This window comes from Hypanus sabinus, chromosome X1 (genome assembly GCF_030144855.1).
Source record: "Hypanus sabinus isolate sHypSab1 chromosome X1, sHypSab1.hap1, whole genome shotgun sequence".
In the NCBI taxonomy this organism is placed as follows: Eukaryota; Metazoa; Chordata; class Chondrichthyes; order Myliobatiformes; family Dasyatidae; genus Hypanus; species Hypanus sabinus.
This window is the reverse complement of record NC_082738.1, coordinates 27,577,857-27,826,469: the sequence shown is the minus strand read 5'-3', so window position 1 is coordinate 27,826,469 and position 248,613 is coordinate 27,577,857. Positions and strand designations below refer to the sequence as shown.

Genomic DNA, 248,613 nt, shown 5'->3' with positions numbered 1-248,613 from the left:
TTGATGTTAGGGGTGGTTCAGGAGATGCTGTCGGAGTGGCCTGGGTAAGCTTTTGGAGACGGTGCACTGTGGTGGAGAAAGGGAATGTCAAGGAAGTGAATGGGGGATGGGGGCTGTTTTGGATGGCGTTGAGCTTTTTGAACATTGGTAACTGTTGGTCCGTCAGCATTATCATGCCGCGTACTCTTGTAGAAAATACAATTGTTTGTCGAACATCTGGTACTGATGAAAGTGCTCCTTTACGCATGGCCGCCACTGACCCTTGCAACTGTACTGCCAGCCAAATACAACTATGCATGGGGCAGGTACTGGGTGGCGCAGTGGAACTGTTCTCTCACAGCTCTGGAGACCTGGGTTCGATCCCGACCTCCAGCCCTATCTGTGTGGAGTTTGCACGTTCGCTAGCAGATCGTACCAAAGCTGCACTACCCTTTGTGTGAAGAAGCTGGCCCCAGTGTTCCGTATGAAGCCCTTGCTCTTGACCTTAAATCTCTACCCTCTTGTTTTTGCACTCCCTCCCCCCCCCCAGGAAAAAGATTATGTGCTTTCATCCTGTCTATACCCCTCATGATCTTAAGTACCTCTATCAAGACACCCCTCAGTCTCCTACGTTCCAGGGAATAAAGTCCTCTCCTTGTAACTCAGGTCCCCCAAGCCCAGGCAACATCCTGCCAAATACTTTCCTTACTCTTTTTACTTTAACAGGGTGACCAAAACTGTACACAATACTCAAAGTGCAGCCTCACCAATGTCTTGTATAACTGTATCATAAAAGGTCACCCTTCAATCTCCTGTGTTCCAGGGAATAAAGTCCAAGTCAATGCAACCTCCCTTGTAACTCAATAATGAACATCCCGGCCAGTGATCCCTGTACCAGACCTTACTGACATTTTGTAGGAATTGTCTGTCGTCATTGCTGAGGTTGGAATAATGAAATGCAGCAGCTCAACTCAAATGTGTCACCTTGGGAACATCATAACTAGGAGCTGGTATGGCTGAACCTTAATTTAGTGAGCTGGTATGGCTGCTGAGACCCTTGAACCTACCCTAGTGCTCAACAAGCCCAATCTTGCCCAATCTTCTAGATCCCCATTTCCTTTTGTGTTCAAGAGTGTGTCCACCTCATCCTCACACAGGCTCAGTGATTGAATATCCATGGATTCAGAGTGCGGGAGTTCCCAAAATTCACGATCTTTTGTGTGTAGGAACCTCCCTTCACCTCAATCTAAGTGGCCATTCGCCTTATTAGACTCTTCAGAACTGCAAGAAGTCTCTTTCCACTGTCTACAAAAGGTAAAAAAGGCTGCAGACGCCGGTAATCTGAAATAAAGAACAGAAAATACAGGTTCATTAGAACTGGGGAAGTTGGAGAGTAACAAATTTAAATTTGCAGTGAAAGTTGAGGAATGGACACAGGTGAAGGTCTGTGAATGGTGTTACAGAGAGTTTAAATATGGGAAGGGAAGCTGAAAGCAATGAGAGTGAGGAAGATAAAAGAGAGATCTCAGCAGATCTATCCCGCTGAACCTTCAGTGTATTTAATTGAACACTGCCACAAGAAAGCAGCACCCATCATCAAAGACCGCCATCATCCAGGCCATGCGCTCTTCTCGCTAATACCAAACGGCAGGAGGTACAGAAGCCTCAGGTCTCATACCACCAGATGCAGGAACTGTTATTACCCTACAACCATCAAGCTTCTGAACCAGCGTGGATAACTTCACTGATCACTACTCTGAGCTGATTATATGACCTACAGACTCACTTTCAAAGACTCTACAACTCATTTTCTTAACATTATTTTTTATCTGCACTATTGTTGGTAGCTTCCGGTAAGATGGCAGCACAGTCGAACGTTGGGGGCCAACCAAAGGAGCACCTTTCTTTTTAAGATGCGTTTTTTTGTGATCGTAAGACTATGCTGGACTCCAAGATCAATGGGGACCGCAGGTCTATCACATCAGTGATCTGCTCGTTGTTCGGAGCCGCTGGCCGGGGTGTCGAAGGAGACAGTGCTCAGCCGGGGGCAGGAGAAGCCAGTGGACGACCGGGTGGAGGAGAAGCTGGTGCTTGGCTGGGAGCAGGAGGAGCCAGTGGACGACCGGGTGGAGGAGAAGCTGGTGCTTGGCTGGGAGCAGGAGGAGCCAGTGGACGACCGGGTGGAGGAGAAGCTGGTGCTTGGCTGGGAGCAGGAGGAGCCAGTGGACGACCGGGTGGAGGAGAAGCTGGTGCTTGGCTGGGAGCAGGAGGAGCCAGTGGACGACCGGGTGGAGGAGAAGCTGGTGCTTGGCTGGGAGCAGGAGGAGCCAGTGGACGACCGGGTGGAGGAGAAGCTGGTGCTTGGCTGGGAGCAGGAGGAGCCAGTGGACGACCGGGTGGAGGAGAAGCTGGTGCTTAGCTGGGAGCAGGAGGAGCCAGTGGACGACCGGGTGGAGGAGAAGCTGGTGCTTGGCTGGGAGTAGGAGGAGCCAGTGGACGACCGGGTGGAGGAGAAGCTGGTGCTTGGCTGGGAGCAGGAGGAGCCAGTGGACGACCTGGTGGAGGAGAAGCTGGTGCTTGGCTGGGAGCAGGAGGAGCCAGTGGACGACCTGGTGGAGGAGAAGCTGGTGCTTGGCTGGGAGCAGGAGGAGCCAGTGGACGACCGGGTGGAGGAGAAGCTGGTGCTTGGCTGGGAGCAGGAGGAGCCAGTGGACGACCGGGTGGAGGAGAAGCTGGTGCTTGGCTGGGAGTAGGAGGAGCCAGTGGACGACCGGGTGGAGGAGAAGCTGGTGCTTGGCTGGGAGCAGGAGGAGCCAGTGGACGACCTGGTGGAGGAGAAGCTGGTGCTTGGCTGGGAGCAGGAGGAGCCAGTGGACGACCTGGTGGAGGAGAAGCTGGTGCTTGGCTGGGAGCAGGAGGAGCCAGTGGACGACCTGGTGGAGGAGAAGCTGGTGCTTGGCTGGGAGCAGGAGGAGCCAGTGGATGGGCCAGATTAGGTTCGGAGGAGCTGATCTGGGTTCCTACTACTCGAAGACATCGGAGTTGGTGTGCAAAAGCAGCTTGCGGTGTAACCATGAGTGACTGTCTTGGACGTTACGCTTCTGATCGCAAGACCCTGTTGGACATTGATAATGTGAGATGCCGCAGGCCTGCTTCCCGTGTTTGGTGGTGAGACAGGCGACGAGGCAGTAGCACGGTCACTGTGGTAGTGTGGACTAGGCCTCAAGCGGACTTGCCTGCTGTGGCAGCCCAGGTGAGATGACGCTGGAGGGGTGTAGTGTGGAGTCTGTGCTCGGTTGGGAGCTGGCCTCTCCCATCAGTGCTGCCCTCCTCCAATGTTCGACCAGTGGAAGGACAGGCTGGACTACCAGGAGCTGTACCATCAATTTGTCTGTTACTCAGGAACTTGGTCGATGCATGTGTTTTATTGCATAATGATGTATGTGTCTTTTTCCTCTCTCATTGTTTTGAATGTATGTTATCCACCTTGGCCCCAGAGGAACACTGTCTTGTTCGAATGTATTCATGCATAGTCTGAATAATAATTAAACTTGATTTGATTTTGACTTTATTTGATTTAATCTTCTTTTGCACATTGGTTGGTTGTCAATCTTTGTTTATGTTCAGTTTTTTGTAAAATTCCATTGTATTTCTTTTTCTTTCCTGTAAATGCCTGCAAGAAAATAAATCTCAAGGTAGTACATGGTAACATAAACATACTTTGATAATAGTGGAATAATCTCCTTTTCACTAGAGCCAGACCAATGCAGCTCGGCGGCATTAATCATGTGAGATCAATACTGTACAGTGGTCAATATATTTTCCTATTATTTCTTCACTTTTATACTCTAAACATGTTGCAACAAAAGTTAACACATCATTCACCTTCCTAATTACTTGCTGTACATATTAACTTTGCGTACAAGAACATTTGGGTATTTTCTTACATTTCCTAAGGACAAAGAAGGAGGCCATTCAGCCCACTGAGCACCTGTTGTCAGAGAAATCCCATTTCCCCACCTTATGTCCCTGCAAATATTCTCTCACGCCTGTCTGTTAGTCCTCCTCTCATATTCTACCCCTCACCCACAAACTTCAAGTTTCAAGTTTAATTATCATTCAACAGACTGCCAGCTTCGGCGTCTCTTTCACCAGCACCCAAAACCGGTGACTCTGAGACACGAGGGCTTGTCCACACAACAGCTAAAGCAATGCAGGTCCCCTCCCCACCTCCGCTGTTGGTCTCGCTAATGAACCAGTGAACCATACTTGCAGTATTCTACCTGACCAATGTCCAACAGGGTCTTGCAATCACAATAAAAATGTAAAAGACTATCACTCACACCTTTTTTGGACCGCGCACTGTCTGGGCACAGTGGTACGCAACAGGTCCAGGCAGCTACACGGCAACGGTACACAATAAGTCAGTTCCATTGCTACTGAGCAACTCGCTGATGGGATCGTCCTGCAGTACTTGATGTTCTTAGTATCCAGCAGTGACTTGCAATCGTAAAAGAGGCGTACAGGACACACACCTTTGGTTGGACACAGTGTGGCCGCTGCATCCGAGATGGTACAGCCATCTTACCGGAATACTTGGGACTATTTACAGTAGACATTTAACCCACTGACCCTCATGTCCTTGAGATGTGGGAGGAAACTGGAAAACCGGAGGAGGAAACCCACACAGTCACTTGGAGAACATGCAAACTCCACACAGATAGCGTCGGAGGTCAGGATTGAACCCGTGTCACTGGAATGATGAGGTCGTTCCAGTATCTGCAGTGCTACCATGCCAACCATTTTTACAAAAAGCTCAGTGATGGTGAACATGTGTCAACGACTTGGCTGAGGTCCTAATTCCGAGTTTGCTGATGATACTAAACCAGGTGCGAGTGGGAATAGGGAGTAGGATGTAAAGAGGCTTCGGGGGATATGGACGAGCAGAGAGGATGTGTGAGACCACAGTGAATGGAACAAAGTGAGGCCATTCACTTTAGTACACAGAAGAAAAGCAGTGTTTGTTGAATGTTGTGTCGGTGTTCAAAAGGTGTGCATGTACACAAGTCAGATGTAACAAGCAATTATGGAAGACATGGTGTGTCAACGAGAGGGTTGAGTACGGAGGTAAGGGAATCTTATTCCAGTTGTATAGAAGCTGGTTGAGACCACGCTGGAATACTGTGGACAATTCTGGTCTCCTTGCATAAAAAATATCAAAGTCAAAGTAAATTCATTGTCAGAATACTTTTATGTTACCCTATACTACTTTGAGAAAATAAAGGAATACAATTGAATTTATGAAGAACTAAACAAAGACTGACTAAACAATCAATGTGCAAAAGAAGACAAATTGTGCAATTAAAATAATACTGACAACATGAGTTGTAAAGTCCTTGAAAGTGAGTGTGCAGGTTGTGGAATCAGTTCAGAGTTGAGGTGAGTGAAGTTATCCACATTGGTTCAGGAGCCTGATGGTTGACGGGTAATGACTGTTCCTGAACCTGGTGGTGTGGGACCCAAGGCTCCTGCATGTACCTGCCCTCAGGGAAATACAACAAAGATTCTTAAATCTGGTTCCAGGGATGGTGGGTTTGCCATGTGAGGAGATGTTGGGTGGACCGGGAGAGTATTCTCTAGCATTCAGAAGAATGAGAGGCGATTTTTACGGAGAGTGGTGAGTACGTGGAATGGGCTGCCAGCAACAGCGGTGGAGGCGGATACGACAGGGTCTTTTAAGAGACTCCTGGATAGGTACATGGAGCACAGAAAAATAGAGGCCTATGGGTAACCCTAGGTAAGTTCTAAGGTAAGGTCATGTTCGGCACAACTTTGTGCTGTAGGTTTTCTATGTTTCTATGATCTCATCTCAACTTCCAAAATTCTTCCAGGCTGGATGGAGGCAGGGTATCTCTCCCAGCTGAGGAGTCTAGAACCAGGGCTCACAGTCACAGAGTAATGGGTTTGGGGGTTGAGGACTGAGATGAGGAGATACTTCTTCACTCAGGTGAATCTTTGGAATTCTTGACCCCAGGTCCCACTAGTTGAACCTTCCTACTGAGGTGAATGACTTCACATTTCTCCAGAAGCCACCCGCCTGCCTCCCTGTCTCTGCAGATGCTACGCGCTGCCTTTATGGTTGCTTTCCGCCAATTCGCCACCAGCCTGGAGTCAGAAGGTTATCAGGTTTCCAGTGAAGCTGTGAACGAATAACTCACATCAGAGGTGCCAGCCTTTGGATGGTTTAAACAGAAACTCCATCTGCCTTGCTCACTGTGGTCAGGTGGTACTTGTGGGATAATACCAGTATCGAATGGCTGACATGTTTGAACATCAATGTGTGAGTCCATTGTGGATATAGGGAACAATTGGAGAGTTCAAGGTCATGATTGGACACAGATTTTCTTTTGCACATTGGTTGTTTGTCAGTCTTTGTTCATAAATTCTATTGTATTCCTTTTTCTTGTCAGGCCAAGGTAGACAGAATAAGGCAGGAAATGGAGTTGAAATACAAGTCAGCCATGATATGATAAATCAGGCCAGAAGGACTGAATGACCTGCATCTGGCTCAGTCTGTCCTGTTGCACACAGAATGCCTGGCAGGATCACTAGCTGGTACGCCCAATAGTATACTATGCAGAGTCAATGTACAGTACACCAGCATGTGCACATCGGATCCTAGTTAGGGACAAGGCCTTATGATGCAATGATTGGCTCCTTCATCTTGGAGCCCAATACTTGTAGAGAGAGGGGCACAAAATGGGACATAGGAATAAACTGTCTGTCTCTGTCTCCATCTGTCCCTTCTCTCCCTCTCCTCTCTTGGTTTCTCTCTTTTACTCTCTCTCACCCTCACTCTCTTTCTTTCTCTCGGTCTCTCTCATAAAAATGGACACAGCAAAAGAGAAACAAAATTGGCCTGGCTATGTTTCTGATTATTTTGCAGAGAAATCAGCTGAACTCGGTCTATATTTAGCCACTCTGGGCGGCTCAGTGTGTTTGAAGCTGAGAGGAAGTGTTGCTGGCAGCATCTGGTTCCAATGACCAGTAAATTAAATGAGAACCATTCAAAGGCTAACAAACTACTCAGTTTGTCGCACACTGACTGATTGATTGTACCCTTCTTCATTTAATACTGAAACCCTTTTGCTTTTATGCACCCCTTCCCTTTCTAATTATCAGGGTATATGAGTTCAAAGTTGTTGGGAGCTAGGCTGCTGGCATCTTTGACAAAATGCAACACAGAAGCGTGACACAATTATGCTTGGAGCCTGAGAAGGACCTGATTAGTGAGCTGAACATGCTTCCTCTTGACAAGATACAAAAGGGCTTTAATTACTTCAATGAGGAGCCTTCAAAGGAAGTTGTGAGTTGACGGGTTGACTGGGCTTTACAGGGTGACCCACTATCTTGGGATGAACCAATAACAGACACCAGGAGGGGACACTTCAAGACAACCAGTTCGAGAGCTCCAGCTTTAGGGTCAAGCTTCAACTCAAGGCTGTGACTCATTTTCCGACCTCAACCACATTACTGGTGTCAGAAAAACAAAGTGGTTGGTGTTTTGGATGCACTTTCGTATGCTATCTGGTGAGGTAGCTCATTGGGCGCTGAGAGACCCACGGTGGAAAGGGCAGCCTGACACAGTCAGAACAGCTTCTGGGGTGGCACGTGCAAGCACAGCTCAACGTCTCACTGCCGTCAGTTCTAACCATCCATTAAACACAGGACGCTCCAGAGAAAACAGATGCTCAGTTACAGAGAACGGCCAGCCCTCTCCCATCCCTACTCCCATCTCAAGCAGAACCTCAGCTGGGCCTCTCCAACACTGAAGGGCCAGGAAGGGAGGAGGAGGAGGGCTGTCTGAGCTAACGTCACATCATGGGAAGGTTACTGAAGTATCTGTGGTCCCACTGAACTATGAGGAATTACACTAATGCCCAAGTCAATGATGGAGACAATCAGAGGGAACACCAGCCAAACCAATGACCTGTGGTGATCTGGTGGGATCCACAGAGATTTCTAAATGATTTGGTGGGAATTCTACAGTAATACCGCCCAGACCATCAACCACATGTTTTCACCAATCCTACGGGAAACCAACATTAATCCTGATCGAGCGGCTTTGGGCTGAGGTACAGGCTGAATCACCAATGATGAATTATTACATAAGAAATAGGAGCAGGAGTAGGCCATCTGGTCCATCGAGCCTGGTCCCCCATTCAATAAGATCATGGCTGGTCTGGCCATGGACTCACCTCCACCTACCTGCCTTTTCCCCATAGCCCTTAATTACCCTACTATGCAAAATTCTATCTAACCTTGTCTTAAATATATTTACTGAGGTAGCCTCCACTGCTTCATTGGGCAGAGAATTCCACAGATTCACCACTCTCTGGGAAAAGCAGTTCCTCCTCATCTCCATCTTAAATCTACTCCCCCGAATCTTGAGGCTATGTCCTGTAGTTCTGGTCTCACCTACCAATGAAAACAACTTTCCTGCCTCTATCTTATCTGTCCCTTTCATAATTTTATCTGTTTCTATAAGATCTCCTCTCATTCTTCTGAATTCCAGCAAGTACAGTCCCAGGTGACTCAATCTCTCCTCACAGTCAAACCCCCTCATCTCTGGAATTAACCTGGTGACCCTCCTCTGCACCGCCTCCAAAGCCAGTATATCCCTCAAATAAGGAGAGCAGAGCTGCACGCAATACTCCAGGTGCAGCCTCACCAGTACCCTGTACAGTTGCAGCATAACCTCCCTGCTCTTAAATTCAATCCCTCTAGCAATGAAGGCCAGCATTTCATTTGCCTTCTTGATAGCCTGTTGTACCTGCAAACCAACCTTTTGTGATTCATGCACAAGCACTCCCAAGTCCCTCTGCACAGCAGCATGTTTCAATCTTTCACCATTTAAATAATAATCTGCTCTTCCATTTTTCCTTGCAAAGTGGATGAAATCCCATTTACCAACATTGTACTCCATCTGCCAGACCCTTGCCCTCTTAATTACCTGATCTATTGTCTCTCTGCAGACTATCTGCATCCTCTGCACAACTTGCTTTTCCACTCAATTTAGTATCAATAGGTACACTTAATGTCAGAGAAATATATACAATATAATCCCAAAATTATTTTTCTTCATAAACATCTACGAAAACAGAGGAGTGCCCCAATGAATGAATGACAATTAAACGTTAGAACCCCAAAGTCCCCCCCCCCCCGCTCCCCCCCGTGTGTAAGCAGCAGTAAAGCAATGACCCCGACCCCACCTCCGGAGCAAAAAGCGTGCAGCAAAGCAGCAGTAAAGACACAGACTTGCAGTACCCCAAAGGCTACTTGTTCACCTGGTAATTTGACATATCACAGGCTCTCTCTCTCCCTAATAAGGGAAAAAGAGGTGTCTCTCTTTCACAGCGAGAGGGGAGACATAACAAAACAACTCGCTGGCTTACGATGTTTAAAGTCTGTTGCGTTGCTTTTTCCGAGCTCTGGGCCCAGAGAACTCATGTCACTGAACACACAGCCCACGGCAGCTAACCTGCTGCTCCCTGTGTTCCGTGTTCTCCCACGACGCCTCAGGCAGGGGCACTGGCCCAGACTCAGCCCACCTCCAGAGCCATGAAAATCTGGCACCCGGGTCTTCCATTCTCTCTTCTCCCCTCTCCCATTGTGCAGAAAATAGAAAAACCTGAAAGCATGTTCCACCAAGCCCAAGGACAGCTTCTACTCTGCTGTGATAAGCTTCTTGAATGAACCTCTTGCACAATAATCTCTCAATCTTCCTCATCATGGCCTAGCACCTTATTGTCTACTGCACTGCGCTCTCTTTGTAACTGTGACACTATTCTGCATTCTGTTATTGCTTTTCCCTTGTTCTACCTCGATGTACTGATGTGATGAATTGATCTGTATGGATGGCAAGCAAAACAAAGCTTTTCACTGTACATGTGACAGTAACAAACCACTTACAAATGGGGATGGTCATTCAAAACTGATGCGTGTTAGAATTTCTTCTTGGAGAGGGGTGTGGATCTCTAGAATTCCCTGCCCTCGAGACACACGAGTCTAGATCATTAAGGGCATTTAAAGAACAGGTAGATATATTTTTGAAAGATCAGGGAATGAGTGCTCTGGGGAGTGGGCAGAGAAGACAAGATATTGAATGGTGGGGTAGGTTTGAGTGGCCAAATGGCCTACTTCTGCTGTTACTTTCCTATGTTACAGCTGGGTACCACCAACATAAAACCGGGAGCCTGGCCAGCTGTCCTTGATGCATGAATGTTGTGAAAAACGTGAAGGAGGTATAGGGAAGTCAAATTTCAGATCACTTAAGTAAACTTGTGAAAGGGCATCATACACAAATTGCTGGAGGAACTCAGCAGGTCAGGCAGCATCTATGGAGGAGAATAAATAGTCAACATTCTGGAGTGAGGCCCTTCATCGGGACTGGAATGGAAGGGAAGACGTCATACAGAATAAGAAGGTGGGAAGTGGGGAAGGAATATAAGCTGGCAAAATAGGTGAAGCCGTATGAAGCAGAAGGTGGGTGGGTTGGGGAGAGAGGATGAAGTGGGAAACTGGGAGATGATAGGTGGAAAAGGCAAAGACTGGAGAAGCATAAAATTCACAATTTAGCCATTGGTTTATGTCGCCAGTGCATAACTTGTGAAAGTGGTCCCCCTAGTGGATGTCTTGTGTGAAAAGTTCTTAAAATCTTCAACTTTGAGAAGGAATTCAGGAATGAATACGTAATTTGCATTGGGTACCTGTCAAGGTCTCTAAAGATTATGTTAATAAGAAGCAGCCAATTCAGGAAGGTCCCAATACCTCAGCATTTCCACATATTTGGGCTCCTAAAATTAATGAAAGCAAATACTGTTGTTTTAGAGAGATGCCAAGAGAAAAGCAGTTCCATAAGACCACAAGCACCAGGAGGAGAATTATGCCATTTAGTCCATTAAATCCTGGCTGGTCTGGGATTTTTTCCCTGTGTACTGACAGCTTTGTCTCAGTTGGTACCACTCTGGCCTGAGCCAGCGTCAGTTTGTAAGGTCGCTCGAGCTTGGCTCTGACTTCAGTGTGATGCACAGGAAGTGCTGCAGTATTTGCTGTCATCCTAACCTAGGCTGCGGAAAGAGGCCCAAGGCTGCTCTCAGCAATGTCATGGGCCTGGTATTTACCCATCCGGCAGCACTTCCAACAGACCATTCCCATGATTACAGCTTCACTGTGTACGAGTGGCCTGCCACACCTCCATCACAATTACAATGACAAAACTTAAAAAAGCTCTTCAGTGACTGTATACCTATTGGAACTGTAAAAGATGCAATATAAATGTGTTTTTCTTTAGAAGCACATAGTACAGTGAAATGTAGAGCATTGTAGAGAAGCTTAAATAGAGTGTGAATGTTGGGGCTAATGATTAGCTGCGCAATGGAATGAGGTTCTGGCTTATATCACCAGTGCAAATGGTGGTTTATGGCAGTTTCAGAGAAGGCAAGTATGGTGGTTAACTTTATTTTTATATTTGTTCGAGAGATACAGGCTTTTCAGGCGGAGCCAGCATTTGAAGTCCATCCCTAGTTGCCCTTGAGAAAGTGGAGGTAAACTGCCTTCTTGAACCACTGTAGTGTTTGAGGAGTGGGTACAACGCTGTTAGGGAGGGAGCCTGACGATTTTAACCTGGTGGTGGTGAAGAAAGAGAGATATATTTCCAAGTCAGGAGAGTGTGTGGCTTGGAGGCCACATTTTTGCTGCCTTTGTCTTTCTAGTTCTTGCACTATTTATATATTTTTTGTCACTTATAGTAATTTGTAGGCCTTGCACTGCACTGCGGCCACCAAACAGCAACTTTCACAAAACATGTCAATGTTACTAAGCCTACTCTGGTAGAGGTGGTGGATTTGTAAAATGCTGTCTCAGCAGGTTACTGCAGTGCGTGCTGTAGACGGCACAAATTGCCACCACTGTGCGGCAAAGATGGAGTGAGTGAATGGTTGTGGTTGGGGGCCTTTCAAGCGGCTTCTGTGCCCTGTATGGTGTGAGCTTCTTGAGTGTTGTCGAAGCTTACACTCATTCAGGCATAGAGTGTTGTATTTAAAACTTGTATACAATTGACAGAATAAAAACCACCACTGATTAGTTAACTACTTAATCAATCACTTAATTAATTATAAAGTAGCTTATCCTGATCCAACCACATAAATGCCATGACCGAGAAAGCTCACCGATGACTCAGAATGCTAAAAGAAATTTGGCAGTCCTAACTGATTTTTATTGATGCACCATAGAAAGGTTTCTATCTGAATGTATCGTGGTTTGATATGGTAACTGCTCTGCCCGTGACCGGTAGAAACTGCGGAGAGTTGTGGACACGGCTCAGCACATCACGGAAACCAGCCTCCCCTCCATGGACTCTGTCTACACTTCTTGCCACCTCGGTAAAGCAGTCAGTGTAATCAAAGACCCCACCCACCCCAGACATCCTCTCTTCTTCCCTCTCCCATCAGGCAGGCGATATAAAAGCCTGAAAGCATGTACCAAAAAGCTCAGGGACAGCCGCTATTCCACCCCCCTCAAAGACTCTAGTGTGATAAGTCAGACTCTTGACCTCACAATCTACCTCGTTATGACCTTGTACCTTATTGTCTGCCTGTACCGCACTTTCTCTGTAACTGTGACACTTTATTCTGCATTCTGTTGTTGTTTTACCTCAGTGCACTGTGTAATGATCTGATCTGTATGGACAGTATGGAAAACAAGCTTTTCACTGTATCTCAGTACATGTGACAATAATAAATCGATTCTAATTCCAATTTCAAAGCCAAGTAAATAAAACCAACACAAGTAGAAAAGTCAAGATTGGACAAGGATGCCGGTTCTGGTGCACTGACATAAAGAACCTTAATGTGTTCTCTCTCCACGGATTCTGCGTGATCTGCTGAGTGTTTCCTGTATTTTTTTTATTTCAGGTCTCCAGCACCTGCAGGTGTTTTTTTGCTTTCTCAGTGCGAGAGATGAGTTGCAACTGTCACATGTGGGGGATCAGAGGAGCTCAGTGAGATTCTGAGCAATCGCGTCTGCCTGGATTGTGAGAAATGTCATCCCAATGTTATTGACCTAAACTCTGAGTTGCAGACGACATGCTGGATCATGAAGGGAGAGAGTGTGATCCACGAGACAGCCACACCCCGCAGCTTAAGCTTGGATGTGGACTGTGATTATGAACAGACAAGTGTGGCAACGAATGAGGCCGGTAACGTGACAGTCTGACACCATGCGGCTCTTGCAGCTTACGTATGTGGCTGGGAGGAAGATGAAGAAGCTGACCGCAGCATCATGGTCCAGGAAGCCATTCGTGTAAAGGGAGTAAAGAGAAGGGGAGCAATAGTGGGGATAAGTGTGTGTTCAAGATACTGTTCTCTGTAGCCATAAGTGTGACACCCAGAGGCTGTTTTGCTCAGCACAGAACCCTTGGAATCCGAATCAGGTTTATTATCATTGAGATATGTCGCAACATTTGTTGTTTGGCAGCAGCAATACAATACAATACATAAAATATACTATAAATTATAAGAAGAAAAATATGTGTAACATGTTGTAAGGTTTCACTGCTATACACTAGAATACTACAGCACAGTACAGGCCCTTCGGCCCTCAAAGTTGTGCCGACCCATATATTCCTTAAAAAAGAAGTACTAAACCCACACTACCCTGTAATCCTCTATTTTTCTTTCATCCATGTGCCTGTCCAAGAGGCTCTTAAATACCCCTAATGTTTTAGCCACCATCCCTGGCAAATCATTCCAGGCACCCACAACCCTCTGTGTAAAAAACTTACCCCTGATGTCTCCCCTAAGCTTCCCTCCCTTAACTTTGTACATATGCCCTCTGGTGTTTTTTCCTATTGGTGCCCTGGGAAACAGGTACTGACTATCCACCCTATCTATGCCTCTCATAATCTTGTAGATTTCTATCAAGTCCCAGCTCTGCTAACCTTGCTTCATATGACTTGTTCTCCAATCCAGGCAACATCCTGGTAAATCTCCTCTGCACCCTCTCCATAACTTCCACAGCCTTCCTATAATGAGGTGACCAGAATTGAACACAATACTCTAAGTGCGGTCTCACCAGAGATTTGTAGAGTTACAACATGACCTCTCTACTCTTGAACTCAATCCCCCTATTAATGAAGCCTAGCATCCCATAGGCCTTCTTAACTATCCTACCAACCTGTGCAGCAACCTTGAGAGATGTATGGATTTGAACCCCAAGATCCTTTTGTTCATCCACACTCTTAAGTAACTGACCATTAATCCTGTACTCAGTCTTCTGGTTTGTCCTTCCAAAATGCATCATCTCACACTTGTCCGGATTGAACTCCATCTGCCACTTTTCTGCCCAACTCTGCAGCCTGTCTATATCCTCTTGTAACCTTCAACAACCTACAGATCCATCCACAACTCCTCCAATCTTCGTGTCATCCACAAACTTACTCACCCATCCTCCGCCTCTTCATCCAGGTCATTTATAAAAATCACAAAGAGTAGTGGTCCCAGAACAGATCCTTGCAACACTCCACTAGTCACCGACCTCCAGGCAGAATACTTTCCTTCCACAACTACCTTCTGCTTTCTTCCTGTAAGCCAATTTTTTATCCAAACAGCCAAGGTTCTACTGATCCCATGACTCATGACTTTCTGGATGAGTCTCTCATGGGGGACCTTGTCAAATGCCTTTCTAAAATCCATGTAGACCACATCTACCACCCTACCCTCATCAATTTCTTTTGTTACCTCTTCAAAAACTTTAATTAGGCTCGTGAGGCATGATCTTCCCTTCACAAAGCCATGTTGACTATTCATGAGTAGACCGTACTTCTCCAAATCCTCGTAGATCCTATCCTTAAGAATCCTTTCCAGTAGTTTGCAGATCACCGACGTAAGACTCACCGGTTTATAGTTCCCAGGTTTCTTCCTATTACCTTTTTTAAACAAAGGAACTACATTTGCCATTCTCCAATCCTGCAGCACCTCACCTGCAGCCAAAGAGGATTCAAAGATCATGGCTACTGCTCCAGCAATCTCTTCTCTCACTTCCCACAGTAACCTGGGGTATATCATGTCAGGCCCTGGGGACTTAGTAATCTTGATGTTTTTAAGAAGATCCAACACTTCTTCTTCTTTAATCTCCACATTGTCCAGTGCACAGGCCTGTTCTATTTCGACCTCACTCTGGTCAAGGTCCTTTTCACTTGTGAATACTGAAGCAAAGTATTCATTTAGGACCTCCCCAACCTCCTCCGCCTCCAGGCACATGTTGCTTTCTTTATCCTTTAGCAGCCCCACCTTCTAGCTAAGTCCTTTCTTAAACTCCTTCCTGGCTACCCTATATTTCTCATGAGCCCCTCCTGTTTCCTGCTTCTTATATCTAACATATGCTTCCTTTTTCCTCTTGACGAGTTACCTCACGTGTTTCGTCAGCCACAGTTCCCTTTTCCTACCAGTTTTTCCTTGTCTCAGTGGGACAAACCTACCCTGAACCCAGCTCAAATGGTCCCTAAACTTCTCCCACATTACTTCTGTGCTTTTCCCTTTGAACATCTGTTTCCAATTTACTCTTGCTAGTTCCTGCCTCATCCTTTCATAGTTAGCCCTTCCCCAGTTAAGCACTTTCCCATTTTGTCTGTTTTTATCCTTTTCCATAGCTATGCTGAAGCTAAGGAAGTTGTGGTCATTCTCACCAGAATGCTCCCCCACCAAGAGGTCTGTCACCTGACCAGGTTCATTACCCAGAACTAGATCCAGTATGGCCTCTCCTCTCGTCGGCCGGTCCACATACTGTGTCAGGAATCCTTCTTGAACACACCTGACAAATTCAGCCCCATCTATCCCCCTTGCAGTCAGGAGGTGCCAGTCAATATGAGGCAAGTTGAAATCACCCATAACTACAACCCTGTATTTCCTGCACCATTCTAAAATCTGCCTGCTTATCTGCTTCTCGGTGTCCCAAGGGCTATTTGGGGGCCTATAGACTACTCCCAGCACAATGATTGATCCCTTCTCATTTCTGACTTCCACCCAGACTGACTCAGTGGACACTCCCTCTGCAGTGTCCTCCCTTTCTATAGCTGTGATACTATCCCTGACCAGCAATGCTACTCCCCCCCCCCTTTCTACCTCCCATCTTATTCCTTTTAAAAAACCTGAACCCTGGGACCTGCATCAACCAATCCTACCCTTCCTCCAGCCAAGTTTCAGTAACGGCCACAATATCATAGTAACTGCTAATGTAGTGGCTTCTCTGTAAAGTTCCACTGCTAAAGTAATGGTTTCTCTGTAGCAGCAATGTTTGGGTTATGACTAGAGATAACGGGGCATGATAGCCAATGAGTGGGATGTTGTTCTTTCTTGTGTGTCCGGGAGCCGAGAATTCATGGTCTTTTGCCAGGTGGAGATGAAGAGAGAAGACGTGAATGGAGAGAGTTGGTAAATGAATGGAGTGGACCTGGAGTGAGGGTCCGAAGGTCAGCGACAATCGGAGGAGGTCATTGGTGGATGAATGGCCTTATCAGTGAGCTCCAACATTGTGCATTAGACTGTTTCATGAGAATGGGCCCCTTTTTCATTGAAAAAAAAGTCAAATTAAGAATTATAAAGCTCAATCGTTTAATTGCATATTGTGTACTGTTTGTTATTTCGTGGTACTGATTTGTAACAGGAGACACATCTCGCAGCATCTACCCAAATGAGATTAAATTTGGCCTGGCCGGGGAACTATCATCCCCTAGATTAAGCTGCTAGCCAAATTGTGTTAATCTATCTTTAATTATATAATATAATTATGTTATATATATTAATAAATATTATGTCATTTATTGTATAAGTTGCTTCTCTGGAGCGAAGGAGACTGCAGGGTGACCATACAGTGGTTTATAAAATCATGAGGGACGTAGGTAAGGTAGAGGAGTCTAAAACTGGAAGACACAGGTTTAAGATGAGAGGAGAAAGAATTAAAGGGAGCCTAAGGGGCAGTTTTTCATGCAGAGAGAGCTGCCAGAGAAAGTGGTTTAGGTGGATACAGTTCAGCATCATCATTTTGCACCATGTCGTAAGGTGTGGGCGATTGTGGTCTCATGATCATGATTATTCTTGGCAAGTTTTTCTACCGAGCAGTTTGCCATTGCCTTCCTCTGGGCAGTGTCTTTACAAGACTGGTGACCGCAGGCATTATCAATACTCTTCAGAGATTGTCTGCCAGGCGTCAGTGGTCACATAACCAGGACTTGTGATATGCACCAGCTGCTCGTACGACCTGCTGCCATGGCTTCATGTGAACCTGATCGGGGGGCTAGGCTGGTGCTACACTTTGCCCAAGGGTGACCTGCAGGCTAGCGGAGGGAAGGAACGCCTTACACCTCCTTTGGCAGAGATGTATCTCCACCCTGCCACCCAAAAGTTAGGATGTTTAAAAGACTTTTGGATAGGAAAGGTTTAGGGGGAAATGGGTCAAATCTGGGCAAGGGGGCTATTTCAGGAAGATATGGATGAGTTGGGTAGAAAAGACCTGTATCCATGCTGTTTGATTCTGAGTTCTATCACTCACTACCCACGATAGACCATAGAACATCGAACATTAAAACACAGTTCAGGCCCTTCGCCCCATGATGTTATGCTGGCACTTTATCTACTCTAAGATCAATCTAACCCTTCCCTCCTACACAGACATCCATTTTTCCATCATCCATGTACCTATCTAAGAGTTTCTTAAATGTATCTGCCTCTCCCACCAACCCTGGCAGCACATTCCACGCAACCACCTTTCTGTGTAAAAACCTTACTTTTGATAACCCCCCATACTTTCCTCCAATCACTTTAAAATTATGCCCCCTTGTATAAGCTATATTTGCCTTGGGACAAAGTTGGAAAAACTCGATCTATGCCTCTGATCATCTTGCACACCTCTATCAAGTCATCTCTTATCCTCCTGCACTAGAGAAAGAAAAACCTTAGCTTGCTCAAGCTATCCTAGGTACTCTATAGGGACAATTTAACGAGAAGCAGTTAACCCGCTCGCCTGCGCATCATTAGCATGTGGGAGGGAAGAAGCACTTGTACTGCGCCGTCGTGTTCTATGAAAGCGGAGCACCAGGCCAGGAAGAAAGCCACGTGGTCGCAGTGGGAACGTGCACACAAACAGTGCTGGAGATCCCCAGATCAGGATCGAACCTGGGTCTCTTGGGCTCTACCCGCTGCACCACTGTGGTGCCTCAAGCTGAGGCTGCAGTAAATCAGTTGCAACCACCAAGGCAGACCGCCCTCTCACCCCCGCCCACTGCTGCAATGTTCTGAGCTGCTTCTTTCACACTCGGCGATCTAAATCAGTGGTGCCCTTACTCAGCAAGCCATGGGGGGGAGACAGAGAACACTTATCCAAATCAGCATTCCCCTCCGGTAGTAAAGTTGCTGCTTTCTGTAACAGAGGAAGATTCTGTCAACTTAGACTTTGGACTGCTCCATATATCCATCAAATGTTCAGGTTAAGCTTTTAATCTCACCAGTTTTCTTTTAACAGAGAGAGTGTTCCTGAACAAGCTTTTTAAAGAGGCACTGAACTTCAGTTCTGCTTGTTGCATGACCTGGTCACATACCTGAAGCGTAATCACAGCATTTGTGATATGATTAAGTGTCATGCCTAAGAACAGAATGTAGTATTAGCTTTGATATGTCATAAGAGTATAGAGGACTACAGTGCAAAAACAAGCCCTTTGGCCCATCCAGGCCATGCCAAATTATTATTCGGCCTGGTCCCCTCGACCTGTACCCGAAACATAGCCCTGCATACCCCTCCCATTCATGTACTTATCTAAACTTGTCTTAAGTTTTAAAATCAAACCCACATCCACCATTTCTGCTGTCAGCTCTCACCACCCTCTGAGTGAAAAAGTTCTCCCTCAGGATTTCCTTAAATAGTTCACCTTTCATCCTTAACCTACGACCTCTCATTCTAGTCTCACCCTATCTCAGTGGAGAAAAACTGCTTGTATTTACCCTATCTAGGTAAATGGCATCGTACCGGATGACTGGAAAATTGCAATGTTACCTGCTATTTAAGAAGGGTGGGAGGCAGCAGAAAGGAAACTCTAGACCTGTTAGCCTGACATCAGTGGTTGAGAAGTTGTTGGAATCCATTGCTGGGGATGAGATTACGGAGTACCTGGAGGCATGTGACAAGATAGGCCATAGTCAGCATAGTTTTCTGAAAGGAAAATCCTGCCTGACTAACCTACTGCAAATTTTTGAGGAAATTACAAGCAGGGTAGACAAAGGAGATGCAGTGGATGTGGTATACCAGGATTTTCAGAAGGACTTTGACAAGGTGCTGCACATGAGGCTGCTTAGCAAGATAAGAGCCCATGGAATTACAGGGAAGTTACTAGCATGGGTGGAATATTGGTTGATTGGTAGAAAACAGATACTGGGAATAAAGAATCCTATTCTGGCTGGCTGCCAGTTTCCACAGGGGTCAGTGTTGGGATTGCTGCTTTTTACGATGTATGTCAATGATTTGGACTATGGGTTTAATGGACTTGAGGCTAACTTTGCTGATGATACAAAGACAGGTGGAGGAGCGGGTAGTGTTGAGGAAACAGAGAGCCTGCAGAGAGACTTAGGTAGTTTAGGGGAATGGGCAAAGAAGTGGCAAATGAAATACAATGTTGGAAAGTTGGTCATGCAACTTTAGCAATGTTGGTCATGCACTTTAGTGGAAGAAATAAATGGACAGACTGTTATTTAGATGGGAAGAGAATTCAAGATGGATAGGTACATGGAGCTTAGAAAAATAGAAGGATATGGGTAAGCCTAGTAATTTCTAAGGTAGGGACATGTTCGGCACAACTTTGTGGGCTGAAGGGCCAGTATTGTGCTGTAGGTTTTCTATGTTTCTATGTTTCTAAAATGCAGAGATGCAAAGGGACTTGGGAGTCCTTGTGCAGGACTCAAGGTTAACCTCCAGGTTGAGTCGGTGGTGAAGAAGGTAAATGCAATGTTGCCATTCATTTCTAGAGGTATAGAATATAAGAGCAGAGATGTGATGTTGAGTCTTGATAAGGCACTCATGAGACCACACTTGGAGTATTGTGTGCAGTTTTGGGCTCTTTATTTTAGAAAGGATATATTGACATTGGAGAAGGTTCAGAGAAGATTCATGAGAATGATTCCAGGAATGAAAGGGTTAATGTATGAGGAACATCTAGCAGCTTTTGGGCTGTATTTCCTGGGAGTTCAGGAGAATGAGGGGGGCTCTCATAGAAAAATTCCAAATGTGAAAAAGCCTGAACAGATTAGATATGGCAAAGTTATTTCCTATGGTAGCGGAGTCCAGGACAAGAGGGCACAACTTCAGGATTAAAGGATGTCCATTTAGAACAGAGATGCGGTGAAATTACTTTAGTCAGAGGGTGGTAAATCTGTGGAATTTGTTGCCACAAGATGCTGTGGATGCCAAGTCATTGGGTGCATCTAAGGCAGAGATAGATAGGTTCTTGATTAGCCAGGGCATCAAAGGGTATGGGGAGAAGGCAGGGGAGTGGGGATGACTGGAAGGATTGGATCAGCCCATGATTGAATGGCAGAGCAGACTCAATGGGCCAAATGGCCTACTTCTGCTCCTATACTTTATGGCCTTATGTTCTTATCTATACCCCTCATGACCTTGTATCAAATCTCTCCTCATGTCTCCTGTGCTCCAGCAAATAAAGTCCTAACCTATTCAACCTTTCCCGGTAACTCAGGTCCTCAAGACCTGGCAACATCTTGTAAATTTTCTCTGCACCCTTTCAATCTCATTGATATCTTTCCTGTAGGTAGGTGAACATAAATGCACGCAATATCCCTTCAGACCAACTTTTGTATGTTGACCAAGTTGTCCACTTGAGCCAGTCCCATTTCCCATGTTTGAACCATCTCCTTCTAAGCCTCTCATAAGACCATAAGAACACAAGAAACAGGAGCAGGAGTCAGCCATCTGGTCTGCCAAGCCTGCTCCGCCATTCAATAAGATCATGGCTGATCTGGCCATGGACTCATCTCCACCTACCTGTCTTTTCCCCATAACCCTCAATTCCTCTACTATGCAAAAATCTATCCTACCTTGTCTTAAATATATTTATTGAGTTAGCCTCCACTGCTTCACGGGGCAGAGAATTCCACAGATTCACCACCCTCTGGGAAAAGCAGTTCCTCCTCATCTCCATCCTAAATCTACTCCCCTGAATCTTCTGGCTATGTCTCCTAGTTCTCGTCTCAACTACCAATGGAAACAACTTTCCTGCCTCTATCTTATCTATCCTTTTCATAATTTTTAATGTTTTTATAAGATCTCTTCTCATTCTTCTAAATAAACCTGCAAACCAACTTTTTGTGATTCATGCACAAGCACTCCCAAGTCCCTCTGCACAACAACATGCTGCAATCTTTCACCATTTAAATAATAATCTGATCTTCCATTTTCCCTCCCAATGTGGATGACCTCACACTTACCAAGAGTGTACTGCATCTGACTGACGCTTGCCCACTCATTTAACCTATGTATATCTCTCTGTATCAACTGCATAATTTACTTTTCCACTCAGTTTAGTGTCATCAGCAAACTGAGATACACTACACTCAGTCCCATCTTCCAGATTGTTAATATCCATGTACCTGTCTTAATGTCTTTTAAAATTTGTAATTGATAAAGGAAGTCCTGTTGGTAGTTTCATTACAGTTACTTGCCTCAGGGAACAACAATAGTCCAGAGCTTACAGACTATAGTTATGGAGAGATGTGGGTGGTGGGGGGGGGGGGGTGGAATGAGGAGTTTGCTCATGCATTATTCCCCAAGATATTCAGATCATGTTTGCAGATTCTTGCTGCAAGAGTGGCTAAGGAGACACATTCATGCCCCTCGCTCTCTGGTCCAACTGGTGTAGAGACCAGTTGCTTTGTTTTAAAGTTTGTAGAAATGGTTTTAGGGACAGAGAGGGGTTCTAGAGGTCAAGTTAGGGTTTAGGGACAATGATGTGGAGGGATTACAGGTCAGACCTCCACTTTGTGCTTTGAGTTCGAAGTCCAGCAACGTGGATCGGTGACGAAGGTCATCTCCAGTCTCGGGCTCTCCAGACCAGCAACGTGGGCAATGCTGCTTCGCTCCATGCTCGAACACCAGCAAGGTGTACGGGTGATATCCATGGCTTCCCCGGATCAGTTGTCCATGCAAGCCGGAGGCACAAGGACTGGTGAGCTGGAGCATTCAGAGGTCAACCCTAGTGTTTGGAATCTGTCATTGGCTAGTTCAGGGGTCAATACCAAAGGTTGAATATAGAACATAGAACATTGAACTCTACAGCACATTACAGGCCCTTCGGACTACAATGTTGTGCTGAGCATGTAACCTACTCTAGAAACTGCCTAGAATTTCCCTTCCACATACCCCTCTATTTCTCTAAGCTCCATGTATCTATCAAGAGTCCCATGCACCCACCACTCTCTGTGTAAAAAAACTTACCTCTGACATCTCCTCTGTATTTACTTCTAAGCACTTTAAAACTATGCCCCTTTGTGTTAGCCTTTTCAGACTTGGGAAAAAGCCTATGTCTATTCACACGGCAAATGCCTCTCATTATCTTATGCAACTCTATCAGGTCACCTCTCATCCTCCGTCGCTCCAAGGAGAAAAGACCAAGTTCACACAACCTATTCTCATAGGGTACACTCTCCAATCCAGGTAACATCCTTGCAAATCTCCTCTGCACTTTCTATCATATCCACATCCATTCTGTGATGAGGTGACTAGAACTGAGCACAGTTCTCCAAGTGAGGTCTGGCCAGGGTCCTGTAAAGCTGTAACATTACCTCTCAGCTCTTGAACTCAATCCCAGAGTTGACGAAGGCCAATGCACCATATGCCTTCTTAGCCACAGAGTCAACCTGTGCAGCTGCTTTGAGCGTCCTATGGACTCAGACCCCAAGATCCCCCTGATCCTCCACACTGCCAAGAGTCTTACCATTAATACTATGTTCTGCCATCATATTTGAGCCACCAAAATGAAACATTTCACGTTTATCTGGGTTGAACTCCTTCTGCCACTTCTCAGCCCAGTTCTGCATCCTATCAATGTCCCGTTGTAACCTCTGACAACATTCCACACTGTCCACAACACCCTCAACTTTTGTGTCATCAGCGAACTTACTAGCCCACCCTTCTACTTCCTCATCCATTTATAGAAGTCACAAAGAGAAGCATGAAAGTTGATCAGAAATCCAGAAGTTGAAGCCCGATGGCAGAGGCCTGGAGACTAAGGCCTGTCCTGGAGTTGGAGGACTGTCCGTGTGTGGCAGGGAGGGAGGAACAGGGCTTGTTTTGCTGTTGTTGTTTTGATGCTTTTTGGGTTCTGTTTGTTGTGTACAATTGTACACCCTTGGTTGTGTTGGTTGTTAACTCAAATGACGTATTTCACTGTGTGTTTCCATGTACTCATGATAAATGAATCGGAATTGAAATCTGAGTGAGGAATTAACAAATTCCCCAAGGAGTGCACCTCGATATAGAAACTGGATCCTGTTGTGCTGTGTTTTACTGCACTTGCACAATGGAATCATCTGTCAATGAGTTTATGTATTACGCAGTGCCCAATATTTGACCCAACGCTTTGGTACATGGATACCTTCAGCACATGTGAGATGTTTGGGACATAGGTTGCCAATCTCATCCTGCACTGAGCTTGGAATGGAATGTGTGCTTCTGGAGTTTGGGGTCAGGCATGTGAAAATGGGTCAGGTTTCTCTGCGCCATTGCCCACCCATCTGGAGCCAGGTTTTCACGTCACCGTTCACAGCAGTCTCACCAGTCCGAAAACTTGGGTGTTCACCTCAACAACAGACTTGACTGGAAAACCAACACTAAGGCTGTTTACGAGAAGGGGATGAGCAGACTCTATTTTCTAAGGAAGCTGAGATCCTTGAACAGGATTTTACCAGCCTGTTGTACAGTGCAGTCTTCTTTGTGGCTTTATGTTGGGGGAGCAGTATCAGTGCTGGTGATGCAAAAAGACTAAATAAACTCGTCAAAAAGGCTGGATCTGTCCTTGGCTACAATAGGGACTCTCCTTAATTAGTGTTGGAGAGGAGGTCATGTTATCCATTATGGACAATCTGGCACATCTTCTCCATGACCTACTGAATAAGCAGCGGAGCTCCCTTTCAGACTCATTCAGCTCTGCTGTTACAAGGATCGTTACAGAAAATCTTTTAAACATATACAACAGTTCATCTCTGTGTGACAAGAGAGCACACATCATAGTACAACAGTCTCCGTTTTATTATTTTGTACATTATCATTGCACATTGGTACATTATTGTGTATCTTACTATTCTGTACGTTATTATTAGTTAAGTCTGCACACTGAAAAGTGTGTTTTTCAATGTTGCTGCTGTAATGAAAGAATTTCCCACTCGGGATCAATGAAGTATTTATTATTATTATTATTATGTATCAGGAATTTGCTGTAATGTGTTGGTCAGGGAGCAAAATGCAACAAAAAACAACATTCAACAATGATAAAGAATAAAGTATTATATTAAAGTTAGATGTTAAAGTACAGATATAGAATAAAAATGCATAAATACATTAAATACAGTGTAATACAGCGTATTTACAGCATAAACAGCATTATTAAAATGGTTTAAAGTGTTTACAGTGCAGTAACTGAGATAATAGAGGGTGTGGGGGACTAACTAGAATGGTTGATCAGATTAACTGCCTGGGGGAAGAAATTTTTAAGATGGTGTGTGTTTGTGTTTTAATAGCCCTATAGTGCTATATAGAAGGGAGTTTTTGGAAAACACAGTTTGTTGGGTGGGTAGTGTCCACAATGATTTATCCTGCCCGCTTCTTTGTCCTGGACACATACAAGCCCTACAGTGATGGGAGATTGCAGCCTATGACCTTTTCTGTTGACCTGACAGTGCACTGTATTTTTCATACATTGTGAGAGGCTGCTGCACTGAACCAGACAGTAATGGTTGATGTGAGGACGCTCTCTATGATGCCAGAGTAGAATTGTATCAGTATGTTCTGTGGAAGATGGAATTTTACCAACTGACACAAGAAGTACATCCAAGTAGGCCAAGGAATGGCAGATGGAGCTTAATGTTAACTGTGAGGTGAGTCATAGTCATAGAGTGATAGAACAGAAACAGGCCCTTTAGCCCATCTTGTTCATGCCAAACCATTAAACTGTCTACACGCATCGACCTGCAGCTGAACCAATAGCCCTCCATACCCCTCCCATCCATGTACTTATCCAAATCTCTCTTAAATGTTGAAATAAGCCCTACATCCACCACTTGCACTGACAGCTCATTCCACACTCTCATAACCCTCCGCGTGAAGAAGTTCCTCCTCATGTTCCCCTTAAATATTTCACCTTTCACCCTTAACCCATGATCTCTAGTTCTAGTCTCAACCTACCTCAGTGGAAAAAGCCTGCTTGCATTTACACTACCCTCATAATTTTATATACCTCTCTCAAATCTCCCCTCTATATTCTATGTTCTAGGAAATAAAGTCCTAACCTAGTCAACCTTTCCCTGTAACTCAGGTCTTCAAGACCTGGCAACATCCTTGGAAATTTTCTCCACTCTCTTTCAATCTTACTGATATCTTTCCTGTAGTAGGTGACCTATACTGGGCACAATACTCCAAATTAAGCCTCACCAACATCTTATATGACTTCAGCGTAACATCCCAACTCTTGTACTCAGTACTTGGATTTTTGAATGCTCAACACTAGTGGCAGGCTTCCATCTACTACCACTCTCTGGCTTCTTCTGCGTAGCCAATGTCTAATGCAATTTACTACCTCACCTTGAATGCCAAGCAACTGAGTAAGCCTAGGTAATTTCTAAAGTAAGGACATGTTCGGCACAGCATTGTGGGCCGAAGGGCCTGTATTATGCTGTAGGTTTTCTGTGTTTCTATGAACCTTCTTGACCAACCTCCCATATGGGACCTTGTCAAAGGCCTTACTAAAGGTTCATATAGACAACATCCACTGCCTTGCCTTTGAAAAACTCTATGATTGATTAGACACGATTTATCATGCACAAAGTCATGCTGACTATCCCTAATCAGTCCCTGCCTATTTAAATATATATCTGTTCCCTTAGAATATCTTCCAATAACTTTCCCTCTACTGATGTCAGGCTCACTAGCCTATAATTTCCTGGCTTGTTCTTAGAGCCTCTCTTAAACAGTGGAACAACATTAGCTATCCTCCAGTAATCCGGCACCTTGCCTGTGGCTAACGATGTTTTAAATTTCTGTAATTTCTGCACTTTCCTCCCACAGGGTCCGAAGGAACACCGTGTCAGACCTGGGGATCTGTCCGCCCTAGTCAGCCTCAAGACAGCAAACACCTCATACTCCATAATCTGTATAGGGTCCATGACCTCACTGCTGTTTTGCCTCACATCTACAGACTCTGTGTCCATCTCCTGAGTAAATATAGATGCAAAAAATCCATTTAAGATTTCCCCCTTCTCTTTTGGCTCCCTACATGGATTACCATTCTGATCTTCCAGAGGACCAGTGTTGTCCCTTGCAATCCTTTTGCTCTGAGTATATCTGTAGAATCCCTTAGGATTCTCCTTCACCTTGTCTGCTGGAGTAACCTTGTGTCTTCTTTCAGCCCTTCTGATTTCCATCTTAGATGTTCTTGTGCATTTCATACACTCCTCAAGTACCTCATTTGTTCCTACCTACCTATATCTGCTATGCACCTCCTTCTTTTTTCTTTACCAGGACATTGCAAGATCTAGTTTACATCCTGCTTTGCAGTACTAATAAACCTTCTCTCTAAGATATTAGTCTCCCATCAGTTCAGGTGCAAGCCATCCCTTCTGTACAGGCCTCACCTTCCCTGGAAGAGAGCCCAATGATCCAAAAACCTGAAGCCCTCCCTCCTGCACCATCTCCTTAGCCGCATGTTAAACTGTATCATCTTCCTATTTCTGGCTTCACTAGCAAGTGACATGGGTAACAATCTTGAAACCACAATCCTTTAACTTAGCATCTAACTCCCTGAACTCATTTTGCAGGACCAAATCACCCTCATGGGTACCAATGTGGACCACAGCCTCTGACTGCTCACCCTCCCACTTAAGGATGCTGAGGACTCAATCCAAGACATCCCTGACCCTGGCACCCAGGAGGCAACAAAGCGTCTGCGAATCTCATTCTCATCCAAAGAACCTACTTTCTGTTCCCCTAACTAATGACACCCCTATCACCACAGCTCACCTCTTCTCCCCCCCCCCTTCCTTTCTGACCCACAGAACCAGACCCAGTGGCAAAGTTCTGACCGCTATGACTTTCCTCTGCGTGGTCATCCTCAACAACAGTATAAAAATGTTGCAGGTAACGGCCACAGGAGGACTTTGCACTGGCTGTCTATCACTTTTCCCCCTCCTAACAGTCACCCAGTTACCTGTGTCCTGCACCTTGTGTGTAACTGCCTCTCTAAATGTCTTGTCTATCAACCCCTCAGCCTCCCAAATGATCTGGAGTTTATCCAGTTCCAGCTCCAGCTCCTTAATGCAGAATGTTAGAAGCTGCAGTTGGATGCACTTCTGATAGTTGTAGTCATTATGGACACTGGAGGTCTCCTTGCTTTCCCACATCCTACAAGAGAAGCATTCACCTATCCTGCCTGGCATCCCTACTGTTCGAAATGCGCAATAAGGAAGAATAAAAAATGAAAAAATTCTACCTATGACCTACCCCTGTCCTAAGGCTGCGTGAACCAAAGCCTCAACTCCCCACTCCAACACTGGCCCACTCACATAATAGTCACCCCCACAAGCTCCCACCCACTTGAAGATTTACATGGGTGGGACAGATGCTGCATTTTGGTAGGACGTCCCAGAGCAGGACTTGCTCATTGAATGACAGGGCCCTGAAGAATACTGCAGAACAGAAAGACCTAGGGGGTACATAGCTCTTTGACAGAGGCAACACAGGTAGACAGGCTGGTGAAGAAGGCTGTTGGGATGCTTAACTTCATCAGTCAGGGCACAGAATACAGGAGTTCAGATGTTATGTTGCAGTTGTATGAGGCTTCATTTGGAATAATGTGTACAGTTTTGGTCACCCTGTTGCAGGAAAAACTTCATTCAGCTGGAAAGGAAGCAAAGAGGATTTACAAGGGTGTTACTGGGACTGGAGGGCTTGAATTTTAAGGGGAGACTGGACAGACTGGGACTGTTTACCCTAGAGTGTAGGAGGCTGAGGGTAGACCTTATGGAGGTTATGAAGATCATGAGAGGTATGGATAAGGAGAATGGTCCCAGTCTTTTTTTCCCAGGTTAGGGCAGTCCAAAATTAGAAGGTGAGAAAGTTTTTAAGGGACCCAAGGGGCAAATTTTTCACACAGAGGGTATGTGGGATGAGATGCCAGAGGAAGTGATAAAGGTAGGTACAACTACAACATTTGGACAGTTACATGGGTTGGAAAGGTTTAGAGGGATATGGGCCAGACACAGACAGATGGGATTGGCTTAGTCAGACTCCTGGCCAATATGGATGAGTTCGACTGAAGGGCCTGTTTCTGTGCTCTATGACTCCGTGTCTCTTGGACACAAACCACCATGTTCAGTTGTTTAATCAACTTTGATTCACTTTAGTTTCCTGCCACAAGAAAGCAGCGTCCATCATCATGGACCTCCATATTCCAGGTCACATTCTCTTCTCGCTACTACCATCAGGCATGAAACGCAGGAAAGTTAGGTCCCACACCACCAGGTTCTGGAATAGACATTGCCCTATAAGCATCCGGCTCCTGAACCAGCACAGATAACTTCACTCACCTCAATTCTAAACAGACTCGACAACCTACAGATTCAATTTCAAGGACTTTAAAACTCATGTTCTCAGTATTATTTTCCCAGAAAACAGAAGCAGAACCACACAACGTGCACTCAGTTGAGAAACAAGGCATGTTGTCTGTGCTAAACCCAACGTAAGCAGTTCTCTACCAAGAACCTGTCGAGACAAAGATATTGCTTGCATTTCAGTGTGCCTTACGACTATTTATGTATGCATCCTTTGTTTCTGAATTGAGGTGGCAGTGGGAGTGTTGGGAATCCTTACTCTGGCCAAACTGGGTTGAGAACCAAATAAACTGTCTTGACCTATCAATGAGTGAGTTCTATGTGAGCAAGGAAAAACGACGTTGCTGATTTGCTACTCAGACATGTTTCCACCCACCCCTCCTGTTCTCCCCTTCTTTCCTCCAGCACTGACTGGAGCCAGGGCGCAAAATAGTTGTCTGTAAATTAGTTTCCCGGAGGAGGATCTGTCCAATTCACGTGGAGACAGGCAGACTTGACCAAACGAGACACACGTTTCTGCAAGTTCTTTGCCTCCCAGCAATGTGACAGGCAGAGAGTGGGAGGGATGTAGACCATGTGCAGGCAGAGGGATTGGTTTAGTCAGGTGTCAGAGAGTCACGGAGCACTGAAACAGGCCCTTTGGCCCATCTAGTCTGTCCCAAACTGTTATCCCATCATGTACTTCTCCAAGCATCTTTGGTGTAATTGGTTCAGTGCTACATTGTGGGCTGAATGGCCTCTTCCTGTGCTGTACGCTTCCATGTCCTATGAAATCTGAAGCAGAAAATCCTCTCGCTCACTTTTCTTTAACAGCCATGGGGCCATTGGAGATTAGGCCCGAAAAGAACATAGAACATAACATCACGTACAGGCCCTTCAGCCTAAGACGTTGTGCTAACCTTTTGACCTACTCCAAGATCAATCTAACCCTTCCCTCCCACATAGCCCTCCATTTTCTATCATCCATGTGCTTATCTAAAAGTTCCGTACATGTCCCTAATGTATCTGCTTCTGCCATCACCCCAGCAGTGCATTCCATGCATCCATCACTCTCCATGTAAAAAAAACTACTTGTGACATTCCCCCATATCTTCCTCCAATCACCTTAAAGTTATGCCCCCTTGTATTAACCATTTCCACCCTGAGAAAATGTCTCTGGCTATCCACTCGATCAACGCCTCTTATCATCTTGTACACCTCTATCAAGTCACCTCTCATCCTCAGCTCCAGAGAGAAAAGCCCCAGCTCACTCAACCTATCCTCATAAAATGTGCCTCTAATCTAGCCAGCATCTTTCTAAATCTCCTCTGCACCCTCCCTAAAGATTTCACATCCTTCCTATAATGAGGCGACCAGAACTGTACACAATATTCCAAATGTGGTCTAACCAGGGTTTATCGAGCTACATTACCTTGCTGCTTTTGAACTCAATCCCCTAACTAGTGAAGGCCAACACACCATACACCTTCTTAACCATCCTATCAACTTTGGGGGATTTATTGATCCCTCTGTTCCTCCACACTGCCAAGAATCCTATCATTAACTCTGCATATTGTCTTCAAATCTTATCTTCCAAAGTGAATCACTTCACATTTTTCCAGCTTGAATTCCACCTACCACTTTCTCAACCCAGCTCTACATCCTGTCAAAGTCCCATTGTAACCTACGACAACCTTCAACACTGTCCACTTCTCCACCAACCTTTGTGTCAAAGTAAATTTATTATCAAAGTCCAGTTATGCCACCAATGTGCAAAGAAGACAAATTGTACAAATAAAAAAATAAAGAATACTGAGAACGTGAGTTGTAGAGTCCTTGAAAGTGAGTCTGTAGAAGGTGGAATCAGTTTAGAGTCAAATTGAGCGAGATTATCCACACTGGTTCAGGATTATGATGCTTATAGGGTCATTGTTCCTGAATCTGGTGGTGTGGGACTTGCACCTCCTTCCCAATGGTAGAGGTGAGAAGAGAGCGTGGTCTACGTGATGGGGGTCCTTGATGATGAACACTGCTCTATTCAGGCAGCGCTCTTTGTAAATGTGCCCGACGGTGCAGAGGTCTTTGCCCGTGATGGACTGGGCTGTACCCACCACTTCCTGTAGGCTTTTCCATTCCTGGGCATTGGGGTTTCCACACCAGTCCGGGATGCAACCAGTCAGGATACTCTCCATTTGCAAGCAGCTGAAAAGGATAAGGGTTTTGGGTGGGGAAAGGAAAATGATCTCTGGCATCTCCAGGATGGAATGAAAATCAAAACTCTGCTGATGCTGAAAGTATGAAACAAAAAGAGAAAACACTCAGCTGGTTGGGCAGCATCTGTGAGAAGAGAAACAGAGTCAACACGAAGTCCAGAACTGGGAAAGAGAGACAAGTTAGTTTTCGGATGCAGAGAAGGTGGGGGGAGGGGGAAATAGTTGGAATAAAGGGAAAGCAGCCAACATAATCGTGAGCCTCTCTGTTCCGGTCATCCTCTCTTCTCCCCTCTCCCACCGGTGCTTGAGAACAAACACCACTGGGCTCAAGGACAGCTTTTACCCCACTGTTGTACAACTCTTGAACAGACCTCTCAAATGTGAACAACCTACCTCATTATGACCCTTGTACTTTATTTGTTAACCAGCACTACTCTTTCTCTATAACCCTAACACTACATTTTGCATCGGCTTTCCTTTTACCATCTCGACGTACTCACGCGCAGAATGACCTGTCTGGAAGACGTGCAAGCTAATGAGTTTCACTGGATCTCAGTACAAGTGACAGAAATAGACCAATGCCAACACCAGGATCTCTGAATGGATAAGACTGGTGTTATGTGGCAGGGAGGGGTAGTTACGTGCATACTACTGAAGGTGTATAAGATGATGAGGGGCATTGATCGTGTGGATAGTCAGAGGATTTTTCCCAGGGCTGAAGTGACTAGCACGAGAGGGCACAGTTTTAAAGTGCTTGGAAGTAGATAGAGATGTCAGGTAAGTTTTGTACGCAGAGAGTGGGGAGTGCGTGGAATGGGCTGCTGGTGGCGGATACAATAGGGTCTTTTAAGAGACTCATGGATAGGTACATGGAACTCAGAGAAATAGAGGGCTATGGGTAACCCCAGATAATTTCTAAGATAAGGATGTGTTTGGCACAGCTTTGTGGGCCAAAGGGCCTGTATTGTGCTGTTTCTATGTTTCTGTATTAATGAAGAGCTTGCTTCTTTGCATGTGTGATGGATTGTGACTGGAGAGACTGCGGTACAGATGGCAGGGGAGATGGGGGTGGGTGGTGATGCAGAAGTATCACTGTGATGAGTGGGGAGAGGAGGGGCAATTAAAGTCAATGGGGGTGGTGCAGTGAAAGAGGAAGGGACTTCAGGACACATGGGAACCTACACCACCTGGGAGAGAACAGGATAAGCTGATCGGGAGGGTAAACTCACTGAAGATGAGATTTTGCTCAGTGTAGAGGCTGTGGAAAGACAGGAGAGCTGGTACCTCATGGGTAAATGTTAATGCTCTTCATTTTTCAGAGCCTTCCATGGATATAGTTGGGGCAATTGAGGAGCCCTTACAGATTCGGCACCAACAGCTATTGCTACTTTATTTCACAAGGGTGAAACAGACCAAAATGCATGGTGTAAACACAAGAGAATCTGCAGCTGCTGGAAATCCAGAGTAACACAAACAAAATTCTGGAGGAACTCAGCAGGTCAGGCAGCATCTTTGGAAAGGTATAAAGAGTTGATAATTTGACGTTAAGGGTCTCAGCTTGAAATGTCAACTCTTTATTCCTCTCCATAGACGCTGCCTGACATGCTGAGTTCCTCCAGCATTTTGTGTGTGTTACTAAAATGCAGTTTTACTTCATACTTCACTGGGTCTGGGTACTAGGAAGCAAACATATGGTTGAAGTTTGACAGCTTTTCTTTGCCTGTTCAGCTTGAGTCACTGTGGAGAGTGTGAAATGAACAATTGTGACTGATGATTTCATCAGGAATTACTGGCTGCTCTGGAGAGATTTTGATGGCATGCAAAGTTTTATGAATAAATCAAGTTTATTGTCATTTAACTATATACATGCATACTGTCAATCGAGACAATGTTTCTGCAGATCAGCATGTAAAGCTCTGTAGTTCACATAACACACAATAACTTAGGAAAGTAATAAATGAATTATGCATATTTAACAAAGTAAAGTACATACATTAAATATTGTAGGGCACAGTACAAACTATCCTGTGGCACTACGAATGCGATGCGGCAGGGAGTTCAGAAGCCCAATAACCTGAGGGAATAAACTGCTTCCCATCCTGACCGTTCTTGTCTTTATGCATTGGAGTCTCTTGTCTGATGGTAGAAAGTCAAAGAGGATGCTGGATGGATTGGGTGGGATCCTTACTAACACTAAGGGCCCTGCGTACGTAGTGCTTTTGATAAATGTCCCTGATGGATGGTAGGGAGACCTCTGTGATTCTCTTGGTTGTTTTCACACAGTCCTTTGTAGGGACTTCCAGTCTGATGCTCAGCTGCTCCCAGGCCAGATGGAGATGCAACTTGTCAGGATGCTCTCAATGGTGCTCCTGTAACATTCAGTTAAGACTTTGAGGGGTGGGGGGTGGAATTCACTTGCCTCAATCTCCTCAGGAAATGGAGACACTGCTGTGCCTTTTTGTTTAGGGAGGTGATATTAAGAGACCAGGTGAGATAATCCATGATGTGAACTCCCAGGAAATTGGTGCACTTAACTCTGTGTAGGAGCCATGTATGTGCAGAGGGGGATGGTTCCTCAGCACCTTCCTAAAGTCCACAGTCTTCCCCACGTTCAGTCTTCTCACACCAGTTCATCAGCTGCTCCACTTCCTCTCTGTGCTCCATCATTGTTGATGAGGCCAGCCACTGTTGTGTCATCTGCAAACTTGATGACACAGTTTGAGCTGGATCCTGCAACACAGTCATACAGCAGCAGTGTGAACAGCAGCGGGCTGAGCACACAGCCTTGGGGTGGGGGTAGGGGGGCAGAACTCAGTGTAATGGGATGAACTTAACTCAAATAAATCTGATGTGTTGCATTTTAGTAAGACGAACCAGGACTAAAAGTAGCAAACTAAAAGTGTTGTAGAACAGAGATCTACATAACCCATTGAAAGCAATAACACAGGGTGGTGAAAAAGGTGATTGATATGCTTGCCTGGGTGCAAGGTACAGGAATGAAGACATCATGTTACAGCTGTACAAAACGTTGCTAGGGCCACATTTGGACACTCTGGTCACTCATTAAACTAGAAAGAGTACAAAACAGATTTAAAGTTCAAAGTAGATTTATTATTAAAGTACATAAGTGTCACCATAAACAACCCTGAGACTTATTTTCTTGAGGGCGTACTCAATAAATCCATAATAAAACCAATGAAAGACTGCACCATTGTGGGCATTTAACCAGTGTGCAAGACACAAACACAAAAAATAATAAATAATACGCAATAAACATTGAGAGCATGAGGTGAAGAGTCCTTGAAAGTGAGTCCATTGGTTGTGGGAACAGTTTAATGATGGGTTGAGTGAAGTTATCCCCACTGGTTCAAGAGCTTGATGGTTGCAGGCTAATAACTGTTCCTGAACCTGGTGGTGTGGGTCCTGACGCTCCTGTGCCTTCTTCCTAATGACAGCAGCTAGAAGAGAGCACGTCCTGGGTAGTGGGGTTCCTTGATGATAGATGCTGCTTTCCTGCAATTGCATTTCATGTAGATGTGCTCAGTAGTGGGGTGGGCATTACCTGATAGTCACATCCCTTTCTGCAGGGGTAGGGGAGACTCAAACTAAAGGCAAGGGAAAAATTTTAAAGGGAACTTTTTCCACACAGAAGCTGGTGGGTATACGGAATGAGCTGCTAGAGGAAGTAAAGGCAATTTCAATTATATTCAAAAAACATAGCAGGATTAGGCCATTGACCCATTGAGTTTCCTCTGCCATTCAATCACGGCTGATTTATTTTTCCCTCTGAACCCTACTAAAACATCAGAAACAGGAGCAGACAAGACTCTCGGGCCCATCAAGCCGACTCCACCATTCGATAAGATCATAGCTTTCACCTTGTTACCTTTGACCCCCTTACTAATCAAGAATGCAGCAATGAATTCCACATTCACCAACCTCTGGCTAAAGAAATTCCACCTAATCTCCGTTCTAAAAAGGATGTCCTTCTAATCTGAAATTGTGCCCTCTGGTCCCAGACTCTCCCCACTGTAGGAAAAATTCTCTCCTAGCCCACTAGACACAGGCCTTTCAATATTCTGTAGGTTTCAATGGGATTACACCCACCTCCCGCCACAATCCTTGCTTTTATATTCTAGCCCTCTTGAAATGAATGCTGACATTGCATTTGCCTTTTTCACCACAGACTCAACCTGCAAATTAACCTCTAGGGAATCTGGCACAAGGACTCCCAAGTCCTTCTGCAAATCAGTTTTTTTTTGTATTTTCTCACCATTTAGAAAATTGTTTGTGCCTTTATTCCTTCTACAAAACTGCAAGACCATATACTTCCCTGCACTATATTCCATCTGCCACTTCTTTGCCCATTCTCCCCACCCTCTCCAAGTTCTTCTGCAGACACCGTTTACTCAACACTACTTGCCCCTTCACCTATCCACACACTCGACCACAAGGCCATCAATTGCTTCATCCAGATCGATAACTAGTGGTATTCTACAGACCCTGTAGAACAACACTAATTACCGGCAACCAATCAGAAAAGGCCCCCTTTATACCCATGCTTTGGCTGACTCGCAGATGGCAATTTTCTGACCAAGCTCACATCTTTCCTGTAATAACATGGGCTCTTCTCTTGTGAAGCAGCCTTATTATGTGGCAGCTTGGCAAACACTTCTTGAAAATTCAAGTATGCAACATTCACTGACTCTCCTTTGTCTGTCCTGAACTTCTTCCTCATGCTGACATTGACCTTTTTATCACGTGCCTCCAAGTACTCCGAAACATTATCTCTAGCATCTTGCTAACCACTGAAGGCAGGCACACTGGCTTATGGGACAAGCCTAGTTGGACAACTTTGTTGGTGTGGACAAGTTGAGCCAAAGGGCTTGTTTCTGTGCAGTATCACTTTATAGCAAGAGGAGACATCTTGAGCTATTTATATCAGGTCCCAGTGAGATATCTTGGCTGGTCTACCAATGGAGTGCAGCGAAGGCTCACCAAATTGATTCCTGCAAAGGCAAGCCGCTTGTGAGGAAACTTTAGGGAGCATAGGCCCAGGCTGCAGAGAGCTTGTTTCTCATTCTTGTATGATATTCTGATAGGGTAAAGGCAGGGACAATGTTTCCCCTGGCTGGCAGTTATCTCAACCAATGTCAGTCTCAAGGAAGCAAGCATTTCTTCAGCACAGAGTGCTGAAAGAGGGCAGTTCAATGTCAGGGGAAGTGAAATTAGTGTTGAGGTAAAAGACAAACAGTGACCTTATTGGAGAGGACAGCAAGCACAATGGCATACTCTTGCTTCATTTTCCTTATGATCTTGTATTCTAATCAGCGCAGAATGATTTGGTGATTTTACAATAAATGGCTCAACAACAACAACAATAAAAAAAACAAACAAAAAATTTCATCTTTATTTCTCCCAATATGTACACACTTTGCAAGTCTGATCATAAACTGTGAAGAATGTAATACATGAATCAAAATACACTCCAGTTAGTTCTGAGACACAGTGGGATGGGCCAAAACCTTTGTTGAGTTGGGTACATTGACGACCACGTTGCTGCTATCAAACCAGATTACCAGCAACTAGTAAAGAGCAAGTTGGGCGTCTTGCTTACCACTGTCGTGTGTCAAACAGAGGTACCTGCAAGTAGAATTGAGTGAGTTTAACCATTCTGTGACTGTTTGAATCCTGCTTAGGCCGCAAACCACAGGCTTGGACCTTAAACCAGGCCGTACAAAGAGCAGGTTAAACTCAGACTCCATCTACCCTTTCAAGTGTACATTGTGGTTAATCACATTGGGCTGTTTCAGAGCAGGACAGTTCTTTCTGGTGTCCAGGCCAATTGTCACCCACCACAAACTTCAGTATGGCCAATTCATTGACTGTGCACCTTACTGTATGTGACCAAGAGCAAATTCACTGTTTTCACATCACTATAACAGCAATCCCATCTCACAGCTATTTCTGCACACCGAGGTAATGAAAGATTCCATACAAATGCAACTACCTTTCCAAATGCTCCTCCCTCTGCTTTAGTTTGTCTCCCAGGTCAATTAGAACTGGCTACCCCAGTACACATTGAACCTCACACCTTCCAAGTCAGACCTCAGCCACGATTGAGGCGAGGGTGTGACACACAGGTGGACCAAGCTACATGGCGGGGAGGGAGGGAGGAAGGGTTGGGGAAGACAGTGTGTGGAAGAGGAGACCTGGGTTCTCTTTCACTGTCCCACATTACATGGGGACAAGAGTCAAGTCTTGATAGGATATGTTCCCCCAACCCTGCAAGCATTAAAAGCTTGTGCAGGCTACCAGGTTTCACTTCAAAAATTCAATGAAGAGGCCATGTAAACACTGCACATACACACATACATACATACAAGCTAATAGGGGGGCACTCTGAACACATTGGCACTCAACATTTTTTCTGCTCAGATTGTTTTTTTTTAAAAATATCAGCAGCTGTGAACTGTGAACTTGAACCCTTTTCAGCAATGGGAGTAGCCAATCAAAAGATCAAGTCTCCATCTTGGGGGCTACACAGGATGTTGGCTTTCTTCTGAAATACTTGGCCCCTTGTGGAAGTGATGGCAGCAGGATGAGAGCTGGCAGGAAGGGCCAGGAAAAGTGACTGCCTCCGGAATGGAAAGGGCGACAGGAGCATGGCAAAATTGATTAACGGGGAGGGGCTGGGAAAACTGGGATTGAGTCGGGCTTAGGTGTTGAGGTAAAGGGTTGGAGAGAAATGTCTTGGGGAATGTGAGGAACGAGTCAAAAGGAATCTCTACCCCAAAGAGCTATCCACGGCCTACAGAGCTCTTTGAACGTTAAGGGATTTCGAGGACATGGAGAGGGTGCACGGATATGCAGCGGGGTAGGTGGGCAGTGGAGGCAGAGTACAAATGCGCAAGAGGGTAGGGTATACAGGAAGGTATGGGGCAGGGAGGAAACAGGCTCCCTTGGCAAGTTACGTGGTGGGGAGGGAAAACGAGCTTCCTAAGAGGGTAAGGGCAGGGGAATGATCTCCCGGGAGTGTATATGATGGTGGAATTGATCACTGGGAGTGTAGATTGGCTGGGGGGGTGGTGGCATGAGACAGGAGTGGATCAACTAGAATCTTATTGAATCCAGAGCCAGCTTGATTGACTGAATAGCCTGGAGTAGAAGTGAGTCAATGAGACACATTAACTCTTCAGGAGTGCATGAACTGAGCCCCTGGCAATATACAGAATGGTGGAGGGAAGTGTACGGGGCTGGGGGTAAAACAAGGCCTGCCCCCAGGGTAGTACAGCGCATGGGGGGGGAAACAAATGGGGCAGTGGGAGCAATTCCTCAGGAGTGTATGGGCAGAGGGAATGGGTTCCCTGGGAGAGTTTGGGATGTGGGGATTGATTCCTGGGAGTGTAGCTGTACTTCAGGATGACCATAGTCTCTCCTATAGAAACTAAGGAACACTGGACCAAAGGCAAGTGCCCAGTAGCCTGGACACCAGCGAACATGCCCAACAAGAAATCAGCCAGTTGTTTGCACAGTGGATCCTTGCTTGAGACTGCAGCATTTGAAATTGTATTAGCAGCGTGTAGAAACAGATTTACAAATACCGTCACCAGCCACAACAGCACAGAGGCCCCATACAAAAAAATATCCAGAGATGAAGCCATTTGTTTATACAACAGCAGTTAGTTACAAACATACCTAGCAAGTCAAATTCAAAATACAGGCTCTAGAATATCAAGATTCACATCAAAACAAAAGTATTTACAATTGTAACAATTTCTATTTGCATACCGTGAGGTAATTTTTTTTTAAAAAATAGGGATTGGGGAATGGGTCAGGAAAATCAGTAGTTCGAGTACAATAAAAGAGAATCCCACTTGCGGTACATGCCAAACTATTTTGGCATCCCGTTTTATTCCAAGTAGGTATTCAGTGCCAGGCCAGGTTCAGCAGGGAGTCTTTGTACCATCTGCAAGAGAGCTTAAAAGCTACCGAGGTGGCAAAATTGCTGTGTGTGCGTGTAAACCAAAGAGGAGGCATGTAATCAACGCTGTGTGATTAACTACAACAGTTTTGAGGGGGGGGGGATTGTTAGAACACATCCCACCATGCTTACACCCATCACTGTTTGCCAGGTAGCATTATTTAACTGGAGACCTTCCTCTCTTAACAAAGCCCTGGTGAAAGAGTTGCAAGAGGGTCTTGACATAGACACAAAACTCTCACATTTTAAATTCAAGACTGAAATTTACACAAAAGCTGATTTGATCAGAAAGTATACCCTCTTACCAAAGCCAAAAGATTGCCTGACCACAGCCTTAATTCTGTAGCGTCTCTGAGATGGGCAGCCTCTTCAAGCCCAAGTGATTGCCATTTCCGTTTGACAAAAAAAAAGACTAGGTTGCAGCTCAGTCAGTCGGTGTGTTGTGGATCAAAATGTCACACGTTCGAGCCAGTGTTTGTCAAAGATGCAGTGCCAGAGGAAACAAAGAATAAACAATGAGATTGTGTTGTCACCTTTGCAGGAGACATCATCTTGGCTCAGTTTCTTTATCCTGCCCCGTGGAGCAAAGTGCTGGCATTTGAACAAGTGTTAAGGAGAGGGCTGGGTAAGCTGTTGCTAAGGTTACCATGTGTCAAGAGGCAGAGGCAATGGGGAGGAAGAGAAACGAGATTAAGATCAGTTTGTTCCAAATAGCAAAATTAAACTCAGGGTGGAGGGTTTGAGGTGGAGGCAACTCAGTGTCCCAAGTCCATCAAACAGCACCCTCTGGTGCCAGGAGTGTGTGCTACACTGACTGCCTCCCATGGGTGTCACTGGCAAGTTGCCTGAAGCTAACAGCACAGCCAAGCCTTGCACTTTATTTGTCAGTCATACTTCACATTTGGAGTGAGCCCAAAAGGGTGCACAAACAAGACAACAATAAAAAAAGCTTGGAGTCGCAAGAGAGGGAAAAAAAAACCTTAGTTTGCCACTTCCACCTCCTCCTCCACCACACATGCTGGAGTTGCGAAATTGCCACGTCACATCTTAACCAGCATCTTCCCGCAATCTCACCCCCACCTCCAGATTTTGCATAATAAGAGCAGTCAGTTAAAACCATAAAACAAAATTTTTTAAATTGTTGGGTCAGTTACACAACAAGAAAAAAAAGCTAGATCGCAGCTGGGGGGGGGGGGGGGGGGGGAGAGAGAAAACAAGATCTAAACCTCATTTTTGGAGGCTCAAGCACAGAAACAAGTCCTGGAAAAGGAGGATCTACCTCCTTGGGCACATATCTGGAGAGCCGATGGAACACACGAGGGCTTAGCTGGTGGAGTGCTTATTCTCTAACCAGGGCCCCAACAAGCTGAGGGGCCTTATCTACAAATGATTGGCAAACCTTCACCTCCCATTGCTCAATGTGGGCAAGAGGGGGGAGAAAACCCTTTATTTTGCCCTGTTTCCATGAGGTGCCCCTACATGCCCTCTAGTGCAACATGAATAGACCATTTCCACTGTGGGGACTCAGGGACATTTAGCAGCATCTTGCCACTTGGGAGCCAGTAGCAACCCTCCCCACCCCACCGTTTGAGGACTGTGGCTCAGGCCCTGACCCACCAACAGCTCCACACTGGCGGCTTCCTTAGTGCAAGAACCTTTATGCCAACAGCCAGATAGTCAGTAGTGTCAAGGAAACGCTTTCAACAGCATTTCCTGCTCAATATGGGAAACTCATGGAGAGAAATGAATGCCCCAACTTTATCTTTAAATCATTCAGTCTCTAACATCTGCCCAGGAGCTGCTTTCCATTTATGAAGCATTTTGGTACTAATATATTAAGAGTAAATGGGTGCTTTATGGTTGGTGTAGATTCAGTGGGCCAAAGGTCTGTTTCTGTGCTGTATGACTCTCTGCCTGAGGTATTAGCTTAATTTCAATTTAGTCATACAAGCTAATAGCTCTGTCAAAGTCATACATACATTGAGTCTGTGCTGACCACCAAGCACCCATTTACACCAATCCCATTTTATTCACCTCAACGTTCCCTGCAACTCCCCCCACATTCTACTTACCCCTACACAACACTAGGGGCAATTTACAGTGGCCAATCACACACACAGCAGGAACATGCGAACCCCACGCAGAGAGCAGCAGAGGTCTAGATTGAGATCGAGGCAGCAGCTCTACCAGATCCACGGCTCCAAACCGATCCCATTCATAATTGGCACAGCTTGGCCCGATAACCTTTGGGACAGATCAGCACCTACACTTAATGGTGCCAAGTGGTACTTTGGCCCACATTGATGACAGTGCACAGATTTTTTTTTTGAATGTGAAGGGAGATAATCCTGCAATTTTGTAAAAATTTTCAAAAGCAGGATATGGAACGGTCGACTCTGCTCCACCCCAGAGGCCCTGTTTGCGCAATAGCATCAGATTCTTATCTTCAGCCTGGGCAGTCCCAGTTAATCCAACAACAAAACCCATGCATCATCAAAACTGCCAGATGCGTCCTCCTTGCTGCACCAAAGATTAAAGTTTGTTCTTGGTACAAAGTCAACCTGCATTATACAACAACCTGAAAACCAATTAAGATAAGCAACACAAGAGGCTCAGTTTCAGTAACTGCTTCTCCCTTCTCTCCTACCTGGCAACTCCACTTGGTTTTATATACACAGTTTAAAAAAAACAAGGAAGTAATCTTCTCCATTTCTTACATGACCTTAAAATTCATTTTTTAAAAATTACTAAAGTAAAATTTAAAAACAGAACTCGGGGCACCCACTGCTTAAAAGGGCAAGTTGCAATTTCAAAACAAGCCAACTATTTGCAGGATTCGCTCAGAATCAAACATGCAGATGCCAATTTTTAGTCACGAGCAGTTCTACATTCCCCCTGCACTAGGGAGTACTTGTCCCTCATTTTGAATACCACCAATTTCATACTAAATTTGATATACAACAAGTTTCTAATACTCAGTGTAGTGTTAGTTTGCACCTCATTCTCACCCCCTTCTCCCTTAAGAAAACAGGATATGCTTCCAGTCAACACTTCAGCAGATTGGCTCTAAGTTGTGAGGTAGACATTGCTCTGCAGCCGTTTTGCCAGGTGGAGGATGGTGTTGGTTTCATTCCAGTGCCACATTTCCCTGCTTCCCACACCCCGTCCTTACATTTTCACATCTTCCTGGATGCTTAGCTGTGACAATGCTTTCTTGATGCGGAGAGCAGTCAGCCTGGCTGCGCCGTTGGCATACCAGCATTCCCGCATGATCCTGCTCATGACTCGTAACGCCTGGTTTCAGAGATGGGTAGATAAAGGGAAGAGAGACATCATCACATGCAAATACCAACTTCCGATCACACACGCCAACAGAGCGCCCCATTGCCCCTCCCCAGGGGCTCACAGACATGGTAAACATCTACATCCCACTGCAGTTAGCCCACTTAGAGACTGCACAAGTGAACTGCCACACAAAGGTCCCACAAGCTAGTTGACTGATGGCTGGGAAATCATATCTGTGGGATGGGGGGTAGTGGGAGTGACGAGGAAAGGAGAGGACATAATCTGCACTGTATATCTCACTTGAGAGTCCACCTCCAATAAGAGCAGTGGAGAAGGTCAAGGCAGATTGCTTACTCTTGAACAGCAACCCTTCCCTCCAATTCCACCGCAGACAAGAGTCTTGCGCGTCTTAATCTCATTGCTATATTATTAAGGGTTTTTCTCAGGAATGGAACGAACAGAGCTCCTTGTTGTCAGATGCCTCGGCTGCCAAAATGGCCTCTTGGGTCACATTAATGAACAGCTACATATGCCTTTCCGAGAACTAAGGTCCTTAGGATTCCAAGGACTTCCCAGAGAATGAAATCCTTCCTGGCATACTTACCTCACCGCTGTGCCAAATGTTAGGGATGCTTGGCCTTCGGTTCTGTTCACAGACAACCTTCCTCATTTCCTCAATGGAGGGGTCAGAGGGCACAAGGTCAAAGTACGGCAGCTGGTAATCCTCGTGGGCCCCTGGATTTAAAAAGTTAACTCAATAAGGCAAAAGCTGTAGATTCTAGAATCCAATGCTGATTCCCAACCCTGGCTGTGTAGCAGTCAGTGCAATCGATTTACAGCACCAACTGTAAGATTGGGGTTCGATTCTGGCTGCTGTCTGTAAGGATTTTGTACGCTCTCCCTATGACAGTGTATGTTTCTTTCAGGTGCTTCAGTTTCCCGCCACCACAGTGGTGGGTACAGTGATGTAACGGTTAGGGTTGGTGAGTTGTGGGCATATTATGTTGGTGCCAAAAGTTTGGTGACACTTGCCCAGTAAAATCCTCACTGTCTTGATTTGATGCAATTAATGCATTTCAATGTACGCTTCGACACACACATGACAAATAAAGCTTTGAAAAAGACTGTGCATTCACCCTATTTATGCACCTTGTGATGTTATACACCTCTGTAAGGTCACCTTCAGTCCTTGCCTGCCCAGCCTCTCCCGGCCTGGCAATATCCTCATAATTCCTCTCTGCACTCTTTCCAGCTTAAATGATGCTCTCCCTTGAACAAGGTGAAACTAAAGACCATTTCTCCCCTGGTCTTTGGTTGATCAACTTGGACCAACATTTGGTCTTTGAACAACTGCCCAAATCTCATCTTCAGTTCCTCGAGGGCAAAGGGTTCCTAACCTTTATACCATGGACCAATATCATTAAACAAGGCACCCGTGGACCCCAGGTTGGGAATCCCTGCTCTAGGGTCAAGGCCAACCCTGAAGGTTGCCAACGTTAATGCCAAGTATTAGGGGTGAGCTTCAAGGTCAACAGTACCATCCCTATCCTCCCCATTGCGAGGCAAGGACCCGACCGGAACACCACAAGGGATACCCGTAATGAAACGGGATAATTGCAGTCACAGCCACGGACCCAGATCCGAGTCAAAACGTAATTTGGGACAGCGTCGATGCAACACCAGAACCAGGCTTTCTGAAAAATAGGCACCTCTTGTCAAACACTTTGGCAGTTTGGGTTGAATAGTATAAAACAAAAAGGCAGGAAGCTTGAGAGTATAGATAGAGACCAGACATAACCTGACTGAACGACTGAACAGGGGCCGAACGAGCTTAAATGTGGAGTAAACTTTGACCACTGATTTCTGCTGCACAGATCTAACAATGGAGTACTGCGGCCTTGAGTTCTGTGTACTAAACTCCTGGTGCCGACGGGCTGGCAAGTGGGCCTAAAATCTCCCAAACCAGAAGATGGGGGGGGGGGGGGGGTGGGGGGTGGGGGCGGCAGTTTGCAGTGAAGTACCTCCAGTGGAGCACCTCCGGGCGATCTCCCAATACACCAGCCCCAGGGCGTAAATGTCAGCACATTTGAAGGAATCAAAATGTTGCATATTGATTGTCTCATCCAGTACTTCAGGAGCCATGTACCTTCAAAAGAGAGAACACAGGCAAGTGGTTAATTGAAAGGCAGAATCACAAAACAAAGACAATAGAAAACACACTCAAAACGCTGGAGGAACTCAGCAGGTCAGGCAGCATCTGTGGAGGAAAATGAACAGGCGACATTTCAGGCCAAGACCCTTCATCAAGACTGGAAAGAGAACAGAAGCCTCCAGCATTTTGTGTGCACTGCTCCCGATTTTTCAGCATCCGTGTCTCCTTAAAGACGAGAAGGCAGTGCATCTGCCTGCTCAACCTCACCCTCCTGAGACCCAGGTTTGATCCCGACCTCAGGTGCTGTCTGTGTGGAGTCTGCATATTCACCATGACTGTGTGAGGTTACCCTGCCCCGGGTGCTCTCGTTTCCTCCCACATCCCAAACACATCGGGGTGGGTTAAATTGGCCACTGCAGATCGTCCCCAATGGCAAAGAGGGAATCAAAAGGGGAGGCTGATGGACATGAGAGGGGGGGAGGTTTAGGGAAAGGAAGAGAGGGAAATGGGACCGATATAATCGGGACCATTTGGGCTGAAGGGTCTTCTTCTGTGCTGTTAGCAGCTAGCATGGATAGACAGAAACACAGAAAACCTACAGCACAACACAGGCCCTTTGGCCCACAATGCTGTGCCAAACATGTCCCTATCTTAGAAATGACCTAGGGATGCCCATAGCCCTCTATTTTTCTGAGCTCCATATACCTGTCCAGGAGTCTCTTAAAATACCCTATCGTTTCCGCCTCCACCACCATTGCCGGTAGTCCATTCCACGCACTCACCACTCTGAGTAAAAAAAAACTTGCCCCTGACATCTCCTCTGTACCTACTCCCCAGTACCTTAAAACTGTGTCCTCTTGTGGCAACAATTTCAGCCCTGGGAAAAAGCCTCTGGCTATCCACACAATCAATGTTCCTCATCATAAATTTGGCCCATTCCATCAGATGGGCCAAATTGAATCTTCTCTGTTGTAGTATGCAAAAAACACTGCTAAATATTCTGACTGGAAAAAGGTCGGTCCAGAATTCTCCACAATAGCCAACTGTTAACTGCTTCTAGTTGTGGACTCTCCCTCAAAAGCAAGATCATTGTCTCTACATCTCCCTTGTTCACACCGTTTCATTATTTAAAGGCCTCATTCAGACTTGGTCCTCCATTTTTCTTTTTCACAGAGAAGTGGAAAAGTGCTGCACCTTCTCCAAAGAAATTCAGCTAGAATAAACTCCCACACCCAAAAGTCAGGATAGAATCATCTGACAAGGCTGAACTCACTCAGAAGCCATTGCAGACAAGTACATTAGTAACTGCTATGCCTTTATACAGGGCCGGAGTTTCTCAGACATGGGTCCAACCAAGCAAACTTCATCTCGGGAATTTACGATGTGATGGGACTCCTCTTTTGCCATCTGCTGACCGTTCACAGACAAAAGGCATTGGAAGTCGAGTGATAAGGATTTTACCATCCCCTTCCCACAAAGATTATAGAGGACAATATAATAACATAAGCATTTTAGCAACACTAACAAGTGCGGCATAAAACCATCTGCATCACGATTTTGTTCTACTCTTGACAAAAACTGTTGTTTCCTTGGCAGTTTGTGTTTAATTAGAGTCTCAGAGAAACAAGCCCTTCCGCCCATTATGCTGAACTATTATTCTGCCTAGTCCCATCAACGTGCACCTGAACTACAGCCCTCCATAGCCCTCTCACCTATGAACTAACTGTAAATTCCACTGGCAGCTCGCACCACACTCTCACCACTGAGTCTGGGTGTTTTGTGGGCACGTATCTAAGTTGGGTATTTTGTGCTCACATAAATTCCACAAGAGCAGATATTCTGCAATCACATCTTTCAGTAGGGATTTGCGAATTCAGTGAGGAGGAATTTCTGCCACCCGAACTACCACAATGTGGGCTTTACTGTCCACCAAGCTGGCACACAAACCCCCCCCCCCCCCCCATTTAACTCAAGTACTGAAACTTTTTATGGTGAACGGGGAGGAGGAAGTGAAAACAATAGGAATTGGTTACCGTTTTGTGCCCACTCGCTGATTGGGGGCAATGTCGATGGTGTCGGTCAGCGAGTCATGCCTGACAGCCAGGCCCAGGTCTGCTATCGCGCACATGCCGTTCTTCTTCACCAGGATGTTTTTAGACTTCAGGTCACGATGGGCAATCCCCGGTTTGCCTGCAAAGACAAAGCTAGCTCTGAAATGGAAGTGCATGCAAAAACTAAAATCCACATGTTTACTATGCAAGATGGGGGGGGAGGGGGGGGGGGAGAAAGATAGGAATGAAGGGTAGGAGTATTTGTCACCCCACACACTCCACCCCCATCTCTGGACCACTCTGTCTCTCCACCTAAACAGATTGTTTGGTTATCACTACATCGTTTGTGCAGGCTTGCTGTGCCCAATGTGCTGATACTTCAAGAAGGAATTTTGTTGGCTCTGAAGCGTAGTATAGCACAGAACATCTGGGCTGAATGGCTTGTGATTACACATGTCCCACACAGATGCCCTACACTGCACAAGCAGAAGCCTTACCCAGTGACCTTCGTATCCTGAAACTCACCACATCCCCCATCACCTCTGGACTTCTAGTCCCACCTCAAGAGTCCATCTTTGCATTTTGTATCCATTGGAGCTCGGTCCACGTGATCTGTTCTGAGCTTACCGCCTTCCTCCAAGGATTGGCCCTGCGTTTTCATCAGTCCACCAATGGCCACCCTGCCGATGACAAAACATTTGCCAGAATGTGGCAGTATCCAATTCTGTCCATGAAAGGTACCAGGAAGTTCTCCTACTCTCCGTGATGTTTTTACTGTAAATGGGTAGTTGGTGGCTGGCTTGAACTGAGTACTTGATGGTTGTGACCTTGTTATAACAATGCCATAAACACAGGAGATTCTGCAGATGCTGGAAATCCAGAGCAACACACAAAATGCGGAGAAACTCAGGTCAGGTAGCGTCTGTGGAACAAAATCAATAGTTGCCATTTTGGGCCAAGACCCTTCATCAGGACTGGACAGGAAGGGGGAAGAAGCCAGAATAAGAAGGAAGGAGTACAAGCTGGCAGGTGATGGGTGAAAACAGGTGGGGTGGGGGGAGAGGAATGAAGTGAGAAGCTGGGAGGAGATAAAGCACTGAAGAAGGAATCTGACAGGAGAGGAGAGTGGACCATGGGAGAAAGGGAAGGAAGAGAGGCACCAGAATGGAGAATTGCAAAAGAGAAAAATGGATGGCGGGAAGAAATTACTAGCAGTTAGAGAAATCGATGTTCATACCATTAGGTTGAAGGCTACCCAAACGGAATATGAGGTGTTGCTCCTCCAACTCGAGAGTGGCCACATTGTGGCAGTAGAGAAGGCTACAGACTGACACGTCAGAATGAGAATAGGAAGTAGAATTAAAATAAGTGGCCACTGGGAAGGCCAATCTTTTGTAGCAGATGGAACAAAGGCGCTTAACAATGACAGTACCATTGAGTGCAAAGGTCAGGTGACTTGATGTTTGGTTAGAGGTGCAATGTTACAAGCCACATATCAGCCAGTGCCTGAACATCATCTGGATCTTGCAGGACTCCATCCTGTTCAGTTCCTTTCACAGCGAGATCCAGATGAGCAGCACCTCATATTGCTCATTTACTGAGCTGTGAAAGGAACTGAACAGGATGGAATCATCACTTTTGAGCCCACGATGGAAGGAAGGTCACTGATGATGATGGTTGGGCCCCATGATTCTAGTCTTAGCACGAATTAGCTGCGGAGGTGCAAAACAGTCGTCCCTCAAGTTTTGTTGTGAAGTTCCTTCTGCCTGTATACTGTAGATCACGAGAGAAAATACTTCCATCCTGTTGCAAAAGCTGGTTACAAGCCTGTTGCCACAGCCACTGTTCACCTCTCCAGCTTTGATTCCAGAACCACAGCCAGTGGTACCATGGCAACCAAAGAATTAGTATTTCTATAGCACCTTTCAAATGAGTAAAAGATCCCAGAGTGCTTCACAGTAGTATTCAATAAAATCTGACACAGAGCCACACAAGAAAACCCAGGAACCAGCAGGTGATATTAGGTTCAAGTCAAATAGGAAGGTTTGAAAAAATCTCAGAAAGACTGGGAGATCAAGGAATGGAATTCCTGAGCTCACAGCTTTGGCTGCCAATAATGGACAACAGCAGTATCTTTAAAAGTATTGATGTAGCTGAATTGGTTTATTATGTAACAAGGTGCAGTGATAAGCTGGTTTTGCATACTGCTCATACAGACCAAATCATTAAACTGCATTGAGATAGAACAAGATAAAACAATAACAATGCAGAATAAGGTGTAGCAGCTTCAGAGAAAGTGCACTTTACATCTTTGGAATGTGGGAAGAAATAAGCGGACCCGGTGAAACCCCACGCAGCCACGGGGAGAACATAGAAACGTCTTACAGTGTGTGGTAGGAAATGAACCACGATCTTACAGCTGGCTGCTCCAAACCATTAAGCTACTGTGCCACCCTCTCCCCCCCCCCCAACACCCATCTCTTACCCCTCTTTACCTACTACCCACCGTCTCTCAACTCCATCCCTCCCTCCTCCAGCCCCATCACCTCCTTCCTCACTTGTCACCCACCAGCTCCCCTCTTCGCTCTCAGCCCTAATGCAGTCTCTCAACCAACCCACTTGAATCCATGTTCCCTCCAGTTGTCTGTTTTCCAGTCTGGATTCCATCACCTGCAGTCTCTCCTGTCTCCACTCTCAGTCCCCTGTTCCACCATTCTCCCTGTATCCCTTAACCTTTCCAGCCCCCAAGAACAGGGGACAGCATGGTAACATAGTGGTTAGCGTATCACCAGCTGTAAGATCAGGGTTCAATCCCCCGCTGTCTATGAGGAGTTTATACGTTCTCCCTTTGACCACTCGGGTTTCCTCCCATCTTCCAAAGACATACGTGTTCGAGTTAGTGAGTTGTGGGCATGCTATGTTGGTGCCAGAAGAGTGGCAAAACTTGTGGGCTGTTCCCAGCGCAATCCCTGCTGCTTTAATTTGATGCATATGACACACTTCACTGTACCTTTTGATGTACATGTTATAAATAAAACTGACTCCTGAATAATAGTTTCTGCAATCCAACTGATTTCTGTGGTGGAGAATTGCACTGGTTCACCACACTCCAGGGGAATAAATATTTGAAACTGACTTACCCCTTTTCCTTCCCCTGTGGCCTGACCCTGTCCTTCACCTGCACCCTCACCACCACCAGGAACATCCTTCCAATATCTAATTTGTCCAATCCCGTTAGAATTGCGTTGGTTTCTACGGGATCCCAATATTGTTCTGAATACTCTCCTCCTAAGTAGGCTGGAATGTTTCTGCTGCACCCTTAGCTTACTGGCACATTCACACTGTCACACCCATCCCAAAGTTTTGGCTCAACACTAATAAAACAGTATCAGATTGAAGTACGCAGACTTGTGGAACTGATTCACAGAGGCAGAATCATCGTTAAAAAGCACATCACGCCCTTACCCTGAGTGCCCACGATTTCCATGTGCAGGTGAGCCAATCCACTGACCGCAGAGAGTGCCAGCTTGATGAGCCCTTCCACAGTGACCGTATACTTGTTCAGATAATCAAAGAGAGAGCCATGCTCGTGATAGTCCGACACAAGCCACAACTGTGTCCACGTACCATTATCTGTGGGATGGGGGATGGAAATGGTTAAATTGAAAGCAGCACAACAAGAAATAAAAAAGCGACACACCAGCATGGAGAGAACGCTAGTTGCCTCACTTCCAAGATGGAGTGAGTGGTGTGCCATGGGGAACAGGCTCTCAACTTTCTACCATTTATATCAAAGACACTGACGGAGGCACTAAAAGTTACAGCTTCCGAACGTGCTCATGCCACAAACGCGGATACAACTCGACAGTTTTTCTGATTGGTCTACTATTGGGAGTCATGTCTACAGCTGCCTGGGGCTCCAACTCTGGATTTCCAGCTCGAAATTGGTGCTTTCCTCCTCCTTCCCCATTACCAAGTCTTTAAACCAACAAGGCCCTTACCTGTCCTAACAGCTACACTGCTTGGAGTCAAGTTGTGTTAGGGAATACTGCAATGAGATATCTCAGGATGTAATTTACATTAAAAGGCTATTGAGAAAGGCAAAGAACAACCATTGAAGCAAACACTCTGCCATTTTAAAATCCATGGGGAAAACATAAGACTGTTTAATACCATCCCACACACCAGTGAAACTCACAGCCTTCTTTCTACACCACTCAATCCATTTTGTCTATGATCCTGCATTACACAAGGATCTGAACCGAGTGTTGTGGGAGCACAGTCCTAGTCATTAGCACGTGCGCGCACACACACACACAAACCAAACTATTGGCCAACACAAAGTAAATGGGAAAATAAGCCACCATACCTTTATTGTCTGCTGCAATGAAGCCCAGGATGTTCTCGTGACGCAACATGACTGTCTGGTAGATCTCAGCTTCCCGGAACCAGGAGCGCTCTTCCCGAGAGGAGAATATCTTGACAGCCACATCGCCACCCCTCCATTTCCCACGCCACACTTCCCCGAAGCGCCCTTTGCCAATTATTTCCTGAAGGACTATGGTCCTCGCAATGGTACGCTGCACAAACAAAGGCAAGCCTGCAGGAAGAACAAACAGTAGACATTGTCAACAATCAATGTACACTTGCATGTCAACATACACATGGACACAAGCAAATCACCTGAGAGTTATGGACTCTGCCCAATACATCACAGGCTCAAGCCTTCACCCCCCCCCCCCCCCCCCCCGCCATCAGGAGCACCTACAGGTGCTGCCACCTCAGGAAGGCGACACCCAAAGATCCCCATCATCTGGGCGATGCCATCGGGCAGCAGGTGCAGAAGTCTGAAGTCCCACACTGGCAGATTCAAGACAGTTACCTTCCTTCAGCCATTCTGTTCTTGAACCAACCAGCACAACCATAATCAGTGAATCAGTTTGGCAACACTTCAATCACTTTGCCTTTTTTGCTCCAATTAGTTTCTTCTTGTAAAAATTATGTATAATCTTTTCTTGTGACTGCTGCTTATCTGGTACCATGTGGTTGTGGTGCTGCTGCACAAGTTCTTCCATTGTACCTGTGCACACATGGACTTGAGCATACGAGAATAACCTCGACAACAGTGACATCACCCCATGGGCAAATAGCCAACCGCATTCACCATCTGCTTCTTCATGCAAAAGACTGGGCTACTGCAAGGGAAATGACAAGTGTCAGCAGAGGCAGGAGAGACTGGGATCTGGAGAAAAGGGAGAAGGGAAGAGTGGAGACCTGGCACCAATGGAAGCCGTGTGACAGAGGCACCTTTTATAACTGGGATAGATCTGATCACACAGCAGTGGGGGACGCCTCAAACCCATGGGACCCACCTACCGACCACCCGCTCCACCATTCGATCACGGCTGATATATTATCCCCATTCTCCTGCCTTCTCCCTGTAACCGTTGACTTTTTTTAAAAAAAAAGAAGTGTTTCAAGCACAAAGTCAAAATACATTTATGATCAAAGTACATGTCATCACATACTACCTCGAGATTCATTTTCTTGCAGGGGCATTCACAGAAAAATAAAGCACAATAGAATTTATGAAAAACCTCTTCATAAACAAAGACTGGCAAACAAAAGACAACAAATTGTGCAAATAAAAATGATGATACTGAGAACACAAGTCCTTCAAAGGATGCGGAACCAGTTCAGAGCTCTGGTGAGTGAATTTATCCACGTTGGTTCAGGAGCCTGATGGCTGTGGGATAATAACTGCTCCTGAACCTGGTGGTGTGAGACCCAAGGCTCCTGCACCTTCTTCCCGGTGGCAGCAGTGAGAAGAGAGCCTGGCCTGGGTGGAGGGGGTCCTTGGTGATGGATGCTGCTTTCTTGTGGCAGCGCTCCTTGTAAATGTGCTCAGTAGTGAGAAGGGTTTGCCAGTGATGGACTGGGCCACATCCACCACATTCTGTAGACTTTTCCATTCCTGGGCACTGGTGTTTCCACACCGGGCCATGATGCAACCAGTCAGGATACTCTCCACCATACATCTATAGAAGGATGATGTAATAGAACATCAAAATCCTATTACAGTCAATAAAATACTTGGGGTATGGTCACTGTTGTAACATAGGAGACCGAGCAGCCAATTCACAGGTAGCAAGATCTCACAATAGGAATGTGATAATGGCTACATCATCTTTGGTGATACTGAGGGACTAGTATTGGCCAGGACACCGGAGAGAAGGTCAGTCTGTGTCATGGCATCTGTCACCATGATGGGACTTCATTTTAACACCTTACTTAAGAAACATTACCTCTGTTGGGGCAGCCCCCCCCCCCCAGTAGTTCTAGTGAGAGGTTCACAACACTGGTGCAGAGGGGCAAGTAATGGGGTGAATAGGATCAGCACAAACAACCTTTCCTTTCTACATCTCAAACTAACTGGGTGGTAAAATTCACAGTGAGCTCGGTGGCTGGGTGGGGAATTGGTTGACAAAAGCAGCGGGGTGGGACCAGTGGATGAACAAGACAACTAGTAAACCTGGGTGTTTAAAGTTTGAATTACTATTAAATGTGCAATGTTACATGCTTGCCAGAGACAGTTCAGAGAAGGCTTACTCAACTTGATCCCTGGGCAGAGGTTGTTAAGAGGAAAGTTTGGACAGGTAAGGTTTGTATCAGAGTTCCATCAGCAGATTGTGTGTTGCTCTGGATTCCAGCATCTTCAGTCTCTGCTGTCTCGCTAGAGAAATCAGTAGCTGGGTAGGTAAACTATTTATTAACTGTTCTGGAATGGGAACCTGTAGCAGGAATTAAGAGAGACCAATACAGCCCACCCCCACCCGGCCCTCCTTACCAGATCCAGATCCAGAGGTAGTCATATCAAACATGAGGTCCTTCAGTGACTTTCCCTCGGAGATGTACATGTGGTCGCAGGAAGGCTCCTCCATGTCCAGCTGGTTGCGGTCATGGTAGGCTCGCTGGTGGTGGTAATGGCACAGGAACACAGCCACCATCAGCACCACGCACAAAAGGAACACTGGGCCAGCTATCACGGCTGCCAGCTCCACTGGGCCCCAGCCATCTAAATCAATCTTCTGACCTGGTGGAGAAAAGGAGGAGATCTGTTAGTGGAATACAACATTTCCATATGAAAAGAAAACACTCTTGGGTTTGCAGCTGGCCATCTTCCTCTCCAACCTTGGCCAAGGCAAGTTCAAGATCAAAAATAACCCAATTTCACCATTTCAACATTCAACTCTTAAAACATGCAAAGCCAAGCTCTCGCACTGTCAGTCCTCCTACACTCGCACTGAAAAGTGGCTCCCGCTAACTCTGAAGAGCACCACAAGTATGACGAGGTTGGACTGGAGGACTCCAGGTAAAGCAGGGTTCTGCATCTACTGGAATACAAAGAAGGTATGGCTTGTTTATCTACTGTCCCAAGTTCCAACCAACAAAATATCTCTTTCAGCCAAGTAGCAATATGGAAAGTTAACTTGCCAACTTTTCTACCTGAACATGGCCCTATACCAGTGGATAGTGTGGTAAAGGTGGCCTACGGTAGGCTTGTTTTCACTGGTCAGGGCACTGAATAGAAGAGTAAGGACGTCACATAGCAGCTGTATGAAACTTTGGTCAGTATTGTGTGCTGTTCCGGTCACCCAACTACAGGAAGGACATGGAGGGGGTGCCGAAGAGATTCACCGAGATGCTGCCTGTATTAGAGGGCATAGCTACAAGGTGAGTTTGGAGAAACTTGAGCTGTTTTTCCCTGAATTATCGGAATCTGAAGGGAGACCAGATCATTTAGGAAACTCAGGGTTAGACTGTCAGAATCTTTTTTCTAGGGTAGAAATGTCAAATACTAGAGGACAGGCATTTAAGATGAAAGGGAAATCCCTTTTTCTTTACGCACAGAGTGGTGGGTGCCCGGGATGGTGGTGGACGCAGATGCGATAATGATGTTTAAGAGACTTTTTTGCTTGGCACATGGATATGCAGGGAATGATGGATATGGATCATGTGCAGGAAGAAAGAGACTCAACTTTAATTTGGCATCACATTCAGCACAGACACCATGGGCCAAAAGGGCCTGTGTTCCAAATGTGCTCAAGTAACTAGGAAAAATGAGATTTGAAATAAAAAAAAATCAGACAGCTCTCCATTGAAAAGAGGTCAGGTTTGGCTGTGAAGCAATTAAAGTCAAATAGCCTGCTGGCGCATTTGTTCCACATCAAGGCAGTCAGCAGAGGGTGGGGGAAACGAGGTGGACTTCAGCAGACAAGAAGTGTCCCGGAGCTGCAATAGATGTCTGCTGGGGCTTCTTAGTGAGCTACTGGAGTGCCTCATTCACAGGGAGTGGCTCCACAGAGGAGACAGAAAGACGCGCACACAGCACCCTCAGGCTGAAAAGTGGACAAGCTCGGCACTCTGGAGGATGACACGCGGTTGCGGGGGGGGGGGGGGGGGGGCTGCGATTACTAAACACAGCAGCAGCACGGGTTTAGTGTTAGTTCAATGTAGGCAGCCTGCTGGCTACGTGCTCCCAGCAGGACAAAGAAAAAAGCTTCGATGAGGAATAGCAGACACAAAGGAACAGCACACAGTGTTTTGCACTCTTTAAATTCATCTGCTCCTATCCCACTCTCCCGATGCCAGTCAATTCACGGACAGCGACAGGGAGCTGACGGGGAACTTTATGCTGAGACCACTGACAGGCCCCAGATCCAGGGGAAGGTGGTGGTTGGGGGGTGGGGGGGGGTGGGAAGAGAGGAATTCAGGTTTAAACCTCCAACACAATGCACAAAGACAGAGGGCAACATGGTAGTACCATAGCTAGCATGACACTATCACAGCGCTGGCCACACTCAGGTTCAATTCACGAAGCCTGTATGTTCTTCCTCTGAACACGTGGCTTACCTCCAGGTGCTCCGGTTTCCTCCCACATTCCAAAGACGTATGGGTTAGTAAGTTAATTAGTCACATTGATGTAGTTGGGCGGCACGAGCTCACTTAGCCAGAAGGGTCTGTTACCGTACTCTCTCTCTCTCTCTCTCTCTCTCTGCAAATAAAATAGGCGAGCGGCTGGAGCAAACAACCACTCCAACCAGGGAGCCAGTCTTACCCAGCTGTGGCTGACCCACCAATTACACTTATTTTCAACCTGCAACCCCCCACCCCCTCAAAGCAGCCAGAGAAATGATGGACTGGATTGAGAATCTCTACTGAGATGGTCCAATGGCCTCGATCACTCGTTGCCTGATTGGTCCACGTCAGAACAGCATAACCAGTCAACATCAAACCGGAAAGTTAATGCAAATGTGAGATAAACTTAAACCAGGTCCATAACAGCAGTCCTCTCAAAGGTCCAACTGAACCAACCAAACCTGGTCAATGACCTGAGAAGAATCCGTTCAACCTGCCTGCTTTTAAGGACCTTGGAGAGAGAACAAGCATCGTATTTTACATCAGGTCTAGAGACTGAATCATTACAGTTTCAGCCTGTTTGCTTCAGAGGGGAGAAATAAAAAGTTCCATCCCTTCACACCAATGCAGATGGCTACTCTTAAAGTACAGGGCAGGGATAAGAAGTGAGGGTGCCTTTATTTAGCGCCTTACGTCTCTGGGGATTCCCAGAGTGCTTTGTGCTTTGTAGCGCATTTGCTGTTATTGTGCGAAGCTCAGCAGCCATTTTGCGCACACCATGGTCACAGCAGAGAGGTGACCGAGGCTCCCATTCACTCTACTTGGCAACTTTAATGCAGAGATTCAGTTTGCTTGGGACACAAAGTGAGATGGAGCACTGGCAGCACATTAAACCTGTCACCTCATAGGTCAGGCCAAAGGAAATCTCTGATTGGTCCTGATGTCTGGAGAATGAGGCAGGTCCAGCCAACCAAGATTCTCTAGAGGGCACTCAAACATCAACTGCCAGACTGCCATGACAAATGCCCTCAGGAACTGATGACATTCACACCCCTTTCCATATCCTCCACCCAGCCACCCCAACACGACATCTTTTGGCCTCTGAGGCTAATGTAACTAGATTAGCATGGAGAAAGAGGTGTTGCCAGTGCAGGGGCCCTAGTGTAAGCCAGATTTCACTGCAGACCAAACCTGAGGAGTGGGAAAAGGGTGAGGGGGCAGGGGCAGATCAGGCTGGGGATTAATGAGCAGTAGCCATCCTGGTACTCACCTTCTGGAGGAGGTATCTCCCGGTTGTTGCAGAAGTCCTTGAAACAGCAGATGGTGGTCACATACTCTTTGTCGCTCCGGCAGTAGATGGGTGCGACCAAGTCTTGTTGGGACACACACAGTCTGATCTCATGCTCAACACCCCCAATTCTGGAGCGGGAAGCCAGGCAGGCCCCATCTGTCTCACAAGTTTGGTTTTCCTTCACACAATTCTTACAAAAGCACTTCAACGCTTAAAAGAAGAAAAAAGAAGCTTTTAGACTTGTCCTGGGTGAATTACAGAGCCACAGAGTTGTACAACATAGAAACAGGCCCTTTGGCCCATGGGATCTATGCTGACCAGCATGCCTATCTATACTAATCCCATTTGCCTCTATGCCCTCCCATTGTCCAAATGTCTCTTGAATGCTACTGTTCTTATCTCCACCACCTGTCTGGCAGGTTTTTACAGATACCAGCTATCCTTTATGTGAAAGATTTGCCCTTCAAGTCCCCTATAAACCTGTTCCTTTTCACCTTTAACCTATACCCCCAGTTTGAGGGACAACCTCCATGGGAGACAGACTCCGGATGACTATGCCAAATGCGACTCCAACACGAATCAAATTCCACCAAGGCCAGAGATGCTATTTTGGGTCAAATGTCGTTGCAAAGGTGAAAAAAAAAACACAATTTGGCTCCCAAATTGTTGTCAATTTGGCTCCCAGGTGTTGTCTCCAAGCCTTGTCACACGGCAACATCTAGCCAAAGGCAACACTATTAAGATGAATGGGTACAGTTGACAGGGAGCAAGGGCAAATACTTGAACATCATGTTGAAAGCTGGGGGATGCAGCAGATCAGGCAGTGTCTATGGAGGGAAATGGTCAGTCGCCATTCTGAAGTGAGACCCTTCCTCTGGACCCCAAACTGTGGCCCTTGGTGCTGCTCCAGATTTCAGCATCTGCAGTCTCTCGTGTCCCTGAGGGTAAATAATTTCTGGAGGACTGCCGGTTGTTGGAACTCTCTGCAATGCCCCAGGAAACATAGCTGCAACTCTCCCAAGAGCAACGAGCATGGCCCAGCTGATTGCGCAGAGCCCCACGCACGCCAATCCCACCCCGCAGCATGCACACGCGTTGCACCGCAGGAGGCAGAAACTGCTTTCGCGCTGAAGCATGAGAGGCAACTTAGTCTGAACCACCACACAAGGTTGTGTACCCTCCTGACACAGGCCCTCTGATCACAGGCAGCAGCCCCAACGAGACTGGATTTATGGTGGCGCAGCGGGTTCAAAGCTGACCTCGGGCACAGTTTGCATGGAGTGTGCACGTTCTTTCTCCCTGTGACCGTGTGGACTTGTCACCAACACCCCCACTTCCGGAGCTCCGGTTTCCTCCCACATCCAGAAGGCATGTGCGGTTGGCTGCGGTAAATTGTAGAGTCTGGGAGAGCTAATGGGAAAGTGGGGAGAATGTGTGTGGAATTGATGTTTCTGGTGGTCTGTATGGACTTGACAGGCTGAAGGGCCTGGTTCTGTGGACAGCTTCAAGAATCAGAGGCTCACCACAGAGGAATCCTGACTGGCATACACTTGCCTTTTGCCTCCTTTCTTCCGCCTTCCACTCCCCCTCACCACCCCCCGCCCCGGGTAACTGTGCACCACTCCCCTCTGGCGCTCACTAAACCCAAGCCCACACCTTAAGCTGTCGAATGATGCCAGCTCCTGTCCTCAAGAGAGCCGAGGCCCAGAATCTAACTGACCACTGGAGGAGGCCCGAGGCCCTTACAGGTCCTCCTGAGGAGATTGTTACAAGAGATCCCACACCTGAATCGTGACAAAAGTTAAGCAAATAACACCTCATTTCATTGTTGACACTCCACACAACTGATGGCAGGATAGTTGCTGCTATTTGGTAATGCAAGCTCCTTCTGGGCTCAAAATAAAAGCAAACTGATGACACATCCTACCTGCTGACAACTAAGCACTCAAGCAACACGGGGGGGGGGGGGTCTGCAATATGCACCGGGCCAAAGACTGCGCGGTTCAGACTTGCTGCATCCGAAGCTGCCAAACCGCTTTTCCCAGGGGGGCAGCACAGCATTTGCATTCGACATGGTCTTGAGCATCTGATATGAGGGGCGAGATACAGCTCCAGCCATGACTGCCCTTCCCCCAACTCAGCCCCCACCTCCAGCTGGCTCTTGAACCCAAACAGGGTGGGGTAAGTCGTGATTTAGGAGATACTGTTAGCAAAATATTACAGGGGGACCTTGATCAGTTGAGTAAGGCAGAGGATTGCCGTTCAGCAATTTGCAAACTCTCACCAGGTTAGGACTTTCACAGTGAATGGTAAGAGTGCTGGGGGCTGTAGAACAGGGGGCTTGAGGAGTACAGGTACATGGCTCCCTGAAAGTAGCACGAGAGGTAGACAAGGTGGTGATAGTTGCTTTTGACATGCTGTCCTTCAGTCAGGGCAGTGAGCACAGGAGTTGGGAAGTTGTGCTGCATTTGGTGAGACCACACTTGGACTATTGTGTGCACTTTAGGTTACATAGCTACAGAAAAGACATCAGTAAGTTAGAAAGAATGCAAAAAGATTTTATGAGAACTCTGCCAATTCTCGAACTCCTGGGTTTGTAGGGAGAGCTCTACAGGCAGGCTGAGACTTTATTCTTTGGAGTTTCGGAAACAGAAGGGTGATCTTACAGTGGCATATAAAATCATAACAGCCATAGATAGGGTGAATGCACACACTCTACCCCCCCGCCCCCCCAGAGAAAGGTAACAAGAACTAAAGGACAAAGGATTGAGTTGAGAGGTGAAAGATTTAAAAAGGACCTAGAGGGGCAACTTTTCCACCTAGAAGGTGGTCAGTATAGGGAATGAGCTGCCAGAGAAAGTGGCTGAGGTGGGTACAACAACAAAATTTAAAAGATTTTTAGATGAACACATTAATAGGAAAGGTTTAGAGGAATATGGGCCAAACATGGGACAAATGGGACTGACTTAGATGGGTATGGACCAGTTGGGCTAAAGGGCCTGTCCCCATGCTATATGGCTCTACGAGAGTGGGAGAGGCTGGATCACATTCCAGATTCTTAACAACCATTCAGCAGGACTGGGTGATGGGCAGGGTTTCAATTTCTTCACCCACCTCCCATCTACTTAACTCCTTTCTTTTGTCACCGTGGGGGAACTGATGGGAGCTCACCATGTCTGTGGCAACCATGATACCAATTTAAACTCAAGTTGAAGTTCCAGGTTATTGCCACGGGCGGACAGACCAAGGACATAAATGCCATAAAGATTAGCTTTTTTGAAGCAGCCGCACAGAACATTACAGACATGGGCAATTAAAAATCAAATAATCTTAAAGTAACAAATTACATTGACAAAAATAAAACATTGTGCCAGTCTGATGGACATTTGCTTTCCAGGGCCCAAGAGGCTTACTGATAAACTCAGCTTTCTAGCACAGCGGAATGACCTTTCCAAAGGGTCAGAGTTGTTGGAGTTAATCTTTTAACAAATATTCTTTGCTCGGCTTTTTGTTGTAAACAAGAACCAGGCTCCAGTTCTTAATGCAAGCAGCTGTCAGTTTGAAGTTAAAAAGTACAGCCTAATAGCCCACGGCAGGCAATTTAGCATTGGCAGGGTGGAGATGCGTCTCTATCGAAGGAAGTGCAAGGCACACCTTCCCTCCGTTAGCCTGCAGGACATCCTTGGACAAGGTGTAGCACCTGCTTAGCCCTCGATCAGCATTATGTGAAGCCATGGGAGCAGGTTTAAACGGTTCCACGAGCAGCTGGTGCATACCACAAGTCCCAGTTATGCGACCACTGACGCCAGGCAGACGATCTCTGAAGAGCATTGTAAAGACACTGCCCAGAAGAATTGAACTGACTTTATGTTTTACATCCTTCACATACGTGAGTAAAAATCTTCACGTTATGTCTGCCTAAATGTGCAAAGTGTAATCATAGTAATTTATAATAATTTATAAAAAGGTAATGGCAAACCACTTCTGTACAAAACTTTGCCGAGAACAATCAATGTCGTGGAAAGACCACGATCACCCATGTCACACGACACTGCACATCCAGAGCTTTGCAAAGTGAAGTGACCAGGATTCCTCTGGTCTCCATTAGCCAAACACAAGATAATGGGGTTATGTCACTTGGCACATCAAATATGGTTACATGTTGGGATATTTGTGTACTCGGGGGGGGGGGGGGTCAACATTAATTGTGGATGTTTGAGATTTCTTTCACCAGATGCTTATAAGACCATCTGTGTGAGTTACTTTGTCCCAGCATTGGTGTCTAGAAAACATAAGATTATGTCATCTAGTAGAAAATAGCATAAATATTATAAATGTTGGGAATTGTTAGGAATGACAAGAAAAACAACAGAAAGACAGGGGTGACAGAAAGAGGAACTACAATTCATTTGTCAACCTTCTGATTCTGTGACAGACGACTCACTGGTCTGCAACTTGTTGCTATGTCCTTCTAGTTCGTAAGAATTGTTCCTGTGTTTGGAAATCCTTTGCAGTTTATAAATATTTTGTAATTTGGAAATCATTTATAAATGAGAATCCCTCTGAGTGCGAAATGGATGTTAAGAACTATGTGCCTAAATTTAAACATGTATCATTAAAAATAAACTGTTTAAATTACTTTGTTAGACGGAAATACCTCCTGGGTGGGGACCATCACCAAGCAGTGGGCATTGGGAGTTAAATCTCACTGCAGAGACAGAGGAATAAACTAGTTTTTGAAGAGTACGTGAGTACAAAATAACCTCCCTATAGTGAGAGTATCCATAGATACCGATATAGGGCTTAAAATCGGGAGTTTATTTAGGGTATTACAGACAGGGAAACCAGGAATATTACACGTCGAGGGAAATATCATTCGAGGTAGACTTTGGGTTTTCAGATCTATACCCAAGCCTGGTTTGTTATCATGTCTATTTCCTCCACTTCCCCAGGCAGCAGATTCCAAGTACCTACCAGTCTGCGCCTCAAATCTTCTTTAACTACCACCCACCCCTCACCTTAAGGCTATGCTACTATTTAACATTTCCACTCGGGAGGGGGAGAGGGAGATGCGAGCTTATGCCGTTCATAACTTTATATACTTCACAATATACTGGCGCTGGAGAATTACAAACAATAACAATTTAGTTCAAGTCTAAATGAAATTTTTAAAAGAAAACGATTTTGGATATTTGAAATGAAGACAAAAATAATGTGTCGGAGAACATTCAGCTGGTGAGGCAGCATTTGTGGAGAAAGAAACTGAGTTGGCTGGTGTTTCTGTTTTTATTTCATAGGTTCAAGTCTCATGCCCGTGATACACTCAATGCAGCACTGAGGGAATGCCACACTGCCAAAAAGCACAACTTTATTCTGATGAAACAGAAGCCCATTTTGCCCTCACAAGGAAACAAAATCATACAGCACTCCACACTTATACGTAGAGCCAAGGAGCCAATCACTCAGTGCCCTGACTGGCATCTGTCCCTTTGTGATGACACGTGCAGTTCTGGTTGCCCCACTCCAGCAAGGATGTGGAGGTTTTGGAAAGGGTGTAGATGTTCACCAGTATGCTGGCCGGTTTAGAGTGCAAGTGCACAAAGAACAAGTTGGACAATTTCGAGTTTTCTCTGGAGCACTGGAGGCTAAGGAGTGACCTGACAGAAGCTCAGGAAAGCAAGAGAGGCTGTGCTGGTAGTGTAGTGGTATGCACACGCAGACTTCGAAATAAGAGGTCCCAGGTTTGAAGCTGGCTGGCTCGTTGAACGCTTTCCATTCGTGCTGGGTTGAGTGTTGAGCTAGCAACTCGGCCTCATAAAAAACAGACAAAATGCTAAAGAAACAGCAAGGTTGCCACCTGATGCGCCAAATTGGTGCAGGGAGGAATTTTACCATTTAAAAAAAAGATTGAGTAGACAACCAGGATCTTTTATTCACCCAGGATAAAAATGACAAATCTAATAGAGCATGCATGGGGAGGGGAGGGAGGGGTGAGGGGAAAACATTACAGTTTTGCACCTGCGGCATTACAGGAGCTGCCAGTCGGCGTAGAACTCAACGTCTTAGGACTACAGCTCCCAATTTTCCCTTGGGATTTATTCCTGAAGCCGTCCCCATGAACCACAAGGCAGCAGAGGTTTGAGATCAGAGTTTTCCTTCCAGATGAGCTGCCAACCACGGCTGACAAACCCCATCTGCTGGAAGCAACTGCTTTTAAGGCGCCTTTAACCCACCTTTGCCCCTTTTCCTGTCAGTAGAAACGGTTCCACTGAGCTTAGTAGCTAAGTCACACGTGAAGGAGCTGGACTTGGTTGTCAGAGGCTATTTGAATTGCACACCATTGGGAGCATTTAATAAGTAGCTGGACAGATGTGTGGGGCAAGGTTTGTTTTTAAATGCACAAAGTGGTGGTGCCTGGAATGCATTGCTGGGTGTCGTGGTGCAAACAGATGCAATAGTGGTGTTTAGGCTTTGGTGGGGAATGGTGGGAAATGAATCACACCCCAGCAGGAGATTTAATTTGGCATCGTGTTTGTCGCCAACGTGATGGGCCAAAGGGCCCGTCTCTGATCTGTGCCGTTCTGTGTTCTGACCAAAAAAACGTCGCAACAGAAACACAAGCTCTCTCTTTTGAAACTGGCACCGGTGCAAAATCGCAACACTCTACAAATGTCGAACTAGTTCGATTTTTTTTGCTGGCCGAAGCCAAGAAGTCATATCGTCCTTTGTCGCACCTCTGCACCGTACTCTGGAGACCGGAGAGCGAAGAGCAACGAAGAATGGTAAATGGCCGAGCAGGCAGAAGGCTCGGCTCCTTTCTCTTCTGCAGTCAGTAAATAAGTGTGGCAAAGGAGGGAACGATCCCCCAAGGAGAAGAGTTTTTAAAGACAGGCATTAAAATACTCTCATGCTCCTTTGCACGTTAACAATAAATGCACTCTTTGCTCCCTGATCACAGAGACAAGAGACAGAACGATGCAAGCTCCAAAGCACTCTGGGATTACTGAAATCGATAGCTTCGCATTACGTCAGATCATGAGAGGCACAGAGCACGACAGCTCAGGCCCCTCAGCTCATTTAGTATGTGCCAAACTATTAGTCTGCCCAGTCCCATCAACACACACCTGGACCATAGCCCTCTATTCCCCTCCCATCCTTGTACATATCCAAATATCTCTGAAACGTTGAAATCAAGCCTGCATCCACCACATCTGCTGGCAGCCTGTTCCACACCCTCGGTGTGAAGAAAATCCCCTCAAAATCCCCTTAAATATTTCACCTTCCACTACGTTCTCTCGTTCTAGCCTCACCCAAGCACTGTGGAGAAAGCCTCCTTGTATTTACTCCTCGTAATTCTGCACAACTCGAGAGGTGCAGCCTCCCAACTAGAGGCTAGTTCTCTAGTCGGGGCTGATGCCAAGAGTCGCTTACACAACAAGTGGTGAAAGTCTGAGAACGAAACACTCCAAACAGGCAGTTAGGGAAGTGTGGAGAGGAAGACAAAGAATAATGACGGAATAGACCAGCCCCATCCTGACCTCAGGGGCTGCCGGTGGTGGGGGTGGGAGGGGGGTGGTGGAGGCACTAAAAGGTTAGAAACCTCATGCAAAACCCATCAATGGGATTCAGCTTCAGGGAATCGGAAACTTTAGTAAAGTAGATACAGTTACAATAACTTCAGAGATTTAAGTCCTCCTCCTTCTCTGCACACTGGGCAACAGTGCACATTGGCAAGTCCAAAATAGTCCAAATATTGGACAGCAAATTCAGGGTACCCCTGTCATAGTCTCTGCACTTACCAAATCACAACAGCCTTCCCATTTTCACCTCTAGCTGCCAATGACAGATTTACGGTCTTGACTTCACCAGCCCCTCTCACTCACCCCCACCCCTCCACACGCACTGCTCTCCACACCAATCCCAGCAGACAGTGTCGTGCTGTTCTAGTCTGGCAGAATGACCACTACCTTGCCAAGACCAGACGCTAGGTGAAGGGGTTTAGACTGAAATGCCAACTGCTCATTTCCTCCCCAGAGATGCTGCCTGACCCGCTGAGTTCCTCCAGATTTCCAGCACCTGCAGAATCCCGTGTGCCGGCCAAGAATCTCTTCCGCTCAGCGGTACGGTGCTGAGGCTAACCAAACACTCTGCTGGAGGAACACTGCAGCTTCAACAACATCGGGGAGAGGAATGGAATTACTGACATTTCAGGCCAGAGGGGAGATGTTCAGTTATAGAGGAGGGGGGGGGGGGGAACTGGTGAGTCAGGAACCCAGGGCGAGTGGCAGACTGAGGAGGGGTTGCGCTTGGTTTGGGGGGGGGGGGGGAGGGTTGGGGAAGGTTGAAGTGGGAGACAATGGCAGCTGAAGGATGGACAGAGGCAAAGGGAAACAAAACTGTGACAGTATTTAGAGCAAGGTGGGAAAAAGGGGAGGGTGCAGGTTGGAGACAGCACCTGGAGGGAGATAAGCAGGCCCACTAGTTACTAATGTTGATAAGGTTACTAGTGTTGATAAGTAAAGGAGGTGATAATGAGAACCTTTAATGACTTGGGACTCAAGTTGTCTGGCGTTTACAGGATTCCCTGTGATTACGGAGCTGTGTACATTGGCCAGACAGGATGCACGGTGAAAGCCTGCATCAAGAAGCACAGGAGGTTTATCCACTTGCATTATCTGGAGAAGTAGGGGGTAGCAGAACAGTATTCCTGATGGCCATAGAATTGACTTCAACAGCACAGAGTTATTGTGCCGCACCAATGGTTTTGGGAACGCCTGGTAAAGGAAGCCAGTGAAGTAAAACTAGAGGAAAAGATATTAACAAGGATGAAGGTCTCACACCAAGAAAGAACTGGAATTCTATTGTAAACAAAGTGGGAGAGCAGAAACCTGATTGGATGAGGACCAACCAATCAGGAGGGACAGACGACAGGGTACAAATACCACCGGACTAGACGTACCCGGGCATCAACCCTGCTGAAGATGGCAGAGCTTGTCATTGAAACGTCGGTTAAAATTGATACCTCTACCTGGCTAGAAGCCCAAGAAAAGAATTTATTTGAGAACCTTTAACTTTAGTCCATTGGCCAAAACAACAGAAAGGCAGGAATCACATACCTGACTGTTGGCAAAGTGAGCGCTTGTGTGCACGCACACTCCCTACATTAGACGCAATCTCTGACGGCAACAACACCCACACAGCCTTTCCAGATCAACTTGATAAGTGCAATGGCACTCACTGAAGAAAACAAGAATTGGGAGTGGCTTTGGACAGTTGCCAGAATCCTGTAGAAATCAGTAAGCAAGCAAGCGCGCGTGTGGTACGTGCATGTAAGAGGGGAGGCACATGCAATCTCTCCCATCCAGGACGAGCAAGGAAAAAAATCATTACAAGGTAACTGTATACTTCCTTTACTTTGGACTCTTCCCCCATTAAGCAGCTCTTGGTAAAGGAAGCTGCATATAGAGCACTTTCCACAAACTCAGGATGTGCCAATGCACTTCGTTGTCAATTAATTCTTTTTAACATGCAGTCACTTATAATGGAGGAAGTACGGTAGCCATTTGTGAAAAACATGCTCTGACAAATAGACGGATGACCAGAAAGTCTCTTAAGTGATGACAGTTGGATAAATAATGGGTCAGGGATAACTGCTCTACTCTTCTCTAAAGTGCTGTGGGATCAAGTACATCCACCCGTGAAACAGTCCATCTGAAGGATGCAGCCTCTGCCTCCCTCAGCCCTGCGCCGGGCACACAGGGGAAGGTAACATAACGGTCTCTGGAGTGGGACTTAAACTCAAAAACCTTCTGACCTGGAAGAAAGCACACAATTTCTGTCCATTCACCAAGCTCTGTGAGGAAATTTAATGCAAGAGTAAATTTGTTGGGGGCTTAGTCAGTGGAGTCTCAAAGATCCAATTAACCTGTGAATTTGCTGGCCTTGTGACTGGTGCAGGTTTGCACCAGTTCCTCTTTCACTAAAGCCAGGATTACATCTCACGGAAGCTCCACGTCCTTTGGCAGAAAGTAGGCCAGACATAGTCTCGGCGGGACAGGTTCAAGGCTTAAAACTACTTGCAAATCAGCAAAGAATTTAGCTTTTCTAATTTCACACACCGATTTTGCAGAAATTGATTGGGGCACCTACGCAACTTGTACTGACGCGATTATCACCCAGGGCTTGCTGGCTCTCACATATGCTGATTATACCAGCAGAGAGAACGATCTTGGTACTACTCCAGTGTACTCGGGTATCAGATGCCTTGAAAAAAGGTGGAGATGGCAGTGGAAGGGCAAACAAGTGTACAGTGTTTGTGGTCACAATATTACAGTAGTACTTCTCACACCATACAGCTGAGTAGCAAAGTACTCAGTGCAGACGGCAACACTTGAAAATATTCTAGTCCCTGACAAAACATTAATAAAAAATCTGTAAGTGATGCACTATTCATGTTTTTAGGAGCACAGCGCATGGCAGAACACCGCTTACAGTTAAGAGGTTTATAATTAGAGATCCCACATTGTGTGCAGAATGCCTTACTGACACACCATCAACATCCCAAGGTAGCCGTACTAAGAGAGACCTTTGCAAAGAGGTGGTGAGCAGAATCAGGTTTATTATCACTGACATATGCTGTGAAATTTGTTGCTTTGTGGCAGCAATACAGTGAAGGAAAGTCACACAGAACATAACAACACCGAACAGGCCCTTCGGCCCACAATGTTGTGACAGCCTTTTAACTTTTTCCAAGATCAGTCTAGCCCTTCCCTCCTACATAACCCTCCAATTTTCTATAATCCACATGCCTATCTGAGACTTTCTTAAATGTCTCAAAATGTATCTGTTTCTATCACCACCCTGGCAGGATGTTCCACGAACCCACCATTCTATGTGTTAAAAAAAATGGTGTCTGACATCCCCTCTATACTTCCCTCCATCACATTAAAATTATTCCCCCCAGCATTAAGCAGCTCCATTCCGGGAAAAGGTCCCTGGCAATTCACTTGATCTACGCCTCTCATCTTGCACACCTCCAAAAGCTAAGCTCAACCCACCCTCATTATTACAATAATTATATCCATATTCTAATAGTAATAAATAAATGTATGAGGTGCTACAGAGAAATAGTGATGTGGTGTTCTTGGATCATTGAGAAATCTCAATGCAGAGAAGAAGCTGTTCCTGAAACTTTAAGCGTGGGTCCTGTACCTCCTCTCTCTGAAGGCAGTAATTCCTCATCGACAGAGAGGTTTGTGCCCAAGGCAACACGTAAAATATTGGAAGAATTCAGCAGGTCAGGCTGGTGAAGGGTCTCAGCCCAAAATGTTGACCCTTTACTCTTTTCCATAAGTGCTGCTGGCCAGAATCCTTCTGATTGCTCTATGAGGATTGGTGTGTGTTCCCTTGTCTTACCCTTCCTGAAATCCACAATCAGCTCTTTGGTCTCGCTGATGTTGAGTGCCAGGTTGTTGTTGCGGCACCACTCAACTAGCTGGTACATCTCACTCATGTACGCCCTCGTCACTATCTGAAACTCTATCAACAATAGTTGTACCATCAGCAAATTTATAGATGGTAGTTGAGCTATACCTTGCCACGCAGTCATGGGTATAGAGAGTAGAGCAGTGGGCTAAGCACACACCCCGGAGCTGTGCCAGTGTAGATCATCAGCGAGGAAGTCTGTTGAGTTCCTCTAGCATTTTGTACGTGTTGCTTAGATTTCCAGCATTTGCAGATTTTCTCCCGTTTGAGACTTATACCCATGATGGAACTGACTGAGTCTATGGTGTTCTGCCACATCAAACGATATCAGCCATCATTCATGTTGCTCCTTCCAAAGGAAGGTGCCTTTAAACTTCTCTGCAATATAACCCAAGCCATGGCTCCTATATATACACACTATAGGACATCTGCCCCTGCACAGGAGGAGCAGGGAGGGGTGGGGTGCAGCCCCGGCAACATTGTTGTGTCCAACACCAGTTAACCACTCCTCCAGCCCCTGCCCCCCATTGCAAAATGCTGCCTCAAGGTCTTACAGCTTGCGAATTAATTGGATGCATGTGACATGCTTCAAGGCTGAAGGCACCATATAGACGAACATGTTCATAACCACTCATTAGCACACGGCTCTACATTAAAGGGTGTAATTTATCCTAAGTGCCTATATACTGCAGTAATCACTCACTCCCCAGTCGCTTACAAAGAACATCAAGAGAGCAGAAATGCAGCTTTGTTCACTGATGCTAAATGCCCTCTGGCATCAAGTATCTGCTGCACTTCCCTTTCATCCAGCCAATCAGCTCTGCACCAATAAAGTCAATCCAGCCCAGCATCGGAAGGGGTCTGCAACCATCGAGTGTAAGTGTGCCTGCTACGGTAACCACAAACCTCGCACAGCACTCAAAGCACTTCACTGATATCACCAGGCAACAAAGATTTTACTTCCTGAATACTTTTGGGTGTATCTTATGGATTTTGGGCTGCTGATCTTGAAAATCACCATGAAATTTCCCTATCACACACCATTTATTTTGTATCATCTATATTTGTTATTTCAATCCATAATTCAATCAAAATGGTCATCAATGTCAGGCAATTCAAAGAACTTCTAGTGGGACTGAGGAAAATCTCATGGAAAGTATTCAAGGATGATGTTGAAAGATTTGAGAATTGGCAACTACAGAGCACCAAACTACGTGCAGCTGGTTGACAACATGCTTCAAGCAAACAAAACCATGAAGTGCAACGTGTCACTAAAGATTCATTTTCTGCATTCCCACTTGCACTTCTTCCCTTCAAAACTTGGCGCTGTCAGCGATGAGCACGGTGAAAGTTAGAGAAACAGTATCAGGGCAACTGGAATCCGCCAATGCTGGCTGATTATTGTTGGACACTTAAGTGAGAAGCCTCAGACACTGAGTACAAACGAAAATCATCAACAAAACATTTTTAGCTTATTTGAACTACTGCAAAGCGTCAGCACCGTTATGCAATTAAATGCATTATATTCAATAAAAGTTAATTTTTGGTTTCTCCAAATTCCTACGTGATACAAGTAGTCTGAAATCATATTTGTGTATAGCTTCAAGTGATCTATCATAAACACAAAAAAAATTCTGAGAAACCAAACTTTCAAAAAAAATTGTTGTCCAGTGTTACTAGCTCTATTAGCAGATGCTTTCTTATACCTTGGGCCCATTCAGTGACCACATAACAAAGTGGAGACACAAGAGATGACAGACGTTGGAATCTGAAGCAACACACAAAGATGGCAGAGGAACTCCTTGATTTGAGCAGTATTTGTGGAGTAAAATAGACAGTTGCCGTTTCATCTCAAGACCCTTCATCTGGACTGAAAGAGCAGAAGGGAGATAGCCAGTAGAAAGAGTGAGGCATGAAGGGGTGAGATGAGAGCTGGACAAGGACACAGTAGCTAACAATAGGCAACAATAAAACTTTCTTTTTGCACTTATACACAAGCCAGCAAGGAGAAAGGGAGAAGGAGAGAAGAGAGAGGAAAACAAGCTACCGAGTCTCCTGATACGGATTGAAAGCAAGAACCTTCATATTTTCACCAATGCCCCAATACTGCTCATGCTAGGCATGCATTCCCTTGCTGCCATCCATTGAACTGCAGATGAGTGGGTGGATATTTGAGTGAGAGATGGAAGATTTCAACATTGGCCTTTCCCCAATGAGGGTGGGACTTTCACGTGAACAGAAGGGTCCAGGGGAGTGTTGCAGAAGAGAGGGACCTAGGAGGTTCCCCAACGTGGTGTCACATGATTGTGAAGGCAGCTTTAGACACACGGGCCTTCAGTAGTCAGGACCCCGAGTACACAATTTAGGATGTCATGGTGCAATTTTACAAGGCATTGCTGAGGCCACGTTTGAAATATTGTGCTCTGTTTTGGTCAACCTGCTATAGAAGGATGCCATTAAGCTGGAAGAAGTGTAGAGGAATCGCTGGGACTTGAGGGGCTGAGTTATGGAGAAAGGTTGCAACTTTATTCATTGGCGTGTAGGAGACTCGGGGGTGGCCCTATAGATGTGCATAAAATCATGAGGGTATTGATAGGGCAAATGCATACACTCTTTCTGGGAGCTAGGGTATTGAAAACTAGGAGGGCATAGGTTTAAAGTGAGAGAACAGATTTAACAGGCAGCTGGGGGAGGGGGCAGCTTCCCCCCCCCCAAGAGGGTTGTCAGTAATGCAATGAGCTGCCAGAGGAAGGTACATTAATATTTGAAAGGTACTTGGACAGGTACACGGATAGGCAAGAGGGACAAGGGCCAAACATGGGCAAATAAGAGAAGGCTAGATGGGAATCCATCTAAGAGGAGGTCAGCCTGGATGTGTTGGACTGAAGGACCTGCTTCCATGCTGTACGATTGACTTTTCAAAACCGCTGTGCGAGCCTGCTCCTATCTTGCTTCTGTGACCGATGTTTTCTGCTTTATTCCTACTTCACACTGAGGGCACCGTCACACCGACCTTCTTCCCTTTAAACGTTTGTGTAACCTTTCCAATGCAACTTCACAGATCTCAATCATTTACACACATTTGTTGTTTGCCAAGATCCCACACGGACAATAGTTTTGAAATTAAATCTGAATTTGTACAAGTTATTCAAGGGTTTTTCCAGTTGGTTTATAAAATAGAACATTACAGCATTTCGGCCCACAATGCTCTGCCGACCTTACAACCAAGACCAATCTGTCCCTTCCCTCCTACACAGCCCTCCATTTTTCTATCTTCTGTGTGCCAATCCAAGAGTTTCTTAAATGTTCTCAATTTATCTATCTCTACTACCAACCCTGGGAGGGCACTCCAAGTACCCAGCACTTTGCGTAAAAAAAAAACTTACCCCTGACATCCCACTATACTTTCCTCCAATCACCTTAAAATTATGTCCCCTCATATTAACCACTTATGCCCTATGAAAAAGTCTCTGGTTGTCCACTCAATCTATCTCATCCTCATTCACTCCAGACAGAAAAGCCCTAGTTCACTCAACCTCTCCTCATAAGACATGCTATCGAATCCCAGCAGCATCCTGGTGAATCTCCTCTGCACCCTCTCTATATGGCTTCCACACACTTCCTGTAATGAGGTTACCAGAACTGAACACAATAATCCGAGTGTGGCTTAACAAGGATTTTAGAGCTGCATCATTAACCTTGCGGCTCTTGAACGCAATCCCCCAACTAATGAAGGCCAACACACCTCCTTAACCACCCTGTCAAACTTTGAGGGATCTATGGACCTGCACCCCAAGATTTCTTGCTCCAGATCCCAGCATTTGTCTCAAGATGCTAACTTAATTGCCTTTCCTTGATTGGAACACATTTCCCAACCATTGACTAGACTGGACTTCTGTTCACAGGCACAGACACACACAAACTGACACAGCCATGTCCAAGGGAGGGGGTCTCAGAGTCACACACTTGAACAAAAGCAGAGGGAGCATATGGGTGGAATTCTGGTTAAGAATAGATTAGCAAAGCCAGCTTTCTCACAATTTATAAATCTGGAACAAAATGAAACTTGTGAACATCTGGATTGCAATTACTTTTTTTAAAAATTCTTGCTGTGCTGAAAAGGACTCATTGCATTAGCAGAAAGGAACAGATCAAAATTCAAAACCTGCCATCCCCAAGGCTTTACAGAGAAGTTCAAAATCAGAAATGTATTGGTCAAAGAGCTGCATTTTAAGTAGTAGAGGACAAGCTTAATGAGAGAAATCCAGGGACTTTAGCCCAGACACGGAATGAAAACAGCAAAGGGTGCAGTGGCTAGAGCACAAACTTCAGGATATGTCTTCTTGACGGAGGCTCTGGAAGTAGGAGCAGATGATACCACCCAGGAATATGAACTTGTGGAATTCTCTACTTGGGGAATAGGTGGCATGGGATCATTGATCAAAGGACAAAGGAATGAGAAGTCAGCAGGACTTGTTTCAAGTTAGGGTGCAAGCCCCATCACTGGAAATGAAGAGAGTGAGGAACAATGGGAACTAGCATCAGACTGGCCTCAACTCTTTAAAAAAAAAGGGGATTCCATCTGAACTGTTAACCTTTTCTCTTTACACCTGCCAATTCACTTCCTATGTACTTCCAGCTCTCCCCCTTTCTTCTGAGGCCCTACACAAAGGCAACAACTGGCCTTAAGGCCATGAAAGGCTTCCGCACCGTGGCCCAAAATCACCAACCTGGAGGCCGAATAAACCCACAAGGTCTCACACCATGCAGAATAAACCAGTAATAGCCACAGAGAGAATCAGAGTGATGTAGCTCAAAAACAGGCTCTTTGATCCATCTACACCAAGCTCACTTATGAGCAATTGGTCTGTAGCCTTCTTTGCCTTGATGCCCACTCAGATACCAGGGATCATAGCAGGCCTGGTAGGCCCAAGTGAGAAGAAGAAACTGGACTGGCTGGGACTGTGTTCCTTGGAAAAGAGGCTGAGAGATGATCTTAGAGGTTTATAAAGCCATGACAGGCAGAAGTAAGGCAGAGATTGAAGGTGAGAGGTGAGATTTAAAGGGGGCCTGAGGGGCAACTCCTTCCACACAGATGGTGGTAAGCATATGAAACATGCAGCTAGAGGAGGTGGCAGAAGCGGGTACAATCTAAAACACACTTGGATAGGTACACGATAGGAAAGGTTTAGGGGATATGGGCCAAACACGGGGATATGCTACTAGCTCAAGTAGACAACTCAGTCAACAAAAATGAGTTAGGCCAAAGGCCCTGCTTCTGTAAGAGTCCTTGCCTCCACACCCCCATAGATACTGTACTGCGTTTCAGATTCCAACCACCCTCGGGGAGGGGTGGGGGAATATAGACCCCATCACATTCCATTTAAATCAGGGGGTCCCAATCTTTTCTTATGCCACAGAGCCTTACCTTTTACCAAGGGGTCTGTGAACCCCAGGTTGGGCACCCCTGATTTAAATCTGTCTCCTCTCACTTTAAACCCACAATCTCTAGTTTTAGATACATCTGCCACAGGAAATAGTTTTCTACTCTCTGCTCTATTTATGCCACAACATTGCAGCCCATCAGAACAGCAGCCAGCTTATGAACCCTTCCACTGCACCCCAAATGAGGACAATGTGAAAATCAAGAGTTATATTAGCCGGACAGCATCAGCACTGGACTTCGAGGCATATCACACTTTCCATCGGACTTGTAAGAAACAGACAAATGCTAAGGAAACGTCAAAAATGCCACCTGATGCACACAAGGTGCCAAAAGGAATCCAGAGGAATTCAGCAGATGAGGAACTCAACTCTGTGGGTGAGAAATTCAGGTCACACACTGACCAGCAGTGGGAAGTCATCGAGCTCACTGTGGTTGAATAACCCCCCCACAACCTGGAGATACAATGCAGGGCCCTAATGAAGGGTCTTGGCCCAATGCTTATTCCTCTGTATAGATGCTGCCTGACCTGCTGAGTTTCTCCTGTATTTTGTATGTGTTGTTCACACATAGCCAATGGCTACTTAAAAAGGTCCCATGAATCCACTTGTTTCTCCTCAATCACTGGCACTAAACAAAAACATCGTACAATCATGAGGGGGAAAAAAACAAGCTGCTCCCTGCCGATCTGACCTGCGATAAGAGGAGCTCACAGTAAAGACGGAATCAATCACGAGAAACCGCAATGAGTTAAGCTTGCGATGATGCAAAGCAACTTTCTCCTAAGCAGTGGCCCGTAAGAGATGGGCCAGATAAATACCCACAGCAGATGAGCCAGTGTGGAAATTCAGCCGGAATGCCTGGGAAAGGCAGGCAGGAATATTCATGGAGCACACACAAAATGCTGGAGGAACTCAGCAGGCCAGGAAGCATCTATGGAAAGGAGTAAACAGTCCACGTTTCTGGCCGAGACCCTTCAGCAGGACTGGAGAAAAGATGATGAGAAGTCAGAGAGAGAAGGGAGGGTTGGAAGAAGCACAAGGTGACAGGTGAAACTGGGGGGGGGGGGCGTGGAGAGGAGAGAGCTGGGAAGTTCATTGCGAGAGATACAGGGCTGGAGAAGGGGGAATCTGATAGGAGAGGACAGAAGGCCATGGAAGAAAGAAAAAGGGGGAGGAGCACCAGAGGGAGGTGATGGGAAGGCAAGGAGCTCTGGTGAGAGAGGGAAGAGAGGTTTGGGAATGTCTGGGGAGTGGGGGGTGGCATTACGGGAAGCTCATTTTGTGCGTGTTGCTTAGGTCCCCAGCATCTGCAGATTTTCTCGTTTGTGATAGGAATATTCATGGCATTTGATTGCTGGCAGACAAGGAAAGAACTCATTGTTTGCTTGTACCGACAACACAACCCTGTTGGAACACATCTTAGCAGCTTATGCAATGACAAACCCTTCTGCAAACAGGTTTGTGCAAAATCATGAGACTTTGAAAGGTTGTTTCCCTCCCCCTCCTCCCCACATGCTCATTTTCTAAAGTTTCCCAGGAGAGAGAGGAGTGGGGTCACATGGATCCCAGCCGGACATGGTGGCTAGAGGGGCAGACAGGCAGTTAGACCTCCTTCAGACCTTCAAACTATTCCAGAGAAACTGACTTCAGCTCAGAAGGCTTGCTCAGTATGCACAATTCAGGCATGCTCCCAGAACCGGCTGGGTGAAGCGACATTAAAAAAAACTGAAAAACCTGCTCAAAAATTCACGTTGCACCAAGGTGAATGTTTACCACTCCTAATGACTCAAGGTTCAAACCGTGGGCAGAAAGCAAACAGGAGGCATGAAGGTGGACTGGAGTGGCAGCAGGCACACCCACAGGCCAGAAATATTGCAACAGGCAAAAAAAAATCACAAACAAAAATGCAAGCTTTTTCCCCCTTTGAAGCTTCATTGAACATCACACAAACTCTACTCAAGATCCTGTGCTGGCCTAGTATTGACCGTGAACTCTTTCTAAGTTCACTTTGGGTATCATTGTCAAGGTCACCATTTAATAACCATCCCAGAGATAGGTGAGGGGGTGGGTGACCCAACAGAAGGCTTTAAAACTATGCAGAGAGAAAGGGGATGAGCAGAACCAGACAGAGGTGTTTCTACTGGACCACCACTGATAAGTCCATTGGCAAATTCAGGGGAAACTACACACAGAGCAATGCAAGTATGAAACTCACTCTTGCATGCAAAATCAGTTTTCTACACATTACAAATTATGAAAAAAAATAATCAAGGGAGATTGAAAACACTGCCACAGCAACAACCTCATACATAACGTCAACCAAACCAAAAGCTGAAGCTGATTACCGACTACAGAAGGAAGAAACTGGATGTCCATGAGCCAGACCCCATTAGAGGATCAGAGGTGGAGCTGGTCAGTAACTTCAAATTCCTTAACGTCACCATATCAGAGGTTCTGTCTTGGCAGCAGCATGCAAGTGTCATCACACAAAATAAAGGCACAACAGTACCTCTACGTAGATTCAGCATGTCACCTAAAACTTCGACAAATTTCTATGGATGCAGTGGAGTGCATCCTAACTGGTTGCCTCACTGCACTGGAACACCAATGCCCAGGAGCAAAATAGTCAAAAGAAAGTGGTGGATACAGTCCAATCCATCACAGGCAAAGCCCTCCCTCCCCACCATGGCGCATAGCCACAAAAAGAGCAGCAATTAGGAAGCCCCCCCCCACACCCCAGAATCCAAGTCACGTTTGATTCTCACTACTACCATCAAGCAGAATATACAGGATCCTTCGATCCCACACCACCAGGTTCAGGAACAGTCATTATCCTTCAACCATCAGGCTCCTGAAGCAGTTTGCGATTAACTTCACTCAACTTAACTCGAAACTGATTCCACAACCTACAAACTCACTTTCAAGGACCCTACAACTCATGTCCTCAGTATCATTTATTTTTCTATTTGCACATTGGTTGTTTGCCAGTCTTTGCTTATGTATAGTTTTTCATAAATTCTATTGTAGTTCTTTGTTTTCCTGAAAATGAACCTCAAGTTAGTATGTAGTGGCATACATGTACTCTGATAATAAATTTAATTTGAACTTTGATTTAAGGGAAGGGTATGCAAAAATACCCGGAGCAGGAGATAGGAATGGGTCAGGCTGCTAAATTTAGATAGGGAAAGATGGGAGGGGGCTTTGAGTGGAACATAAACGCCCAAATGGACTAGTTCGGCACTGTGTAATCTCATTTCCCTGAGAAGGTGAAGGTGATGTCCTTGTGGGGAGGGTGCTACCACAGTATTGTGGGCGAAGGAGTTCCAGGGTTTAGACCGAGTGACGGTGCTCCCAGGTCAGGACAGTTATGTGGCTTGGAGGGGAACCTGCAGGCGATGGTATTCACATACACCTGCTGCCCTTGTCATTCTGGGTGATAGAGGTGGTGGCGTTTGGGAGGTGCTGTCAGAGTAGCCTGGGTGAGGAACTGTGATGCAGAGTATTTTGTATACGGTGCACACTGCTGCAAGTGGGGGAGGGAGGAAGGGAGTGTATGGGGAGGAGGGGAGTGGATGTCATTTGTCATCCATTTGAACAAGCGTGCGCCTGGATGGCATCGAGCTTCTCGAGTGTTGTGGGAGCTGCACTCACCCAGCCCAATGGAGTGTGTTCCCATCACACTCCTGACATGTACTTTGTAGATGAAAATGTCTTGGCGTATCAGGAGGGAAGTCACTCACCACAGGATCCCCACCCTCTGACCTCCTCTTGCAGCCACAGTGCTGATTTGACCCCATCCCTCCAGATGTTGATGGTGAGGGACTTGGCATATGTAATGTCATGGGTAGATGGCTCTACCCTCTCTTTTTGTAGACTGGCATTGCCTGGTACTTCTATGGTCAGGGTTACATGCACCAATAGAGCTTTGGCCAGCTCCAATGCCCACCCCAGGGTCACACAGCAGTGGTGTAAAACTGTGCCCTGTGCCAAAAAACAATTGTGGGGATCACCTGCATGCAGAACACAAAATTAAAAAACACCCAGTCAACAAGCAGATGAAGTCTTCCTTTATTCAGCTTTGACCAGAAATTTAAAAAACACACAAAATAAATGTCCTTCAGAAAAATTCCATTTCAGAGCAAGCAGGGGTTTGCAAAGAGCTTTTGTAGCATTGCTGACTTCTCACTGCAAAGGGATGGGCTAAAAAGCACAATTATGGCAATAGCTGAGAAGAGCCTACTAGACAGTTGCCATAGCAATGGTGTTGGCTCTGCCTAGTCGGACCGAAGCAGCTGATATCCTGCTGTAATAAGAGGAATAAGAGGGGGAAAAGATTCACTGAGAACTCTTTGGAATCAGTTTAATTCGGGGTGTGACAGAGAGAGAGGGTCAAAGGGACAGACAGGGACACGCAAGAGGAAGAGAGTGGGGGAGGATGGACACACACACCCCTCTCAGATTTACCCCACATTTCCTTCAAGCAAGAGGGCAAGGGTTTTAGGGCTGCGGAGAGCACTGTTGCACTTTGCACTCACGATGCCAACAAGTTCTAGTCCTTCTCTTTGTAATAGATCACCCACTAAGACTTGTTTTCACACTCCCCAAGTCTTCTGCCAGCCTCTGGATTACTAAGCAGCAAGAAGCTTGTGTCCTAGCCAATGTTATCCCATACCCAGTAATTCAAGAAGCGGGTTGTTTGGCTCCACCGATTCATTTCTCCTGTATCTCACTTCATCACCCATTAGTTTCAACTGCTCCTTGTGGATGAGAATCTCACATTCTTACTCTCTGGGTAAAATGGCTTCCCCTCAACTTTCTTCAAGAATTATCAATGATTACTAATCTGGTCTTGGCTTCAATAGATACACGTCTAGCTATTTCTTCTGTTCCAGAACTCCGACTCTTCCCCCATCCCAATTAGCGCCACTCTGAAGATCTTGCTGTAAGTTTTGGAAACTGCCTTTGCACTTTCTCCATTGCCCCTATATCACCACTCTTCGCACCACCCCAAACCCATGTGGAGGGATGAACTGTGCTCAGTACCAAGAGGCCAAGTGTGGGATCTCCCAACACGTTTGCACTCGTTGACCCCAAAGGCAATTAAGTTTTTGCCAAAGTGCCAAGACTCAGAAGGCCAGTCTATAATTATACCACTCTCTTCTTCCCTCAGATCAAATCATTTAAAGTATTTTATTTTCCCCCACACCCACTATGAAGCTACAATTAAAAAATATATAATTAAAGCAGACAGGTGCATAGAGCAAATCTATGCAGAAAGTCTCCCACACATCCTCTGCTGCACTTCACCCAAAACCTTCAGAACAACCAAAAACAAATTGAGAGAAGCTCGCCTGCCCAGAGCAGTGAAATCGGAGAGACACCAGGTTCTTGGACGAGCTTGCAGTTCACTGTGCAGGAATGCTCTTCAGAAGCAGTACACCGTGTACAAAGTGCTTTGGTGTTAGCCAAGGAAGAGTAGAGCCTAGAACTACTGGGCTTTAATTGGAATGGCAGGAGTCCAGATGATTGAAAAGCACCCATCTCTGCAGCTAAACGACATTAAAAAAAAGTTACAAGGTCGGGGCCATGACATGCCAGACCCCCTCAATAAGTAGCTTGCCAAACTAATGACCTTTAAACCCAATTAACTGCTCTTGTTCCTTTTGTTGCCCATCAACATCACTTTGGGTCAAAGGCCAAGGATCTGCTGACTGGGAGTGCAATTCAAAGGGAGATCTCACAAACAACTCAATTTGATTTATTGCATTTAGCACAGGGGGGGAGGGAAGCGACCCAGAGTGTTTCATAGAAACATTGAGAGAGAATGATATTTGGGCTACTTCAGGAGGCACCTACAGACAAGTGACCAAAATCCTTGTCCCTATCAATTCTAAAGGGAGAATGGAGAAGATGGGGACAGCAGAATGTCTGCAGAAGGCTCAAAGGCTCAAGCCCAGGGACCTCGAGGCAGCTGAAGGCACAGCCAGTATATGGAGGAGGAGGATGAGGATGATATCATATGTTCCTGAAGCCAGAACTAGGAGAGTACATCAAATTAGGCAAAGGAAGTCTGCTTCTTCTGCCCCAATATAAAGGGCAAGACACACTAGTCTAGATGAAGGATCTTCACCTAAAACAGCAACTGTCCATTTCCTTCTTTCGATGCTGGCTGTCCCACTGAGATCTTCCAACAGTTCAAAGTAAACTTATTATCAAAGTATGTACACAATATACTATCTTCAGATTTTTTTGCAGGCATTCACAGTACATACAAAGGAATACAATAGAATCAATGGAAAAACTATACGCAAAGATGGACAAACATGCAAAAGACAAACTGCAAATACAAAAAAAAACAGAAATAAGTCAGAAATAATATTGCAAACAAAAGTTGTAGAGTCCTTGAAAGTGAGTCCATAGGTCATGAATTGGTTCAGTGTTGAACCAAGTTATCCACACAGGCTCCGGAGTACAATGGGTGAAGGGTAATAATAACTGTTCCTCGGGAGGGATGCACCCATGATGAAGTGTGGGACTGAAAGCTCCTGTATCTCCTTCCAATGGCAGCAGTGAGAAGAGGGAATGGCCTGGTGTTGCACGAGAACTGAGCTGTCCTGCAAAATTGTCAGCCCACCTGCTCAGAGGTTCCACAATGCATGTAGTGCACAGTGTAGAACACCAACGACGCAGAGCAAGTGAGTTGCAGCTTTACTTGGAAGGGTTGCTCAGATTATAGGACATTGGGAAAGGAACTGGTGAAAAGAGGGCATATTGCATCACCTGTGTTTGTGTGGGAAGATGCCTTGAGAAGGGGAGTGAGTATAGGAGAAGGAAGTCTGGAGCAGGACATCATAGACTTTCAGTCAGATACAAAAACTATTGTGCATTCATTTCCCCATGGTACTTAATGCAGGGATATTAAGGAGATAATTTCAAAGTAAACTAATTAAAAATACATACGGACTATGCTACCATATACTACCTTGAGATAATTTTCCTTGCAGGCATTTACAGGCAATACAATAGAATTTTACAAATAACTATAAACAGATGGACGAACCAATTGTGTAAAAGACAAACTGCAAAGAAAATTATACTAAGAACACGAGTTGCAAAGAGTCCTTGAAAGTGGGTCTGTAGGTCATAGAACCAGTTCAGAGTAGTGAGTGAAGTTATCTACGCCGGTTCAGGAGCCTGATGGTTGTAGGGTGATAACTGTTCCTGAATCTGGAGGTGTGGGACCAAAGGCACCTGTACCTTCTACCCAGCGGTAGAAGAAGGGTGGCTTGGCCTGTACGGTGGGGGTCTTGGATGATGCGTGCTGTTTACCTGTGACAATGCTCCAATTGAGAACGAAGTGTCGGCCCTAATGTCCAAGCCTTCAACGTGACCCTATCACCTCAGGGAAACCAGGGCGTGTGATTCAACAAGCTCAAATCTCATCACCACAAGTTATAAAATGAATAAGATCTGATTTGGTAGGTGAGGTGGGGATGCAGGGGCTGTCAGCTGCAAGGTATCCATAAAAACAGCAGCAATCGTCTCTTGAACTTGACATGACCTTTATCTCACTGTGTCTGACCATCACCACCCCAAGCACATGGCTCACTCCTCCCTGACCGTTACTACATGGCTGCCACCCAAATGCCCCTGGGGGCACTGTGGCCACCAAAGGGATGTGTGCCAATACAACCAGGTCAGTGAAAACCAGGTCACAAGAAAACCTGTACGGAAAAAAGCCTCCTCTCGTTCTCAGTCCACGTGTTGCCAAAGGAGTGCTGCTCTTCACATTGACGGACCTCTGCACCCCCATCCCACCACCAAGTATTTGTCACAGTCTTCACTGAATAGCAATGGTGGTGTTAAACCCAGGTTTCCTTCGGAAAGCCCAGACCCTTCGACCATAATCACCCAAAATAAAGATCCCATATCTGGTCAGTATTTGTGGGAGCTTGGGAGGTGCTTTACCACCTGAAACCTGGGCACCGAACGATAATGATCTGAGACATCGGTCATAAAGGGTGCTAAAGATGCTTTCCATTATTCGCTTGGCCAGTTGGGTTAAGTGTTGGGAAGATTTGGGGGGGGGGGGAGAAGAGGGAGAAAAAACATCTTGGATTCAGTACTTCTCAAGCAGGTTGGACCAACAGTCAAGTCCAGATTGAAAAGCTGTAAACACACACCAAACGAGGAAATGCTTCTCCCCCCTCCCCCACTCATGGCAAACCCTGCCCCACTGACAAAAGGACAAAGATGTTAAACATTTCTTGTCCAAAAGGACAACACAGCTGGCGTGTTGTCCTTCTGCCTTCAATCAGGCTCCAGTGTGCTGTCTCGACCGACAGCTCTTTCTCCTCCCCCTTCCTCTCCATCCATCTCTGCCACAACCAACGGCAGAATACAAAATCCATTAACTACTCTCCGCACCCAATCCAAATCCAAACCCGAAGAACATCAGAACCCCGACACGAGAGGAAGGATGGAAGTTATCTCAAGGTCACTTTAACCAATGGCTGTGCCGTTAGGAAGTGCTATTTCCAGAAGTATCACTTCATGCAATTTAAAAAAAAAGACGCAGGTCAGGCACAGTAAATTGGGGCAAGAAGCAATCTGCTAGAGTAACTCAGTGCGTTGAGCACCATTTATGGAAGGAACAGAATTGTTAGAATCTAAAAATGAGGTTTATTATCACTGATGTACTGTACGTCATGAAATTAGTTGAATTCATGTGCAAAGGAAAGAGGTGTTTATTGTTGTGTAATCCTCTTGATATTACTGACTAACCCAACTTTAAAAATAAATAAATAGTTCAAAAGACGAATAACAAGGTAGCATCCATGGACCGTTCAGAAATCTGATGGCAGAGGGGAAGAAGCTGGTCATAAAACACGTGAGTGTGGGTCTTCAGACTCCTGTACTGCCTCCCTGGTGGTAGTAATGAGAAGAGGGCTTGTCTGGATGCAGAAAGCTTTGAAAGATGAATGCTGCCTTTTTGAGGCGCAGCCTTTTAAGGATGGCCTTGATGGTGGGAGGGATATGCCCGTGATAAAGTTGGCTGAATCTACAACCCCTTTGCAATCCTGTGCATTGGAGCCTCCATACCAGGCAGTCATGCAACTGGTCAAAACCCCACCTCAGGAGTGTACGTAGACAAAACATTGACAATACCTGCCACCCATCCCCACAGACGCTGCTCGACACGCTGCAGTCCCTCAACCGATGGCCTGATTGCAACTTGTTTTCTAGGCAGAGGCTGATTGCACAAAACTAGAATTAGAAGATTAATAAGTAGGTGAAAAGTTTTTGAAGAGGCTGATGGAATGCCAGACTGCTGCAGAGTACACGTGCCAGCAAGATGCAGGCTGCTGTGGGCTTTGAAGTCAGTCTTGGCAAAAATTCCAGTGTTAACTGATAGAGGTGTTGATGTCAGGTAAGGAGTAAATGACCTCTGGCAAAGTGGCCACAAAAGCTGTAAGTGTTAGGAAAGTAACCCCTTTCTCTTCAAATACAGCCACTGAGATCTAAAGTAAAGCACCGCATATCTCAAATTAAAATTGCTAACCAAATAAACAGCTGGCGGCACTGACCTCCTCTCTGCGTAGCTCAGGTTTATTCAGATTCACCAAGATTTCCTTTCAGGAAGGGGAAGAGACAGGTTTGTATTTGAATAACACATTTCACAACCTTAGGATGCCCTGAGGCAGGGATGCAAGTAACACAGAAAACCTGCTCACATCACGACAGGAAGAATCAGACATCCTTGTGATATCGGCCAGGATACAGTTTAACGTTTCATTCCAAAGGTAGGACCCCTCAACTGTGGTACTGCCTCGTACAGCCTGGATATTTTTGAGGACATGCTTCTGGTGTGGGGTTTGAAACTACAACCTTCTCAGTGTTACTCCACGAGCCCCGGTAGATGAACCATAGAACATTACAGCACAGAAACAGGCCTTTTGGCCCTTCTTGGCTGTGCCGAACCATTTTTCTGCCTAGTCCCACTGACCTGCACCTGACCCATATCCCTCCATACACCTCTCATCCATGTACCTGTCCAAGTTTTTCTTAAATGTTAAAAGTGAGCCCGCATTTACCACTTCATCTGGCAGCTCATTCCCCACTCCCACCATTCCCTGTGTGAAGCCCCTGTCGTGGTTTTTCGTGCCTCACAAATGACTAGGAGACGCAGAAGATTCTTCAAGAAGGGTTAAACTTTAATTTGCAAATCAAAGCTGAGACAGTCATTGAGCTAGTCACTGATTGCCCACTGATCCTTGGACACGGCATTTTTTTATAGCAAAATCCTGGTCTAGTTTCACTCATACCACACGTACAGTTCTAATCTACATCTCTTTAGCTACCTTCCATTAACACACCATTGCCTTTTACATTCCTAAGATTTCATTCTCTAGCAAATAGCAAGTTTATATTATTACTTCTTGATTTAATCATGTTAGAATCTACATCTCTTTAGCTACCATCCATTAACACAACATTGACTTCTACATTCTTAATATTTCGTTCTCTTGCTAAATTGGGTACATGCACAGCAAATAGCAAGTTTCAAAGCTGACCACATCCCTTAGCTACCTCTCATTAACATATATTAACACACCATTGTCTTCTACATTCCTAGGATTTCATCTTGGGTACATGCATAGCAAACTGACTACATAGTTTTGGTGACACAGCAAATGATACAAGTTTCATACTCCATAATATTTTTATACTCCAATACCCCCTCCTAATGTTACCTTTAAACTTTTTCCCCTTCACCCTTAACACATATCCTCTGGTTTTTTTCTCCCCTAGCCTCAGTGGAAAAAGCCTGCTTGCATTCACTCTATCTATACCCATCATAATTTTATATACCTCTATCAAATCTCCCTTCATTCTTCTACTCTCCAGGGAATAAAGTCCTAACCTATTCAACCTTACTCTGTCCCGGCAACATCCTTGTAAACCTTCTCTGCACTCTTTCAACCTTATTAATATCCTTCCTGTAATTCAGTGACCAAAACTGCACACAATAATCCAAATTTGGCCTCACCAATGCCTTATACAACCTCACCATAATATTCCAACTCTTATACTCAATACTTTGATTTATAAAGGCCAATGTACCAAAAGCTCTCTTTACTACCCTATCTACCTGTGACGCCACTTTTAGGGAATTATGTATCTGTATTCCCAGATCCCTCGGTTCTACTGCACTCCTCTGTGCCCTACCATTTACCTTGTATGTTTTACCTTGGTTTTTCCTTCCAAAGTGCAATACCTCACACTTGTCTGTATTAAACTCCATCTGCCATTTTTCAGCCCATTTTTCCAGCTGGTCCAGATCCCTCTGCAAGCTTTGAAAACCATCCTCACTGTTCACTACACTTCACGAAGGTACAAGCTTTTTTTTAAAAGGGAAAGATCCAAATTTCAAAAGGGATCAAGTAATCCATTTGGATGGATGGTTACTCAATGTTTTTGTGACCCAACTGATCGCCAAGTCTACAGTAGCCTGGATGGCCACAGCAAATCCAGTATGGTGATGGGACAAATACAAGCCCCAACCGGAACTTGGTTTGGTGTCAGTTTCAGTTGAGTAACGATAATCCCGGGGGGGGGGGACGTCACGTGATGATGTAGGATCGAGTTGTGGAAATCCAGCTCTCCCGTAAAAAAACAGTAAAATAATGTTTAAGTGAAGAGAAGTTAGTAAATACTTTTTAAAAATTACTTAAACTACTACCTTGAAGACAACACAAGTTGGAAAAGAATCAAAACCAGCTGCCAGGAAAGAGCCTCGGGCTCAAGTGCATTTTACCTCTGGCGATACAGAACAGGAAACTGCGGCAACATCAACCATTTCCAAAAAAAAAGAGCAACAGGAATTGCACATGCGTGAAGGAAGGGGCATGCGCAAACACGAGCAACCCAAACTACAAATCCCAGCTATGATTGGCACTGAAAGTGAATATGAGGTGGAACCAGATTCTCTGGATAAATCAGACGAAGATGAAGGGACAAAGAAGAGCAACAGGAAGAGGTTTGGAGGTGATATTGGAGACAAAAAAATCTTTGGTGCAAATAATGCATGAATTAAAAGCATTAAAAGTAATAAAAATATTAAAAATATGAAGATTATGTTTGATTAAATGATGAAAAGACAGGACAAAATGGACAAGAAAATTAAAAACTTGGAAGAAACAACAGGAAACACCATTGATAGAGTGAATAAAATGGAAGATAATATTTCTGCCTGGACATCAGAAAGAAAACGGTTGTCGGAAAGAGTGGATGTACTTGAAAATTTTAGCAGACGAAATAATATTAAGATTGTTGGACTTAAAGAAGGTATAAAGGGAGAGGATCCAATAAATTTTTTTCAAAAATGGATTCCAGAAATTTTGGAAATGGAAGAAGGAACCCAGTTAATTGAAATTGAAAGGTCTCACAGAGCCTTAAGATCAAGACCTCAAGTTGATTAAAACTCAGAATCAATCTTGATAAAATGCTTAAGATATCAAGATAAAGAAAAGATCCTGAAGGCGGCTGCCCAACATACCAGAAAGAGAAACGGGCCATTGATGATAGAAGGGAAAACAGTTCTTTTCTATCCTGATACAAGTTATGACCTTTTGAAGAGAAAGAAGGAATTTAACCCAGCTAGACCTGACGCAGACTGGGAGACCGTTTCGTGGAACACCTACGCTCGGTCCGCCAGAAAAAGTAGGATCTCCCAGTGGCCACACATTTTAATTCCACATCCCATTCCCATTCTGATATGTCTATCCATGGCCTCCTCTATTGTCAAAATGAATCCAAACTCAGGTTGGAGGAACAACACCTTATATACCGGCTGGGTAGCCTCCAACCTGATGGCATGAACATTGACTTCTCTAACTTCTGTTAATGCCCCTCCTCCCCTTCTTACCCCACCCCTGACATATTTAGTTGTTTGCCTATTCTCCATCTCCCTTTGGTGGTCCCCCCCTCCTTTCTTTCTCCTGAGGCCTCCCGTCCCATGATCCTTTCCCTTCTCCAGCTCTGTATCACTTTCACCAATCACCTTTCCAGCTCTTAGCTTCACCCCACCCCCTCCGGTCTACTCCTATCATTTCGCATTTCCCCCTCCCCCCTCTACTTTCAAATCTCTTACTATCTTTCCTTTCAGTTAGTCCTGACGAAGGGTCTCGGCCCGAAACATCGACATCGCTTCTTCCTATAGATGCTGCCTAGCCTGCTGTGTTCTACCAGCATTTTGTATGTTGTTGTTGTTTGAATTTCCAGCATCTGCAGATTTCCTCGTGTTAACCCAGCAAAAAAAGTTTTATGGGAAAAGGGTTATAAATTTATATTGCACCACCCGACAACCCTGATAATTTTTTTGGATGACGGAAAAAGAAGATCTTTTAATGATTATCGGGATGCGGAAGAATTTGCACAAGAACTTACAAATATTCGCTAACCACTGCCAACGATTTAAAAGTGAAACGGATTAAAGATGAAGACAGGGAAAGTGAATGAAGTTGGTGGATGTTTAAGGACAGAAGAATATTTAAATATATTCTTAATTATATGATACAGGGGGGAGAAAGGTAAAAATTTGAGAAATATTAAGAAATATTAATCGAGAGTAGTGATATTATTTTTTCTTCTCTTATATACACTTTTTTATGTTACGGGGGAGCTGGGGGAACTTCGGATCGATTGCTACGGGATTCACGTGTGTAATCATGGCGATTGCCATGACCCGTACAACGGAGGGGGGTAATGTTTTTTTTATTCACAACATTAGTAGGGGGGTATTTTGTTATTTTTTTCTTTATAGTTATTTTTTTCTTTATAATCTATTTTTCTTAATCTTTCTTTCTTTGCCTGGACAATCGGGGGGGGGGGGGGGGGAGGGGGGGAGACACATAGCAACACGGAGAATTTTAATAAGATTCCCCAAGGTACTACGAAAGTTGAAAAGTTAGGCATTACTACAGACTGGAGTAACCCTGTTAAAAATAATGACTAATTTACTGAATTTTTAAAGTTTTAATGTTAATGGGCTTAATGGACCGGTGAAAAGAAAAAGAATTTTTACATTAAGAAAATGAAAATAGATATAGCTTTTAGCTGCATTCCATTTGAAAAAATTACTCATAATTTAAGAGATAAATATGAAATATTTCTGGAAATTTGGCGCCCTTATTTACAAAAGATAGGATTAAATATATAGGTGCTCCAAAAATAAAATTATTGGTTATTTGGGGAAAGAAATAAATATATATACTAAAGCTATTACGAACTCCATGGAGCATGTGGGGGATCTTCCAATATCCAGGCACTCTTTCTTTCTTTTTCTCTTTTTCCCCCCTCTTTCTACAGGGATATGTTAGGGAGGAGGGGTTAAGGGGAGTCGGGGGGGAAGGGTTGATAATTTTTTTTCCTTCTGTAACCATTTGAAAATTCAATTTAAAAAATTTATTAAAAAAAACAATAATCCCCAAGAACTGGGCAATGGGTGGGGGTGAGAGAATACCAACTCAAATGCTCCTCCTCAGCCACATCCCCAGAACACTCTTTTAATGACTGATTGATTCTTCTGGGTTACTTATACAACAAAGATTCTGGTTCTTTCCCCCCAAACCTATCCCCCCCCCAACTTTCCTCCAAAAACTTTGATTACAAAGACAATCGGAGATGATGGGTGAAGTCCACAACTTTATTAACAAGCAATAATTAAGATGGCTGGATAACAAGGATCCTGGGGCCCCTGCCAACAGGCAATGGGAGACAACTTGTTAGAAGCCACGCGAAACCTCCAGGAAGACAGCCAGTTTGGAGAGTTAACATCCCCCTTGCCAATTGACCTCTGACTGGGAAATACAGATGCACAGTTCATTGGTTAGAGGAAGGGTGGGAGTCAAGTAATAAGACTAGGTTTAGCTGAAGCCCCTTCACTAGTACTGCAGCTGCCAAGACACGAAACACAACTTTCCAGCCTGCCAAAGCATCTGAGGCCTCTGGGCAAGAGTTGGCAATGGTGAGCAGAGCACAAATACGTAAACATGCAGTTGAGAAATTCCTGCTGCTCCCGCACTTTCAACAGCTGGCACATCAGCAGTACTAGTTGCTATGGCAGCCAGTCTACTCCCAAACACCAATTCCTGGATATGACTACAATTTTTTTTAAATTAGGGTAGTCAGTAATATCAAGAGGATTACACAATAAACACTTCTTTCCTTTGCACATGAACCTAGTCTGGGTTTTTAAAGGATTAGACTCCTCCAAAGCAGAATTTGGAAATTCCACCAGCACTTTGGCTCCAGGCAGTTAACAAGGTTCACAGTTAAGTTCGTGCTCAGAAGCTGCTTTTTAACATTAATGGATTTATCGCCCTATGCTAAAGAGACATACTGCTGTTGGACTGCAAATTTCTTCTTGGCTTTGACTACATAGCATTTATATCAAAGGGCCAGTCAGCCCATTCTGTTCTATACAGTAATGATAAATGATTATATATATTGGCTCTTAAATGTAGAAAATTGCCCCAGGGTGCTTCATGGGAGTGTTACAGAACACTTGACACCGAGTCAGATAGGGAGGATTAAATGCTTAGTAACAAGGAGTGAGGGAAACAGACTGGCTCTTTCTGTAAGGGAATGGGTGGTGGAGGGGTGGAATTACAATGCAACTGAAAGCACAGAACCTGGAGCCACACACGATCCGTTGTGAGAGGAACATTGTCGACTTTTTGGATCAAGACCCCGTATCATGATCATGTAATGACTTGAAAACAACAGGCAAGTTTAAAGACAACAGAGAAGTCAGAACTTCACTAGGAACCAATGTGGTTTGGTGATGGATGGGACTAGGTACAGTACAAATTTGAATGTAGGGAGAGAACAGAGTTTCTTCAATAGCTGCCTTCTACTATTTCACCAATGGTTCCTCCTGTATTACACAAAGTGCAGTCGAACAGGGGGATCTGGCAACATAGATCCATAATTCCTTGAAGGTGATGTCACAGGTCGTAAAGTGAGTTTTTGACACATTGGTCTTTGAAAGTCAAAGTATTGAGTATAGGAGTTGGGATGTTACAGTATGAAGTTGTATAAGACATCGGTGAGGATTCCTCACTTCTCCTTGTACAAAGAAAATTTACAAGGATGGTTACTCTTTCAATCTTATTGACATCCTTTCTGTAGGTTGGCAACCAGACCGCCACACAATCTCCTAATTCGGCCTCACCGACGTCTTATACAAATTCAACATAACATCACATCTCCTGGGCTCAGTGCTCTGATTTATGAAGGCCAAAGTGCCAAAAGCTCTTTATGACCCCATCTATCAGTGACGACACTTTCAAGGAATCATGAACCTGTGTTCCCAGATCCCTCTGTTCTACCACATTCCTCAGTGCCCTGCTGTTCACTGTGAAATGATAGAAAGCAGCCAGCCTGGCCTTGCTTCGATCTGTGATTGCACATTCAAACAGATTTAGTGGAATAATTGCAAATATTGACTGCCTCGGTGTGTTGCAGCCATGCATTTATTGACCAGATGCATCAGCTAGAGCTCCATGGCTCATTTCACTTTCACTTCAGAGTCAGATGGTATCGGGGCACTGCACCTATGGAAGTGCTGCCTTTTGAGTGACATGCTAAACAAAAGTCCCTGTGGATGCAAAAAGAGCAATAATGGAATTCATCCTATTGTCTTTAAATCACCGACCGATCTTAAAAATATTAATTTATCTAATTGTCATCAGGTACTTGTTATAAATTTGGCTGCACACATCATTTATTAGCTGTAAAATGAATTTTGCACCGCTTATATCAAGTCAGGGTGTCTAAAGAAATTAAAATATCATTTTTTTAAAAAAGTGAAAGTGAAGCTCCTCAGGCTGGACTCCCTGATGACTATCTGCTCCTCACAAGCTTCTACTCCCCTGATCACCACACAGTCCCTGGAACTCACCACTGAGACCAGGTATTGAGCCCAGAGGGACTGAAGTACGTCACTTTCTGATCCTCTGTTTTACACAAAGCTGCAGACCTCAGTTACTTGTATTACTTTACCTTTAAAGCTTTTAAGTGTCTAAGCCTTTACACAACTCTTTCTTCAATAATTCAATCAAAATAATTTTTTGCCAATTCTAACCATTAGATATATTGAACAACTGATGAAAGGCCTTCGAGAGCAGCAAACTGTCAATGGCTCTGAAGGTCCCTCCACCTCAGGAGAGCGTGGGTGGGAAGGGAGTGAGCCAGATCCCATATGACCTGGCCAACAGACACACAGAGACACAAAATATTCTGCAGATGTTGGAAATCTAGAGTAACACATAAAAAGATGCTGTAGGAATTCAACAGGTCAAACAGCATTGACAGAGGAAAATTAACTATCGACACTTCAGGCTGAGAAGCACTGAGTGTCCCAGGTTGATCAAGGTCAAAGATTCCCACAGAGCCTTTTGAACTGCAGGACCATATGCATTATTCTGGCTACCCAGCAAAAATGGTTAACTTCATACACCACTATTCTGAACTAATTCTATGACCTAGAGACTCATTTCAAGGACTCTTTCCAACTCGCGTTCTCAGGATTATTTCTATTTGTGCAATTTGTCTTCTTTTGCATATTAGGTATGTCAGTCTTTGTCTGTAAGACACAGGAGCAGAATTAGACCATTCAGCCCATTGAGTCTGCTCTACCATTCAATCATGTCTGATTTATTTTTTCTCTCAACTCCATTCTCCTGCCTTTTCCCCATAACCTTTCATGCCCTTACCAATCAAGAATCTATCAACCTCAGCTTTAAATATCTCCAAATGGCTTGGCCTCCACGGCCATTTGTGACAATTAATTCCACCGATTCATCACCCTCTGGCTAAAGAAAAGCACCTCATCTGTCCCTCTATTCTGAGGTCATGCCCTCTGCTTCTAGACTCCCCACTATCAGAAACATTCTCTTCACATCAACTCTATCTGGGCTTTTCAATATTCGGTAGATTTCAATAAGATCCCCCAACATCCTTATAAACTCCAGCGAGTATAGGCCCAGAGTCATTAAACTCTTCTCACATGTTAAACCTTTCATTCCCGGAATCATTCTTGTAAACATTCTCTGAACCCTCTCAAATGTAAGTACACCCTTTCTTAGACAGCTAGAATCTTTTCCCTAGGGCTCAAATGGCTAACACAAAGGGGCATAGTTCGAAGGTGCTTGGAAGTGGGTACAGAGGGGATGTTAGTGGCATGTTTTTCCACACAGAGAGTGGTAGGTGTGGGGAATGCACTGCCAGCGGCAGATACAATGGGGTATTTTAAGAGAATCTTAGATAGGTAAATAGAGCTTAGAAAAATGGAGGGCTATGCAATAGGGTAAATCCAGGCAGCTTCTAGAGTAGGTCACATGGTCTGCACAACATTGTGGGCCGAAGGGCCTGTAATGTGCTGTAGATTTCTATGTTCTATGCTCTAGATATGGGGCCAAAATCTGTTTACAATACTCTAAATATTTTCTTATTTGTGGTTTTTCATAAAATTCTATTGCATTTCTTTCTTCCCGAAAATGACTGCAAAAAAAAAAATCTCAGTCTAGGATATTATAATCTATCCGATATGGTAATCACATCAAGTTCGCAGATGATACTACAGAAGCTGGTCTCATCATCAATGATGAGTTGACATATGGAGAGGAGATAGAGAGGCTTGTCAAATGGTGAGAGAACAACCACCCGAGTCTCAGCTTGGACAAGACAAAAGAGATGATTGTGGACTTCAGGATGGCACAGGTCAATCAGTTCCCTCTCCATTGCTCATCAATGGCTCTGCCGTGGAAGAGTGCGAACAGCAGAGAGTTCCTCGGTGTGCACATAACGAATGATCTAACCTCGACCCACATCTCCTCACTAGTCAAGGCAGCACAGCAGTGCCTACACCTTCTGATGCGACTGAGGTGTGCAAGGCTCCCCGCCCCCCATTCTAACAATATTCTACAGGGGCACCATCGAGAGTCTCCTCTTTGGCTGCATCGTGTGGGGCAGAAGATGCAAGGCATCGGACTGCAAGATCCCTCCCCCTTCTTTGTGACTTTTAGCAGGAGCATTGTTGAGGGTCTTCACCACCCATCCCACAATCTCTTTGACCCACTACAGTCAGGAAGGAGGGACAGAAACCTCAGGACTGGCACTGCCACAGCCACACTGGGTAGCAGCTTCATCCCTCAGCTTGTGAGACTAATGATTAGGTCAGTGTGCTGTTTACCGTGTACTGTTTATCTGTGCTCCATGTATTTTGAATTATATTTTATTAACTTATTTGTGGTAATATTTTGATTTATGCACTGTATGTGATACATGTTGTGAGTGCACTGTGGTCCGGAGGAACTCTTTTTTGTTGGTTGTATATATGTACAGTTACATGACAGTAAACTTGAACTTGATATGCATACTTTGATAATATGCTTACTAGGAACTTTGAATAGTCAACATCCACCCCCTACCCTTCCATTCTCTTTCCCCATTCACATTGGGACACTGGATCCTCAAGTTTCGACCTCAGGAGCAGTCTATGTGGAGTTTGCATGCTCTCCCTGTGACTGGGTGGATTTTTCCCCGGATGCTCCAGTTTCCTCCCATATCCTAAAGATGCATGGATCAGCAGGTTAATTTTCTGCTGTAAATTGCCCCCTAGTACTGTATATGGCTGATTGGTAGAATCTAGTTGAATTGATGGGAATGTGGGGAGAAAGAAATGGAGTTAGTGCCATGGAATAAGTGCAAGTTGGGTGGTTGATGGTTAGAATGGACACAATGGGCCCTTTTCCTAGATGTTTCTGTTTCCAGAAGTGGGACACCAGCTAATCCAACACATCACTAACCACGAGTATTACACCATTATCACCACAGTCCACCCTTAAGACCTTCCTTTCTGTACAATCAACACCACCACCAGATGAACCAACTAAGTTACCTACTAAGTTACCTGTCAACACATTCAAAGCGCCAAAACCACTTTCTCCTTCAGCGGACTGAAGGCTTTCCATGGCACTTGAAGAAATATTAAAATGGCATCCCGAAGCACAAAGTGGAATAATCTTAAAAGGAGGGAAAAGGGCGAGGATGTTGCAGGGAACTCCAGGGAGCTTAGGTCTGCAGTGGCTGGAGGCATGGACACCAATGTCTGGAATTAAAGAACAGAAATCTGGAAAGGTTGGAGGAGCTGAAAGAATTGCTGGGGTGGGTTGGAGGTGTGACAGTTGTTACTACTAGTCTTGAAAGCAAGGGTGGAACAAGGGCAATCGTAAAGAAAGCCTGCCCGTGGCTCTGGCTTTACTTCATTAGGAGTTTGAGGAGATTTGCTGTGGCACTAAAGACCCTAGCAAATTTCTACAGATGTATCATGGAGAGCATTCTGAATGGTTACATCACCATCTGTCATGAGGGGCCTCTGCACAGGATTGGGAAAAGCTGAAGAGGACTGTAGACTCAGCCAGCTCCATCACGGACACTAGACTCCCCACCATCGAGGACACCTTCACGCCTCTAGAAGGTGGCATCCATAACCATCAATGACATGCCCTCTTCTCATTACTACCATTAAGGAGGCGGTGCAGGAGCACAAAGACACACTCAATATTTTAGTACCAGCTTCTTCCCCTCTACCATCAGATTTCAGAACAGTCCATGAACACTACCTCACTACTTTGGTCTCTTTTAGATATATATACACTTATGGCTTATAGTAATAAGCATGTCTTGCCCTGGTCCGCTGCCACAAAACAAATTTCACAATACATGTCAATGCTAATAAACCTCCTGATTCTGAACATATTAAAAACAACAAATTTTTAGTTCTGACTTTCTGGGAAGAACAGACCACCACTGAGAAGTTTCCTGCTCAGACTGCATCCCGTACAAAATGTTTATTGACCTTTTCCTAGACGAGGTAATCCTAGATTAGGTTAAAAAACTTTTTAATCCCTCAAAACGTGGGAGAATCTTGGAATTGATGAACCCATCTAAAACAGGATGGCTTTTTTTGGCGTGGAGACATTTTTTGGTCACCCCAGCTCTTTAATTCTGCAACTGGATCCTAGACTTCCTGACTGGGAGACCTCAGTCAGTCCGGATTGGGAGCAGCATCTCCAACACCATCACACTGAGCACGGGGGCCCCCCCAGGGCTGTGTGCTCAGTCCATTGCTGTTCACTCTGCTGACCCACGACTGTGCTGCAACACACAGCTCGAATCACATCATCAAGTTCGCCGGTGACACGACCATGACCAAGAACGACGAGTCAGTTTACAGAGTGGAGATGTAGCGGCTAACAGACTGGTGCAGAGCCAACAACCAGTCTCTGAATGTGAACCAAACAAAAGAGATGGTTGTTGACTTCAGGAGGGCATGGAGCAACCACTCCCCACCTAACATTGACGTCTCCTCCGTAGAGATCGTTAAGAGCGCCAAATTTCTTGGTGTTCACCTGGCGGAGAATCTCACCTGGTCCCTCAACACCAGCTCCATAGCAAAGAAAGCCCAGCAACATCTCTACTTTCTGCGAAGGCTGAGGAAAGTCCATCTCCCACCCCCCCCCACCCTCATCACATTCTACAGGGGTTGTATTGAGAGCATCCTGAGCAACTGCATCACTGCATGGTTCAGAAATTGCACCATCTCGGATCACAAGACCCTGCAGCGGATAGTGAGGTCAACTGAGAAGGTCATCAGGGTCTCTCTTCCCACCATCACGGACATTTACACTACACGCTGCATCCGCAAAGGAAACAGCATTATGAAGGACCCCATGCACCCCTCATACAAACTCTTCTCCCTTCTGGGAAAAGGCACCGAAGCATTTGGGCTCTCACGACCAGACTGTGTAACAGTTTCTTCCCCCAAGCTATCAGACTCCTCAATACCCAGAGCCTGGACTGACACCTTACTGCCCTATTGTCTTGTTTATTATTTATTGTAATGCCTGCACTGTTTTATGCCCTTTATGCAGTCCTGGGTAGGTCTGTAGTCTAGTGTAGCTTTCTCTGTGTTGCTTTTTTTTACGTAGTTCAGTCCAGTTTTTGTACTGTGTCATGTAACACCATGGTCCTGAAAAAACATTGTTTCATTTTTACTGTGTACTGTACCAGCAGTTATGGTCGAAATGAGGACTTGAAACTCCAACAAAGCCACAATGATAAGTTTACAAAGGTCACACAGAGATCAATCAGCACTTCATTTACAGTAGGTTGCCAGACCACACCCGCCACAAGTGAGAACTTCCAACCCTAGCCTGGAGAATTCACATAAAATAAGCACTTCATCAACCAGCAGCCAAACACTAACAGTTATTCCTTCACCCCCACTGATCCCCCCTCAGGCACAATGTACTTCAGACCAGAGGGTGAAGGTAAGGGGGGGGGGGGGTGCTGGAATTATACAACCAATGACATCATTTAATAAAGCAATCTCGATGAGCAAATATATTCCGAAAAATTCTAAAGCACCCATGTTATGCTCAAAGCAAAACTGTGACTATGTTGTGAGTTCCATTTGTTCCCATTACTGGGGGACTTTGGTGGGAGAATGGTGAAGGGAGGGGGACTGCTTCACTGTCAACAGCACATTAAACAAAATGTCAGGAAATATATCTCCAGTCAGGCAGCTTTTGCAAAAGCATTATCAGCCAAAAACGGGCGATGATGAGACAAGCAAAAAGCTCAAAAAACAGCTCCTCATGTTTCAACAGGGCATATTTCAGCCTTCCGGGAGTTCCAACAACTTCCACTGACATTCATATCTCCTCTCGATTCATGTCTTCTCTCTTTCCTTTATCCTTGCCATCTAACCCCTCACGCCATGCCACAGTCCTTTGTGATCTTTTCACCCCCTCCCAACGTTCCCTGCATCTCAAAACCCATTTTTTCTCCCCAACGTTTCCCAATTCTGATGAAGGGTGTTTGATCCAAATAGGTACTGCTCTCCACAGATGCTGCTGAGTAACCCAGCCACCTCAATTTCATTTCATACATTGTCCGTCATACTAACACAGCTGTTAATGTTATGAAAGATGCTGTAGAAACAAATGCATGCAATGTGGGAACAAAAGAGCACAAGAAAGTAGCAGGCCATTCAGCCCCTCAAGCTTACCCTGCCATTTAACACGATCATAGCTGAACTGCCCAGGCTTTGACTATTTAGTCTGTATTAATAACATACATAAAGGAGCTAATTCTAATGTAGCTAAATTTATAGATTTACAGAGATACAGCACAATCACAGTCACTTTCAGCTCAACAGGCCCGCAGCACCCAATTACACCCATGTGACCAATCAACCTACGAACTCCTATCATATGGAGAATGTACAAGCTCATTAGCTAAACTACCATGTCACCCAAAGAAACAATCCCAATTAAACTCTAATAGGGATACTGTGTTTTGGGGCTGACTGAGTGATCTGGCTCATTTGCTGTCTCGGAGGGAATTCGGGAACAGAACGTGCGTGCCAATGGTGTTGCACAAACCTATGATTGGCCCCAATTCTTGACCAACTTGCTGATAAAAGCATCAAGCAAGATTAAAATCATAGAGGACGAGAGCACAAGACGACCAGGTGCTCAGCGCCACCTGTCCGAGTTTGACCAGTCTGTCTGTCTCTCTCTCTTCTCCCCCCACCCCCCCGCTGCTGCTGGAAGAAGTCATGGGTCTCGGATAAGGTTTGATCAGCGAGGTTTGTGAGTTAGATTCATTTTTAAGAGGACTCTGCACTTCATGTGTATTTCTGGTGTCTGGTTACTCTTCTGTTAAAATTGCTATTTTGCATGATTTTGATTGGGGCAGACTGGCTCTGTGGCCTACAGTCAATGAACAACATAGCACTAAATTGAACTGAACTGAAAGAAACACTGAACATTCCTAGACTGTTTGAAGGACTCTCTGGTTTGACGTTTTTCTGTGTGTTATCCACTCATTTTTTGGTTTGAGTGATTTGTTCTTTCTTTCTTTTTTACGCATAGGGTGTTTGATGTTTTCTTTGAATGGGTTCCATGGAGCCCAACAGTATACTTATGGAATGTTGAGATGAGGACCATAGGGGAATTTTTATTAAACTTCCATAACCAGTATGATTTATTGAGGATAATGTCTTGAATCATGAGCAAGGTGCAGGACAGAATGACCTGATATAGGGCTTGAAGGCTTGTGTTGAGCATAAATTAGATAGGGAACAGGTAGACCAACTAACCCATGTTATCCTTAAGCAGATTCTCAAGACCCACAGAAGAGCCATAAGTAGCCTTATGAGATAGGAAAGGGAGCAGGTAATTGGCAAGATGGCCCACTTGTTCTACCGCTTACACAGAGATACACTGCCTGAAGGTTCTCGGTTCCATACGAAACTCCTCTTTGCCACTTTTAAGTTGCCATGCATCAGAGAATTCCAACAGTTAGTGGGGGTACTGTAATATTTGAGGAGGCTTCAAGCACATCATCACACCTTTGTCTTGTTAGATCTTTCCACAATAGAGCTCAAAATAGAGGGTCTGCTTCAGGACTCTGGTACATGAACAAATTGGGCAGCCAACTGGCCAATAGCTAAAACCAAGATGCTGGAGGAACTCAGCAGGTCAGGCAGCACCAATGCAAGGAAATGGACAGTTGACATTTCAGGTCGAGACCCTTCATCTGACTGAGAGTAGAGGGGTGATAGTCAAGATAGAGGGGTGAGGGAATGAGTGAGGCAAGAGGTGGCAGGCAATAGGTGGATCCAAGTTAGGAGGGAGAGGAGGCTGGGAGGTGATAGGTGGAGGAGACAAAGGGCTGCAGATGATGAAATCTGATAGAAGAAGAAAGTAGATCATGGAATCTAGTGAGGGAAACGGACATATTCGGCATCCCAAAGTACTGAAGGATACCACTAAGTAGGTGGCCCAGGTCTCAGAAGTGTTATGATGGGCAGGGATCACTGGTTCCTGGTGGATCACAGGTTCATGCCAGAGGAATGCAGTGGTTTAAGGCAACTTCATGTTCTCAGAGGAAGTTAGGGAAGGACAAAGTGATGCTTTGTGCTGGAAAAAAATTACTTCTCTATCCCCACCAAACAGCAGTGAGCTCTAAGAGTGGGAATGGACTGCCTCACTGGTTCCAGCACCGACAAATAGGATCCAGGTACTGTCCCCCTTTCCATAGGGAAGGCCAGAAGGTGGAGAGTGAGTATCATATCTGCAGAGTGCGAGCAGCTGGTATCGGTGTCCCCAACAAGGCAAGGATGCAATCAGAATTTCTGCTGAAAATGACTACTCTTCAACCCCTGTGTGGGCAAACCTAACAGAGAGGGGCACGTGTTGGCATTTCATGCTTTGTAACTCATTATCTTGCCATAAGGTAAAGCCTGCATTTCTACAACACACTCCAAGCTCACCAAAAAATAAAATAGCTCTATTTCCTTAACAATGGAAAAAACAATGACTTACTTTTGGTGATGTTGGATGAAACGCAAAGATTAGCTAGAGTGGCTGGAGGTTAAAGGAATCATATGACAGAGTTATCACATTTCAGAAATCTTCATTTTGGATGTAATTAAACAAATAACCGAGGTGGTTCCATTACTTTGCGAGCACTGGTCCAACCACAAGACATCGCATGCTGCATGGAATTCTAGTATCAGATTGCTAACCCATCTTATCATCAGCATTTCAATCGCTCAACAGCAGCTAGAAAGCTTCTTGTTTGTGGGCAAGTGACTCCAATGTCCTTCACCGATTTTATATCCAATGCACAGGAGGACTTTAATCTGAACAGTAGCATTGTTATCCAGGCTAAATCAGAACTTTTGGAAATCCGATGTCCAACTGGATTCATAAATACTGCTCAACCTGGGAGTTTGTTTAAGCATTAACCCTTCACACTACACCCATTACACACTCACCCACCCCCTCATTCTCTTCTAACGGCTCTCTTGTCCCACCCAATATGGTCCAATTTATTTGCTCAGTTGCTGACCCAGGTAGTCTTCAAGTTAAATGCTCATGAGAGACAAGGGGGAGTTCATGGTGTAATTAGTTACATCAGAACTCCTGTTTTCCAGAGGAGACATTACATCTCACCTCACCCGCTTATCAACTCCCTCTGGTGCCCCTCCTCCCCCTTCTCCAATGGTTCACTGTCCTCTCCTATCAGATTCCTTCTTCAACACTTTCCCTTTTCCACCCATCATCTCCCAGCTTCTCACTTCATCCCCTCCCCCAACCCACCTACCGTCCCCCTCTTCTGGTCTCACCCATCACCTGCCATCTTGTACTTCTCCCCCTCCACCGCACCTTCTTATTCTGGTTTCATCCTGCTTCCTTCCTTTCTCAAAACGGCAACTCCTCACCCCTTATAGATGCTGCCTGACCTGCTAACTGCCTCTAGCATTGGTCAGGATTTCCAACATCTGCAGAATCCCCTTTGTTTCTGATTGGGGCTGTCTACCCTCTCGGGCATATATAAAAACACAATGACACCATTCCAAAAGACAACTGGGAAGTATTCTGGCCAATATTTTAACACTCAGCCAATGTTACTGAAGCACATTATCTGTTTGTGCAACACACACAAAATGCTGGTGGAACACAGCAGGCCAGGCAGCATCTATAGGAAGAAGTGTTGTCGACGTTTCGGGCCGAGACCCTTCGTCAAGACTGGTGTTCCTCGTGTTATGATCTGTTTGTGGTGTGCATATTGGCTGTGTTTCACCCACTGCAACATTGACTATGGATTCCTTTGGAAGATTTTGAAAAGTTGCAGGATAAATGAGGCCCACACCCCTCCCCCTTCCAGTCTCAATCACCTTGGGCAATTAGTCTCTTCTCCAGATTCAGATCTCAAAAGGGAATGAACAGAAAATTGAAGAAAAGGAATCGTAGCGTGATCTGCATTCTCCTCCACTGATTCACTGGCTCCAGCTTCAGAAAAGATTAAACTCAGCTGGCTCCATCATGGGCACGAGCTTCCCCAGCATTGAGGACATGTTCAAAAGGTGATGCCTCAAAAAGGTGGCATCCATCATTAAAAACCCCCATCACCCAAAACGCGCCCTCTTCTCATTACTACCATCAGGGAGGTAGTAATGAGACACAATAAAGGATAGTTTCTTCACTACCATCATCAGATTTCTAAATGGTTAATGAACCTGCAAACACTACTTCAATATTTTGCAACACTTATTTCATATTGTAATTTATAGTATATTTTATGTATTGCTCTAATTTTATGACATACAATATATTACAGCGGTGATAATAAACCTGATTCTGATTCCCTTGGACCTCAATAGCAAACAAAACTCTTTTGCTTTCAAGCATCAGGCGTTTGGAAACCTCAATCTGGTTTACTTTGGTGACCAATAGCATTTCCAAATCAATTTCAGGACGAAGTGCAAGAACTTGCTACAGGTCAATGGATCAGGGATCAGGTCAATGGGTCAGGTATAGCTATGTATTACTGATGAACAGCCAGGGTGCATTAATTTTTTCCTAACTCTGTACAACCAGAGAGGAAAAAAAATAAATGCCTTAACAGGGAAGGTACTAATTAATAAAGAACATGCAACCTTTGTTGATTTCTAAAGCAACATTGTTACGTGCCAGCAAATAATTTCACTGGCTTGCTTGCCAGGTCCCCTCTTTTGAGGAGATGCCAACCAGTTTAAAAGAAAATGAGCAAAAGTGGAGGGAAATTTTAGATGAACAAAGTATGCAGAGAGAATCTCCTGGTGTAATTAATTGCAGGGCTTGGTTATCTTGACACTTGCAACAAGCAATCTTGTCACTCGGCTGACACTAGGATTTCAAGAAAGGATAATGGTACGCAGATCAAGCGTTTACGCTGCGTCTGTTTAAGCTGCTCAAGAACATCTGACAGAACATTAGCAGGTCGCATCCTTCCAACCTTGTGCTGTCTCTCAGAATAGCATCAAGAGAGATTACACTAGGGAGGACCGGCTGCTGCAAGGAGTGGCAACAATAGTAGAACATTGAGAGGATGAATTCAAGAGTAATAATAGTCAGAGGGGAAGAGGAGGATATTAATAGTTTAAAATAAACAGTGATTAATGTAGGATAGACTCTTTGCCCAAGAACAGGAAAAGTGGTGGATACAGCCAGATTATCACAGGAAAAGCCCTTTCCTCCACAGAGAACATCTACATGGAGTGCTGCCACAAGAAAGCAGCATCCATCATCAAGGACCCTCACCTCCTAGGACATGCCCTCCTCTCACCACCAGCATCAGGAAAGAGGTATAAGAGCCTGGAGACCTACACTCAATATTTTAGAATCAGCTTCTTCCCCTCTGCCATCAGATTTCTGAACAGACAATGAACCCATGAACACTACCTCACTATTCCTCCTTTGCACTATTTATTTATTTACTGTAACTCTCTTCTCGCTGCCAGGTTCAGGAACAGTTATTACCTTTCAACCATCAGGCTCCCTAACCGGGATGGATAACTTCATTCACCTCAACACTGAACTGATTCCACAGCCTACAGACTCATTTTCAAGGACTCTAAATTTACTTCGAACAGCACTGCATGGAATTCAATTCAAACCCTCAAAAGGAAACCGTATTTCAAGATGGCGCTCACAGTATTTTGGAATCTCATCCTGAGTTTTGTTTTGGATAGAAAACTGGAGGAGGGAAAAGAGAGTGTATTGTGACAACATTCGACAAGTGGTGTCACCATCATTGCTACGATGGCCTGGGCTGCATTCTCCTCCACTGACAAATTCGACAGGGTCCAATGGTGGCGGGACTGGCTTCAGAGAAACAGTCTGCAGTGTGGGGAGTGTTTGAGGATAGGATGGAAGGGAAAAAAACAGAACAGGGAAGCAGAGCAGCAGCACCCCTGAAAAAATAAAGGTGAGCAAGCAGAGCACGAAGTTCAGAAGAACAAACAGATATAGCAAGAACTCCAGAAGGAAGAATTGCACAGCAGCTATTGGCACTCTTCCAGGATAAAGGTCTCAGCTGCACCCACACTCATCAGACACTCATCTCGTCCACCATTTCTGTCACTACCTCCATGTCAGGCTCCTTGGTGACTGTGCATTCACCTGCCTAGTCTCCAACTGGTGGATCCTTTCCTCAGCCTTCAGTGGCTTACTCAAGGTAATTCTGAACACCAGCAATCCCAATAATGAAAATCGGAGTCAGGCCACCTGTACTATTCCCATTTTCCTGTACACAGCCTATGGCATTTTGAGTTACGCAGGGGTCCCATTCCTGAGAATTCTTGACAAGCTCATGTCTCCGCGAGTCAGAAGTGTACATTCTCTACGGTCACCGTTATCATATCGCGTCATGCCTGGTACGCAGACTCAACCAGCTCCACCATGGGCGGCGCGACGCTCCCCATTATCGAGACGTCTTCAAAAGGCGGTGCCGCAGAAGGCAGCCTCCATTCTTAAGAACCCTCACTGCCCAGGACATGCCCGTTTCTCATTATCAGCATCAGGAAGGACGGATGTACAGAAGCGCCAACATTGAATATTTTAGGAACAGCTTCTTCTCTGCTATCGGATTTCTGAGCGGCCCATGAACACTACCTCACTACTCCTCTTTTGCACTATTTATTTATATTTTAACTTAAAGGAATTATTTTCTCTTGCACTGTACTGCAGGCACAAAACAGATTTCATATTATCATTAATAGCATGAAAAGTTTTATTATTATTGCTGGCTTGAAAGTGTGTGGGAGAATTTGTCAGGTCATCCGTTACCAGGGAAGTCCCTCTACTCATCTAAGCTTGTCTTAAAGTTTGCAGAAGCACTGACCTCCACCTGAACCAGTGTGTTCTAGATTCCAACCACCCTCAAGGGGCAAAAAAAAATTCTGTCTCAAGTCCCCTCTAAACCCCTTACTCCTTCCCCAAAAACAATGCTCTCTGTTGTTGGACAATTGGCCATGGGGAGGATCTCTCTCTATCCAGTGCATCTATGCCCCTCCTGAATGTGTACCCCTCTAATCGGTTCCCCCTTGGCCTCTTCTGCTCCAGGGAGACCAGACCCAGTCTCTCCTCAGAGCTGAAACCCTTCATTCTGGGCAACATGCTGGTGAATCTCCTCTGCACCCTCTCCAGTGCAGTCACATCCTTCCTACAGAGTGGTGACCAGAACTCCAGCTGTGGTCTGGCCAGTGTTTTGTGAAGTTGTATCACAGCCTCCCTGTGTTGTATGACACAAAGACCACTGATCCAAAAGATTGGAGACACAAAAGACTACAGATGTTTGAACCTGGAGCAACAAAAAAAGATGTTGGAGGAACTCAGAAGGTTGGGCAGCATCTGTGAGGAAAATGGCCAGTTGATGTTTCGGGTCAAGATCCTGTCATCATCGACCTGAAACACTAACCGCTTCTTTCTCCACTTCCACCTCCTGACCTCTGTATTTGCTCACGTCCCAAGCAGCTCATCAAACAGTGACTTATTTCCTGTGAAGTGCTTAGGAAGAAAAATGTGGTGCAGAAATGCCGGTACTCAGATCCCGTCTATTCACAGCCGGCCTTCTTCAGCTTCGTAACGGACTTGGGATTCAACAAGATGCAAGCCTTCCCTCCATACCACGAAGGTGTGTGGCTGGACTCACAGCGAGGTCCAGGTAACGGCATCGCGGGAAGGACAGGACCCACCCAGGCAGTGATTTACACGGATACTGCACCTCAAGAGAATGGGATTCTGTTCACCTCCGAGAATCGGACAGCGATCGGAAAGTTAGCAATGTTAACGCCAGCCTGGCTTTAAATGCCTGAACATCGGAGGAGTGGATTCATCCTCTTGCCGTTCAATTGCAAACCCCAGGCATGAACAAAACACACCCCCTCTTATCAATCCAACTCACCCTCCCCAACCTGACAATATTAAACGGGTGCTGTCTCTACAACCAATGGCAAAAACCGGAGGCGTCTTCCCCCGCAGTGGGCCTGTGTGACGTACAGCTCCCCACCCTGGTCTCGGTTGGGTTACTGTTTTAGCTGGGACAGTCCAACTGACCTCTTCATTCCACGTCCAGCCCGAAACCGCTTTATCCTTAGATATACAAACTCTGGGTTTCTGGCTGCGGAACGAAGCCACAAGCGAGACCATCAGATCCCGCATAACACCATCCCACCCTGAAACCAGATACTCGCCGCCCGTGTTCATAAACAAAAGAACGGCAGCCACAGCTCCGGAATTATCACGCCCCAACATCACTTGCTTTATAATGGGGAGACGAGATAGACAGGAGGAAGGGGAGAGTTTAAAATTCAAAATCACTACAAATTTACTCATCCAAGTACAAAGTGTCCGGGGTCAGACCAGGACACTCACTACAAATTCAGGATGGGGGGGGGGGGTAGAGAGAGAGAGAGAAAGTGAGAGAGAGAGAGAGAGAGAGGGACGCATGCACTGAAGCGAGGCTTCCAGTAAAGAGATTGGTGTAATAATTTCCTCGTCCCCTCTCTTCCGACTCAAGTTTATCGGGTGCCTCCTTAACTCGTTAAATTCAGAACTATATTAAAATCAGCAACCTGTTTTATGATCATTGGAAAAGTGTCGTAGAGAGGTTTACGCAGAAATGGTGAGCGAGCAGGGTTTAATGAGACGCTCGCTGAGATCGGGACCTAAACTAGGCCAGCCAAAGCCACTGGTTCCAGTACCTGTCGCTTTTGTTAACATGTGAAAGGCAGCGGACGGAGAGAGGGTGTGGGGGTTGTAAAAAGTCGGATCAATAAACTAAATGCCCAATATCACCAATAATCGATACATAGGTCAGAAAAGGATCTGAAGGCCAAAAGCGAGGGCAATATATACACAAAAAGAAAGCAAAATTATTTTTCAAAATGTAAATAAGAGCTTGAAAGCCGTCAACTAGTGCACGAGTTACCGGCTGGAATGAATCCATTGAAATCTCGGCTACAAATTGTTTTTGTTTCTTATTAAGGTTTAGATCACGAGATATTGCCAGTGAAACGATCAGTCCTTGTGACAACATTGTATCCAACTCCGGGCGCCATGTTGCGAGGGTAGCGATGTAAATAAACATTTTAGTCGCTTAAACATATACGTATATATATAAAATAAAACCGACCGCCCTGCTTCTAACAGCAGGTGAACTCCGGTAGTACTCACCCGCTCCGGTCCTAATGTTCAGGAGCAAGAAGACCACACATAACTGGTACGTTTTAGCCATTCCTGCAGCTTTCCATTGCCTGGGAGATGCAGCGTGGATGAAATTGACCAGAGGTAGGTTGAAATTAACCAGATACGGAACCGTCTCACTGAGTGAAATCTACAAAAGGGATTACTCCGCCCTCTCCCTCTCCCTCTCCTCCGATGCATTCACAAATAGCCAGCGAGAGGAGGCGGCTTCAGAGCGGAGCATTTCTTTTAACCCCTTCACCGCCGCCACGTTCCGAGACTGGGAAAAATTTGGGGGAGGTGATGCGGGGGCGACAGTGTGCGCATCGACTTTCATACGCTTGCTTCTTCGCAAGCAGCTTTTGCGCAATTACGGAAACAATAATACGAAAGCATAAAAAGTGCAGATTGCCGAAATCTGAGATAAAAACAGGAAATCCTGGACGGCTCAGGCAGCGTCTATAGGCAGACGAAAGGAGCTAGATATTACAACTATTGTTATGTTTACAAAAGCTAAGGATATTGCTTTTTCTCAGCAAGTTTCCCTTTTCATTTTAATTTCATCTTTTCATGAGTGGAGTTACAAGAGATGCTGAAATCTGGAGGAGAACAAAAACAAGTTGCTGGAGGAGGAACTCAGACAGTCCAAGTGCAGGGTCACGACCTGAAATGTCGACCAAGCCCCTGCCTCCACAGATGCTGCTCGACCCGCTGAATTCCTCCAGCAGCTCTGTTTGCTCTCACACACTCGGGCGAAGTTTGGAATGAGTGCAGTGGGCGAAACGGTGCCGATAAGCGGCGTGCTCTGGGCCTGGGGCGCTGACAGTATGTTAAGGCGATCTGAACTCTTTGCCGAATTATCCACTCTTCTTTCTGATCCGCGGCACGCCATTTTACTCAAAGCCATTCGTTCAATCTGCACTCACGCTGACGGTTAAACCCAGTTGAAATCCACAGCATAGGACCAAAGGAGTGTCTGTATTTTCGCAAGTATTATCAAACATTTGGGGTGCTGTCTGTTAGTCATAGATTAACCAGCGAAGAGACAAGCCCTTCGGCCCACCAAGTCGTCCACCCAACCTATCAACACCAATTCCATATTTACCCACACTTAGGTCCGTATTCTCTGCCTTGGGTAATGCAAGTATTGGTCCAAGTGTTTCTTAAATGTAGTGAGAGTCTTTACCACCCCGTCAGGGAGTATGTTCCACATTTCATCCCCGCTTTGAGGAAAAAACCCTCAAAACTTCCTACCTCTCACCTTAAACCTATGCCCTCTTTTTTTTCAGACTCCTCACCAGGAGAAAAAATCTTACTCTTCACCCTTTCAATGCCCCTCAGAATTTTTGTATACCTCTATCAAGTTCCCACTCTGCCTCCTCCACTCCAAGGAAAACAAATCCATCCTGTCATCCTAAAGGCTACACTCCATCCCAGGCAATGTCCTCATGAATCTCCTTTACAATCACCGCCTTCCACTAGCGTGGTGACCAGAACTGCACACAGTACTCCAGCTGTGTCTCGTAACATCCCTTCTCTTAAATTCTGTGCCATAACCAATAAAGGCATACACCTCCCTCACCAACATTCTGGCTGCCATTTTCAGACGTCTATGGATTTGTACCCCAAGGTCCCTCTTCTCCAGCGCTCCCTTGGGTGTATCATTTACCGTATGCATCCAGCCTTTATTTGCCCTTAAAAATGCAACATGACACATTTGTCAGGATTAAATGCCATCTGCCAGCAGTCTGCTCAATTTTCCATCTTAGACAATCCTTCTCACTCTCCATAACACCTCCAATTTTCATGTCATCAGCAAACATATCAATTCTCCAGTCACAAACAAGTTGTTAATGCTTATCACAAACAGCAGTGGCCCCAGCACCAATGCTTGGGATGCATCTCCAGTCACAGACTTCCAACAATCCACCACCACCCTCTTCCTCCTATTACTTTGGATCCAATCTACCAATTCAAGGGCTCTAATGTTTTGGATAAGCCTATTGTGCAGGATCTCATCAAGGGTCTTACTAAAGTCCATGTAGATAACATCTACCATTCTGCCTCATAGTTAATTTTTCAGAAAAATCAATCAAATCAATGAAACATGATTGAACTACAGCACAGAACAGACCCTTAAGCCCATGATGTTATGCCAACCTTTTAACTTGACCAATGTAACCAATGTAACCCTCCCTTGTGCACAACCCTCCATTTTTGTGCCTATCTAAGAGTCTCTTAAATGCCCCTATTATATCTGCCTCTACCACCACCTCTGGCAGGGCATTCCACACAATCACCACTCTCTGAGTAAAAAAACTACCTCTGACATTCCCACTAGACTTTCCTTCAATCGCTTTAAAATTATGCCCCATCGTATTAGCCACTTCTGCCCTGGAGAAAAAGTCTTTGGCTATCCACTCAATCTATGTCTCTTATTAGTGATTTCCCACTAACAACACCATGCTGACTGTCTCAAATCAATTCTGTCTTTTAAAATTGACATCAATCCTGTCCATTGGAATTTCTTTTCCAATACTTTCCCTATCACTGATGCAAGGCTCACCGACTTGTAATTAACCAACATCCCTACTGCCCTTCTTAGGTAAAAGAACAAAGTTTGGCGTCCTCCCATCACTTGGCATCTCACCTATGCCAATAAAGATGCAAAAGTTTCCATAAGGGACCCATTAATCTCCTTCCAGCCTCTCATATCACCCTGAGACACATCTCATCAGGTTCTTGACTTTATCCTGCTTTATGTGGTTCAAGATATCTAACACCTCCTGATCCTTAACACTAACGCGCTCCAGAGCATCCCCATTCCTCTCCCTGAACTCTATCTACCATGTACTTTTTAGTGAATATGGATGAGACACATCCCCCGGTTCCATGCACTGTCTGCTCCTTAGATCCCTAATGGAACCTACTCTTCCTTGGTTACCTTCTTACTTCATATTGCCTTGGGGTTCTTTTTAATCTCATCTTCAAGGGAAATTTCTTTACTCTCTTAATTTCTTTTATAAATTCTCCCCTATACTTAGAGCATAGAACATTGAACAGTGAATTACATCAGCCCATGATGTTGTGTTAATATTGATGCCAATTTACACTAGATGTCCTTTCCTGTGTATCATCTATATCTCTCCATTCCCTTCATATTCCCATCTAAAATCCTCTTAAGCTCCACCAAACTGCCTGCTTCCACTACTACTCCATTCCAGGCCCCCACCACTTTGCATGCTTAAGAACAAAAACCTTACCCCACACATCTCCTTTATACTTCCCCTTTCACCTGAAATGCATGCCCTCTTGTACTTGCCATTTCTACCCTGGGAGTAAAGGAAGGTAGGGCTGTCTATATTATCTATGCTTCTCAGAATTCTATATTCTGGGATATATGCCATCAGGCCTTGAGGACTTACCAACCTTAATGCTTTTCAGAAGACTCAGCACTACCTCTTTAATCTCAAATAGTCCCAGTATATTAGCATTCCCTTTTCTGCCTTCACTATCCTCCAAATCCTTCTCTTCAGTGAATGTTGACACAAAGTACTCACATAGTACTTTAGCCACTTTCTCTGAATCCAAGCACAAATTCCTTCCTTTATCCCTGAGTGGACCCAGCTTTTCCTAAGTTATCCTCTTTATCTGAATTAAGTATAAAATACCTTATACTTATCCTTGATCCTACTCACCAAATTATTTCATGGCCCCTTTTGACCTTCCTAATCACTTGCTTAGCACTTTATTGCTGTCTTTATATTCCACAAGGATCCAGTCTGATTTGAGCTTCCTGAACCTTACATATGCTGACTTCATTAAGGACCCTAGGGTCATCCAAAGATCCCTTACATTACCATCCTTGTCCTTACTCCCTCACAGATCTTTAACTCTGATTAGATGCTTTTAAACAACTCCCACATGTCCGTATACTCTCTGTACTCCTCAAAGATTTTTCTCATTTTCAGCCGGTTTATACCTCCCATTTGGTTCCTCTTTTTTCTTCACCAAATCCTCAGTTGCTCTAGTTATTCCCTGTAACCTCGCCTTTCACCCTCTCACATGGCAACATGGAGGCCCTGAACTCTCTCTACTTCACTTTTAAAAGACTGCCACTTGTTGGATGTTGTTCTACCTGGAAGCAGCTACTTCCAACCTACATTTGCCTGGTCCTTCCTTACTGTATGTTATTGGAAAATACCTTCCCCCAATTCAGGATCTTAATTTCCAGACCATCCTCATCCCTTTTCATAACTCCTTTGAAATTTGCTGCATTATGATTGCTATCCGCTAAATAATCCCCTTTCTGCTGATGTACAAGATTCTAGAGTGAAATATCATTTGCTTTGTTTGACTAACGTAATTGATTTTAGCAAAATACTGCCGATGTTGATAATTGGGAAGAAAATAGTAATTACAGCTTAGTTGATTGTGATTGGATTTGGGACCAGTTAAGACCATGTAAGGTGTTACAGAAATTCAAGTCTTTGTTTGATTTAACCTGGTCAACAATCCCCTGTTTTTAATGCCAGATTGTAAAATCCCTGCTGGATCACTCATGATCTTTCAGGTAAGGAAGGGTACCCATTCTGGCATACATTTGACTCCAGTCCCCACACTAATGATATTCTGGCTCCCCTTTTACCCCTCCTCTTCTTCTCAGCAGCCCATCCACCTCCCTCTGGTGCTCCTCCTCACTCCCTTTCTCTGATTGTTCACTCTCCTGTCAGAGTCCTTCTTCTCCAGTCCTTTCCTCCTTCCACCTATCACCTCCCAGCTTCTCACTTTACCCCCCCCCCCCCACCTACCCACCTTCCCCCTCACCTGGCTTCACCTATCACTTGCCAGTTTGTACTCCTTCACCTCCCCAACCCTCTTAACCTACTTCTTTTCAGTTCTGATGAAGAGTCTTGGCCCGAAACATTGACTATTTATTCCTCTTCATAGGTGCTGCCAGACCTGCTGAGTTCGTTTAGCATTTTGTGTGTGTTGCTCTGGATTTCCAGCATCTGCAGAACCTCTTGTGCTTATGATTTCCCAAACTAATGGCTCTTAACCTTCCTCTGTAATGGCTGATCCAGCGTCAATCTGTGCCAATGTGGTCTTTTAGAGTGCCCACCAGCACCTTCTCATGACAGCTAAAGATAGGCTGTACATGGCAGCTTGGCGCTTTTCCAATGATGTTCCCATCCTAAAGGCAAGTCCTTGACCTCTTCCGCTCACTCATATTTGATGTGTGACTGATAACTTATTGAGATACAGATGTCCAAATTCATAGGTTGTGTTCCATTCCTGTGGTCACCATGGATCTTGAATTGACTTGCTTTCAGTTTATCTTCAGAGAAGTGCTGAAAGAGACACTGGCCTGGGAAAGCCAATCTGTTTCTGTGTGCTCTAGGACACTTGCTGAGTCTACTCCAGAATTTGTAATTTTGCTCTGGAATGCTTGCGGAGTGGTGCCCTACACAAACGGTGGAGTGTGCACAGAACACCGGTAGCACAAGACACAAGTGCAGAAGCAGGCCACCATTACTGCGAGACCTGTCTCGTGTCTTCCCCACCTCCAATCTATTGAGGCCAGTGCTGGGAGTAGATCACAGGCTGCAAGTTGCTCAACACTTGTAGCAGTCCCTCTTGAGTCCCTCACACTACCATCGCCACACAACTCCGCTCACTCACCAGATTGTAAATGTGATTCTATCGATCTCACCTCACCAACAGGTCTAAACCCTTTACGCTCCAACCCTAACCTCAAAGTATGGATCACCCTCTCAATTGGTGCCACCCCACTCTGCCTCCAGCTCAACCTGAGCCAGGACTATCTGTTTGCCTCTGGTCACTTTGCAGTGTGGGAATGAGCAGAAGAAAGCCATGGAACTACCACAGTGCACAGCGCCTTGCAATAACTGTGGTCAGGAAGATGGTCAAGAAGGATCTATTGCTTGGCATTCAGTATGAGACCGCGAGTAGGACCGGACATTAGCTTCACAGCAGTGTGCAGAGTGTTGTAGAAGACGCTTGCTTCTCTGACTGGAGGCCTGTGACTAGTGGAATGCCCTAGGGATCAGTGCTGGGTTCCTTTATTGTTTGTCATCTATATCAATGATCTGGATAATAATGTGGTTGACTGGATCAGCAAATTTGCTGATGACACCAAAATTGGAGGTGTAGTGGGCAGTGAGGAAGGCTTGCAAAGGGATCTGGACCTGCTGGAAAAATGGGCTGCAAGATGATAGACGGAATTTAATGCAGACAAGTGTGAACCAGAATCAGAATCAGAGTCAGGTTTAATGTCACTGGCACATGCCATTAAATTTGTTGTTTTTGTGATAGCAGTACAATGCAATACACAATAATTCTAAAACTATAAATTACAATAAGATATATATATTAAATTTAATTAATATATAATTAAATAAATAGTACAAAAAGTAAGCAAAAAAGAAAAGAGAAAAAATGAGGGTAATGTTCAAAGGTTCATTGTCCATTCAGAATTCTGATGGTGGAGTGGAAGAAGCTGTTTCTAAAATGTTGAGTGTGTGTCTTCAGGCTCCTGTACCTCTTTCTTGATGGTAGCAATGAGAAGATGGGGTCATAGGGGTCCTTAATGAAGGATGCTGCCTTTTGAAGGTGTCCTTGGTGCTGGGGAGGCTGGTGCTCGTGATGGAGCTGGCTGAGTTTACAGCTCTCTGCAGCTTTTTCCAATCCTGTGCAGTGACCCCCTCCGCCCATACCAGACGGTAATGCAACCAGTTAGAATGTCTCCATGGTACATCTAAAGAAATTTTCTAGAGCCTTGTTGTCATACCAAGTCTCCTCAAACTCTTAAAACAGTATAGCTGCTGCCAGGCCTTCTTTGAAATTGCATCAATATGTTGAGCCCAAGATAAATCTTCAGAGATGTTGACACCCAGGAACTTGAAATTGCTCACCCTTTCCACTGCCAGTCCCTCGGTGAGGACGGTTGTGTGTTCCCTCGACTTCCCCTTCCTGAGGTCCATAATCAATTCCTTGGTCTTGCTCACATTGAGTGCGAGATTGGTGTTGCAACACCACTCAACCAACTGATCTATCTCACTCCTGTACGCCTCCTCGACACCATCTGAGATTCTGCCAACAATAGTTGTGTCATCAGCAAATTTATAGACGGTATTTGAGCAGTGCCTGCCCACACAGTTGTGGATGTGGAGAGAGTAGAGCAGTGGCTAAGCACACATCCTTGAGGTGTGCAAGTGTTGATTGTCAGTGAGAAGGAGGTGTTATTTCTGATCCACACACACTGAAGTCTCCCAATGAGGAAATCAAGGATCAAGGTGTGAGGTATTGCACTTTGGGAGGATAAACCAGTGTAGGACTTACACAGTGAACAGTAGAGTGCTGAGGAGTGCAGCAGAGCAGAGAGAACTGGGAATACAGGTCCATATCTCCTTGAAAGTGGTATCACAGGTAGACAGGGTCATAAAGAAGGCTTTGGGCACTTTGGCCTTTATAAATCAAGGTATTAAGTTCCGGAGTTGGGATGTTATGTTGAAGTTGTATAAGTTGTTGGTGAGGCCTAAATTTGTGGGGGTAATGTTGGTGAGGGGGTCTTGTGTCCAGTTCTGGTCATCTACCTACAGGAAAGATCATAAGATTGAAAGAGTGCAGAGAAATTTTACAAGGATGTTGCCGGGACTTGAGGAGCTGAATTGTAGGGAAATATTAAGCCATTCAGGGCCCCAGGCAATCCTTCCAGGTGAGGCAACACTTCACCTGTGAATCTGCTGGGTCTATCCATTGTGCCCGGTGCTCCTGATGCTGCCTCCTTTACATTGGTGTAAGACCTGTCATAAGTTAGGGGACTGCTTCATCGAGCACCATCAGCCACAATTGGGACTTACCAGTGGCCAAACATTTTAATTTTGATTCCCATTCCCCTTCCAATGTGTTGATCTGTGGCCTCCTTTTCTGCCAAGATGAGGACAGCCTCAGGATGGAGGAGGAACACCTTATATTCCATCTGGGTACCCTTCATCCTGATGGTATGAATATCAATTTCTCTTTCTGGTGAACAGAATATTCCCCCACCCTTTCTTTATTTCCCACTCTGACCTTTTACTTCTTCTCACCTGCCTATTACTTTCTCCTGGGTCCCCTCCTCCTTCCCTTTCTCCTGTTGTCCACTCTCCTCTCCTATCAGATTCCTTCCTCTCCAGCCCTTGACTTTTTCCACCTACCTGGCTTCACCCATCACCTTCCAGTTTTCCTCTTTTTCCTCTCCCCATTTTTTGACTCAGTCATCTCCTCCTCTCCTTCTCAGTCTTGAAGAAAGGTCTCGGACTGAAACGTCGACTGTACTCTTTTCCATAGATGCTCCCTGACCTTCTGAGTTCCCCCAGCATTTTGTGTGAAGGTTGAATAAGCTAGGACTTTATTCCCCGGAGCACAGGAGAATGAGGAGAGATTTGATAGAGGTATACAAAATTACAAGGGTTATAAATAAGGTAAATGACAGCAAGGTTTTTCCACTGAGGTTGGGTGTGACTAGAACTAGAGGTCTTAGGTTAAGGGTGAAAGGTGAAACCCTTAAGGGGAACATGAGGGAGAACTTCTTCACTCAGATGGTGGAACGAACCACCAGTGTAAGTGGTGGATGCGGGTTTGATTTCAACATTTAAGACAAGTTTGGATAATTACGTTGATGGGAGGTCTATGGTTCAGTTGCAGGTTGATGGGGCTAGGCAGAATAACAGTTTAGCAGGGAGTAGATGGGCTGAAGGGCCTATTTCTGTGCTGTAGAGTTATATGACTTGATGACTCTATAACATTGAGGCAACTTGTTTTTAGAAACAGAAGCCTAACTGGCCCTGCCTTTGGTTTAACTATGCTGATCTGCATAAACAGTCTGCAAGACAAGCTTTTCACACCATCTTGGTACACCAGACTAAAATAAACCAATGTAGAATGTGCAATGTACAATAGAGTCACTTCCCTTCCAAGCTTTTATCCAATTCCTTTCTGAAATACTCTGCTGGATCTTCTTTGCACATTTGTTATAAACAATTTCTGATAGGATGACAGGCCTGTAAATGAGACAGAAATGCAGCCTGAATATACAGAATGAGCATCCCAGAGGCCTGGGCCATTGATCTGAGAATTATGAGCAAAACATCAAACTGCTGAAGGAACTCAGGAGTTCAGCCAGCATCTGTGGAAGGAAATGAACCGCTGATATTTCAGGTTGAGACCCTTCATCTGGACTTGTATTCAGTTTAATTCGGAAGCCCTGGAATAAAAAGATCATGTCAGTAATGGTGAGCATTGAACTACCAGAATGTCATTAAAACCATTGATGGCTCACAGTAAAGAACGTCTGCCACCCTGACCTGACTTGGTCTGCTGTCTATGTGACTCCAGACCTATCACTGCAATTGCAAATAGAAAGTGCTGGAAACACTCAGTGGGTGAGGCAGTGGCTGCGGAGCGAGAAGTAGTTAATGGTTCGGGTCTGGTACCTTTTGTCAAATCATAAGAAGCAAAAGTAGGTAAGTTAGTGTGCAATAGCAGAGAAGGTGGAGGAGGGACAAAGGGAATATCTGTGATAGGATGAGACCAAATAGGCTACTGGGGGCAGTTACCAGCTTCAGTCCATGTTGCTCCTAGCACGGTTGGGATAATCTGAGCAGGTCAGAATATGGAGAGAACTTCAGTCCTGCTGTTATAAGACTATTGAATGGTTTCCTAGTACAATAAAACAGACTCTTGACCACACAACCTAGCTCATTATGATCTTGTATCTTATTGTCCACCTGCACTGTACTTTCTCTGTAGTTACACTCTGTTATTGTTTCCCTTTGTTCTACCTCAATGCACTGTTGTGATGAACTGATCTGTAAGGACCGTATCGCGAGACAAGCTTTTCAATGTCTCTCGGTACATGATGACAGTAATAATCTAATCCCAATTCCAAAGTCAAAAGAAATGGCCTGCTCCGATACAGACAGAGAAGGGAAATGTGAGTGGTTTTGCGGATGACTCCCAGCCGCACTCCAAAGTGGCTAAGCCAACGACTCCATTCATAGTCTATATGCTGGCTTTGATAAATCTGTGTCCTATGAATGAATAAACACTTCTCAGTCAATGGGAACTGAAGCCAACTAACGGTTCCCTGCTGTTGGACCAGCTTGAATCCTTTCAATTCATTTTCTGAGAAGATGAGGCCAGTGCTTATTGGCCATCCCTAAATACTGCTGAGATTTTGCCTTTATTTCCAGGATTTAGACCTAGTGACAATGAAGGGTATTTTTTCAATCTGGGGTAGTGTGTAAAAGTGGTGGTCTTCCCATCTTTCTGCTACCCCTGTCCTTCATGGTGATAGGTTTTGGGGGCAGCCTGGGTGAGTAACGGCAGTGCATTTAGTAGACAGCTTATACTGCAGCCTCTATGCATTGGTCATGGAGAGAGGGAATGTTTAGAGGAGGGGGGTAATGGGGTGTCAATCGAGTAAACTACTTTATCCTGGATGATGCTTGAGGGTCATTGGAGCTGCACTCACCCAGGCCAGTGGAGAGTGTTCTGTCACAGTCCTGACTTGTGCCCTGTAGACGGTGGGAAGTCTTGAGGTGCCAGAAGGGGAGTCACTCACCACAGGATCCCCACCCTCTGACCTCCTTTTGCAGTCACAGTCATTGAGTCATACAGCATAGAAAGAGGCCCTTTGGCCCAACACTTCTATGTTGGCCTTTTTGCCCCACGTTAATTCCGTCTGACTGCATTAGACCATATTCTCTATGTCTTGCCTATTCATGTCTGTCTAGATGCCTGTTAAACATAATGATTGTATCTGATTCAATCATCTCCCCTGGCAGTGTGTTGTAATTATCAATTATTCTCTTTGTAAAAAAAACTTTACCCCTTTTTAGATCCTTTTTAAAACTCCTTCCTCTCACCTTATCCCCACATTATTTATTCCCTGACCATGGAAAAAAAATTCTGACTATCTACTCTATATATCCAATCTGTCCCCATAAATAAAGTCTTCCAATCCAGGCAATATCCTGGCAAATCTCCTGAGCAACCACATCTCTCCACAAAACCATACACGGTACTCCAAGTGTTTTGTAAAGTTGTACGATAACATCCCAACTCTGATAATTTATGTATGTTTTTCATGTTGATGAAAATATATGTTGATGCTTTTCAACATTGATGTTGGAGACTCAGAACATGGTCTGCTTCACTCGCTGAGGGGCTGTGAATGGAACTGAACACTGTGCAAACATCAGTGACCATCCACACTTCTGATGGAAGGAAGGTCACTGATGAAGATGTTTGGATCCAGGACACTGCCCTGAGGTGTTTTCCTGAGGCTGGATTGATTGACCTCTGACAACCTCTGACCTCTGAGAGTAGACTGATTGAACGGGAATTTCTCAGAATTGCCATACTTTTTTTTTGATGGGACATGCCTTGGCAAATTTCCACATTGTCTGGGGGAGATTCCAGCACGGTAATTGTCCTGGGCCAGCTGGGTCAGAGACACAGCTAGTTCCAGAACATAGGTTATAGTCCGAGAGTTGGGATGCTGTCTGGTCCCATAGCCTTTACTACATCTAATCCTTTCAGCTGATTCTTGATATCACATAGAGTGAATCGAACTGACTAGAGACTGGTTTCTGTGCTTGTGGGGATCTCAGAAGGGAGCTGAGATTGCCCGTCGGCTCCGCACTTCTGAATAAACATGGTGTGAATCCTTCAGCTCCACCTTCAGCACTCACACTTTGGGCCCCACTGTCACTGAGATCAGGGAGGTTCCTGGAGCTCCTCCTCCTGCTAGCTGTTTAATTATCCAACTCCATTCATGACCGGATGTGGTGGGATAGCAGAGGTTGGATCCAATCTGTTGGCTGTGAGATCATTGAACTACATCTGTTGCATGCTTGTTCGGTTGTTTAATATGCACATAATCCTATGTTGCAGCTTCACCAACCTAGGACCTCATTTTTAGGTCTGCTTGGCGCTTCCAGTATTTCTCTGCCCTCCTCATTAAGCCAGGTTCCAGGGCTTCTGAAGCTACGTTCACTTCAAGCTAACAGTTGAACCTCTTCCCAGGACACCTGACTCGATGCACCACTTTTGAAGATTTCTTTCTCTCCAATTCTGCATTTTATCTCATGCTATTCCCTTTACTAGCTTCTGAAAGGTTTGGCTTAAAACCTCTTACTCAATGTCAGCAAGACCAAGGAGCTGATTATTGATTTCCAGAGGAGGAACTGGAGGTCCATGAGCCAGTCCTCACTAGGCGGGTCAGAGGTGGAGAGGGACAGCAACTTTAAATTCCTTGATGTTATCATTTCAGAGGATCTGTCCTGGGACCAGCATGTACATGCAATCACGAAGAAAGCATTGCAGCACCTCTACTTACTTAAAAGTTTGCATAGATTTGCATGTCATCTAAAACATTGACAATTCTATAGCGCAATGGAAAATTGGAAAATTATATGGATGGGAAATGTTTAGAGGGATTATGAGCCAAATGTGGGCAAATGGGAGTAGCTTAGGTGCACACCTTGGCCCTGTTTCCATGCTCTATGACACTCTGTGCACTGATGGCCAAATATTCTGTTTTTAGTGGTGTGGTTGAGGATGAGGTATTGATCCAGATAGTGGTGAGAAATCTGTGCTTCTTTGAAATAATCTACAGGATCACATACATCTTTCCCCTGAGAAAGCAGTGTGTTTAACTTCTCACTCAAGCAACAGCACCCACCATTGTACAGTAGACCTTCTGTTCTGCACTGGAGTGTCAGCCCGACTTTAATGCTCCAATCTCTGCAATGTACACATAGTAGTGTAGAGGTGGAGCTACTGTCAACTGATCCGATGGTGAGAATGAGGAAGTCAACAAATTTGTGGAGAATTACTACAGTTTCCTGACATCAGCTTTATCAGTGAGATAATCCAATATGCTCGCTCACACACACATGTGCACATAAAACTACAGACACGTATCTGCAGACGACCTAAAAACTGATAGTGAAAACTCAGGAAGTGGAAGATCCTGGGAATCTTGAGCAATATACAGAATGCTGGAGGAACTCAGCATCTGGAAGTAGGAAATGGACAGTCAACGTTTCAGGTCCAGACCCTTCTTCACTTCTGCCTATCACCTCTCAGCTTTGTACATCATTCCTACTCTCCCTCTCCCCCATCTGCCTTAAACTCCCATCATCTGGGTCCATTCTTCACCCGCCAGCTCTTCCCCCACCTTTTCATGCTGCCTATCTCCCCTCTTTCTCTCCAGTCCTGAAGAAAGATCTTGGCCCAAAACGTAGACTGTCCATTTCCCTCCATAGATGCTGCCCGACTCATTGAGTTCCTCCAGCATTGTGGGCACTACTACAGGATTGTATTGATCAGTTGGTAAGATCGGAAAAACAAAGCAAGTGGAATTTAATCCTGATAAGTGTGAAGTATTTTGGTCAGGAGGTGAGTTGGGTTGCCAAATCAGGGTATGGCATGCTCACTTTATAATTTGGGCCTAGGGAGTGCTAATGAACAGAAGGACTTTGGAGCACAAGGCCAAAGATTCCGGGAGGTGGCAGTATGGGTAGATACGGTGGTGAAGAAGGGATATAGGATACTTGCCTTCATTAGTCTGGGTGAAGACTACAAAAGAAGGGAAGTTATGATACAAGACCGTAAGACATTTTGCCCATTGAGTTTTGCTCTGTTATTTAATCATGGCTGATTTATTTTCCCTCTCAAACCCCCTACTCCTGCCTTCTCCCCTTAACCTCTGATGCCTTTACTAATCAAAATCCTATTAATCTCTGCTTTAAATATACCCAAAGACTCAGCCTCGACAACCGTCAGGTGCAATGAATTCCACAAATTCACCGCCCTCTGACTAACAAAACTCCTCCCTACTTCTGTTTTAAGGGGATGTCCTTGTATTCTGAGGCACTGCCTTCTGATTCTAGACTCCCCCACTTTCTAATACGTTGGTTAGGTCACAACTGGAGTTTAGTGTGCAGTTCTAGTGACCACACCATAGGGAGGATGCAACTGGGGATGGTGCAGAGGAGGATACCAGGCTGTTGTCTGGGATTGAGATAGAGTGCTTCAGTTATGAGGAGAGACTGAAGAGGCTGGGTATGCTCTCCTTGAAGCAGAGGAGGCTGGGGGGTGGGGTCTGAGAGAGGCGTCCAAAAAGGCATAGACTGAGTAGCTATTAAGAGACCCAAAGCAGGTATATCAAAAATGGATGGCACAGGTTTAGAGTAAGGGGTGAAAGGTTTAGAGGGCACCTGAGGAAGAATTTTTTCACCCAGACAGGTGTTGGAATCTGGAACACACTGCCTGATGGGGTGATCGAGGCAGAGACTCTCGCAATGCTTAAGAAGTGTCTGGATGAACACTTGAATCATGAATGCGGAGAAGTATATGGACCAAGCACTGGTGAATGAGACTGGCGTAGGTGGGTAGTTCACACACACACACGCACACACACACACATTCATATTCATGGTGATCAAATGGTTCAAACGGTTGAATTTAATATCAGAGAACATATACAGAATACAACCTGAAATTCTTACTCTTCGCAGACATCCACAAAACAGGAAACAAAACCCCATAGAATGAATGACAGAAACCTCAGAACCCCGAAGCCCCCCTCCCCCCTCTCCAGGCCCCAATTAAAAGTAGTAAATAAAATAGGAGACACAGTGTGTGACAACTTGAACATTATATCTGTCAACATGTTTTCTGATGGGAAAGGATCTTACAACATCAATTTTCACATAGTTTGACCTGCATTTATGACAACACATTGCACTGTCAAATTGAACAGTTCCAGCAATCTGTCAGTGATGAGTCAACGGTGTGGATTATTTCAGTTCAGAAGCAACAACATGAGTGACACAATGATGTGTAAAATGAAGCTGTTGTAAAAGGGTAATTGTGTGGATGAGAGTTTAATCACACAAATTAAAGTGCAATGGTGTGAATGAAAGGGTGGGAGTAAAGGAGTGATCACATAAGTGAAGCTGTGAAGATGTGAACAGAAAGGTGACCATGTGACTGGGAGGATGAAAGAATAAATAAACATGATGGCAGGATTGAGTGAAGGCAGAAGTGAAGTGATGGTGTGAATACAAGTGTGATGGTGTAAGTTTGGTGCTTGTGATGGTGTGAATGACATTGTAAAGGTGTAAATAAAAGCTTCAATGGTGTGAATGGAGGAGTGAATGTGTAAATGTGTTACCATGTTGGTGAAAATGTGAAGGGTTTAAATAATGGAACTGGTACAATTGTGGTGGCGGAGGGTATAAACAGGAATACGAAGATATAATGGATTAATGAGAGATTGAAAGAACAATGGTTTGAATTGAAGGTGTAGCCTGAGGCTTTATAAGACTTTGGTCAGACCGCACTTGGAAGATTGTGAGCAGTTTTGGGCCCCTTATCAAAGAGGGAATGTGCTGGCATTGGAGAGAGTCCAGAGGAGGTTCAAAAGAATAATTCTGGGAATTAAAGAGTGTTTGATGGCTCTGGACCTGCACACAGTGGAGTGTTGCAGAATGAGCGGGGTTCTCATTGAAACCTATTGGCCTGGATAGAGTTGACATGGAGAGGATGTTTCCTGAAGTTGGGGGGGGGGGGGGGGGGAGTCTAGGACCAGAGGACACAACCTCGGACTAGGAAAAGTCTATTCAGAACAGAGAAGAGGAGAATTTCTTTAACCAGAGGGTGATGAATCTGTGGAATTCATTGCCTAGAATCATTGGATATATGTTTTATGGTTGTATGGTGTAAATAATGGAGTGATGATTGAAGGGGGAAAGGTGTAGAGAAAAGAGCAATGCCACTAATGAGAATGTGAGCATGTACTGTAAATAAACGAGCTTTGGTTAATGAGTGGAAAGGTGTAAATTAGAGAGCAAAGCTGTGACTGAGAGGGTGAAGGTGGAATGATGGAATGGCGGAGGTGATGGTGAGATCCTTGGAGGTCACAAAAACACCTGAACAGTTGTGAAGGTGTTCCAGCGCAGGAGAACAAATCATGTGGAAAGTGTGAACATCTCTGCTATTGCCTTTCTCTGATGTGTTCTGGTTAAAGCTGTAGGTTCCTCCACTTTAGTTTCTCATGCACGTTGAGGCGATTTCACCAGCTCAGATAAGAATCGGACTCCTTTCTCTGGAAGTGTGATCAGTGAGAGTACCTTTACACTTCAACTGATGGTTGGGATCATCTTCTGAAGTAGTTAAATTCTGTTTAATCTTCCTTTTTATATAGTCAGTGTACTGTACAACTGCTTGCAAAATACCCGTTCAACACTTGACAGAATTGGAAAGGCTGCATGGACTTAGAGCAAAGACACCAGTACTTTATTTTTGGTAAAGTTCATTTGCACTTGGAAAGATCACTCACCCACTCACTTACCTCTCCTCTCTAGGTCTCACCTATCACTTCCCAGATTGTACTCCTTCCCTCCCCCCCCCCCCCCCATCTCCTTATTCTGGCTTCTGCCCCTTTGCTTTCCAGAGCGTCAACTATTTATTCCCCTCCATAGTTGCTGCCTGACTTACTGAGTTCCTTCAGCATTTTGTGTGGTGTTGACCATGTTGGTTACTGTTCTGTATCCTCAAGGAGTCCACCTCTCCTTGAAGAAAGAACATGGATCTTTTTTCCTGCCAAGCTCACTGTCCCACTTCCAACCTCACTATCCTTTCCAAGGTCCTTGAAAATTTTTCACACCTTCTTCTCCCCAAACACGCACACACAAACATACATACACCCATGTATGTGCATACACACAATCTGCCTGCATTTTCTCTGGAACCCTTGCTTGAATCCTCCCAGTCAAGCACCCACACTTGCCATTGCACTGAAGGATGTCTTATCAAAGCCCCCCCCGCTAACCCATGTAATTATGATAAAGATCCCTCCTCACCCTTTTCCTGAATGGTGTCAAGATCAAAGATTCTGCAATTCTCTCTCTAGTCTTCACTATTTCTCCTTCCTCCTTTAAGATGCACATTTAAGCCCAACCATTTGGCCAAGCTTTCAGTCCCAGAAACGCCCTACATGGCCTGTTGTCAATGTTTATTTGATTATCTTCCCTTGTAGTCACCTGTGCTGTTTTACCACCTTCTGTACAAATGCAAGCAGTTATTGTCCATGTGTCTAAATCAGTGTCTAGATGGTGGCTGTCAAAGGCTATTCAATCAGGGAACAGTGCCCATGTGCACAACCTGACCTGCTAGATATTACTTATGACCCTGCTATTGGCAACATATCACAGGATGTTTTCAATAGAGTGGACTTGGAGAGAGGTTTTGAACAGTGGGACAGTTGTAAGACCAGAGGGCACAGCTTCAGAATAGAAAGATGTCACATTAGAACAGAGATGAGGAGGAATTTCTTTAGCCAGAGGGTGGTGGATTTGTGGAATTCATTGCCAAAGACTGTTATGGAGGCCAAGTCATTGGGTATATTTAAAGTGGTTGAAAAGTTCGTGATTAGTAAGGGCATCAAAGGTTACGGGTAGAACGTAGGAGAACGGGGTTAAGGGGGAAAATAAATCAGGCATGATCATATGGCAGAACAGACTCGATGGGCTGAATGGCCTAATTCTGCTCCTATACCAGGGGTCGGCAACGTTTACCACTGAAAGAGCCAATATGGACCCATTTCCCACAGAAAAGAAAACACTGGGAGCCACAAAATGAAATAACACTGCATACAACGGGTTTTTTTTTGCCTTTATGCTATGTATAAACAAACTATAATGTGTTGCATTTATGAAATTGATGAACTCCTGCAGAGAAAACGAAATTACATTTCTGCATGCAACAAAAACATTTTGAACTCCGAAAAAAAAGACGTTGTGTTGAAGGTTACTCCATAGTTAGCCTACCTTGGATCGAGGAATTAAAAGAAAGCGCGCACTGGCGGGTGTCAGGCATTGGCAGTGGTGATGTATATTAATAGCGATAAAAAAACACGTTGTAGCGGTGTGCTACACGCAGCGCTAAAATAAAGACTGCAGTCAAAGGTAACTTTATTCGAACTAAACAGCCTTGCTTTAAAGCCTCCCTCAACCCGTCCCCGTGGGCGCGGATGCTCCAAAAGACACGTACTCACAAACCCCCGTAGGCTATCTCCCTTAGCCGGAACGGTGGCTAATTGTGAGCCGGTTCGGATGTGCCAGGAAACGGTGTCTCCGCAAAGTTTTCAGATTGTACAAGATCACCATAATCTTAAAATTTCGAATTACATTTCAAAAGCTAACAAACCACGGGGAGCCGCATCACAGAGATCAAAGAGCCGCATGTGGCTCTGGAGCCGCAGGTTGCCGACCTCTGTCCTATACCTTATGGTTTTATTGCCCCTTTGTCTGTGATACCACCTTCTGACTGTCTCCATTAACTCATTTGACCTGACACCCACTAAAACCCATCCCAATAGCAACCCTATCACAGATATTTTCTCTGTCCCATCCATCCCTCCTGCCACTCTCTCTGCAACTTAAAGCAAACTTTTTATTATATCTTTTGAAGGAATAAGAGATGCAGATGCTGGAGTCCAGATAAGAGTTTTGACCCGAAACATCAACTGTCCACCTGCGCGCCCCCCCCCCCCCCCACGGATGCTGCTTCACCTGTTGAGTTCCTCAAGTATCTTGTGTGTTGTTTTTTTAAATTCAGGTGGAAGTCTTTGACAGAAAACTTTGTCTCTCTCTCTCCACAGGTGCTGCCACTTTACCTTCTTATTTGATGCATATAGGCACTGCCAGGCATGGCAACTCTGCATACACACCCCACTCACGCCATCCTCTCCACTGTCGCCAATTATAAAACTCAGCATTCCAGGGTCAGGAGGAAGAAAAGTTAGTCATGGTTTCTCCTGCTGTTCCAAAGTATCGCTGACAGAGAGTGTGGGTGTCAGGTGGATGACAGGACTGGAATTTTCTCCTGGTGGAATTGTCCACTGATACCCATTGCCGAGATTGAAGTCCCAGGCTGAGTCAGTGCACAGGGAGATATTGGATCACTCTGGTGCCTGAGTGTGCTGTGTCTTGGAGTGGGCAACTCTCGGGGCTGTAGCAACAAGGAGAAAGCACACTTCCTTGAGGCTGAATAGTAAATGCTGCCCTGGTCTTCCACGGCAACGCACACAAAATGCTGGAGGAACTCAGCAGGCCAGGCAGCATCTACGGAAAAGAGTACAATCGACTTTTGGGGCTGAGACCCTTCGGCAGGACTGGAAAAAAAAAGCTGAGTAGATTTGAAAGGTGGGGAGAGGGAAGAGAGAAACACCAGGCCATAGGTGAAGCGGAGGGGGAGGGATGAAGCAAAGAGCTGGGAAGTTGACTGGTGAAAGAGACAGAAGGCCATGGAAGAAAGAAAAAGGGGGAGGGGGCACCAGAGGGAGGTGATGGGCGGGCTTGTTCTGGCGGACGGAACGTACATGCTCAGCGAAGCAGTCCCCCCATCTACATCAGACGTCACCGATATACAAGAGGCCACACTAGAAGCTCCGAACACAGTAGATGACCCCAACAGACTTACAGGTGAAATGTCTGAATGGTAGTGAGGGAGGAGGTGTAGCACTTTAACTTTTCTAAAGGGAAGTCCTTTTATTGTGAGCTGGGACATCATGTTACAGCTGTACAGGATGCTGGTGAGAGCACACATGTAGCTCTGGTCATCCAGCTATATGAAAGATGTCATGAAACTAGAAATGGTGCAGAAAAGGTTCATGTGGATAGCAGGTTTATTATCACTGGCATATGGGCAACTAGGGATGGGCAATAAATGCTGGCTTAGCTGGCAACACCCACGTCCCGTAAGTGAATGCATTTTTTTAAAATGGCCCATGAAGAGAGGGGGGAGGCTGAGGTAAGGCATAAATGAAGCCATGGAGCAGAGGGAACCAAATGGCCTGTTTCAGTCTTCTCCACTACTACAACAGCACAGACTCACTCACAGACAGCTGCCGGTGGGTGTTGGAAGGAAAAGCAAAACCAAAAGAAGTCATAAGTAAAGCAGCAAACTTTTATTCCATTCTTCTGATTGAATCTGGTTTATTACTTCTGTGGAAATGCTTTGATTAAAATATATTCTAAGTATGACATTTATGGGATTAATTGTAATTACATAATACAGACAAAATAGATGTTTCTTTTATATAATTGCACACAAGCATCATCACAGAACATTAAGAATGTGCAAACTTTCAAGAATTAATTAGATTTATAATTTCTCTCACTAAATATGGTAGGAGCTTTAACTTTAGCTCAATTGCCTTCTCGTCATGAAGCCAGCGGTAGTTGGGACTCATTTACGACACCTAAAACCCAGCCGGTCCTCTCATCAGCTGATTTCTGCACATTTGCACAGGTCAAAAGTCACTGGATACTGGTCAGAATCAGGTATCCTGGTGAATTTCTGCAGCGGCCTTCTCCTCCACTGAGACCCTAGCCCTCATGTTCTCAGGGGTCCTGAGAAGATTGGAAGACCCTGATGGCTATTTCAACTCTGGGCAGCTAAAGGTGCACAGATCACACAAAACACAAGAAATCAGCAGCAGGAATAGGCCATTCAGCCCCCTTAAGTCTCCCCCGTCATTTAATAAAATCGTACTGACGTACCTCAGACCTCAGCTTCTCTTCTGTGGCAGGTCCCCATCACCCTCAATCCCCTCCAACCTTTCAGAAGTATACCCACCTACATATTCAATACTGCTAATAACCCTGCTTCCACCATCCGCAGGGCAGAGAATTCCAGAGATTCACCCCTCTTTGAGAGAAGAAATTTCTGCGCACCTCAATTTTAATGACCACCCCCAAACCTTGTCTCCTTGTTTAAGATCCTCCCATGAGTGGGAACGCCTCAATAACTTCCCTGTCAATCCCCTTCAGGATCTTGTTCAGTATGTTTCAAGAAGGTCACCCCTCATTCTCCTAAACTCAAAAGAATACAGAGCTAAAATATCCAGCCTCTCCTGGTGGATAACCCCCTCATCCCAGGAGCAGGCCTAGTGAATCTCCTTTGGACTGCCTCCAATGCAACACCAAGACCCTATACAGCTGTAATACATGAATCAAAATCTCACTCTGTAAACCTGACCACCACTCCATGCTTTGTGCTTTAACTGCTAGGCTTAGGGAGAACCAAATGTGATCTTACAAAATATATACACTCAGTGGCCACTTTATTAGGTACACCTGCTCGTTAATGCAAATATCTAGTCAGCCAATCACGTGGCAGCAGCTCACTGCATAAAAGTGTGCAGGCATGGTCAAAGGGTTCAGTTGTTGTTCAGACCAAACATCAGGATGGGAAAGAAATGTGATCTAAGTGACTTTGACCGTGGAATGATTGTTAGTGAAAGATGGGGAGATTTGAGTATCTCGGGAACTGCTGATCTCCTGGGATTTTCACACACAACAGCACAGCAGTCTCTAGAGTTTAAAGAGGATGGTGCGAAAAACAAAAAATCATCCAGTGAGCGGTAGTTCTGTGGGTGAAAACGCCTTGTTAATGAGAGAGGTCAGAGGAGAATGGCCAGACTGGTTCAAGCTGACAGGAAAGTGACAGTAACTCAAATAATCACACGATACAGCAGTGGTGCACAGAAGAGCATCTCTGAATGCACAACACATCAAACCTGGAAGTGAATGGGCTACAGCAGCAGAAGACCATGAACATTCACTCAGTGGCCATTTTCTCAGGTACAGGAGATGCATAATAAAGGAACCACTGGGTGTCTGTCCATCCACACATCACAAGCAATGGGAAAGTTTGAATTATTTCTCCCACTTCTTTCTTTTAGCACAGGGAGTCGGAGTCACAGTCTGCCCCAGGTCCACGTGAGTTATTAGGGGTACATCTGCTATCCCAGAACCACATCAATTGGGTCCTTCAGCAGAGGATGGCTGGTAATATGAGGTGTAGTGACATCCTGATTGTAGAAGGGATGGGTTTGTAGAGGTGGGTATTCCTTAGTCCACATCTTGTGACCTTATATAATCTTCTTCACTGTCCACCACAACACCAATTTTGGTGTCTTCTGCAAACTTATTAACCAAGCCAACTCCATTCTCACCCAAACTGTAAAACTAAATGACAAACAACAGCACACCACTGGTCACAAACTTCCTCTGACTCCTACCTCCAAGACAATTTTGTGTTTGGTTAGCTAGCTCACCCTGAATCCCATGCGATCCAATCTTTGGATCATTCTGGACCTTGATAAAAGCTTTTTTGAAGTCCACATAGACAAGATGGACAATTGTGTGTTAAACTGTCCACAAAACCAAGATCACTTGTATTTACATTGTGGAGCAGGGTCTCTAACATCTGACTGATAAGTCTGCCCCCCACCCCCACATCAATATTACCATTCTGTTGTTGTATGCAATCCTACCCCAGAACTGGCAGCCTGCAGAATCAGTGTACATTAGGTAAACTGGTGCCAGCTCTATTAGCTGTGGCATCTGGCCTGGCATGAAAGCCAATCAGCTGTACCCAGCCCCTGGAAAAGTGCCATGAGCTGTTTCTCTGCTAGGAGGTGTTGCAGGAAAGGTGTGTTCCCTGGTGTAAATGTGGAGAATGAGCAGTAAATTCAACCCCAGTTTTATTAACAGATTAATTGAAGCATTCTGTTGTAAACAGCAGTATCATTATTTCAAAACACGGTTTCACTGCTTGGCAGGAGGAATGCTTTCTGCCACTGTAAAGGTCTGTGCGCGGTAATGTGTGTGCAAGGGTGGATCGCTGGCCCAGCTCCTGTTAGTGGCAAGAGGCACTGAAACAGCAGACCCACCGAGCGGGAAACAGGCCTTTCGGCCCAGCTGTCCACACTGACCAAGCTGCCCATCTACGCCAGTCCCACTTCCTCACATCTGGCCCATATCCCTCTAAACCTTTCTGATCCATGTACCTGTTCAAATATCTTTTAAATGATGTTATCGTGACCACTTCTGCCGTTTCTGCTAGCAACTTGTTTCATCCCTCTGTGTGAAAAACCTGCTCTCCTTGTCCCTATTAAATTTTTCCCTTCTCACCTTAAACCTGTGCCCTGTAGTTTTCGACTCCCTTAACCTGGTAAAGGACTGTGACCATCCACCTTATTAATACCCCTCATGAGTTTGTAAACCTCTAAAAGGTCACTCCTCAGTTTCCTTCACTCCAGGGAAAACAGTCCCAGTGTATCTGGTCCCTCCTTGTATCTCAAGCCCTCCAGTCCTGGTAACATCCTTCTGAATCGTTTCTTCACCCTTTCGAACTAACAACATCCTTTCTGTATCTGGGCGATCAGAACTGTGCACAGTACTCCAAGCATGGTCTCAGCAGCCCCTTGTACAGCTGTAGCATGACGTCCCGACTCCCTGTACTCGACTGATGAAGGCCGGTATGCCAAAGATCTTTTCCACCACCGTGCTTACCTGTGTAGGAACTATGTACCTGAGCAATTGTCATCTGACTGGGATATCATGAGATTGAGAAAGGGCATTGTACAAACATCAGTCTTTCCTTCACAGCTTTAATTGTAAGTCTCAGGTTCTGGCCCTTTTTAAAAGTCCTTTTTCTTTATGATATTCTTCCTCTTGGTCTCCCGATCCATTAAAAATTCCATTTCCTTTCTCTTCTGAAGGTGCTGATGAACTACCTTGGTCAAAGTCCCATCATCAGCCTCGGCCATTTGACATCTTTAAGGCACAATTTCAGAAGGCAGCTATCACTCAGCCGTGTGACTGCGGTGAGCACCAAAGTTGGGGTCTATCCAGCCCTCATCCAAGGTCCATAATTACACCGGGATAAATTAGTAAAAGAAGCTAAAGAGAGTGTGGGAAATTTTCAGGGAAGCCTGTTAGCATCTAAATACTCCTAAGCTTGGTCAAGCTGGACGTTGACATGCAATGCTGTCATTTGGTTGTCTGCCTTTCTTCAGCAGTGTGCTCAATAGGAAAAGATGGGTATCATCGCCTCAACTCCACCTTACCTGTGGCATTGAAGATATCTGGTGGATTGTGATGATTCACCCTCCAACTCTTGTGTCTCTGCCTTTCCTGAAGCTTGTGAGCTTTCCACAATAATGAACCAGCAACATCAGTGATGCTCTGTGTTGGCCAAGTCATTGCTGTGTTACCAGCAGCCTCTCTGTATGAATTTTGCTGCAGTTGACCATAACGTGCAATGTCTCTACTCTTCTCCTTGTTTGCCTATCACCTCCTCCTTCCCTTTCTCCCATGGTCCACTCTCCTCTCCTATCAGATTCCTTTGTCTTAGCCCTTTACCTTTTCCACCTATCAGCTCCCAGTTTCTTATTTCATCCCCTCTCCCCAGTCACTCACCTTCCCCCTCACCTGGTCTCTTCCAGCTTGTACTCTTTCCCTTCCCTCACCTTCTTATTCCGGCATCTAACCCCTTCCCTTCCAGTTCTAACGTAAAATCTCGGCCTGCAACACTGACTGTTTATTTCCCTCCACAGATGCTCCCTGACCTGCTGAGCTCCTCCAGCATTTTGTGTGTGTTACCCAGGATTTCCAACATCTGCAGAACTTCTTGAGTTTATAACATGCAATATGTAGCATCCACTTAGACAGAGGTCAAAAACAATCACCCAAATGTGTTAAGTCATTGAATTTTTAGCCCAGGGTGTTTTAGCAACATGTGAACTGCTTTTCAAGGTTCCTTGCTGTGAGATACGTGCGTGACCCCGTCCTCTCCACAGATACTGCCTGTCCCACTCAATTGTTGGCTCGAGTAGATCCAGAGGTAATGTGGAAAGTTTGTGCCTTGGGTTGACTCTGAGGCCCAAATCACGAGTGTCTACAGTGCCAGGATGAACTCCTGTGCTCAGATGTGTCCTCACCATCCAATTACACCATGTGACCAATTATTCCACAAATCCATACAAATTGGGAATGTGGGAGGAAACCAGAGCACCTGGAGGAAACCCACGTGGACACAGGGAGAACGTACATGCTCCCGACAGATGGTGGCAGGAATTGAACCCGGGTCGCTGACACTGTGGTAGTGTTAGGCTAACCACTATGCTACTGCGCCACCCCAAACCCCCATATAAATTCCTCAGCCCTCTCGTTCGTCCCGTGCCCTGTTCTGATGTTACATGTGGCCAAGCCCGATGTCTGGTGAGGCTGGGCTATTGTTAGCCACTCGTGCTGGGGTTTTCACGGCTTCGATGGTGTTACTCAGCACTGACATTGAACATGAAGTGCCAACGCTGCAGGTTTCATAGGTCAAGAAAACCAGCACGAATTCTTTTGATTACAATACTTAAGTTTATATTAGGACTATAAAACACGTATATAGTAATTAAAATCTCCATGGTAATTATGCATTTGATTTTTCCTTCTTATCTTATAGCAAGGTTTTCTGTCAAATGTTTACAAAACCTGAGCAGCATTCTATTCACTATTAGTCCTTACCGCCGCTCCTGCTGTTCGTGGCATACTCTGTAAAAACTGTCCTGAATAATTCTGTTTGCTGACCTCTTAGTGCAAGGCAACAGTCTATAATAATCCAATAGAATCTATTTTGAGCTCACCAGTAAAGCTCCATGTGTGGTACCTCATTGGATGCTGGAATCTTGCTGTGCATTGTGTCAGTCCAATACTACAGCAAGTGCTACACTTAACACAGCAGTGTGCAAATTGCTCTGAGAGATTTCTGTAGGACTTCAATGTAGGAATTTCTTTTGTTCTTTCTTCTTCTTGTGTGTTTGAGGGGTCACTTGACAGCTTTGTTTAAGAGCTTGCAAAGCTTGACCCCAAAATGCCTTGATCCCCACATTCTTTCCAGTCCGGGGTCAGTTGGGAGCAGAATCCAAACGTGGAGCAGATGCTTGAGAGTGTTTGCTTGCAAGCTAGAAGGACATTAGTCAGGGCTGGGATGGATTAACTGGCAGGTGCTGTCTGAGATTTAAGAGCTTTTCTTTTGAGGATCAAATTAAAAAGAGTTAGCAGTCTGGCTTGAGCTTGTGCAGCGTGATGTCTGCATTGGCCAGGTTGGTTAGGGTCTTTTTGATGCGGAGAGCCGTCAGCCTAGCAGAGGGGCTCTGATACCAACATTCCTTCATCAGTTTAGCAAGAGAGGACAAAATCTAAAATAAAAAAGAAAGAAACATAAGCTCACGGAAAGAGGCTGGTGGTTAGTAAGTTGGCCTTAACGTTGTCCCTAGTAGGCCAATATTTTCTTGAATACAAAATGGTAACACTGTGGGAGATGAATATTCTCAAGATTTTGCTGATCAGCCACCTTGTGGGCTGATGCAAAAACTCCTCCGACAGCGGACAGAACAGTTTACATTTCTGTAGCCCTCATCATCGCCCAGAACGTCCCAAAGTCAGTAATCCACGCTTGAAGCCTGACACTTGAAATTTAGGACACACACATCCAAATGGAACACAATAAACAAAAATAAAGCTGATGATCTGGGCATTTTAGATACTGGTTTGTAATTATTGACAGAAAAACATGACTAATTATTGTAACAACTGCATGTAAGGTTTTTGGAAACAAATGTGTTCACTATTCAAGATTATTAATACATAGAAAATAATTTAAACCACAGAAAATAGTTGGATATCCTACAAGGATCAGTGTTCAGATATCTGATTCACCATTCATATTTTAAATCAAAAGTACAACTTGAGGCTGAAGCAAGACTAGGGGATAGGGTCAATACTGAGGAGGTTGTGACAAATGACAAAACATTAATACATTTGCAGTATTGGGTTATAATTTGCAAATGAACCAGCCAGATAAGCATACATAAGTCTCTGGTATCCTATTTTCCAAGTAATATAAAGAGATGGCATATTACTTGGAAAATCAGAAACCAGTGAATGAAACCAATGAACCTCCAATTAGAAATACCTAAAAGCCTAGAAGTAGCAAGGTTTGTCAGTGTGGTCAATATTTTGCTCACCCATGCTCATTTTACACTGGGCTAGACCACACAGTTTCAGTCCTTATTATAACCTTGGTCCGAATGTGGACCAAAGAGCTAATTTCCAGGGGTGAGGTGTGAGTGACTGCCCTTAATGTTAACACAGGATTTGGCTGAGTGTAGAACCCTGGTAAACTGGTCAATGAGAGTGTTCCTGACCCAGCCATCTTCAGCTGCATCATCTTTCTCTCACAAGGTCAGAAGTGGGGATGTTCACTGATTACGTTCAGAATTGGGTTTATTATCACTGACATATGTTGGGAAGTTTGTTGTTTTGTGGCAGCAATGCAGTGCAAGACATAAAAAGCACCATAAATTACAAAAAGAAATATACAGTATATAAAAAAGCATTGAATAAGTAATGCAAAAGGGGGCAACAATAGTGAAGTTGTGTTCATGGGTTCATTGTCCATTCAGAAATCTGATGGCAGAGGGGAAGAAGCTGTTCCTGAAACATTGAGTGTGTGTCCTCAGGCTCCTGTACCTCCTCCTTGATGGTAGCAATGAGAAGAGGGAATGTCTGGGCTGATGGGGGTCCTTAACGATGTATGCCACTTTCTTGAGGGACCAACTTTTGAAGATGTCCTGGATGGTGGGGAGACTAGTGCCCATGATAGATATTCAGCCCATGGCTGAGTTTCCAACCCTCTGCAGCTTTTCCGATCCTGTGCACTGGCTCCTCCACACCAGTCGGTGATGGAACCAGTCAGAATGCTCTCCACAGTACTTCTGTAGAAATCTGCTAGAGTCTTAGGTGACGTACCAAATCTCCTCAAACCCCTGAAGAAATTTAATTGTTGACATGCCTTTTTTGTAATTGCATCATATGTTAGGCCCAGGATAGATCTCCTGAGAAATTCCTCAGTAAAGCAAGTAACATCCATGTCACAAAAGTTCTGGGCAATAACCTTCCCCATGATATTCAGCAACATCTCTGTCACAGAGGCTCTGCTATCGACATCTGAGGAATGACTACTGACCAAAAGCTTAACTAACCCAACCAGTTAATACATTACCATGAGAGCAAGTCATGGCTCGACTCCCCTAAAGCACTTCCAACAGCTGCGAAACATAGCTAGGTGTGTGACAGAACACTCCCTACCTGCATTTAGTTATTATCTAAATGGAGAGAAACCGGAAAGTGCTTCTGTGCAAAGGGATCTGGGGGTCCTGGTGCAGGAAACACAAAAAGTTAGTATGCAAGTGCAGCAGGTGGTCAAGAAGGCCAATGGAATGCTGGCTTTTATTGCTAGGGGGATGGAGTATAAGAACAGGGAGGTCTTACTGCAGTTGTACTGGGTATTGGTGAGACCACACCTGGAGTACTGCCTGCAGTTCTGGTGTCCATATTTAAGAAAGGACATACTGGCTCTCGAGGCAGTGCAGAGAAGGTTCACTAGGTTAATTCCGGGGATGGGTGGGTTGATGTATGATGAGAGGTTGAGTAGATTGGGACTCTACTCATTGGAGTTCCGAAGAATGAGAGGCGATCTTATTGAAACATATAAGATTGTGAAGGGGCTTGATCAGGTGGATGCGGGGAGAATGTTCCCAATGATGGGTGAAACTAGGACTAGGGGGCATAATCTTAAAATAAGGGGATGTCGTTCCAGGACTGAGATGCGGAGAAATTTCTTCACTCAGAGGGTAGTAGGGCTGTGGAATTTACTGCCCCAGAGAGCTGTGGAAGCTACTACACTCAATAAATTCAAAACGGAGATAGACATTTTCCTGGATAAAAATGGCATTAGGGGATACGGTGAGCGAGCAGGTAAGTGGACATGAGGCTAGGTTTAGATCAGCCATGTGATCTCCTGGGCCACTTTTCGATAGCCTGGATGGGTCAGAGAGGAATTTTCCAGATTTTTTCTCCTCAATTGGCAAATCGGTTTCCCCCCGGGTGATCACATGGGTTTGGGCGGGATGAATAATAAAATAAAATGGGCGGCATGGTGTCCTGTTGGTTGGCACTGTTGCCTTGTGGGACTTGGTGAAAACTAGAGTTAAGATTGGATCAGCCATGATCTTGCTGAATGGCGGAGCAGGCTTGAGGGGCCGATTGGCCTACTCCTGCTCCTATCTCTTATGTTCTTATGCCTGGATGGGTAGAGCTCCAAAAACTCTCAGGATGCTCCAAGCTATTCAGTAGAAAGTAGGTCATTCAATCGGCTCCCTACCCATCAGCCTAAACACTCCCTCTCTCCACCACTGTAGACAAAATGCACTGCCTCTGTGGACAAGAAGGGCAAGGAGACTGGAGGTCTCTCCTGGAGTTGGAGGAAAGAGGCTTGCTTTGACGTTGTTTTGTTGTTTGCTGTGTCCTGCCGAGCATTGTGGGTGTGCTATGTTGGTGTGGGCATCTGTGGTGACACTTCTGGGCTTCCCCCAGCACATCCTTAGGTTGTACTGGTTGTTGACAAAAATGACACATTTCACTGTATGTTTAAAGTTCAAAGTAAATTTATTATCAAGCTACATAAATATCACCATATGCAACCCTGAGATCCATTTTCTTGCAGGCATTCACAGTAAATACAAGAAACACAGTAGAATCAATGAAAGACCTCACCCAACTGGACAAACAATCAGTGTGTAAAAGACAACAAACTGTGCAAATACAAAAAGAAAAAAAGAAACAATAATAATAAATAAGCAATAAATATAAAGAACACAAGATGAAGAGTTCTTGAAAGTGAGTCCATAGGTTGTGGGAACAGTTCAGTTATGGGAAAAGTGAAGTTATCCCCTTTGGTTCAAGAGCCAGATGGTTGAGAGGTAATAACTGTTCCTGAACCTGGTGGTGTGGGTCCTGAGGTCTTACTCATGGCAGCAGTGAGAGGAGAGCGTGATCTGTGTGGTGGGGGTACTTGATGATGGATGCTGCTTTCCTGTCACAGGGCTCCATGTAGGTGTGTTCAATGGTGGGGACAGCATTACCCGTGATGGACTGGGCCAATGTACACGTGAGAAATAAATCCAAACTAAATCTGAATTTGAGTCTGAAAAGAAGGAAAAGGGGAACAGGTGCATGTAGTGTTGATGTTCAAGGAGTATTCTTGTACACAAGTCAAATGTAGCAAGCAATTATGGAGGACGTGGTATATTAAGACTATAAGATCATAAGACATGGGAGCAGAATTAGGCCATTTGGCCCATTGAGTCTGCTCTGTCATTCCATCATGGCTGATTTATCATCCCTCTCAACTCCATTCTTCTGCCTTCTCCCCATGACCTTTGACACCCTTTCAACTGTAATCAAGAAACTATCAAGCTCCACTTTCACCCTACGCAATGACTTGGCCTCCACATGTGTCTGTGGCAATGAGTTCCACAGATTCACCACTTTCTGGCTCAACAAATTCCTCCTCATCTCTGTTCTAAAGGGATGTCCTTCTATTCTGAGTCTGTGCCCTCTGGACGTAAACTCACCCACGATAGGAAACACCTGCTCCAAGTGCACTCTATCTAGGCCTTTCAATATTTGATAGGTTTCATTGAGCAACCCCCCCCCCCCTCATTCTTCTAAACTTTAGCAATTCCAGGCCCAGGGCCATCAACCTTGCCTGACGTGTTAACCCTTTAATTCCTAGGATCATTCTCAGGAACCTCCTCTGGATCTTCACTGCCAGCACATCCTTTCTTAGATAAGGGGCCCAAATCTGCTCACAATACTCCAAGTGTGGTCTGACCATTGCCTTATAAAGCCTCAGCAGTATATCCTTAATTTGCATGTCAAACCTGGTTCATCTGTACTGTGGATAAATCTGGTCACTCTAGTATAAAAAGGGTACAGGGAAGAATGGACAAAAGGTTTGGCAACATGATACTTGAACAGAGAATGCCTGTTGTGTGGGTCTGATTGGGAGGAAGCATTGACCAGTTCCAAGTTAGCAGGCTGCAGGTCAGCAAAGTCAGAGAGTGACGTTTTTGTCTGTCGTTATATTCGAAGTAGGGCACATTGAATCATATGGATGTGGGCTCTTCAGTTCAACTAGTCCATGTTGGCCATGGTGCAATACACAGCTAGTCCCAGTTTCCTGCATTCCGAGTCTAGACCCTCCATGTACCACCCAAGTGCTTCTTAAATAATATTATTGTACCAGGCTCAACCACATCCTCGGGCAGTTCGCTAAACTCACCACCCACTGTGTGAAAACTTTGTCCCTCAGGTCCCTTTTAGATCTTCCTCCTCTCACCTAAACCTATGACCCCTAGTTTTAGGTTCTCCTACCTTGGGACAATACCGTCAGTGCCTCTCATCAATTTAAACACTTTAGTAGGATTGCCTCTCATTCTCCTAGGTTCTAAGGAATAAACGTCTAGCCTGGCGAACCTCTAGTCCTGGCAATACCCTTTTCTGCCCACTCTGATTGGGTATGTCCTGAGTCAGAAGGGCTCAGGCTGAACTCCAACTCCTGAGGCCTGAGGACAGAGTCCAGCTCTGTGGGACCATTGACAGTTGGGAGGTGGCATCTTTCACAGGAGATTCTGCACAACGGCTCCACCTGCCCCCTCAGGTAAATGGAACGATCCCGTGACAATATTCGAAGAAGAGCAGGCAAGTGCATCAGTACTTATTCCATTGTTAATGTTACTGAGGCACAGTCAGTCATTGGCATTTGTGCCATCTTTCTTTGGCTGAGTGAGGAGGCAGTTTTGCAGCTGTATAGAGCTTTAGTTGGGCCGTGCCTGGAGTGCTGTATGCAATTCTGGTTGATCTCATGACATGAAGGATATAGAGGCTCTGGAGGGGGTAAAGAGGAGATATGCTCTGTTCGGCCTGGATTTGAGGCTATAAGGAGAGGTTGAATCTTTTCCCCCAGGTAGAAACGTCAAGTACTAGATGACATGCATTTAAGGTGAGAGGTGAAATGTTAAAGGAGATGCGCAAGACAAGTTTTTCTTCCTCACTGAGAATGGTGGGTGCCTGGAACAGGCTGCCAGGGGTGCTGGTGGTGTTTAAGAAGCTGTTAAACTGACGCATGTTGATTTAATTTAGCATCATGGTCAGCACAGACATTGTGGGCTGAAGGGCCTGTTCCTCGTTCTATGTTCTCTGAGTGCTGTGTGCAGTTCTGGTTGCCCTGTGTGTGAAAAGGACTTACAAGGATGTTACAGGGCTGACGGACATGTGTTACAGAGAGAGACTGAATATGCTGTGTGCATTTTCCCTGGAGTCTCGGAGGCTTATAGAGGTTTATAAAATCATGGGGGGCATAGATAAGCTGGATAGTCAGTCTTTTTCCCAAGGTAGGGGAGTCTAAAAATACAAGGGTTAGGTTTAACATGAGAGGAGAAAGATTTAAAAGGAGCTGAGGGACAACTTTTCCACACAGAGCTGGTGAGTATATGGAAGAGGAAGTGGTAGGGGGCAAGTGCAATTATATTTGAAGCTATTTGAATGGGTTTGTGGATAGGAAAGGTTCAGAGGGATACGGGACAAATGCAGGTAAATGAGACTCACTGAGTGAGGCAACTTGTTTGCCACAGATGAGCTAAGCCTGTTGCATAACTCCTTCACCCTATGACTCTGTTACCCATTCAATGTCTGTAACAATTTTGGGTGCCTTAATGGACAAAAGTGGCAGATTCGTGATCGAGAGGTGCGCATTTTCCGGCACCAACATAGTATCCCCACAATGCTCAGCAGAACAACACAGAACACAACAAACAACAAAACAACAAAGGCAAAAACAAGCCCTGTTCCTCCCTCCCACCCGCTCCCATACACAGTCCTTTATCCCCAGAATAGGCCTCCAGCCTGCAGCCTGCAGCCTTCAGTGGACACAGACTCGGGCCTGTAGAGCACTGGCCATCGACATCCCCAGCGGACTCATGGAGATTTGCAGGCTCGGCTCTGGTCAACGAACCTGGACTTCTAATTCAACCCTTTGGCGTTGATCCTCAGCATCTGCTGATCACCAAATACTAGGCCTCGAACTCCAGTCTCGCCAATGAACTCCGGTCTCAGGGGGTCACAAGAACTCATTCCTCCTGTCCACACAGACCTCCAACTCCAGGACCCACCAACAACTCAATTTAACATTGCCCTTGATATCTTTGTTAATTTCAGTAGCCTTCCATCTTCGAAACCATCTAAATTTGTTGCTAGGTCATTCCTAGTTCCAGCATTGGTGGCTATGCCTTCATCAGCTCAGACCCCAACATCTTGAATTTGTCTTTTCCTCTACACTGCCTCTTATAGGCTACTTCTTTGACCCAGACCTTGGCTATTGGCCCTCATATCTCATGATGCGGCCTGGTGTCAAATTTTGTTTAGTAACGTGGCTTTGAAACAACTTGCAATGCTTAATTACAAAAGAAAGCTGCAATGTAAACACATCCCACTGGAGCAGATGTTTGCGCGTAACCATTTTCCTCATAGAGTTACATCACAGAAACAGGCTCTCTGGCCTACTGAGTCTGTGCTGACCATCAACCAACTATTTACACTGAAACCATTTTATTGTCCCCATGTTCCCATCAACCCCAGCCAGATTTTACCCCTCTCCCACACACCAGAGGCAATTTACAGCAGGCAATTAACCCCCCAAACCGTCCGTCTCTGGGATATGGGAAAAACCAAAGCTGCCAGAGGAAACCCACACAGTCACAGGGTGAATGGGCACACTCCACACCAATGGCCATTGCGAACTTGAACTTTAACAAGAGAGCAAAGTCCTTCAAATCAGGGAATGCCGAAGAAAAGGAGCAGATACATACCGGATCAGAAAACCATCTGTTGGGGATGTTGGGTCGTTGCTGATCAGTGCAGACGACTTTCCTCATGTCTTCAAAGCTGGGGTCAGTGGGAACCAAGTCATAAAATGGAGGCTTGTACTCTTCTGTGATTCCTGTTTCCAACACAAAGAACAATTAAGGAGGCTTTAGTCATATGTTCAAAACTGATCACTGCTTTTGTCCTGTGAATGATCTCTTGCATCAGCAGAGCAATGCGAATTTATCAGTCCTGAACTCTGAGGCACAAAGGTGCAGCTGTATGGCCTAAGGCTCACATGGGAGGATGAGGAGTTGGTAGATAGGAGCCAAAGAGAGTAGCCATTCCTAAGTCAGTCATTTTGGATTCGCAACAACATCTCCATCAGCACAGGTACACCACAAGGCTGTGTGCTTAGCCCCTGCTCTACTCACTTTACATTATGACTGTGAGGGTAAACACAGCTCCAATGCCTTGTTCAAGTTTGCTGATGACACCACTGTCACTGACTGAATCAGAGGTGGTGACGAATTGGCATATAGGAGAGAGATTGGAAACCTGGCTGAGTGGTGCCACAACAGCTACCTTTCGCTCAAAGTCCGCAAAACCATAGAGCTGATTAATGACTACAGGAATAAGAAGCAGGAGGTCTATGAGCCAGTCCTCATTGGGGGATCAGAGGTGGAGAGGGTCAGAAATTTTAAATTCCTTGCATTACTGTATCAGAGATTCTGTGCTGAGACCAGCATGTAGCTGCCATTGCAAAGAAGACACAGCAGTGCCTCTACTTCCTTATATGTTTACGTAGCTTTTGGCAGCTAATACTTTGACAAACTTCTATAGATGCACGGTGACTGGTTGCTTCACACCCTGGTATGGAAACATCAGTGCTCTTGAACAGAAAAGCCTACAAAAAATATCAGCCCAGTCCATCACAGGAGAAGACCCTCTCCACAATTGAACGCATTTACAATGAGCACTGACACTAGAAAGCATCATCCATCATCAAGGACTTCTGCCATCCAGGCCTGGCTCTCCTTTCACAGCTGCTATCAGGAAAGAGGTACAAGAGCCTTCGGTCCCACACCATCAGGTTCAGGAACAGTTATTATCCTAAAAGCACCAGATTCCTGAACTAATGTGGATAATTTCACTTGCCTCAACACTGAACTGATTCCACAACCTATGGACTTACTTTCAAGGACTCAGTATTATTATAATTATTTTTATTTGATTTTTTTTGTATTTGCACTTTGTCTTATTTTGCACATTATTTGTCTGTCAGTCTTTGTGTGTAGTTTAGACAGTAGGCAATAGACAATAGGTGCAGAAGTAGACCATTCAGCCCTTCGAGCCTGCACCGCCATTCTGAGATCATGGCTGATCATCTACTATCAATACCCGGTTCCTGCCTTGTCCCCATATCCCTTGATTCCCCTATCCATAAGATACCTATCTAGCTCCTTCTTGAAAGCATCCAGAGAATTGGCCTCCACTGCCTTCCGAGGCAGTGCATTCCAGACCCTCACAACTCTCTGGGAGAAGAAGTTTTTCCTTAACTCTGTCCTAAATGACCTACCCCTTATTCTCAAACCATGCCCTCTGGTACTGGACTCTCCCAGCATCTGGAACATATTTCCTGCCTCTATCTTGTCCAATCCCTTAATAATCTTATATGTTGCAATCAGATCCCCTCTCAATCTCCTTAATTCCAGCATGTACAAGCCCAGTCTCTCTAACCTCTCCGCGTAAGACAGTCCGGACATCCCAGGAATTAACCTTGTAAATCTACGCTGCACTTCCTCTACAGCCAGGATGTCCTTCTTTAACCCTGGAGACCAAAACTGTACACAATACTCCAGGTGTGGTCTCACCAGGGCCCTATACAAATGCAAGAGGATTTTCTTGCTCTTGTACTCAATTCCCTTTGTAATAAAGGCCAACATTCCATTAGCCTTCTTCACTGCCTGCTGCCACCGTCAGTGACTGATGAACAAGGACTCCTAGATCTCTTTGTATTTCTCCCTTACCTAACTCTACACCGTTCAGATAATAATCTGCCTTCCTGTTCTTACTCCCAAAGTGGATAACCTCACACTTATTCACATTAAACGTCATCTGCCAAGTATCTGCCCACTCACCCAGCCTATCCAAGTCACCCTGAATTCTCCTAACATCCTCATCACATGTCACACTGACACCCAGTTTAGTATCATCAGCAAACTTCATCTAAATCGTTGATGTAAATTGTAAACAGCTGTGGTCCCAATACCGAGCCCTGTGGCACCCCACTAGTCACCACCTGCCATTCTGAGAAACACCCATTCACCTCTACCCTTTGCTTTCTATCTGCCAACCAGTTTTCTATCCATGTCAATATCTTCCCCCCCCAATGCCATGAGCTCTGATTTTACCCACCAATCTCCTATGTGGGACCTTATCAAATGCCTTCTGAAAATCAAGGTACACTACATCCACTGGATCTCCCTTGTCTAACTTCCTGGTTACATCCTCGAAAAACTCCAATAGATTAGTCAAGCATGATTTGCCCTTGGTAAATCCATGCTGGCTCGGCCCAATCCTATCACTGCTATCTAGATATGCCACTAATTCATCTTTAATAATGGACTCTAGCATCTTCCCCTCTACTGATGTTAGGCTGACAGGATGATAGTTCTCTGTTCTCTCCCTCCTCCTTTCTTAAAAAGCGGGATAACATTAGCCATTCTCCAATCCTCAGGAACTGATCCTGAATCTAAGGAACATTGGAAAATGATTACCAATGCATCCGCAATTTCCAGAGCCACCTCCTTTAGTACTCTAGGATGCAGACCATCTGGACCTGGGGATTTGTCCGCCTTCAGTCCCATCAGTCTACTCATCACCGTTTCCTTCCTAATGTCAATCTGTTTCATTTCCTCTGTTACCCCATGTCCTTGGCCCATCCATACATCTGGGAGATTACTTGTATCTTCCCTAGTGAAGACAGATCTAAAGAACTTATTAAATTCTTCTGCCATTTCTCTGTTTCCCATAACAATTTCACCCAATTCATTCTTCAAGGGCCCAACATTGTTCTTAACTATTTTCTTTCTCTTCACATACCTAAAAAAGTTTTTGCTATCCTCCGTTATATTCCTGGCTAGCTTGCATTTGTACCTCATTTTTTGTCCCATATTGCCTTTTTAGTTAAGTTCTGTTGTTCCTTAAAAATTTCCCAATCATGTCTCCCAACTCACCTTAGCTCTGTCATACTTCTTTTTTTTTAATGCTATGCAATCTCTGACTTCTTTTGTCAACCAGTGTGGCCCCTTTCTCCCCTTTGAATCCTTCCTTCTCTGGGGGATGAACTGATTTTGCACCTTGTGCATTATTCCCAAGAATACCTGCCATTGCTGTTCCACTGTCTTTTCTGCTAGGATATCCGTCCAGTTAACTTTGGCCAGCTCCTCCCTCATGGCTCCATAGTCTCCTTTGTTCAACTGCAACACTGACACCTCCGATCTGCCCTTACCCTTCTCAAATTGCAGATAAAAACTTATCATATTATGATCACTACCTCCTAATGGCTCCTTTACTTCAAGATCGCTTATCAAATCCTGTTCATTACATAACAGTAAATCCAGAATAGTCTTGTCCCTGGTCGGCTCTTGTACAAGCTGTTCCAAGAATGCATCCCGTAGGCACTCTACAAACTCCCTATCCTGGGGTCCAGCACCAACCTGATTCTCCCAGTTCACCTGCATGTTGAAATCCCCCATAATTTCTGTGACATTACCTTTGCCACATGCCAATGTTAACTCCCTATTCAACTTGCATCCAATATCCATGCTACTGTTTGGTGGCCTGTAGACAACACCCATTAGGGTCTTTTTGCCCTTCCTGTTCCTCAGTTCTATCCACACAGACTCTACTTCTCCTGATCCTATGTCCCCCTTGCAAAGGACTGAATCTCATTCCTCACAAACAGGGCCACCCCACCCCCTCTGCCCACATTTCTGTCCCTACGATAGCATGTATAGCCTTGTACATTCATTTCCCAGGTCTGGTCTCCCTGCAGACATGTCTCCGTTATCCCAACAACATCATAGTTACCCATTCGCACCTGAGCTTCAAGCTCATCCGCCTTATTTCTGACACTTCGTGCATTCAGATATAGAATTTTTAGCCCATTTCTCCTCTCTCTGTTTGAATCGCTGCCTATTGTGCTTAACCCAGCTCCCTGAACTCCCATCGGGCTATTCGCCCCTTGAATTTTGTTGTCCTTCCTAAATTTACTTAGTCTTTCTGCACATTTAACTCCATGTTCCGTCAGACCATCCCTCTGTACATGTGTCCTCCTTATCACTTGTTCCGCCTCACCGTTCTCTACTACACACTTAATATTCCGGAACCGTGTAGTCCCCACCTGTCCTTTATTCTTCATCTCGCTATCCTCTCTCACATTCTGGATCCCTGCCCCCTGCAAATTTAGTTTAAACCCCCCCGAGAAGCACTCGCAAATTTTCCTGCAAGAATGTTAGTACCGCTCCAGTTCAGGTGTAAACCATCCCTTCGGAACAGATCCCACCTTCCCTGGAACGAAGCCCAATTATCTAAAAACCTGAAGCCCTCCCTCCTGCACCATCCTCTCAGCCACGTATTATTCTGTATAATCCTTCTGTTCCTTGCCTCACTCGTAAGGAGTTTCTCACTGATTCTGCTGTGTCCACTGTGAAAATGAATCTCAGGGTGGTATATGGTGACGTACAGTGTACGTACTTCGATGATAAGTTTACTTTGAACTTTGAACTGAACTTAAGTGGCAGGAGGCAGGTATCTGGGTAAACTGTCAGGACAGGGAATTGGAATAGGCAGACAGTGCAGATTAACCCCATGGCTGTTTCCCTCAATAACAAGTGGACACTGTTGGCAGGGATGACTAACAGAGGAAAGCCACAGCGACCAGTTCTCTGGTTCTCTGGCTCAGAGGGATGTGTGTGTGTGTGGGGGAGGGGGGGAGAGTTTGAGACGAGGACTGCGGCGGAGATAGGGTTAGGGGAACAGACAGCAGATTCTGTGAACATGAGGAGACACCCAGGTGGTGTGTTGCCTCTCAGGCGCCAGAGTCAGGGATGTGGATCGTGTCCACAGCATTCTAAAGGGGGAGGGTGAGCAGCCAAAAGTTGTGGTACATATTGGAACCAATGACATAGGTAGGAAAAGGGAGGTGGTTCTGGGGAGAGAATGTAGGGAGCTGGGTAGAAAGCTGAAAAGCAGAACATCCTGTGTAGTAATCTCTGGATTGCTGCCTGAGCCACATGCCAGTGAGGGTGAGAAAAGGATGATTTGGCAGATGAATGTGTGGCTGAGGAACTGGTGCAGAGGATGGGGCTTCAGGTTCTTGGATCATTTACGGGAGGGATAACCAGTACAAAGAGAATGAATTATACCTGAACATGAAGGGGACAAATATCTTTGCAGGCAGATTTGCTCAAGCTGTTTGGGACTGTTTAAACTAGTTTGACAGGGGGATGGGAACTGGAGTGATAGGTCAAAGGATGGGGCAGTCGGTGTACAGCGTTTAGAGATACTATGAGGAAGGATAGGCAGTTAATATGGCAAAACTGCAGTCAGTGGATGGGTTAAAGTGTGTTCATTTTAATGCAAGAATTATCAGGAACAAGGGTGATGAACTCAGACCAAAGGTCACAATGTAGAGCTACAACATTGTGACCATTTCGGAGACTTCGCTGTTGCTGGATGTACTGGGGTTTAGATGTTTCCAAAAGGGACAGGGAGGGAGGTAGAAGAGATGGGGGAGTGGCATTGCTAATCAGGGACAGTATCACAGCTGCAGAAAGGGAAGGTGTTGGTTACTGAGTCAGTGTGAGTGGAAGTCAGAAACAGGAAGGGAGAAATCACTCTACTGGGAGTAGCCATAGACACCCCCCCATAGTGGGCAACACTGAGGAAAGTATTAGGTGGTAGATTTTGGAAAGGTGCAAAACTAACAGGGTTTTGTCATGGGGAATTCAACTTCCCTAATATTGATTGGCACCCCCTTGGTACAAAATATATGGATGGGGCAGAATTTGATAAGTGTGTCCAGAAAGGATACCTGACAAAGTACTTACACAGGAATCTAGAGGAGAGGCCATTCTGCATCTGGTGCAAGGTTAATGGTAGAATTCTTGGCAATGTGGTGGAACAGAAGGATCACAGTGTCCATACCCATAGATCCCTCAAGGTTGCTGCACAAGTTGATAGGGTAGCTTAGAAGGTGTATGATGTGCTGGTCTTCATTAGCTGGGGGACTGAGTTCAAGAGCCGCAAGACAACTCTGCAGCTCTATAGAACCCTGGTTAGAGTACACTTGGAATATTGTGTTCAGTTCTGGTCACCTCATTGTAGGAAGGATGTGGAAGCTTTAGAGAGGGTGCAGAGGAGATCTACCAGGATAACAGAGCATGTATTGTGAGGTTAGGCTGAGAGAGCTGGGGCTTTTCTCTTTGGAGTGAAGGAGATGAGTGATGAATTGATAGAGGTGTACAAGATGATTAGAGGAATAGATTAAGTGAATAGCTGGAAACTTTTAACCAGGGTGGAAATGGCTAGCACAAGGGGACATAATGTTAAGGTGATTGGAGGGAAGTATAGAGGGAAGGGTAAGTTTTTTTTTACACAAAGTGGTGGTGTGGAATGTGCTGTCGGGGTGGTGCTAGAGGCAGATACATTAGGAACATTTAAGAAAATCTTAGATAGAAAGTGGAGTGCTATGTAGGAGGGAAGGGTTAGATTGATCAGAGTCAGCTGAAAGGTTGGTACATCAGGGCCCATGGGCCTGTACTGTGCTCTTTACTCCTAAGCAATAAAATTGGATGATTTGCATGCCTGGGATTTTATTTGATCTTGAGACCTTTGCAAACTGCAGGCTTTATGCAGCACACACACTCCTGTGTGGCTCTGGTGAGTCTTGAGCCTCAGTAATTTTCAGAGTGTTCTCAAATGGGAAGCAGTATTGATTACATTAGAGCTGCTGATTATGTGTTGGGTTGATGCCAACATGGAGTGGTTGGATCTGCTTTTGTTTTGCAATTTATTTATCATTCTCTATTTGTTCAAAATTAATGCCCAGGTATGATGGCAATATTATAGTAGGCTAATCACAACACAGGACTTTTGAGCGACAACTAAGAAGAGTGTGCTAGGCGCAAGACTATATACTGTAAATCTAAATTGCTGTTTGTGCACAGTTAATGCCAGTGTATATTTTTGGCATAGGCTGTTGGTCTACATCTGTGAAACATAGATTACCTTTGAGTCAAACAAAGGAGAGCTTTGGAGCTTTTTTTTCAAAACACCATTAACTGATAAACATTTGGAAAGTCAAAGTTCAAAGTAAAATTTATTATTAGAGTACATACATACCACCACATACAACCCTGAGAATCTTTTCCTGCGGGCAAATCTATGGAACAGTAACTGTAAACAGGATCAACGGACACCAAACTGTGCAACTGCAGATATAAATTAATAGCAATAGATAACGAGCATGAGATAACAAGGTTAAAAGGTCAAACGTTATAACCATATAACAATCACAGCACGGAAACAGGCCATCTTGGCCCTCCTAGTCTGTGCCGAACCCTTAATCTCACCTAGTCCCACCTACCCGCACTCAGCCCATAACCCTCCACTCCTTTCCTGTCCATATACCTATCCAATTTTACCTTAAATGACACAACTGAACTGGCCTCTACTACTTCTACAGGAAGCTCATTCCACACAGCTATCACTCTCTGAGTAAAGGAATACCCCCTCGTGTTTCCCTTAAACTTCTGCCCCCAACTCTCAAATCATGTCCTCTCGTTTGAATCTCCCCTACTCTCAATGGAAACAGCCTATTCACGTCAACTCTATCTATCCCTCTCAAAATTTTAAATACCTCGATCAAATCCCCCCTCAACCTTCTACGCTCCAATGAATAGAGACCTAACTTGTTCAACCTTTCTCTGTAACTTAAGTGCTGAAACCCAGGTAACATCCTAGTAAATCGTCTCTGCACTCTCTCTAATTTATTGATATCTTTCCTATAATTCGGTGACCAGAACTGTACACAATATTCCAAATTTGGCCTTACCAATGCCTTGTACAATTTTAACATTACATCCCAACTTCTGTACTCAATGCTCTGATTTATAAAGGCCAGCGTTCCAAAAACCTTCTTCACCACCCTATCTACATGAGACTCCACCTTCAGGGAACTATGCACTGTTATTCCTAGATCTCTCTGTTCCACTGCATTCCTCAATGCCCTACTATTTACCCTGTATGTTCTATTTGGATTATTCCTGCCAAAATGTAGAACCTCACACTTCTCAGCATTAAACTCCATCTGCCAACATTCAGCCCATTCTTCTAACCGGCATAAATCTCCCTGCAAGCTTTGAAAACCCACCTCATTATCCACAACACCTCCTACCTTAGTATCATCGGCATACTTACTAATCCAATTTACCACCCCATCATCCAGATCATTTATGTATATTACAAACAACATTGGGCCTAAAACAGATCCCTGAGGCACCCCGCTAGTCACCGGCCTCCATCCCGATAAACAATTATCCACCACTACTCTCTGGCATCTCCCATCTAGCCACTGTTGAATCCATTTTATTACTCCAGCATTAATACCTAACGACTGAACCTTCTTAACTAACCTTCCATGTGGAACTTTGTCAAAGGCCTTGCTGAAGTCCATATAGACTACATCAACTGCCTTACCCTCGTCAACATTCCTCGTAACTTCTTCAAAAAATTCAATAAGGTTTGTCAAACATGACCTTCTACGCACAAATCCATGCTAGCTACTCTTAATCAGATCCTGTCTATCCAGATAATTATAAATACTATCTCTAAGAATACTTTCCATTAATTTACCCACCACTGATGTCAAACTGACAGGTCTATAATTGCTAGGCTTACTTCTAGAACCCTTTTTAAACAATGGAACCACATGAGCAATACACCAATCCTCTGGCACAATCCCCGTTTCTAATGACATCTGAAAGATCTCCGTCAGAGCTCCTGCTATCTCTACACAAACTTCCCTCAAGGTCCTGGGGAATATCCTGTCAGGACCCGGAGATTTATCCACTTTTAAATTTCTTAAAAGCGCCAGTACTTCCACCTCTTTAATTATCATAGGTTCCATAACTTCCTTACTTGTTTCCCACACCTTACACAATTCAATATCCTTCTCCTTAGTGAATACCGAAGAGAAGAAATCATTCAAAATCTCTCCCATCTCCCTCGGCTCCACACATAGCTGACCACCCTGATTCTCTAAGGGACCAATTTTATCCCTCACTATCCTCTTGCTTTTAATATAACTGTAGAAACCTTTCGGATTTACTTTCACCTTATTTGCTAAACCAACCTCGTATCTTCTTTTAGCTTTTCTAATCTCTTTCTTAAGATTCCTTTTACATTCTTTATACTCCTCGAGCAATTCCTTTACTCCATGCTGCCTACATCTATTGAAGACATCCCTCTTTTTCCGAACCAAGTTTCTAATATCCCTTGAAAACCATGGTGCTTTCAAACCGTTCACCTTTCCTTTCAACCTAACAGGAACATAAAGATTCTGTACCCTCATAATTTCACCCTTAAATGACCTCCATTTCTCTATTACATCCTTCCCATAAAACAACTTGACCCAATCCACTCTCTCTAAATCCCTTCGCATCTCCTCAAAGTTAGCCTTTCTCCAATCAAAAATCTCAACTCTAGGTCCAGTCCTGTCCTTCTCCATAATTATATTGAAGCTAATGGTATTGTGATCACTGGACCCGAAGTGCTCCCCAACACATACATCTGTCAGCTGACCTATCGCATTCCCTAACAGGAGATCCAACACTGCCCCATCTCTAGTCGGTACTTCTATGTATTGTTGCAAAAAACTATCCTGCACACATTTCACAAACTCTAAACCATCCAGCCCTTTTATAGAATGAGCTTCTCAGTCTACGTGTGGAAAATTAAAATCTCCCACAATCACCACCTTGTGTTTACTACAAATATCTGCTATCTCCTTACACATTTGCTCTTCCAACTCACGCTCCCCATTAGGTGGCCTATAATACACTCCTATCAGTGTTACTACACCTTTCCCATTCCTCAACTCCACCCAAATAGTCTCCCTAGAGGAGCTCTCTAATCTATCCTTCCAAAGCACCACCATAAGATTTTCTCGGACAAGCAATGCAACACCTCCTCCTCTGGCCCCTCCTACTCTATTACACCTGAAGCAACTAAATCCAGGAATATTTAGTTGCCAATCACACCCTTCCTGCAACCATGTTTCACTAATAGCTACAACATCATAATTCCAGGTATCAATCCATGCTTTAAGCTCATCCACCTTTCTTAAAATGCTCCTAGCATCGAAATAGATACATTTAAGATACTCTCCACTCCTCCTCTCTTTTCATCCCTAACATGCGTTCAAATTTATTATCCTTTTCTTTCTTCTCCCCTACATCTTCGGGCTGAGTGCATCCCTTCTCCATCACCTGCCTTTCCGCCCTCACACACTGTCTACTTACTTGCTCTACTGGTGAACTAACCTCCTCTCCCATAGTTTCCTCAAATTGATTCCTGCCCCCTCATCTTACTAGTTTAAAGTCTGCCCTGTAGCCCTAGCAAACCTCCCCGCTAGGATATTGGTTCCCCCCAGGATTCAAGTGTAACCCGTCCTTCTTGAACAGGTCACGCCTGCCCCAGAAGAGGTCCCAATGATTCAGAAACTTGAATCCCTGCCCCCTGCTCCAATCCCTCAGCCACGCATTCATCCTCCACCTAATTCCATTCCTACTCTCACTGTCGCGTGGCACAGGCAGTAATCCCGAGATTACTACCTTTGCGGTCCTTCTTCTTAACTGCCTTCCTAACTCCCTATACTCTCATTTCAGGACCTCTTCCCCATTCCTACCTATGTCATTGGTACCTACATGTACCACGACCTCTGGCTCCTCACCCTCCCACTTCAGGATATCTTGGACATGATCAGAAACGTCCTGAACCCTGGCACCATCCGGGACTCTTATGTTACTCACAACCTGGAGGAGAGCTATTCAGCCTGTTAAATCTATGCCTGATCTCCAGAGCAATGGCATTCCTCTCACTGAAAGCATCCCATCCAACTGGTATGGCAGCTGCTCTGGCTGAGACCACAAGGAACCGTAGAGAGTCGTGGACACAGCTCAGCACATCACAAAAACCAGCCTCCCCTCCACGGACTCTGTCTATCTACACTTCCCACTGCCTCAGTGAACATAATCAGAGACCCCACCCACCCCAGACATTCTCTCATCTCTCCTCTCCCATCGGGCAGAAGATACAAAAGCCTGAAAGGATGTACCACCAGGCTCAAGGACAGCTTCTATCCCAGTTATAAAATTACTGAATAGACTCCTTTGTGTGATGAGATGGACTCTTCACCTCACAATCTCCCTTGTCGTAGCCTTGCACCTTGTTCTCTGTCTGCACTGCACTTTCTCTGTAAATGTTAGCACTTCATTCAGTGTTCTGTTACCCTTGTACTAGCTCAGTGTACTGTTGTGGTGAAGTTATCTGCATGAACAAAGCTTTTCCCAACCAAGATACATGTGGCAATAATAAACCAATTTACCAATTTCCATCCCCCTACTTTGCTCCTTGTAGTCTATTCTACTGTATCTCGCACAGCCACCAGCTCTCCCAAAACCCACTACTTGAGAGATCACTTACTGCGGCCAGTGAACTGACCATGATGTGGGAGGAAACTGGAGCCCCTGGGTGAAACAGAGCCATTCACAGGGAGAACATGCAAACTCTACGCAGACAGAGTTCAATCAGGTCCAGACTGAGCTCTGATGGCTGGAGCTGTGAGACAGCACCACATACTAAATCGGAATTTGTGACCGTGACTTATATGGCTGTGAGATAAAATACAGGTCGGCCACCTCGAAATGGCAATCAGTAATTTGGTCCCACTGCTGGTTCGGACATCATTTTCGCCAGCCTAGTTTCAAATTTCCCTCATCGCCCTGCCGCTGTTTTAGCAGAATCAACTGTTGCCAAGGTCTTTAAAAGAAGCATTTATTTTTATGACCTGTGCTATCTGGCCCCAGTCACGTCTTCATTGAATAAAGGAAGTGCTTCTCGCAGGGTAAAATGCAAACACCATTCGTTATCTATACAAGATGAGGTGGAAGTTCTGAAAATACTTGACAGCGGTACGTTTGTGAAAAGCATACGCGACTTGTATAACATTGGCTCTTCCATAGTTTATGATGGAACAAAATGAAAAGTTGCTCCAGTTCTTTGCAGAGAATTAAAAAAAACAGATGTGAACATAGAAATCTACAGCACATTACAGGCCCTTCGGCCCACAATGTTGTGCCAACCACGTAACCTACTCTAGAAACTGCCTAGAATTTCCCTACTACATAGCCCGATATTTTTCTAAGTTCCATGCACCTATCTAAGAGTCTCTTAAAAAACCCTATTGTATCTGTCTCCACCACCTTCACTGGCAGTGCACAAGGAAAACGATGCAAGATGTTCACAACTAGATAAAGTTCTCAGAAAGTGGTTTAAACTCTGTGCCAGCGAAGGCTTAGAACTGTCAGGAGAGCTGGTGAAGGAACAAGCGAAGTTATCTCATGAAGAATTGGGACTGGATTATCAGTATGATTACAGTGAAGGGTGGCTTCAGCGTTTCAAATTGTCATGGTCCGGTCCGAAGTCTGCATTCCGGTTCATGGCTGGTCCATGGACTCCAGACTCCGGGTCTTCTGGCTGTCCCTTGTTTCAGTTGGACTTAACCATAGGCACCTGATGCTCATCCTGGGGCCGGGAATATGTGGCCCTGGGTTCGAGTGTGTGGGGGGTTGTCTTGTCAAGCTTCCCTGAGGCTAGAATGGTCACTTGCCATCTTTAGGCTGGGATGGAGAACCATTGCCTCTTGGAGCCTTGCTGTCAGTAGTCGGAGCTGCCCTTGCGGTATGGGCTGTTTCCCAGGCCAGCTGGGGGACCGTCAGCAACTCTGAGCTAGGTAGGGATCCGGTTGTTTCCGTAGCCAGACAAGGTTGCCGGCTGTGACTGTGACTTGGACAACCCTGATGAAGAGATGGAACTGTCTGTTGTTCTTTGGTGTTTGTCTCTTCCTGTCCTTGCCCTGTGGGGTAAGTCAGTTTCTGCAGTTGCCCTGTGGGATGATCTGTCTTGTCTAGTCCTTGCCTCTGTGGGGTAAGTCAGAGTATTCTGCTGTTGCCCTGTGGGGGGGTGGGGGGAATCTGTCTTGTCTTTGCCTTTGCTGGTTAAGTCAGGCTGTTCTGCTGTTACCTGACAGATGGTCCTGCCCCACCTTGGTGTGGAGTGAAAGTTGAGTCCTGGCTTGTCAAAGGAGAAGTCCTGGCTCTATGTTGATGTACAGTTCCTAGGTCAAGACCCAGGTTCTGGGTCCTTGTCCAGTCTCGTGCTCTGAGTCCCCCTGCCCCCCCCAGGCGCCTTGTTCCCAGTCCCTCGTCCTGGTCCTGCTTCCCTAGACTTGTCTGTGACCTGTCCCATCCTGTTCCTAGTACTTCAGTGTCCGTGTCCTGCATTTGGGTCCAGTCCCAATGCCCCCCTTATGACACAAACAGTGACATGGTATAAAATTTCATGCAGTGTGGTGAAAAACGGTCAGCAGATAAGGAAGCTACTGGCTGTGCTTGATGAGTTTGCTAAGTTAATTTCTGATGAAGTCTACAGTGCTGACAAAACTACCAATTAACCTAACCACCTGTGAGTTGGCAAAATCACTAATCTGGCACTGCACAAACCCAGAATGATTGGGACCTGTGGGGGTCAACCTGTACCATTTCCCAGCTGAATTTGTAGCCACTGAGTTCATTACCTGCTGAAGAGTTAATGTGACATTTGAGAACCCTTTCATTTATTCTCCAAATCTTTGACCATGTGATTGCACTCTGAGACCTGCTACCACTGCTATGTACATCTTTCCTGGGAACACGTCTTCGCCGCCAGTTTCTACCACATGCTTTCCAGATTCGGTTTCGAGCTCGTCGAATCGGACCCCAGGTACTCCCTTTCCATTGACCGCTTCGCCCACCGCGTTCTACGTGCCGTGCTCTCCAGCATGAGGAGGAACCTGGCGTCCCTCTCCCAGTCACTTCCACAGCTCCGGGAATCTCCGCCGCCAGTAATGGACCTGTCCGTTACTTGGTTCTCCGCCGGTTCTTTGACTTTCTCACGTCCTACGAGGATGGGAAAATCGCCCCGACGTCTCCAGACCGCGATCCCTGCTACCGACCTCAACGGCTCCAACAATCCGGAGCGGATTCAGCTCCCGGGCTCCAGCGACCCCGCACACCTTCAAAGTGCCGATTGTGCGGCCTCCAACTCCGGCTCCAGCCTGGGACTTGACGTGCTGCCTCTGGAACCCCCACCACCACTCCACAATCCTGTCTCTCTCTCAGGTCCCACCGCCATCTCCAGGGCCCTCGGAGACTCCATCTTCATCTCACGCCACCGTCCCTGAACACCCCAAACCTACCTTCCTTGTCCTCTAACACTACTAACCCCCACCTTCCCACCGCCCCTCTGATCCCAGCTCTCGTCTATCCCCTCTCTGAGGCAGAACATTCTGTCCTCAGTAAGGGCATCACCTTTGTCTCCCACGCCCACCATGACGCTGAGCTCTTCTAACACTGCTTCCGTCTCCCAGTCTGTCTTTGGCAAGAACTCCACCCCACATCGATGACCCTTCAACCCTTCCCTGCTTCCAGGACACCTTGCCCTGCTCTTCTGCCTGCTCTGCACCTTGTCATTGCAACTGCTGACGGGACATCAACCGTCTAGACTTCAACACTCCTCTCTCCAATTCCAACCTCACTCCTCCTGAATGCTCTGTTCTCCACTCTCTCCACACCAACCCTAACCTCACCACCAAACTCTCAGATAAGGAGGGTGCTGCAGTAGTCTGGTGTACTGACGTCTACATGCTGAGACCAACTCTCAGCCACCTCCTCTTGCAGGATGCCACTAAGGAACACTAGGAACATTGTCCACACCATCACCAACCTTATTACCTCTGGGGATCTCCCATCTACCGCCACCAACCTCATAGTTTCCACACCCCACACCTCCTGTTTCTATGTCCTACCCAAGATCCACAAACCTGCTTGTCCAGGTAGACCCTTTATCTCAGCTTGTTCCTGACCCACTGAACTCATATCTGCATGCCTCGACTCTGTTTTATCCCCCTGGTTCAATCCCTTTCTACCTACATCCGTGACACTTCACATGCTCTGGATCTTTTTAATGACTTCAGGTTCCTTGGTCCCTATCATCTTATTTTTCATATGAATGTCCAGACCTTGTAGACCTCCATGCCCCACCAGGAAGGCCTCAAAGCTCTCCATTTCTTTCTGGACACCAGATCCAACCAGTTCCCCTCCACCACCACTCTCCTCTGCCTAGTGGAAACTTGCCCTCACTCTAATTAATTTCTCCTTTGGCTCCTCCCCCTTTTTCCTACAAAAGGGGTAGCCATGGGCACTCACATGGGTCCCAGCTATACCTGCCTGTTTGTCAGCTACGTGGAACAGTCCATGTTCCAAGCCTACACTGGGGACCAGCCCGCACTTTTCCTGCGCCACATTGATGACTGCATTGATGTTGCTTCCTGCACCTGTGCTGAACTCGTCAACTTCATCCACTTTGCCTCCAACTTCACCCTCAAATCCACCTGATCCATTTCTGACACTTCCCTTCCCTTTCTCAATCTCTCTGTCTCTATCTCTGGAGACAGCTTATCCACCAATTGCTTATTATAAACCAACGGACTCTCACAGCTACCCTGGACTATAACTCATCCAACCCTGCTACTTGTAAAAATGCCACCTCCTTCTCTCAATTCCTCCATCTCCACTGCATCTGCTCTCAGGCTGAGGCTTTTCATTCTAGAACGAAGGAGATGTCCTCCTTCTTCAAAGAAAGGGGCTTCCCTTCCTCCACCATCAACGCTGCCCTCAACTGCATCTCTTCCATTTCACACATGTCTGCTCTTACCCCATCCTCCCACCACCCCACCAGGGATAGGGTTCCTCTTGTCCTCACCTACCACCCCAGCAGCCTCTGTGACCAGCACATAATTCTCCAAAACTTCTGACACCTCCAACTGGATCCCACCACCAAGCACATCTTCCCCCACCACACTTTCTGCTTTCTGCAGGGATCACTCCCTATGCAACTCCTTTATCCATATGTCCCTCCTCACCTATCTCCCTCCTGGCACTTACCCTTGTAAGCAGAACAAGTGTTCCACCTGTCCCTGCACCTCCTCCCTCACTACTGTTCAGGGTCCTTCCGGGTGAGGCGACACTTCACCTGTGAGTCTGTTGGGGTCATCTACTGTGTCTGGTGCTCCCAGTGTGGCCTCTTGCATATCAGTTTGGCCCGATGTAGATTAAAAGACCGCTTCGCTGAATATCTATGTTCTGTCCGCCAGAAAAAGTGGGATCTCCCAGTGGTCACCCATTTAATTCCACTTCCCATTCCCATTCTGATATGTCAATCCATGGCCTCCTCCACTGCCACACTGAGGTTGGAGGAACAACACCTTATATTCCATTTGGGTAGCCTCCAACCTGATGGCATAAACATCGATTTCTCAAACTTCCAGTAATGCCTCCTCCTCTTCACCATTTCCCATCCCCTTGTCCCTCTCTCACCTTATCTCCTTGCCCACCCATTGTTTCCCTCTGGTGCTCCTCTTGCCCCGTTTTTCTTTCTTCTATGGCCTTCTGTCTCTTTCACCAGTCAACTTCCCAGCTCTTTGCTTCATCCCTCCCCCTCCAAGTTTCACCTGTCACCTAGCATTTCTCTCTCTCCCTTCCCCCACCTTTCAAATCTACTCCTCAGCCTTTTTTCTCCAGTCCTGTTGAAGGGTCTCGGCCTGAAATGTCAACTGTGCTTTTTTCCATAGGCGCTGCCCGGCCTGCTGCGTTCCTCCAGCGTTTTGTATGTGCTGCTTATTTATCTGTGATCTTTGCTCCTGTTGCAATAAGACCATAAGATATAGGAGCAGAATGAAGCCACTTGGCCCATTGGGTCTGCTCTGCTTTTCCATCATGGCTGATTTTTTTTTCTCAACCCCATTCTCCTGCCCTCTCCCTATAATCCTTAACCCCCTTGTTAATTACCAAAGGCTCATTGTTATTATTCTTTTGAACAGACCTTTTGTACAGTAAGATGGACCCTTGGCCTCACAATCTCCCTCATTAGGATCTTGCACTTTATTGTTTACCTGCACTGGACTTTCTCAGTAGCTCTTGCACTTTATTCTGCATCGTTATTGTTTTACCTTGTTCTAGCTCAGTGCAGTGTGATGATTCGATCTATATGGACAGTGTGTAAGACGAGCCTTTTCAGTACGTCTAGGTACAATCTCTGCCTTAAATCTACCCAATGACTTGACTTCCACAGCCCTCTGTGGCAAAGAACTGGATGACCCACCACCCTCTGGTTGATGCAAATCCTCTTCACTCAGTTGTAAAGAGAAGTCCCTTTATTCTGAGGCTGTCTCCTCAGATCCAACACTCTCCTACTCTTTCCACATCCACTTTAACCGGACGTTTTTTAAGTATCTAATGAGATTCTTCTTTGTCCTTCTGAATTCCAACACGTAAAGGCATAAAGGCATCAAACACTCCTCATTCATTAACCCTTTCATTCCTGGGATCATTCTTGAGAACTTACTCTGGACCCTCTCCAGGGCCAGCACGTCTTTCCATAGATGTGGGGCCCAAAATTGCTCAGTGTTCCAAATGCAGTCTGACCAATGCTTAATAACGCATCAGCAGTACATCCTGGCTCTCTTGAAATGAATGCTTACCTACTCACTTATCTTCCTTATTCAACCTGTAAATTAGAGAATCTTGCTCTAGGATTCCCAGGCCTCTTTGCATCAATGATTTCTAAGTTCCCACCCCACTTAGAAAACTACCTACACTTTTATTCTTCTTGCCCTTGGTAACTCTTCAAGCCAGTTCCCTTAGTGATTCAATGACAGAAGACTAAGGAAATCATTGTGGACTTCAGGAAGGCGCCAATGAACCATCACCCTCTGAAAATGCATGGCTCATCCTCTGCAGAGTTAAGTCTGCCATGTTCCTGTGAGTCCACGTCACAGATGACTTCACCTGAACAAAAAGACACAGCAGCACCTCCACTTCCTAAGAAGAAGGCAAGCAAGCAAGGCCCCCCCCCCACCCCCATAGTAGCTGTGTTTTATAGGAGCACCATCCTGACAAGTTGCATCTCCATCTGATATGGGAGCAGTCGAACATCAGACCAAATGTCACCACAAAGGACTGTGAGAACAGCTGAGAGGATCATAGGGGTCTCCCTACCATGTATCAGGGACATTTATCAGGAGCGCTGCGTACAGAAATATTATTAGTATGAAGGATCCAACATCCTCTTTGACTTTTTACCATCAGGCGGGAGACTACGTTGCATCAAAATAACGGTCAGGGTGGGAAGCAATTCTTCTCTCAGGCCATTTGGCTTCTGAAGTTCCTGCTCATTCGTATTCGAAATGTCCCTAAGTAATTTGTTTCGTACCTTACAGTGTTTAATTCATGCATTTTAGTTTGTTATTTACACGTGATTCATCTGTAGATTTTACCTTTACCTTCGTAAGTTATCATGTGTTATGTGTACTATGCTTTATTCCCTGGTTTGGAGAAAGATTGTCTCATTTCTTTCTACATTATATGATTATATATGTTACATACATGTACATCATATGTTAAATAAACTTGATATTGTTTGAACTGAAATGTACAAGACAAATTGTCAGACAGAACTTGGCACTGGTCCACATTGGGGACCAGGACCTTGGTCAGAGTAGTAAGTTTTACATTAGGAGAGAAGTTCAGGAAGGGAAACACGGAGCCTGGGCAAGCCAAAGTCAGCTGCCTCCTCCTGATAGCATTCACTCGGGCACACTTTCAAAATCTATGCTCAGAGCACCCTCTAATGGACGAGGCTGGTAGCTGCAGCCTCCTTTGTGGGACCGAGATCACGCAGACCCACACCAAACCTCAGAACAATATTTTACTTCGAGCAATACACTCAAAGAAAATAATGAATTGCTGCACTGAGACAGTGTCACCTTTGTCCTTCCCCCTCCAAAAGCAACTTTATTGATTGAACAGATATATACAAACATGGCCTGGATTGAAAAAAAAATCAGTGTGGTAGCTGTGCTCCAGAACCTGGCAGGCATTTCAAGAGGATTTATTAGTGACTTGCAGAAGGAAAATTGTGAAGTACTTAAAGCTTTGGTGAGAGAACCAATGGGAATGGAGCTGATTAGACAGATCATTCAAGCAGATAAGAAATACAGTACAGCACAGGAACAGGCCCTTCAGCCCACTAGTCTGCTGACCACGATGCCAATTCAAACTAATCCCATCTTCCTACACATGATTCCTCTCCCTCCATCCCCTGCCTCCTCATATGTCTGTCTAAATGCCTCTTAAACGTTGCGATTGTATCTACTCCTACCACGTTCCTTGGCAGCCCATTTCAGGTTCCACGCTGAATTAAAAAACGTGCCTTGTAAACTCTCTTTAAACTTACCTCTCTGACCTGTAGTATTTGACATTTCCACCTGGGAAAAAAGACTTTGACTATCAAACTGTGCAGAAGTCTTGGGCTCATATATAGCTAGGGTGCCTAAGACTACTGCACAGTACTGTAGTAATTTTATGTATTGCAGTGTACTGCTGCCACAAAAATAAACAAATTTCATGACATATGTGAGTGATGATAAACCTGATTCTGATATGGGTCTCTGTTGTGGACTGAGAGTGGGCAGGGAGAGGGGAAGCATGGTTGGGAAAAGTGGACGGGAGAGGGGCTGGGGGTGGGAAGCACCAGAGGTACATTCTATAAATGATCAATAAACCAATTGTTTGGAATCAAATTACCTTGCCTGGTGTCTCAGGACTGGGTGTGTCTGCACCCACTCCATCCCCTGCCTCTAGCACTCCTTCTCTGCCACCTGTCCCACATCCCTCCCGGGGTGCTCCACTCTCGCCATTCCCAACTTCCTTTGCTCCCACCAGACTGATAAACTTACTTTCTGATCCACGTTGACTAACACAGAGCTACACAAGTCTTAGGCACGCTACCTAAATATATGTGCTTTTGCTCAGTACTGTATGTCTCTCATGATTTTATCAACTCCTATCAGGCCGCCCCCTCAACTGCTGATGCTCCAGAGAAAACAATCCAAGTTGGTCCAGTCTCTCCTCTTAGCTAATGCTCTCTACTCCAGGTCTATCTCTTTCTGCAGCTTCTCCAATGTTTTCACATCCTTCCTGTAATGAGGTCACCAGTACTGCGGTCTAGCCAGAGTTTTATACAGCTGCAATATGACTTCTCAGCTTTTATACTCAGTGCCCAGTTGATGAGGACAAGCATGCCACAGATTCATCTTAACTCACTTAGGGTCATAGAGTCAAATATTTATGTACGTTTTATTCCGTATCTGTACTTCAACCTCTAACTTTAATTTGTATATCATTCTTTATTCATTTCCTTGATTGTCATTTTTTGTTGCACATCACAAATTGGCCAATGCATTACAACAAATTCCTAACACAAGATGGTAAACAAAGATGATCCTTGATAAAATGGCTACTATGTTCTGCACATTGCAACAGCAATTACACTTCCTAAGTATTTCATTGCCCGCAGAGATTCTTAAAGGTGTGGCATAAATGCAAATTTTCATACTTTTCTATCATTGCAAGCCAACCTGATTGAATACATAGACTGTGTGTAGATTTTTCCTGAGGAAAGCTGGGCAGGAATGGTATGGGCCTTGTCAATAGCGTCACATCAGCTCCAGTCAAGCTGACACTCTCATCCCAATGCCGAACATCACCCGACCTGAGGTAAGTCCTCTCTCGAAGGAGTGCAGTCTGCGCGGTAAGACGTGCCACAGCCTGAGTGCCGAGAAATTGAAGCGGATTTGTGATCCTCCTGACATCTGGCTCATTGTCAACATAAGTGGAAAGGGTTGTCGTTCATTCAATTTCCCAAGCCTGCAGAGTCTCTGCTCTCTCTCAGAATCAAAAATCAGGTTTGTTATCTCTGACATGTGTTGTGATATTTGTTGCTTTCTGGCCGCGGTACAGTGCAGGACATAAAAAATTATCATAAGCTGCGATAAATAAATAAATAAGTAAATAGTGGAAAAGAGGAACAGTGAGGTCACGTTCATGGGTTCATGAACCATTCAGAAATAGGATGGTGGAAGTGAAGAAGATGATGCCAAAATGTTGTGTGTGTGTTGTCAGGCTCCTGTGCCTCTTCCCCGATGGTGGTAATAAGAATCCAGCAAAGGTGCTGTCTGTCAAAACCACTCCCCTTTTGCTTGCTAAATGCATCGCTGAAAAGGGACCATGTGGTCTGACAGATGGCTTCTGTGGCGGTGAGACCCCATCGTCACTCACTCAGCTGCTTGGGGAAGGCCTTGTCGGTGGAAGCTGTCCGTAAGTCAGCTGAGGACAGACATTATAGCTCAGATGATATAGCTGTAGTAGGCTGGATCTGAGTTGGAGTACAAGGAGATATCATGCCTAATGATGTGGTGTCATGACAACAACCTTTCCCTCAATGTCAGCAGAAATAAAGAGCTGGTTATTGACTTCAGGAAGCAAGGTTCAGCACAACACCTGTATAGATGGTGGCTATCCTCCATTTTCCTGCCACATTCCAAAGACACACTAGTTAGGGTTAGTAAGGTGTTGCTGCAGAAGCTGGGTGACACTTGCGGGCTGCCCCCAGCACATCTTCAGACTGAGATGGTTGTTGGTGTAGATATCACCAAGAGCCTGTTCTGATCCAACAAAGTAGATGTCATGGCCAAACCCACCCGTACCTCTATTTACACAGAAGGCCAGAGAAGTCCAGCATGTCCCCGTGAAGCTCATGAATTATAGGTGTAGCATCCTATCCAGATGCATCACAGGTTGGTACAATAACTGCTCTGCCCGTGATCACAAGAAACTGCGGAGAGTTGTGGGCACAGCTCAGCACATCAGAGAAACCAGAATTCCCACTGTGGACTCTGTCTACAGCTCGCAGCCAACATAATCAAGGACCCCTTCCAATGCAGACATCCTCCCTTCTCTCCCTCCCATCAGGCAGACGGTACAAATGTGTGAAAACTCGGACCACCAGCTTCCATCCCACTGCTACAAGTCTCTTGAATGAGCCTCCTGCCAGATAAAGATGAACTCTTGACCTCCCAGTCTAGCTCATCATGGCATCTGTCTACCTGCACGGCACTTTCTTGGTAAATGGAATGTTATATTCTGCATTCTTTATTCGTTTTCCCTTGTACTACCTCAATGTACTGATGTGATGAAATTATCTATATGAATAGCATACAGTTACCTATTACAAAGTGAGTGAGCAAAAGAAAAAGTTAATTAGCCCAAAAAGTTAGTGTTTATGCTCCATATAAGCTTAATGATAGCCTACTTCATCTCACTCCATCACCATGTCCTTCTCTTGTGTTCTTCTTAAATACACCTCTACTCTTCACCTCAAACACTCTCTGTGGCAATGCTTTCCACATTCTGACCTTTTCTCTGGTAAGTAACTTCCTTCTGATTGCTTACTGGATTTATCCCTGGCTGTTATTGATCACTCCCAGATTTGGAAACATCTGCAATCAGTGATATCATTACTACATCCACCCCAGCAGCGGTTGTAAAGCCTTCCATCCACTCACTCCTCAGGTTTTTCTTTATTGGATGAAGAGGCTGAAATGTGGCCCTGGAGTGACCAACAGATCAGGTGGGGTCACCCTTGTAGATTCATCCATCCCAGAGTAACACAAGCACCAAGAAGATAGAAGCCCCTCCGCCCATCAACTCTCCCCCATCTTCCAATATGATCTTGGCTGATCTGCCCCAGATCTCCCCCTTTTCTGTGTCAGTTACTCTGACCCTTCAATCCTCCAACCCTTCACAAATATATTTTCTACCATGTGGCGGTAGAAAGTGGTAGAAAGCGGTAGAAAGTGTGAGCTTATTCAAGTTCTTGGGTATGAACATCTCAGAGGATCTAACCTGGGCACACCAGTGGCTCCAGTTCATCAGGAGCTTGAGGAGATTTGGTTTGTCACCAAAGACCTTTACAAATTTTGCAAAGATGTACAACAGAGAGCATTTTGACTAGTTGCATCACTGTCTGGTATGGAGGGTCCAATGCACAAGATTGAAAAAATGCTGTAGAAGGTTATAGACTCATCCAGCTCCATCAGGGGCATAAGCCACCCCACCATCAAGGACATCTTCAAATGCCGGTGCCTCAAGAAGGAGACATCTGTCATTAAGGATCCTTATCATCCGGGACATTCCCTCTTCTCATTACTGTTATCAGGGAAGAGGTTCAGGAGCCTGGAGACGCACACTTGATGTTTTAGGAATAGCTTCTTCCCCTCTGCCATTAAATTTCTGAATAGACCATGAACACTACCTCACTATCCTATTTTGCACTATTTATTTATGTATTTATTTATTTTTATTGTGATATAGTAATTGTTTTATGTCTTGCACTGTACTGCTGCCACAAGAAAATACATTTCACAATGTGGTGGTGATAATAAACGGGACTCTGATTCTGTTTCTGCTCCTTAAATACCCACATCCCTGCGGGGTAGAGAGCTCCAAAGATCCCCGCTTACTACACTGTCTATCCTATAGCTATTTGGTATCCTGTCCACTCAGGAATCCTTTCAGGATCACGATACACTGCGACTGTGAGGGATGGTTCAATCGCACCTCAGCTCCTGACAGGAAGGTGAGGAGACTTAGACCACACCTGCTCTTGTAAACTCTCAGTGTCACATTGGACATGATTGGCTAGGTGGCTGGAATGTTTTGCAGCTTATTTGCATTTTCCAAAATGGCTGCCACACTGAGAAATGGTTTGCTCATTGTCAGTATTTCCAGTATGGATATTGTTTTCTTATTGTCACTTTGTACTGGAATACAGTGAAAAGCTTGGCTTAAGTACTTTGATGTGGTACAAAGGAAAAGTAGTAAGAGAATGCAGAATATTCATGGGATAGTCCTGATGAAGGGTTTCAACCCAAACCATCAACTGTTCGTTTCCCTCCATTGGTGCTGCCTGACCTGCTGAGTTCCTCCAGCATCTTGTGTGTGTTGCTGCAGAATATAGTGTTATAGTATAACGCAGCCTGTCAATAGATTCTCCAGCACACATCAATAGAAGTTTTGGGTGTCATGCCGAATCTTCGCAAACTTCTAAGCAAGTAGAGGCGCTGCTGTGCTTTCTTCAAAATTTCACTTACTTGCTGGTCCCAGGACAGGGCGTCTGAAATGATAACCCCAAGGAATTTCAAATTGCTGACCCTCTCTAACTCTGCTACACCGATGAGGACTGGCTCATGGACCTCCAGTTTCCTCCTCCTGAAGTCAAGAATCGGCTCCTTGGTCTTGCTGACATTGAGTAAGAGTTTCCCACAGACATTGTAGCTACAACACTCCAGCCAGACATGGTCCTGTGGTCCACAACAGCCAAGCTGGCTTATGTTGTGGAATTGACAGTATCATGGGAAGATGGCGTTGAAGAAGCTTATGAGAGGAAAATGACCAAGTACTCTGAACTGGAAACTGAAGCTGCTCAGAACGGCTGGAAGACCAAGATTTTCCCTGTAGAAATGGGATGCAGGGGATTCATGGCTACATCTATGACCAGTCTACTGAAGAAGATGGGGGTGAGGGGTTATTCACTCCAATGAGCAAACAAGTCCTTGTCAAATGCAGCAGAGAAAAGCAGTAACTGGATTTGGATTAAAAGGAAAGACAACAGCTGGGCTGCAAGATGAAGACAGGAGGGTACGGAACTGAGGGGGGTGTATCTGGGACACCAGGTAGCACCGTTGAGCCCTCTGGAGACGTCGTGGGCTTATCAACACAACGTCAAAGAAGGAGGGTGCCCACCTGATGACCCCGATGAGGTACCTACTCTCGTCACCACTCCAAGCCCACTGCCAACATCGTGAGTGCCGACTTATCATAGGGGTTGAAACACCAAGTCCTAGTGGCTCTACTACTGTACTGATGCTGTGGCACTACTCAGCCGGATTTTGAATCTCCCTCCTTCGTCACCAACTTTGATTCGGCCAACAACACTGGTGTTGTCAGCAAACTTGAATATGGCATTGGAGCTGTGCTCAGCCACACAGTCATAAGTGTAGAGTGAGCAGAGCAGGGGGCTAAATGCACAGATCCTTGTGGTGCAACTGTGCTGATGGAGATTGTGGAGATGTTGTTGCCAATCCAAACTGACTGGAGTCTGCAAGTGAGGAAATTAAGGATCCAATTGCACAAGGAGGTATTAAGGCCAAGGTCTTGAAACTTATTGATTAGTTTTGAGGGGATGGTAGTATTGAACGCCGAGCTGTAGTTGATAAAGAGCATCTTGTTGTCCAGATGTTCCAGGGTTGAGTGAAGAGCCAATGAAATGGCATCTGCTGTTGACCTGTTCTGTTGGTGGGCAAAATGGAGCAGATCCAAGTTGCTTCTCAGATAGGACTTGTTATGGTTCATCACCAATTTCTCAAAACACTTTATCACAGTGGATGTAAGTGCTACTGGGTCATTGTCAATTGAGGTAGATTACTACATTATTCTTAGGCACCAGTATAATTGGAGCCTACTCGAAACATATGGATACCTCAGACTGTCGAAGTGAGAGGTTAAAGTTCTCGGTGAATGCTCCAGGTCCTTAGTACCTGGCCAGGTGCCTCATCTGGGCCGGATGCTTTCTGTGGGCCCACCCTCCTGAAAGATACTGTCACATCAGTCTTAGAGACTGAAATCACAGGATCATCAGGACTGTGAGAGTTCGGGATGGCTTCTCCATGTTTTGATGATCAAAGTGAGAATAGAAGGCATTGAGCTCACCTGGAAGCGAAGCCCTGCTGTCTCCCATGTCACTTGATTTAACTTTGTAAGAGGTGATAGTATTCAAGCCCTGAAACACCTATTGAGCATCCTTCAGTGATCAAGTTTAGTCTGGACTTGCTACTTCACCTGTGAGATGGCTTTGCGGAGTTCATACCTGGACCTCTTGTAACTTTCTTGGTCGCCTGACTTGAATGTATCTGATTTGGCCCTCAGCTGATTGCGGATCTCATGGTTCATCCAGGGCTTTTGGTTGGGGAAGAATCTGAATGATTTTGTGTGGACACTCTCGTCTATAACTATTTTTATGAAGTCTGTGACTCAGAGAAAAGCCACGCGTTCATGGGGAGGAAGTACAAGCTCATATAGACGGTGCCGGAATTGAACTCTGAACTCTGACATTGTGAACTGTAATATCATCGTGCTACTGTGGTGCCCATAAATAATTTTTGAGATGGTGCAAAGGAAAAGCAATAACAGAATGCAGAATATTCATGGGGTAGTCCTGATGAAGGGTCTCACTCCAAAACATCGACTGTCCATTTCCCTCAGAAGATGCTGCCCGACCTGCTGAGTTCTGTCCAGCATTTTGTGTGCAGAATATAGGGTTACAGTTACAGAGAATGGTAAATCGGTTTGTTATTTTCACCTTCTAAAGAAATACAATTGTTCACAATCTCACACACATTAATATTGGGGAAAATGAGACTTCCTGAATTTCATAAAGCCCTAAACTCTATAAAGCTCTGCTTAGACCACACTTGGAGTATTGTGTTCAGTTCTGGTCGCCTCATTATAGGAAGAACATGGAAGCTTTCAAGAGGGTGCAGAGGAGATTTATCGGGGTGCTGCCTGCATTGGAGAGCATGTTTTATGAGGATAGGTTGAGTGCACCTGGGCTTTTCTTTTTGGACTGAAGGAGGATGAGAGGTGGCTTCATAGAGGTGTACAAGATGATAAGAGGCATAGATCAAGTAGATAGCCAGAAACTTTTTTCCCAGGGTGGACATGGCTAATCCATGGAGGCAGAATTTTAAGGTGATTGTGGGAAAGTATAGGTTGGATGTCAGAGGTAGGCTTTTTACATAGAGGTGGGTACATGGATGCCCTGCTAGGGGTGGCAATACAGGCAGATACATTTGGGGCACTTAAGAAAATCTTAGACACATGGATGATAGAAAAATGGAGGGCCATGTAGGAGGAATTGATCTTAGAGTAGGTTAAAAGATTGGCATAACATCATGAGATGAAGGGCCTTAACTGTGTTGTACTATGTTCTATATTCCATGGTTAAACTTGGAATGGAGTGGTGATGAGAGAAATATTTATCATCTCATCAGCTTCCACAGAATGACTGGATTTCCACCACAGAAAAAATCTGAAATAGCATTGCTATTTCCAGATACACCAACCCTCATGAACTTCTTCCCACACTCTTCCTTTTCCATACATCTCCAATAACGAAAGCCTGATAAGATTAGAGCAGCCAGACAACCACTTCTGTCTTGTTTCTAATGAAGAAGATTATATCCCGTTACTCTGTCTCTGTCCAAACTAGTGCTGACATGAGATTAAACTGTTTTCAGTGAATGATAATTCATCTTGAAATAAACATAAGATTAAGTAACTCTGAACGAGCGGAGAGAGTTGATGACAGGAGTCTATCAGTCACAACTATGTGAAAGTAGATTATCAGTTTCCTGGGGTCACAAGTTTGGCAATCTGCTTTATTTGCTAATCGCTGGAGAAGTTGTCCAGTTTAGTTACTCACTGAATTCTGCAGAGAGACAGAGATCGTTACAGTATAGAAAGAGACTAGTTTAGAGGCATAGAGTCACAGAGCATTACAGATGAGGAACAGACCCTTCAGCCCATCTAGTCCATGCCAAACTGTTATTTAGCCTAGTCCCATCGACCTGCACCTGGAGCCTCCTATACCACTCTCATCCAAATTTCTCTCAAATGTTGAAATCAAACCTGCAACCATCACTTCCACTGGCAGTTCGGCCACACTCTCACCACCCTCTGAGTGAAGGAGTTCCCCCCCAGGTCCTTTCACCTTTCACCTATGGCTTCTAGTTCTAGTCTCAACTGACATAAGTGGAGAACACCTGTTTGCATTTTGTATACCTCTATCAAATCTCCCCCCATTTTCCTACACTCCAGGGAGTAAAGTCCAAACCTATTCAACCTTTCCCTATAACTCAGGTCCTCAAGTCCAAGTAACACCTTGTATATTTTCTCTGTATTCTTTCAATCTTATCGACACCTGTATTTGGCTCAGCTAATCCATATTGCTGTTTATTTTATTTATTGAGATACAGCGCGGAATAGGCCCTTCAAGCCGTGCTGCCCAGCAATCCCCCGATTTAACCCATGCCTAATCATGGGATAACTTACAATGACCAATTAACCTACCAAGGGACTGTGGGAGGAAACCGGAACACCCACTGGAAAGCCAGGCAGTCACGGGGAGAACGTACAAACTCCTTACAGGGCAGTGGCGGGAATTGAACTCTGGTCGCCGGTACTGTAAAGCATTGCGCTAACCACTATGCTACCGTGCTACCCGAATCTCCCACCTATATCATTGCAGCTTATCAGCAATTTATTTTAAATGAACTCTTAATCCTTTCTACTTCATGCATCCTCTCAACCAGGATTCCTGTGGTAACAAGATTCCCATTTTCACCACTCCCTAGGGAAAGAGGATCCTCCCAATTGTAGATATGGCTCTTGGTCTGTGCAGAATGTGAGCAGTTTGTCAGTTTGTCATTGGCATCATGAGACCTAGGCGTTCTGGTCAGTGTTTGACATTTCTGAGTACCAGTTAGGGTTTATTAGCCAAGGATGGTACCATTGGCTAGATCTAGAAACGACACTCTTTTATTGTCAGCAATACACCATAGTCACCGGACACACTGTTTTCCCTTTTTCCCAATATGGCATTGTGGACCAATTGGCGTTTATAAGGCATCCCTCATTGCACCGAGAGAGTCGTATGCACCACCTTCTTGAACCACCAGCTGTTTGATCCAAGTGAGTGGCTCCCTCGGGAAGCAATTAAAAGATAAACCAAAAGATATGGCACAATTTCCACAGGTTGGCCAGACAAAGTAAGGAAGGACTGATTCCCTTCCACCTTAAGTGCACCTGTTTTCAACAATCCAATACTTTTCCCCTTACTCCTGAGAGTTAAATAAAGAGTGCTTCAAATTCTCAGATTACCATGATAAGAGTGAATTTATGGTCACCAGACATTTAGTCTAAGCTTCCGGATTGCAAGATCAGCACCATGCTCCTCAGAGGGAAATTGGAACTCAGCCTCCGTTTATATACTTAAGCTTATTGCTGAGGGCAAGAGATTGAATGAAGGCTGGCTCTCAGCCATCCTAAGGGTCTGGATAGTGTGAAGATGATATTTCCCCCTGTGGGAGAATCTGGAACCAGGGGCCACTGTTTAAAAATAACAGGTTTTAAGACAGAGATGAGACCAAGTTATTTTTTTCTTAAGGTGAGTGGTGAGTCTTTGAAACTCTCTTCCTCAAGGGCAGTGGAAGCAGAGTCCGTGAATATCTTTAAGGCAGAGCTAGGATAGGTTCTCGATAAGCAAGCAAGGGGGGTGAGATGTTACTGAAAAATGAAGAGCTGAGGTCACAATCAGATTAGCTAAGACCTTATTGAATGTTGGAACAGGCTCAAGGAGCCGAGAGGACTATTCCTGCTCTTATTTTCTTAAGACCTTAAGGTCATAAGACATAGGTACAGAATTAGGCCATTTGGTTCACTGTGCAAATTCAATCCTAGCTGATTTATTTTTCCTCTCAACCCCATTCTACTGCTTCTTCCCTGTAAGTTTGACACCCTGACTAATCCAGAAATTATCAACCTCCACTTTAAATGTACCTAATTATCTGGCCTCTGTGACCATCTGTGTCAATGGATTTCACAGTTTCACCATCTTCTGGCTAAAGAAATCCCTCCTTATCTCTGTTCTAAAGGGACATCACTCTGTTCTGAGGCTGTGCCCTTTAGTCTCTGACTGCCCCACTACAGGAAACATCCTCTCCACATCCAGTCTGATCAGGCCTTTCAATATTCAATAAGTTTCAATGAGATTCCCCTCTCATTCTTCTAAACACCAGCGAAGAGTCGAGTACAGGTCCAGAGCCATCAAACGTCTATTAATATGAGAAATTTGGTTCAGCCATTTTGGAGCAGAATAGCTAATAGTATGAGAATTTTGTTTTGAAGGAAACCAAGAACAGCAAGTCTGTACCTGGAGTAAATGCAAAGCTGGATAAGTGCTGGTTTAAAAACTTATGGCACAGATACGGTCCAAATGTTCTTCCCATAGTTGAACAGAGTAGTGGAACAGGGAAGTATGTCTAGGGAGATATCCTTGCAGCAGACACCCTTGAGATGCAGGTGAAGAGCTGCCCAATTATAGATAGAAACACATGGCAGCAAAAGCGAGGAATGTCACTGTGTCACTCAAAATGGAAACGGGTCTTTTGGAAGTCTCTGCCGGTCATCAATGACTCATTTGCACAGATCTTCCACTATACCTATCATCTGTCCCCAGATTCTACCACTCATCTTTGCACAAAGGGCAAGTTACACCTACTAGCCCACCGACCCACGCATCTTTGGGAGGTGGGTGGAGACCAGAGTCACCAGGGGAAACTCCACACAGTCAAACAGTACTTACTTCATTCTGGCTCCTTTGTTTTCCTTTACTAATTCTCCAGACTCACTTTCTATAGGACCGATATTAGATTTGTTAACTTTACAAAATACATATTTATGGAAACTCTCACTGTTTTTCATTTCTAACTGGCTTCATCCCAAACTCTCATTGCTCTGTCCAGTTTAATCTTTCATTCGCACTTTGCGGTTTTTCATCTTCCGTCCAGTTTCTTGACCAGGCATCCATCTTGGCCGAATAATGTGTTTATTTATTAAGTCTGTTACTACTCTTAGTTTATTTAGTGAACCACGGGTATTTTCTTTCTCATTGGAATGTATCTGTTCTGTGTATTCTGAACGATTCCCATCAACATCTGCCACTGTGTCTCCACTGACTAAACCCAGCTCACTTTAGCCAGCTCTGCTTGTTGTCCCCTCTTTGTCATTCTTATGTAAGTTTAAAATACTTTTCTCGGACCCACTCCTCTCTCTCCCCGACTGAACGTAAGATTCAATCAACTTCTGATCGCTGCTACTGAGAGGTCATTGATACTGTCTCATTGTACAATACCTGGTCTAGTGTAGACTGCTCTCTGCTTGGTTCTAGAGTGTGCTGTTCTACAGAATCGCCCTGAAAACATTGTGAACTGCCCATCCGCACAGCATGCGTACATCTGAGTTTCTAGTCTACTGTATGAATAGACTGAAACTTCCCCACTCACTTCACTCTGCCTTTCTGACAAGCTCCCATTACTTTTGTTCACTCTTCTACGGCCTGTACAGCATTCTCACAAGCAACTTTAAGCCCTTTATTGTTCCCTGTAACAGCTGATTCTCCCCACATTCCCACCAACTCCCCGTAGGTCAGGATTAAATCCGGATCTCTGGAACTGGGGGGAACAGGAACTCTATAACTCCTTAATTGCCAGAATGGGTGGTTTCTTCATGCTCCCATGCTTCACTCTACTTCAAGGCCCCGCTACTAATACTTCCCAACAGCACGCCCGTCCCCTCGATGGCACTTACCATTGGTCACCGTCCTCCTGGCAATCTCCCACAGCACAAGACCAAATGCCCAGACATCTGTCCACTTGTACGACTCAAAACGATCGGTGCGGATAGTCTCATCCAGGACCTCTGGGGCCATGTAACGCTTGGTCCCCACTTTAGGGTTGTTTCCAATGTCCAGGAAGTCGTTGTTCTGAGAGTGCATGACAGCCAAACCTGTAGTGCGGTGAAGGAGAATGTTACGATGATTTGGAAAACGTTACGTCAGACTGAGGCACAGACATATCAAGGAAGGGAAGATCGGATTTGGTCAATGCGTGTGGCTGTCGCCAGTGTACTTAGAAAACTTAACCTCAATACTGCTCAGGTACAGCTCCCCCAGGAAGTGGGAAAATATGCCACCACCATTCTAGAGGCCCACAAAGCCCCCACCAATACCTGTGCCAGGAAGGAGAGCACAACCCTGGCACAACTAGTTGTTACAATCAAATGCAGTGTTCATACAAAGCATTCATCTGATTCAATGCCCTGTGCAACACTTCTGTAAAAAAAAATGCGTCTGAACCGGTCACCCGACCCACTCATCCACATTCTCACAGCCAAGTCTGACTCTCATTGTTTGCGCGTTCTTCCCCCTTGTAAGTTTATTATCAAAGTACATATATATGAATCCATATACTACCCCGAGATTAATTTTCTTGCGAGCATTCTCAGTAGAATAAAGAAATACAATAGAATCAATGAAAAACTACACGGAAAGGCTGACGGCCAACGAATGTGCAAGATGTGTCGACCTGTTACCAATTGCTTGCCGCTGATTAGATAGAGAACAGTTACTGATGATTGTTTACCGATTGTGTCCAGCCAGCTTGCTGCCAACAAACAAACAAAATGATGCTCATTGACTATTGACTGTGATCTGACAGTTCACAGCTTGACAGCTGATTTGCAGGCGTTTCACTGCTTGTGTACAGACAACCTGCTGTTGATTTACAATCAACTGTCTGGTGATTTATAGACACCTTACTGCTGATCACATTTTGGCATATTTACAGGCAACTTGCTGCTGAGGCAACTGATTGCATTCGGCCAACTTACCCCTCATCTACAGGTAATGTTGCGTATTTACAGGCAATGTGCAGTTTATTTACAGGCGACTTGCTGTTTATTTACAGGCAATGTGCAGTTTATTTACAGGCGACTTGCTGTTTATTTACAGGCAACGTGCAGTTTATTTACAGGCGACTTGCTGTTTATTTACAGGCAATGTGCTGTTTATTTACAGGCGACTTGCTGTTGACTGACAGGCAACTTACTGCAAATTGATTGCTGCCTGCATTGGGCCAATCTGCTATTGTTTTACAGTCGACTTGTTGCTGATTGACTACTGATAGCATTTTGTTAATTTAATCAGGAATCCTGATGAAGGGTCTCAGCCCAAAACGGTATTTCTTTATTCCCCTCATCAGATGCTGCCTGACCTGCTAAGTTCCTCCAGCATTTGGATTTACAGGTGATCTGTTATTGATCTACAGAAAACTGGACACTGATTGACCGGACAAACTGCTGTTGATTTGCAGGTAATTTGCTTCTTGTTCTTGCTTTGCGGCTCATTGGCTACTGATTGCTTTCAACCAATAAGCTGTTGAGCAGAAGCAGCTTGCTGCTGAACATTACAGGCAACGTGCTCATTGGACAGCATTTGTACACTTGCAACCTGTCAACATTGTCCGTGGATTTAATCTTGGCAATTAGCTGATTGGACAAGACAGCATCTAGACTCAGTTGCTGGCAGGATAATGTTTGTATTTAGACCCTGCTTAATTGACTAAAGTGGTAATTTGCATTAAATTGGCTGTTGCATGTGATTAGGCAGTTGCTACTGATTGGCTAAAACTTGCTAATCACTCGCAACTTGTTTCTCATTGGCTTTCATTTGCATAAAGCCAATTGTTACTGCTGATTTGCTGGCAAATGCATGCATGCAATTTTGCTGTCAGTTGTCAAATCATTGCATCAGACAGCTTGCTACTGATTGGCTATCAAATGCATACAAGTGATTTGCTGAAAGTGTACAATAATCTTGTTCCTTGTTGGTTAATATTTCATTATGGCAGTTCACTCCACACAAGAACTTAGTGCATGCAGGAAACTGGCGCTTTTTTTTGCACGTTTGTCCTTCAAGACTGGCCTCACGGTATGCCTAGAAACACAAACCGGTTGAGGGATCTTCCACGCACAGCATCATCCTTATCACCTGCACAACAAAAGCACCAAGAAAGAGTAGCTCACCAGACTTGTGTCACGTTTTAACATGGATCACTTTGAACAGTGGTTGTTAAGTTGATACACACAGCACTAAGTTTGTGTGCGGCAGTAACTGAGCGACAAAGTCATTTGTTCTGCTGGTAATTTTATCTCCTTACGGAGCCATGAAATACAGAGTGACAGGGAAACTGGCATTCCACTGCACCTTTCACAACCCTGACAGCTTTGCAGTCACTTTTTAAAGTGGTGAGAGTTTTGAAATGTACCTATACGCACGCAGAAAGCCAGTGCATGCAATACCAACCAGAAAGTCAGCACTGGTAATGTTGATAGAGGGAGGAGCATTGGCTAGACCATCAGTGCTACTTCCCAAAATCTTCTTTAAAATAGTGCTGTGGGAAGCTGCTCTCTCAGTGGTTTCAGTGTTTATGCCACCGTGTGCGATTGAGTCAACTTTATTTGATGCAATTACAGGGGTGCTTCCAACAACCCAAACTAATGCAGCAGAACAGAGAGGGGGGATTTTAATTTAACACTGTACTTGAAGGATAACACCTCCATCAGCACTGCACTGGATTATACAACCTCTCTCGGTCCCAGAACACGTTTCACACAGTCAGGAAAACTCACTAACACTCTACTTTCTGAGGAGGCTGGACTGCACATCCATACTCACGTCAATCTGTAGATGCACACTAGAGAGCATCCTAACACGCTGCGTCACTGCATGGTACGGAAACTACACTGTGGCGGACTGGAAGGTTCGACACCGGGCAGTCAAAACTGCCCAACACATCACTGGCACCAGCCTACCCGCCGTCAAAGAGGTATACACACAAGGGTGCCAGAAAAAGGACAGTAAAACAGTTACTTTCCCCAAGTAGTAAGATTGATTAACACCTCCACCCACTAACCCACCCCTCCACACCCTCAACCACCACTACTTTATCATCTCCTGTTGTCACCTCATGCACAGACACTCCTGTGCCTCCCAAAATACAATCAATCTGTGTATATAAGCTATCTATATATTTGTATTGATTGTGTTTTTTATTGTGTTCTTTATCTTATTGTGTTTTTGATGCAGCATCAGTTCTTCTTGTACTAGAAATGAGCCCATGCTCTCCAATTACTCCCAAGTGACCAATTACCCTACTAACTCCATACGTCTTTGGAGTGTGGGAGGAAACCGGAGCACCCGGACGAAACCCAGGTGGTCATATGGGGAACGTACAAACTCCTTACCGACAGCAGCCGGAATTGAACCTGTGAGGTTGTGTGCTGACCGCTAAGCTACCGTGCCGCCCATGAAAACCATCAGGAGATTTTATGAGAGAGAAAGGAGGGAACGTGAATAAGGAAACTTCAAAACACAATAACAATATACTATGATGGCGTGTCATCCCCGAGCTGACTCGATCAAAATAACCAGTGCACTCAATGATATCCTCATCCTTTCTTTCCTTCCCAACAGCACTGTGGGAGAACCTTCAGAAGAAGGACTGTAGCAGTTCAAAGAGATGGCTCCCCCCACCCCCCCCCCACCTTTTCGAGGGCAGTGGGGAGATGGGGAATAGGGGAATAAATGCTGGTCTTGCCGTTGATGCCCGCGTTCTATCGCATTACTTTAATGAAAGCTTGTATTTTAGTTCATTTTGCAGACAAACGAGCGCTGTGTTCAGGCTCACCTGTTCAGAGGTGGTGAGCGGAGTCTGGGCAGTGTGCCAACTACAACAGACCGCCAGTGCCCCCTGAGGGAGAAAAGATCAGCCGAGGTTCCTGCGCCTCACCACAATTCCAGAAAACTCGGTCAGAATATGGGTGTGTTTGTGGGTGTGCAAGTGCAGTTGCGAGTGCAAATGAGAGTGTGTACACACGTGTGCCTAAATATGTGTGCTTGAAAGTGAGTGTTTGTGTGTGCTAATTTCTGAAGGTGTCCAGGATTTGGCCTGCTCACTCTCACTCTCTTGGTAGAAGACCTTCTGTTGGGGCCTCTACATCCATTTTGCCTGAATGTTGAAGCAAGGGGCGCAGCCTCAGAATGCAAGGATGTCCCTTTCGAACAGGGGTGAGGGGTAATTTCTTTAGCAAGAGGGTGGTGAATCTGTGGAGTTCATTGCCACAGACGGCTATAGAGACCAAGTCATTGGGTAGATTTAAAGTGGAGGTTGCTAGGTTCTTGATTAGTAAGGGCATTAAAGGTTACAAGGGGAAGGAAGGAGAATCAGGTTGAGAGGGACAATAAATCAACTATGGTGGAACAGTGAAGGAGACTCGATGGGCCAAATGGCCTAATTCTGCTCCTATGTCTTATGGTCTAAAAGGGGGATCCAATTGGAAAGGAAGCTGCCCATGATGTTGAACACCTCATTAACAGAGAGCAGAGTGGCTGTGTAAGTTTTGATCAATGGCGGGCAGGTAGGAAGCAGCATCAGTAAAGCAGGTAGACAGTCATCACTGGCCACCAGGATGTCAGGACCCCTGCATCCATGTCCAGGGGTGTGGGCAGTGGGCTGAAGCAGCCTTCCGAGACACAGGAGCACTGGGGTTATTGATGTGCAGGAAAATGCTTGGAACAAGAAGGGAACTGAAGCTTCTTTGTGACTGGAAGACAAAACGTAAGGTGAAGAATGTTGAACCGTGAAGAACTGAGCAGGATGTTGCTTTGCTTGTTTACCCAACTTCGTTAAAGGAGCCACTGGAGAGAGCATATCTGGAGAGTAGTTGTTACCTAAGTCTGCTATGCAGCATTGCTTGTTTCTCTTGACAAGAATATTCCTGCTTTTCAGGTCCCGGTGGGCGATGGCTGCTTTGCCCGGTGTTCCAATGATTTCTGCGTGTAAGTGGACCAGGCCGCTGATGATGGAAAGTGCAAGCTTCATGCAGCCCTGCGTGTTGACAGCGTTGCACTGAAGGTAGTCGTACAGTGATCCGTTCTCATGGTAGTGAGTTATGAGCCAGAGCTGGGTGCTTGAGTTTCTGGACGTCATGTCTGAGGCGATGAAGCCTGGGGAGGGAGGAGGCAAGCACAACTGGTTAGAATGTGTTGGGCATCCCAAAATTTTCATGCTGTGTCACGGAGTACGGCAAGTGGGAGAGGAGTTAGGTGGGGAGGAGTGGGGGGTTTGCTCATGTTCCACAGAATGGACATTATGAACCCACTGGCCCAAGAAAGTGTTTTTGTTCCACACTAGTTCTTCCCATCCTACTCTCTCACTCTGTCAGCAAATCCTCATGTGCATTTCTCTCCCTCTTGTATGAGCGCGTTTTCCCTGAAATGCATCAGCGTGTCCCATTACAGGAGAGACATGGAGGCCTTGGAAAGGGCACAAGGATGCTGCCTGGATTTGAGAGCATGTCTTATGAGGATAGATTCAGCGAGCTAGGGCTTTTCTCTCTGGACCGAAGGAGGATGAGAGGTGACTTGATAGAGGTGTACAAGATGGCAAAAGGCATAGATGAAGTGGAGAGACAGAGTCTTTTTGCCAGGGTGAAAATGGCTAATATTAAGGGGCATAAGTTTTATGTGATTGCAGGAAAGTAGAGGGAGGATGTCAGAAACAGATTTTTTTTTATACAGAAAGTGATTGAGTGCGTGGAACACCCTGCCATGGGTGGTGGTAGAGGCAGATACATTGGGGACATTTAAGAAACTGGCATGTAGATAGGCACATAGATGATAGAAAAATGGAAGGCTACATGGGAGGGAAGATTTAGATTGTTCTTAAGGTAGGCTAAAAGTTCGGGACAACATTATGGGCTGAAGGGCCTGTACTGTGCTGTACTGTTCAATGTTCTAAAGGGTATGAACTATAAGGAGAGGCAGGAGAAACTTGGGTGGTTTTCTTTTCAGCATCAGAGACTGAGGGGGGAACTGATGGAAGTACAGGTTGACCACTGATTTTCCAGAAACTGACGGTTCAGCACCACTTTTAATTACAAGGCCAAGTATTGCTCATTATTCATGAAATGTATGTTAGAGGAGGTGAGCGCTGGCAATTCTGTACTTATTAAAGAATTTAACACGAAGGACATTCTTTGGTTCATTACTCGAGGATGGGGGAAGGTAGAAGCGTCAACACTAAAGCTGAATGTTTGATAATGTGCCTGAAGAAAAACTTGACGATGATTTTACAGGAGAAAGCAGTTGTTCATGATTTGTTTGTGTATAATCAAAGATATAGCAAGTAGTTGAGAATCAGTTCAAAATCAAATAAACTGCAGATGACGGAATTCTGAAATAAAAACAGAAACTGTTAGAAACTCTCAGCAGGTCAGCCAGTCGAGGGAAGAACAGGGTTAAGGTTTCAGACCTGGGAAAGAGAGAGAAAAATGTTTTTCAGAAAGAGAGAAGATGATGGAGACGACTGGATGGGACAAGGAAAATAGCTGTGATAGGGTGAGGCCAGTGTTGCCATGGGGATGTTCGAACAATTCGTGCTGCATTTAGAAGATGACAAAGAAATGTTGTGTGTTGCAAGCTGTTGCCAGACTATGCTAATTGAGAGAGAAAAAGTCCTGAGTCGACATCACAGAGACACAAAAAACTAGAGAACTGAAGATGCGGGAATCTGGAGCAACACAAAAAGTGCTGGAGGAACTCAGCAGGCCAGGCAGCAACTGTGGAGGTAAATGGACAGTCAATATTTTTAATCAGGGATGAAGGTTGGGTTTTGGTTCAACAATGAAGGGAAATGCCCCAGGCTCTTGTGATGTAGATAGAGATATTGAAGGCTTGCTGTTAATACTCAAAGTGGGATGGTTGAGCTCAGGAAGATGGAGGTTGTTACAGAGGGTGTTGGAGGAGTGGGAAGAGACTGGGAAAGAGGTGAAAGATAGAAGCTAAGATAGGATGAAATTAGTTCCATAGGGAAAGAATGGGCTAAAATAATATTGGAACTATGTTGCTTGTGCATTTTCAGGAAGAGGTAGAGCTGTGGTTAGACTACTGTGAGGATGGAGGGAGTGACCCCCCCCCCCCAGTGAGATGTGGTCACTCTGATGATCTCTCATTCCCAGTTCTGCAGCACTTACCTAGAATGTTATCGTGCCTCAGTAAGACTGTGTTGTAGATCTCTGTCTCCCTAAACCAGGACTGTTCATCTCTTGAAGAGAAGATCTTAACGGCTACATTTTCCCCCTGCCACATGCCTCTCCACACTTCACCGTAGCGTCCTTTCCCTAAGCAAAGGCAAACGAAGATTAGGAAACAGGAGCTGGGATTTTCCAGTGGCTTTGCAGTGGGAAGGGAGGCAGCGAAGGTTGGACATTCATTTCTCGCTGTGGAACCAAACTGTACACCAAACGCCCAGTTTGAATTGAAGCCGAGTCAACTGATTTTTAACAGAGGTAATATTTGACCTGAGTTGGGGAAAATAGACAAGTGCGCCATGGTAGTGTCGTGGTTAATACAACGCAGGGCGCTCCATAGTTCGGAGTTCAGTTCTGGTTGGTGCTGTTCTGTACGTCCTCCCCTTGGAACGTGTGGGTTTTCTCTGGGTACTATATACTGTACGTAAAATATATAATTATCTTACAGCTAAGCTGGGAAGAGGGTGTATTTAATATTTCAGTAGTATAGTAAATATATTGTTTGACTAAGCACTCTTTGTTGTTTACTTAAGTCATTACAGGTTATGTGTAAAAGTACATGAATGGCACACATCACCATGTCATATGTGCGTGCTTCACTAAAGTAAAAACGAAGTAGACACATTCATCCCTGGGCTTGCGTTTTTCTTTCAATTAGTTTTGAAGTTACAAAACATAACATTGATGAAGGGTCTCAGCCCAAAACACAGTTTATTCCTTTCCACAGATGCTGCCTGACCCACTGAGTTCTTCCAGCACTTTGTATGCATTACTCTTTGATCCACAGGCTAAGTTACTGCGACTCAGTCGGAATGGCTATTGCCACTGACTCAGAAGGTTTCTGGTTCAAGTCCCATTCTGTAGACTGGAACACTGCCATGCTGAGGAAATGGGCTGCTTATAGCAAGACCATCATTTCTACTGAAATAGACAGGCTTAAATAAGGCCTCCGTCACACACACCTGAAGACGATGTTACTATAAATGGCAGAGAATGATCCTTAACTCTCTTTTATTTACCTGACTTGGCTGAAGGCAGTCATGTTGCTTGTATGGGGAATCACTGTCGTCGTTTTGGTCCTGAGAACTGTTTCTCTCGAGCTTTTATGTCTCTTTTCAAATACACTTTGTAGATTGCATGTGACACTGTGCTGTTTAAGTTGAGCCTCGTTGCTGAGCAAATGAGTCTTGATTGCTCAGGAATGGCATGTTTACTCCAGCTGGGTGAATCCGCTCACCCCCTCCAGCCCATTAGCTGACCGTGTTGTCCACTGACATTTAATTCCTTCCAATTCCCATTAATTGGAAGCTCAGCACTCTGGTCAGTACATATACTCGCTGCAGAGGTGCAGGGTAACTGGCAGTACTTGGGAGTTGGTAGTCATGTGTGACTCGGCTGTCTGCTGTGCCTAGCCACCCATGACTGAGATGGTAGACACAGCACAAACAGCACCTATGAATATGCCAATTTCAGTAGAATCTCAGACGGTGACGAGGAGGCGTACAGGAGTGGGGTAGATCAGTTTGTTGAGTGGTGTTGAAACAACAACCTTGCACTTAACATGAGTAAGACCAAAGAATTGATTGTGGACTTCAGGAATGGGAAGTTGAAGAAACACACACCAGTCATCATCGAGGGATCAGAAATGGAAAGGGTGAGCAGTTTCAAGTTCCTGGGTGTCAACATCTCTGAGGATCTAACCTGGGCCCAACATATTGATGCAATTATGAAGAATGCACAACAGCAGCTACATTTCATTAGGAGTTCGAGGAGAATTAGTAAGTCATCAGAGACTCAAGTGAATTTCTACTGATGTACTGTGGAGATCATTCTAACTGGTTGCACAACTGTCTTGTATGGAGAGTCACTGCACAGGATCGGAAAAGGCTGCAGAAAGTTGTAAACTCAGCCAGTTCCATCATGGGCACTAGCCTCCCCCGCACTGAGAACACCTTCAAAAAGTAATGCCTCAGAAAGGCGGCATTCATCACTAAGAACCCCATCACCCAGGACAGGCCCTCTTCTCATTGGTACCATCAGGGAGGAGGTACAGGAACCTGAAGAGATACACTCAACATTTTAGAAACAGCTTCTTCCCCTCTGCCATCTGATTCTGAATGGGCACTGAACCCATGAACATCACCTCACTATTTTTGCTCTCTTTCTACACTACTTATTTAATTTTTATATATATTTCTCATTTCTTAAGATTTATATTATACCACGTACATTGCACCGTGCTGCTAGTGTTAACCAACACACTTCACGACATACAGTTTGTCAGTGATTATAAACCTGATTCCGATTCTGACCAAGAACATTGTGTTTTGTTTGTGATGACAATGGGAAAAATTGGGAACTGTTTCTTGCCTCACTACAAGTCAATTGGGCATAAAATGCTTTGAAGTATCCTGAGGTAATAAAAGACACCATGTAAATGCAGTACTGTTTTAACAGAAGGAATCCATACAGCTTTGCATAGCTTAACCCAGAACAATCTAAGACATATCTCACCAACCAGCTCCCTCCACATCTTACTGCGTTTCAGACCCTTCATTAAAATGCTTTCCCCCTCAAGGCACAATGCTAAGGTTAACAAAGCATGAAAATGAATTCTAAGAGGTAAAGAGGGTGCTTGAATTAGTTTGTACTAACCTACACATTCTATCAGTGTGATTTGCCTGGCCACTGTTCTCTGAACAAGGAAAGGGAGACCAGAGCCACTACCAGAGGTGCAGGAATGATCAAACAGTTCCTAAGGTGAGAAACAAAAAAGAGACATTTTAATTAAGGATTAGAGCGATTCTGTGCAAGAACTCACAAGACATGAACAGCAGTTGAAGGCATCATTGTTTAACAAAATTGTACGTGACATCACAGAAAGAGGCCGATAAACCCTCTTGCTCCATGTGAGATTCTCTTATATTCCTCATATAGTTGGAAGAATTTGGGAACATAATATCCAATCCTCTTTCTCAGGAATTATATAAGGCACTGGAGAGGGAACACTTGGAGTACTGTGAACAGTTTTGGTCACTCTGTTAGAGAAAGGTCTTATTAAACAAGAAAAAAGTGCAGAAAAGGTTTGCCAGGATGTTACCTGGACTTGGGGGCCTCAATTACAGGAGGGGTTGCATAGACTAGGTAGGTATTTATTCTCTGAGACGTGGGAGATTGAGCGGTGACCTGGTAGAGGTGCTGTATACAGAATCATGAGGAGCATAGACAGGATGAAATCACGTAGTCTTTTCACCAGGGACGAGTAAAGATGAATAATCTCTTTCAAGCTTCCAACTGAGTACAGGTATCGATTATAACCGATGTTCCGATGACCAACTGCCATCTTCTTCAAGGAAAGAGGGCATAGGTTTAAGATCAAAGGGTGAGATTTAAAAGAGATCTCAGGGGCATCTTTTTCACACAAAGAATGGTGCATACTTGGAATGAGCTCCATAGTGATTGAGGTAGGAATATTGGCAGCATTTAAAAGCCATCTAGATTAGTACGTGGATAGGAGAAGTTTAGAGGGCTATGGGCCAAATGCAGGCAAGTGGGACTATCTTACTGGGCAACGCAGTCGGCAAGGACATCTAGGGCCGAAGGGCCAGTTTCCATTCTGTATGGCTCTATGACTCTACGACTGGAATTCAGAGATGGGTGCTCGGTGACATATGGTGGTAAGGGAGATATTGGTGGTAGGTGAAGGAAGAGCCAGGCTTAGTAGTGACTCACGTCACAGCTGGTGACCACTGTCACTCACCGACATTAGCATTCGCATGACATCATAGTGAAGATGCCTCCCCCACCATGAATCACATGGATTAGGAGAAAGAGGAGTGGAAATAATATAGTGGTCAGGAATTTCCAGTCTGTTATACCGAACAGTCCAGGTGGCAAGAGGGTCTGCTGGTTGGATGAGAATTGAATTTGCCCCGATGTACATTTCTTTGTGTTAGAAAGATATGACTGTAATTACAGAGGATGACAGTAAACCTCATTGTGCCAATAACCCTTTAGAACCACCCATTCCTTTTCCATTTGTACCCTGCAACAGCTGATAGAGCTATTGTGTTCCCTGCTGCAATGAACATCCATAGAGATGTTTCACTCTTAACCTGCCCTGCATTAAGCCAGGGTTTGTGTTTCCCAGCTCCTGGACATTTTGTTACTCACAGACCAAGGGAAAGGACGCTCCCAGTTTGCTCTTTCAGAAACATTTTACCTGCTCTTCCTCAGAGAGCAACTTCACAGTTGGTCAACTCTTGTTTCCCTTCTATGCTATGTTTACAGGCAAGGAGAGACTGAAAACTTACGCCAATTGTGTTGTCTCCAAGCTCAGCTATTTTCAGCATTTCTGTCTGGTTCAGTTCTTCGTCCTTGTTCAAAAATGGCATCATTCTGTTTTTACAGAGTTTCTGGTGGAACAGCAGCAGCAGGACTACCAGAACACTCAGCACCAGAACTGGGACTACCACTGTGACCAGGGAAGAGAAGTTTTCCTTTGTTTCTGAGAAAAGAGAAATCACAGGAGACAATGAGCAGTAAGTATCAACCTCATAGTGTCACATGTTCATGCAGCCCAGAAACAAATCCTTGGCCCAACTGGTCCATGCAGACCAGGATTACCATCTAAGGTGGTCCCAATATCCTGCGTTTGGCCCATATCCCTCTAAATCTTTCCTATCCATGTATCAGTCCAAGTATCTTTTAAATGTTGTTAATGTATCCACCTCAACTGCTTCCTCTGGCAGCTGGTTCTATATACCTGTGGTGAACTACATATACCTGTCTGGACACACCCCTCTGCTGACTGCTCCTGTGGCTCCTCCCACAGACCCCTGTATAAAGGCGATTGGAGGCACTGCTCCTCCCTCAGTCTCCAGGATGTCGTGGTCACGTCTGCAGCTAATAAAAGCCTATCTTTTGCCTCCCGTCTCCGAGAGTTATTGATGGTGCATCAACACCCACCACATTCTGGGTAAAAAAGTTGCCTCTCATGTTCCTATAAAAGATCTGCCCTCTCAACTTTAACCTTTGCCATCTTGTTCTTGATTCCCCAAATCTGGGAAAAAGACTATGCATATTCACCCTATCTATGCCCTCATGGTTCATCCACCTCTATAGGATCTCCTCTCATTCTCCTGTGCTCTAACAAATAAATTCTAACCTCTCAATCTCTCTCCACAACTCAGTCTGTTGAGTCCTGGCAACATCCTCATAAATATCCTCTGCACTCTTTCCAGCATAATGACATCTTTCCTATAGCAGGGTGACTAAAACTGAACACAACGCTTCAAATGCAGCCTCAACAATGTCTTATATAACTGCAACATAACATCTCAGCTTCTATACTTAATGCCCTGACTGATGAAGGACAGCATGCCAAAAGCCTTCTTTATCATCCCGTCTACCCGTGACACCAATTTTCAGGGATCTATATGCTTATTCTTGTAGGCTCCTCTCTTCTACAACATTGCGACCTCTACACCAGGGCCTCTGCTGTTTGTGATGTATATAAGTGACCTGGATGAGAATATAAATGGATGGGTGAGTAATTTTGCAGATAATATGAAGATTAGTGGAGTTGTGGATAGCGTAGAAGACTGGCAAAGAATACAGCACAATACAGATCAATTGCAGATAAGAGCGGAGAAATGGCAGATGGAGTTTAACCTGGACAAATGTGAGGTGTTGCACCTCGGTAGGGCAAATGTAAAGAGACAGTACACTGTTAAGAGCCAGACCCTTATCAGTGTTGATGACAGAGGAATCTTGGGGTCCACGTTTATAGCTTCTTGAAAGTGGCAACACAGCACGGGTTGATGGGGTGGTTAAGGAGGTGAATGGCGTACGTGCCTTTATTAGTCCAGGAATTGAGTTCAAAAGCTGCAGCTTTTTGAACACCAGTTAGGCTGCATCTGGAGTATTGGATACAGTCCTGGTCACCCCATTACAGGAAAGGTGTCGAGGCTTTGGAGGGGGTGTAGGAAAGATTTAGCATGATGCTGCCTGGATTAGAGGGCATGTGCTATCATGAGAGGTTGGACAAACATGAGTTATTTTCTCTGAAATGGTGGAGGCTGAAGGGAGATCTAATAGAGGTTTATAAGATTATAAGAGGGATAGATGGAGTAGACAGACAGTGTCTTTTTGCCGGGGTTGAAATGTCTAATACCAGAGGTCATGCACTTAAGGTGAGAGGGAGTAATTTCAAAGCAGATGTGAAGGGCAATTTTATTTAAACACAGAGCCTGAAATGCACTGCCTAGGGTGGTGGTAGAGGCAGAAACATCAGGGTCTTTTAATGATATTTAGATAGGAACATAAATGTGAGAGAAATGGAAGGATATGGACATTGTGTAGGAAGAAGGGATTAGTTTAGTTGGCCATTTGATTACTAATTTAAGTGATTCAGAACAATCTTCTGGGCCAAAGGGCCTGTTCCTGTGCTGTGTTCTATGTTGACATTACCCAAGGCCCTACTGTTCACTGTACAAGTCCTACCCTGGTCAGTCTTCCCAAGATGCACCACCTCATATTTTGCTAAATTAAACTCCATTTGCCATTTCTCAGCCCACTTACCCAGCTGATCAAGATCCTTCTGTAATCCATGGTAACCAACTTCACTATCTATTCACCATAACTGGGTGGTAAACATACATTCTAACATGGGTACAGGAGGAGGCCACTCAGCTTCTCCAACCTATTCCAACATTCAGTGACTGATCTGCATGTTCCCTTCATCTACATGTACAAACAGTTGGCTTTGTCTCCATTTCCTGCCTATTCCCCAGAACTTTTCCCTATTTCACATCATCAAGAGCCTGGCTCTATTCCACTTCATTCCCTGAATTAAAAACTGATCATTCTTGGATATAACATTTCCAATGATCAACCATCCTCAACAAACTGTGGAGGGAGGGTATTCCATACTGGACCCCAGTATTCCATAGTCCACCTCTTAGTTTTATGTGTCTTTTCTCTGAGTGTTCTCACTTGATGAAACAACTTTCATCAGAGACCAGAGATCTCTCTCCACTTGAGGTACCCCACTTGACCACCCCACCGAATTTCCTGCCCTCTCAGAAATTTAAGATACCTTGTTCCCAATAGAATACAGTCACAAAGGAAGACACCAAGTTCTCTTACCACTTTGTTTAAGTCATATTTAACTTCTGCAGTGTTTACTATGAGTGGAAAAGTTGATTTATTGACTTTAGGGGTGCAATATAATTTCTAGAAAAAAATCCCATTCAAAGGAAATGAGTACTAATTGGAAATGATTACATGGAGTTGGAAAAGTTGAATATCAAAATATTCCAGTGAAAGGTTTTAAACTAAATTGGTTTCCCTCAGGTGGAGAACTAACACTGGACAGTAAAACACACACAAAATGCTGGAGGAGCTCAGTAGGCCATCAACACCTATGGAGAGGAATAAACAGTCAAAATTTCGGGGCAAGAGCCTTCCTCAGGACTGAAAGGGAAGGGGGAAAATCCAGAGTAAGATGGCGGAGGGGAGGGGAAGGAGTAAAAGCTGACAGGTGAAAAGTGAAACCAGGCGAGGGGTAGGTATGTGGGTGGGCGGGGAGGGGAAATAAAGTGAGAAGCTGGGAGATGATAGGTGGAAAAGGTAAGGCACTGAAGAAGGAATCTGACAGGAGAGGAGAGTGAATCATGGGAGAAAGGGAAGGAGAGGCACCAGAGGGAGGTGATAGGCAGGTGAGGAGAAGAGAAGGGGTAATAGGGGAGCCAGAATGAGGAATGGAGAAGGGGGGGGGGGGAAGTTAGAAAAATCAATATTCATGCTATCAGGCTGGAGGCTACCCAGATGGAAATTGAGGTGTTGCTCCTCCAACCTGAGAGTGGCCTCATCGTGGCAGCAAAGGAGGGCATGGACTGCCAGTGTCAGAATGGGAATGGGAAGTAAAGTTAAAATGGGTGGCTACCAGGAAATTTCACCTTTCCTGGTGGATGGAGCATAGGTGCTCGACAGTGAATGTGGGAGACACGTAGAGTATGTTGGAATATATACAGACATGGTCCCATGTTCTGTACAGGTGATTTCAAGAGTTATTTGGATTTAAAACCCTGTGCGTGACATGTGCTTCCTGTGCACATATCTTACATTCTTTTGTTGTTATTTAATCCATGATTTTCTGATAAGATGCCAATGCCAAGGTTTCCAATGTTACGATGTTAACAGTCAGAATGTGCAGGCTTTGACCACAAGGTGGCTCCAAAGTGGCATTTGCAGCTTAACCTTTTCACTGTGAGGCTTCCTCTCTTGGGTCAGGTGGCTTGAACAGGCAAAGGTCAGAATGAAAAGGCACAACCTTGAGCTTATGGTTACCACCAGTGATAGATCTTCTCCGAGTCAAGAAACCAAGCCACCTTGCACCACTCTGCACCAGTCTCTCTATGCCCAGTCTCAAACGGTACATGTAATACCATTCACAACTTTAAGATTTAGAACCCAAGAAATAGGAGCAGGAGTAATCCATCCTGTTATTCATTATAATCAGGACTGATCTTCTTACCACCATTTCCATATCCCTGATATTGTTAATATCCAGAGATCTATCAATCTCTTTTTGACTGAGCATCTGTAAGATTCCAGGGTAGAGAATTACTAAGTTTTCCCACCCTGTGAGGGAAAGATTTTATCCCCTCATCTCAATGTTAAATAGACCACCCCTGATTCTGAGAAGGTATCCTCAGCCAGTGGAAACACCCTGGATCTATCCTTTCAAGTCCTTTGACTATTTTTCAAATTTTGATGAGATCCTCTCTTATTCTTCTAAACTCTGGAGAATACAGTCCGAGTTGACTCAATCTCTCCTCACGTGAGGAACCCACCATCCCTGGACCACTCTGGAGAACACTCGCTGCACTCTCAGTGGCAATTAGAGGTGAAGAGATCAGAACTGCCCACGGTGTGGTCTCACCAAGACCCTATACAATTGGAATAGGATTTTCCTTATTTCTGTACTCAAACCTTCTTATAACAAAGGCTAATATATCACTTGTCCTCTTAATCACTTGCTACACCTGCATATTGACTTTCATTTACTTGCATATGAGCACATCCAAGTCCATTTGAACATCATCACCACTGATCTCTTATCATTTACCAAATCCTCTGCTTATCCATATCCCTGTTCCCTCAACTTATCCATATGCTCCCAACCCCAACACCTCTGTGCATCCTCCCTCCCCACTCACACCCCCACCTAGTGTAGGAACAAAAGCAAACTCAGAAACAGGACAGTTGGGTGACCTTGGGCAAACAGCTGGTCCAGGCTGTGAACAGCTGATTCCTTGAGATACCCTCCTAGACCTACCATTATCCCCATTCTGCCTGATAATTAATTTCTGTGCTCTCACCTTGTCGACTTGTCTCCTATGGGACTGTATTGAAAGTTTCTGGAACTCCAAGTTCACTTCATCTATTGGTTTCCCCATCTACACCAGCAGATTTCTCTTCATACTGTAAATCTATGTTGCTTTTCTTCAAAGTATCTGTTATTATATCTTCCATTTTAATATTTTTCAGACATTAGGTGACCAGCTCAGATTCTTCTTTCCTTCTTTTCTTAAACAGTGTGATCACATTTTCTCTCATTCATTCCATGGGCATCATTCCTGGATCTATGGAATTTTGGAAGATGAGAACCAGATCATCTATCTCTATGGCCATGTCTTTCCAAACTTCAGGGTGTAGATTATTGTGTTGTTGGCTTTCAAGCTCATGAACTTGTCTAGTTTTATTTTGTTGATCAATACTTATTTCCTTTGCTCCTCATTCTCACACAACCCTTGATTCTCTAACGTACCTGTCAGATTCTCCGCTGTTGTCTTCAATGAAGGCAGATACAAAGTAATTGTTTAATTTCACAGCCAGTTATTCCCAATTATAAATTTTCCTGCCCCTTTCTACAAGGGGGCACTTTTGCCGTCATTAAACTTTCCCTTTTAATGTTCCTGTAATGTTCCTACAGTCCTTTTTTATGTTCCTCACCAGTTCACTCTCAAGTTTGACCTTCTCTTTGCTTACTGTTTTTTTGCTCCTTTGGTGCTGAACTCTCAGTTCTCTGTCTACTGCTATTTCTGACAACTTCATAAGCATCTTTCTGGGTTTTATTTCTTTCATTAATTTTTCTTGTCACCCACAACAAAATCATTTTCCAAATTTCTGAGCTTCAGAGGATTTTTTTTTGCTACTTATGCATTCTTTTAGTGAACACTAACCATTGCCTGCTCTTCATTAGGAATATAAGGAGATTTGGTTTGTCAACATAGACTCCTGGAAGATTCTCCAGATGTACATTGGAGAACATTCTGACTGGTTGCATCACCACCTGGTATGGAGAGGCCAATGCAGAGGGTTGTAAACTCAACAAACTCCATTAGGGACACGACTGTTCCCACCTTCAAGAGGCGATGCCCTAAGAAGGCAGCATTCATCATTAAGGACCGTCACCATCTAGGACATGCCCTCTTTTCATTACCACCATCAGAGAGGAGGTACAGGAACAGCTTCTTCCCCTCTGCCATTAGATTTCTGAGTGCTCTATGAACCCATGAATCTTATTTTTTTGCACTGTTTGTTATTTTTGTAATTTAAAGCAATTTTATGTCCTTGCACTGTACTGCTGCCACAAAGCAACACACTTCACCTCATATAAGTCAATGATGATAAATTTGATTCCAGTTCTGGTTCACCGTCATACCTTTCAATGTATTCTCTAAATCAACCACAACCAATTCCCTCATACCTTCATGGCTTCCTCTGTTTAGATTTAAGGGTTTAGTTTCATATGAAATTATATTTCTTTCAAACTGAGGTAACATTCTGTCACATTATGGTCATTCTTCCCCAAAGGTCCCTTAAATAACAAAATGATTAATTAACCCTTTCTCATTCCACAAGGTCTACACTAGTCCTTTCCCTAGTTGGTTCCTTAAGATATTGATCTAAGAAACCATCCTCTGTGAAATGTTCCTCCTCTCTATCACAGCTGACTTGACTTCTCCACTCTATTATGACTCTGTTACTCTTCTTAAGCACTTCTCTAAGTTCCAGGCCTATTCTGTGCCTGATATTACAACTACTATTTGGTGGCTCTCAATAATACCTACCAATATTTTCTGCCTTTTTCTCTTTTTTGATTCCACCCAATATGGCTGTACTTCCCCATCAGGCCTTGCTGAGCCAAGGTCCTTTCTAACCACAATACTGATCTACCTCCCTATTTATAGCACCACCCTGCCTCCTTTTACGTTCTGCCTTGTCCTTCTTAAGCATTGAACACCCATGACTATTTAATTCCCAGATCCTGTCAATGAGACCTGAACCTTTAATTAATCTTGTGCCATTAGCTCATCTACCCTGTGGAATGTTGGTGTCTTTTGCTATTCTAGCTTTTAAAATTATACCTCAAGTGGCCTATCAACCAATTATGACAATATAGTTTGGACAGGACACAAGGAAAATTCTGTGGAATTCAACATGAAGCTACATGATCTTCTACCTTCCACATGATAGAGATGATGAAGCCTTTGCTTAGTATTTAATCTGCAAGGCAGCCTCTTTAGCAGTGTAGTCCTATCTCAGCACACCTTTGGATAAGATTTGAACCTACAACCTTTCAACTCAGAGAGTGTTAGCGACTGAGCCAAGGTTGTCCCAAGATATACTTCCAAAATGCAATCACCTCCTGGGAATACACAGATTGATGATATTAGAAACAGGCAGCCTAACTCCGTTGTAACAATGAGGTATCAGCCTTATTGGCAAAACCAGATGTTTACATAGCAGCAGTGTCACTACAGCTTCTGAAGGAAATAATGACCCTGAAATTTCATGGGGGTTCTACTGGGAAGGATGCATCATGTCCTGCTGTGACACAAAGGTAATGTTGCGAGGCTGCTGGGGACTTCTTGTTCTTTTCCTTCATTTGGGACCCAGTATCTGGACAAGCCCAATCATTCTCTTCCCACCCCTCGACCACCATAACTCTGACACCCTAAAATAGTCAGGCTGGATTTCCACCATAAACTCAGGCAGCAAGTCAGTGCAGGAGGACACCAGCAGATTGCATCTCTCCAGATCTTCAAAGCTGCTCCAGCAGTAGTGACTGCCCTCTGCCTTGCTCCATGACAGTAGTCTGTGCCTGTTCAAGCCAAGGCACATGATAAAAACCATACAGCTTTGTCCCATTGATCCACAGAGGTAAATTTAACACAGAAACACATACAAAATGCTGGAGGAATTCTGCAGGCCAGGCAGCATCTATGGAAAAGAGTACAGTCAATGTTTTGGGCTGAGACCCTTCATCAGGCCTGGATGACGAAGGGTCTCAGCCTGAAACATCGACTGTACTCTTTTCCATAGATGCTGCCTGGCCTGCTGAGTTCTTCCAGCATTTTGTGGGTGTTGCTTGGGTTTCCAGTATCTGCAGATTTTCTCTTAAACGTAACTGAGAGACCCGTTTACCTTCCACTTTTTTCACGGTGAGGTTGCGGTTACAGAAGTGGCCTATGCAGCATTGCATGCTGACAAATGGTATTGAGTTGTCACAGGGTGCCTCTTGAAGGTCGTTTGTTAAACAGCCTTTCACCACCTCATCTGGGAATTCACTGATCACTGAGACATAACACTTGGAGCCAGTACAGTGGTCCTCGGTACAATATCCGTTCTGACACACACAGTCATACTTCTCCGATGTCCCTGAAAATGTGGTGGAAGCAATTAAACATGGCATTATTAAGGACTTCATACCAAGTCTTACAGTGTTACCCTGGTCTCACAGCACCCAGGTGCTGTGGCCGTCACTGGAAGGAACATGTCTATTATTACAGTTCCGGGAAGGCAGGGGTTGCGCTGGGACATTGACAGGATGCAGAACTGGACTGAGAAGTGGCGGATGGTCAACCTGGAGAAATGTGAAGTGATTCCTTTTGGAAGGTTGAGTTTGAAGGTGGAATACGGGGTTAATGCCAGGATTCTAAGCAGTGTGGAGGAACAGAGGGATCTTGGGGTTCACTTCCATGGATCCCTCAAAGCTGCCACACAAGTTGAAAAGGTAGTTAACCTTCACTAGTTGGGGGATTGAGTTCAAGAGCTGCAAGGTAATCTTGCAGCTCTGTAACATCCTGGTTAGACCACTCTTGGAGTATTGTATTCAAATGTGGTCATCTCATTATAGGCAAGCTGTCGAAACTTTATGGAAGGTTAGAGATTTACCAGGTTTCTGCCTGGATTGGAGAACAAGTCTTATGAGGAGAAGTTGAGCAAGCTAGGGCTTTTCTCTTTGGAGTGAAGGTGGGTGAAAGGTGACTGAATAGGATGTATAAGACGAAAAGAGGGCATAGATAGAATGGCCAGTCAGAGATTTTATTTTCTGACTGTCAAATGGCTAATACAAGGGAGCATAGGTGATTGTATAAAAGTTAAGCCGGGACGTCAGAGGTAACTTTTTTTACACAGTGAGTGGTGGGTGCGTTGAACGACTTGGCAGGTATGGTGGTTGAGGCAGATACATAAAGAACGTTTAAAGGACCCTTAAATAGGCACATAGATAAAAGAAACATGGAGGGCTATGGGGGAGGGAAGGGTTAGATTGAACTAGGAGTGGGTTAAAAAGTTGGCACAACACCATGGCTGAAGGGCCAGTGTTGGTACTGTTCTGTGTTTTTAACCCAGATCCGTTGATATCTACAAAAAATCTCTAACTTGACTCTACTCGATAAAGAAGCCTCCACAAGCCTTTTCAGGTAGGGATTTCTAAAGATTTACTAACTATGTCTAAAGAAGTTTCCCCTGATTCCTCTTTGGAACACTAGCCAAGAGAGACATCAGCCCCATACCTGTGTTATTAAACCCCATACGCTTCAATGAAATCACCTCTCAGTTTTCTGATTGATGACCAAGGATTAACTTCATTCGCCATATACATTTACATGTATTAGGAATTTGCCGTGGTGTGTTGGCGTGACATGCAACAAAAAACAACATTCGACAATTACTAAGAATAAAGAATTAACTAAAAATAAATTGAGAAGTATAGGGGAATGGAACAAAACGTGCGTGTATATAAATACACACATATATATAGCAGCATGTATTTACAATGTAAGCAGCATTATGAAAAGATTGCACCAACCAGCTCACTAAGTCCTCACAGACATTTTCAATCTGCCTCTTGAACTATGCACTGTTCCATCATGTTTCAAGGAATCTGTACATACAGGCCTGGTCTCTATACAAGAGGTCTGTCCAAGAGACTGATATTTTTATTTCTGCAGGCAGAAATTAAATAATAATCTACAAACACAACACTTTGATATACCTAGCTTAGACTTAGAGATCAAGTTTTCATTGCAGAGGAAACCTGTGCAGCACTGTGTTATCTTCTCTGGGACTTGTGATTGGTTGCATTTCTTATCACTGTGCTCATTCAGACAACCCTTCTGGTGGACCTGCTTCCCATCCTCAATGCTGAGAGTCAGATAGCAGAAGTGGCCAAAGCACCGCTGCCCTGTGCAGCCTTCTCCTTCGCACACACACTCAGTCATCTGCGTACCTGTGAGGAAACATTGCATCATTTATCAGGTTCATGGCCTTTCATTGGAAGGTGGAAAGCTGGAAATGCAACACTTTCTAAGTGGCAGGGAAGAGATGGGATGGAGAGAACAAGGGGAATGAGTGTATTCAGGAGCAGATCAAAGTAAGCATATGTCACCACATACCCCGAGATTCATTTTCTTTCAGGCATTCACAGTAGACCAAAGAAATACCATAAAACCATAAGATATAGGAGCAGAATTAGGCTATTTGGCCCATCGAGTCTGCTCCACCATTTCATCATGGCTGACCCAATTATGCTTTCAGCCCCAATCTCCTGCCTTCTCCTCATACCCCTTCATGCCCTGACCAGTCAGGAATCTATCAAACTCTGCCTGAAATACACATAAAGACTTGATCTCCACAGCTGCCTGTGGCAAAGAATTCCACAGATTCACCACTCTCTGGCTAAAGAAATTCCTCCTCAACTCCGTTCTAAAAGGATGCCGCTCTATTCTGAGGCTGTGTCCTCTAGTCTTAGACACTCCCACCAGATGAAACATCCTTCCCACATCCACTCTATCAAGGCCTTTCACTCTTCAAGAGGTTTCAATGAGGTCATCCCTCATTCTTCCGAATTCTAGCAAATACAGGCACAGAGCCATCAAGCGCTCTTCATTTGACAAGCTATTCAAACCTGGAATCATTTTTATGAACCTCCTTCAGTCTTAGCACATCCTTTCTAAGATAAAGGGCTCAAAACTGCTCACAGTACTCCAAGTGAGGCCTCACCAGTGCCTTATAAAGTCTCAACATTACATCCTTGCTTTTATATTCTAGCCCTCTTGAAATGAATGCTAACATTGCATTTGCCTTCCTCACCACAGACTCAACCTGCAAATTAACCTTTAGGGAATCTGGCACAAGGACTCCCAAGTCTCTTTGCAACTCAGATTTTTTGTATTTTCTCACCATTTAGAAAATAGTCAACCCTTTCATTTCTTCAACCAAGTGCATGACCATAGCCTTCCAAAACCTGTATTTCACCTGCCATTTCTTTGCCTGTTCTCCTAATCTGTCTAAGTCCTTCTCTCACCTCTCTATCTCCTCAAAACTATTTGCCCAGCCACCTATCTTCATATTGTCTGCAACAAAGCCATCAACTCCATCATCCAAATCATTGCTATATAATGTAAAAAGAATCGGTCCGAACAACGACCCCTGTGGAACACCACTAGTCACCATCAGCCAAGCAGAAAAGGCTCCCTTTATTCCCACTCTTTGCCTCCTGCCAACCAGCCACTGTCCTATCCATGCTAGAATCTTCCCTATAATACCATGGACTCATAGCTTGTTCACAGCCTCATGTGCGGCACCTTGTCAAAGGCCTTCTAAAAATCAAAGTACACAACATCAACCAATTCTCCTTTGTCTATCCCGCTTGGTGTTTCTTCAAAGAATTCCAACAAATTTGTCAGGCAAGATTTTCCCTTGAGGAAACCGTGCTGATGAAAGCCCATTTTATCATGTGCCTCCAAATACCCTGAGCCCTCATCCTTGATAATCGACTCCAACATCTTCCTACCACTGAGGTCAGACTAACTGGCCTATAGTTTCCTTTCTTCTGCCTCTCCCTTCTTGAAGAGTGGAGTGACATTTGCAATCTTCCAGTCCTCCAGAACCATTCCAGAATCTAGTGATTCTTGAAGATCATTACTAATACCTCTACGATCTCTTCAGCTACCTCTTTCAGAATCCTTGGGTGTACACCATTTTGTCCAGATGACTTACCTACCTTCAGACCTTTCAGTTTCCCAAGAACCTTCTCTCTAGTTATGGTAATTTCACACACTTCATGACCCCTGACACCTGGAACTTCCACCATACTGCTAGTGTCTTCCACAGTGAAGACTGATATAAAATACTAATTCAGTTCATCTGCCATTTCATTACTACCTCTCAGCATCGTTTCCAGTGGTCTGATATCCACTCTCGCCTCTTTTACACTTCAGTACTTCTTTATACAACAGTACTTCCAGTCAAGTTGGCTCCTGTGTACAATGCTCCCACAAGACATTTTCTGGATCGAGCATCAAACCATATATTACACTTCTTTTATGTCTTTTACATTTGTTTTTCATCTTGAATGTGATTCTGGAATTGTTGGAGCCCGTGATTTGGAGTTTTGAGGTTGTTTGGGTGTTTCAACGTTCTGCAGTCTCTCAGAGGATTCCGGGAGACAGAGGCAGCGTGCGCAAACCTCGTGGTGAGAAGGTATATGAGCTGATGTTCCATTGCATTTTGCCAATGAAAGCTTCCATTGTTTGCCGATTAAAGTGATGAGGGTGATTGAAATTTCGAGGTGAACGTGGAAGGTGAGTGCTCGCTGGTGGGATCACTCTGCTGGCAGAGAAGGGAGACTGCCAACTGATCGCTGGTGGGATCACTCTGCTACGGAGAAGGGAGACTGCCAACTGATCGCTGGTGGGATCACTCTGCTACGGAGAAGGGAGACTGCCAACTGATCGCTGGTGGGATCACTCTGCTGGCAGAGAGGGGAGAGCTTGCTGCTGTGCCCAGAGAATGTTACCCAGGTTTTCTGCTTTTTGGATATGGACTTGGACTATGGACTCTTCTCAATGTTTCTTTTTATATTGTGTTTTTCACCCGATCTTTCTTGATTTTTATGTGTGGGGATGGGGTGGAGATTTGAGGGTTGATGTGCCTGTTTCGTTTTTGTTTGTTTTTTTTGTGTGGGGAGAGGGGATTCGGGAGTTGATGATCGTTCTCTTCTTTCTTGGTTTCATGGCTATCTGGAGAAGAAGAATTTCAGAGTTGTGTACTTTGATAATTAACCGTTGTGTCAATGAGAAACTAGACACAAAGACTGACAAATAATCAATGTGTAAAGGAAGACAAACTATGCAATAATACAAGATAAATAAATACTGTAAATAATAATGAAACCATGAGTTATAGAGGCCTTGAAAGTGAGTCCATAAATTGTGGATTCGGTGAAGCGTTGAGTGGTAGTGGTGCTGGGTGGACGAGAATGGTGACTGCTTGGCTGACCTGACTAATTAAGATCTAAGAGTGTTAGGAGGTAATTTGTAGTTGGTTTGTTATTGTCACGTGTACAGTGAAAAACTTTTTATTTTGCTTGCCATCTAAACAGATCATTTCATCATATCGGTACATCAAGGTAGAACAAAAGAAGAAGGAATATAGAATATAATGTTAGAGCCACAGAGGAAGTGCAGTGCGGGTCAATAATAAGGTTCAAGGCCACAATGAGATAGATTGAGAGATCAGGAATTTGTCCTTTCAACACGTACAAACAAGCTGGATGAACTTAGCAGGTTGGGCAGCATCCATTGAAGGGAGCAGTCAGTGTTTCAGGCCGAGACCCTTCGTCAGGACTGAAGAAGGAGGGGGCAGGGGCCCTATAAAGAAGGTGGGGGGAGGGGGGAAAACCAATCAGAGGAAAGATCAAGGGGTGGGGGAGGGGATAGGCAGGAGAGGTGAAGAGGGAATCTAAGGGGAAAGCACTATGGGTAGTAGTAGAAGGCAGAATCATGAGAGGTGATAGGCAGCTAGAAGAGGAGACAGAGTGAAACTGGGATGGGGGAAGGGAGATGGAGGGAATTACCGGAAGTTGGAGAATTTGATGTTCATACCAAGGGGCTGGAGACTACCCAGACAGGATTTTGTTTTTATCATACAAGAGGTCATCTCAATAGTCTTATAACACCAGGATAGAAGCTGTCCTTGTGCCTGGTGGTACTTATTGCAAGCTTTTGTATTTTTTGGCTGATGGGGCTGCAGGAGAAGAGAGAATGTTCAGGAAGGGAGGGGGACTTGATTTTGTTGGCTGCTTTTGCGAGGCAGCAAGAAGTCTAAATGGTGTCAAAGGAGAGAAGGCTGGTTTGTATGATGAGCTGAATCATGTTTACAACTTTCTGCAGTTTCTTGCTGTCTCGGGCAAAGTAGATGCCACACCAGGCCATGGTGCAACTGGATAGGGTGCTTTCTATGGTCCATCAATAAAGGTCAAGAGAGATATGCCAAATTTCTTTAGTCTTCTGAGGAAGGTAGAGGTAATGAATGCACTTTGTATATCTACTGTACATGGTTGGACCAGGACAAGATTGAGTGTGGAGAAGAAATAGAAGTTTTAAAGGCATAAGAAAGCTTGAGTTCTGTCAACCAGGATAGATTATGACTTCTGGCTTTAACTGCAGAGAGATGGGCTGTGGAGGGAAAGTGGTTCTCCGTTAGTAATCAGGTGACACAGAATTAAGTTAATTGTCAAAGGAAACAGAGGTGGAGAAGTCTTTTCAATGCTGTGGTGCAGACTTCGCAAGCTGAAAGGAAGTCAGTAGAAATTCAGCAGTAACTTTCCAAATGTGCATACTTTTCCTAGAAAGAAGAACTAAGGAGGGAGATTTACCAGTCACCAAGATTACCTTTCACATGAAGAAGGGAACAGACAAGTATCAATAGTGCATAAGTAAGGAGTGATCTCTCCGCCATCAGGGATCTGCAATGTGAGGGAAAAATATGGTTTTATTGATTGCATTTTAATGAAGACTTTATCAAAATCAAGTTGGTATTCCCCATATTTCCTTCTCTGTTACTAACTACACACCCTCCAAGGTGGCCTGAAATATGATTGGCAAAGTTTCACAGAGAGTCTGTGGAGAATCAATACCCTTACGGTTAAACATTAGTCACTTTCACACATATTTCCTTGATTCACGTCCAAGGGAACACTGACCAAGCCTGAGAAGCAAATGTTTGGTTGAAAGAATTTGGGGCCAACTTGTGCATATCAACATGATGGAAAATGATCTGATTCTCCATAAATCTCAACAGGATCCATCACAAATTCCTAGGATAGGGACAGCTTGGGTTTGACTCGGAGTGTAGCTCCCTCTGCACTGTTTCATCACACACTCCAGGGTCAGACATAGACTGAAGCTCCCTCTACATTGCTCCAGCATATTCTCTACCTTGAGTTCAGGGATACAGCAGTCAAATAATTAAAGAGAAAGCGGCGGGCGAGAGCAAGGTTGGGATTAGGGGAGATAAAGGTCACTCATCTTGGAAAAAGATTCAGAATAATGCACCCTTGGTTTCATGGACACTTTGAGAACCGGGGGTCAGAAGCCCTGTTTTTCACTAGAGTTATTTGGTCCAAGGTCAGCATTCTCCTCCTCTCTCTACACTTAGCCCCTACCCCCCTTATCCGCAACCTGACGCCCAAGAAACATTTAGCTCCTGTTGATTGGAAATGAGTCAGTGTGTTTGAGTGATCCATTGACTTTGGAGACCTTTGCACACAGGTTGGTTCACACAGACAGGAGGAGGTGATTCCGTTCTTCCAGGCATTTTTTAATTTATTGAGGTATTGCATAGACTAGGCCCTTCCGGCCCTTCGAGCCACGCCACGACCAATTCCTCGATTTTAACCCGAGCCTAATCATAGGACAATTAACAATGACAAATTAATCTACCACCCCAGTCTAATCGTACCTAAATTTTCAGTACTTGAGGGAATTCAGTTTGTATAACGTGTCTTTGTAATTAAATCCTTTCAGTTCTGCTAACTCTCAGATGAATCTGCCTCTCCTCACTCAAGGGCCAATATATCATACCCGAGGATCACAAAACAAAAAGCAGTGGCCAGGCCCTCTGTACAACCATAACAGAGAAAGTCCAAGGGAATGAAAGCCGTAGGTTCTCTCTTTCTAAAATAAAAAACTAAGAACACCAGAAACACTCAACAGGTCAGGCAGCATCTCTGGAGAGAGAAATGGAGTTAATGTTTCAGGTCAGATGAAGAGTCTTGAATGTGAAATTTCAACTCTGTTTCTCTCTCCACAGATACAGTACAACTTGCTGAGTGTCTCCAGCATTCTCTGCTTTTATTTCAGATTTGCAGTATCTGTCCTTTCAGTCCTTTCTTCCTCTCACTTGAGGATACCACTCCCCCCACTGTGGCCTCATTTTCATCCATGGATAAAAGTCAAAAGTCAAATTAAATTTATTATCAAAGTACTGTACATATATGTCACCATATAGTACATTGAGTTTCATTTTCTTTCTAAATCTTTTTATTAATATTAGTAATATGGACAGAATACAGATGATATATTGATAAAGAAATTACCAACATACACATTCCATTACATATGAAAAAAAACATACATAATAGTTACAATATAAATGAGTTTACCAAGACATAAGCCATAAGATATATGTATGGACATAGTAAATCTAGAGTTTCATTTTCTTGGAGGCATTTACAGAAAAATGAATAAATACAATAGAATCTATGAGAACTATACATAAACTAAGACTGACAAACGACCAATGTGTAAGGGAAGGCATATTGTGCAAATAAATAAATAATACCGAGAACTTGATCTGTAGAGTCCTGGAAAGTAAGCCTGCAGTTTGTTGAATCAGTTCAGTGTTGAGGTGAGTGAAGTTATCCACGCCGGTTCAGTAGCCTGATGGTTGTAGGGTTATAACTGTTCCTGAACCTGGTGGTGTGGGACCTAAGGATCCTGTACCTCCTTCCTGATGGTAGTAATGAGAAGAGAGTGTGGCCTGGATGGTGGGGGTACTTGTTGATGGATGCTGCTTTCTTGTGGCCGGGCTTCTTGTAGATGTGCTTAAAAGTGTGGAGGGTTTTGCTAGTGATAGACAGGGCTGTATCTATTCACCTTCTGTAGACTTTTCCATTCCTGGACACTGGTGTTTCCACACCGGGCCATGATGCAACCAGTCAGGGTACTCTCCACTGTGCATCTATAGAAGTTCGTCAAAGTTTGGATGACCACCCTTAACACAGTTAAAGCTGTCAAAGGATTTTTTTAAATCTTACCATAAAGATGACAGTAGCATACCGGTGGAGCTACTGGATTCATACCCAGAGATCTGCATTATTAATCTGGAAACATGAGTTCAAATCTATCCAGTGGAAACTGAGAAATTTAAATTCGTCATGATATATACATGTTTGAAAATATGACTATGAAACTAGTAGACCGTAATTTTACAAACCCTTCTGGTTCACTGTGGTGCTTTGACGTAGCAAAACTGCTGCCTTTATCTGGATCCACTTAGGCCTATAAGTGACTCCAGGCCTGTTTGATTCTTTACTATTTCTTCAGTTTCAGGGCAATTATAGCTTCAAGTAGAGGCAGGAAAACTTGCATTGTTTTCTCTGGAGCATCAGAGGCTAAGGGAAAGCTGATACAAGATTATAAAATTATGAGAAGAATAGATTCCCTCTTCTCATTGCCGCCATTGGGGAAGAGGTACAGGAGCTATACTTAATGTTTTAGGAACACCTTCCTCACCTCTGACATCAGATTTCTGAATGGCCCATGAATGTTACCTCACTATTCCTCTTTGTTTGCACTGTTCATTTATTTAGTAACTTATAGCATTTAAAAAAATGTTTTTGCTGCCTCAAAACAACAAATTTCATGACACACAAGACAGTGATGATAAACATCATTCTGATTCAGAGACGTAGACAGTCAGATTCTTTTTCCCAGGATAAAAATGTCAAACATTAGCACATAAGTTCAAGGTGAGAGGGTGGAAAGATTAAAGGAAATGTTTTTTATACAGAGAGTGATGGGTGTGTGGAATGCACTGCTGAGGGTGGTGGTGGTGGATAGTGGTGTTTAAGAGACTTTTGGATAGGAAACGGAGGGAAATGGAAATGGACGGAGGCTTCTATATGCAGAGAGTGGAGGGTTATAGATCATTTGCAGGTAGTATAGACAGTTTCATTTGGAATGGGGTTCAGCACACCGTGGTGGGGGAAAGGGCCTGTTCTCGTGCAGTACTGTTCTATGTCCTATCTTCTAATTAGGAATTCTGACCTTGTCAATATCCCTTGGATAAAAAAAATAACAACAAAAAATTCCTCCGAGCCCTTTCTCCCACAAGCAGTTTCCAAGATGTGCCCTCTGACTGACTTGGCCGGGAATGCTTTGGAAAACTGCACTCCATCTCCGAGGCCCATGTCTGCAGGTGAAGTCATCACAGAGGTGAATGGCGTACTGAAAACTTAAACAGGAAACAGATGCTTTGCGATTAAGAGACAAGAGATATGGTAATAACAGGAAGTGCCCTGGTCAAGCTTTGCGTGCTATCACCAGCTGCTTCCCAGTCCTATTGTTTGATTACTGGGAAGGTCCACACCTCTTGGAAGCAGCAATACACTACTGTTCATTGACATTATCAGAATGCAGTGCAATATTTCACAGTGTTGAAAATAAACTGATATGGTGGATCAAGTAATTTGTATGTTTCCTGATAAGGGGCTGCCAAAAGAACAATCAGGAATCTGATAAACCATGCTGTGAGGTCGGGAGCGGTAATGTAACTGGATGCACGCAGTTTGAGCTTGCGTTTACACTGGATGGACTGATATCCTAATGGCTTCTACAGGACTGGCAATTGTCCCCAGCAACCCGACACCATGTGAATCAGTGCCAGCCTTCGCCGTTCTTGCAGGGGAGTGAACAGACAGGAGTCATAAAGTCAGAAGGAGCTACAGAGACAGACCCTGTGGCACAACCTGTCTGTGCTGGCCAAAGTGCCAATTCAAGCTTGTCTCATTTGTCTGCATTTGCCCCATATCCCTGCAAACCTTTCCCATCTCTGTACCTGCCCAAGTGCCTTTTAAATGTTGTCAATGTACCTGCCTCAACCACTTCCTCTGGCAGCTCCTGCCATATACCAACCACACTCTGGGGGAAAAGTTGCCCCTCCTAAACCTATGCCATCTAGTTCCTTTGCTGCCATGATGAGGCCACTCTCAGGTGGGAGGAGCAACACCTCATATTCCATCTTTAACCTGACGGCACAAACATCAATTTCTCTAACTTCCAGTAAGTTCTGCCCCATCGCACTTCACTTCTTTTAGTGGCCAGACGGGTTATTATAATAATTCTGTTGTTTCCCTCTTAACATTAGCGAGGCCTTTTAAATTACTGAAATATAATGTCCGCAGTTGAATTCAGTGGGATTTGAATTCACACCTCCAAAACCATGTTCCAGGTCTCCCGATACTAGTCTAGCACCAACTTTCTCAACATGCTCACTTCAAATGTCCATAATGATGAAATGGGAAAGACTACAGTGAGTGCAAAGGCTGCGCTGTGTACATATAGGGGAGTTAAGGGAGAACACATACCAGAACTGATTGCGGTGTCAGGGGTGGAAAGGATGAGCAGCTTCAAGTTCCCAAGTGTCAACATCTTGAAGGATCCATCCTGGGCCCAACACATTCATGCAATCATGCCAGCAGCTCTACTTCATAGGAGTTTGAGGAGATCTGGTATGTCACCAAAAGACTCTACAGATGTACCGTGGAGTCCATTCTGATTGGGTGCATCACCGTCTGGTGTGGAGGCTCCGATGCAGAGGGTTGTAGACTCAGTTAGCTCTATCACAGGAACGACCCTCTCCACCATCGAGGACACCCTCATGAGGTGATACCTCAAGAAGGAGGCATCCATCGTTAAAGACCCTCACATTCTGGGAAATGCCCTCTTCCCATTACTGTCATTGAGAAGGAGGCACAGGAGCCTGAAAACCCACACTAAAGGACTCAGAAACAGCTTCTTCTCCTCCACCATCAGATTTCTGAATGGCCTATGAACCCATGAACACTACCTCACTATTCCTCTTTCGCATCACTTATTTATTGTTGTAATTCATAGTCATTTCATGTTTTTGACCTCTGCTACCACAAAATATCAAATTCTGATTTTCTGTCGGAAGAACTGAAACTCAAGTACTAAAGTTTCTCGTGTAGTCACGAGTTCAGGGAACAATTTGGAGTAATACCAAGTCATTTCCAGACAGACAGAAACGATTCTGTACATCATCTGGAAGGTTGCTAAACCCAACTGATTTCTACAGCAATCTTTTGCAAACATAGTATCATCTTTATAAAGAAAATGGTACTTTAACTATGATGCTATGTGCAGATGTGGAAAGGGTTCACACATTTTGTTTCAAAGTGGGAAAACGATGTAGTGTATTGATTAATAATGCAAAACCGAGTCATATAGTCACAGAACATCATGATGCATGATATAAGCAACATGTTTTGGTGTGCCCTGCCAATAGACCAAACCAGAATAAATTCCAAGCTCTTGTTTCAGTTCCTAGTTTCCTTCAGGTAACAGTGTGATTAGATCTCGCCAGCATGACCAGATGCATTACAGCAAGCCCCTGTCTTGTCTGTTAGTCTGTCAATCTGTACAAGAAAGACTTGAACACATGAATGTAGTTAAGTCAGAAAGAACAGTGGCCAAACTTAGGCTGATTTTGGACACGTTAAACAAAAGTTCACTGTGAATAATGAACATGCTTTGAAAGATTTAAATATATTGGATTACAATGCACAGAATAATGATGGTAAAAACAAACAGATAAAGATGAAGAAAACATGACTGCTGAAGTAACCTCTATGAGACAGTGAAGACACTATATAGGGCGCTCACTGATACCTCCTGTAACTTAATAAAGTAGCCACTGAGCGTATGTTCATGGTCTTCTGCTGCTGTAGCCCATCCTCTTCCAAATTCGACATGTTGTGTGTTCAGAGATGTTCTTCTGCACACCACTGTTTTAACGTGTGGTTATTTGAGTTCCTGTCACCTTCCTGTCAGCTTGAACCAGTCTGGCCATTCCCCTCTGACCTCTCTCATTAACAAGGTGTTTTCACCCACAGAACAGCTGCCACTCACTGGATGTGTTTTTCTCAATAGTTCAATGGTTCTATTTAATATCAGATAATGTGTACAATATACAAACAGAAATTCTTGCTCTTTTCAAACATCCACAAAAACAGAAGAGAACCCCAAAGAATGAATGATTGCAAAGTGTTAAAATCCCGAAGCCCCCTCTCCCACCTCCCGCAGCAGCAAGCATCAACCCCTCCACCCCGCTTACCTCAGCACCCATCACCCACCAAGCAAGCGCTAGAAAAGCCCCAAAGGGAGGCCATGATCTGCAGTCCAACAAAAGCTAACTATTCACCCAACAATTCGACGTGCCACAGCTCCCTCTCCTAACAAGGGACAGAGAGGTGTCTTTGTCACACCCGTTTCACAGCGAGAGGGGAGACCAATAAAACAAAACAGCTTGCTTTTTATGATGTTACAGTTTGCCAGGTTGCTTTTATTCCAAGTTCTACAATGCGAGAATTGGCAGTAAACTTTCCTGCACCATCGAGAGGGATGGAGGGAGGGGGAAAGAGAGAAAGAGACAGAGGGGGAGAGAGAGAGAGAGAGAGAGAGAGAGGGGCGCGGGGGGGGGGGGGGAGAGAATCCCCTGTTCATGATGGTCTGTTTCTCCTGCAACATCTCAGTTGGCGACTCATCCACAGGGCCACAGGACCTTACCTTGAAGGCAAACATCTTCCAGGCCGCATCCTGGGATATTGAAAAATGGCAGCACAGTAGGTTCCAGAGGCGGGAACCACTGCTGTAAAGATCCACAGTTTCAGTGCAGCTGTAGATCATGGACTCCATCTTTGTCACAGACTTTGTTTTTTGAACCATTCTCAATAATCTCTAGAGACTTGTGCGTGGAAATCCTAGATCAGCAGTTTCTGAGATACTCAAACCACCCAGTCTGGCACCAACAATCATTCCACAGTCAAAGTCACTTAGATCACCTTACATTTCATTCAGATGTTTGGTCTGAACAGAAACTGAACCTCTTGACCATGTCTGCATGCTGTTATGTATGAGTTGCTCCCACATGATTGGCTGATTAGATATTTGCATTAAAAAGCAGGTGTACCTAATAAATTAACAACTAAGTGTGTGTGTGTATGTATGTATGTATGTATATATATATAAAATTAAAAAATGAAAAATTGCATTGCAAAATCCTTTTCCAAGTGTTATTTGGTCAATACATTCAGTAGTGTTAACATTGTTTGAAAGCCAAAGCAACATAATCTCATACTACCCCTGGTGTGTTATAACCTTTCGATATTTGAGGGGCTTTCCCACCCATTTTGACTATTCATGTGCAGGAGAGGAAAGACTCTAGCTTGTGCTTCTATCCCACAGAGTCTTTGTATGGGTCACTTTGAGCTTCAATGCATCTGCCAGCTTGTATTCCCACAATGTGGAATGTGTCAGTAAGCAGCTTTCTCTTGTGGTTATCTCGTTGGGGTGGAGGTGGGTGAGCAGTGGAGAGAGTCACATTGTCTCTCTACTGTGCTCTGCCCCAATACTGCCAAATATTCTTAACTGCCAATGCGGATGACCCAGAAAGTAATCTTTATTGAGTGTTTAACTTCCTTTAATGTAGATTTCCATGTTGCAGCCGTATAAAACTTTGGTTAGCCTTCAATCATTAGATTCTGCACTGGTTCTGGAGGACTGGAAAATTGCAAATGTAACTCCACTCTTTAAGAAAGAGAGGAGGTAGAAGAAAATAAATTATAGGCTAGTTAGTCTGACTTCCAGTGGTTGGAGAGATGTTGGAGCCAATTGCTAAGGATCAGGTTTTGGGGTACTTGGAGGCACATGAGAATATAGGCCATAGTCAGCACAGTTTCCTCAAGGGGAAATCTTGCCTGAGAAATCTGTTGGAATTCTTTGAAGAAATACCAAGCAGGATAGACAAAGGAGAATCAGTTGATGTTGTGTACTTGGATTTTCAGAAGGCCTTTGACTAAGTGCCACACATGAGGCTGATTAACAAGCTACGAACCCATGGTATTACAGAGATCGTAGCATGGATAAAGCATTGGCTGACTAACAGGAGGCAAAGAGTGGAAATAAAGGGAGCCTTTTCTGGCTGGCTGCCAGAGATCCATGGTGTTCCATAGGAGTCTGTTTGGACCGATTCTTTTTATGTTATATGTCAATGACTTGGATGATGGAATTGATAGCTTTGTGGGCAAGTTTGTGGATGATATGAAGATATGTGGAAGGGCAAGTAGAAAGGCTACAGAGGACTAACGCAGATTAGGAGAATGGGCATAAAGTGGCAGATGGAATACAGTGTCTAGAAGTATATCGTCAGGCACTTTGGTAAAAGAAACAAAAGTGTAGACTATTTTCTAAATGGAGAGATAATTAAAAAATCAGAGGTGCAAAGGGACTTGGGAGTCCTTGTACAGGATCCCCTAAAGGTTAATTTGCAGGTTGACTCGGTGGTGAGGAAGGCAAATACAATGTCAGCATTCATTTCAAGAGGACTAGAATATAAAAGCAAGGATGTAATGCTGAGGCTTTATAAGGCACTGGTGAGGCCTCACTTGGAGCATTGTGAGCAGTTTTGGGCCTCTTATCTAAGAAAGGATGTGCTGACATTAGAGGTTCTGGGGTTGAATGGCTATCATACGAAGAGCATTTGATGGTTCTGGTTGGCTGCCAATGACTGGTGATTTATTTTTACATTATTTTTGTTGTTATGTTATAGGTCAGTGATTTGGTTGATGGAATAGATGACCCTGTGGCCAAGTTTACAGGTAATATTGAGGAAGCAGGGAGGTTGCAGAAGGACTTAGACAGATTAGGAGAATGGGCAAAGAAGTGGCAGATGGAATACAGTGTCGGGAAGTGTATGGTCATACACTTCAGTTGAAGAAATGGAAAGGTTGACTATTTTCTAAATGGTGAGAAAATACAAAAAAAAACTGAGTTGCAGAAGGACTTGGGAGTCCTTGTGCCAGATTCCCTAAAGGTTAATTTGCAGGTTGAGTCTGTGGTGAGGAAGGCAAATGTGATGTTGTTATTCATTTCAAGAGGGCTAGAATATCATAGCAAGGATGTAATGTTGAGACTTTATAAAGCACTGGTGAGGCCTCACTTAGAGTATTATGAGCAGGTTTGGATCCCTTATCTTAGAAAGGATGTACTGAAACCAGAGAGTGTTCAAAGGATTCCAGAATTGAATGGCTTGTCATATGAAGAGCGTTTGATGGCTCTGGGCCTGTATTCACTACAATTCAGAAGAATGAGGGGTGACCTCATTGAATCCTATTGAATGGTGAAAGGTCTTGATAAAGTGGATCTAGAGAAGCTGTTTCCTATGGTGGGAGAGTCTAAGACCAGAGGACACAGCCTCAGAATAGAGGGATATCCTTTTAGAATGGAGATGAGGAGGAATTTCTTGAGCCAGAGAGTGGTGAATCTGTGGAATTCTTTGGCACAGGCAGCTGTGGAGGCCAAGTCTTTATGTATATTTAAGGCAGAGTTTGATAGATTCTTGATGGGATATGGGAAGAAGGCAGAGACTGGGGCTGAGAGGAAAATTGGATCAGCCATGATGAAATGGCAAAGCAGGCTCAATGGGACAAACAGCCAAATTCTGCTCCTATATCTTATGGTCTTATGATCTTATCCAAGAAATCAGGTGACAAGGTAGAGATGTGTCTCTACCAAAGGAGATGTAAGGCGCTCCTTCCCTCCGCTAAACTGCAGGTCACCCTTGGGCATGGTGTAACACCAGCTTAGCTCCCGATCAGGGTCATGTGAAGCCATTGGAGCAGGTAGTGGATGGTCATATGAGCAGCTTGTGCATATAACCGTATAACAATTACAGCACGGAAATAGGCCATCTCGGCCCTTCTGGTCCATGCCGAACGCTTACTCTCACCTAGTCCCACTGACCCACACTCAGCCCATAACCCTCCATTCCTTTCCTGTCCATATACCTATCCAAATTTTTTTTTAAATGACAAAATTGAACCTGCCTCTACCACTTCTACTGGAAGCTCATTCCACACAGCTACCACTCTCTGAGTAAAGAAGTTCCCCCTCGTGTTACCCTTAAACTTTTGCCCCTAATTCTCAACTCATGTCCTCTTGTTTGAATCTACCCTACTCTCAATGGAAAAAAGCCTATCCACGTCAACTCTATCTATCCCCCTCATTATTTTAAATACCTCTATCAAGTCCCCCCTCAACCTTCTATGCTCCAAAGAATAAAGACCCAACTTGTTCAACCTTTCCCTGTAACTTAGGTGCTGAAACCCAGGTAACATTCTAGTAAATCTTCTCTGTACTCTCTCTATTTTGTTGATATCTTTCCTATAATTCGGTGACCAGAACTGTACACAATTGACCAGAACTGTACACGATATCACAAGTCCTGGTTATGTGACCACTGACGCCAGGCAGACAATCTCTGAAGAGTATTGATAATGGCTGGGGTCACACACCTTGTAAAGACACTGCCCAGAAGAAGGCAATGGCAAACCACTTCTGTAGAAAAATTTGCCAAGAACAATCATGGTCGTGGAAAGACAATGATCGTATGACACAGCACATAAAAATCGAAACTAAGAAAATACGTGCTGGCATTGGAGAGGGTTCATGAGAACGATTCCGCATAAATATGCTTATCATATGAGAAGTAATTGGTGGCCTTGAGCCTGTACTCACTGGAATTCAGATGAGTTGTGGGGAAGGGGGTGGAGAATCTCATTGAAACCTATCAAATATTGAAAGGCATAGATAGAGTGGATGTGGAGAGGATGTTTCTGATAGTGAGTGAATTGGTAGTGAGTTGGATAGTGAGTTGAGAAGATCATCGGGGTCTCTCTTCCCACCATCACGGACATTTACACTACACGCTGCATCCGCAAAGCAAACAGCATTATGAAGGACCCCATGCACCCCTCATACAAACTCTTCTCCCTCCTGCCATCTGGGAAAAGGCTCCGAAGCATTCGGGCTCTCACGACCAGACTATGTAACAGTTTCTTCCCCCAAGCTATCAGACTCCTCAATACCTGAAGCCTGGACTGACACCTTGCCCTACTGTCCTGTTTATTATTTATTGTAATGCCTGCACTGTTTTTGTGCACTTTATGCAGTCCAGTGTAGGTCTGTAGGCTAGTGTAGCTTTTTCTGTGTTTTTTTTTATTACGTAGTTCAGTCTAGTTTTTGTACTGTGTCATGTAAACCATGGTCCTGAAAAACGTTGTCTCACTTTTACAATGCACTGTACCAGCAGTTATGGTCGAAATGACAATAAAAGTTGACTTGACTTGACTTGACTTGATCTAGGACCAGTGGGCACAGCCTCAGAATACAAAAATGTCCCTTTAGTACAGAGATGAGGAGGAATTTCTTTTGCCAGAGGGTAAAGGAATCTGTGGAATTTATTGCCACAAGTGGCTGTGCAGGCCGAGTCATTGCATACATTTAAAGTGGAGGTTGATAGGTTCTTGGTTAGTCAGGGTGTTAAAGGTTACGGAGGAAAGGCAAGAGAATGGGATTGAGAGGGATAATAAATCAGCCATGACGGAATGGCAGAGCAAACTTGATGGGCTGAATGGCATAATTCTGCTCCGATGTCTTATGGTTTTATGGTCTTATTTGGGATATTGTGTGTGATTCTGGTCATCACATTACAGGAAGGATGTGGAAGCTTTAGAGAAGGTGCAGAAAAGGTGCACTTGGTGAGGGCGCCCTTCAAGGACCTTTTAAATCTTTCCCTCTCAACTTAAACCTGTGCCCTCTAGCTTTGGACTCCCCTGCTCTGGGAATAGGACTGTGACCATTCACCCTATCTATGTCCCTCATGATAATATAGATCTCTATCACGTCATCCCTTGGCCTTTGACAAGATCCTAATCTTCAGTAGGGGTCATGGTGGAGTAGCGGCTAGCATAACGCTATTACAGCATTCGTGACCCTGGTTCAATTCTCGCCACAGTCTGCAAAGAGTTTGTATGTTCTTCTGGTCTCTTCCCACATTCTAAAATCGTATGGGTTAGTAGGTTAATTGGTCAGGCATGGGTGTAATTGGGGGAGGGCACAAGCTCACTGGTCCAAAGGGCCAGTTATCTCTTAATAAATAAATGAAAAAGTAAATAAGCAAATTGGATGGATCACCCTCTGCTGTCCTTCTGGGGACTGAAGTATAAATTGGGAGAACCGTCCCTTCGACCAATCAAGGAACAGCCCCACGGGGTCGTACCTTTGCCAATATCCCAGACTCCCCCATCGCAACCCTGGGTATGTTATCGTTGTAATGCTTTCTCAGCCTGTGACCATCATTGGCCACTGCTCCATCACTTGGGATGCTTGTTGAACATTTTGCAAACATGCATTCCATTTGCAACTCACCCCAAGCCCCCAGATTCTGAAGCAGCCCATGCCCGCATGCAACGCAACTTGAAGAACATTCCAGCACAGGCAAATAACATTGGTTCCAGGCAACGACCATTGCCAATGAGAGAGAGTCCAACCAATTCTTCTTGAGATAAAATTCTGAGAGGTACATTAAGACACTCTCCACAAAAGTGTTTGATGCTTGGGACATTACACATCCTTAGTGGGAGCAATACAAAAGGGCCTTTCATTTAAGCTCAAGAGTGAAAAAGAGATTTAAATTACAAGAATGCTGCTGGAACTCTGTTCCTTGTAGAGAAGGAGACTGAGAGGCGATCTTATAGAAGTGTAAAATCTCATGCGGGGGCAGACAAGGTGACTGCGCACAGTCTTTTTCCTGGAGTTGCAGAATGAAGAACCGGAGGGCCCAGGTTTAACATGAGAGGGGAGAGATTCAATAGAAGCCTGAGGGGCAACTTTTTCACCCGGATGTCAGTTTGTATATGGAACGAGCTACCACAGGAAGTGTTTGAGGCAGGTACATTAACAATACTTAAAAGGCGCATGGGTAGGTACGTGGGTAGGAAAGGTTTAGAGGGACATAGCCAAATATTGGCAAATGGGCCTAGCTTAGATGGGAATCAGCATGGACCAGCTGGGGCCAAAGGGCCTGTTTCTGTGCTGCAAGACTCTATATTAAATTACCTCTTATGTTTAAACAATGAGTTTTAGTATCAGACTCTCTCATGAGGCGACATCCTCTGTTCAGGGGATCTTCCACTCAGTGTGCTCATGGTTGTGTGAATTGAGTACGAGAGAACACTGGGACAGAAGGAAGCCATTCAGCTTGCCCTGGCTGCTCTACTAATCAGTGAGGTCATGGCGGACTCTGTTTTCCAAGAGTTGCATGTGTGGGGAGGTACAGGTAGAATGATAAACTTGCTTACAGCAGCATCACAGATATGTACATAGATACAGACAACATGCAGAGCTTAAATTATACTAGACAGCAAAAGAAAAAAAAGTCGAGCTAGACATGCCCCCTCCAGCCGCTGTGCACAGTGGTAGTTTGAAATGCATTTTGAGAAGGTTGATTAACAAGTAGGAAATGCAGAATACCTCTCACAAGGTACATGGAGATCAGAGGAGGAAATGCCCCATGCTCGATGTTCTCCGGACATTTTCCAACAATGCTTCTGTCAAAAGATTGTTGTTGAAAGGAACAAACAGCACACATTCAAAGGATGGTGATTGTAATAATAAGTCTTAAAAAAATACAGGTGTCCTGTTGGGTAACCTCGCTTTTGAAACTTGTTTTTATTTCAAGTAGGAAACTGGGAAACAAAGCCATGAAAGCTGCGTACGCATTGAGCAACTCGAGGCGCCAGGGGCCACCACACTGCCACTGGCTGTGCCTATGGTCTAGACATTGCGTGTGTCTTTCACTTCTTCATTAAAGTTTTGGAGCAAACAATCTTCGCCTTGAGCACAAAGTAGTGAAGAGGTTTCCGCGGCAACTCGGAGACTAATTTCAGGACAAAGGGTGTGCTAGCTTACAGCCAGGAAGCTGACGAAGTAGTATTTACATTCCAAATGTTTGAACTTTATGGAACAAGAATAACTCAATTCAATCACTCAAGGTCAGAACAATTAGGAATGGATATATAGTTCTTAGCAGACAGGAGAAGACTAGGCCAAGAGCAAATCTGCTTCCCAGTCGCCATTCCTTCCTTGAAAAATTACCCCTCCACCCTCTTTGTCCTTAACCAGAGGAGGCAAGACTAATGACTGATGAAACACAGCAGCTAAACAGAGGAGTTTGACACTAGTGTTATCAATTATTATGTAGCCATTGCTGGCTTGCTGGCTTCAGCTCAGAGACAGGTTGTTTGTGTGCTTTTTATTCATCTTTTGGCAAAAAGAGATTTGATTTTAAAGAAATGTTTGGTCACTATGATACAAAATTGAGTGACCAGCCTCTGGAATGAAACCCCTTTTTCCTTGCAGGAGCTCGCAGGTTGACTCCATGTTGTTACTCTTGTGTTCTTTCACCGTTGAGCACTGTTGACCAAAACAGATGAAAATGGAAAATCCATGTCCAAATTAGGAGCTGCTGTGGACAATGTGCATTTGACAAAAGCTGTTCTCTGAGTAATTTAATCAGCAAGCTCTTATTGCTTGATAAGTCTTTACTAATGAGCTCTCATGGAAAGGCCCTAAGAAGTCTCTTTGAGACCTTCTGAGTCCAATTTATGATGCACTTCAAGATAATGGAATCAATTATCTCAGTAAGGGATTAAATCAGAGATGGAATAGTGCCAAATTTGAGTAACAGAACAGGTGGATCATCTGACCCATAAATCCCTCAGATTTTGGCCACAGAACGTGCAGCTTGCTGTCCAATAATCAGTCCAAAATATCTCAAAGGAGGATAGCCCAAAGGAATAGAATTATAGAACATAGCACAGGAACAAGCCCTTCAACCCACAATGTTATGCAACTAATTATGCTAATAACATCTAATCCTTTCTGCCCACACGTGCTCCACATCCCTCCAGTCATAGTCGTGTGTTTATGAGTCTCATAAACACCTCAATTGTATCTGCCTCCTCCAGTCCTGGCAATGCATTCCAGTCTGTCCTATGAATCCCCTTTGAACTTTCCTCCTCTCATCTTAAATGCATACCCGCTTCTATTAGACAAAATTACGTTTGAAAGCCGCTTGATAGTTTTACACTTTACAGTCAGCATCACTCACCACGTGCGCGATCACCGTCAAACCCAACAGAATGGCTACTCGGCCCTTCTACAGAAGTCTACAATCATCATCCTACCTAGAGCAAGAAATGTTTTTCACTGCGGGTAGGTTTCTCTTGGAGTCATTGATGACCCTCGGGTGCTTACAACTGTTGTCCTGTCAAAACTTTGCAAGTAAAACTGGAATTCAAGGGGCTAGATTCTTCTTCATCTTCTTCCTGTGTGGCAAACCTGGAATGGAGAACAGGAAAAGTCACGATGCCAATATAAAATCAGTGCAAGACTCTTTTTTACCTGCCTGATTGCCCCAAGCTTGCTTTTCCACTTCCTGCAGAGAACAGGGAGGTAACTTATCCCAAGACTTCAGCTGATCATCAGACGGCCAGCAGTAGGTGGAGATGTAGGAGGAATGAATTTGTTCTTATGCTGTCGTGTTATTCTTTCATGTTCACAAGATATGGCCCTCGGGCATATGGGCCTCGGTGAGCTTGTTGTTCCTTGTTTCATCGGGTCTGCCAACACCCACTCACTCACTTGCAGTTCTTTTGTCACTCACCCACACGAGGGACAATTTACAGTGACCAACCTGCACGCCCTTGGGATTTGTGAGGAAACATGGGGGGTGGGGGGAGCACGCGCTGTCACAGGAGACCGTACATAGAAAGCGCCTGAGGCCAGGATTGAGCCCTGGTCTCTGGCGCTGTGAGTAGCCATTCCATTTGGCCTCAAGATTTGGTGATGTTCATGTCTGAGTATCTACCGTGGCTAAGTAGGTGTCTGTGTAGAGTTTGCACATTCTCACTGTGACCGTGTGGGATTCCTCCTGGTGCTCTGGTTTCCTCCCACATCCCGAAGACATCGGTGAAGGTAATTGGGAGAACCTAGGGTGGTTAATAGGAATGTGGGAAGAATAAGATAGGATTAGTGTAGAAGGATGGTTTGTACAGACACAATTGGCAGAGGGCCTGTTTTTGTGCTGTGTGTCATAGAGTCAAAGGGCACTACAGCGTAGAAACAACCAAACTAAGCCATACTGAGCTGTAATTTTGCCCAGTCCCATCGACTCGCACCAGGACCATAGCCCTCCATACCCTTCCTGCAAAATGTACGTATTCAGACTTTTCTTAAATGTTTTAATTGATTCTGCATCCACCACCTCTACTGACAGCTCATCCCACACTCTCATCATCCTCTGAGTGAAGAAGTTCCTCTACAGGTTCCCCTTAAAAATTTCACCTTTAACCCGCGACCTCTCGGTCTAGTCTCAGCCAACCTCAGTGGGAAAAGCCTGCTTGCATTTATCCTATCTGTACCCCTCATCATTTTGTATACCTCTATCAAATCTCCTCTTAGTCTTCTTTGTGCCAGGGAATAAAGTCCTAACCTATTCATCCTGTCCCTATAACTCAGGTCCTCAAGTCCCAGCAACATCCTTGTAAATTTTCTCAGCACCCTTTCAATCTTATTTACATCTTTCCTGTAGGTGACCAAAACTGCACACAATACTCCAAATTAGGCCTCACCAATGTCTTATACACCTTCAACATAACATCACAACTCCTGTACTCAGTACTTTGATTTATGAAGGCCAATGTGCCAAAAGCTTTCTTCATGATCCTATCAACCTGTGATGCTACTTTCAAGGAATTATGGATCTGTATTCGCAAATCCCTCTGTTCTACCACACTCCTCAGTGCCCTACCGTTAACTGCGTAAGTCCTACCCTGGTTTGTCCTCCCAAAGTGCAACACTTCATACTTGTCTACATTAAATTCCATCTGCCATTTTTCAGCCCATTTCCCAGCTAGTCCAGATCCCACTGCAAGCTTTGGCAGTCTTCCTCACTGTTACTACACCCCCAATCTTCATGTCATCCACAAATCTGCCGATCCAGTTAACTACATTATCATCCAAATTATTGATATAGATTGCAAACAACAACCGACCCAGCACCGATCCCTGTGGCACACCACTAGTTGCAGGCCTCCAATCAGAGAGGCCACTGTAACCCAGGTTAATTAAACCCAAAGATTTAATGTTAGCAAGTTCTACCTGTGGAGGGATGAAAAATGAGGTTTACCAATTAAAAAAAATAAAATTTGAAAAAAAAAGCGCTATGCGAGGGCAGGGCATGGCTGACACAGGACGGACAAGGAGAGAAACGCACCAACGATTAGAAGCTGAAGACATGAACTATTATCTTTACCCTACTAACCTGAAACCCTCAGGGTGAATCCCTTGGAGGAGACACAATAGAGATAAAAGATTTATTGAAGCTATGGCTACAACAGGCAGCAGCTATAACGAGACAATATCGGCAGAGACGAGTGTCCAAGATCCCGACCATGTAGTCGGGAATTAATTCTGTAAAATCACACCAAGGGGTTTGGTCAAGTTTTTGTACAAGTTTGTGAACTGACTTTCTGTGGATGCTCAACTATTTCATTCCAATGAACCAAGAAAGAAGATGGCGACCACCCAAGATGAAGAATCAGTGTGGAACGAAATGTGTAATGATGCAGAGAATTTAATACGGTTGGATGTACAGGTTTATTTTCATTCGAAGAATCTGAATTTGATTTTCTGCAAAAACTGATTACTCTTGCAGAGACTTTGATAAGTTACTGAATGAGATTTACTTTGTTTAAAAGTTGTGATGTTGGAGAATTGTCGTGAAAGGAGTTAAACTGTGTATATATAAATTTTGAATTTAAACTTGTAGATGTACTGTCTAGAACTGAAACTGAAGTTATATATAATACTTGAGAATAGGAATTATATTTGGTTTTATAACAAAGTAAAAAGGAAAGTTTAGTTTGTAAACTTTTAAATAGGGAATAACACTAGATCTAATTAGTTAGGGAAATTGGAGTAACAAAGGTTATTCTAATGAATATCACTGATTTTAACCAAACAGGAATTTGGCTTTTGTTGATATCTAAGATTTGGAACCTAAACAGAATGTTGGAATTTTGAATTGTTCTTGCTCATGTAAATATTTTGTACATATTTTTCTTTTCTTATAAACAAAACTTATTTCCAGAAGTGTGTGGTTTCTTTACACAGCCTCCTTCCCAATACCTAGAACCTGCTGATGGTCTATTAGCACCCAGTGTAATTTGATGTTCTCTAAAGAATGCAGCAATTAGTCACACTCGATAAGACCCGGTGCTACACAGGTGTTAAATAGCCATCTACTACCACTTTCTGTCTTCTCCCGCAAAGACAATGTTGAATTCATATTTATTGCTTCATCCTGAATGCTGAGTGACTGAACCTTCTGGACCTGCTTCCCCTGCAGAACCTTGTCAACTGCCTTGCAGAAGTCCATGTAGACTATGTTCACTGCCTTTCCTTCATCATTCAGTGGTGAGCAGTTGAAAGGGTGAGCAGCTTCAAGATTCCGGGTGTCAACATCTCTGAGGATCTGTCTCGGCCTAACACATTGACACAATAACTAGGAAGGCACAACAGCAGCTCTACTTTGTTGGAAGCTTGATGAGATTTGGTATGTCACCAAAGACTCATGCAGATTTCTATGGCTGAATGGTGTAGAGCACACTGACTGGTCGCAAGACAGGCTGGTACAAAGGAGCCAGTCCGCAGGATCACAAGAGGTTTATAGACTTAACTGTCTCCATCACAGGCTCAACCCTCCCCACCATCAAGGACAAAAGGCTCAAGAAGGCAGCAACGATCATGAGGCCCCTCATTATCCAGGACATGCCCTCTTCTACTTCCTACCATTGGGGAGGAGATACAGGAACCTGGAGACCCATGCTCACCAATTTAGGAACAGCTTATTCCCCTCCGACATCAGACTTCCAGCCAGCCCAAGAACCCATGATCATGACCTCATTACTCCTTTTTTTTTGCACTACTTATTTATTTTGAGACTTCTTAAATTACTTGTGTATCTTTACATTGTATTGCTGCTGCAAAACAGCACATCTCACGTCATGTGGGACAATGATAATAAACATGATTCTGCTTCTGAAGATCAAAATTTGCCCCAGTGTAGTTGATAATGAACCCATGAACACCGCCTATTTTCATTCTTTTTATTAGTTTGTAAATAGATTCCTTACTGTAATGCTGCCACAAAAGCAACAAATTTCACAGCACCTGTTGGTAATAAACCAGATTCTGGTTCTGATTCTGATTTGGAACTGTAAGACTGTAAGAAAATGAAGGGATTTCAATAGAAAAATAAAGCAAATTTGGTTCAGTCTAAAGTGAAATTTTCCTTTGTCTAATTAAAACAATTGGAGTTGTTTCTGCATCCTCTCCCTTTATCCTTTCTCCCAAATCCCCTCCCCCAAGGCTTCCATCAGCTGAACATCCTCCTGCTTCTAATACAGGAAGAGGGATCTGACCCTAAGACACTCCTGCTGGAATTTGAGGACAGCAGGCAGGATATTGAATCCAAATGTGTTTAACCTTTGTGATAATCTGAAAGGAGGCTAAAAGGAGGTTTGGAAAATGAAAAGCAACACTTTCCAAGCACATTTGCTTCGCGCTCTTTATCGTAGATTGGTTAGCAGCTCGGACACTTTTGGGGTCCAGTGCTGTTTGCCCATGTCCAGAAAGCACGGGGTACCTGTAACAATCTGGTATTGTGCCCAAGTTCAGAATGCGGTGGATACAGCTCAGTACATCACAGGAACATTCTCAAAGAGCACTGCCACAAGAAAGCAGCACCCAGAATAAAAGCCCCTTATCATGCTCTTTTCTCGCTACTACCATCGGGCAGGAGGTACAGAAACTTTAGGTCCCACACCATCAGGCTCAGGAACAGCTATTACCCTTCAACCACCAGGCTCCTGAACCAGCATGGATAACTTCATTCACCTCAAATCTGAACTGATGCCGTCACCTACAGACTCATTTTCAAGGACTACTTACAACTTACATTCTCAGTATTATTTTCTTACTTTCTTAAATTTATTATTTGCATTATTTTTTGTCTTTTGCACATTGGATGTCTGCCAGTCTTTGTTAGGCATATGTAGTTTTTCATAAATTCTATAATATTCCTTCATTTTCCAGCAAGAAAATGAATCTCAGTGTAGTATATGGTGACATATTTGTACTTTAATAATAAATTTAATGTGAACTTTGAACTTCGAAGCACCAATCTTCAAATGTAAGTGCACAGTTTGGCACTGGGGCCATCACAGCCAACCCTGATGTGGCAGTTGCCTCTGTTCCCTTTCTTGGGCCTTGTTGAACAGTAGTCTGGTGCACTCAGATCAAGGTGCTCACAAGGTAGTTCAGTTCCGTTTACTGTGGGCCTTTTGCCTCTGTAGTTCTGTTTACAGGAATGGACTGCAGGCCTGTAGGACTAATTCTCCATGAGGAATGCTAGTCGACCCCTTGATCCCTAGAGCCTGATTTCACTGGCCTGAAGGGTTGCCGGTACATTACAAATCCACTGACTGGTACTTATACACTAGGAACCATTCGTCCATCACTGGGGCGCAGCGGGTAGAGCCGCTGCCTCACAGCTCCAGAGCCACAGGTTCGATCCTGACCTTGGGGAGTCTGTGACTGCATGGGTTTCCCCCGGCTGCTCCAATTTCCTCCCACTTCTGTAGGACGTGTGGTTAATTGAAAATTGTCCCCAGAGAGTGGCTGAGAGTGATAGCGTCTGTGAGGGAGGGGAAACTATCGGGAATGTGGGCTTTTGTCCATGCTGTGTGAAAATCAGTAGAAAAACATGTTACTAGCACTTTCTTGAAGTGGGGGATAGACAATAGACAATAGACAATAGGTGCAGAAGTAGACCATTTGGCCCCTTGAGTCTGCACCGCCATTCTGAGATCATGGCTGATCATTCACTATCAATACCCAGTCCCTGCCTTGTCCCCATATCCCTTGATTCCCCTATCCATCAGATATCTATCCAGCTCCTTCTTGAAAGCATCCAGAGAATTAGCCTCCACCGTCTTCCGAGGCAGTGCATTCCACACCTCCACAACTCTCTGGGAGAAGAAGCTCTTCCTCAACTCTGTTTTAAATAACTGACCTCTTATTCTCAATCCATGCCCTCTGGTACTGGACTCTCCCAACATCTGGAACATATTTCCTGCCTCAATCCTATCAAATCCTTTAATTATCTTAAACGTTTCAATCAGATCCCCTCTCAATCTCCTCAATTCCAGCGTGTACAAGCCCAATCTCTCCAATCTCTCTGCGTAAGACAGCCCTGCCATCCCAGGAATCAACCTAGTGAATCTACGCTGCACTTCCTCAATTGCCAGAATGTCCTTCCTTAAACCTGGAGACCAAAACTGTACACAATATTCCAGGTGTGGTCTCACCAGGGCCCTGTACAAATGCAAAAGAACATCCTTGCTCTTGTATTCAATTCCCCTTGTAACAAAGGCCAACATTCCATTTGCCCTCTTCACTGCCTGTTGCACTTGCTCATTCACCTTCATTGACTGGTGAACTAGGACTCCTAGGTCTCTTTGCATTTCTCCCTTACCTAACTCGACACCGTTCAGACAATACTCTGCCCTCTTGTTCCAGCTTCCAAAGTGGATAACTTCACATTTATTCACATTGAATGACATTTGCCAAGTATCTGCCCACTCACCCAGCCTATCCAAGTCTCCCTGTATTCTCCTAACGTCCTCTTCGCATGTCACACTGCCACCCAGTTTAGTATCGTCAGCAAACTTGCTGATATAGTTTTCAATGCCCTCATCTAAATCATTGACATAAATCGAAAAGAGCTGTGGTCCCAATACAGAGCCCTGTGGTACCTCGCTAGTCACCTCCAGCCAGTCTGAGAAACACCCATTCATTGCTACCCTTTGCTTTCTATCTGCCAACCAGTTTTCTATCCATGTTGAAACCCTGCCCCCAATGCCATGAGCTCTGATTTTACTCACCAATCTCCTATGTGGCACCTTATCGAATGCCTTCTGAAAATCTAGGTACACAACATCCACTGGCTTACCCTCATCTAACATCCTTGTTACACCCTCAAAAAACTCCAACAGATTAGTCAAGCATGATTTGCCCTTGGTAAATCCATGCTGGCTCGGCCTAATCCTATTTCTGCCATCTAGATCTCCCATAATCTTGAACAACATTAATCCCTCAACCAATATTGCGAAAAAAAAGATTTCCCTGGACATTTATCTCATCTCCAGCATGGGAGCTTGCTGTGCATAAAGTCTTTACAGACCTTGTATTAACACAAGATCTTTCTGGAACATCTTATGTCAGCAACTTGCAGTTATCATGTTCTCAACTCCAGAGTTACTCTGATCCAAGCATAAAATTTATTGCAACTAAACATTTTTCTATTATCTGCATATTGCTGATGGTAATCTGTTTTGCTGCCCAAACATAACATTTCCCTCTATTAGGCTCTCAACATACTAGATATTATCAACCCATTGATTTGTTTCAGTCTATGAGAGTTCAAATTTCAAAGTTCAAGTTCAAAGTAAATTAATTTACATTGTAAATAAATTTACTTTGAATTAAAATAAAATATACTTTAACATTTCTTGGAAAGCATAGTATTTGCTTTCTGATTATCCACTTCAGTTTTCTCCTTGTCTGTGACGAAACTGATTCGTTGCACAAGCATGATTGACACTTCACTTTTCGTTCATGCAGCTATTAGTAGATCGTCTATAAGATAGATAGATAGATACTTTATTCATCCCCAAGGGGAAATTCAACATTTTTCCAGTGTCCCATACACTTATTGTAGCAAAACTAATTACATACAGTATTTAACAGTATAAATATGATATGCATCTAAAATCACCCTCCCAAAAAGCATTAATAAATAGCTTTTAAAAAGTTCTTAAATAGTTTACTAAAGTGCATTGAGTGGTAACTTAAGCTCAGTCCTAACCCCGGCACTTTAACATGTCTTGCCTCTGGTGGTTGAATTGTAGAGCCGAATGGCGTTGGGGAGTAATGATCTCTTCATCCTGTCTGAGGAGCATTGCATTGACAGCAACCTGCCGCTGAAGCTGCTTCTCTGTCTCTGGATGGTGCTGTGCAGAGGATGTTCAGGGTTTTCCATGATTGACCGTAGCCTACTCAGCGCCCTCTGCTCTGCCACCGATGTCATACTCTCCAGTTCTGTGCCCACGACAGAGCCCGCCTTCCTTACCAGCTTATTAAGACGAGAGGCGTCCCAGTTCTTAATGCTGCCTCCCCAGCACGCCACCACAAAGAAGAGGGCGCTCTCCACAACTGACCGATAGAACATCTTCAGCATCTCACTACAAACATTGAATGACGCCAGCCTTCTGAGGAAGTACAGTCGACTCTGTGTTTCCTGCACAGGGCATCTGTGTTGGCAGTCCAGTCTAGCTTCTCATCTAACTGCACTCCCAGATACTTGTAGGTCTTAACCTGCTCCACACATTCTCCATTAATGATCACCGGCTCCATATGAGGCCTAGGTCTCCTAAAGTCCACCACCATCTCCTTGGTCTTGGTGATATTGAGATGCAGGTAGTTTGAGTTGCACCATATCACAAAGTCCTGTATCAGTTTCCTATACTCTTCCTCCTGACCATTCCTGACACACCCCACTATGGCTGTGTCATCAGCGAACTTCTGCACATGGCAGGACTCCGAGTTATATTGGAAGTCTGATGTGTACAGGGTATACATTTCTGGCCGGATCCCTTTTGGAGTCCTGCATTTAATTCTGAGTATCACATTTTGGCTTTGACCATAAGACTATAAGACACAGGGGCAGAATTGGGCCATTCGGTCCATTGACTCTGCTCTGCATTCTATCATGGCTGATTTATTTTCCTTCTCAACCCCATTCTTGTGCTTTCTCCCTGTAACCTTTGACACCCTGATGAATCAAGAACCCATCAGCCTCTACTTTATAAATACCCAATAGCTTTGCCTCCACAGCTGTCTGTAGCAATGAAATCCATGGAATTTCCACTGAAGATGAGTAGAGGAAAATTTAGCGGAGATGGCAGAGAGAGCGGTAAGTGCCTGGAATGCACAGCTGGGAATAGAGCTGGCAGCTGATACATTAGGGACATTTAAGAGGCTCTCAGATTGACACATGGATGAAAGAAAAATGGAGGGTTGTGTTGGAGGGAAGGGTTAGATTGGTTGCAGAGTAAGTTGAAAGGTCAGTACAACATTGTGGGCTGAAGGGCCAGTATTTTGCCTTCTATGTTATAAAGTAATAAAGCACGGAAACAGCCTTGGCGGGTGGGGCATTAAGTGAAAATGTCAGAACTTAGAGTGAAATCATGCAAGGATATTTAATTTTTCAGAACAAAGAAAGGTAGAACAAAGCTACGAGGAGGAGTACTTTCTTTACGATAAAATCTGATCTTAGCATTAGCTACACTTCCCTGTTTCCGTAACCCTCGTCACATCTATAAAAAAAAAATCTGCTTTGAAAGGCTGCACCTCCTGGATGGAGAATTGTAAACGTTCACTTCCCTCTCCTCACACCTCCTCACACTAACCAGCTGCCCCCTTATTCTGAAGCTGTTGCTCCTGTTTCCACATTTCCCCAGCAGGAGAGAGCTCCTTACAGAATCTACACAGTCCACTCCATCCGAACTTTGCATGTTTTCATAATATTATTGTAAAATTCAATTGTATTTCTTTTTTGCTGTAACTGCCTGCAAGAAAATGAATCGCAAGGTAGTAGTTGGTAAGATCTACTGATAGTAAATTTACTGTGAACTTTGATCTACATTCTTCTAAGTTCCAATGGAGTAATTACAATGATCAGGCTGTCTCCCTTCCTCACCTGGATTCACCTGTCATCTCTTCCACAACTTCTCCTTATGTCTTTACAGGGTTATCTCCACTCACTGCTTCAGTGCAGATGAAAACCCTCAACCTGAAATATTGACTGTCCATTTCTCTCCACAGACTCACTCAGTTCCTCCTGGCGGAATAGTGATGAAGTAATTGATCAACCATGGCACTGCATTTCTGGCAACGAACGTTCTTAGTGGCATGTCACAGTCCTTCCTGAGTGAGCGGTGGAGGGTCAGAGGGCTGAGCCTGGTCCAGGGCTTCCTTGACTCACCTTTCCTTGTGAGCAGGGTCGCCCAGGGAATCGTCAGGAGAGCAAACCCTGGCTAATTCCCCCTGCTTGGTGTCAGTCAGCTTCCTCAGTGTTACATACAGCAATCAGTGTAGTGGCCCATTGAGCTGAAAGCATCAGAGACCATGTTTTGTAGAGGCAGATATGTTAATAAGCTCTTAGGTAGGCACATGGATGATAGAAAAATGGAAGGCTACGCAGGTGGAAAGGGTTGGGGTTAAAAGGTAGGCACAAAATCATGGGCCAAGGGGCCTGAACTGTGCTGTATCATTCTATGTTCTATTGATTTCTTATTTATTAATTGAGCTTCTGTGATAGATATCAAAAACAAATGGCAGATTTATTTTCAGAGGGGTATAGGCAAAACGGGGGCAAATGGGACCAGCTTAGATGGGAATCTTTGCCGGCATGGACTAATTGGGCTTAAGGGCCTTTCCCCATGCTGTATGACTCTGTGATGTCTGCTGTGGATCTACAGCCCTCCTTACCCTCCAGGTGTAGACCCATCCTGGACTATTGTTCTACATTGACTGTGCCACCTGCTTCCTATAGCTGGCCAGGGTACATTACAATGACAGCCTTTTAACACTGAGTGTTCTACATGAACTATTCTCTTCCCTTCCTTCACTTCCCTTCAACCTCCCCTGTGGATGATTCAGAAGCAGCTGATAGTCCTGAGGATTAACAATTGCCAGTTAAAGTTGAACCATCCAATTTCCTTCTCTCCTGATGATGCAGATTCAGGAATGAGGCTCTAAGTTGTCCTCTATAATCTTTGCCAAGCACGAGTCTGTGAAATTTTCATTTGCTGTGGAAATCGCAACCGAGTTCAGCTTTTGCACCTGCACTTCTAAATACGAGACAGTCAGAATTTTTTTTTCTCTGCAGGGTGGAAATGTCAAATGCTAGAGAGAGAACCTTGAAAGCAGGAGGTGGAATTTTAAAGGTTTGCAAAGCAAATCTTTTTTACGCAGAGAGCAGCAGGTGCCTGGAAGAGGCTGCCAGGGGAAATGATGGAAGCAGAGTCCTGATGAAGGGTCTCAGCCCGAAACATCGACTGTTTATTCCTCTCCATAGATTCCGCCTGATCTGCTGAGTTCCTCCAACATTTTGTGTGTGTGTGTTACTCTGGATTGCCAGCAACTGCAGAATGTCTTGTATTTAAAGTTATCTCTTCCAGCTTAACCCCCAGCTGACTTTCAAGGCACAGAGAGGAACAGCAATCAATTACAAAAATAAATAAATTGTGCAAAAACTGGAATAGTGAGGCAGTGTTCACGTGTTCAATGTCCGTTCAGAAATCTGATGTCAGAGGGGAAGAAGCTGTTCCTGAAATGTTGAGTGTATGCCTTCAGGCTCCTGTACCTCCTTCCATAGTAAAAACAAAGAAGGCATGGTTGCCACGGTAGCGTAGCGGTTAGTGTGACACTATTACAGCTCAGGGCACTCTGGAGTTCAGAGTTCAGTTCTGGCGCTGTTCTGTAAGGAGTCTCTGTTTGGAATGCGTGGGTTTTCTCCGGGTGCTCTGGTTTCCTCCCACAGTCCAAAGACATACTAATCAGTAGGTGAATTGCTCACTATATTGTCCCATGATTAGGTTCAGGTTAATCGGGGTTGTGGGTTTGCTGGGGCTGGAAGGGCCTACTCAACACCGTATCGCTAAATCAAATAAATAAACAAAATGTCACGGGTGATGGATGTCACCTTCATATTATCAACATTCATATGAAAGCCCAGTTTCTGCTAAAGCGATGTATATATTTTCAATGTTAACATCTTTGCTCAAACACCGCACAGAGGAATTCCAGTCAAATCAAAAGAAACAACTCAGGTTTATCCAGTACCATTCACAACATTAGAATGTTTCAGGTCACCGACACAGTTAAAGTTGTAACTGCTAGATAGCTGCAGTACTGGCAGCCTGATGCTCAACATACAATAATGTGCAGGTCGTCCATCTTTAGATGAGACTGACGGGAGAACGTAGACATCAGACTGGCAGCATTTCTGTCTGTCAGCCTGAATTATGTGATTAAGTCTTCAGTGGGGAATGAATCCATGACCCTGAGATCTAAGTTGTAGCCTACTGAGCTAATCTTAATGCCTGGCTTCCTACTGTGTAATGCCAGTGTTTTCATGCCTCTGCAAATCTTTATTTACTCAGACGGTCAGATGAGTGCAGCCTGAGTTTCTGCTTTCATGAAGCTCAGTATGTCAATACTGGGAACACTGTGCACTTCTTCAGCCTGGATACCCACAGCTGGCACCAAACATACCACGTGGCAGTCTGGCTTGGACCACAGACCTCGGAAACTGGAGGAAAACAAGCAATTGGGATGGGAAATAGTGCAAAATTTCGAAGAATTTCCTTTGAGAGAATCAGACAGGTTGGATGGAAGTGTGAAAGAGTAGATTCTATGTAATCTGTGGAAAGTCTTTTGTGGATTCATTGCTTTCCATCAAATTCAGACATTTTTAATGTAGGATAACTTTCTGAGATGCTTGTATCGTTTTGAGAACAGGGAATGTGGCGGAAAAATACTGTTGCGGAGAATCATATGCCTAAGACTCCAACAAATGTTAGCGGTGGCTGAGTGAAGCTTTAAATATTAGTTGAAGATTATATAAATGAATTTATTTTAAAGTAAAAGCATGCATCTGAAAAGTTTTTAAAATGACCACACTATTTATATTAAGGTGAACTGCTGTGACTTGAAGGCCCAGAGAATCTTTAATGCCCCGTAGAAGGGAGCAGTAGAACCAGAAGAATAGACCCTTAATTAGGACCTCGGCCTGAAATGCTGGCTCTTTATTCCCCTCCATAGATGCTGCCCGATCTGCTGAGGTCCTCCAGCATTTTTGTGTGTTGCTCCGGATTTCCAGCATTTGCAGAATCATTTGTGTTTATCAGAAGACAGAAACAGGTTTATTATCACTGACATACACTCAGTGGCCACTTTATTAGGTACACCTAAACACCTTGTTAATGAAAGTTTCTAATCAGCCAACCATGTTGTCGCAACTCAGTGCATAAAAGCATGCAGACATGGCCAATAGGATCAGTTGTCATTCAGACCAAACATCAGAGTGGGGAAGAAATGTGATCTTTGGCTGAGGAATGATTGTTGGTACCAGATGGGGTGGTTTGGATATACTGACCTCCTGGGATTTTCAAATGCAACAGTCTCTAGAGTTCACAAAGATTGGTGCGAAAACAACAAAGAGAATTGCAGTGAATGTCAGTTCCGTGGGAGAAAATGCCTTGTTATTGACAGAGATCAGAGGAGAATGGCCAGACTGGTTCACACTGACAGGAAGGCGACAGTAACTCAAATAACCATCTGTTACAACAGTGGTGTGCAGAAGAGCATCTTTGAATGCACAACACATTGGACCTTGAAGTGGGTGGGCTACAGCAGCAGAAGACCACGAACACCCACTCAGTGGCCACTTTATTAGGTACAGGAGATCCCCAACAAAGTGGCCACTGAGTGTAGTTTTACCTAATTCTTCCCTCATTCAGTCACTACAGAGTCCAGCATGGATGCGGCACGCACCGCCTCCGGCACTCTGGTGAGTGGCCAACTCTAATGCCTCTCCCTGACTGGCTGCAAGCAGACGACAATGCAGCTTGAGGCCTAGTCCTTGCTACAACCAAGGCCGCACAGCTCCCCCATTGTCCACATCCACCTACCCCGCCGTTCTCCAATAAGAATTGGACTCGCAGCATACCAATGTCCAACAAGATCTTGCGATTACAAGAGAAGTGACTGAGACGATCACTCGCTTGTGCCCATGTATTCCCTATCTTTTAACCTACTCTGAGGTCAATCTAACCATTCCCTCCATTTTTTCTATGCGTCTATCTAAGAATTTCTTAAATGTCCCTACTGTATCTGCCTCTACCACCACCCTTGGGGGTGGGGGGGGGGTAATCCACACAACTACCACTCTCTGTGTAAAAAAAACCTTTCTCTGACATCCCCCCATACTTCCCTGCATTCATCTTAAAGCTATGCCCCCTCTGGTACTGGCCATTTCAGCCCTGAGAAAAAGTCTCTGGCTCTTCACCTGATCTATGCTTGTACACCTCTATCAAGTCATCTCTCATCCTCCTTCACTCCAAAAAGAAAATCCCAAGCTCACTCAACCTGTCCTCAGAAGACATGCTCTCTAATCCAGACAGCATCCTGGTAAATCTCCACTGCACCCTCTCCAAATCTATTCTTCCTACCATGAGGCAACCAGAACTGAACACAATATTCAAGTGTGGTCTAACCGGAGTTTTATTTACCTTGCAGATTCTTAAGAGGGGAAAGAGGGGTAGAGAGGTGCAGAGAGAAAATTCTAGAGCTCTGGGGCCTTGGTAACAGAATGGCAGTGAATGTAAGAGCGATGAGTGCCAGGGACAACCAAGATGGAGTAAAAAATTGACAAGGTGTTCCAGAGTTGAAAGCAATTACAAAAATGGTGGTGGTGTGTTAGTATTGGGTTCTTTGTTTGCAAAGCCCAAAACTCAAAAGAACATTTTAAGCCATATTCGATATAGATGTCTATGGATACAGTATCCACCTGTTCTTCAAAGACTAGATTACTTCTCTATCCAGCCTCTGCAGCGAGGTTGAACTGCCAATACCCACTATCTGAGAGGTGGGTTCCCCCTCCCTAGCAAGGACGAAATACTTTGAGCTAACAAAATAGTTTAAACACAGTTTATTTTAATGATACAAGTTTAAGTTTAGACAAATAGTTCTGAACTCATATTTCACACCCACAGAGAATTTCCAATTTATGAAATATTTCCAAATTCCAAAAAAAACTACAAAGGGTTTCACAAGCACAGTTATGATTCTTACAAAATAAAAGAGCATTGCACGTGAATGAGTCATGTTTCCAAAACTGAAGTTTGAGGAAGGAATTTCAGTTCTGCTTTCTGCATTCCATATTTCTTGGGTGTCCTTTTAACTTCAAACAGATGACTGCTTGCAATTTACTTTAAGACATCAGTGTTTGGGAAGTTGTTGGAATCGATTGTTAGGGATGAGATTACGGTGTACCTGGAGGCACATGACAAGATGGGCTAAAGCCAGCATGGTTTCCTGAAAGGAAAATCCCGTCTGACAAACCTACTGCAATTTTTCTGAGGAATTACAAGTAAGGTAGACAAAGGAGATGCAGTAGATGTGATGTACTTGGGTTTTCAGAAGGCCTTTGACAAGGTGCCGCACATGAGGCTATTTAGGAAGATAAGAGCCCATGGAGTTACAGGGAAGTTACTAGCAGGGGTGGAGCATTGGTTGATTGGCAGAAAACAGAGAGTGGGAATAAAGGGATCCTATTCTGACTGGCTGCCGGTTACCAGTGGAGTTCCACAGGGGTCAGTGTTGGGATTGCTGCTTTTTATGATGTATGCCAATGATTTGGACTATGGAATTAATGGATTTGTGGGTAAATTTGCCAGTGATACAAAGATAGGTGGAGGAGCAGGTAGTGTTGAGGAAACAGAGAGCCTGTAGAGAGACTTAGATAGTTTAGGAGAATGGGCAAAGAAGTGGCAAATGATATACAATGTTAGAAAGTGCATGGTCATGCACTTTGGTGGAAGAAATAAACGGGCAGACTGTTATTTAAATGGGAGAGAGAATTCAAAATGCAGAGATGCAAAAGGACTTGGGAGTCCTTGTGCAGGATACCCTAAAGGTTAGTCTCCAGGCTGAGTCAATTGTGAAGAAGTCGAATGCAATGTTGGCGTTCCTTTCTAGAGGTATGGAATATAAGAGCAGGGATGTGATGTTGAGGCTCTATAAGGCACTTGTGAGACCACAATTGGAGTATTGTGTGCAGTTTTGGGCTCCTTATTTTAGAAAGGATATACTGACATTGGAGAAGGTTCAGAGTAGATACATGAGAATGATTATAGGAATGAAAGGGTTACCGTATGAGGAACATCTGGCAGCTCTTGTGCTGTATTCCCTGGAGTTCAGGAGAATGAGGGGGGATCTCATAGAAACATTCTGAATGTTAAGAGGCCTGAGCAGATTAGCTATGCCAAAGTTATTTCCCATAGTAGGGGAGTCCAGGACAAGAGGGCACGACTTCATGATTGAAGGACATCCAATTTAGAACAGAGATACGGAGAAATTACTTTAGTCAGAGGGTGGTAAATCTGTGGAATTTGTTGCCACGAATGGCTGTGGAGGCCAAGTCATTGGGTGCATTTAAGGCAGAGATGGATAGTTTCTTGATTAGCCAGGGCATCAATGGGTATGGGGAGAAGCCAGGGGAGTGGGGATGACTGGAAGGATTGGATCAGCCTGTGATTGAATGGCAGAGCAGACTCGATGGGCCAAATGGCTGACTTCTATTTCTATATCCTATGGTCTTAAGAACTGAAGACTGGTTCTTGCTTACACCAAGGAGTTGAGCAAGGAATACTTATTAGAAGTTTAACTTTGTCATAAAACAACTCTGATCTTTTGGAAAGATCATCCTGCTGCAGTAGGAAGCTGAGTTTAGCAAAAAGCCCTCTCAGATCCTTGAAAGTGAATAGCCATTACAATGTGTGAATTCATTTTGGGTATGAGAGCCACTGCAGGTCAGTGAACACTCAGTTGATGATGAAGTTACTGTAACTATTTGGGTTCTATTTAGAAAACACGAAGTATGCCAAAGAGCGCCTTTAGTGATTGTGCCATCGAAATGCCGGAGTAATTTTTTCAGCTATATTTTAAACCAACAGCCAGTTTCATGATAATTGAATCCATGCAGTTTCTGGATATCCTCCACCCCATTCCTCCAAGGAGAGGAGAAAAATGACTCATTAGGAGAACCGAGTTACTTTTGACACATCGAGTCAATATGTTAGTAACCCAGTTTCTGTCATGGGAATTCAGTTTCCCTTTAATCTAAAGTCTGGCTGCTCTCTCAATTGGCCGGCACATGCACAAGACATCAAGGGACGGTGGACAGGCCACTACAGGCTGCTGCTGTGTCCCTCCATTGCGATTTGTTCAGCACCGCAGGGTGTTAGGAACTGACTTATTTTTGGCTGATTGCAAAACCCTGCATTTCTGGGAAGCTGAGAATATTAGCATAAAGCTGCCAAGTTTGTTTCTTGGCAGCTATAAAGAATGAAACTGATTCTCTCAAAGTTTTTTCATCTTTCACACGAAAGTCGGCTGAGGGTTAAGGTGGAAGAGCCTCACCTTGGCTGGAGATTAGCTGAGAGTAATCTTGTCCCTTCGATCAGTCGCACCAAAAGCTTCCCAACACTGACACCAACTTTTCATTTGTAGATGCACGCACAAGTCAGACCTCAGTGACTATGAAAGGTCTGTGCCCTCCTCAAGCCCTTCAGCCTTTGTACGGCTAAACTGTCGCTGAACTTCCTCTTTAATAAAATATGGAGCACAGGATGTAGTGCTGACAGATCCTGGTTTCGAATGGCAAGCTGTTTTCATCCTCAGCTTGTTTTGCTGCCAAATCATATTCCCCGTTGGCACAAATTAAAAGCAGAAATCTAAATGTGAAATCCAGACTTTTCCCATGCAGTTTTGGGCATTTGCAAGAGATCGTGTTTTTTGTTTTCTTATTTTCATCACAAAAACAAACAGAAGAAAAGCCTTGGGAGGCTCTTCCGATTTTCAACCAGGAGGAGACCCCTCAACTCCTCAGCCTGCTGTTCCATTTATGATTCAACTCTTGATCTCCTGATTCAACAAGGCGTACACTGACGCTGATAGTCCCAATTCCGTTTCAGCTCCGGTCCGATCACTTCTTGAGTGAAGCAATGTTCCTGGTTTCATTTCTGGTCATCCTAGTTCAAAACCCAAGGGCACAGCTCACATGTCCCTGATTTCCCCAGAAAGGAAATATTTTCTATGTATTGTCTTCTTCCATTTTAGCCCACTCAGTTAGATTGCTACTCTTACACTTAAGGATTATTAACAGAGTCTGTGGAGTCTCTTATCAGACACTCACTGCAATGGTTTTGATGAATTGGTGCTATGCCCTGCTTCTAAGACCAAGGAAAGATTTGGTAATTGGTGCCAACAAGCCACATGATCCAAGTGATCACAAGTTCAATGCCAGGCTGAGCAATCAATCTAATTGGCGCAGTGATGCTGAACATATTGTAGAGGGCATAGGTGCTGGGGCCATTTCTTTTCACATTATATGTCAATGATCTGGATGACAGAATTGATGGCTTTGTGGCCAAGTTTGTGGATGATACAAAGATAGATGGAGGGACAGTCAGTGGTGAGGAAGTAGAGTGTCTGCCGAAGGACTTGGACAGACTAGGAGGAATAGGCAATCCTAGAATATGTCATAAAATTTGTTTTGTGGCAGCAGTACATTCACAAAATTAATTTTTAATTAATTAATCTGTACATCAATACAGTAATACAAACAATAAATTATAATAAGAAGTGCACAAAGAGGGATAAATAGTGAGGTAGTGTTCATGGGTTGGTTCATTGTCCATTCAGAAATCTGATGGCAGAGGGGAAGAAGCTGTTCCTAAAACAATGAGTGTGTATCTTTGGGCTCCTGTACCTCCTCCTTGATGGTAGCAATGAGAAGAGGGCATGTCCTGGGTGATGGGGGTCCTTAATGGTGGATACTGCCTTCATGAGGCATTGCCTTTTGAAGGTGTCCTGGATGCTGGGGAGGCTGGTGCCCGTGATGGAGCTGGATAGGGTTACAACTTTCTGCAGTTTTTTCCAATCCTGTGCTGTGGCCCTTCCATACCAGACACCGATGCAACCAGTTAGAACGCTCTCCGTAGTACATCTGTAGAAACTTGTGAGTGTCTTTGGTGACACACCAGTTCTCCTCAAACTCCTAATGAAGGATAACCACTGTCATGCCTCCTTTGTAATAACTGCATTCATACATTGGGCCTAGGATAGATCTTTAGAGATGTTGACACACAGGAAATTGAATCCTCACCCTTTCCACTTCTGATCCCTCAATGAGGACTGGTATGTGTTCCCTCGACTTGCCTTTTCTGAGGTCCACTATCAATTCCTTGGTCTTACTGATGTTGAGTGCAAGGTTGTTGCTGTGACACCACTCAACGAGGTGATTTATCTCACTCCTGTATGCCTCCTTGTCACCAGCTGAGATTCTGTCAGCAATAGTTGTGTTGTCAGCAAATTTATAGATGCCAGTTGAGCTATGCCCAGCCACACAATCGTGGGTACAGAGACAGTAGAACAGTGGGCTCAGCACACATCCTTGAGGAGCACCAGTGTTGACTGCCAGTGAGGAGGAGATGTTATTTCCCATCTGCACAGAACGTTGTATAGGTTAAGACTTTATTTACTGAAGCACAGGAGAATGAAGGGAAATTTTATGGAGGTATACAAAATTTTGATGGGTATAGATAGAGTGCATGTATGCAGGCCTTTCCCCCTCATTTTGGGTGAGAGTAGAACTAGAGGTCATAGGTTTAGGGTGAAAGGTGAAATATTTAAGGGGAAACTAAGAGGAAACTTCTTCATTCAGAGGGTCACGTGAGTGTGGAACAAGCTGCCAGTGTAAGTGGTAGATGTGGGTTCAATTGTAACATTTAAGAAAAGTTTGGATAGATACATGGATAGGAGGGGAGGCATGTGGTCTGAGTGCAAGTAAATGGGACGAGGCAGAAGATCAGGTTGGCATGGACTAGGTGGGCCAAAGGGCCTGTTTCTATGCTGTAGTACTCTCTGACCACAATTCCACTGATAACGTGGTCCTGCTTCTTTATGGTGCAATCCATGAATGAAATAACTTTGGTCTTCTTGAAGTCAGATTGTGGCAATGACATATTAATGGTACAGAACTGATGCCATTTTGGCATGACATGGGGCTGGGTTGGATATCATACCTGGAAAGGCTACAGAGCAGCTGGATTGGGGATTAAAGAATGGCCAAGTCTGGCATTGAGATACATTGCTGGGGTGACGAGAGGGAGTGGTTATCTATGTGAGTGGCCAGAAATGGGAAAAATTCCTGAAGAGTTTGTTTGTGCTACCATATATCACAAATTCAGGAGACACAGAGACTGCAGTTGCTGGATTCTGGATCAACACACACAACACAGGTTAGGCAGCATCTATGGAGGGAAATGAACAATCGATGTTTCAAGCTGAGACCCTTCATCTTCACTGGATGAATGGTCTCAGCCTAATGTATCAACTGCCCATTTCCCTCCTGACCTACTAAGTTCCTTCAGCATTTAGTGTGTTGAGTTGTCCTTATGCTGGAGAAAGGATATACTTGGATCTGAGGGGACAAAGTGAGAAGACTTGCCAGTGTGTTTCTCAAGATGCACTTGGCATTGTCCCATGAGAATAGGTTGGGAACCTATAACCTTTAGAGTTCAGAAGAATGAGCAGTGATGCCTTTGAATCCTACAGGATTCCAAAGCCATTTTCCTAATTGGATTTGGAAATGAGGAATGTTAATGTAAGGAAAAGAAAACAATTATTGAAACACTCAACAGGTCAAGCAGCATCCATGGAGAGAGAAACAGTTAAGGTTTCAGATCAAAGGGTTTTTAAACTTGTAATGCTAATGCTATTTTATTTTTACCTCTCATCATGCACCAATGTCATCATGATTCTGTTAGTTTATTTTGTAATGTAAGATACATCTAATTTATGCCAATTTAAGTTTATGTTAACTTACACTCACTGGCCACTTTATTAGGTACATCTGTGCACCTGCTCATTAATACAAATATCTAATCAGCAACTCAATGCATAAAAGCATGCAGACATGGTCAAGAGGTTCAATTGTTGTTCAGACCAAACATCAGAACGGGGAAGAAATGTGATCTAAGTGACTTTGACTATGGAACGATTGTTGGTGCCAGATAGGTCATCTCGAAAACTGCTGATCTCCTGGGAATTTCACGCACAACAGTCTCTGGAGTTTACAGAGAATGGTGCAAAATCATCCAGTGAATGGCAGTTCTGTGCCTTGTTAAGGAGAGAGGTCAGAGGAGAATGGCCAGACTGGTTCAAGCTGACAGGAATGCGACAGTAACTCAAGTGACTACGTGATGTGCAGAAGAGCGTATTTGAATGCACAACACATCAAACCTTGAAGTGGATGGGCAACAGCAGCAGAAGACCATGGACATGCATTTAGTGGCCACTTTATTAGGTACAGGATTAGGCAATAAACTTAAACTTTGAATCTTGAACTTGGGATTTTGTTCTTCGGAATTGTAGATGGTGGGAGTTAATTGATGGGAATAGACACACATTATTCAGCTGTCAAAAGCTGTGTGGTAATAGTCAGTGTAATCCCATGGCTCTGTAGTTTCTTGGAGTGATCTAGTATCATGGTATTTTATATATCAGGAATTGATTGGTATGATTTAGTCCAATGGACTCGTATTCAATGGGAATGATTTGGTCCTGTGGTAATGCTTACAAAGGGATTCAACATGTGTCCTTTGGTCCCTTGGAATTCATTTCATGGGAGTAAATGAGGCAGGAATTAAAGTAGTAAGAGTAATTAAGAAATTGTTTGGAAGTGGGAGTGAAGAGGAAGTGATCTGGTGTGCTAGAATGCTCCATAACAGTCATAGATGACAAATGATTTTGTCCACTGGGAGCTGTGACTCAATCAGCTTTACAGTTTGATCAGCGATTTGGTGTTTGAACATTTCAGGAAACAGTAAAACAATGACAAAACACATGGATCACCTGCCCTTCTTTTTATGACAAGGTCTGCAGCCTCAGGAAACTGGGATCTTTGATTACTTTTGGATATAAAACACAAATATCGGTGTGTTGATAACTTGGTGGTCTTGGGAAGCATCAAGTGCTTAGCCCTGTAAAAGATATTTCTTGCCCTCATTGTATATGAAATAATGATGAGGCTTATGTTTCTTGACTTCATACAGTAGGACCTGTATTAATTTGTTCTTGAGAATTTTGGCATCTATGCAGTCCAGCCTACTTGCCCATGTGATATTTTAACAGGAGGTAACAGAGTTGACTGCATTTGTAAAGGGCCCCTGGTCGAGTGTCATTATATTCCGAAACATCTAACTTTTGTGCGAAGAACAATGTAGAAACCAAAGTCCTAGGTCATTAATCCTTATCACTTCACCTAAAAAACTTTGAATGTTACACACATTATTGATAATTGTGATACAATCTTGTTGAAAGATTGGAGACACAAGAAACTGCAGATGCTGGAGTCTAGAGTATCAAACTTCTAGAGAAACTCAGCAGTTCAGGCACAACCATAGAAGAAAAAGCACAGTTGAGATCTTGGGTTGAGAACTCAAATGTTGACTATACTTCTCCAAAGTGTAGAATGGTGATTCATGGGGTTGTATTTGGTGACCTGTCCTAATTTCTGTTTTATTATCAACTCTGGTTTGACTTTCCCTCCTGTTACAACAGTCAGAATGACTGCAAGCCCACTTTGACCTGGTGATGGCAAACTTAGAGACATTCAGTCATATTAATAATCTTCAACACCCAAGTCCCTAAACTCCTTCCTTCACACGAATGGTTGTGAAAACTTGTCACACTCTCTCCACAAAAAATAATCTGTTGAGACAAGTTTCAAAGATGATATTGATTGGTTTGTACAAATAAGCAGGTTGAAGGCTGTGGGACCTGGAGTGCACAGAGTCAGAATCAAGAATCGAGATCGTTTAATGTCATTTCCAGTGCACAAGTGTGAAGGAGAACAAAATTAATTGTTACTCCGGATCCGATGCAGCACAAAAAAAAAACACATTAAGATAAGAGACAATAATAAAAAAACACAATAACTACAGATAGCTTGTATACTGTATATAGATTGATTGTATGCCCATAAAGTGACGCTGCGCACAGGAGTGTCTGTGCATAAGGTGACTGACAGGAAATGATAACATAGTGGTGGTTGGGGGTGTGGAGGGGTGGGTTAGCGGGTGGAGGTGTTGATCAGCCACTGCTTAGGAAAGTAACTGTTTTTGAGACTGGTGGTCCTGGTGTGGATGCTACATAAACTCTTCCCTGACGGGAGTGGGACAAACAGTCCATGAGCAGGGTGTGTGGGATCCTTCATGATATTGCAGGCTCTTTTCTGGCACCTTTCTGTACATATGTCCTTGATAGTGGGTGGCTGGTGCCGGTGATGCATTGGGCAGTTTTGACTAGCTGTAGTAGAGCCCTCCTGTCAGTACCGTTGTTTCTGCACCAAGCAGTGACTTAGCTTGTTAGGATGCTCTCTACTGTGCATCTGTGGAATGCATATGGATGTGCAAAGTTCAGCTTTCCTCAGCCTCCTCAGAATGTAGAAGTGTTGGTGAGCTTCCCTGACTGTGTACAACGTGTTTTGGGACCATGAGAGGTTGCGTGTGATGCACACCAAATGTTTGCAGTTTCCACTGCTGTGCGATCGATGTAAAGAGCGGTGTCGTTGGTGTAAGTTCTCCTGAAGTCGATAACCATCTCCTTTGTCTTGATGACATTGAGGAAGAGGTTGTTTACCTGGCACCAGGCCTCGAGATCTGCCACCTCCTCTCCTTAGGCTGTCTCATCGTTGTTGGTGATGAGCCCCACCACTGTCATGTCATCAGCGAACTAATGATTGGATTTGTATCTCACTAAGATCATTCTGATCATTAATGTGGCTTCCTTGGATTACCTCCACTCTCTTGCAATGGGAAACTCTGTAGATCTTCAGGCCCAGAGGTTTCTTACTCCCACAGCCCACTCAGATTGATATCATACCCACTGATGTGGTTCAACATCCTGAGGCGTGTCACAGGAGACTTTCAAATTTCAAAGTCAATTTATTATGCAAGTATGTATATGTCACCGTATACTACCCTGAGATCCATTTCTTGTGGGCATTCACAACAGCACAAAAAATACAATAGAATCGTTGAAAACTACACACAAAGATGGACAAACAGCCATTGTGCAAAATAAAAAAATATGTAACAAATAACTCATACTGGGAACCAGTGGGTGTGTTTTTTTCCCATTCACTTTGAGAGCTTTTAAATGGATTAGGAACGCTATCTGTTGCTGACCTTGTCAAGTTAATGGGGAGATTTCCCAGATTTATTACTGCAATGACAACTTGCTTTTGGATGGTATCTGCATTGTAAACAAAATCAGGACAATTTCTGGCATATTAAATGAAATTAAAAAAAAAACTAGACGTAGGACTCTGACTCCCCCTCTGCATCTGGATGCTCAGCTTCCTGGCCAACAGAACACAAACAATAAGGATAGGCAGCAGTACCTCTGCCATAATTATCCTCTGCAATGCTGTGTCTGCTGCCCGCTACTACATTCTCTTGTCTTGCCCCTCATGACAGGCAGAAGATACAAATTATCGAGGGCAAGTACCACCAGACTCAAGGACAGTTTCCATCCCGCTTTATTACGATCCTTGAATGGGCCGCTTATATGGGAAATGATGCCCACTTGACCTCCCAATCCACCTTGTCATGACCCTTGCACTTTAGTTGTCAACCTGTACAACACTTCCTCTGTAACTGTACCACTATATTCTACCCTCTGTTTCCCTTTGTACTACCTCAATGTATTTGTGTATGGAATGATCTGTCTGAATGGTACGCAAACAAATGCTTTTACTCTGTGTGACAACAGTAAACCAATACCAACAGCACAACACCATAAGATATAGGAGCAGCATTAGACCATTTGGCCTATTGAGGCTGCAGCAATCATGGCTGATTTTTTTTTACTGTACCCCATTTGCCCATCTTCTCCCTGTAACCTTTAACCCCCTTACCAATCAAGAGCCTATCAATCTCTGCCTTAAATATACCCAGTGGTTTGGCCCCCACAGCCGTCTGTGGCAACGAATTCCACAGATTCACCACCCTCTGGATGAAGGAATTCCCCCACATATCAGTTTTAAAGGGCCGTTCCTTTATTCTGAGACTGTGCCCTCAGGTCATAGACTCTCCTACTAGTGGAAGCATCCTCTCCTCATCCACTCTGTCCCGGTCTTTTAGTATGCGGCAGGTTTTAATACGATCCCCCCCATCCTTCCGAGCTCCATCAAGTACAGGCCCAGAGACAACAAACACTCCTCATATGTTGGACCTTTCGGTCCTGGGATCATTCTTGTGATTTTGAATTATTCACTTTTAAAGTACTCCACCAGCTGTTAAACAGTTTTGGGATATGGCATGCCCTTCATTAAAATTGCAAAAAAAACCCCCAGAAATGGTTGCCAGATGTAATCTTCCCACACTTTCAGAATGTGGTTACCAGTGGAAATCTACATCTGATATGCACAAGGACTAAGAGACTGAAGGAAGCAAGTTTACCAGAGTCTCCAGAGTCTGACCTGGAGAACTGAAGAGTGATTCACTTTGGAAGGTTGAATTTGAAGGTGGAATACAAGGTCAATAACAGGATTCTTAGCAGTGAGGAGGAACAGAGGGAACTCGGGGTCCATGTCCACAGATTCCTGAAAGCTGCCGCACAAGTTGATAGGGCTGTTAAGAAGGCGCATGGTGTGTGAGCCTGCACTAGATTGAGTTCAAGAGCTGTGAAGTGATGTTGTAGCTCTGGTTAGGCTACACTGGTCACCTCATTATAGGAAGGACGTGGAAGCTTTAGGGACGGTGTGGAGGAGATTTACCAGGATGCTGCCTGGATTAGAGAGCATGTCTTATGAGGAAAGATGAAGTGAACTAGGTCTTTTCTTTATATTCTAAGTACTCCCCAAATCACTGAACTTGATGTTGCTGTTACGGGGAAACAGGCTGATTTGCATAGAGTAAGCTCCCGCAAACGTGAACGGGGTAAAAGGCTGATCATTCTGCCTCTGTGGCATTGTCTGAGGCAGAAATTTTGGCAAACTCAAAATGGGGGGGGGGGGAGCGGGTGCAATTGCTGGTGATGAGATGCAGTCCAAACCTCCAATTGAGAAACAGTGTTGTGGGATCTTTTGCAAGTGCCAGGCAGCATCCCAGACTTGATCTGAAAGACTGGCACATTGGTCCAATGACAGTTCTCTCGGCACGAAACATCGCCTGCTTATTCACTTCCATAGATTCTGTTTAATCCCTCCAGTATTTGTTTGGTGTTACTTTAGTTCTCATAGATGCTTGTTTTGTATGAGAATATTACGAAGAGCTTCAGGCTGAGGGAAATTGTGAGTGTAATAGAAAGCTCGAGAATGACATGAAAGCAAAATGCCTCTTTTGCCGCGATTGCAAGGGAGAAGACATCAAGATGAATTTGTTACCTGCTGAAGGCTCGGTTATTTTGATAAATGGGTGGGAGGGAGAAAGGCGAGGGCAGGTCTCCGGCACAGACAGTTGTTCTGCTGTAATTACTGAGCAGCAGAGCCACGGCAGATTATGATGAATGGAGATTGTGAAAGTTGTTTTTATCTGTTCCTGATTCACAGGAGGCTGAGCTGTTTGTGTGCTGGGGGCAGTGGGATGGCAATGAGGGGGTGGGGAGTGCAAGGCCAGGAAGAGGTCAAAATTGCTCCAGAGTGCTCTCTCCTTCCTCCCTTCTGTCTCACACTGATTTGTACTCTGCATCACAAACTTTAATTTTCCTGCTGTGAAATTGCACTATTTTCCTTTTGGGGTGGTGGAGTGTTGAACTTCAGCGGTTTTAAAATGTTTCTACAGAACTTCTCCACCTCTCTTGATTGCCACAGCATGGGAACAGGACCTGTGGCCCACCATGCCTGTGCCAACCATCAATCAACCTCCCACTGATACTGACCCCCTTTACCCACCGTCCTCTCTAGACTTCTCTGCTTTGGCAATTCAAGGGCTCACCCAGATGATTGATAAATGTAGTGAGAGCCTCAGCCTCCACCATCCCTTCAGGCAGTGTGTCCCACATTCCAACCTTCCTCTGGGGGTAAAAAAAAAATCCCTCTAAATCTCTTAGTCCTCAGTTTAAACCTATGCCCTTTACTGTTGGATCCATTTGCAACAGGAAAGGATGGCGTTCAGTCAAATACAATTGGCTACCATCTAATTGTGGGCAGCGGGCGTCGAAAGCACAGATTTACTTCCACAGGTTTCGAAACTATGCAAACCACCAGAATGCAGCTTATCCAAGATTTGTGAATGGTTGTAAGAGCAGCAGGAATGACAAGAATATAGGACTTTGCAGTACAGGCCCTTTGGCCCACAATGTTGTGCCAATATTTTAACCAACTCCAAGATCAATCTAACCCCTCCTACATAGCCCTTCATTTTTCTATCTTCCATGTACCTATCTAAGAATTTCTTAAAGTTCCCTTATTGTATCTTCCTCTACCCCCCCTAGAATGACCCACCACTCTGTGTAAAAAACATTCCTCTGACATCCCCTCCCATACTTTCCTCCATTCATCTAAGGATTATGCCCCTTGGTATTGGTCATTTCCACCCCGGGAAAAAGTCCCCAGCAACCCATTTGATTTTTGCCTTTTATCATCTGGTACACTTCTATCAAGTCCCCTCTCATCCTCCTTTGCTCCAGAGAGAAAAGTCTGAGTTCACTCATAAGCTATGCTTTCTAATCCAGGCAGCGTCCTGGTGAATCTCCTCTGCACCTTCTCTAAAGCTTGCTCTTCCTTCCTATAGTGAGGCGACCAGAATGGAACACAATATTCCTGATCACAAAAGGCCGTCTGATTAAGTAAATAAAAGGTTCAACTTTCTTGCTGTTCCCCACTTACACAACAAGCAGTCGGCTGGAGGACCTTAGCGAGTCAAGCGGCGTCTGTGGGGTGATCCGAAACACAAATGATTCCTTTCCCCACACAAATGCTGCTTGACCCATTGAATTCTTCCAGCAGACCGTTTGTTGCTCCAGATTCCAGCATCTTGTGCTGTAAGTGGCTCGGAACTGCATCAGTTCTCCAGCCCAGGCTGTGCTCTTTAAAAATTGTACTGATGGAATGGTGAATCTCTGTGACAGAGGAGGTCTGGACACACAAATTGCTCACTGGCCCATGATATCACAGCCAGTGCAAACACAAAGTTCAATAATTTCAAAGTTCAAAGTAGAGGACATGATTTGAGAGTTAGGGGGCAGAAGTTTAAGGGAAACACGAGGGGGTATTTCTTTACTCAAAGAGTGATAGCTGTGTGGAATGAGCTTCCTGTAGAAGTAGTAGAGGCCAGTTCAGTTGTGTCATTTAAGGTAAAATTGGATAGGTATATGGACAGGAAAGGAGTGGAGGGTTATGGGCTGAGTGCGGGTAGGTGGGACTAGGTGAGATTAAGGGTTCGGCACGGACTAGGAGGGCCAAGATGGCCTGTTTCCGTGCTGTGATTGTTATATGGTTATATGGTTAAATTTATTATCAAAACACAAATCTGTCACCATATACCACTTAGAGGTTCATTTTTTTGGCAGGCATTCACAGTAGAACAAAGAAATACAGTAAAATCAATGAAAACCTACACAGAGACTGACAACCATTGTGCAAAAAAGCCAAACTGTGCAGATACAAAAAAAAACAAATAATAAATAAATAAACAAACAAACAAACAAACAAATTAAAAAATAATAAATAGTAATGCTGAGAACGTGAGTTGTAGAGTCCTTGAAAATGGGTCCATAGGTTGTGGAGTCAGTTCAGAGTTGTTGTGAGTGAGGTTATCTACACAAGTTCAGGAGCCTGATGGTTGTAGTTATAACTGTTCCTGAACCTGGTGGTGTGGGACCTGAGGCTGTTGGACCTCCTTCCCGATGGCAGCAATGAGAAGAGAGCATGGCCTGCAAGGTGGGGTCCCTGATGATGGATACTGCTTACTTGTCACAGCGGTCCTTGTAGATGTGCTCAGTGGTGGGGTGAGCTTTACCCATGATGGACTGGACTGTATCCACTAACTTTTGTGGAGCCAATTTTAAATGTTTCTACACATCAGGCAAATGATGGTGCTCAAGACAGCAAGTGCCTGATCTCACCCACGTACCAAGCTGACCAAAGCCAAGGGGAGTAGGATTCTTGCTCTTATGTAGATTGGGGTTGCCAACCTTTTTTATGCCATGGACCCCTACCATTAACCAAGATTTGGAACCCCTGATGTAGCTAGATCTTGCAGGAAGCAAGGATGACAATGGGAGATATCAGTCCCATAGAATTCTTGGGCATTGCATGTGGATGATTGGAATAATCCTCCATTTTACGCGAGCTTGCAGCTGAGGGATAAGCACACGGAAAGGGACTGGAAGTGGATTAATACATGAACAAGAAGTCAGCGGAGCAGGTGAAAATTAATGGGGGGGGGGGAAATGAAAGCACACTGATCACGCCATCAAGGCAAAGTTGGGAAGTAATCAATATTCAGAGAACAAACAAGGTAACCAAAGCTGTGCTTAGGCCACACTTGAAGCCTGGCATGTTGTTCTGGTTACCCCATCGCAGGAAGTCTATGGAGACTATGGAGGGGGTGCAGGATGCTGCCTTGATTACAGGGCATGAGTTATAAAGGATAAACTTGGGTTGTTTTCTCTGGAGCGTCGGTGGCTGAGGGGAGACCTGCTAGAGCTTTATAAAATTACGTGAGGGGTAGATAGGGGAGACAGCCAGTATTGCTTTCCTAGAGTGGAAATGTTGAATACCAGATGACATTGGTTTAAGATGGGGTGGCAGGGACGTTTAAAGGGGATGTGCAGAACAAGGTTTTCTCTACACAGACACAGATAGGTGCCTGGAATATGTTGCCAGAGGTGGTGGTGTAAACAGATGTGTTAGAGGTGTTTAAAAGGCTATTAGACAGACACATAAATGTGGAGTGATACAGGTCATGTGCAGGCAGAAGGGATTCAGTGGATTCAGGGTCAGCACAAATGTCAGGGCTGAAGGGCCTGTGCTGTACTGTTCTATGCTCATTGACTTTGGAGCCAGGAAAAATAGTACAGCTAGCAATCAGGACTGTATAAATTTGTGTCAGCTGTCACTGGCGGTGGGGGGGGGGGGGGGGTCACTCTCTCAGTAGTGTGTTAGAAGTCAGTGATTTAATGGTCTGCACCAAAAATCTGGTCTCTGGTCTCTGGTCTGACACCTTAACATCATGACCCACTCTCGCAGGTAACTGTAAAAAACCCTATTGCACCATCTGAAAGGAAAATGGCAGCACCCGGCTCCAGCTGAAATGTACCCTGCTAATCAACCTCACGGAAGAAGCAGATTATCTACTTACTATGCCACTGCTGTTTGTGGGAGCTTGCAATGCATAATTTGACTGCATATATTAAAACTTCAAGAGAAATTTGTTGGCTGTGAGGTGGCGAGGACCACTGCGAGGGGCGCCGGAGAAATGTGTGTCTCTCCTGCTATGTAAACCAGCCCAGCCTTTGAAAACACAAACCAGACTTTGTGGCTCAAGTAGGCACCAACACATTGACACTGGTTCACTGTGACCAGACAGTGTTGGTTCACTTCCTTGCTTCAATGATCCCCTGGACTTGAAGAGCAGAGACGAAGAGTTTCGTGACAGAGAAGGAGATGAAAGTCAAGGGATGTTTTGATCTTCAACGTTCTTTTTGGTGATCTATTGAAAGGAGGGAAGACTGCCCGGGAACTGTGGATGTGATAGATAGATCCGGGGAAGGTGAGGGAAACTTTGTCAGAGGGGTCCAATCTACTTCCAATGCCAGGTTAACACCCAGGGGATCATTTCTGCCTCTGCCAGCTTGGGATGCCAGCTTTGCCAGCCTGGTGGTTTGTGGTGAGCGGGATATTAGTCCAAGCGTGCCTGTCTGTGATGAGTTATGTAACAACACACAAACTGCTGGAGGAACTTAGCCGGCCAAGTAGGATCCTTGGAGGAAAATGGCTTGTTGACATTTCAGACCGACACCCTGCATCACAGGAATTAATGTCTGTGGTGAGTGCATACCAGCTGTCAGCAACTTTCTGACCTCTTGATAGTCAGAATTGAAACAAATCGGCAAACCTTCAGGCAGAGCGCATCTAAACTGCTTGAGAATTCCTCTGCCCTCACACTGACAAGGGTAGCGCGTGTTTGAGAAGTGAGCTTCATTCACAGAGTGGTTTGGTCGGGCATCACTCGCTGCTGTTGGAGAGTGGGGGAGGGCAGGGAGGAGAGAGGAATGTCTCTTCCAAGGCAGGAATCAAATCCAAACAGCACGATTATAATTTTGCCACACGCGGCACATATCAGGAACCTTTTCCTCCAATCCTAAACCCGTCAACACTCCTCACTCTTGTCACTGCTCATAGTCGAAACAAAACCTCCCAACCTGCCCTTAAACAAATAAAGCTTAACTTGACTGGCAAGCTCTTAAGTATTGGCCCCATTTACGGGAACCATATTAGCTATAATTTATTGATAAATACTACTTTTGCCCTGCGTACACATTAAAGAGTGAAACTCTGGCATCTGATTATGAAGCAAGCTCTTGCATTAGGACAAAGCATATAATTTATCTTTCACACAAGGCAATGTTATCAACATTTGACCACATTTCATAGATATAGGGTAGAATCATATGCTCCAATGTAAATATTAACGGCAGGCCACTAATTAAGGTAACTAACACTGAAAGAAGTATTGCCTCAGACTTACCTTGACAATTCTTAGTTTCTTCACTAATGAAGTGGCAGTATACAAATGCAGATTAGTTCCCCATCAGGGCTGTGAAGGCAATGCTCCAGTACCTGCTCTCCAGATTGTCTCAACGTTAATAGAAATAAAAAGACACGCACGCTTACACATACACACAGCCAAAGGAAAAGAAAAAGGAATTAAGTTTCAAAAGCCCTCCCCTCATTGTCATAGCCAGTCCCCTTGACTAAATCTGTTCCTTCAGTTTCCTGTTTCTCTGTAGCCTTGGCAGCCGTCACTGTATGGATGTGGGAGAAACTCAAATACTTTCTTATTGCTGCCTCTTCCTGTCTGGCTGTTATCCAGTGTTCAGATTTTCTTATTTTACAGCTTTAATAGTGTATTTCCTATATGATTACCCCATCCCTGCTTGAAAAGGCCTCCCACACTATCATGCATTTGACACGCTAACACAATACTGATTACACCATCCATGTGTGCAGTGGCAACACTTTGTAATTTTGCTGTGTTTGCAGTTATTTTTTTTCTCTGAGCTTCCTATTTTCTATTCCAGAAATAATATTTTTGAGAGCAACCCAGCACTGAACTCATCAGGAGGCTGGAACCTGGAGTTCTATTACTGAGCAGTCAGGGACTTGGGAATTTGAGCCAAACTATTCATTAAGGAGGTGGAATTTTATCTCTCATTATAGAATTGCATGGAATTTACAGCCTGACAGGCTATTCTGCCCAGTGGCTCTGTACTGTGATCTGTGCCTCGCATAAACCTCTCATCATCTCCTATTCCTTCTCCGTCAGAAAGATTATCCTTCAGTGTCCAGCTGCTGTTCGCCTTGTGCGGGAGTGAGAAGGGTCGCTGATTTATCTTTGGCAAAGAGATTTATCTTGAAATCCTCATTGGATTCATTAGAGGCTACCTCATATTGGTAATGTCCAGTTTTAATTTCCCATACAAGAGGAACCACGTTCTGTACATCAAAATCTGAGGCTTCCAACTTTTCATAATTAATTACCTTCTTCAAGATGTTCCATATTCCTAATTATCCTGACCAGCATTTGATACTTCAACCCCTCACATGCTGAATTTTTAAAATGTACTGCCAAAGGTTTTTTTTTAAAAACTGGCATTACTATATTACTTTCTCTTCTCAATGGCTGGCTTACTGAGTTTAAGATACGAAAGCTGCTGGTACACCTCACCAACCCACTCTGCCTTGACAGCCCTGAGCTCATAATGAAAGCATTGCTCTTTCAAAATAAATCTGTACAAATCACATCTGAAAGAGCAGGTCAGAATAAATCACATCAGTTATGTTTCAGTCATTCCCCAACAAACCCATCTCCTACTTTAATAAAATAACTTCACAGGAGAGCAATGTGGGAAGGGCTGTAAATACACAACACCACAGAAGTAGTAATATTATTGACACTTACATGCTTTCTTTATACCAATATTATTAGTGCTGAATTAAATCAGTCCATGAAGACATTTTGAAACCCCCTGCCCTGATAACTATTGACAGACAATGAAGAGCTGAACCAGATCATTCTGGACCAAGTCTGCTGCCCATTCTCATCTCACTTTGTAGTCACCGACCTGTCCACCTGGAACTGATTGAGCTGCATGCTAAGTCAGCACATGAGAGGGACCTGTGAGGTGGAGCAGGCTCCGACCTGTGAGTAGGCCTCAGGTATCTTACCCTGGGACCTTGCCCTGGAATGCCTTTGCCCCTTGCCACTCTCTAAGGATTTCGAACAGTTTTTAAAAAACATCTATGATAGGTAATTAAGAAAAAAAATCAATATTTACTAGACTTCTGTATTCACCAAAACGTGTGTGGAAATCTGGGATGTCTGACAGCAAGTGGTTCTCTACAGGGCTTGATTTATTCAGGTTTTCTCTAATCTCATTATGGATTTGTTGGGAGAAATGCAATGGAGTTACATTGTCAGATACCTTCAGTAAATGCATCCGTCATCCAGGGTGAGATGAGAAATATGGCATCAGTGGGTGCAACTTTAGAGGCAGACAGGTAATCGAGGGCACGATCTGTGCAGAATGTTTCCATGGTAACTGGTGATACAAGTCAGAGGTGCTGGACTGCAGCTTGAACCCATCTGTCCATTCTCCTCTGACCTCTCTCATTAACTGTCACTTATTGGATGCTTCTTGTTTTCCACACCATCCTCTGTAAACTCTAGAAACTGTTGTGCATGAAAATCCCAGGGGATCAGCAGTTTCTGAGATACTCAAACCACCCCGTCTGCCACCAACAATCATTCCACAGTCAAAGTCACTCAGATCACATTTCTTCCCCATTCTGATGTTTGGTCTGAACTACAACTGAATCTCTTGACCATGTCTGCATGCTCTAATGCATTGAGTTGCTGCCATATGATTGGCTGATTAGATATTTGCATTAACGAGGTATGTAGTTGGTCCTAATAAAGTGGCAACTGAATGTAAATAAAAAATGTAAAAGGTAAATAATGATATAGTGTCCTTGGGTTCATGGACTGTTCAGAAATCTGATGGAGGATAGAAGCTGTTCTTGAATCATTCAGTGTGGGTCTTCAGGCTCCTGCACCTCCTCCCCGATGGTAGTAACAAGAAGATGGCGAGGGTCCTTAGTGATTCTTAATGGTGGTGAGGGTTTCGTCTGTGATGGAGCTAGTTGAGACTGCAACCGTTTTCAATCCTGTGCATCGGAGTCTCTATACAATCAGTTTGCGCTCCGCTGTCCATCTGTAGAAATTTGCAAGTCTTTGCAAAATCACTGGTGTGGCTTCTTTGTGATTGCCCTGATGACCCCTCAATGAGGACTGGCGTGTCCTGACTTCCCTTTCCTGAAATCCACAATCAATTCCTTGGTCTTGCTGACATTGAGTGCAAGGTTGTTGTTGCAACACCACTCGATCAGCTGATCTATCTCACGATCGTTCACCCAAGTGTAAGAAATATTATACGGATCAGCTCTCACTAACTATACTGTAGTGTGGTAATGTCTAGATAACCCTCTATGGTGATGTTGACTGAGTGAAAGGCAAAGGTCTGGACATTTGCATCCACTGGATTGAGTGCATGGGGGCTCTGCTTGGTGCCTCAACAAAGCATCAGATTAAACCCTCCACCTGATCCCTCTGACTCCTCAAGTTGCATGTCAAAAATCTCCTTGATTACTGGTGCAGCATGCTTGCCTTTGTCAGTCAGGGAACTGAGAGTAGAAGCTGGGATATTATATTGCAGTTGTACAAGGTGTTGGAGAATTATATACAATTTTGGTCACCCTGCTGTAGGAGAGATGTTATTAAACTGGAAAGAGTGCAGAAAAGATTCATAAGGGTATCACCTGGACTTAAGGGTCTGAGTTATGGAGAGAGGTTGGGCAGACTAGGACTGCTTTTCCCCCCTTTAAGCACATGACAATGAAAGGTGATCTTAAAGACTTGTATAAAATCGCAGATAGGGTAAATCCACTCATTTTTTCTCCCAGGGCTGGGGAATCAAGAACCAGATGGCACAGGTTTAAGTTGAGAATGGAAAGATTTAATAGGAACTTTTTTCACCCAGAGTGTGGTCAGTATATGGAACGAGCTGCCAAACCATGGGTTGGCATGGACTAGTTGGGCCAAATGGCCTGCTTTCATGCTTTATCACTCTCTGACTCTATACCTCCAGGATGATGAGGGTCAGACAACAGTATCACTTCTGTCTTAAAACAAGCCAGAGTCTAATCTCAACTGCATTAAGATATTCCACAAAATCCTAAAGTCCAACTCTTTGAACAATTTACATTTAGTTTCCTGGCCCTTTCCTATTCTCTTTCTTTGCCTCCTTGAGTGTGGAAGATTGGAATTCCCATTCCACT

General features: G+C 44.7%; 2 protein-coding genes across 4 annotated transcripts; both read right to left on the bottom strand.

The window, feature by feature from the left end:
* Nucleotides 1-36,488: 36,488 nt before the first annotated feature.
* LOC132384728 (activin receptor type-1B-like) lies at nucleotides 36,489-106,048 on the bottom strand. Of its 2 annotated transcripts, XM_059956140.1 has the most exons (9): nucleotides 105,858-106,048; nucleotides 56,767-56,997; nucleotides 53,425-53,670; nucleotides 50,947-51,177; nucleotides 50,043-50,210; nucleotides 46,560-46,716; nucleotides 44,396-44,520; nucleotides 42,979-43,109; nucleotides 36,489-42,383 (listed from the first exon to the last, which is right to left on the bottom strand). In XM_059956140.1, the coding sequence occupies exons 1-9, from the start codon at nucleotides 105,916-105,918 to the stop codon at nucleotides 42,258-42,260; spliced, it is 1,476 nt and encodes a 491-aa protein (XP_059812123.1). In that variant the 5' UTR covers nucleotides 105,919-106,048; the 3' UTR covers nucleotides 36,489-42,257. The 2 variants fall into 2 exon arrangements, with proteins under 2 accessions (XP_059812123.1, XP_059812124.1); XM_059956141.1 differs by lacking the exon at nucleotides 56,767-56,997.
* Nucleotides 106,049-125,887: 19,839 nt separating this feature from the next.
* LOC132384726 (activin receptor type-1-like) lies at nucleotides 125,888-244,913 on the bottom strand. Of its 2 annotated transcripts, none has more exons than XM_059956139.1 (12): nucleotides 244,745-244,913; nucleotides 213,121-213,350; nucleotides 197,700-197,773; nucleotides 193,019-193,252; nucleotides 191,164-191,397; nucleotides 182,979-183,172; nucleotides 181,321-181,420; nucleotides 178,609-178,755; nucleotides 176,306-176,581; nucleotides 171,325-171,522; nucleotides 139,561-139,691; nucleotides 125,888-131,988 (listed from the first exon to the last, which is right to left on the bottom strand). In XM_059956139.1, exons 3-12 carry the CDS (start codon nucleotides 197,764-197,766, stop codon nucleotides 131,845-131,847), a joined length of 1,725 nt encoding a protein of 574 aa, XP_059812122.1. In that variant the 5' UTR covers nucleotides 197,767-197,773; nucleotides 213,121-213,350; nucleotides 244,745-244,913; the 3' UTR covers nucleotides 125,888-131,844. The 2 variants fall into 2 exon arrangements, with proteins under 2 accessions (XP_059812122.1, XP_059812121.1); XM_059956138.1 differs by having other exon boundaries at nucleotides 213,197-213,350.
* Nucleotides 244,914-248,613: the final 3,700 nt, after the last annotated feature.

What these genes read in the sequence shown, in the direction of transcription:
- LOC132384728 (XM_059956140.1), bottom strand. Translation starts at nt 105,918, where the DNA reads ATGGCTAAAACGTACCAGTTATGTGTGGTCTTCTTGCTCCTGAACATT. An exon ending in GGAGATACCTCCTCCAGAAG is followed by an intron (nt 53,671 to 56,766) that starts GTGAGTACCAGG and finishes TTTCTCCACCAG; the next exon opens with GTCAGAAGATTGATTTAGAT. An exon ending in CCGGAGGTGCTCCACTGGAG is followed by an intron (nt 43,110 to 44,395) that starts GTACTTCACTGC and finishes TTTTAAATCCAG; the next exon opens with GGGCCCACGAGGATTACCAG.
- LOC132384726 (XM_059956139.1), bottom strand. Translation starts at nt 197,766, where the DNA reads ATGGCGGAGAGATCACTCCTTACTTATGCACTATTGATACTTGTCTGT. An exon ending in TTCCCTTCTTCATGTGAAAG is followed by an intron (nt 193,253 to 197,699) that starts GTAATCTTGGTG and finishes GTTTCCTCACAG; the next exon opens with GTACGCAGATGACTGAGTGT. An exon ending in CACACTGATAGAATGTGTAG is followed by an intron (nt 178,756 to 181,320) that starts GTTAGTACAAAC and finishes GCCTTTGCTTAG; the next exon opens with GGAAAGGACGCTACGGTGAA.